General features: G+C 38.9%; 3 protein-coding genes and 1 pseudogene across 7 annotated transcripts; all 4 read left to right on the top strand.

The window, feature by feature from the left end:
• Positions 1-116524: 116524 nt before the first annotated feature.
• Positions 116525-208685, top strand: gbe1b (glucan (1,4-alpha-), branching enzyme 1b). Its single transcript, XM_087795126.1, has 16 exons — positions 116525-116929; positions 128805-128974; positions 134967-135082; positions 138456-138581; positions 139209-139344; positions 147123-147213; positions 148799-149008; positions 159247-159362; positions 162010-162137; positions 162395-162493; positions 172855-172965; positions 173031-173202; positions 185311-185495; positions 188859-188989; positions 199087-199204; positions 207615-208685. Exons 1-16 carry the CDS (start codon positions 116829-116831, stop codon positions 207675-207677), a joined length of 2073 nt encoding a protein of 690 aa, XP_087651252.1. The 5' UTR covers positions 116525-116828; the 3' UTR covers positions 207678-208685.
• Positions 208686-211288: 2603 nt separating this feature from the next.
• Positions 211289-225912, top strand: LOC148075598 (high affinity cationic amino acid transporter 1-like). 5 transcript variants are annotated; one of them, XR_015711834.1, is made up of 13 exons: positions 216408-217996; positions 218661-219046; positions 219102-219260; positions 219322-219493; positions 219562-219695; positions 220209-220431; positions 221140-221279; positions 222973-223075; positions 223132-223325; positions 223386-223537; positions 224592-224700; positions 224771-224988; positions 225215-225910. XR_015711834.1 is itself a non-coding variant. In XM_087795128.1 (12 exons), exons 2-12 carry the CDS (start codon positions 218677-218679, stop codon positions 224929-224931), a joined length of 1917 nt encoding a protein of 638 aa, XP_087651254.1. In that variant the 5' UTR covers positions 211289-211308; positions 218661-218676; the 3' UTR covers positions 224932-225911. The 5 variants fall into 5 exon arrangements, 3 of the variants coding, with proteins under 3 accessions (XP_087651254.1, XP_087651255.1, XP_087651253.1); XR_015711835.1 differs by having other exon boundaries at positions 224771-224994; XM_087795128.1 differs by lacking the exon at positions 216408-217996 and adding an exon at positions 211289-211308 and having other exon boundaries at positions 224771-225911.
• A 4516-nt stretch (positions 225913-230428) lies between these two features.
• Positions 230429-239913, top strand: LOC148075597 (high affinity cationic amino acid transporter 1-like; annotated as a pseudogene).
• An 11118-nt stretch (positions 239914-251031) lies between these two features.
• LOC148075596 (high affinity cationic amino acid transporter 1-like) lies at positions 251032-256486 on the top strand. The gene is given in 11 exon segments (XM_087795267.1): positions 251032-251401; positions 251456-251614; positions 251676-251847; positions 251910-252043; positions 254200-254422; positions 254656-254795; positions 255411-255546; positions 255583-255728; positions 255787-255938; positions 256154-256262; positions 256329-256486. Coding segments are annotated over 11 exon segments (1899 nt in total).
• The last annotated feature ends 242 nt before the right edge of the window (positions 256487-256728 follow it).

Below are 256728 nucleotides of genomic sequence, written 5' to 3'. Positions count from 1 at the left end.
GATTTAACAAGAACCCGGAGTACTAGAAGTAAACTACTGACCAACAAGCCAAAAAGACAAAAAGTTGACAATTGTCACAATTGGCTACACAATCGTAGAATAGAGCTCAAGTTTAATTTTCTAAAGCAATTTTAACAAAGATGAATATTATAATAAATTATAAAAGTATACATGTTCACTAATGGTTGACCTTCCAAAGAATTTACATCAGTAAGTTTTATATCTATTCTAACTTTCAGTTTTGGAATATGTAACAATTTTCAAAAATGTATATATTTTTTTATTTGTTGTAGGTTTCATCAGAAGTACTAAGAAACACCTTACAAAAGAAAAATATGTAACTAATTGCAGGTGAAAACTACATGAATATTTAGGGTAATTTTAATAATACTTTTTACCAGGGGAATACTTGGAGTAAACCTCTAATCGTACAATTGCTTCCATTTATTAGTTTGAGACCCCTGATATACAGTATTTCGATCTAAAAAACACTAAAATGAACAACAAGCCAGTATCTTTCTTTTAAAAATGACAATTAAGTTTAATAGTTTAAAAAAAAGGAGTCAGGTAATATAAATAAGTAAATGAAAAATAAGTCAAGTAAATCAGGTAAAAGGAAAAATAATACAAATAGTGACAATTATAAACAGGTCCTTATTAAAGCCAAGATTTGAAAAAAGATCACAAATAAAAATACAAATTCACTGCGAATATCCAATATCCAAAGAATAGACTCAGAAGTAGTATAAATTATAGATTAGAAAATCATATATATTTCTGATATACAAAATAGCTTTGGCTTAATTCTTAATTTTAAAAACAATCCAAAAAAGCAAGTTTATGAGTTTTAAAAAAAATCTATTGAATAATTGGGATAAAGAGAAAAATAAATCATATTTCTTTTTCAAGCACGTTCAAAAGTTGTTGTGCTGGTAGCTCGAATCAAATACGTTTTTTCTTCAGGTAAGTCGGAGGCGACGGCCTGCATGAGGAGCAGCGGCAGCTCTGTGTGCGTGGAATGAGCAAAGATGGTGACCTGGCGGTGTCAGGAATCCGTGCACAGCCAGAGAGTATCGCGGGGGTGAAGGGAGGTGTTAATGGGCAGCTGGACATCCCTCTTCCCTCCATGAACGCTGCACATAAATGAGTGTGACCATCCCTAAAGACAGAGACAGCCATGTGTGTGTGGGTGTGTGTAGGTGTGTGTGTGTGTGTGTGACCAGGAATCATTTTTGGAAGCCCATCGCAAGGATTTTCCACATGGTTTAACATGCTGCCGACCAAATTTGGTTCAATTCTGCACCGTGGCCTTCGGTGCCACTCCCATTTGACATCAAATTGCTGACTCTGCCGCCGCACCTGAGGAAAAGCGGAGCTAAAAATAAATCCACCGTCCCCCCTCTCGGCGAGAGTAAAAGTAAATGACAGGTGAAGTTCTGCTATTCATTATCCAAACAGTAGCTTTGAATCAGACGCGCTGGAGGACTTTTTCCGCGTCGGTGTCGTTTGTCTTTTATCCGAGCACGTCCGCGCTCCCGTCGGTGCCATTGTTGCCTACTCGACTGTAAGCCCTGATGAACGGGGCTCTCTGGTGTGACGTATTATAATTCAGGACGGAACTTTGGGCCATTACCATGAGCGTGGTGCTAAAGAATCAATCCCACGAGTGCTGAAGGTCAATTCCTCGTCACTTAGATCTCGCCGAGCAGATTCCTCTCATGCATCTTTGAAAACGTCCTGGATTTATTGACTGTGTGGCTTAAGAGAAAGGGCTGCTGACACACAGAACATGTCTCGCTTTGCATTCGTCCTGGTGACATGATGCACACACACGCACTCACATACACACACACACACGCACACACACACACACACACACAAACACACACACATACGTTGTTTCTATGAAGATTCCAACACACAAAACCAACTTTCTTTTCCCCCAAAACTAGATTCATAATAATCGTACAGAACCTAGTTGTTAACTGTTCAGAACCTTTGAAATAACTTAGAATTAATGGACGTTACAGACGAGCAGTATGGAGGTATTTGGATGTTTTTAGGTGTCTTTTTGGAGGAAGATGAAGAAGAAGACGACTGAGCTTCAGTCACTACATTAAAATGAACAAACATTTCTGTCTATAGCTCCAAAAAGGAACTCTTAGTCGACATGAGGGTGAGTCGAAAATGAGAGACGTTTAAATTTTGAGTGAACTATCACTTTAAATCTGCAATATGTTGAGTCATCTATTCAAGAGTTTATGTATTCATTTCATCTAACATAACCTGAGTTGATACTTTGATTCATGGGATAGTCATAATTATTGTTAATACTATATTTTTTGGCTTTTTCGTTGTCAAAACCCGTTGCTAACCATGTTCGAACTCTACCTTTAAAATAAACATTTTTAGATTCAACATTTTTTTGCAGCGTTTGGCTCCAGTAGAACTAGAAATTAAAATATTTTCTATAAAAGCACCATCACATGATGTATATGTGAACAGACAATACTTTTATTCTATAAATAGTAATAAGAATAGGTGTGTGTTGCGCATGTGCACCACAATTCATATCATATTATCATCACGACTTTGCTTTAAGTTACCGATTTGCAGTTCTATTTTTGGTGAACCTCATCCTCAAATGTTTTTTTAACACGAATACAGTCATATTCAGTCTAATCTAAGTGTGTGTAAGTAATGATTTAAGTAAATAACCCTGTATGTTAAACATGAAAAATTACAACAGAGCACGTCTTCACTAATTTACAACAGTGTTTGATCCATTTCATAAATGCTTAGAATTAACTTTAAAAAAACGTTTAATCCAGTTTAAATTCATTTTTTTATCTCGTTTTTCTGATCAGAAAATCAAAACAAATCTTAGTACATGAGGCCATCATTCCCTAAAACACCAAGGTCATATTTCAGGCACAGTAATTGTTCCCTTAAGTTCAACAAAGGTAAATATAAATCCGCTTTGCATTTCTTCTGAGCGTATTGATGTTGAGCTTGAAGCGACAAAATTAAAACATACTGCCAAGATTCCCTGGTGGAGTTTAACACAAAGAATAGAAGTTCCCTCGACAAAGTCGACTCAATTAAAACAAATATAATTAACTTTTCACACACTAAACAAAACTTAATTTTTCCCTTTACATAACAAATAAAACACAGTGTTCACAATGTTCATTCTAATAGGAGTTTGAAAAAAAAAGCTCAAAATATGCTGTTTAGTTCCCTGAACAATGTTTGAATGTAGGAGTAATAATGCACACAAAAGTTCCCAGCAACTAATGTTCGAAATGTTTGCACTAAAGGTCCTTGAGCGCAGGATCCGCTCATACATCTGCGAGGAGTCGGAGATATAGCGACTCTGAGGTTCATCTTGAAAAGCCACAAAGGCTGCTGACACCGAGAGGGCACGTTCCACTCTGCATTTGTGAGAGTGCACTAGAGTCAGAATGAGCAATCATGAGCACAAGGTCGTTTGTTCGGTCCCGGACTTTCTTCCAGACACCAGCACAAAGAGAAAACTTTACATGACTGAGTGTTTGATTCTGATGTGTAATCCTGGATGAATGACGGCTCCGGCGAAGGTTAAAGTGATTCATCCCGGGTGATGTAGTGTCGCCCGCGGGCTCAGGAAATGGACCACGTCACTCATTTTGTCGTTTAATGAATATTGTTCGGCACCTCGCCGTGCAGTTGATCACAACCGCACAGTAAACAGGAAGCATCTAATCCTTGTAAATATGGTCTGACTGGACTTTCGTAAGTGCAGGTGAGCCTCTGACGATATTAGCAATGATGCAACCGCACCGACATTTATCTGGAATAGAACAAAAAAGGTAGAAATTGAATAGAATTCAGAGAGTTATCTCAAGGCAATTGAAGTGGAATGTGACGGCTGAAGGGTTTTGAGACGAGTCTTTGAGATTTTTATTATGTGCGAGTTAAATGACAAGTATGTAAGAACGGTGCTAGCAGCAGGAGCGAGACCGAAGGCGTAAGATGTTGTAGAACATCGGTTTTGTTTTGTTCAAAGAAAATGTTGGATCATCCAGGATTTAATATCTCTGACACAGGATAGTAGTTATGTTATCCGATGACTTTCTTCTGACTTCGTTGACGAATCGGGTGTTTTTCTGATCAAATTGCCTAGTAGTAACATAGAAATGAAAAGCCCCCAGAACAGAACCTTGTGGGACACCATAGCTGACCTTGGTGTGCATAGACGAGAGGTTTGAAATTCATTTTGAGGGTAAATTAAAGTCGATTTTAACAGGGATTATGTTTGTCTATTTTTACTTACATACTCATATTTATCAGGATAAAATTAGGAAAAATCTAGAAAAAGAAAACTCTCCATGAAATTAAAGATTTTATATTATATGACGGATTTTTTGAAAGTGAAACATTTAATGCTCCCAAAACAAATTAAAAACCTTTTTATTACTTACACATTCCTATATTAATATGGAAATTCTTTGCCAGGTTCAATTTTATGGTAACTTACAGACCTGGGTCCAAGAACTGTAAAGCAGACGCCCTTTTTGCGCATGTTTGACCCCACTGACTCTGACTCTGTCCCTGCCCCGATCCTGAAGTCGGGGCTTGTCGTGGGGTCGCTTGTTTGGGAGGTCGAGGGGCGAGTCCGGAGAGCCAACCGCCGGACTCGCTCCTCCGACTTCCGGTCCATCTAACCGTCTCTTTGTGCCAGAAAACCTCCGCAAGCAGGTCCTCCACTGGTGCCATGCGTCCAAGTGGTCCTGTCACCCAGGGCAGCAACGGCCCTTGACTCTGGTGAGGCAGCAGTTCTGGTGGCCTGGGCTTGCGAGGGACGTCACGGAGTAAGTGTCGGCCTGTCCGGTGTGTGCGACCAGCAAGACCTCATCCGCCCCCTCGTCTGGGAAGCTGATGGACGATCAGCACTGGCAAGGGAAGCCCCTTGGAAGCCCCCGTGGAGCAGAAGGGCAAAAGCTCGATGATCTTGATCGTCCATGGTCCCATATCTCTATGGACTTCGTCACCGGCGCCCCCACCACCTGGGTCAAGGCTCGCCCGTGGGTCGAGTACACGCAAAACTCACTTGTTTCTCCAAGGGAATGAGCCCATTCGAGTGTGCCTACGGGTATCAACCTCCTCTCTTTCCGGATCTCGAGGAGGAGGTCCAAGTCCCGTCAGCGTCGGCTCTGGTGCAGCGTTGCAAGTCCACCTGGCTCAAGGCAAGACAAAAACTTTTGAGTTTAGCAGCCAAGTCTGTTGCTGACCGGTGGCGTTCAGACGCTCCTGCCTACAAGGTGGGGGCCCAAGCGTGGCTCAGCACTAAAGACCTCCATCTTCGCCTATCTTCTCGTAAGCTCGCCCCCCGATTCATGGGACCCTAATGCCATCGCCAAGGTGGTGAACCCTGTCGCGGTCCGCCTACGCCTTCCCAAGGAGATGCGCATTCACCCCACTTTTCACGTGGCAAAGGTTAAACCCGCTAGGTTCCAGCCTCTAAACCTCCTCCCCCTCCTAGGGTGGATGTTTTCTCTGTCTTGCCTCATTCTGTGATTTGTTTTTGTTCGGGGTTTTTCTCTCTTCTGCCTGTTCGTCCCGTGTTCCCTGTGTCCTCCGCTCGTTGGCAAAATGGTGGGCTTAGGTCCGCCAGTGGCGGTCCCTTGATGGGGGGGCACTGTTATGTCTCGAGTGTCTTTCCCGTGCTGTGTGTCAAATCGCATACTTCTCTTAGTATACTAGAAGTTAGTGTGCATCAGGATAGTGTACATACTAACTAGTACGCAAATTCTCCACAGATAGTATGTCTCAAATCAAACTCTGCTGCTACACACTAACAGGAAATGACGCGACAGCTTCTTCTTCTACTTCTATTTAACGATGTTTCAACCAGCTGTAGAAACACTGTCGCCGACACCTGCTGGCAGAACGTCTTGCAAGTTTGGAAAAAGAAATAAAGAAAAAATATGAGAATCGAAATATTCACGAGATATTTAAGCTGGTATCAGCACCTTCTACTGCTGCGGAAAATACACCTGTAAGTATATGAATATATATGCATATATATATGACGTAACTTCTGTTTACAATGTCACTAAGATGGCGGCCCTTTAGTGTAGATAGTGTCCATCGAACCATACTCAGCTTTCTAGGCGTTTTAGTACGCCAATTTAGTGTGCATGGCGCACAAAATTTCGCATACTAAGAATTGAGACGCACTTACGCACTAAAAATACTAACTTTGAGTACGCAAGTATGTGATTTAAGACACAGCACCGGTGTTTCCTGTTTTTATTTTGAAACCTGTGCTGTGTCTCAAATCGCATACTTCTCTTAGTATACTATAAGTTAGTATGCATCAGGATAGTGTACATACTAACTAGCACGCAAATTCTCCACAGATGGTATGTCTCAAATCAAACTCTGCTGCTACGCACTAACAGGAAATGACGCGACAGCTTCTTCTTCTTCTTCTATTTAACGATGTTTTAACCAGCTGTAGGAACACTGTCGCCACCTGCTGGCAGCACGTTTTGCAAGTTTGGAAAAAGAAATAAAGAAAAAATATGAGAATCGAAATATTTATGAGATATTTAAGCTGGTATCAGCACCGAAGACGTGTCGTCCTTCTACTGCTGCTGAAAATACACCTGTAAGTATATGAATATATATGCATATATATATGACGTAACTTCTGTTTACAATGTCACTAAGATAGCGGCCCTTTAGTGTAGATAGTGTCCATCGAACCATACTCAGTTTTCTAGGCGTTTTAGTACGCCAATTTAGTGTGCATGGCGCACAAAATTTCGCATACTAAGAATTGAGACGCACTTACGCACTAAAAATACTAACTTTGAGTATGCAAGTATGTGATTTAAGACACAGCACCGGTGTTTCCTGTTTTTATTTTGAAACCTGTGCTGTGTCTCAAATCGCATACTTCTCTTAGTATACTATAAGTTAGTATGCATCAGGATAGTGTACATACTAACTAGTACGCACATTCTCCACAGATGGTATGTCTCAAATCAAACTCTGCTGCTACACACTAACAGGAAATGACGCGACAGCTTCTTCTTCTACTTCTATTTAACGATGTTTCAACCAGCTGTAGGAACACTATCGCCACCTGCTGGCAGCACGTTTTGCAAGTTTGGAAAAAGAAATAAAGAAAAAATATGAGAATCGAAATATTCGTGAGATATTTAAGCTGGTATCAGCAGCGAAGACGTGTCGTCCTTCTACTGCTGCTGAAAATACACCTGTAAGTATATGAATATATATGCATTTATATATGACGTAACTTCTGTTTACAATGTCACTAAGATGGCGGCCCTTTAGTGTAGATAGTGTCCATCGAACCATACTCAGTTTTCTAGGCGTTTTAGTACGCCAATTTAGTGTGCATGGCGCACAAAATTTCGCATACTAAGAATTGAGACGCACTTACGCACTAAAAATACTAACATTGAGTACGCAAGTATTTGATTTAAGACACAGCACCGGTGTTTCCTGTTTTTATTTTGAAACCTGTGCTGTGTCTCAAATCGCATACTTCTCTTAGTATACTATAAGTTATTATGCATCAGGATAGTGTACATACTAACTAGTACGCAAATTCTCCACAGATGGTATGTCTCAAATCAAACTCTGCTGCTACACACTAACAGGAAATGACGCGACAGCTTCTTCTTCTTCTTCTTCTTCTATTTAACGATGTTTTAACCAGCTGTAGGAACACTATCGACACCTGCTGGCAGAACGTTTTGCAAGTTTGGAAAAAGAAATAAAGAAAAAATATGAGAATCTAAATATTCACAAGATATTGAAGCTGGTATCAGCAGCGAAGACGTGTCGTCCTTCTACTGCTGCTGAAAATACACCTTCTGCTCCTGGGTTTCCTTCCGCATCATGACAAAGTTAAGCTACTCGAATGTCTGTTCGAAATGCAATTGAAGATGGTTAGTTGTTTTTTCTTTATTTTTGAATCGACTCAAATAAGTATTTTCTTTTTAATTGCATAGTAAAATTGATCACGTCTACATAGCAATGAATTTGTCGAAGATTGGTTGATTATAAACAGATTTATCGGAGAAGAATTTACAGGATTTACGACTGAATTCCTTTGGTTTAATCCCTAAACATACTGTATATAATGTTCCTGAAGGTGAGATTACATTGAGCGAAAGATCAGCTTTCAGAGTAGATCCAGTTCAATGTCAACATGTTTTTGAATCATAGTGTAAATACATCACGAGTCCATCTGTCAATATTTCGATAATATATCGAATAACATCTTGACCCTTCGACTCATATATTCTCCACTGGACTACAGGTGTATAAAATGACCTGATGGTCCACACAGGCAGAGAATTTGGGTCGGATCCAACATGGAGAAGGTTTTTGCAGGAAACTCAAATCCAAATGAAAGCCTTCCGGGAAAAAAAACAACTTGTTTTAATTCCTGCTTCCGGACTCAAAAGCGTCGCTGCTTTCCTCAGAACTTTATAAAGCGCAGCACAAACATTTACAGAAAAAAATACAAACTTCAGTGTCTTTTATTTGAGCAGAGAAAACGATCCCGCGTCGCGACTCAGTGTTTCTCCAACTCATTAATTTTAAACAAGGCTGAATTAAATCTGCGACACGATTCGTCCCTGACCCCGAAACCGTCGCTTCATATTTGTCTTGAACCGCTTCAGAGAAAAGTGAGTCATCTTTTAGTCATGCAGGGTTATTATTTTATGACTTCGCAGCTCCGGCAGTAATAATTGAATCAATATCGGCCGTTTGTCTGGACTTTACAGACCAAGCATCTTTTCAAGGGCAGCCGGCTCTCGTGAGAACGTTTCAGAGTCATAATCCAGCAGAGACACTCGTGCACACATGCCAGAGAGACTCCTGTTGTTAGGTAGAGTTTAAGTGATGTTCAAGTGTCTATAGGAACCTAATGAACGTGTGCGAACCTGAATAAAAATCAGACGCACCATGTGAGCGCAAGAGATTGTTACGAAAATGCGTAAAATGTCGTTTTTTGAAGGCTCGAAAAAAGGTCTATTTCGACCGATTTTTTTTTCTCAAACTTTAAAAAATGGCCCAAAATCGACGTGTCGAAAATGGAAAAAAAAGGTCAGAATACTTAAGTATGATATCAGACGCACCATGTGAGCGCAAAAGATTGTTACGAAAATGCTTAAAATGTCGTTTTCTGAAGGCTCGAAAAAAGGTCTATTTCGACCGATTTTTTTTCTCAAACTTTAAAAAATGGCCCAAAATCGACGTGTCCGAAAATGGAAAAAAAAAGGTCGGAATACTTAAGTATGATATCAGACGCACCATGTGAGCGCAAAAGATTGTTACGAAAATGCGTAAAATGTCGTTTTTTGAAGGCTTGAAAAAAGGTCTATTTCGACCAATTTTTTTTCTCAAACTTTAAAAAATGGCCCAAAATCGACGTGTCCGAAAATGGAAAAAAAGGTCGGAATACTTAAGTATGATATCAGACGCACCATGTGAGCGCAAAAGATTGTTACGAAAATGCGTAAAATGTCGTTATTTGAAGGCTCGAAAAAAGGTCTATTTCGACCGATTTTTTTTTCTCAAACTTTAAAAAATGGCCCAAAATCGACGTGTCCGAAAATGGAAAAAAAGGTCGGAATACTTAAGTATGATATCAGACGCACCATGTGAGCGCAAAAGATTGTTACGAAAATGCTTAAAATGTCGTTTTCTGAAGGCTCGAAAAAAGGTCTATTTCGACCGATTTTTTTTCTCAAACTTTAAAAAATGGCCCAAAATCGACGTGTCCGAAAATGGAAAAAAAAAGGTCGGAATACTTAAGTATGATATCAGACGCACCATGTGAGCGCAAAAGATTGTTACGAAAATGCATAAAATGTCGTTTTTTGAAGGCTCGAAAAAAGGTATATTTCGACCGATTTTTTTTTCTCAAACTTTAAAAAATGGCCCAAAATTGACATGTCCGAAAATGGAAAAAAAGGTCGGAATACTTAAGTATGATATCAGACGCACCATGTGAGCGCAAAAGATTGTTACGAAAATGCGTAAAATGTCGTTTTTTGAAGGCTTGAAAAAAGGTCTATTTCGACCAATTTTTTTTCTCAAACTTTAAAAAATGGCCCAAAATCGACGTGTCCGAAAATGGAAAAAAAGGTCGGAATACTTAAGTATGATATCAGACGCACCATGTGAGCGCAAAAGATTGTTACGAAAATGCGTAAAATGTCGTTATTTGAAGGCTCGAAAAAAGGTCTATTTCGACCGATTTTTTTTTCTCAAACTTTAAAAAATGGCCCAAAATCGACGTGTCCGAAAATGGAAAAAAAGGTCGGAATACTTAAGTATGATATCAGACGCACCATGTGAGCGCAAAAGATTGTTACGAAAATGCTTAAAATGTCGTTTTCTGAAGGCTCGAAAAAAGGTCTATTTCGACCGATTTTTTTTCTCAAACTTTAAAAAATGGCCCAAAATCGACGTGTCCGAAAATGGAAAAAAAAAGGTCGGAATACTTAAGTATGATATCAGACGCACCATGTGAGCGCAAAAGATTGTTACTAAAATGCATAAAATGTCGTTTTTTGAAGGCTCGAAAAAAGGTATATTTCAACCGATTTTTTTTTCTCAAACTTTAAAAAATGGCCCAAAATCGACGTGTCCGAAAATGGAAAAAAAAAGGTCGGAATACTTAAGTATGATATCAGACGCACCATGTGAGCGCAAGAGATTGTTACGAAAATGCATAAAATGTCGTTTTTTGAAGGCTCGAAAAAAGGTCTATTTCGACCGATTTTTTTTCTCAAACTTTAAAAAATGGCCCAAAATCGACGTGTCCGAAAATGGAAAAAAAGGTCGGAATACTTAAGTATGATATCAGACGCACCATGTGAGCGCAAAAGATTGTTACGAAAATGCTTAAAATGTCGTTTTCTGAAGGCTCGAAAAAAGGTCTATTTCGACCGATTTTTTTTCTCAAACTTTAAAAAATGGCCCAAAATCGACGTGTCCGAAAATGGAAAAAAAAAGGTCGGAATACTTAAGTATGATATCAGACGCACCATGTGAGCGCAAAAGATTGTTACGAAAATGCTTAAAATGTCGTTTTCTGAAGGCTCGAAAAAAGGTCTATTTCGACCGATTTTTTTTCTCAAACTTTAAAAAATGGCCCAAAATCGACGTGTCCGAAAATGGAAAAAAAAAGGTAGGAATACTTAAGTATGATATCAGACGCACCATGTGAGCGCAAAAGATCGTTACGAAAATGCTTAAAATGTCGTTTTTTGAAGGCTCGAAAAAAGGTCTATTTCGACCGATTTTTTTTTCTCAAACTTTGAAAAATGGCCCAAAAACGACGTGTCCGAAAATGGAAAAAAAGGTCGGAATACTTAAGTATGATATCAGACGCACCATGTGAGCGCAAAAGATTGTTACGAAAATGCTTAAAATGTCCTTTTTTGAAGGCTCGATAAAAGGTCTATTTTGACCGATTTTTTTTTCTCAAACTTTAAAAAATGGCCCAAAATCGACGTGTCCGAAAATGGAAAAAAAGGTCGGAATACTTAAGTATGATATCAGACGCACCATGTGAGCGCAAAAGATTGTTACTAAAATGCATAAAATGTCGTTTTTTGAAGGCTCGAAAAAAGGTATATTTCAACCGATTTTTTTTTCTCAAACTTTAAAAAATGGCCCAAAATTGACATGTCCGAAAATGGAAAAAAAGGTCGGAATACTTAAGTATGATATCAGACGCACCATGTGAGCGCAAAAGATTGTTACGAAAATGCTTAAAATGTAGTTTTCTGAAGGCTCGAAAAAAGGTCTATTTCGACCGATTTTTTTTCTCAAACTTTAAAAAATGGCCCAAAATCGACGTGTCCGAAAATGGAAAAAAAAAGGTCGGAATACTTAAGTATGATATCAGACGCACCATGTGAGCGCAAAAGATTGTTACTAAAATGCATAAAATGTCGTTTTTTGAAGGCTCGAAAAAAGGTATATTTCGACCGATTTTTTTTCTCAAACTTTAAAAAATGGCCCAAAATTGACATGTCCGAAAATGGAAAAAAAGGTCGGAATACTTAAGTATGATATCAGACGCACCATGTGAGCGCAAAAGATTGTTACGAAAATGCATAAAATGTCGTTTTTTGAAGGCTCGAAAAAGGGTATATTTCGACCGATTTTTTTTCTCAAACTTTAAAAAATGGCCCAAAATCGACGTGTCCGAAAATGGAAAAAAAGGTCGGAATACTTAAGTATGATATCAGACGCACCATGTGAGCGCAAAAGATTGTTACGAAAATGCTTAAAATGTCGTTTTCTGAAGGCTCGAAAAAAGGTCTATTTCGACCGATTTTTTTTCTCAAACTTTAAAAAATGGCCCAAAATCGACGTGTCCGAAAATGGAAAAAAAAAGGTCGGAATACTTAAGTATGATATCAGACGCACCATGTGAGCGCAAAAGATTGTTACGAAAATGCTTAAAATGTCGTTTTTTGAAGGCTCGAAATAAGGTCTATTTCGACCGATTTTTTTTTCTCAAACTTTAAAAAATGGCCCAAAATCGACGTGTCCGAAAATGGAAAAAAAGGTCGGAATACTTAAGTATGATATCAGACGCACCATGTGAGCGCAAAAGATTGTTACGAAAATGCTTAAAATGTCCTTTTTTGAAGGCTCGAAAAAAGGTCTATTTTGACCGATTTTTTTTTCTCAAACTTTAAAAAATGGCCCAAAATCGACGTGTCCGAAAATGGAAAAAAAAAGGTCGGAATACTTAAGTATGATATCAGACGCACCATGTGAGCGCAAAAGATTGTTACTAAAATGCATAAAATGTCGTTTTTTGAAGGCTCGAAAAAAGGTATATTTCGACCGATTTTTTTTTCTCAAACTTTAAAAAATGGCCCAAAATTGACATGTCCGAAAATGGAAAAAAAGGTTGGAATACTTAAGTATGATATCAGACGCACCATGTGAGCGCAAAAGATTGTTACGAAAATGCATAAAATGTCGTTTTTTGAAGGCTCGAAAAAAGGTCTATTTCGACCGATTTTTTTTCTCAAACTTTAAAAAATGGCCCAAAATCGACGTGTCCGAAAATGGAAAAAAAGGTCGGAATACTTAAGTATGATATCAGACGCACCATGTGAGCGCAAAAGATTGTTACGAAAATGCTTAAAATGTCGTTTTCTGAAGGCTCGAAAAAAGGTCTATTTCGACCGATTTTTTTTCTCAAACTTTAAAAAATGGCCCAAAATCGACGTGTCCGAAAATGGAAAAAAAAAGGTCGGAATACTTAAGTATGATATCAGACGCACCATGTGAGCGCAAAAGATTGTTACGAAAATGCTTAAAATGTTGTTTTTTGAAGGCTCGAAAAAAGGTCTATTTCGACCGATTTTTTTTTCTCAAACTTTAAAAAATGGCCCAAAATCGACGTGTCCGAAAATGGAAAAAAAGGTCGGAATACTTAAGTATGATATCAGACGCACCATGTGAGCGCAAAAGATTGTTACGAAAATGCATAAAATGTCGTTTTCTGAAGGCTCGAAAAAAGGTCTATTTCGACCGATTTTTTTTTCTCAAACTTTAAAAAATGGCCCAAAATCGACGTGTCTGAAAATGGAAAAAAAGGTCAGAATACTTAAGTATGATATCAGACGCACCATGTGAGCGCAAAAGATTGTTACGAAAATGCTTTAAATGTCGTTTTCTGAAGGCTCGAAAAAAGGTATATTTCGACCGATTTTTTTTCTCAAACTTTAAAAAATGGCCCAAAATCGACGTGTCCGAAAATGGAAAAAAAGGTTGGAATACTTAAGTATGATATCAGACAGACCATGTGAGCGCAAAAGATTGTTACGAAAATGCGTAAAATGTCGTTTTTTGAAGGCTCGAAAAAAGGTCTATTTCGACTGATTTTTTTTTCTCAAACTTTAAAAAATGGCCCAAAATCGACGTGTCCGAAAATGGAAAAAAAGGTCAGAATACTTAAGTTTGATATCAGACGCACCATGTGAGCGCAAAAGATTGTTACTAAAATGCATAAAATGTCGTTTTTTGAAGGCTCGAAAAAAGGTCTATTTCGACCGATTTTTTTTCTCAAACTTTAAAAAATGGCCCAAAATCGACGTGTCCGAAAATGGAAAAAAAAAGGTCGGAATACTTAAGTATGATATCAGACGCACCATGTGAGCGCAAAAGATTGTTACTAAAATGCATAAAATGTCGTTTTTTGAAGGCTCGAAAAAAGGTATATTTCGACCGATTTTTTTTTCTCAAACTTTAAAAAATGGCCCAAAATTGACATGTCCGAAAATGGAAAAAAAGGTCGGAATACTTAAGTATGATATCAGACGCACCATGTGAGCGCAAAAGATTGTTACGAAAATGCTTAAAATGTCGTTTTCTGAAGGCTCGAAAAAAGGTCTATTTCGACCGATTTTTTTTCTCAAACTTAAAAAAATGGCCCAAAATCGACGTGTCCGAAAATGGAAAAAAAGGTCGGAATACTTAAGTATGATATCAGACGCACCATGTGAGCACAAAAGATTGTTACGAAAATGCATAAAATGTCGTTTTTTGAAGGCTCGAAAAAAGGTATATTTCGACCGATTTTTTTTTCTCAAACTTTAAAAGATGGCCCAAAATCGACGTGTCCGAAAATGGAAAAAAAGGTCGGAATACTTAAGTATGATATCAGACGCACCATGTGAGCGCAAAAGATTGTTACGAAAATGCTTAAAATGTCGTTTTCTGAAGGCTCGAAAAAAGGTCTATTTCGACCGATTTTTTTTCTCAAACTTTAAAAAATGGCCCAAAATCGACGTGTCCGAAAATGGAAAAAAAAAGGTCGGAATACTTAAGTATGATATCAGACGCACCATGTGAGCGCAAAAGATTGTTACTAAAATGCATAAAATGTCGTTTTTTGAAGGCTCGAAAAAGGTATATTTCAACCGATTTTTTTTTCACAAACTTTAAAAAATGGCCCAAAATTGACATGTCCGAAAATGGAAAAAAAGGTCGGAATACTTAAGTATGATATCAGACGCACCATGTGAGCGCAAAACATTGTTACGAAAATGCTTAAAATGTCGTTTTCTGAAGGCTCGAAAAAAGGTCTATTTCGACCGATTTTTTTTCTCAAACTTTAAAAAATGGCCCAAAATCGACGTGTCCGAAAATGGAAAAAAAAAGGTCGGAATACTTAAGTATGATATCAGACGCACCATGTGAGCGCAAAAGATTGTTACGAAAATGCTTAAAATGTAGTTTTCTGAAGGCTCGAAAAAAGGTCTATTTCGACCGATTTTTTTTCTCAAACTTTAAAAAATGGCCCAAAATCGACGTGTCCGAAAATGGAAAAAAAAAGGTCGGAATACTTAAGTATGATATCAGACGCACCATGTGAGCGCAAAAGATTGTTACGAAAATGCTTAAAATGTAGTTTTCTGAAGGCTCGAAAAAAGGTCTATTTCGACCGATTTTTTTTCTCAAACTTTAAAAAATGGCCCAAAATCGACGTGTCCGAAAATGGAAAAAAAGGTCGGAATACTTAAGTATGATATCAGACGCACCATGTGAGCGCAAAAGATTGTTACGAAAATGGATAAAATGTCGTTTTTTGAAGGCTCGAAAAAAGGTCTATTTCGACCGATTTTTTTTTCTCAAACTTTAAAAAATGGCCCAAAATCGACGTGTCCGAAAATGGAAAAAAAGGTCGGAATACTTAAGTATGATATCAGACGCACCATGTGAGCGCAAAAGATTGTTACGAAAATGCTTAAAATGTCGTTTTCTGAAGGCTCGAAAAAAGGTCTATTTCGACCGATTTTTTTTCTCAAACTTTAAAAAATGGCCCAAAATCGACGTGTCCGAAAATGGAAAAAAAAAGGTCGGAATACTTAAGTATGATATCAGACGCACCATGTGAGCGCAAAAGATTGTTACGAAAATGCATAAAATGTCGTTTTTTGAAGGCTCGAAAAAAGGTATATTTCGACCGATTTTTTTTTCTCAAACTTTAAAAAATGGCCCAAAATTGACATGTCCGAAAATGGAAAAAAAGGTCGGAATACTTAAGTATGATATCAGACGCACCATGTGAGCGCAAAAGATTGTTACGAAAATGCTTAAAATGTCGTTTTCTGAAGGCTCGAAAAAAGGTCTATTTCGACCGATTTTTTTTCTCAAACTTTAAAAAATGGCCCAAAATCGACGTGTCCGAAAATGGAAAAAAAGGTCGGAATACTTAAGTATGATATCAGACGCACCATGTGAGCGCAAAAGATTGTTACGAAAATGCTTAAAATGTCGTTTTCTGAAAGCTCGAAAAAAGGTCTATTTCGACCGATTTTTTTTCTCAAACTTTAAAAAATGGCCCAAAATCGACGTGTCCGAAAATGGAAAAAAAGGTCGGAATACTTAAGTATGATATCAGACGCACCATGTGAGCGCAAAACATTGTTACGAAAATGCTTAAAATGTCGTTTTCTGAAGGCTCGAAAAAAGGTCTATTTCGACCGATTTTTTTTTCTCAAACTTTAAAAAATGGCCCAAAATCGACGTGTCCGAAAATGGAAAAAAAGGTCGGAATACTTAAGTATGATATCAGACGCACCATGTGAGCGCAAAAGATTGTTACGAAAATGCTTAAAATGTCGTTTTCTGAAGGCTCGAAAAAAGGTCTATTTCGACCGATTTTTTTTCTCAAACTTTAAAAAATGGCCCAAAATCGACGTGTCCGAAAATGGAAAAAAAAAGGTCGGAATACTTAAGTATGATATCAGACGCACCATGTGAGCGCAAAAGATTGTTACTAAAATGCATAAAATGTCGTTTTTTGAAGGCTCGAAAAAAGGTATATTTCGACCGATTTTTTTTTCTCAAACTTTAAAAAATGGCCCAAAATTGACATGTCCGAAAATGGAAAAAAAGGTCGGAATACTTAAGTATGATATCAGACGCACCATGTGAGCGCAAAAGATTGTTACGAAAATGCTTAAAAATGTCGTTTTCTAAAGGCTCGAAAAAAGGTCTATTTCGACCGATTTTTTTTCTCAAACTTTAAAAAATGGCCCAAAATCGACGTGTCCGAAAATGGAAAAAAAAAAGTTGGAATACTTAAGTATGATATCAGACGCATCATGTGAGCGCAAAAGATTGTTACGAAAATGCTTAAAATGTCGTTTTCTGAAGGCTCGAAAAAAGGTCTATTTCGACCGATTTTTTTTTCTCAAACTTTAAAAAATGGCCCAAAATCGACGTGTCCGAAAATGGAAAAAAAGGTCGGAATACTTAAGTATGATATCAGACGCACCATGTGAGCGCAAAAGATTGTTACTAAAATGCATAAAATGTCGTTTTTTGAAGGCTCGAAAAAAGGTATATTTCGACCGATTTTTTTTCTCAAACTTTAAAAAATGGCCCAAAATTGACATGTCCGAAAATGGAAAAAAAGGTCGGAATACTTAAGTATGATATCAGACGCACCATGTGAGCGCAAAAGATTGTTACGAAAATGCATAAAATGTCGTTTTTTGAAGGCTCGAAAAAGGGTATATTTCGACCGATTTTTTTTCTCAAACTTTAAAAAATGGCCCAAAATCGACGTGTCCGAAAATGGAAAAAAAGGTCGGAATACTTAAGTATGATATCAGACGCACCATGTGAGCGCAAAAGATTGTTACGAAAATGCTTAAAATGTCGTTTTCTGAAGGCTCGAAAAAAGGTCTATTTCGACCGATTTTTTTTCTCAAACTTTAAAAAATGGCCCAAAATCGACGTGTCCGAAAATGGAAAAAAAAAGGTCGGAATACTTAAGTATGATATCAGACGCACCATGTGAGCGCAAAAGATTGTTACGAAAATGCTTAAAATGTCGTTTTTTGAAGGCTCGAAATAAGGTCTATTTCGACCGATTTTTTTTTCTCAAACTTTAAAAAATGGCCCAAAATCGACGTGTCCGAAAATGGAAAAAAAGGTCGGAATACTTAAGTATGATATCAGACGCACCATGTGAGCGCAAAAGATTGTTACGAAAATGCTTAAAATGTCCTTTTTTGAAGGCTCGAAAAAAGGTCTATTTTGACCGATTTTTTTTTCTCAAACTTTAAAAAATGGCCCAAAATCGACGTGTCCGAAAATGGAAAAAAAAAGGTCGGAATACTTAAGTATGATATCAGACGCACCATGTGAGCGCAAAAGATTGTTACTAAAATGCATAAAATGTCGTTTTTTGAAGGCTCGAAAAAAGGTATATTTCGACCGATTTTTTTTTCTCAAACTTTAAAAAATGGCCCAAAATTGACATGTCCGAAAATGGAAAAAAAGGTTGGAATACTTAAGTATGATATCAGACGCACCATGTGAGCGCAAAAGATTGTTACGAAAATGCATAAAATGTCGTTTTTTGAAGGCTCGAAAAAAGGTCTATTTCGACCGATTTTTTTTCTCAAACTTTAAAAAATGGCCCAAAATCGACGTGTCCGAAAATGGAAAAAAAGGTCGGAATACTTAAGTATGATATCAGACGCACCATGTGAGCGCAAAAGATTGTTACGAAAATGCTTAAAATGTCGTTTTCTGAAGGCTCGAAAAAAGGTCTATTTCGACCGATTTTTTTTCTCAAACTTTAAAAAATGGCCCAAAATCGACGTGTCCGAAAATGGAAAAAAAAAGGTCGGAATACTTAAGTATGATATCAGACGCACCATGTGAGCGCAAAAGATTGTTACGAAAATGCTTAAAATGTTGTTTTTTGAAGGCTCGAAAAAAGGTCTATTTCGACCGATTTTTTTTTCTCAAACTTTAAAAAATGGCCCAAAATCGACGTGTCCGAAAATGGAAAAAAAGGTCGGAATACTTAAGTATGATATCAGACGCACCATGTGAGCGCAAAAGATTGTTACGAAAATGCATAAAATGTCGTTTTCTGAAGGCTCGAAAAAAGGTCTATTTCGACCGATTTTTTTTTCTCAAACTTTAAAAAATGGCCCAAAATCGACGTGTCTGAAAATGGAAAAAAAGGTCAGAATACTTAAGTATGATATCAGACGCACCATGTGAGCGCAAAAGATTGTTACGAAAATGCTTTAAATGTCGTTTTCTGAAGGCTCGAAAAAAGGTATATTTCGACCGATTTTTTTTCTCAAACTTTAAAAAATGGCCCAAAATCGACGTGTCCGAAAATGGAAAAAAAGGTTGGAATACTTAAGTATGATATCAGACAGACCATGTGAGCGCAAAAGATTGTTACGAAAATGCGTAAAATGTCGTTTTTTGAAGGCTCGAAAAAAGGTCTATTTCGACTGATTTTTTTTTCTCAAACTTTAAAAAATGGCCCAAAATCGACGTGTCCGAAAATGGAAAAAAAGGTCAGAATACTTAAGTTTGATATCAGACGCACCATGTGAGCGCAAAAGATTGTTACTAAAATGCATAAAATGTCGTTTTTTGAAGGCTCGAAAAAAGGTCTATTTCGACCGATTTTTTTTCTCAAACTTTAAAAAATGGCCCAAAATCGACGTGTCCGAAAATGGAAAAAAAAAGGTCGGAATACTTAAGTATGATATCAGACGCACCATGTGAGCGCAAAAGATTGTTACTAAAATGCATAAAATGTCGTTTTTTGAAGGCTCGAAAAAAGGTATATTTCGACCGATTTTTTTTTCTCAAACTTTAAAAAATGGCCCAAAATTGACATGTCCGAAAATGGAAAAAAAGGTCGGAATACTTAAGTATGATATCAGACGCACCATGTGAGCGCAAAAGATTGTTACGAAAATGCTTAAAATGTCGTTTTCTGAAGGCTCGAAAAAAGGTCTATTTCGACCGATTTTTTTTCTCAAACTTAAAAAAATGGCCCAAAATCGACGTGTCCGAAAATGGAAAAAAAGGTCGGAATACTTAAGTATGATATCAGACGCACCATGTGAGCACAAAAGATTGTTACGAAAATGCATAAAATGTCGTTTTTTGAAGGCTCGAAAAAAGGTATATTTCGACCGATTTTTTTTTCTCAAACTTTAAAAGATGGCCCAAAATCGACGTGTCCGAAAATGGAAAAAAAGGTCGGAATACTTAAGTATGATATCAGACGCACCATGTGAGCGCAAAAGATTGTTACGAAAATGCTTAAAATGTCGTTTTCTGAAGGCTCGAAAAAAGGTCTATTTCGACCGATTTTTTTTCTCAAACTTTAAAAAATGGCCCAAAATCGACGTGTCCGAAAATGGAAAAAAAAAGGTCGGAATACTTAAGTATGATATCAGACGCACCATGTGAGCGCAAAAGATTGTTACTAAAATGCATAAAATGTCGTTTTTTGAAGGCTCGAAAAAGGTATATTTCAACCGATTTTTTTTTCACAAACTTTAAAAAATGGCCCAAAATTGACATGTCCGAAAATGGAAAAAAAGGTCGGAATACTTAAGTATGATATCAGACGCACCATGTGAGCGCAAAACATTGTTACGAAAATGCTTAAAATGTCGTTTTCTGAAGGCTCGAAAAAAGGTCTATTTCGACCGATTTTTTTTCTCAAACTTTAAAAAATGGCCCAAAATCGACGTGTCCGAAAATGGAAAAAAAAAGGTCGGAATACTTAAGTATGATATCAGACGCACCATGTGAGCGCAAAAGATTGTTACGAAAATGCTTAAAATGTAGTTTTCTGAAGGCTCGAAAAAAGGTCTATTTCGACCGATTTTTTTTCTCAAACTTTAAAAAATGGCCCAAAATCGACGTGTCCGAAAATGGAAAAAAAAAGGTCGGAATACTTAAGTATGATATCAGACGCACCATGTGAGCGCAAAAGATTGTTACGAAAATGCTTAAAATGTAGTTTTCTGAAGGCTCGAAAAAAGGTCTATTTCGACCGATTTTTTTTCTCAAACTTTAAAAAATGGCCCAAAATCGACGTGTCCGAAAATGGAAAAAAAGGTCGGAATACTTAAGTATGATATCAGACGCACCATGTGAGCGCAAAAGATTGTTACGAAAATGGATAAAATGTCGTTTTTTGAAGGCTCGAAAAAAGGTCTATTTCGACCGATTTTTTTTTCTCAAACTTTAAAAAATGGCCCAAAATCGACGTGTCCGAAAATGGAAAAAAAGGTCGGAATACTTAAGTATGATATCAGACGCACCATGTGAGCGCAAAAGATTGTTACGAAAATGCTTAAAATGTCGTTTTCTGAAGGCTCGAAAAAAGGTCTATTTCGACCGATTTTTTTTCTCAAACTTTAAAAAATGGCCCAAAATCGACGTGTCCGAAAATGGAAAAAAAAAGGTCGGAATACTTAAGTATGATATCAGACGCACCATGTGAGCGCAAAAGATTGTTACTAAAATGCATAAAATGTCGTTTTTTGAAGGCTCGAAAAAAGGTATATTTCGACCGATTTTTTTTTCTCAAACTTTAAAAAATGGCCCAAAATCGACGTGTCCGAAAATGGAAAAAAAAAGGTCGGAATACTTAAGTATGATATCAGACGCACCATGTGAGCGCAAAAGATTGTTACTAAAATGCATAAAATGTCGTTTTTTGAAGGCTCGAAAAAAGGTATATTTCGACCGATTTTTTTTTCTCAAACTTTAAAAAATGGCCCAAAATTGACATGTCCGAAAATGGAAAAAAAGGTCGGAATACTTAAGTATGATATCAGACGCACCATGTGAGCGCAAAAGATTGTTACGAAAATGCTTAAAATGTCGTTTTCTGAAGGCTCGAAAAAAGGTCTATTTCGACCGATTTTTTTTCTCAAACTTTAAAAAATGGCCCAAAATCGACGTGTCCGAAAATGGAAAAAAAGGTCGGAATACTTAAGTATGATATCAGACGCACCATGTGAGCGCAAAAGATTGTTACGAAAATGCTTAAAATGTCGTTTTCTGAAAGCTCGAAAAAAGGTCTATTTCGACCGATTTTTTTTCTCAAACTTTAAAAAATGGCCCAAAATCGACGTGTCCGAAAATGGAAAAAAAGGTCGGAATACTTAAGTATGATATCAGACGCACCATGTGAGCGCAAAACATTGTTACGAAAATGCTTAAAATGTCGTTTTCTGAAGGCTCGAAAAAAGGTCTATTTCGACCGATTTTTTTTTCTCAAACTTTAAAAAATGGCCCAAAATCGACGTGTCCGAAAATGGAAAAAAAGGTCGGAATACTTAAGTATGATATCAGACGCACCATGTGAGCGCAAAAGATTGTTACGAAAATGCTTAAAATGTCGTTTTCTGAAGGCTCGAAAAAAGGTCTATTTCGACCGATTTTTTTTCTCAAACTTTAAAAAATGGCCCAAAATCGACGTGTCCGAAAATGGAAAAAAAAAGGTCGGAATACTTAAGTATGATATCAGACGCACCATGTGAGCGCAAAAGATTGTTACTAAAATGCATAAAATGTCGTTTTTTGAAGGCTCGAAAAAAGGTATATTTCGACCGATTTTTTTTTCTCAAACTTTAAAAAATGGCCCAAAATTGACATGTCCGAAAATGGAAAAAAAGGTCGGAATACTTAAGTATGATATCAGACGCACCATGTGAGCGCAAAAGATTGTTACGAAAATGCTTAAAAATGTCGTTTTCTGAAGGCTCGAAAAAAGGTCTATTTCGACCGATTTTTTTTCTCAAACTTTAAAAAATGGCCCAAAATCGACGTGTCCGAAAATGGAAAAAAAAAAGTTGGAATACTTAAGTATGATATCAGACGCATCATGTGAGCGCAAAAGATTGTTACGAAAATGCTTAAAATGTCGTTTTCTGAAGGCTCGAAAAAAGGTCTATTTCGACCGATTTTTTTTTCTCAAACTTTAAAAAATGGCCCAAAATCGACGTGTCCGAAAATGGAAAAAAAGGTCGGAATACTTAAGTATGATATCAGACGCACCATGTGAGCGCAAAAGATTGTTACGAAAATGCATAAAATGTAGTTTTTCGAAGGCTCGGAAAAAGGTCTATTTCGACCGATTTTTTTTTCTCAAACTTTAAAAAATGGCCCAAAATCGACGTGTCCGAAAATGGAAAAAAAGGTCGGAATACTTAAGTATGATATCAGACGCACCATGTGAGCGCAAAAGATTGTTACGAAAATGCTTAAAATGTCGTTTTCTGAAGGCTCGAAAAAAGGTCTATTTCGACCGATTTTTTTTCTCAAACTTTAAAAAATGGCCCAAAATCGACGTGTCCGAAAATGGAAAAAAAAAGGTCGGAATACTTAAGTATGATATCAGACGCACCATGTGAGCGCAAAAGATTGTTACGAAAATGCTTAAAATGTCGTTTTCTGAAGGCTCGAAAAAAGGTATATTTCGACCGATTTTTTTTCTCAAACTTTAAAAAATGGCCCAAAATCGACGTGTCCGAAAATGGAAAAAAAGGTTGGAATACTTAAGTATGATATCAGACAGACCATGTGAGCGCAAAAGATTGTTACGAAAATGCGTAAAATGTCGTTTTTTGAAGGCTCGAAAAAAGGTCTATTTCGACTGATTTTTTTTTCTCAAACTTTAAAAAATGGCCCAAAATCGACGTGTCCGAAAATGGAAAAAAAGGTCAGAATACTTAAGTATGATATCAGACGCACCATGTGAGCGCAAAAGATTGTTACTAAAATGCATAAAATGTCGTTTTTTGAAGGCTCGAAAAAAGGTCTATTTCGACCGATTTTTTTTTCTCAAACTTTAAAAAATGGCCCAAAATTGACATGTCCGAAAATGGAAAAAAAGGTCGGAATACTTAAGTATGATATCAGACGCACCATGTGAGCGCAAAAGATTGTTACGAAAATGCTTAAAATGTCGTTTTCTGAAGGCTCGAAAAAAGGTCTATTTCGACCGATTTTTTTTCTCAAACTTAAAAAAATGGCCCAAAATCGACGTGTCCGAAAATGGAAAAAAAGGTCGGAATACTTAAGTATGATATCAGACGCACCATGTGAGCACAAAAGATTGTTACGAAAATGCATAAAATGTCGTTTTTTGAAGGCTCGAAAAAAGGTCTATTTCGACCGATTTTTTTTTCTCAAACTTTAAAAAATGGCCCAAAATCGACGTGTCCGAAAATGGAAAAAAAGGTCGGAATACTTAAGTATGATATCAGACGCACCATGTGAGCGCAAAAGATTGTTACGAAAATGCTTAAAATGTCGTTTTCTGAAGGCTCGAAAAAAGGTCTATTTCGACCGATTTTTTTTCTCAAACTTTAAAAAATGGCCCAAAATCGACGTGTCCGAAAATGGAAAAAAAGGTCGGAATACTTAAGTATGATATCAGACGCACCATGTGAGCGCAAAAGATTGTTACGAAAATGCTTAAAATGTCGTTTTCTGAAAGCTCGAAAAAAGGTCTATTTCGACCGATTTTTTTTCTCAAACTTTAAAAAATGGCCCAAAATCGACGTGTCCGAAAATGGAAAAAAAGGTCGGAATACTTAAGTATGATATCAGACGCACCATGTGAGCGCAAAACATTGTTACGAAAATGCTTAAAATGTCGTTTTCTGAAGGCTCGAAAAAAGGTCTATTTCGACCGATTTTTTTTCTCAAACTTTAAAAAATGGCCCAAAATCGACGTGTCCGAAAATGGAAAAAAAAAGGTCGGAATACTTAAGTATGATATCAGACGCACCATGTGAGCGCAAAAGATTGTTACGAAAATGCTTAAAATGTAGTTTTCTGAAGGCTCGAAAAAAGGTCTATTTCGACCGATTTTTTTTCTCAAACTTTAAAAAATGGCCCAAAATCGACGTGTCCGAAAATGGAAAAAAAAAGGTCGGAATACTTAAGTATGATATCAGACGCACCATGTGAGCGCAAAAGATTGTTACGAAAATGCTTAAAATGTAGTTTTCTGAAGGCTCGAAAAAAGGTCTATTTCGACCGATTTTTTTTCTCAAACTTTAAAAAATGGCCCAAAATCGACGTGTCCGAAAATGGAAAAAAAGGTCGGAATACTTAAGTATGATATCAGACGCACCATGTGAGCGCAAAAGATTGTTACGAAAATGGATAAAATGTCGTTTTTTGAAGGCTCGAAAAAAGGTCTATTTCGACCGATTTTTTTTTCTCAAACTTTAAAAAATGGCCCAAAATCGACGTGTCCGAAAATGGAAAAAAAGGTCGGAATACTTAAGTATGATATCAGACGCACCATGTGAGCGCAAAAGATTGTTACGAAAATGCTTAAAATGTCGTTTTCTGAAGGCTCGAAAAAAGGTCTATTTCGACCGATTTTTTTTCTCAAACTTTAAAAAATGGCCCAAAATCGACGTGTCCGAAAATGGAAAAAAAAAGGTCGGAATACTTAAGTATGATATCAGACGCACCATGTGAGCGCAAAAGATTGTTACTAAAATGCATAAAATGTCGTTTTTTGAAGGCTCGAAAAAAGGTATATTTCGACCGATTTTTTTTTCTCAAACTTTAAAAAATGGCCCAAAATCGACGTGTCCGAAAATGGAAAAAAAAAGGTCGGAATACTTAAGTATGATATCAGACGCACCATGTGAGCGCAAAAGATTGTTACTAAAATGCATAAAATGTCGTTTTTTGAAGGCTCGAAAAAAGGTATATTTCGACCGATTTTTTTTTCTCAAACTTTAAAAAATGGCCCAAAATTGACATGTCCGAAAATGGAAAAAAAGGTCGGAATACTTAAGTATGATATCAGACGCACCATGTGAGCGCAAAAGATTGTTACGAAAATGCTTAAAATGTCGTTTTCTGAAGGCTCGAAAAAAGGTCTATTTCGACCGATTTTTTTTCTCAAACTTTAAAAAATGGCCCAAAATCGACGTGTCCGAAAATGGAAAAAAAGGTCGGAATACTTAAGTATGATATCAGACGCACCATGTGAGCGCAAAAGATTGTTACGAAAATGCTTAAAATGTCGTTTTCTGAAAGCTCGAAAAAAGGTCTATTTCGACCGATTTTTTTTCTCAAACTTTAAAAAATGGCCCAAAATCGACGTGTCCGAAAATGGAAAAAAAGGTCGGAATACTTAAGTATGATATCAGACGCACCATGTGAGCGCAAAACATTGTTACGAAAATGCTTAAAATGTCGTTTTCTGAAGGCTCGAAAAAAGGTCTATTTCGACCGATTTTTTTTTCTCAAACTTTAAAAAATGGCCCAAAATCGACGTGTCCGAAAATGGAAAAAAAGGTCGGAATACTTAAGTATGATATCAGACGCACCATGTGAGCGCAAAAGATTGTTACGAAAATGCTTAAAATGTCGTTTTCTGAAGGCTCGAAAAAAGGTCTATTTCGACCGATTTTTTTTCTCAAACTTTAAAAAATGGCCCAAAATCGACGTGTCCGAAAATGGAAAAAAAAAGGTCGGAATACTTAAGTATGATATCAGACGCACCATGTGAGCGCAAAAGATTGTTACTAAAATGCATAAAATGTCGTTTTTTGAAGGCTCGAAAAAAGGTATATTTCGACCGATTTTTTTTTCTCAAACTTTAAAAAATGGCCCAAAATTGACATGTCCGAAAATGGAAAAAAAGGTCGGAATACTTAAGTATGATATCAGACGCACCATGTGAGCGCAAAAGATTGTTACGAAAATGCTTAAAAATGTCGTTTTCTGAAGGCTCGAAAAAAGGTCTATTTCGACCGATTTTTTTTCTCAAACTTTAAAAAATGGCCCAAAATCGACGTGTCCGAAAATGGAAAAAAAAAAGTTGGAATACTTAAGTATGATATCAGACGCATCATGTGAGCGCAAAAGATTGTTACGAAAATGCTTAAAATGTCGTTTTCTGAAGGCTCGAAAAAAGGTCTATTTCGACCGATTTTTTTTTCTCAAACTTTAAAAAATGGCCCAAAATCGACGTGTCCGAAAATGGAAAAAAAGGTCGGAATACTTAAGTATGATATCAGACGCACCATGTGAGCGCAAAAGATTGTTACGAAAATGCATAAAATGTAGTTTTTCGAAGGCTCGGAAAAAGGTCTATTTCGACCGATTTTTTTTTCTCAAACTTTAAAAAATGGCCCAAAATCGACGTGTCCGAAAATGGAAAAAAAGGTCGGAATACTTAAGTATGATATCAGACGCACCATGTGAGCGCAAAAGATTGTTACGAAAATGCTTAAAATGTCGTTTTCTGAAGGCTCGAAAAAAGGTCTATTTCGACCGATTTTTTTTCTCAAACTTTAAAAAATGGCCCAAAATCGACGTGTCCGAAAATGGAAAAAAAAAGGTCGGAATACTTAAGTATGATATCAGACGCACCATGTGAGCGCAAAAGATTGTTACTAAAATGCATAAAATGTCGTTTTTTGAAGGCTCGAAAAAAGGTATATTTCGACCGATTTTTTTTTCTCAAACTTTAAAAAATGGCCCAAAATTGACATGTCCGAAAATGGAAAAAAAGGTCGGAATACTTAAGTATGATATCAGACGCACCATGTGAGCGCAAAAGATTGTTACGAAAATGCTTAAAATGTCGTTTTTTGAAGGCTCGAAAAAAGGTCTATTTCGATCGATTTTTTTTTCTCAAACTTTAAAAAATGGCCCAAAATCGACGTGTCCGAAAATGGAAAAAAAGGTCGGAATACTTAAGTATGATATCAGACGCACCATGTGAGCGCAAAAGATTGTTACGAAAATGCTTAAAATGTCGTTTTCTGAAGGCTCGAAAAAAGGTCTATTTCGACCGATTTTTTTTCTCAAACTTTAAAAAATGGCCCAAAATCGACGTGTCCGAAAATGGAAAAAAAAAGGTCGGAATACTTAAGTATGATATCAGACGCACCATGTGAGCGCAAAAGATTGTTACTAAAATGCATAAAATGTCGTTTTTTGAAGGCTCGAAAAAAGGTATATTTCGACCGATTTTTTTTCTCAAACTTTAAAAAATGGCCCAAAATCGACGTGTCCGAAAATGGAAAAAAAGGTCGGAATACTTAAGTATGATATCAGACGCACCATGTGAGCGCAAAACATTGTTACTAAAATGCATAAAATGTCGTTTTTTGAAGGCTCGAAAAAAGGTCTATTTCGACCGATTTTTTTTTCTCAAACTTTAAAAAATGGCCCAAAATTGACATGTCCGAAAATGGAAAAAAAGGTCGGAATACTTAAGTATTATATCAGACGCACCATGTGAGCGCAAAAGATTGTTACGAAAATGCATAAAATGTCGTTTTTTGAAGGCTCGAAAAAAGGTATATTTCAACCGATTTTTTTTTCTCGAAATTTAAAAAATGGCCCAAAATTGACATGTCCGAAAATGGAAAAAAAGGTCGGAATACTTAAGTATGGTATCAGACGCACCATGTGAGCGCAAAAGATTGTTACGAAAATGCTTAAAATGTCGTTTTCTGAAGGCTCGAAAAAAGGTCTATTTCGACCGATTTTTTTTCTCAAACTTTAAAAAATGGCCCAAAATCGACGTGTCCGAAAATGGAAAAAAAAAGGTCGGAATACTTAAGTATGATATCAGACGCACCATGTGAGCGCAAAAGATTGTTACGAAAATGCTTAAAATGTCGTTTTTTGAAGGCTCGAAAAAAGGTCTATTTCGACCGATTTTTTTTTTCTCAAACTTTAAAAAATGGCCCAAAATCGACGTGTCCGAAAATGGAAAAAAAGGTCAGAATACTTAAGTATGATATCAGACGCACCATGTGAGCGCAAAAGATTGTTACGAAAATGCTTAAAATGTCCTTTTTTGAAGGCTCGAAAAAAGGTCTATTTTGACCGATTTTTTTTTCTCAAACTTTAAAAAATGGTCCAAAATCGACGTGTCCGAAAATGGAAAAAAAGGTCGGAATACTTAAGTATGATATCAGACGCACCATGTGAGCGCAAAAGATTGTTACGAAAATGCTTAAAATGTCGTTTTCTGAAGGCTCGAAAAAAGGTCTATTTCGACCGATTTTTTTTCTCAAACTTTAAAAAATGGCCCAAAATCGACGTGTCCGAAAATGGAAAAAAAAAGGTCGGAATACTTAAGTATGATATCAGACGCACCATGTGAGCGCAAAAGATTGTTACTAAAATGCATAAAATGTCGTTTTTTGAAGGCTCGAAAAAAGGTATATTTCGACCGATTTTTTTTTCTCAAACTTTAAAAAATGGCCCAAAATTGACATGTCCGAAAATGGAAAAAAAGGTCGGAATACTTAAGTATGATATCAGACGCATCATGTGAGCGCAAAAGATTGTTACGAAAATGCTTAAAATGTCGTTTTCTGAAGGCTCGAAAAAAGGTCTATTTCGACCGATTTTTTTTCTCAAACTTTAAAAAATGGCCCAAAATCGACGTGTCCGAAAATGGAAAAAAAAAGGTCGGAATACTTAAGTATGATATCAGACGCACCATGTGAGCGCAAAAGATTGTTACTAAAATGCATAAAATGTCGTTTTTTGAAGGCTCGAAAAAAGGTATATTTCGACCGATTTTTTTTTCTCAAACTTTAAAAAATGGCCCAAAATTGACATGTCCGAAAATGGAAAAAAAGGTCGGAATACTTAAGTATGATATCAGACGCACCATGTGAGCGCAAAAGATTGTTACGAAAATGCTTAAAATGTCGTTTTCTGAAGGCTCGAAAAAAGGTCTATTTCGACCGATTTTTTTTCTCAAACTTTAAAAAATGGCCCAAAATCGACGTGTCCGAAAATGGAAAAAAAGGTCGGAATACTTAAGTATGATATCAGACGCACCATGTGAGCGCAAAAGATTGTTACGAAAATGCATAAAATGTCGTTTTTTGAAGGCTCGAAAAAAGGTCTATTTCGACCGATTTTTTTTTCTCAAACTTTAAAAAATGGCCCAAAATCGACGTGTCCGAAAATGGAAAAAAAGGTCGGAATACTTAAGTATGATATCAGACGCACCATGTGAGCGCAAAAGATTGTTACGAAAATGCTTAAAATGTCGTTTTCTGAAGGCTCGAAAAAAGGTCTATTTCGACCGATTTTTTTTCTCAAACTTTAAAAAATGGCCCAAAATCGACGTGTCCGAAAATGGAAAAAAAAAGGTCGGAGTACTTAAGTATGATATCAGACGCCCCATGTGAGCGCAAAAGATTGTTACTAAAATGCATAAAATGTCGTTTTTTGAAGGCTCGAAAAAAGGTATATTTCGACCGATTTTTTTTTCTCAAACTTTAAAAAATGGCCCAAAATTGACATGTCCGAAAATGGAAAAAAAGGTCGGAATACTTAAGTATGATATCAGACGCACCATGTGAGCGCAAAAGATTGTTACGAAAATGCTTAAAATGTCGTTTTCTGAAGGCTCGAAAAAAGGTCTATTTCGACCGATTTTTTTTTCTCAAACTTTAAAAAATGGCCCAAAATCGACGTGTCCGAAAATGGAAAAAAAGGTCGGAATACTTAAGTATGATATCAGACGCACCATGTGAGCATAAAACATTGTTACGAAAATGCTTAAAATGTCGTTTTCTGAAGGCTCGAAAAAAGGTCTATTTCGACCGATTTTTTTTTCTCAAACTTTAAAAAATGGCCCAAAATCGACGTGTCCGAAAATGGAAAAAAAGGTCGGAATACTTAAGTATGATATCAGACGCACCATGTGAGCGCAAAAGATTGTTACGAAAATGCTTAAAATGTCGTTTTCTGAAGGCTCGAAAAAAGGTCTATTTCGACCGATTTTTTTTCTCAAACTTTAAAAAATGGCCCAAAATCGACGTGTCCGAAAATGGAAAAAAAAAGGTCGGAATACTTAAGTATGATATCAGACGCACCATGTGAGCGCAAAAGATTGTTACTAAAATGCATAAAATGTCGTTTTTTGAAGGCTCGAAAAAAGGTATATTTCGACCGATTTTTTTTTCTCAAACTTAAAAAAATGGCCCAAAATTGACATGTCCGAAAATGGAAAAAAAGGTCGGAATACTTAAGTATGATATCAGACGCACCATGTGAGCGCAAAAGATTGTTACGAAAATGCTTAAAATGTCGTTTTCTGAAGGCTCGAAAAAAGGTCTATTTCGACCGATTTTTTTTCTCAAACTTTAAAAAATGGCCCAAAATCGACGTGTCCGAAAATGGAAAAAAAGGTCGGAATACTTAAGTATGATATCAGACGCACCATGTGAGCGCAAAAGATTGTTACGAAAATGCATAAAATGTCGTTTTTTGAAGGCTTGAAAGAAGGTCTATTTCGACCGATTTTTTTTTCTCAAACTTTAAAAACTGGCCCAAAATCGACGTGTCCGAAAATGGAAAAAAAGGTCGGAATACTTAAGTATGATATCAGACGCACCATGTGAGCGCAAAAGATTGTTACGAAAATGCATAAAATGTCGTTTTTTGAAGGCTCGAAAAAAGGTCTATTTCGACCGATTTTTTTTTCTCAAACTTTAAAAAATGGCCCAAAATCGACGTGTCCGAAAATGGAAAAAAAGGTCGGAATACTTAAGTATGATATCAGACGCACCATGTGAGCGCAAAAGATTGTTACGAAAATGCTTAAAATGTCGTTTTCTGAAGGCTCGAAAAAAGGTCTATTTCGACCGATTTTTTTTCTCAAACTTTAAAAAATGGCCCAAAATCGACGTGTCCGAAAATGGAAAAAAAAAGGTCGGAATACTTAAGTATGATATCAGACGCATCATGTGAGCGCAAAAGATTGTTACTAAAATGCATAAAATGTCGTTTTTTGAAGGCTCGAAAAAAGGTCTATTTCGACCGATTTTTTTTCTCAAACTTTAAAAAATGGCCCAAAATCGACGTGTCCGAAAATGGAAAAAAAAAGGTCAGAATACTTAAGTATGATATCAGATGCACCATGTGAGCGCAAAAGATTGTTACTAAAATGCATAAAATGTCGTTTTCTGAAGGCTCGAAAAAAGGTCTATTTCGACCGATTTTTTTTCTCAAACTTTAAAAAATGGCCCAAAATCGACGTGTCCGAAAATGGAAAAAAAAAGGTCGGAATACTTAAGTATGATATCAGACACACCATGTGAGCGCAAAAGATTGTTACGAAAATGCATAAAATGTCGTTTTTTGAAGGCTCGAAAAAAGGTATATTTCGACCGATTTTTTTTTCTCAAACTTTAAAAAATGGCCCAAAATTGACATGTCCGAAAATGGAAAAAAAGGTCGGAATACTTAAGTATGATATCAGACGCACCATGTGAGCGCAAAAGATTGTTACGAAAATGCTTAAAATGTCCTTTTTTGAAGGCTCGAAAAAAGGTCTATTTCGACCGATTTTTTTTTCTCAAACTTTAAAAAATGGCCCAAAATCGACGTGTCCGAAAATGGAAAAAAAGGTCGGAATACTTAAGTATGATATCAGACGCACCATGTGAGCGCAAAAGATTGTTACGAAAATGCATAAAATGTCGTTTTTTGAAGGCTCGAAAAAAGGTCTATTTCGACCGATTTTTTTTCTCAAACTTTAAAAAATGGCCCAAAATCGACGTGTCCGAAAATGGAAAAAAAAAGGTCAGAATACTTAAGTATGATATCAGACGCACCATGTGAGCGCAAAAGATTGTTACTAAAATGCATAAAATGTCGTTTTTTGAAGGCTCGAAAAAAGGTATATTTCGACCGATTTTTTTTTCTCAAACTTTAAAAAATGGCCCAAAATTGACATGTCCGAAAATGGAAAAAAAGGTCGGAATACTTAAGTATGATATCAGACGCACCATGTGAGCGCAAAAGATTGTTACGAAAATGCATAAAATGTCGTTTTTTGAAGGCTCGAAAAAAGGTCTATTTCGACCGATTTTTTTTTCTCAAACTTTAAAAAATGGCCCAAAATCGACGTGTCCGAAAATGGAAAAAAAGGTCGGAATACTTAAGTATGATATCAGACGCACCATGTGAGCGCAAAAGATTGTTACGAAAATGCTTAAAATGTCGTTTTCTGAAGGCTCGAAAAAAGGTCTATTTCGACCGATTTTTTTTCTCAAACTTTAAAAAATGGCCCAAAATCGACGTGTCCGAAAATGGAAAAAAAAAGGTCGGAATACTTAAGTATGATATCAGACGCACCATGTGAGCGCAAAACATTGTTACGAAAATGCATAAAATGTCGTTTTTTGAAGGCTCGAAAAAAGGTATATTTCGACCGATTTTTTTTTCTCAAACTTTAAAAAATGGCCCAAAATTGACATGTCCGAAAATGGAAAAAAAGGTCGGAATACTTAAGTATGATATCAGACGCACCATGTGAGCGCAAAAGATTGTTACGAAAATGCTTAAAATGTCCTTTTTTGAAGGCTCGAAAAAAGGTCTATTTCGACCGATTTTTTTTTCTCAAACTTTAAAAAATGGCCCAAAATCGACGTGTCCGAAAATGGAAAAAAAGGTCGGAATACTTAAGTATGATATCAGACGCACCATGTGAGCGCAAAAGGTTGTTACGAAAATGCATAAAATGTCGTTTTTTGAAGGCTCGAAAAAAGGTCTATTTCGACCGATTTTTTTTTCTCAAACTTTAAAAAATGGCCCAAAATCGACGTGTCTGAAAATGGAAAAAAAGGTCAGAATACTTAAGTATGATATCAGACGCATCATGTGAGCGCAAAAGATTGTTACGAAAATGCTTAAAATGTCCTTTTTTGAAGGCTCGAAAAAAGGTCTATTTTGACCGATTTTTTTTTCTCAAACTTTAAAAAATGGCCCAAAATCGACGTGTCCGAAAATGGAAAAAAAGGTCGGAATACTTAAGTATGATATCAGACGCACCATGTGAGCGCAAAAGATTGTTACGAAAATGCTTAAAATGTCGTTTTTTGAAGGCTCGAAAAAAGGTCTATTTCGACCGATTTTTTTTTCTCAAACTTTAAAAAATGGCCCAAAATCGACGTGTCCGAAAATGGAAAAAAAGGTCGGAATACTTAAGTATGATATCAGACGCACCATGTGAGCGCAAAAGATTGTTACGAAAATGCTTAAAATGTCCTTTTTTGAAGGCTCGAAAAAAGGTCTATTTCGACCGATTTTTTTTTCTCAAACTTTAAAAAATGGCCCAAAATCGACGTGTCCGAAAATGGAAAAAAAGGTCGGAATACTTAAGTATGATATCAGACGCACCATGTGAGCGCAAAAGGTTGTTACGAAAATGCATAAAATGTCGTTTTTTGAAGGCTCGAAAAAAGGTCTATTTCGACCGATTTTTTTTTCTCAAACTTTAAAAAATGGCCCAAAATCGACGTGTCTGAAAATGGAAAAAAAGGTCAGAATACTTAAGTATGATATCAGACGCATCATGTGAGCGCAAAAGATTGTTACGAAAATGCTTAAAATGTCCTTTTTTGAAGGCTCGAAAAAAGGTCTATTTTGACCGATTTTTTTTTCTCAAACTTTAAAAAATGGCCCAAAATCGACGTGTCCGAAAATGGAAAAAAAGGTCGGAATACTTAAGTATGATATCAGACGCACCATGTGAGCGCAAAAGATTGTTACGAAAATGCTTAAAATGTCGTTTTTTGAAGGCTCGAAAAAAGGTCTATTTCGACCGATTTTTTTTTCTCAAACTTTAAAAAATGGCCCAAAATCGACGTGTCCGAAAATGGAAAAAAAGGTCGGAATACTTAAGTATGATATCAGACGCACCATGTGAGCGCAAAAGATTGTTACGAAAATGCTTGAAATGTCGTTTTTTGAAGGCTCGAAAAAAGGTCTATTTCGACCGATTTTTTTTTCTCAAACTTTAAAAAATGGCCCAAAATTGACATGTCCGAAAATGGAAAAAAAGGTCGGAATACTTAAGTATGATATCAGACGCACCATGTGAGCGCAAAAGATTGTTACGAAAATGCTTAAAATGTCGTTTTTTGAAGGCTCGAAAAAAGGTCCATTTCGACCGATTTTTTTTTCTCAAACTTTAAAAAATGGCCCAAAATCGACGTGTCCGAAAATGGAAAAAAAGGTCGGAATACTTAAGTATGATATCAGACGCACCATGTGAGCGCAAAACATTGTTACGAAAATGCTTAAAATGTCGTTTTGTGAAGGCTCGAAAAAAGGTCTATTTCGACCGATTTTTTTTCTCAAACTTTAAAAAATGGCCCAAAATCGACGTGTCCGAAAATGGAAAAAAAGGTCGGAATACTTAAGTATGATATCAGACGCACCATGTGAGCGCAAAAGATTGTTACGAAAATGCATAAAATGTCGTTTTTGAAGGCTCGAAAAAAGGTCTATTTGGACCGATTTTTTTTTCTCAAACTTTAAAAAATGGCCCAAAATCGACGTGTCCGAAAATGGAGAAAAAAGGTCAGAATACTTAAGTATGATATCAGACGCATCATGTGAGCGCAAAAGATTGTTACGAAAATGCGTAAAATGTCGTTTTTTGAAGGCTCGAAAAAAGGTCTATTTCGACCGATTTTTTTTTCTCAAACTTTAAAAAATGGCCCAAAATCGACATGTCCGAAAATGGAAAAAAAGGTCGGAATACTTAAGTATGATATCAGACGCACCATGTGAGCGCAAAACATTGTTACGAAAATGCATAAAATGTCGTTTTCTGAAGGCTCGAAAAAAGGTCTATTTCGACCGATTTTTTTTTCTCAAACTTTAAAAAATGGCCCAAAATCGACGTGTCCGAAAATGGAAAAAAAGGTCGGAATACTTAAGTATGATATCAGACGCACCATGTGAGCGCAAAAGATTGTTACGAAAATGCATAAAATGTCGTTTTTTGAAGGCTCGAAAAAAGGTCTATTTCGACCGATTTTTTTTTCTCAAACTTTAAAAAATGGCCCAAAATCGACGTGTCCGAAAATGGAAAAAAAAATGTCGGAATACTTAAGTATGATATCAGACGCACCATGTGAGCGCAAAAGATTGTTACTAAAATGCGTAAAATGTCGTTTTTTGAAGGCTCTAAAAAAAGGTTTATTACGACCGATTTTTTTTTCTCAAACTTTAAAAAATGGCCCAAAATCGACGTGTCCGAAAATGGAAAAAAAGGTCGGAATACTTAAGTATGATATCAGACGCACCATGTGAGCGCAAAAGATTGTTACGAAAATGCGTAAAATGTCGTTTTTTGAAGGCTCGAAAAAAGGTCTATTTCGACCGATTTTTTTTTCTCAAACTTTAAAAAATGGCCCAAAATCGACATGTCCGAAAATGGAAAAAAAGGTCGGAATACTTAAGTATGATATCAGACGCACCATGTGAGCGCAAAACATTGTTACGAAAATGCTTAAAATGTCGTTTTCTGAAGGCTCGAAAAAAGGTCTATTTCGACCGATTTTTTTTTCTCAAACTTTAAAAAATGGCCCAAAATCGACGTGTCCGAAAATGGAAAAAAAGGTCGGAATACTTAAGTATGATATCAGACGCACCATGTGAGCGCAAAAGATTGTTACGAAAATGCATAAAATGTCGTTTTTTGAAGGCTCGAAAAAAGGTCTATTTCGACCGATTTTTTTTTCTCAAACTTTAAAAAATGGCCCAAAATCGACGTGTCCGAAAATGGAAAAAAAGGTCGGAATACTTAAGTATGATATCAGACGCACCATGTGAGCGCAAAAGATTGTTACGAAAATGCGTAAAATGTCGTTTTGTGAAGGCTCGAAAAAAGGTCTATTTCGACCGATTTTTTTTTTCTCAAACTTTAAAAAATGGCCCAAAATCGACATGTCCGAAAATGGAAAAAAAGGTCGGAATACTTAAGTATGATATCAGACGCACCATGTGAGCATAAAACATTGTTACGAAAATGCTTAAAATGTCGTTTTCTGAAGGCTCGAAAAAAGGTCTATTTCGACCGATTTTTTTTTCTCAAACTTTAAAAAATGGCCCAAAATCGACGTGTCCGAAAATGGAAAAAAAGGTCGGAATACTTAAGTATGATATCAGACGCACCATGTGAGCGCAAAAGATTGTTACGAAAATGCATAAAATGTCGTTTTTTGAAGGCTCGAAAAAAGGTCTATTTCGACCGATTTTTTTTTCTCAAACTTTAAAAAATGGCCCAAAATCGACGTGTCTGAAAATGGAAAAAAAGGTCAGAATACTTAAGTATGATATCAGACGCATCATGTGAGCGCAAAAGATTGTTACGAAAATGCTTAAAATGTCCTTTTTTGAAGGCTCGAAAAAAGATCTATTTTGACCGATTTTTTTTTCTCAAACTTTAAAAAATGGCCCAAAATCGAAGTTTCCGAAAATGGAAAAAAAGGTCGGAATACTTAAGTATGATATCAGACGCACCATGTGAGCGCAAAAGATTGTTACGAAAATGCTTAAAATGTCGTTTTTTGAAGGCTCGAAAAAAGGTCTATTTCGACCGATTTTTTTTTTTCAAACTTTAAAAAATGGCCCAAAATCGACGTGTCCGAAAATGGAAAAAAAGGTCGGAATACTTAAGTATGATATCAGACGCACCATGTGAGCGCAAAAGATTGTTACAAAAATGCTTAAAATGTCGTTTTTTTAAGGCTCGAAAAAAGGTCTATTTCCACCGATTTTATTTTCTCAAACTTTAAAAAATGGCCCAAAATCGACGTGTCCGAAAATGGAAAAAAAAAGGTCGGAATACTTAAGTATGATATCAGACGCACCATGTGAGTGCAAAAGATTGTTACTAAAATGCGTAAAATGTCATTTTTTGAAGGCTCTAAAAAAAGGTTTATTACGACCGATTTTTTTTTCTCAAACTTAAAAAAATGGCCCAAAATCGACGTGTCCGAAAATGGAAAAAAAGGTCGGAATACTTAAGTATGATATCAGACGCACCATGTGAGCGCAAAAGATTGTTACGAAAATGCGTAAAATGTCGTTTTTTGAAGGCTCGAAAAAAGGTCTATTTCGCCCGATTTTTTTTTCTCAAACTTTAAAAAATTGCCCAAAATCGACGTGTCCGAAAATGGAAAAAAAGGTCGGAATACTTAAGTATGATATCAGACGCACCATGTGAGCGCAAAAGATTGTTACGAAAATGCTTAAAATGTCGTTTTTTGAAGGCTCGAAAAAAGGTCTATTTCGACCGATTTTTTTTTCTCAAACTTTAAAAAATGGCCCAAAATCGACGTGTCTGAAAATGGAAAAAAAGGTCAGAATACTTAAGTATGATATCAGACGCATCATGTGAGCGCAAAAGATTGTTACGAAAATGCGTAAAATGTCGTTTTTTGAAGGCTCGAAAAAAGGTCTATTTCGACCGATTTTTTTTTCTCAAACTTTAAAAAATGGCCCAAAATCGACGTGTCCGAAAATGGAAAAAAAGGTCGGAATACTTAAGTATGATATCAGACGCACCATGTGAGCGCAAAAGATTGTTACGAAAATGCTTAAAATGTCGTTTTCTGAAGGCTCGGAAAAAGGTCTATTTCGACCGATTTTTTTTTCTCAAACTTTAAAAAATGGCCCAAAATCGATGTGTCCGAAAATGGAAAAAAAGGTCGGAATACTTAAGTATGATATCAGACGCACCATGTGAGCGCAAAAGATTGTTACGAAAATGCATAAAATGTCGTTTTTTGAAGGCTCGAAAAAAGGTCTATTTCGACCGATTTTTTTTTCTCAAACTTTAAAAAATGGCCCAAAATCGACGTGTCTGAAAATGGAAAAAAAAGGTCAGAATACTTAAGTATGATATCAGACGCATCATGTGAGCGCAAAAGATTGTTACGAAAATGCTTAAAATGTCCTTTTTTGAAGGCTCGAAAAAAGGTCTATTTTGACCGATTTTTTTTTCTCAAACTTTAAAAAATGGCCCAAAATCGACGTGTCCGAAAATGGAAAAAAAGGTCGGAATACTTAAGTATGATATCAGACGCACCATGTGAGCGCAAAAGATTGTTACGAAAATGCTTAAAATGGCGTTTTTTGAAGGCTCGAAGAAAGGTCTATTTCGACCGATTTTTTTTTCCTCAAACTTTAAAAAATGGCCCAAAATCGACGTTTCCGAAAATGGAAAAAAAGGTCGGAATACTTAAGTATGATATCAGACGCACCATGTGAGCGCAAAAGATTGTTACAAAAATGCTTAAAATGTCGTTTTTTTAAGGCTCGAAAAAAGGTCTATTTCGACCGATTTTTTTTCTCAAACTTTAAAAAATGGCCCAAAATCGACGTGTCCGAAAATGGAAAAAAAGGTTGGAAAACTTAAGTATGATATCAGACGCACCATGTGAGCGCAAAAGATTGTTACGAAAATGCTTAAAATGTCGTTTTTTGAAGGCTCGAAAAAAGGTCTACTTCGACCGATTTTTTTTTCTCAAACTTTAAAAAATGGCCCAAAATCGACGTGTCCGAAAATGGAAAAAAAGGTCGGAATACTTAAGTATGATATCAGACGCACCATGTGAGCGCAAAAGATTGTTACGAAAATGCGTAAAATGTCGTTTTTTGAAGGCTCGAAAAAAGGTCTATTTCGACCGATTTTTTTTTCTCAAACTTTAAAAAATGGCCCAAAATCGACGTGTCCGAAAATGGAAAAAAAGGTCGGAATACTTAAGTATGATATCAGACGCACCATGTGAGCGCAAAAGATTGTTACGAAAATGCATAAAATGTCGTTTTTTGCAGGCTCGAAAAAAGGTCTATTTCGACCGATTTTTTTTTCTCAAACTTTAAAAAATGGCCCAAAATCGACGTGTCCGAAAATGGAAAAAAAGGTCGGAATACTTAAGTATGATATCAGACGCACCATGTGAGCGCAAAAGATTGTTACGAAAATGCGTAAAATGTCGTTTTTTGAAGGCTCGAAAAAAGGTCTATTTCGACCGATTTTTTTTTCTCAAACTTTAAAAAATTGCCCAAAATCGACGTGTCCGAAAATGGAAAAAAAGGTCGGAATACTTAAGTATGATATCAGACGCACCATGTGAGCGCAAAAGATTGTTACGAAAATGCTTAAAATGTCGTTTTTTGAAGGCTCGAAAAAAGGTCTATTTCGACCGATTTTTTTTTCTCAAACTTTAAAAAATGGCCCAAAATCGACGTGTCTGAAAATGGAAAAAAAGGTCAGAATACTTAAGTATGATATCAGACGCACCATGTGAGCGCAAAAGATTGTTACGAAAATGCTTAAAATGTCCTTTTTTGAAGGCTTGAAAAAAGGTCTATTTTGACCGATTTTTTTTTCTCAAACTTTAAAAAATGGCCCAAAATCGACGTGTCCGAAAATGGAAAAAAAGGTCGGAATACTTAAGTATGATATCAGACGCACCATGTGAGCGCAAAAGATTGTTACGAAAATGCTTAAAATGGCGTTTTTTGAAGGCTCGAAAAAAGGTCTATTTCGACCGATTTTTTTTTCCTCAAACTTTAAAAAATGGCCCAAAATCGACGTGTCCGAAAATGGAAAAAAAGGTCGGAATACTTAAGTATGATATCAGACGCACCATGTGAGCGCAAAAGATTGTTACAAAAATGCTTAAAATGTCGTTTTTTTAAGGCTCGAAAAAAGGTCTATTTCGACCGATTTTTTTTTCTCAAACTTTAAAAAATGGCCCAAAATCGACGTGTCCGAAAATGGAAAAAAAGGTTGGAAAACTTAAGTATGATATCAGACGCACCATGTGAGCGCAAAAGATTGTTACGAAAATGCTTAAAATGTCGTTTTTTGAAGGCTCGAAAAAAGGTCTATTTCGACCGATTTTTTTTTCTCAAACTTTAAAAAATGGCCCAAAATCGACGTGTCCGAAAATGGAAAAAAAGGTCGGAATACTTAAGTATGATATCAGACGCACCATGTGAGCGCAAAAGATTGTTACGAAAATGCGTAAAATGTCGTTTTTTGAAGGCTCGAAAAAAGGTCTATTTCGACCGATTTTTTTTTCTCAAACTTTAAAAAATGGCCCAAAATCGACGTGTCCGAAAATGGAAAAAAAGGTCGGAATACTTAAGTATGATATCAGACGCACCATGTGAGCGCAAAAGATTGTTACGAAAATGCATAAAATGTCGTTTTTTGCAGGCTCGAAAAAAGGTCTATTTCGACCGATTTTTTTTTCTCAAACTTTAAAAAATGGCCCAAAATCGACGTGTCCGAAAATGGAAAAAAAGGTCGGAATACTTAAGTATGATATCAGACGCACCATGTGAGCGCAAAAGATTGTTACGAAAATGCGTAAAATGTCGTTTTTTGAAGGCTCGAAAAAAGGTCTATTTCGACCGATTTTTTTTCTCAAACTTTAAAAAATTGCCCAAAATCGACGTGTCTGAAAATGGAAAAAAAGGTCAGAATACTTAAGTATGATATCAGACGCATCATGTGAGCGCAAAAGATTGTTACGAAAATGCGTAAAATGTCGTTTTTTGAAGGCTCGAAAAAAGGTCTATTTCGACCGATTTTTTTTTCTCAAACTTTAAAAAATGGCCCAAAATCGACGTGTCCGAAAATGGAAAAAAAGGTTGGAATACTTAAGTATGATATCAGACGCACCATGTGAGCGCAAAAGATTGTTACGAAAATGCGTAAAATGTCGTTTTTTGAAGGCTCGAAAAAAGGTCTATTTCGACCGATTTTTTTTTCTCAAACTTTAAAAAATGGCCCAAAATCGACGTGTCCGAAAATGGAAAAAAAGGTCGGAATACTTAAGTATGATATCAGACGCACCATGTGAGCGCAAAAGATTGTTACGAAAATGCGTAAAATGTCGTTTTTTGAAGGCTCGAAAAAAGGTCTATTTCGACCGATTTTTTTTTCTCAAACTTTAAAAAATGGCCCAAAATCGACGTGTCCGAAAATGGAAAAAAAGGTCGGAATACTTAAGTATGATATCAGACGCACCATGTGAGCGCAAAAGATTGTTACGAAAATGCATAGAATGTCGTTTTTTGAAGGCTCGAAAAAAGGTCTATTTCGACCGATTTTTTTTTCTCAAACTTTAAAAAATGGCCCAAAATCGACGTGTCCGAAAATGGAAAAAAAGGTCGGAATACTTAAGTATGATATCAGACGCACCATGTGAGCGCAAAAGATTGTTACAAAATTGCTTAAAATGTCGTTTTTTTAAGGCTCAAAAAAAGGTCTATTTCGACCGATTTTTTTTTCTCAAACTTTAAAAAATGGCCCAAAATCGACGTGTCCGAAAATGGAAAAAAAGGTCAGAATACTTAAGTATGATATCAGACGCACCATGTGAGCGCAAAAGATTGTTACAAAAATGCTTAAAATGTCGTTTTTTGAAGGCTCGAAAAAAGGTCTATTTCGACCGATTTTTTTTTCTCAAACTTTAAAAAATGGCCCAAAATCGACGTGTCCGAAAATGGAAAAAAAGGTCGGAATACTTAAGTATGATATCAGACGCACCATGTGAGCGCAAAAGATTGTTACGAAAATGCTTGAAATGTCGTTTTTTGAAGGCTCGAAAAAAGGTCTATTTCGACCGATTTTTTTTTCTCAAACTTTAAAAAATGGCCCAAAATCGACGTGTCCGAAAATGGAAAAAAAGGTCGGAATACTTAAGTATGATATCAGACGCACCATGTGAGCGCAAAAGATTGTTACGAAAATGCATAAAATGTCGTTTTTTGAAGGCTCGAAAAAAGGTCTATTTCGACCGATTTTTTTTTCTCAAACTTTAAAAAATGGCCCAAAATCGACGTGTCCGAAAATGGAAAAAAAGGTCGGAATACTTAAGTATGATATCAGACGCACCATGTGAGCGCAAAAGATTGTTACGAAAATGCGTAAAATGTCGTTTTTTGAAGGCTCGAAAAAAGGTCTATTTCGACCGATTTTTTTTTCTCAAACTTTAAAAAATGGCCCAAAATCGACATGTCCGAAAATGGAAAAAAAGGTCGGAATACTTAAGTATGATATCAGACGCACCATGTGAGCATAAAACATTGTTACGAAAATGCTTAAAATGTCGTTTTCTGAAGGCTCGAAAAAAGGTCTATTTCGACCGATTTTTTTTTCTCAAACTTTAAAAAATGGCCCAAAATCGACGTGTCCGAAAATGGAAAAAAAGGTCGGAATACTTAAGTATGATATCAGACGCACCATGTGAGCGCAAAAGATTGTTACGAAAATGCATAAAATGTCGTTTTTTGAAGGCTCGAAAAAAGGTCTATTTCGACCGATTTTTTTTTCTCAAACTTTAAAAAATGGCCCAAAATCGACGTGTCTGAAAATGGAAAAAAAGGTCAGAATACTTAAGTATGATATCAGACGCACCATGTGAGCGCAAAAAATTGTTACAAAAATGCTTAAAATGTCCTTTTTTGAAGGCTCGAAAAAAGGTCTATTTTGACCGATTTTTTTTTCTCAAACTTTAAAAAATGGCCCAAAATCGACGTTTCCGAAAATGGAAAAAAAGGTCGGAATACTTAAGTATGATATCAGACGCACCATGTGAGCGCAAAAGATTGTTACGAAAATGCTTAAAATGTCGTTTTTTTAAGGCTCGAAAAAAGGTCTATTTCGACCGATTTTTTTTTCTCAAACTTTAAAAAATGGCCCAAAATCGACGTGTCCGAAAATGGAAAAAAAAAAGGTCGGAATACTTAAGTATGATATCAGACGCACCATGTGAGTGCAAAAGATTGTTACTAAAATGCGTAAAATGTCGTTTTTTGAAGGCTCTAAAAAAAGGTTTATTACGACCGATTTTTTTTTCTCAAACTTTAAAAAATGGCCCAAAATCGACGTGTCCGAAAATGGAAAAAAAGGTCGGAATACTTAAGTATGATATCAGACGCACCATGTGAGCGCAAAAGATTGTTACGAAAATGCGTAAAATGTCGTTTTTTGAAGGCTCGAAAAAAGGTCTATTTCGACCGATTTTTTTTTCTCAAACTTTAAAAAATGGCCCAAAATCGACGTGTCCGAAAATGGAAAAAAAGGTCGGAATACTTAAGTATGATATCAGACGCACCATGTGAGCGCAAAACATTGTTACGAAAATGCTTAAAATGTCGTTTTCTGAAGGCTCGAAAAAAGGTCTATTTCGACCGATTTTTTTTTCTCAAACTTTAAAAAATGGCCCAAAATCGATGTGTCCGAAAATGGAAAAAAAGGTCGGAATACTTAAGTATGATATCAGACGCACCATGTGAGCGCAAAAGATTGTTACGAAAATGCATAAAATGTCGTTTTTTGAAGGCTCGAAAAAAGGTCTATTTCGACCGATTTTTTTTTCTCAAACTTTAAAAAATGGCCCAAAATCGACGTGTCTGAAAATGGAAAAAAAGGTCAGAATACTTAAGTATGATATCAGACGCATCATGTGAGCGCAAAAGATTGTTACGAAAATGCTTAAAATGTCCTTTTTTGAAGGCTCGAAAAAAGGTCTATTTTGACCGATTTTTTTTTCTCAAACTTTAAAAAATGGCCCAAAATCGACGTGTCCGAAAATGGAAAAAAAGGTCGGAATACTTAAGTATGATATCAGACGCACCATGTGAGCGCAAAAGATTGTTACGAAAATGCTTAAAATGGCGTTTTTTGAAGGCTCGAAAAAAGGTCTATTTCGACCGATTTTTTTTTCCTCAAACTTTAAAAAATGGCCCAAAATCGACGTGTCCGAAAATGGAAAAAAAGGTCGGAATACTTAAGTATGATATCAGACGCACCATGTGAGCGCAAAAGATTGTTACGAAAATGCATAAAATGTCGTTTTTTGCAGGCTCGAAAAAAGGTCTATTTCGACCGATTTTTTTTTCTCAAACTTTAAAAAATGGCCCAAAATCGACGTGTCCGAAAATGGAAAAAAAGGTCGGAATACTTAAGTATGATATCAGACGCACCATGTGAGCGCAAAAGATTGTTACGAAAATGCGTAAAATGTCGTTTTTTGAAGGCTCGAAAAAAGGTCTATTTCGACCGATTTTTTTTTCTCAAACTTTAAAAAATGGCCCAAAATCGACGTGTCCGAAAATGGAAAAAAAGGTTGGAATACTTAAGTATGATATCAGACGCACCATGTGAGCTTAAAAGATTGTTACGAAAATGCTTAAAATGTCGTTTTTTGAAGGCTCGAAAAAAGGTCTATTTCGACCGATTTTTTTTTCTCAAACTTTAAAAAATGGCCCAAAATCGACGTGTCCGAAAATGGAAAAAAAGGTCGGAATACTTAAGTATGATATCAGACGCACCATGTGAGCGCAAAAGATTGTTACGAAAATGCGTAAAATGTCGTTTTTTGAAGGCTCGAAAAAAGGTCTATTTCGACCGATTTTTTTTTCTCAAACTTTAAAAAATGGCCCAAAATCGACGTGTCCGAAAATGGAAAAAAAGGTCGGAATACTTAAGTATGATATCAGACGCACCATGTGAGCGCAAAAGATTGTTACGAAAATGCATAGAATGTCGTTTTTTGAAGGCTCGAAAAAAGGTCTATTTCGACCGATTTTTTTTTCTCAAACTTTAAAAAATGGCCCAAAATCGACGTGTCCGAAAATGGAAAAAAAGGTCGGAATACTTAAGTATGATATCAGACGCACCATGTGAGCGCAAAAGATTGTTACAAAATTGCTTAAAATGTCGTTTTTTTAAGGCTCAAAAAAAGGTCTATTTCGACCGATTTTTTTTTCTCAAACTTTAAAAAATGGCCCAAAATCGACGTGTCCGAAAATGGAAAAAAAGGTCAGAATACTTAAGTATGATATCAGACGCACCATGTGAGCGCAAAAGATTGTTACAAAAATGCTTAAAATGTCGTTTTTTGAAGGCTCGAAAAAAGGTCTATTTCGACCGATTTTTTTTTCTCAAACTTTAAAAAATGGCCCAAAATCGACGTGTCCGAAAATGGAAAAAAAGGTCGGAATACTTAAGTATGATATCAGACGCACCATGTGAGCGCAAAAGATTGTTACGAAAATGCTTGAAATGTCGTTTTTTGAAGGCTCGAAAAAAGGTCTATTTCGACCGATTTTTTTTTCTCAAACTTTAAAAAATGGCCCAAAATCGACGTGTCCGAAAATGGAAAAAAAGGTCGGAATACTTAAGTATGATATCAGATGCACCATGTGAGCGCAAAACATTGTTATGAAAATGCTTAAAATGTCGTTTTCTGAAGGCTCGAAAAAAGGTCTATTTCGACCGATTTTTTTTTCTCAAACTTTAAAAAATGGCCCAAAATCGACGTGTCCGAAAATGGAAAAAAAGGTCGGAATACTTAAGTATGATATCAGACGCACCATGTGAGCGCAAAAGATTGTTACGAAAATGCATAAAATGTCGTTTTTTGAAGGCTCGAAAAAAGGTCTATTTCGACCGATTTTTTTTTCTCAAACTTTGAAAAATGGCCCAAAATCGACGTGTCCGAAAATGGAAAAAAAGGTCGGAATACTTAAGTATGATATCAGACGCATCATGTGAGCGCAAAAGATTGTTACGAAAATGCTTAAAATGTCGTTTTTTGAAGGCTCGAAAAAAGGTCTATTTCGACCGATTTTTTTTTCTCAAACTTTAAAAAATGGCCCAAAATCGACGTGTCCGAAAATGGAAAAAAAGGTCGGAATACTTAAGTATGATATCAGACGCACCATGTGAGCGCAAAAGATTGTTACGAAAATGCATAAAATGTCGTTTTTTGCAGGCTCGAAAAAAGGTCTATTTCGACCGATTTTTTTTTCTCAAACTTTAAAAAATGGCCCAAAATCGACGTGTCCGAAAATGGAAAAAAAGGTCGGAATACTTAAGTATGATATCAGACGCACCATGTGAGCGCAAAAGATTGTTACGAAAATGCGTAAAATGTCGTTTTTTGAAGGCTCGAAAAAAGGTCTATTTCGACCGATTTTTTTTTCTCAAACTTTAAAAAATGGCCCAAAATCGACGTGTCCGAAAATGGAAAAAAAGGTTGGAATACTTAAGTATGATATCAGACGCACCATGTGAGCTTAAAAGATTGTTACGAAAATGCTTAAAATGTCGTTTTTTGAAGGCTCGAAAAAAGGTCTATTTCGACCGATTTTTTTTTCTCAAACTTTAAAAAATGGCCCAAAATCGACGTGTCCGAAAATGGAAAAAAAGGTCGGAATACTTAAGTATGATATCAGACGCACCATGTGAGCGCAAAAGATTGTTACGAAAATGCGTAAAATGTCGTTTTTTGAAGGCTCGAAAAAAGGTCTATTTCGACCCATTTTTTTTTCTCAAACTTTAAAAAATGGCCCAAAATCGACGTGTCCGAAAATGGAAAAAAAGGTCGGAATACTTAAGTATGATATCAGACGCACCATGTGAGCGCAAAAGATTGTTACGAAAATGCATAGAATGTCGTTTTTTGAAGGCTCGAAAAAAGGTCTATTTCGACCGATTTTTTTTTCTCAAACTTTAAAAAATGGCCCAAAATCGACGTGTCCGAAAATGGAAAAAAAGGTCGGAATACTTAAGTATGATATCAGACGCACCATGTGAGCGCAAAAGATTGTTACAAAATTGCTTAAAATGTCGTTTTTTTAAGGCTCAAAAAAAGGTCTATTTCGACCGATTTTTTTTTCTCAAACTTTAAAAAATGGCCCAAAATCGACGTGTCCGAAAATGGAAAAAAAGGTCAGAATACTTAAGTATGATATCAGACGCACCATGTGAGCGCAAAAGATTGTTACGAAAATGCTTGAAATGTCGTTTTTTGAAGGCTCGAAAAAAGGTCTATTTCGACCGATTTTTTTTTCTCAAACTTTAAAAAATGGCCCAAAATCGACGTGTCCGAAAATGGAAAAAAAGGTCGGAATACTTAAGTATGATATCAGATGCACCATGTGAGCGCAAAACATTGTTACGAAAATGCTTAAAATGTCGTTTTCTGAAGGCTCGAAAAAAGGTCTATTTCGACCGATTTTTTTTTCTCAAACTTTAAAAAATGGCCCAAAATCGACTTGTCCGAAAATGGAAAAAAAGGTCGGAATACTTAAGTATGATATCAGACGCACCATGTGAGCGCAAAAGATTGTTACGAAAATGCATAAAATGTCGTTTTTTGAAGGCTCGAAAAAAGGTCTATTTCGACCGATTTTTTTTTCTCAAACTTTGAAAAATGGCCCAAAATCGACGTGTCCGAAAATGGAAAAAAAGGTCGGAATACTTAAGTATGATATCAGACGCATCATGTGAGCGCAAAAGATTGTTACGAAAATGCTTAAAATGTCCTTTTTTGAAGGCTCGAAAAAAGGTCTATTTTGACCGATTTTTTTTTCTCAAACTTTAAAAAATGGCCCAAAATCGACGTGTCCGAAAATGGAAAAAAAGGTCGGAATACTTAAGTATTATATCAGACGCACCATGTGAGCGCAAAAGATTGTTACAAAAATGCTTAAAATGTCGTTTTTTTAAGGCTCGAAAAAAGGTCTATTTCGACCGATTTTTTTTCTCAAACTTTAAAAAATGGCCCAAAATTGACGTGTCCGAAAATGGAAAAAAAGGTCGGAATACTAAAGGATGATATCAGACGCACCATGTGAGCGCAACAGATTGTTACGAAAATGCGTAAAATGTCGTTTTTTGAAGGCTCGAAAAAAGGTCTATTTCGACCGATTTTTTTTTCTCAAACTTTAAAAACGGGCCCAAAATCGACGTGTCCGAAAATGGAAAAAAAGGTCGGAATACTTAAGTATGATATCAGACGCACCATGTGAGCGCAAAAGATTGTTACGAAAATGCTTAAAATGTTGTTTTTTGAAGGCTCGAAAAAAGGTCTATTTCGACCGTTTTTTTTTTCTCAAACTTTAAAAAATGGCCCAAAATTGACGTGTCCGAAAATGGAAAAAAAGGTCGGAATACTAAAGGATGATATCAGACGCACCATGTCAGCGCAAAAGATTGTTACGAAAATGCGGAGAATGTCGTTTTTTGAAGGCTCGAAAAAAGGTCTATTTCGACAGATTTTTTTTTCTCAAACTTTAAAAAATGGCCCAAAATCGACGTGTCCGAAAATGGAAAAAAAGGTCGGAATACTTAAGTATGATATCAGACGCACCATGTGAGCGCAAAAGATTGTTACGAAAATGCGTAAAATGTCGTTTTTTGATGGCTCGAAAAAAGGTCTATTTCGACCGATTTTTTTTCTCAAACTTTAAAAAATGGCCCAAAATTGACGTGTCCGAAAATGGAAAAAAAGGTCGGAATACTAAAGGATGATATCAGACGCACCATGTGAGCGCAAAAGATTGTTACGAAAATGCGTAAAATGTCGTTTTTTGAAGGCTCGAAAAAAGGTCTATTTCGACCGATTTTTTTTCTCAAACTTTAAAAAATGGCCCAAAATCGACGTGTCCGAAAATGGAAAAAAAAAGGTCGGAATACTTAAGTATGATATCAGACGCACCATGTGAGCGCAAAAGATTGTTACGAAAATGCGTAAAATGTCGTTTTTTGAAGGCTCGAAAAAGGTCTATTTCGACCGATTTTTTTTTCTCAAACTTTAAAAAAATGGCCCAAAATCGACGTGTCCGAAAATGGAAAAAAAGGTCGGAATACTTAAGTATGATATCAGACGCACCATGTGAGCGCAAAAGATTGTTACGAAAATGCTTAAAATGTCGTTTTTTGAAGGCTTGAAAAAAGGTCTATTTCGACCGATTTTTTTTTCTCAAACTTTAAAAAATGGCCCAAAATCGACGTGTCCGAAAATGGAAAAAAAGGTCGGAATACTTAAGTATGATATCAGACGCACCATGTGAGCGCAAAAGATTGTTACGAAAATGCTTAAAATGTCGTTTTTTGAAGGCTTGAAAAAAGGTCTATTTCGACCGATTTTTTTTTCTCAAACTTTAAAAAATGGCCCAAAATCGACATGTCCGAAAATGGAAAAAAAGGTCGGAATACTTAAGTATGATATCAGACGCACCATGTGAGCGCAAAAGATTGTTACGAAAATGCATAAAATGTCGTTTTTTGCAGGCTCGAAAAAAGGTCTATTTCGACCGATTTTTTTTTCTCAAACTTTAAAAAATGGCCCAAAATCGACGTGTCCGAAAATGGAAAAAAAGGTCGGAATACTTAAGTATGATATCAGACGCACCATGTGAGCGCAAAAGATTGTTACGAAAATGCGTAAAATGTCGTTTTTTGAAGGCTCGAAAAAAGGTCTATTTCGACCGATTTTTTTTTCTCAAACTTTAAAAAATGGCCCAAAATCGACGTGTCCGAAAATGGAAAAAAAGGTCGGAATACTTAAGTATGATATCAGACGCACCATGTGAGCGCAAAAGATTGTTACGAAAATGCGTAAAATGTCGTTTTTTGAAGGCTCGAAAAAAGGTCTATTTCGACCGATTTTTTTTTCTCAAACTTTAAAAAATGGCCCAAAATCGACGTGTCCGAAAATGGAAAAAAAGGTCGGAATACTTAAGTATGATATCAGACGCACCATGTGAGCGCAAAAGATTGTTACAAAATTGCTTAAAATGTCGTTTTTTTAAGGCTCAAAAAAAGGTCTATTTCGACCGATTTTTTTTTCTCAAACTTTAAAAAATGGCCCAAAATCGACGTGTCCGAAAATGGAAAAAAAGGTCAGAATACTTAAGTATGATATCAGACGCACCATGTGAGCGCAAAAGATTGTTACAAAAATGCTTAAAATGTCGTTTTTTGAAGGCTCGAAAAAAGGTCTATTTCGACCGATTTTTTTTTCTCAAACTTTAAAAAATGGCCCAAAATCGACGTGTCCGAAAATGGAAAAAAAGGTCGGAATACTTAAGTATGATATCAGACGCACCATGTGAGCGCAAAAGATTGTTACGAAAATGCTTGAAATGTCGTTTTTTGAAGGCTCGAAAAAAGGTCTATTTCGACCGATTTTTTTTTCTCAAACTTTAAAAAATGGCCCAAAATCGACGTGTCCGAAAATGGAAAAAAAGGTCGGAATACTTAAGTATGATATCAGATGCACCATGTGAGCGCAAAACATTGTTACGAAAATGCTTAAAATGTCGTTTTCTGAAGGCTCGAAAAAAGGTCTATTTCGACCGATTTTTTTTTCTCAAACTTTAAAAAATGGCCCAAAATCGACGTGTCCGAAAATGGAAAAAAAGGTCGGAATACTTAAGTATGATATCAGACGCACCATGTGAGCGCAAAAGATTGTTACGAAAATGCATAAAATGTCGTTTTTTGCAGGCTCGAAAAAAGGTCTATTTCGACCGATTTTTTTTTCTCAAACTTTAAAAAATGGCCCAAAATCGACGTGTCCGAAAATGGAAAAAAAGGTCGGAATACTTAAGTATGATATCAGACGCACCATGTGAGCGCAAAAGATTGTTACGAAAATGCGTAAAATGTCGTTTTTTGAAGGCTCGAAAAAAGGTCTATTTCGACCGATTTTTTTTTCTCAAACTTTAAAAAATGGCCCAAAATCGACGTGTCCGAAAATGGAAAAAAAGGTCGGAATACTTAAGTATGATATCAGACGCACCATGTGAGCGCAAAAGATTGTTACGAAAATGCGTAAAATGTCGTTTTTTGAAGGCTCGAAAAAAGGTCTATTTCGACCGATTTTTTTTTCTCAAACTTTAAAAAATGGCCCAAAATCGACGTGTCCGAAAATGGAAAAAAAGGTCGGAATACTTAAGTATGATATCAGACGCACCATGTGAGCACAAAAGATTGTTACGAAAATGCATAGAATGTCGTTTTTTGAAGGCTCGAAAAAAGGTCTATTTCGACCGATTTTTTTTTCTCAAACTTTAAAAAATGGCCCAAAATCGACGTGTCCGAAAATGGAAAAAAAGGTCGGAATACTTAAGTATGATATCAGACGCACCATGTGAGCGCAAAAGATTGTTACAAAATTGCTTAAAATGTCGTTTTTTTAAGGCTCAAAAAAAGGTCTATTTCGACCGATTTTTTTTTCTCAAACTTTAAAAAATGGCCCAAAATCGACGTGTCCGAAAATGGAAAAAAAGGTCAGAATACTTAAGTATGATATCAGACGCACCATGTGAGCGCAAAAGATTGTTACAAAAATGCTTAAAATGTCGTTTTTTGAAGGCTCGAAAAAAGGTCTATTTCGACCGATTTTTTTTTCTCAAACTTTAAAAAATGGCCCAAAATCGACGTGTCCGAAAATGGAAAAAAAGGTCGGAATACTTAAGTATGATATCAGACGCACCATGTGAGCGCAAAAGATTGTTACGAAAATGCTTGAAATGTCGTTTTTTGAAGGCTCGAAAAAAGGTCTATTTCGACCGATTTTTTTTTCTCAAACTTTAAAAAATGGCCCAAAATCGACGTGTCCGAAAATGGAAAAAAAGGTCGGAATACTTAAGTATGATATCAGACGCACCATGTGAGCGCAAAAGATTGTTACGAAAATGCATAATATGTCGTTTTTTGAAGGCTCGAAAAAAGGTCTATTTCGACCGATTTTTTTTTCTCAAACTTTGAAAAATGGCCCAAAATCGACGTGTCCGAAAATGGAAAAAAAGGTCGGAATACTTAAGTATGATATCAGACGCATCATGTGAGCGCAAAAGATTGTTACGAAAATGCTTAAAATGTCCTTTTTTGAAGGCTCGAAAAAAGGTCTATTTTGACCGATTTTTTTTTCTCAAACTTTAAAAAATGGCCCAAAATCGACGTGTCCGAAAATGGAAAAAAAGGTCGGAATACTTAAGTATTATATCAGACGCACCATGTGAGCGCAAAAGATTGTTACGAAAACGCTTAAAATGTCGTTTTTTGAAGGCTCGAAAAAAGGTCTATTTCGACCGATTTTTTTTTCTCAAACTTTAAAAAATGGCCCAAAATCGACGTGTCCGAAAATGGAAAAAAAGGTCAGAATACTTAAGTATGATATCAGACGCACCATGTGAGCGCAAAAGATTGTTACAAAAATGCTTAAAATGTCGTTTTTTGAAGGCTCGAAAAAAGGTCTATTTCGACCGATTTTTTTTTCTCAAACTTTAAAAAATGGCCCAAAATCGACGTGTCCGAAAATGGAAAAAAAGGTCGGAATACTTAAGTATGATATCAGACGCACCATGTGAGCGCAAAAGATTGTTACGAAAATGCTTGAAATGTCGTTTTTTGAAGGCTCGAAAAAAGGTCTATTTCGACCGATTTTTTTTTCTCAAACTTTAAAAAATGGCCCAAAATCGACGTGTCCGAAAATGGAAAAAAAGGTCGGAATACTTAAGTATGATATCAGATGCACCATGTGAGCGCAAAACATTGTTACGAAAATGCTTAAAATGTCGTTTTCTGAAGGCTCGAAAAAAGGTCTATTTCGACCGATTTTTTTTTCTCAAACTTTAAAAAATGGCCCAAAATCGACGTGTCCGAAAATGGAAAAAAAGGTCGGAATACTTAAGTATGATATCAGACGCACCATGTGAGCGCAAAAGATTGTTACGAAAATGCATAATATGTCGTTTTTTGAAGGCTCGAAAAAAGGTCTATTTCGACCGATTTTTTTTTCTCAAACTTTGAAAAATGGCCCAAAATCGACGTGTCCGAAAATGGAAAAAAAGGTCGGAATACTTAAGTATGATATCAGACGCATCATGTGAGCGCAAAAGATTGTTACGAAAATGCTTAAAATGTCCTTTTTTGAAGGCTCGAAAAAAGGTCTATTTTGACCGATTTTTTTTTCTCAAACTTTAAAAAATGGCCCAAAATCGACGTGTCCGAAAATGGAAAAAAAGGTCGGAATACTTAAGTATTATATCAGACGCACCATGTGAGCGCAAAAGATTGTTACGAAAACGCTTAAAATGTCGTTTTTTGAAGGCTCGAAAAAAGGTCTATTTCGACCGATTTTTTTTTCTCAAACTTTAAAAAATGGCCCAAAATCGACGTGTCCGAAAATGGAAAAAAAGGTCGGAATACTTAAGTATGATATCAGACGCACCATGTGAGCGCAAAAGATTGTTACGAAAATGCATAAAATGTCGTTTTTTGAAGGCTCGAAAAAAGGTCTATTTCGACCGATTTTTTTTTCTCAAACTTTGAAAAATGGCCCAAAATCGACGTGTCCGAAAATGGAAAAAAAGGTCGGAATACTTAAGTATGATATCAGACGCATCATGTGAGCGCAAAAGATTGTTACGAAAATGCTTAAAATGTCCTTTTTTGAAGGCTCGAAAAAAGGTCTATTTTGACCGATTTTTTTTTCTCAAACTTTAAAAAATGGCCCAAAATCGACGTGTCCGAAAATGGAAAAAAAGGTCGGAATACTTAAGTATTATATCAGACGCACCATGTGAGCGCAAAAGATTGTTACGAAAACGCTTAAAATGTCGTTTTTTGAAGGCTCGAAAAAAGGTCTATTTCGACCGATTTTTTTTTCTCAAACTTTAAAAAATGGCCCAAAATCGACGTGTCCGAAAATGGAAAAAAAGGTCGGAATACTTAAGTATGATATCAGACGCACCATGTGAGCGCAAAAGATTGTTACAAAAATGCTTAAAATGTCGTTTTTTTAAGGCTCGAAAAAAGGTCTATTTCGACCGATTTTTTTTCTCAAACTTTAAAAAATGGCCCAAAATTGACGTGTCCGAAAATGGAAAAAAAGGTCGGAATACTAAAGGATGATATCAGACGCACCATGTGAGCGCAACAGATTGTTACGAAAATGCGTAAAATGTCGTTTTTTGAAGGCTCGAAAAAAGGTCTATTTCGACAGATTTTTTTTTCTCAAACTTTAAAAACGGGCCCAAAATCGACGTGTCCGAAAATGGAAAAAAAGGTCGGAATACTTAAGTATGATATCAGACGCACCATGTGAGCGCAAAAGATTGTTACGAAAATGCTTAAAATGTTGTTTTTTGAAGGCTCGAAAAAAGGTCTATTTCGACCGTTTTTTTTTTCTCAAACTTTAAAAAATGGCCCAAAATTGACGTGTCCGAAAATGGAAAAAAAGGTCGGAATACTAAAGGATGATATCAGACGCACCATGTCAGCGCAAAAGATTGTTACGAAAATGCGGAGAATATCGTTTTTTGAAGGCTCGAAAAAAGGTCTATTTCGACAGATTTTTTTTTCTCAAACTTTAAAAAATGGCCCAAAATCGACTTGTCCGAAAATGGAAAAAAAGGTCGGAATACTTAAGTATGATATCAGACGCACCATGTGAGCGCAAAAGATTGTTACGAAAATGCGTAAAATGTCGTTTTTTGATGGCTCGAAAAAAGGTCTATTTCGACCGATTTTTTTTCTCAAACTTTAAAAAATGGCCCAAAATTGACGTGTCCGAAAATGGAAAAAAAGGTCGGAATACTAAAGGATGATATCAGACGCACCATGTGAGCGCAAAAGATTGTTACGAAAATGCGTAAAATGTCGTTTTTTGAAGGCTCGAAAAAAGGTCTATTTTGACCGATTTTTTTTCTCAAACTTTAAAAAATGGCCCAAAATCGACGTGTCCGAAAATGGAAAAAAAAAGGTCGGAATACTTAAGTATGATATCAGACGCACCATGTGAGCGCAAAAGATTGTTACGAAAATGCGTAAAATGTCGTTTTTTGAAGGCTCGAAAAAGGTCTATTTCGACCGATTTTTTTTTCTCAAACTTTAAAAAATGGCCCAAAATCGACGTGTCCGAAAATGGAAAAAAAGGTCGGAATACTTAAGTATGATATCAGACGCACCATGTGAGCGCAAAAGATTGTTACGAAAATGCTTAAAATGTCGTTTTTTGAAGGCTTGAAAAAAGGTCTATTTCGACCGATTTTTTTTTCTCAAACTTTAAAAAATGGCCCAAAATCGACGTGTCCGAAAATGGAAAAAAAGGTCGGAATACTTAAGTATGATATCAGACGCACCATGTGAGCGCAAAAGATTGTTACGAAAATGCGTAAAATGTAGTTTTTTTAAGTCTCGAAGAAAGGTCTATTTCGAACGATTTTTTTTTCTCAAACTTTAAAAAATGGCCCAAAATCGACGTGTCCGAAAATGGAAAAAAAGGTTGGAAAACTTAAGTATGATATCAGACGCACCATGTGAGCGCAAAAGATTGTTACGAAAATGTGGAAAATGTCGTTTTTTGAAGGCTCGAAAAAAGGTCTATTTCGACCGATTTTTTTTTCTCAAACTTTAAAAAATGGAAAAAAAGGTCGGAATACTTAAGTATGATATCAGACGCACCATGTGAGCGCAAAAGATTGTTACGAAAATGCTTAAAATGTCGTTTTTTGAAGGCTCGAAAAAAGGTCTATTTCGACCGATTTTTTTTTCTCAAACTTAAAAAAATGGCCCAAAATCGACGTGTCCGAAAATGGAAAAAAAAGGTCGGAATACTTAAGTATGATATCAGACGCACCATGTGAGCGCAAAAGATTGTTACGAAAATGCTTAAAATGGCGTTTTTTGAAGGCTCGAAAAAAGGTCTATTTCGACCGATTTTTTTTTCTCAAACTTTAAAAAATGGCCCAAAATCGACGTGTCCGAAAATGGAAAAAAAGGTCGGAATACTTAAGTGTTGTTAGGGGTTTTTGTGTTTCCATGAACCGACCCCTCCCCAGCCTCGTACGTGGTGATGGAATGAAGGACAGACACATGGATGAGTTTAAGAAAAATGCTCGTTTAGTGAATTATGCAAAAGTCAGAGACAAACTTACGTGAACATGGGCGCTAGCAAGCAGAGAGATCTATCGCAGACGTCTTCGAATGCCAGAACGCAAAGATCAGACAAAATGGTGGATCTTTATAGTAGAATATTCAGGTTAACGCCTCTAGTCAAATGTGAATGTAGGATTGGTCAGTAAGTGTAAACATTTGATTCTAAGATGGCCGGTCGCACGTGATCGTAGTGGAAATTTACCAAAAGTTGTTGTTTTCAAGAATCTGTTCCCAGCGACTTGTGTCCTTCAGAGTGAATTCTCAAACAGGTGTCCAGACGTCCTGGAATCTGGGATTGTTTAATCTTTCTGTGTGTGTGAGGCTTTGTGACCTCGGCCTTTGAGTTGTGAACCTGAGTTTAGTTTAAGTGAATGCAATGCAAGAATAGTATTATTTAATATGAATTAAATATGTAAGATTATCAGTTAATCAAGTGACTATTTGAAATGTGTGTTAAATCTAGAGGATTGATTACAGTAAAGTTGTCATTTCCTTACAGTATGATATCAGACGACCCATGTGAGCGCAAAAGATTGTTACGAAAATGCGTAAAATGTCGTTTTTTGAAGGCTCGAAAAAAGGTCTATTTCGACCGATTTTTTTTTCTCAAACTTTAAAAAATGGAAAAAAAGGTCGGAATACTTAAGTATGATATCAGACGCACCATGTGAGCGCAAAAGATTGTTACGAAAATGCGTAAAATGTCGTTTTTTGAAGGCTCGAAAAAAGGTCTATTTCGACCGATTTTTTTTTCTCAAACTTTAAAAAATGGAAAAAAAGGTCGGAATACTTAAGTATGATATCAGACGCACCATGTGAGCGCAAAAGATTGTTACGAAAATGCTTAAAATGTCGTTTTTTGAAGGCTTGAAAAAAGGTCTATTTCGACCGATTTTTTTTTCTCAAACTTTAAAAAATGGCCCAAAATCGACGTGTCCGAAAATGGAAAAAAAGGTCGGAATACTTAAGTATGATATCAGACGCACCATGTGAACGCAAGAGATTGTTACGAAAATGCTTAAAATGTCGTTTTTTGAAGGCTCGAAAAAAGGTCTATTTCGACCGTTTTTTTTTTCTCAAACTTTAAAAAATGGCCCAAAATCGACGTGTCCGAAAATGGAAAAAAAGGTCGGAATACTTAAGTATGATATCAGACGCACCATGTGAGCGCAAAAGATTGTTACGAAAATGTGGAAAATGTCGTTTTTTGAAGGCTCGAAAAAAGGTCTATTTCGACCGATTTTTTTTTCTCAAACTTTAAAAAATGGAAAAAAAGGTCGGAATACTTAAGTATGATATCAGACGCACCATGTGAGCGCAAAAGATTGTTACGAAAATGCTTAAAATGTCGTTTTTTGAAGGCTCGAAAAAAGGTCTATTTCGACCGATTTTTTTTTCTCAAACTTTAAAAAATGGCCCAAAATCGACGTGTCCGAAAATGGAAAAAAAGGTCGGAATACTTAAGTATGATATCAGACGCACCATGTGAGCGCAAAAGATTGTTACGAAAATGCTTAAAATGTCGTTTTTTGAAGGCTCGAAAAAAGGTCTATTTCGACCGATTTTTTTTTCTCAAACTTTAAAAAATGGAAAAAAAGGTCGGAATACTTAAGTATGATATCAGACGCACCATGTGAGCGCAAAAGATTGTTACGAAAATGCTTAAAATGTCGTTTTTTGAAGGCTTGAAAAAAGGTCTATTTCGACCGATTTTTTTTTCTCAAACTTTAAAAAATGGCCCAAAATCGACGTGTCCGAAAATGGAAAAAAAGGTCGGAATACTTAAGTATGATATCAGACGCACCATGTGAACGCAAGAGATTGTTACGAAAATGCTTAAAATGTCGTTTTTTGAAGGCTCGAAAAAAGGTCTATTTCGACCGTTTTTTTTTTCTCAAACTTTAAAAAATGGCCCAAAATCGACGTGTCCGAAAATGGAAAAAAAGGTCGGAATACTTAAGTATGATATCAGACGCACCATGTGAGCGCAAAAGATTGTTACGAAAATGTGGAAAATGTCGTTTTTTGAAGGCTCGAAAAAAGGTCTATTTCGACCGATTTTTTTTTCTCAAACTTTAAAAAATGGAAAAAAAGGTCGGAATACTTAAGTATGATATCAGACGCACCATGTGAGCGCAAAAGATTGTTACGAAAATGCTTAAAATGTCGTTTTTTGAAGGCTCGAAAAAAGGTCTATTTCGACCGATTTTTTTTTCTCAAACTTTAAAAAATGGCCCAAAATCGACGTGTCCGAAAATGGAAAAAAAGGTCGGAATACTTAAGTATGATATCAGACGCACCATGTGAGCGCAAAAGATTGTTACGAAAATGCTTAAAATGTCGTTTTTTGAAGGCTCGAAAAAAGGTCTATTTCGACCGATTTTTTTTTCTCAAACTTTAAAAAATGGCCCAAAATCGACGTGTCCGAAAATGGAAAAAAAGGTCGGAATACTTAAGTATGATATCAGACGCACCATGTGAACGCAAGAGATTGTTACGAAAATGCTTAAAATGTCGTTTTTTGAAGGCTCGAAAAAAGGTCTATTTCGACCGTTTTTTTTTTCTCAAACTTTAAAAAATGGCCCAAAATCGACGTGTCCGAAAATGGAAAAAAAGGTCGGAATACTTAAGTATGATATCAGACGCACCATGTGAGCGCAAAAGATTGTTACGAAAATGCTTAAAATGTCGTTTTTTGAAGACTCGAAAAAAGGTCTATTTCGACCGATTTTTTTTCTCAAACTTTAAAAAATGGCCCAAAATCGACGTGTCCGAAAATGGAAAATAATGTCGGAATACTTAAGTATGATATCAGACAGACCAAGCTCAATAAGTGTCTTCATGAACGTGTGCGAGCCTCAATAAGTGTCTTCATGAACGTGTGCAAGTCTTAATAGGTGTCTATATGAACATGTGTGAGCCTCAATAAGTGTCTTCATGAACGTGTGTGAGCCTCAATAAGTGTCTTCATTAACATGTACGAGCCTCACTAAGTGTCTTAATGAACGTGTGCAAACCTCAATAATGGTCTATATGAACATATGCGAACCTCAATAATGGTCTATATGAACGTGTGCGAGCCTCAATAAGTGTCTTCATGAACATGTGCGAGCCTCAATAAGTGTCTTCATGAACTTGTGCGAGCCTCACTAAGTGTCTTCATGAACATGTCCAAACCTCACTAAGTGTCTATATGAACATGTGCGAACCTCAATAATGGTCTATATGAACGTGTGCGAGCCTCAATAAGTGTCTTTATGAACGTGTGCGAGCCTCACTAAGTGTCTTCATGAACGTGTGCGAGCCTCACTAAGTGTCTTCATGAACGTGTGCGAGCGTCAATAAGTGTCTTCATGAACGTGTGCGAACCTCAATAAGTGTCTTCATGAACATGTGCGAGCCTCAATAAGTGTCTATTTGAACATTTGCGAGCCTCAATAAGTGTCTATTTGAACATTTGCAAACCTCAATAATTGTCTTAATGAACGTGTGCGAGTCTCAATAAGTGTCTTCATGAACGTGTGCGAGCCTCAATAAGTGTCTATTTGAACATTTGCGTGCCTCAATAATTGTCTTAATGAACGTGTGCGAGTCTCAATAAGTGTCTTCATGAACATGTGCGAGCCTCACTTAGTGTCTTCATGAACATGTGCAAGCCTCAATAAGTGTCTTCATGAACGTGTGCGAGCCTCAATAAGTGTCTTCATGAACATGTGCAAACCTCACTAAGTGTCTTTATGAACATGTGCGAGCCTCAATAAGTGTCTTCATGAACGTGTGCAATCCTCACTAAGTGTCTTCATGAACGTGTGCGAGCCTCAATAAGTGTCTTCATGAACGTGTGCAAACCTCACTAAGTGTCTTCATGAACGTGTGCGAACCTCAATAAGTGTCTTCATGAACGTGTGCAAACCTCACTAAGTGTCTTCATGAACGTGTGCGAACCTCAATAAGTGTCTTCATGAACGTGTGCAAACCTCACTAAGTGTCTATATGAATGTGTGCAAGCCTCAATAAGTGTCTATATGAATGTGTGCGAGCCTCGATAAGTGTCTTCATGAACGTGTGCGAGCCTCACTAAGTGTCTATATGAATGTGTGCGAGCCTCGATAAGTGTCTTCATGAACGTGTGCGAGCCTCACTAAGTGTCTTCATGAATATGTGCGAGCAGCCTCAATAAGGGTCTTCATGAACGTGTGCAAACCTCACTAAGTGTCTTCATGAACTTGTGAGAGTCTCAATAAGTGTCTTCATGAACGTGTGCAAACCTCACTAAGTGTCTTCATGAACGTGTGCGAACCTCACAAAGTGTCTTCATGAACGTGTGCAAACCTCACTAAGTGTCTTCATGAACGTGTGCGAGCGTCAATAAGTGTCTTCATGAACGTGTGCGAGCCTCAATAAGTGTCTTTATGAACGTGTGCGAGCCTCAATAAGTGTCTTCATGAACGTGTGCGAGCCTCAATAAGTGTCTTCATGAACGTGTGCGAGCCTCACTAAGTGTCTTCATGAAAGTGTGCGAGCCTCAATAAGTGTCTATATGAAATTGTGCGAGCCTCAATAAGTGTCTTCATGAACGTGTGCGAGCCTCAATAAGTGTCTTCATGAACGTGTGCAAGCCTCACTAAGTGTCTTCATGAACATGTGCGAGCCTCAATAAGTGTCCTCATGAACGTGTGCAAACCTCACTAAGTGTCTTCATGAACGTGTGCGAACCTCAATAAGTGTCTTCATGAACGTGTGCGAGCCTCACTAAGTGTCTTCATGAACATGTGCGAGCCTCAAAAAGTGTCTTCATGAACGTGTGCAAACCTCACTAAGTGTCTTCATGAACGTGTGCGAACCTCAATAAGTGTCTTCATGAACGTGTGCAAACCTCACTAAGTGTCTATATGAATGTGTGCAAGCCTCAATAAGTGTCTTCATGAACGTGTGCGAACCTCAATAAGTGTCTTCATGAACGTGTGCGAACCTCAATAAGTGTCTTCATGAACTTGTGCGAGCCTCACTAAGTGTCTTCATGAACATGTGCAAACCTCACTAAGTCTCTATATGAACGTGTGCGAGCCTCAATAAGTGTCTTCATGAACGTGTGCAAACCTCACTAAGTGTCTTCATGAACGTGTGCGAGCCTCAATAAGTGTCTTCATGAACGTGTGCGAGCCTCAATAAGTGTCTATATGAACGTGTGCGAGCCTCAATAAGTGTCTTCATGAACGTGTGGGAGCCTCAATAAGTGTCTTCATGAACATGTGCGAGCCTCAATAAGTTTCTTCATGAACGTGTACGAGCCTCAATAAGTGTCTATATGAACGTGTGCGAGCCTCAATAAGTGTCTTCATGAACATGTGCGAGCCTCAATAAGTTTCTTCATGAACGTGTACGAGCCTCAATAAGTGTCTATATGAACGTGTGCGAGCCTCAATAAGTGTCTATATGAACGTGTGCGAGCCTCAATAAGTGTCTATATGAACGTGTGCGAGCCTCAATAAGTGTCTTCATGAACATGTGCGAGCCTCACTAAGTGTCTATATGAACGTGTGCGAGCCTCAATAAGTGTCTTCATGAACGTGTGCGAGCCTCAATAAGTGTCTATATGAACGTGTGCGAGCCTCAATAAGTGTCTTCATGAACGTGTGCGAACCTCAATAAGTGTCTTCATGAACGTGTGCAAACCTCACTAAGTGTCTATATGAATGTGTGCAAGCCTCAATAAGTGTCTTCATGAATGTGTGCGAACCTCAATAAGTGTCTTCATGAACGTGTGCGAACCTGAATAAGTGTCTTCATGAACGTGTGCAAACCTCACTAAGTGTCTATATGAATGTGTGCAAGCCTCAATAAGTGTCTATATGAACGTGTGCGAGCCTCAATAAGTGTCTTCATGAACGTGTGCGAACCTCAATAAGTGTCTTCATGAACGTGTGCGAGCCTAAATAAGTATCTTCATGAACGTGTGCGAGCCTTACTAAGTGTCTTCATGAACATGTGCGAGCCTCAATAAGTGTCTTCATGAATGTGTGCAAACCTCACTAAGTGTCTTCATGAACGTGTGCGAACCTCAATAAGTGTCTTCATGAACGTGTGCAAACCTCACTAAGTGTCTATATGAATGTGTGCAAGCCTCAATAAGTGTCTTCATGAACGTGTGCGAACCTCAATAAGTGTCTTCATGAACGTGTGCGAACCTCAATAAGTGTCTTCATGAACGTGTGCAAACCTCACTAAGTGTCTATATGAATGTGTGCAAGCCTCAATAAGTGTCTTCATGAACGTGTGCGAACCTCAATAAGTGTCTTCATGAACGTGTGCGAACCTCAATAAGTGTCTTCATGAACTTGTGCGAGCCTCACTAAGTGTCTTCATGAACATGTGCAAACCTCACTAAGTGTCTATATGAACGTGTGCGAGCCTCAATAAGTGTCTTCATGAACGTGTGCAAACCTCACTAAGTGTCTTCATGAACGTGTGCGAGCCTCAATAAGTGTCTTCATGAACGTGTGCGAGCCTCAATAAGTGTCTATATGAACGTGTGCGAGCCTCAATAAGTGTCTTCATGAACGTGTGCGAGCCTCAATAAGTTTCTTCATGAACGTGTACGAGCCTCAATAAGTGTCTATATGAACGTGTGCGAGCCTCAATAAGTGTCTTCATGAACGTGTGCGAGCCTCAATAAGTGTCTATATGAACGTGTGCGAGCCTCAATAAGTGTCTATATGAACGTGTGCGAGCCTCAATAAGTGTCTTCATGAACGTGTGCGAACCTCAATAAGTGTCTTCATGAACGTGTGCAAACCTCACTAAGTGTCTATATGAATGTGTGCAAGCCTCAATAAGTGTCTTCATGAACGTGTGCGAACCTCAATAAGTGTCTTCATGAACGCGTGCGAACCTCAATAAGTGTCTTCATGAACGTGTGTAAACCTCAATAAGTGTCTATATGAATGTGTGCAAACCTTACTAAGTGTCTTCATGAACGTGTGCGAGCCTCAATAAGTGTCTATATGAACGTGTGCGAGCCTCAATAAGTGTCTTCATGAACATGTGCGAACCTCAATAAGTGTCTTCATGAACGTGTGCGAGCCTCAATAAGTGTCTATATGAACGTGTGCGAGCCTCAATAAGTGTCTTCATGAACGTGTGCGAACCTCAATAAGTGTCTTCATGAACGTGTGCAAACCTCACTAAGTGTCTATATGAACGTGTGCGAGCCTCAATAAGTGTCTTCATGAACGTGTGCAAACCTCACTAAGTGTCTATATGAACGTGTGCGAACCTCAATAAGTGACTTCATGAACGTGTGCAAACCTCACTAAGTGTCTATATGAACGTGTGCGAACCTCAATAAGTGTCTTCATGAACGTGTGCAAACCTCACTAAGTGTCTATATGAATGTGTGCAAGCCTCAATAAGTGTCTTCATGAACGTGTGCGAGCTTCAATAAGTGTCTATATGAACGTGTGCGACCCTCAATAAGTTTCTTCATGAACGTGTGCGAGCCTCAATAAGTGTCTTCATGAACGTGTGCGAGCCTCAATAAGTGTCTTCATGAACGTGTGGGAGCCTAAATAAGTATCTTCATGAACGTGTGCGAGCCTAAATAAGTATCTTCATGAACGTGTGCGAGCCTCACTAAGTGTCTTCATGAACGTGTGCGAACCTCAATAAGTGTCTTCATGAACGTGTGCAAACCTCACTAAGTGTCTATATGAATGTGTGCAAGCCTCAATAAGTGTCTTCATGAACGTGTGCGAACCTCAATAAGTGTCTTCATGAACGTGTGCGAACCTCAATAAGTGTCTTCATGAACGTGTGCAAACCTCACTAAGTGTCTATATGAATGTGTGCAAGCCTCAATAAGTGTCTTCATGAACGTGTGCGAACCTCAATAAGTGTCTTCATGAACGTGTGCGAACCTCAATAAGTGTCTTCATGAACTTGTGCGAGCCTCACTAAGTGTCTTCATGAACATGTGCAAACCTCACTAAGTGTCTATATGAACGTGTGCGAGCCTCAATAAGTGTCTTCATGAACGTGTGCAAACCTCACTAAGTGTCTTCATGAACGTGTGCGAGCCTCAATAAGTGTCTTCATGAACGTGTGCGAGCCTCAATAAGTGTCTATATGAACGTGTGCGAGCCTCAATAAGTGTCTTCATGAACGTGTGCGAGCCTCAATAAGTTTCTTCATGAACGTGTACGAGCCTCAATAAGTGTCTTCATGAACGTGTGCGAGCCTCAATAAGTGTCTATATGAACGTGTGCGAGCCTCAATAAGTGTCTTCATGAACGTGTGCGAGCCTCAATAAGTGTCTATATGAACGTGTGCGAGCCTCAATAAGTGTCTATATGAACGTGTGCGAGCCTCAATAAGTGTCTTCATGAACGTGTGCGAGCCTCAATAAGTGTCTATATGAACGTGTGCGAGCCTCAATAAGTGTCTTCATGAACGTGTGCGAGCCTCAATAAGTGTCTATATGAACGTGTGCGAGCCTCAATAAGTGTCTTCATGAACATGTGCGAGCCTCAATAAGTTTCTTCATGAACGTGTACGAGCCTCAATAAGTGTCTTCATGAACGTGTGCGAACCTCAATAAGTGTCTTCATGAACGTGTGCAAACCTCACTAAGTGTCTATATGAATGTGTGCAAGCCTCAATAAGTGTCTTCATGAATGTGTGCGAACCTCAATAAGTGTCTTCATGAACGTGTGCGAACCTCAATAAGTGTCTTCATGAACGTGTGCAAACCTCACTAAGTGTCTATATGAATGTGTGCAAGCCTCAATAAGTGTCTTCATGAATGTGTGCGAACCTCAATAAGTGTCTTCATGAACGTGTGCGAACCTCAATAAGTGTCTTCATGAACGTGTGCAAACCTCACTAAGTGTCTATATGAATGTGTGCAAGCCTCAATAAGTGTCTATATGAACGTGTGCGAGCCTCAATAAGTGTCTTCATGAACGTGTGCGAACCTCAATAAGTGTCTTCATGAACGTGTGCGAGCCTAAATAAGTATCTTCATGAACGTGTGCGAGCCTTACTAAGTGTCTTCATAAGACATGTGCGAGCCTCAATAAGTGTCTTCATGAATGTGTGCAAACCTCACTAAGTGTCTTCATGAACGTGTGCGAACCTCAATAAGTGTCTTCATGAACGTGTGCAAACCTCACTAAGTGTCTATATGAATGTGTGCAAGCCTCAATAAGTGTCTTCATGAACGTGTGCGAACCTCAATAAGTGTCTTCATGAATGTGTGCGAACCTCAATAAGTGTCTTCATGAACGTGTGCGAACCTCAATAAGTGTCTTCATGAACTTGTGCAAGCCTCACTAAGTGTCTTCATGAACATGTGCAAACCTCACTAAGTGTCTATATGAACGTGTGCGAGCCTCAATAAGTGTCTTCATGAACGTGTGCAAACCTCACTAAGTGTCTTCTTGAACGTGTGCGAGCCTCAATAAGTGTCTTCATGAACGTGTGCGAGCCTCAATAAGTGTCTATATGAACGTGTGCGAGCCTCAATAAGTGTCTTCATGAACGTGTGCGAGCCTCAATAAGTTTCTTAATGAACGTGTACGAGCCTCAATAAGTGTCTATATGAACGTGTGCGAGCCTCAATAAGTGTCTTCATGAACGTGTGCGAGCCTCAATAAGTGTCTATATGAACGTGTGCGAGCCTCAATAAGTGTCTATATGAACGTGTGCGAGCCTCAATAAGTGTCTTCATGAACGTGTGCGAACCTCAATAAGTGTCTTCATGAACGTGTGCAAACCTCACTAAGTGTCTATATGAATGTGTGCAAGCCTCAATAAGTGTCTTCATGAACGTGTGCGAACCTCAATAAGTGTCTTCATGAACGTGTGCAAACCTCAATAAGTGTCTATATGAATGTGTGCAAACCTTACTAAGTGTCTTCATGAACGTGTGCGAGCCTCAATAAGTGTCTATATGAACGTGTGCGAGCCTCAATAAGTGTCTTCATGAACGTGTGCGAGCCTCAATAAGATTCTTCATGAACGTGTGCGATCCTCAATAAGTGTCTTCATGAACGTGTGCGAGCCACAATAAGTGTCTTCATGAACGTGTGCGAGCCTAAATAAGTGTCTTCATGAACGTGTGCGAGCCTCAATAAGTGTCTTCATGAACGTGTGCAAACCTCACTAAGTGTCTTCATGAACGTGTGCGAACCTCAATAAGTGTCTTCATGAACGTGTGCAAACCTCACTAAGTGTCTTTATGAACGTGTGCGAGCCTCAATAAGTGTCTTCATGAACGTGTGCAAACCTCACTAAGTGTCTATATGAACGTGTGCGAACCTCAATAAGTGACTTCATGAACGTGTGCAAACCTCACTAAGTGTCTATATGAACGTGTGCGAACCTCAATAAGTGTCTTCATGAACGTGTGCAAACCTCACTAAGTGTCTATATGAACGTGTGCGAACCTCAATAAGTGACTTCATGAACGTGTGCAAACCTCACTAAGTGTCTATATGAACGTGTGCGAGCCTCAATAAGTGTCTTCATGAACGTGTGCGAGCTTTAATAAGTGTCTATATGAACATGTGCGACCCTCAATAAGTTTCTTGATGAACGTGTGCGAGCCTCAATAAGTGTCTTCATGAACGTGTGCGAGCCTCAATAAGTGTCTTCATGAACGTGTGGGAGCCTCAATAAGTGTCTTCATGAATGTGTGCGAGCCTAAATAAGTATCTTCATGAACGTGTGCGAGCCTAAATAAGTATCTTCATGAACGTGTGCGAGCCTCACTAAGTGTCTTCATGAACATGTGCGAGCCTCAATAAGTGTCTTCATGAACGTGTGCAAACCTCACTAAGTGTCTTCATGAACGTGTGCGAACCTCAATAAGTGTCTTCATGAACGTGTGCAAACCTCACTAAGTGTCTATATGAATGTGTGCAAGCCTCAATAAGTGTCTTCATGAACGTGTGCGAACCTCAATAAGTGTCTTCATGAACGTGTGCGAACCTCAATAAGTGTCTTCATGAACGTGTGCAAACCTCACTAAGTGTCTATATGAATGTGTGCAAGCCTCAATAAGTGTCTTCATGAACGTGTGCGAACCTCAATAAGTGTCTTCATGAACGTGTGCGAACCTCAATAAGTGTCTTCATGAACTTGTGCGAGCCTCACTAAGTGTCTTCATGAACATGTGCAAACCTCACTAAGTGTCTATATGAACGTGTGCGAGCCTCAATAAGTGTCTTCATGAACGTGTGCAAACCTCACTAAGTGTCTTCATGAACGTGTGCGAGCCTCAATAAGTGTCTTCATGAACGTGTGCGAGCCTCAATAAGTGTCTATATGAACGTGTGCGAGCCTCAATAAGTGTCTTCATGAACGTGTGCGAGCCTCAATATGTTTCTTCATGAACGTGTACGAGCCTCAATAAGTGTCTATATGAACGTGTGCGAGTCTCAATAAGTGTCTATATGAACGTGTGCGAGCCTCAATAAGTGTCTTCATGAACGTGTGCGAACCTCAATAAGTGTCTTCATGAACGTGTGCAAACCTCACTAAGTGTCTATATGAATGTGTGCAAGCCTCAATAAGTGTCTTCATGAATGTGTGCGAACCTCAATAAGTGTCTTCATGAACGTGTGCGAACCTCAATAAGTGTCTTCATGAACGTGTGCAAACCTCACTAAGTGTCTATATGAATGTGTGCAAGCCTCAATAAGTGTCTATATGAACATGTGCGAGCCTCAATAAGTGTCTTCATGAACGTGTGCGAACCTCAATAAGTGTCTTCATGAACGTGTGCGAGCCTAAATAAGTATCTTCATGAACGTGTGCGAGCCTTACTAAGTGTCTTCATGAACATGTGCGAGCCTCAATAAGTGTCTTCATGAATGTGTGCAAACCTCACTAAGTGTCTTCATGAACGTGTGCGAACCTCAATAAGTGTCTTCATGAACGTGTGCGAACCTCAATAAGTGTCTTCATGAACGTGTGCAAACCTCACTAAGTGTCTATATGAATGTGTGCAAGCCTCAATAAGTGTCTTCATGAACGTGTGCGAACCTCAATAGGTGTCTTCATGAACGTGTGCGAACCTCAATAAGTGTCTTCATGAACGTGTGCAAACCTCACTAAGTGTCTATATGAATGTGTGCAAGCCTCAATAAGTGTCTTCATGAACGTGTGCGAACCTCAATTAGTGTCTTCATGAACGTGTGCGAACCTCAATAAGTGTCTTCATGAACTTGTGCGAGCCTCACTAAGTGTCTTCATGAACATGTGCAAACCTCACTAAGTGTCTATATGAACGTGTGCGAGCCTCAATAAGTGTCTTCATGAACGTGTGCAAACCTCACTAAGTGTCTTCATGAACGTGTGCGAGCCTCAATAAGTGTCTTCATGAACGTGTGCGAGCCTCAATAAGTGTCTATATGAACGTGTGCGAGCCTCAATAAGTGTCTTCATGAACGTGTGCGAGCCTCAATAAGATTCTTCATGAACGTGTGCGAGCCTCAATAAGTGTCTATATGAACGTGTGCGAGCCTCAATAAGTGTCTTCATGAACGTGTGCGAACCTCAATAAGTGTCTTCATGAACGTGTGCAAACCTCACTAAGTGTCTATATGAATGTGTGCAAGCCTCAATAAGTGTCTTCATGAACGTGTGCGAACCTCAATAAGTGTCTTCATGAACGTATGCGAACCTCAATAAGTGTCTTCATGAACGTGTGCAAACCTCAATAAGTGTCTATATGAATGTGTGCAAACCTTACTAAGTGTCTTCATGAACGTGTGCGAGCCTCAATAAGTGTCTATATGAACGTGTGCGAGCCTCAATAAGTGTCTTCATGAACGTGTGCGAGCCTCAATAAGATTCTTCATGAACGTGTGCGATCCTCAATAAGTGTCTTCATGAACGTGTGCGAGCCTCAATAAGTGTCTTCATGAACGTGTGCGAGCCTAAATAAGTGTCTTCATGAACGTGTGCGAGCCTCAATAAGTGTCTTCATGAACGTGTGCAAACCTCACTATGTGTCTTCATGAACGTGTGCGAGCCTCAATAAGTGTCTTCATGAACGTGTGCGAACCTCACTAAGTGTCTATATGAACGTGTGCGAGCCTCAATAAGTGTCTTCATGAACGTGTGCAAACCTCACTAAGTGTCTATATGAACGTGTGCGAACCTCAATAAGTGACTTCATGAACGTGTGCAAACCTCACTAAGTGTCTATATGAACGTGTGCGAACCTCAATAAGTGTCTTCATGAACGTGTGCAAACCTCACTAAGTGTCTATATGAATGTGTGCAAGCCTCAATAAGTGTCTTCATGAACGTGTGCGAGCCTCAATAAGTGTCTATATGAACGTGTGCGAGCCTCAATAAGTGTCTTCATGAACGTGTGCGAGCCTCTATAAGTGTCTTCATGAACGTGTTGGAGCCTCAATAAGTGTCTTCATGAACGTGTGCGAGCCTCAATAAGTGTCTTCATGAACGTGTGCGAGCCTCAATAAGTGTCTTCATGAACGTGTGCGAGCCTCAATAAGTGTCTATATGAACGTGTGCGAGCCTCAATAAGTGTCTTCATGAACGTGTGGGAGCCTCAATAAGTGTCTTTATGAACGTGTGCGAGCCTCAATAAGTTTCTTCATGAACGTGTGCGAACCTCAATAAGTGTCTTCATGAACGTGTGCGAGCCTCAATAAGTGTCTTCATGAACGTGTGCGAGCCTCAATAAGTGTCTTCATGAACGTGTGCGAGCCTCAATAAGTGTCTTCATGAACGTGTGCGAGCCTCAATAAGTGTCTTCATGAACGTGTGCGAGCTTCTATAAGTGTCTTCATGAACGTGTGTGAGCCTCAATAAGTGTCTTTATGAACGTGTGCGAGCCTCAATAAGTTTCTTCATGAATGTGTGCGAGCCTCAATAAGTGTCTTCATGAACGTGTGTGAGCCTCAATAAGTGTCTTTATGAACGTGTGCGAGCCTCAATAAGTGTCTTCATGAATGTGTGCGAGCCTCAATAAGTGTCTTCATGAACGTGTGCGAGCCTCAATAAGTGTCTTCATGAACGTGTGTGAGCCTCAATAAGTGTCTTTATGAACGTGTGCGAGCCTCAATAAGTGTCTTCATGAATGTGTGCGAGCCTCAATAAGTGTCTTCATGAACGTGTGCGAGCCTCAATAAGTTTCTTCATGAATGTGTGCCAGCCTCAATAAGTGTCTTCATGAACGTTTGCGAGCCTCAATAAGTGTCTTCATGAACGTGTGCAAACCTCACTAAGTGTCTATATGAATGTGTGCAAGCCTCAATAAGTGTCTTCATGAACGTGTGCGAGCCTCAATAAGTGTCTTCATGAACGTGTGCGAGCCTCAATAAGTGTCTATATGAACGTGTGCGAGCCTCAATAAGTGTCTTCATGAACGTGTGCGAGCCTCAATAAGTTTCTTCATGAACGTGTACGAGCCTCAATAAGTGTCTATATGAACGTGTGCGAGCCTCAATAAGTGTCTTCATGAACGTGTGCGAGCCTCAATAAGTGTCTATATGAACGTGTGCGAGCCTCAATAAGTGTCTATATGAACGTGTGCGAGCCTCAATAAGTGTCTTCATGAACGTGTGCGAACCTCAATAAGTGTCTTCATGAACGTGTGCAAACCTCACTAAGTGTCTTCATGAACGTGTGCGAACCTCAATAAGTGTCTTCATGAACGTGTGCAAACCTCACTAAGTGTCTATATGAACGTGTGCGAGCCTCAATAAGTGTCTATATGAACGTGTGCGAGCCTCAATAAGTGTCTTCATGAACGTGTGCGAACCTCAATAAGTGTCTTCATGAACGTGTGCAAACCTCACTAAGTGTCTTCATGAACGTGTGCGAACCTCAATAAGTGTCTTCATGAACGTGTGCAAACCTCACTAAGTGTCTATATGAACGTGTGCGAGCCTCAATAAGTGTCTTCATGAACGTGTGCAAACCTCACTAAGTGTCTATATGAACGTTTGCGAACCTCAATAAGTGACTTCATGAACGTGTGCAAACCTCACTAAGTGTCTATATGAACGTGTGCGAACCTCAATAAGTGTCTTCATGAACGTGTGCAAACCTTACTAAGTGTCTATATGAATGTGTGCAAGCCTCAATAAGTTTCTTCATGAACGTGTGCGAGCCTCAATAAGTGTCTTCATGAACGTGTGCGAGCCTCAATAAGTGTCTTCATGAACGTGTGGGAGCCTCAATAAGTGTCTTCATGAATGTGTGCGAGCCTAAATAAGTATCTTCATGAACGTGTGCGACCCTCAATAAGTTTCTTCATGAACGTGTGCGAGCCTCAATAAGTGTCTTCATGAACGTGTGTGAGCCTCAATAAGTGTCTTTATGAACGTGTGCGAGCCTCAATAAGTGTCTTCATGAACGTGTGGGAGCCTCAATAAGTGTCTTTATGAACGTGTGCGAGCCTCAATAAGTGTCTTTATGAACATGTGCGAGCCTCAATAAGTGTCTTCATGAACGTGTGCGAGCCTCAATAAGTGTCTTCATGAACGTGTGCGAGCCTCAATAAGTGTCTTCATGAACGTGTGCGAGCCTCAATAAGTGTCTTCATGAACGTGTGCGAGCCTCAATAAGTGTCTATATTAACGTGTGCGAGCCTCAATAAGTGTCTTCATGAACGTGTGGGAGCCTCAATAAGTGTCTTTATGAACGTGTGCGAGCCTCAATAAGTGTCTTTATGAACATGTGCGAGCCTCAATAAGTTTCTTCATGAACGTGTGCGAGCCTCAATAAGTGTCTTCATGAACGTGTGCGAGCCTCAATAAGTGTCTTCATGAACGTGTGCGAGCCTCTATAAGTGTCTTCATGAACGTGTGGGAGCCTCAATAAGTGTCTTCATGAATGTGTGCGAGCCTCAATAAGTGTCTTCATGAACGTGTGCGAGCCTCAATAAGTTTCTTCATGAATGTGTGCGAGCCTCAATAAGTGTCTTCATGAACGTGTGCGAGCCTCAATAAGTGTCTTCATGAACGTGTGCGAGCCTCAATAAGTGTCTTCATGAACGTGTGCGAGCCTCAATAAGTGTCTTCATGAACGTGTGCGAGCCTCTATAAGTGTCTTCATGAACGTGTGGGAGCCTCAATAAGTGTCTTCATGAATGTGTGCGAGCCTAAATAAGTATCTTCATGAACGTGTGCGAGCCTCAATAAGTGTCTATATGAATGTGTGCAAGCCTAAATAAGTGTCTTCATGAACGTGTGCGAGCCTCAATAAGTGTCTTCATGAACGTGTGCGAGCCTAAATAAGTGTCTTCATGAACGTGTGCGAGGCTCACTAAGTGTCTTCATGAACATGTGCGAACCTCAATAAGTGTCTTCATGAACGTGTGCGAGCCTCAATAAGTGTCTATATGAACGTGTGCGAGCCTCAATAAGTGTCTTCATGAACGTGTGCGAGCCTCAATAAGTGTCTATATGAACGTGTGCGAGCCTCAATAAGTGTCTTCATGAACGTGTGCGAGCCTCAATAAGTGTCTTCATGAACGTGTGCGAGCCTCAATAAGTGTCTATATTAACGTGTGCGAGCCTCAATAAGTGTCTTCATGAACGTGTGGGAGCCTCAATAAGTGTCTTTATGAACGTGTGCGAGCCTCAATAAGTGTCTTTATGAACATGTGCGAGCCTCAATAAGTTTCTTCATGAACGTGTGCGAGCCTCAATAAGTGTCTTCATGAACGTGTGCGAGCCTCAATAAGTGTCTTCATGAACGTGTGCGAGCCTCTATAAGTGTCTTCATGAACGTGTGGGAGCCTCAATAAGTGTCTTCATGAATGTGTGCGAGCCTCAATAAGTGTCTTCATGAACGTGTGCGAGCCTCAATAAGTTTCTTCATGAATGTGTGCGAGCCTCAATAAGTGTCTTCATGAACGTGTGCGAGCCTCAATAAGTGTCTTCATGAACGTGTGCGAGCCTCAATAAGTGTCTTCATGAACGTGTGCGAGCCTCAATAAGTGTCTTCATGAACGTGTGCGAGCCTCTATAAGTGTCTTCATGAACGTGTGGGAGCCTCAATAAGTGTCTTCATGAATGTGTGCGAGCCTAAATAAGTATCTTCATGAACGTGTGCGAGCCTCAATAAGTGTCTATATGAATGTGTGCAAGCCTAAATAAGTGTCTTCATGAACGTGTGCGAGCCTCAATAAGTGTCTTCATGAACGTGTGCGAGCCTAAATAAGTGTCTTAATGAACGTGTGCGAGGCTCACTAAGTGTCTTCATGAACATGTGCGAACCTCAATAAGTGTCTTCATGAACGTGTGCGAGCCTCAATAAGTGTCTATATGAACGTGTGCGAGCCTCAATAAGTGTCTTCATGAACGTGTGCGAGCCTCAATAAGTGTCTATATGAACGTGTGCGAGCCTCAATAAGTGTCTTCATGAACGTGTGCGAGCCTCAATAAGTGTCTATATGAACGTGTGCGAGCCTCAATAAGTGTCTATATGAACGTGTGCGAACCTCAATAAGTGTCTTCATGAACGTGTGCAAACCTCACTGTCTATATGAATGTGTGCGAACCTCAATAAGTGTCTTCATGAACGTGTGCGAACCTCAATAAGTGTCTTCATGAACGTGTGCAAACCTCACTAAGTTTCTATATGAATGTGCGCGAGCCTCAATAAGTGTCTTCATGAACGTGTGCGAGCCTCAATAAGTGTCTTCATGAACGTGTGCAAACCTTACTAAGTGTCTTCATGAATGTGCGCGAACCTCAATAAGTGTCTTCATGAACGTGTGCGAGCCTCAATAAGTGTCTATATGAACGTGTGCGAGCCTCAATAAGTGTCTTCATGAACGTGTGCGAGCCTCAATAAGTTTCTTCATGAACGTGTGCGAGCCTCAATAAGTGTCTTCATGAACGCGTGCGAGCCTCAATAAGTGTCTTCATGAACGTGTGCGAGCCTAAATAAGTGTCTTCATGAACGTGTGCGAGCCTAAATAAGTATCTTCATGAACGTGTGCGAGCCTCACTAAGTGTCTTCATGAACATGTGCGAGCCTCAATAAGTGTCTTTATGAACGTGTGCGAGCCTCAATAAGTGTCTTCATGAACGTGTGCAAACCTAACTAAGTGTCTATATGAACGTGTGCGAGCCTCAATAAGTGTCTTCATGAACGTGTGCAAACCTCACTAAGTGTCTATATGAACGTGTGCGAACCTCAATAAGTGTCTTCATGAACGTGTGCAAACCTCACTAAGTGTCTATATGAACGTGTGCGAACCTCAATAAGTGTCTTCATGAACGTGTGCAAACCTCACTAAGTGTCTATATGAATGTGTGCAAGCCTCAATAAGTGTCTTCATGAACGTGTGCGAGCCTCAATAAGTGTCTATATGAACGTGTGCGATCCTCAATAAGTGTCTTCATGAACGTGTGCGACCCTCAATAAGTTTCTTCATGAACGTGTGCGAGCCTCAATAAGTGTCTTCATGAACGTGTGCGAGCCTCAATAAGTGTCTTTATGAACGTGTGCGAGCCTCAATAAGTGTCTATATGAACGTGTGCGAGCCTCAACAAGTGTCTATATGAACGTGTGCGAGCCTCAATAAGTGTCTTCATGAACGTGTGCGAGCCTCAATAAGTGTCTTCATGAACGTGTGCGAGCCTCAATAAGTGTCTTCATGAACGTCTGCGAGCCTCAATAAGTGTCTTCATGAACGTCTGCGAGCCTCAATAAGTGTCTTCATGAACGTGTGCGAGCCTCAATAAGTGTCTTCATGAACGTGTGCTAGCCTCAATAAGTGTCTTCATGAACGTCTGCGAGCCTCAATAAGTGTCTTTATGAACGTGTGCGAGCCTCAATAAGTGTCTTCATGAACGTGTGCGAGCCTCAATAAGTGTCTTCATGAACGTGTGCGAGCCTCAATAAGTGTCTTCATGAACGTCTGCGAGCCTCAATAAGTGTCTTTATGAACGTGTGCGAGCCTCAATAAGTGTCTTCATGAACGTGTGCGAGCCTCAATAAGTGTCTTTATGAACGTGTGCGAGCCTCAATAAGTGTCTTCATGAACGTGTGCGAGCCTCAATAAGTGTCTTCATGAACGTCTGCGAGCCTCAATAAGTGTCTTTATGAACGTGTGCGAGCCTCAATAAGTGTCTTTATGAACGTGTGCGAGCCTCAATAAGTGTCTTCATGAACGTGTGCGAGCCTCAATAAGTGTCTTCATGAACGTGTGCGAGCCTCAATAAGTGTCTTCATGAACGTGTGCGAGCCTCAATAAGTGTCTTCATGAACGTGTGCGAGCCTCAATAAGTGTCTTCATGAACGTGTGCGAGCCTCAATAAGTGTCTTTATGAACGTGTGCGAGCCTCAATAAGTGTCTTCATGAACGTGTGCGAGCCTCAATAAGTGTCTTCATGAACGTCTGCGAGCCTCAATAAGTGTCTTTATGAACGTGTGCGAGCCTCAATAAGTGTCTATATGAACGTGTGCGAGCCTCAATAAGTGTCTTCATGAACGTCTGCGAGCCTCAATAAGTGTCTTCATGAACGTGTGCGAGCCTCAATAAGTGTCTTCATGAACGTCTGCGAGCCTCAATAAGTGTCTTTATGAACGTGTGCGAGCCTCAATAAGTGTCTTTATGAACGTGTGCGAGCCTCAATAAATGTCTTCATGAACGTGTGCGAGCCTCAATAAGTGTCTTCATGAACGTGTGCGAGCCTCAATAAGTGTCTTCATGAACGTGTGCGAGCCTCAATAAGTGTCTTCATGAACGTCTGCGAGCCTCAATAAGTGTCTTCATGAACGTGTGCGAGCCTCAATAAGTGTCTTCATGAACGTGTGCGAGCCTCAATAAGTATCTTCATGAACGTGTGCGAACCTCAATAAGTGTCTTCATGAACGTGTGCAAACCTCACTAAGTGTCTATATGAATGTGTGCAAGCCTCAATAAGTGTCTTCATGAACGTGTGCGAGCCTCAATAAGTGTCTATATGAACGTGTGCGATCCTCAATAAGTGTCTTCATGAACGTGTGCGACCCTCAATAAGTTTCTTCATGAACGTGTGCGAGCCTCAATAAGTGTCTTCATGAACGTGTGCGAGCCTCAATAAGTGTCTTTATGAACGTGTGCGAGCCTCAATAAGTGTCTATATGAACGTGTGCGAGCCTCAACAAGTGTCTATATGAACGTGTGCAAGCCTCAATAAGTGTCTTCATGAACGTGTGCGAGCCTCAATAAGTGTCTTCATGAACGTGTGCGAGCCTCAACAAGTGTCTATATGAACGTGTGCAAGCCTCAATAAGTGTCTTTATGAACGTGTGCGAGCCTCAATAAGTGTCTATATGAACGTGTGCGAGCCTCAATAAGTGTCTATATGAACGTGTGCGAGCCTCAACAAGTGTCTATATGAACGTGTGCGAGCCTCAATAAGTGTCTTCATGAACGTCTGCGAGCCTCAATAAGTGTCTTTATGAACGTGTGCGAGCCTCAATAAGTGTCTTCATGAACGTGTGCGAGCCTCAATAAGTGTCTTCATGAACGTCTGCGAGCCTCAATAAGTGTCTTCATGAACGTGTGCGAGCCTCAATAAGTGTCTTCATGAACGTCTGCGAGCCTCAATAAGTGTCTTCATGAACGTGTGCGAGCCTCAATAAGTGTCTTCATGAACGTCTGCGAGCCTCAATAAGTGTCTTTATGAACGTGTGCGAACCTCAATAAGTGTCTTCATGAACGTCTGCGAGCCTCAATAAGTGTCTTCATGAACGTGTGCGAGCCTCAATAAGTGTCTTCATGAACGTGTGCGAGCCTCAATAAGTGTCTTCATGAACGTCTGCGAGCCTCAATAAGTGTCTTTATGAACGTGTGCGAGCCTCAATAAGTGTCTTCATGAACGTGTGCGAGCCTCAATAAGTGTCTTCATGAACGTGTGCGAGCCTCAATAAGTGTCTTCATGAACGTCTGCGAGCCTCAATAAGTGTCTTTATGAACGTGTGCGAGCCTCAATAAGTGTCTTCATGAACGTGTGCGAGCCTCAATAAGTGTCTTTATGAACGTGTGCGAGCCTCAATAAGTGTCTTCATGAACGTGTGCGAGCCTCAATAAGTGTCTTCATGAACGTCTGCGAGCCTCAATAAGTGTCTTTATGAACGTGTGCGAGCCTCAATAAGTGTCTTTATGAACGTGTGCGAGCCTCAATAAGTGTCTTCATGAACGTGTGCGAGCCTCAATAAGTGTCTTCATGAACGTGTGCGAGCCTCAATAAGTGTCTTCATGAACGTGTGCGAGCCTCAATAAGTGTCTTCATGAACGTGTGCGAGCCTCAATAAGTGTCTTCATGAACGTGTGCGAGCCTCAATAAGTGTCTTTATGAACGTGTGCGAGCCTCAATAAGTGTCTTCATGAACGTGTGCGAGCCTCAATAAGTGTCTTCATGAACGTCTGCGAGCCTCAATAAGTGTCTTTATGAACGTGTGCGAGCCTCAATAAGTGTCTATATGAACGTGTGCGAGCCTCAATAAGTGTCTTCATGAACGTCTGCGAGCCTCAATAAGTGTCTTCATGAACGTGTGCGAGCCTCAATAAGTGTCTTCATGAACGTCTGCGAGCCTCAATAAGTGTCTTTATGAACGTGTGCGAGCCTCAATAAGTGTCTTTATGAACGTGTGCGAGCCTCAATAAATGTCTTCATGAACGTGTGCGAGCCTCAATAAGTGTCTTCATGAACGTGTGCGAGCCTCAATAAGTGTCTTCATGAACGTGTGCGAGCCTCAATAAGTGTCTTCATGAACGTCTGCGAGCCTCAATAAGTGTCTTCATGAACGTGTGCGAGCCTCAATAAGTGTCTTCATGAACGTGTGCGAGCCTCAATAAGTATCTTCATGAACGTGTGCGAACCTCAATAAGTGTCTTCATGAACGTCTGCGAGCCTCAATAAGTATCTTCATGAACGTGTGCGACCCTCAATAAGTTTCTTCATGAACGTGTGCGAGCCTCAATAAGTGTCTTCATGAACGTGTGTGAGCCTCAATAAGTGTCTTTATGAACGTGTGCGAGCCTCAATAAGTGTCTTCATGGACGTGTGGGAGCCTCAATAAGTGTCTTCATGAACGTGTGCGAACCTCAATAAGTGTCTTCATGAACGTGTGCAAACCTCACTAAGTGTCTATATGAATGTGTGCAAGCCTCAATAAGTGTCTTCATGAACGTGTGCGAGCCTCAATAAGTGTCTATATGAACGTGTGCGACCCTCAATAAGTTTCTTCATGAACGTGTGCGAGCCTCAATAAGTGTCTTCATGAACGTGTGCGAGCCTCAATAAGTGTCTTCATGAACGTGTGGGAGCCTCAATAAGTGTCTTCATGAATGTGTGCGAGCCTAAATAAGTATCTTCATGAACGTGTGCGAGCCTCAATAAGTGTCTATATGAATGTGTGCAAGCCTCAATAAGTGTCTTCATGAACGTGTGCGAGCCTCAATAAGTGTCTTCATGAACGTGTGCGAGCCTCAATAAGTGTCTTCATGAACGTGTGCGAGCCTCAATAAGTATCTTCATGAACGTGTGCGAACCTCAATAAGTGTCTTCATGAACGTGTGCGAGCCTCAATAAGTGTCTTCATGACGAGTGCGAGCCTAAATAAGTGTCTTCATGAACGTGTGCGAGCCTCAATAAGTGTCTTCATGAACGTGTGCGAGCCTCAATAAGTGTCTTCATGAACGTCTGCGAGCCTCAATAAGTGTCTTTATGAACGTGTGCGAGCCTCAATAAGTGTCTATATGAACGTGTGCGAGCCTCAATAAGTGTCTTCATGAACGTGTGCGAGCCTCAATAAGTGTCTTCATGAACGTGTGGGAGCCTCAAAAAGTGTCTTCATGAACGTCTGCGAGCCTCAATAAGTGTCTTCATGAACGTGTGCGAGCCTCAATAAGTGTCTTCATGAACGTCTGCGAGCCTCAATAAGTGTCTTTATGAACGTGTGCGAGCCTCAATAAGTGTCTTTATGAACGTGTGCGAGCCTCAATAAATGTCTTCATGAACGTGTGCGAGCCTCAATAAGTGTCTTCATGAACGTGTGCGAGCCTCAATAAGTGTCTTCATGAACGTGTGCGAGCCTCAATAAGTGTCTTCATGAACGTCTGCGAGCCTCAATAAGTGTCTTCATGAACGTGTGCGAGCCTCAATAAGTGTCTTCATGAACGTGTGCGAGCCTCAATAAGTATCTTCATGAACGTGTGCGAACCTCAATAAGTGTCTTCATGAACGTCTGCGAGCCTCAATAAGTATCTTCATGAACGTGTGCGACCCTCAATAAGTTTCTTCATGAACGTGTGCGAGCCTCAATAAGTGTCTTCATGAACGTGTGTGAGCCTCAATAAGTGTCTTTATGAACGTGTGCGAGCCTCAATAAGTGTCTTCATGAACGTGTGGGAGCCTCAATAAGTGTCTTCATGAACGTGTGCGAACCTCAATAAGTGTCTTCATGAACGTGTGCAAACCTCACTAAGTGTCTATATGAATGTGTGCAAGCCTCAATAAGTGTCTTCATGAACGTGTGCGAGCCTCAATAAGTGTCTATATGAACGTGTGCGACCCTCAATAAGTTTCTTCATGAACGTGTGCGAGCCTCAATAAGTGTCTTCATGAACGTGTGCGAGCCTCAATAAGTGTCTTCATGAACGTGTGGGAGCCTCAATAAGTGTCTTCATGAATGTGTGCGAGCCTAAATAAGTATCTTCATGAACGTGTGCGAGCCTCAATAAGTGTCTATATGAATGTGTGTGACCCTCAATAAGTGTCTATATGAACGTGTGCGAGCCTCAATAAGTGTCTTCATGAACGTGTGCGAGCCTCAATAAGTGTCTTCATGAACGTGTGCGACCCTCAATAAGTTTCTTCATGAACGTGTGCGAGCCTCAATAAGTGTCTTCATGAACGTGTGGGAGCCTCAATAAGTGTCTTCATGAACGTGTGCGAGCCTCAATAAGTGTCTTCATGAACGTGTGGGAGCCTCAATAAGTGTCTTCATGAACGTGTGCGAACCTCAATATGTGTCTTCATGAACGTGTGCGAGCCTCAATAAGTGTCTTTATGAACATGTGCGAGCCTCAATAAGTGTCTTCATGAACGTGTGCGAGCCTCAATAAGTGTCTTCATGAACGTGTGCGAGCCTCAATAAGTGTCTTCATGAACGTGTGCGAGCCTCAATAAGTGTCTTCATGAACGTGTGCGAGCCTCAATAAGTGTCTATATGAACGTGTGCGAGCCTCAATAAGTGTCTTCATGAACGTGTGCGAGCCTCAATAAGTGTCTTCATGAACGTGTGCGAGCCTCAATAAGTGTCTTCATGAACGTGTGCGAGCCTCAATAAGTGTCTATATGAACGTGTGCGAGCCTCAATAAGTTTCTTCATGAACGTGTGCGAGCCTCAATAAGTGTCTTCATGAACGTGTGCGAGCCTCAATAAGTGTCTTCATGAACGTGTGCGAGCCTCAATAAGTGTCTTCATGAACGTGTGCGAGCCTCAATAAGTGTCTATATGAACGTGTGCGAGCCTCAATAAGTGTCTTCATGAACGTGTGGGAGCCTCAATAAGTGTCTTCATGAACGTGTGCGAGCCTCAATAAGTGTCTTCAGGAACGTGTGGGAGCCTCAATAAGTGTCTTTATGAATGTGTGCGAGCCTAAATAAGTATCTTCATGAACGTGTGCGAGGCTCACTAAGTGTCTTCATGAACATGTGCGAACCTTAATAAGTGTCTTCATGAACGTGTGCAAACCTCACTAAGTGTCTATATGAATGTGTGCAAGCCTCAATAAGTGTCTTCATGAACGTGTGCGAGGCTCACTAAGTGTCTTCATGAACATGTGCGAACCTCAATAAGTGTCTTCATGAACGTGTGCAAACCTCACTAAGTGTCTATATGAATGTGTGCAAGCCTCAATAAGTGTCTTCATGAACGTGTGCAAACCTTACTAAGTGTCTTCATGAACGTTTGCGAGCCTCAATAAGTGTCTTCATGAACGTGTGCGAGCCTCAATAAGTGTCTATATGAACGTGTGCGAGCCTCAATAAGTGTCTTCATGAACGTGTGCGAGCCTCAATAAGTTTCTTCATGAACGTGTGCGAGCCTCAATAAGTGTCTTCATGAACGTGTGCGAGCCTAAATAAGTATCTTCATGAACGTGTGCGAGCCTCAATAAGTGTCTTCATGAACGTGTGCGAGCCTAAATAAGTATCTTCATGAACGTGTGCGAGCCTAAATAAGTGTCTTCATGAACGTGTGCGAGCCTCAATAAGTGTCTTCATGAACGTGTGCGAGCCTAAATAAGTATCTTCATGAACGTGTGCGAGCCTAAATAAGTGTCTTCATGAACGTGTGCGAGCCTCAATAAGTGTCTTCATGAACGTGTGCGAGCCTAAATAAGTGTCTTCATGAACGTGTGCGAGGCTCACTAAGTGTCTTCATGAACATGTGCGAATCTTAATAAGTGTCTTCATGAACGTGTGCGAGCCTCAATAAGTGTCTTCATGAATGTGTGCAAGCCTCAATAAGTGTCTTCATGAACGTGTGCAAACCTTACTAAGTGTCTTCATGAACGTGTGCGAGCCTCAATAAGTGTCTTCATGAACGTGTGCGAGCCTCAATAAGTGTCTATATGAACGTGTGCGAGCCTCAATAAGTGTCTTCATGAACGTGTGCGAGCCTCAATAAGTTTCTTCATGAACGTGTGCGAGCCTCAATAAGTGTCTTCATGAACGTGTGCGAGCCTAAATAAGTATCTTCATGAACGTGTGCGAGCCTCAATAAGTGTCTTCATGAACGTGTGCGAGCCTCAATAAGTGTCTTCATGAACGTGTGCGAGCCTCAATAAGTGTCTTCATGAACGTGTGCGAGCCTCAATAAGTGTCTATATGAACGTGTGCGAGCCTCAATAAGTGTCTTTATGAACGTGTGCGAGCCTCAATAAGTGTCTTCATGAACGTGTGCGAGCCTCAATAAGTGTCTTCATGAACGTGTGCGAGCCTCAATAAGTGTCTTCATGAACGTGTGCGAGCCTCAATAAGTGTCTATATGAACGTGTGCGAGCCTCAATAAGTTTCTTCATGAACGTGTGCGAGCCTCAATAAGTGTCTTCATGAACGTGTGCGAGCCTCAATAAGTGTCTTCATGAACGTGTGCGAGCCTCAATAAGTGTCTTCATGAACGTGTGCGAGCCTCAATAAGTGTCTATATGAACGTGTGCGAGCCTCAATAAGTGTCTTCATGAACGTGTGGGAGCCTCAATAAGTGTCTTCATGAACGTGTGCGAGCCTCAATAAGTGTCTTCAGGAACGTGTGGGAGCCTCAATAAGTGTCTTCATGAACGTGTGCGAGGCTCACTAAGTGTCTTCATGAACATGTGCGAACCTTAATAAGTGTCTTCATGAACGTGTGCAAACCTCACTAAGTGTCTATATGAATGTGTGCAAGCCTCAATAAGTGTCTTCATGAACGTGTGCGAGGCTCACTAAGTGTCTTCATGAACATGTGCGAACCTCAATAAGTGTCTTCATGAACGTGTGCAAACCTCACTAAGTGTCTATATGAATGTGTGCAAGCCTCAATAAGTGTCTTCATGAACGTGTGCAAACCTTACTAAGTGTCTTCATGAACGTTTGCGAGCCTCAATAAGTGTCTTCATGAACGTGTGCGAGCCTCAATAAGTGTCTATATGAACGTGTGCGAGCCTCAATAAGTGTCTTCATGAACGTGTGCGAGCCTCAATAAGTTTCTTCATGAACGTGTGCGAGCCTCAATAAGTGTCTTCATGAACGTGTGCGAGCCTAAATAAGTATCTTCATGAACGTGTGCGAGCCTCAATAAGTGTCTTCATGAACGTGTGCGAGCCTAAATAAGTATCTTCATGAACGTGTGCGAGCCTAAATAAGTGTCTTCATGAACGTGTGCGAGCCTCAATAAGTGTCTTCATGAACGTGTGCGAGCCTAAATAAGTATCTTCATGAACGTGTGCGAGCCTAAATAAGTGTCTTCATGAACGTGTGCGAGCCTCAATAAGTGTCTTCATGAACGTGTGCGAGCCTAAATAAGTGTCTTCATGAACGTGTGCGAGGCTCACTAAGTGTCTTCATGAACATGTGCGAATCTTAATAAGTGTCTTCATGAACGTGTGCGAGCCTCAATAAGTGTCTTCATGAATGTGTGCAAGCCTCAATAAGTGTCTTCATGAACGTGTGCAAACCTTACTAAGTGTCTTCATGAACGTGTGCGAGCCTCAATAAGTGTCTTCATGAACGTGTGCGAGCCTCAATAAGTGTCTATATGAACGTGTGCGAGCCTCAATAAGTGTCTTCATGAACGTGTGCGAGCCTCAATAAGTTTCTTCATGAACGTGTGCGAGCCTCAATAAGTGTCTTCATGAACGTGTGCGAGCCTAAATAAGTATCTTCATGAACGTGTGCGAGCCTCAATAAGTGTCTTCATGAACGTGTGCGAGCCTAAATAAGTATCTTCATGAACGTGTGCGAGCCTAAATAAGTGTCTTCATGAACGTGTGCGAGCCTCAATAAGTGTCTTCATGAACGTGTGCGAGCCTAAATAAGTGTCTTCATGAACGTGTGCGAGGCTCACTAAGTGTCTTCATGAACATGTGCGAATCTTAATAAGTGTCTTCATGAACGTGTGCGAGCCTCAATAAGTGTCTTCATGAACGTGTGCGAGCCTCAATAAGTGTCTATATGAACATGTGCGAGCCTCAATAAGTGTCTTCATGAACGTGTGCGAACCTCAATAAGTGTCTTCATGAACGTGTGCAAACCTCACTAAGTGTCTTCATGAATGTGTGCGAGCCTCAATAAGTGTCTTCATGAACGTGTGCGAACCTCAATAAGTGTCTTCATGAACGTGTGCAAACCTCACTAAGTGTCTATATGAATGTGTGCAAGCCTCAATAAGTGTCTTCATGAACGTGTGCAAACCTTACTAAGTGTCTTCATGAACGTGTGCGAGCCTCAATAAGTGTCTTCATGAACGTGTGCGAGCCTCAATAAGTGTCTATATGAACGTGTGCGAGCCTCAATAAGTGTCTTCATGAACGTGTGCGAGCCTCAATAAGTGTCTTCATGAACGTGTGCGAGGCTCACTAAGTGTCTTCATGAACATGTGCGAATCTTAATAAGTGTCTTCATGAACGTGTGCGAGCCTCAATAAGTGTCTTCATGAACGTGTGCGAGCCTCAATAAGTGTCTATATGAACATGTGCGAGCCTCAATAAGTGTCTTCATGAACGTGTGCGAACCTCAATAAGTGTCTTCATGAACGTGTGCAAACCTCACTAAGTGTCTTCATGAATGTGTGCGAGCCTCAATAAGTGTCTATATGAACGTGTGCGAGCCTCAATAAGTGTCTATATGAACGTGTGCGAGCCTCAATAAGTGTCTTCATGAACATGTGCGAACCTCAATAAGTGTCTTCATGAACGTGTGCAAACCTCACTAAGTGTCTATATGAACGTGTGCGAGCCTCAATAAGTGTCTATATGAACGTGTGCGAGCCTCAATAAGTGTCTTCATGAACATGTGCGAACCTCAATAAGTGTCTTCATGAACGTGTGCAAACCTCACTAAGTGTCTACATGAATGTGTGCGAGCCTCAATAAGTGTCTATATGAACGTGTGCAAGCATCAATAAGTGTCTTCATGAACATCTGCGAACCTCAATAAGTGTCTTCATGAACGTGTGCAAACCTCACTAAGTGTCTATATGAACGTGTGCGAGCCTCAATAAGTGTCTTCATGAACGTATGCGAACCTCAATAAGTGTCTTCATGAACGTGTGCGAACCTCAATAAGTGTCTTCATGAACGTGTGCAAACCTCACTAAGTGTCTATATGAACGTGTGCGAACCTCACTAAGTGTCTATATGAACGTGTGCAAACCTCACTAAGTGTCTTCATGAACGTGTGCGAGCCTCAATAAGTGTCTTCATGAACGTGTGCAAACCTTACTAAGTGTCTTCATGAACGTGTGCGAGCCTCAATAAGTGTCTTCATGAACGTGTGCGAGCCTCAATAAGTGTCTATATGAATGTGTGCAAGCCTCAATAAGTGTCTTCATGAACGTGTGCAAACCTTACTAAGTGTCTTCATGAACGTGTGCGAGCCTCAATAAGTGTCTTCATGAACGTGTGCGAGCCTCAATAAGTTTCTTCATGAACGTGTGCGAGCCTCAATAAGTGTCTTCATGAACGTGTGCGAGCCTAAATAAGTATCTTCATGAACGTGTGCGAGCCTCAATAATTGTCTTCATGAACGTGTGCGAACCTCAATAAGTGTCTTCATGAACATGTGCGAGCCTCAATAAGTGTCTTCATGAACGTGTGCAAACCTCACTAAGTGTCTTCATGAACGTGTGCGAACCTCAATAAGTGTCTTCATGAACGTGTGCAAACCTCACTAAGTGTCTTCATGAACGTGTGCGAAGCTCAATAAGTGTCTTCATGAACGTGTGCGAGCCTCAATAAGTGTCTTCATGAACGTGTGCGAACCTCAATAAGTGTCTTCATGAACGTGTGCAAACCTCACTAAGTGTCTATATGAACGTGTGCGAGCCTCAATAAGTGTCTTCATGAACGTGTGCAAACCTCACTAAGTGTCTATATGAACGTGTGCGAACCTCAATACGTGTCTTCATGAACGTGTGCAAACCTCACTAAGTTTCTATATGAACGTGTGCGAACCTCAATAAGTGTCTTCATGAACGTGTGCAAACCTCACTAAGTGTCTATATGAATGTGTGCAAGCCTCAATAAGTGTCTTCATGAACGTGTGCGAGCCTCAATAAGTGTCTATATGAACGTGTGCGAGCCTCAATAAGTGTCTTCATGAACGTGTGCGACCCTCAATAAGTGTCTTCATGAACGCGTGCGAGCCTCAATAAGTGTCTTCATGAACGTGTGTGAGCCTCAATAAGTGTCTTTATGAACGTGTGCCAGCCTCAATAAGTGTCTTCATGAACGTGTGCGAACCTCAATAAGTGTCTTCATGAACGTGTGCAAACCTCACTAAGTGTCTTCATGAACGTGTGCGAACCTCAATAAGTGTCTTCATGAACGTGTGCAAACCTCACTAAGTGTCTATATGAACGTATGCGAACCTCAATAAGTGTCTTCATGAACGTGTGCGAACCTCAATAAGTGTCTTCATGAACGTGTGCAAACCTCACTAAGTGTCTATATGAATGTGTGCAAGCCTCAATAAGTGTCTTCATGAACGTGTGCAAACCTTACTAAGTGTCTTCATGAACGTGTGCGAGCCTCAATAAGTGTCTTCATGAACGTGTGTGAGCCTCAATAAGTGTCTTTATGAACGTGTGCGAACCTCAATAAGTGTCTATATGAACGTGTGCGAGCCTCAATAAGTGTCTTCATGAACGTGTGCGAGCCTCAATAAGTGTCTATATGAACGTGTGCGAGCCTCAATAAGTGTCTTCATGAACGTGTGGGAGCCTCAATAAGTGTCTTCATGAACGTGTGCGAGCCTAAATAAGTGTCTTCATGAACGTGTGGGAACCTCAATAAGTGTCTTCATGAACGTGTGCGAGCCTCAATAAGTGTCTTCATGAACGTGTGCGAGCCTAAATAAGTGTCTTCATGAACGTGTGCGAGCCTCAATAAGTGTCTTCATGAACGTGTGCGAGCCTCAATAAGTGTCTTCATGAACGTGTGCGAGCCTCAATAAGTGTCTTTATGAACGTGTGGGAGCCTCAATAAGTGTCTTCATGAACGTGTGGGAGCCTCAATAAGTGTCTTCATGAACGTGTGCGAGCCTCAATAAGTGTCTTTATGAACGTGTGCGAGCCTCAATAAGTGTCTTCATGAACGTGTGGGAGCCTCAATAAGTGTCTTCATGAACGTGTTCGAGCCTCAATAAGTGTCTTCATGAACGTGTGCGAGCCTCAATAAGTGTCTTCATGAACGTGTGCGAGCCTCAATAAGTGTCTTCATGAACGTGTGCGAACCTCAATAAGTGTCTTCATGAACATGTGCGAGCCTCAATAAGTGTCTTCATGAACGTGTGCAAACCTCACTAAGTGTCTTCATGAACGTGTGCGAACCTCAATAAGTGTCTTCATGAACGTGTGCAAACCTCACTAAGTGTCTTCATGAACGTGTGCGAAGCTCAATAAGTGTCTTCATGAACGTGTGCAAACCTCACTAAGTGTCTTCATGAACGTGTGCGAGCCTCAATAAGTGTCTTCATGAACGTGTGCAAACCTCACTAAGTGTCTTCATGAACGTGTGCGAACCTCAATAAGTGTCTTCATGAACGTGTGCAAACCTCACTAAGTGTCTTCATGAACGTGTGCGAACCTCAATAAGTGTCTTCATGAACGTGTGCAAACCTCACTAAGTGTCTTCATGAACGTGTGCGAGCCTCAATAAGTGTCTTCATGAACGTGTGCAAACCTCACTAAGTGTCTTCATGAACGTGTGCGAACCTCAATAAGTGTCTTCATGAACGTGTGCAAACCTCACTAAGTGTCTATATGAACGTGTGCGAGCCTCAATAAGTGTCTTCATGAACGTGTGCAAACCTCACTAAGTGTCTATATGAACGTGTGCGAACCTCAATAAGTGTCTTCATGAACGTGTGCAAACCTCACTAAGTGTCTATATGAATGTGTGCAAGCCTCAATAAGTGTCTTCATGAACGTGTGCGAGCCTAAATAAGTGTCTATATGAACGTGTGCGAGCCTCAATAAGTGTCTTCATGAACGTGTGGGAGCCTCAATAAGTGTCTTCATGACGAGTGCGAGCCTAAATAAGTGTCTTCATGAACGTGTGCGAGCCTCAATAAGTGTCTTTATGAACGTGTGGGAGCCTCAATAAGTGTCTTCATGAACGTGTGCGAGCCTCAATAAGTGTCTTTATGAACGTGTGCGAACCTCAATAAGTGTCTTCATGAACGTGTGCAAACCTCACTAAGTGTCTTCATGAACGTGTGCGAACCTCAATAAGTGTCTTCATGAACGTGTGCAAACCTCACTAAGTGTCTATATGAACGTGTGCGAGCCTCAATAAGTGTCTTCATGAACGTGTGCGAGCCTCAATAAGTTTCTTCATGAACGTGTGTGAGCCTCACTACGTGTCGTCATGAACGTGTGCAAACCTCACTAAGTGTCTTTATGAACGTGTGCAAGCCTCAATAAGTGTCTTCATGAACGTGTGCAAACCTCAGTAAGTCTCTTCATGAACGTGTGCGAGCCTCAATAAGTGTCTTCATGAACGTGTGCGAGCCTCAATAAGTGTCTTCATGAACGTGTGGGAGCCTCAATAAGTGTCTTCATGAACGTGTGCGAGCCTAAATAAGTGTCTTCATGAACGTGTGCGAGCCTCAATAAGTGTCTTTATGAACGTGTGGGAGCCTCAATAAGTGTCTTCATGAACGTGTGCGAGCCTCAATAAGTGTCTTTATGAACGTGTGGGAGCCTCAATAAGTGTCTTCATGAACGTGTACGAGCCTCAATAAGTGTCTTCATGAACGTGTACGAGCCTCAATAAGTGTCTTCATGAACGTGTGGGAGCCTCAATAAGTGTCTTCATGAACGTGTGGGAGCCTCAATAAGTGTCTTCATGAACGTGTGCAAGCCTCAATAAGTGTCTTCATGAACGTGTGCGAGCCTCAATAAGTGTCTTCATGAACGTGTGCGAGACACCTCTGTTGAAAGCTAATGCTAGTAAGTACGTTTTGGTGCTAAACATTGGACATGCATATGTTGCAGGATCACTAAAGAAACGTGACGGCTTGTGTCAAGCGGCTGGATCTTACTTTCATCTTCTTCTCTTCACACTCTCTGAGCCACTGCTGCTGTAAACGAACGAGACCCTTCATGCTAAATTACACAAAACATTGTTCTTTTCCCCCCCCGTTCTGACCCGTCAACCCTCCAACACGAGCGCCAAACGCCTCGTCCTTTCATCCTCTCTCAACGGGAAACACATCAACTTATACGTTACAGTTTCATATTTATGGTGGGGTTTTTTTTCGTCTCGGCGTTGCTCTTGTTTAGCGTCATTATGCAGCTCCGACAGTCGCCGGGCCTATTAGCGCCAACATATTTGCATCCGAACAGAAGATTCAAGCACTGATGCATCTGTTGTTGTGATGCTTGTCTCCGCCAGAGAGAGAGAGAGAGAGAGAGAGAGAGAAAAAAAAACATCAAACATCAAAGTCGTGTACTACATTTGAGCAGTTATTTTTAAGAGCCGCGGCACGATGAGTCCACCTTGTTCTGAAGTCTGACAAAGACCAAATGTCTCCAGACTTTGAGAGCTGTGTTCGACACGGAGTTGTGATGCCAGAGTCCCATCGCTCATCAGCACTCCCGGCGCCTCCTTTGCTTATCTTTGCATAACTACACATCCTGGTCATGTTTCCTTTCTCCTCCTGGCCATCTGTTCCCCGCTGCCAATCTTCCAAGCGTCTGCTCTCCCTCCAGAGTCGTCGGTGGAATACATATGATATCAACCCTCCTCCCTCCTCCTCCTCTCGTCCTCTCTTCCGCCACCTCTTTGTTTCTGTCGCCTCTCATACGTGACAGTCTGAAGTTCAGTCGAGTTACCAAGTTTTTGATTACCGAGTCCGGTCGGGCGCTGGAGGGGGGACTTTGGAGATTTCGGTCACGGGGCTTATGTCGAACACGCCAGGGTTACGCCCCGATGCTGTTCCTTGAAGCGCATGCACAAGACCTGCCAGAAGTCGGGCACAGCACCTTATGTTCTGGACCAAGGACTAATGAAAAACACTGTTTACCATTTTTCAGTACTATTTATGGGGCGCACGGTGGCGCAGTGGTTGGCCTCACGGCAAGAAGGTTGGCGGTTCACTTCCCACCTTGTGACCTTGTGGTCAGTTTGTATGTTCTCCCAGAGATACGTGGGTTTACTCTGGGCGCTCCGGTTTCCTCCCACAGTCCAAAAACATCCAAAGGGTGGTTTCGAACTTTGGGAAATTGTCCGGTGTATGTCCTTGTGTGCTAGTCGACAGATCGGCCTGCTGTCCAGGGGCTCCAGCTACATCATCCAATCCTTGCCAGGGGTTCCATAGGGTTCCTCAAGCCAAGCGAGAGACTCTGTCTAACCACCGTTTCCTGGTTCTACACCTGTGGTACACGCCTTGATCAACTCCCCGGCAAGGCTTCCTTGTCTATTTGTCAATCAAAAGATCAGCTAAAACAAGCGACCTTGATTAAGAAAAACGAAGGTCAGCCAGGCCGGAAAATTGCAAAAGCTTTGAATGAGCCCGTAAACTTTTGTCTCGTACTTAAGGTCTAAACGGCAATTTTCCTCCACTCACTTTATTAGACTTATATTGCAATTTCAACTCAATTTATTTAATTTTCCTATACCAAGAAGCTGATCCCAAAAAAAGAAAGACAGAAACCCCAAAAAGTAAATTGACCCATTGCAAAAAAGAAATCCTGAAAACTCTGTTAAACCATGTGTTATCTCAGGGTCAAGGTGACCCGAAAGCCCGAAAACAAATGTTACAAAATGTGAAGGCTTCCATAAGTACATATGCAGTGGTGGAGGTCGTTCACCTTGACCCAGAGAAAACCGAAGGGATACCACGAACACATTTGTTTTTACGGCCATCGGGTCACCTTGACCCTGAGATAATGCAAGGGTTAATAGAGTTTTCATGATTATTTTTTTTGCTTTGGGTCAATTGACTTTTCAGGGTTTTCTATTACCATCTGGGCCTCCAAAAAAAGGAAAAATCCCCCCTTTTTTTTAGAAGTAAAAAAACAATTGTGTAGGAGGACCAAGAAGCGGAAAAAGTCAAACAAACTAGAGTATATGCAAAAGTAATCCACAAAGGTAAAATCGAAAATGGGCAAAAACAAAATCAAAATATGAGAGACAGGGGCCTGGCTGGAACAAAACTTTAACCAAAACCTAAACTAAAAAGAGAGAGAAAAAAAATACTGTAGCAAAAACATCAGGAAGAGTAATAACAGGAAAGATCAACCAAAAAAAAAAACACTTATTTTTTAATTTAAAATCACATTGACATTATAGATATAATTTTACATTAACGGCAGATGATGCTATATATCCCAATTCATACAACAAAAAGTATGTATGGGGGGAAAAAATCCTCAAACAGATTGGTGGATCCAGATGGTAATTTGGAAAACATGATGATGATGATGATGAACTTGATCCAGGAGGATGAACCTTCAAACCCTCAGTGAAATTGTAGCCTTGCTTAGGTATTTGTAAAGGTCCTTTTTAAACATTTTAAAAAGACTTTCACATTCATTTTGATTTTAATTTGTTAATTTGTTTGTTTAATTTTTAATTTTGATTTTCTGAGGTCCCCATTTGTAAACAATGACCTTGGTGGTCTCATCAAGAAGTTAAAATTATAAATCATCTATTTCCTCGACCATTTCAATAGGACTTTGAGAACTTCTTCACAGTCAAAACAACTATTTTAGTATTCAGGAATTAGCAACAACATTTATTAGCTTCACTTTGTGGGATGTTTATTTTTTTTAACAAAAATAAGAGTTGTGTATTTAACTTTTTCTGGTTGAACTATGTTGTTTATAATGAGCGGATGAAATCTGCTGGAGCCAAAAGCCACACCTTGGACTGGTTTGGATGATTCCGCAAAACCATGTGCAGCTAATAACCGTGTCAACATGCCTATATGAACAAGTTTGCAGCGTCAAGCTTTTGTCACCTCTCTCGAAAACTTCTCTTTTCCGGTCCCCCCCCCCACCTGGCTGAGATTCCTCCAATTTCTAAGTGCTTTTTGATGGTGGACTGATCTGTCCTGTGCGACAGGGTGGCTTTCTTTCCAGCCTTTCCACGGGAGAGTGTCATAATGGCCCGTCCGTCTTTTCTTTGTTAATGTTTTTCTTCCTCAAGCCGTGATAATGATGTCATATACGACTCCCTGCAGTGAGATATTGTCCATATAACACTTCCCGTGGCGCAGTGACACAGTCGGCATCACCGCTGCCTTTTTTTTGTTTGAAAGCAGTCGGTCCGTGAGACGTCAACAAGACTCTGAATCATGTTTGAAGCGTTTATCTAAAAATGACTTTTTTTTCTTTTTTTTTATTAAAACACTTTTCTTGGTGTTTTTAGAGGAAGACGTGAAAAAGTATTTCTCACTTTGTTTGGCAGAATTAAACGAGAAGTGTGTTCGTCGCTGCCACGGGTCATCAGCAGCTCATTTTGGCTGTTCAAGAACTATCATTTTTGTTAGTGGGTTGGAACTATTGAGTCAAGACCGAAAAAAAAACACACACACACAGAGGGAACAAACAAACATCTCAGGTAGAGGCGATTATTCATACTTTGGTGCCAGTAAAAGTATTTCAGCGGTGAATCCTCACGTGTATCTGGAGCAGCGTGTGGGTTGAAAGACAGTCAGGTTTCCATGTTGAGCAACAGCACAATAACCGGTATCGCACTGCTGCGCTAATGGCTACATTAATGAATGCACAAAGTAAATTATACTGAAAGAAATAATAACTAAACGTTGGACATCTTAAAAGGTTGACAACAAGTTATCAGTGTCATCTCACCTTTTATTTATTTCAGATAATGTGAAAGCGTTTATCCAATCAGGGACTACGATCTACTGACATTTCCCAATAGTGTTTTTGACTCCGCCTAAACTACGTTCCTCCCTAATCACACCTGTCCTCCCTTCGTCCTCATTCAACACATCCATGACACTTTTTGTTTTTCAACTTTAACAACAAACCGTCTTGTATCATCATCGTAAAGACCACATTATTTAAACTACTCCTTGGTGATTTGTTATGCACTTTAAGCTGATGTTTTAAAGCTTATATTCCAGTGTGGACGAGTCACTTAATTTAAAAATTATAGACCATAAAAAAAATCCATTTGGGGGGGGGGTTTGATGAATATTTTTTATTTGTAATCAAATACCTGTAGTAGCCCATAGAGGGCGCTGGAGCTTCGCGCTCACAACAATTTGGCTGATTTCTTTATCTTTTTATTTATTACTATTAATATTTATTATATTTTAGTTTTACAATAATCATCACACATCGGGTCAGTTAGCTCAGTTGATTTAAACATTTATGGAAGTTTTGATGACTTTACATGTTTTATATAATTTGTTAGAGTATCTCTGATGTTCTGGTGCAAAGGACAGGTTGTTAATGGTTTTACTTTAGTTTTTCAATCATTTACCATATTTTCCGCACTATAAGGCGCACTTAAAAGCCTTTAAACTTCTCAAAAAAAGACAGTGCGCCTTATAACCTGAAGCGATTTATATATGAACATTACCTGGTTGGTGACTTGTTTACAAACACTTTCGTGACTCTGCGCTGACTGAGCCAACACACCGTGGGTGGGATTACGTCATTGCGTAATCACGGGGTGGGATTAAAGAAGCACCTCACATCATGGCGGACGACTATGGAGTAAGAGTACTGCCACCGGTTTGAGTGTGTGTCTTGGTTGTTGCCCTATTTATGAAAACAGTTCTAAAATAGGCCATTCATTGAAGGTGTGCCTTATAATCCGGTGCGCATAATAGTGCGGAAAATACGGTAGTTTTCATTTGTACCTAAAGAAGGAGCGTAATAAACATTATTACATTATTACATTATTACTTCTGATATCGGCAGTAGAGAAATGCTAACGGCTACCTATGATTTGGCAGTGCTAATTCAGAGCAGTCATAACATTAAATTTATGACTTAAATGTTACAAATGTTGAAATAACATCCACTGAAACAAAATGATTATCATTTCTATTTCTCCCTCAGTCAGGATCATGAATATTGTTTAGTTACATGTCATATATAATTATTGTTTCATTATTAACTATTCATTGAGATGCCATTTTGTGGTAATGTCAAATTATTGAATTACTTCATCAATGTTTGTTTCATTTGTGTTATTTAATTGTTTTTGTTTCTGTAATGCCACCACAACAAATTCCTGTGTTGTGTTTACACCTCTTCAGCTAACAGCAACTCATTCTTGTATTTCACTGGGTGTTGTATTTGACAAAGACACGTCTTCAGTAATACACTGCATAAAACTGACCAAAAAAGGTTTTCCTTCAACTGAGAAAAATCTCTAAATTTAGAAAAATTATGTCACAACATGATCTGGAGCTTGTAATCCGTGCTTTTGTGTATTCTCATAGACAATTGTAAGTTCTTGTCTAAAAAAGAAGGATCTGTCTCGCCTGAAGTTGATACAAAACTCTGCAGCAAGAATTCTGACCTGCTCTAGTAGAAGAACTCACATTTCCCCGATCCTTCAAACTCTTCACGGCTGCCAGTTTCTTTCAGGATCAATATTAAAATTCTGGTTCTTACTTTCAGATCTATTCATGGTCAGGCTCCTCCTTACATCACTGATCTGATCCAACCTTACACCCCAGCTCGGGCTCTTAGGTCTGTGTTTCAGGATCTACTGATGGTTCCTGAACACGCTTCCGGACCAGAGGAGAGAAATCCTTCCAGACTGTTGCTCCTAAACTTTGGAACGGTTTGATGGATCTACTGACTCCTTAGAAACATCTTAAGACATTTTTATTTTTGCAGGCTTTTCCATGAATTTCTTCTACTCTTTTGTTCGTCTTATGTGTCTTGATCTTTTAAAGTATATATTTTAACTGTGGATTGTTTTCGATTGCGCTTTGTGACCCTGGTCTAGAAATAACGTTTACATACTTACTTAGTTACTTACTTACTTATCATCAGTATAACATGATACACTACTGCAGCATTGATCCAAGAATTGTGTGAAATATTTAGGATAAATCCCCCTGAACAGTTGTCCCAGGAAAGACTCAACCAAACAAAAAGAACAAGCATGTTTCACGATGTTCTTTTGCTCAGGTTATCGGGGAAAAAAACAAGAAATTTTGTTCACCTTTTTTCTCGACAGGTCCCCACATTGACCACTTTCTCCTCTAGCCGTCAGTCGGCCTCGGCTCAGTTATATTAACAACTGGGCTGCTCGCCTCAGGCTTTTAAAGGAATGACTTGCACTCTCTTCACAGACAGACGTCGGCGAATGAAGCCTGTCTATGCAGCGGTCAGTACAACGATCTCCAGTCCAACATTAGAATTCATGTTTGTAAATAACATATGGAGCGGAATAAATCTTGGAATTCCAGTGTATTATGCGGAACTTATACATAATTCACAGACAGATTAACATTTCATCAAGGAAACTGAGGTAGCCTCGACGCAAATACAATCTTCGCGAACATCAAAGTAAAATAAACAGATATAAATAAGTGATGTTGGCAAACTTGCGTTCAGGCAAAATTGAAAAACCTCGAAGAAGAGTTTTCTTTTTTCCGTCAGAGGGGTTTGCGCTGACAAACCACTATAGATTACCCGGACACTCAAATATGCACTCAGAGTTGGAACTTTTTTTTTCTTAGCGGCTTCTAACTCAAAGATGCCACACAGCAGGGGGCCTGGCGGCGCAGCGTGGAAGCTCAACTCGCCTGCGGACCTGAAAGATAGAAACAAAATATGTCTGTTTGGAATTATTTTGAATCAATAATCATTGTTCATCTCGTGATGCATTAATAAAGATGTGTCTTCTGTCCTACTTTGGGAGGATCTGGAGCGTCTCTGTTGACTGAAGGGCGTTCTTGTGTTTTGTGAAAGTTATTGAAATATTTCTTTCTAAATTTACCTAGGTTTGAGTTCTAGATCTATGCTAGTCACTAGCTGTCCCATTTAGCTTGTTATTATTGCTAAAAAGCATACATTAAATGGTGAAGAGCAAAGTAATTAATGGATAAAACAAAAACAGCTCTAATAAATATTTATTTATGTGTAGGGCCGGAAAAAAAGGTGCAAGTAAGTCGTTTGGCAGAGGTTAGGTTTAAAATAGATGTTGGACTCTATTGTATCATCAGTATGTGTTCGTTTGTACAAAACTCTCTTTTCATTGAAATAATTTAATTAGAAAATCATTTTAAACCCCGCACACTGAAAACTCTTTTCACACGTTTTTCTGGAGATTAACTCTGCTGTGATTTGTCACACATCAGTTTGTTCGCGTTCCCTCAATCCTGAAAGTTTCCACCTCCAAGGGACTCGTTGTATAAACAAAGCGAGCCATGATTACAGCTGGCTGGAGGAGGAATTGAAGCCATTATTACATCGATATGCTCTCGTAACCTCTCGTTCGCTGCGATTTCAGACGGGTGAGAACTTTATGAAGTAATAACCTCGAAACAACGTCATGATGAGTGACTTATCTTGAATGCATCTTGAAGTTGAAGACCTTTCAAAAATGATAGTCAGGAGAGTTGGGTTTTCACATTAGTTGAGCTTTAAAGATCTCTCTTGCCCTAGATATTATTTCCAAATGTCCAGATTTAGGCCGTAGAGTCCGGAAATCAAATCTCTTGTTTGTCGTCCGGCGTAGCCTCAATTTGTTGCACTTGAACGCAACTCTGCATATCGTCCATTAAAAAGATTTGGTTAAAATGATCGGCTAAAAGCCTTTTTACTCAATTCTCTTATTTCCCATTGGTTGAAAATCGGTTGTATCACTCATCTGAAGGTTAACATGTCGAAAAGTAGTGAAGGTCTGATGAAGCTTCATGAAACAGTGTCATGTTGTTTAGAGGTCGGTAGGTGGCGCCATCAGTTTAACAATGATGTGATGTTTCATTAGAACAGTTGTTCAACCCAAAGGAAAATAGTGCAGAGACCGCCATCTAGTGGACCCTGAAACTAATGACACTTCATCAGACCATCACTACCAAAAGAGCACATGTTTGTGGTTTACAATAGTGAAGATGATTTTCAAGTGTATTTTACACTTTGTCGCTGTGAAGATGACATTAGCGCTGAAGGACAGATGGCCATTAAAAGGAATACTAGAGATGTGTCACCTTTCCTTGGAAGCAATAAAACTGGTGGATGCAGCCATAAATGTCAAAAGTATTACAGATAGAGATTCATGTGTTTGGTACAATATTTTGTTGTGTACTATATTTATTCAAACAACACTTTACACTTCTATCTAATTGAATGTAATGCAACATTATGACTTTATCAAATGAATATGTACTAGGTTTAAAAGAATACATATTTTTGAGTCTTGTATTTTAGATTCTTTTTATTTGGAATAACCTCTGCAGTAGCAAGAAGGACAGACAGTGGATGCTATGGTGACCCTGGTGTCTGTTGTCTCTTGAACTGTTGCAACAGGTGAAGGTGAATTTTGCTGAGAGATGATGCCATAGAACCAACAAGATACTGAGGACAGAGACTGTAATCAGTTAAAAATAAAGGTGGAAAGTCAGGTTTTCAGTTGAATATTAAACCATTTAATGGCGGGTTTTTTTCTTACGGCCGTTTGCTGTTTTCATGAAAAACAGTTGTATCCTTTGCGATTTTTGCATTTATTTATTAATATTTACTTACATTTTTTATCACATTTAAGGCTGTAAAAGTTGTGCTTTGTTCACTTTGGAAGACAGATGTATTGAATAAATACAAAATCTGAGAACAAATATGTTATAAATAAATTGTCTTGTGATGAATCTCAAAATAAATCAAGGTTTGGCCCAAAAAAACAATGGATTATGTTTAGATTGAAGTAATGCATGAGCCGTTAAAGAAAACAGACATTGTTGTTGGAACTACATAAAGAGACTCATTGTCTCCTAGTCTACTCCACCTACCTTGAACATCCTCCCCCATTACAAACACTGATTGTGTTCCCCTACCAGAACACAAAAATGAATAATGAATCCTGATTCATTTGGCCACAGTGCAACTTGTATCCCAGTACGAATCAATATACGCTCATGTCCTCTGTGCTGCCAGAGTTTCCATGGGTTAAAAAAAAAATCCTCAGAACAAAGTGACGTTTTGGAGCACACACAGATTTCACCGGCTACAACTTCAATTACAAAAACCTCCCCTTCATCTTTGGGTTGAAAGACACCCGAGGAGATATTCATCTTATTAAAAGTATTCCACATTCAATCCACTTTGAAAATCCACTTCTGCCACACAAGCTCTCTTTCGCGGCGCCGTTTCCAATTTCCCCGTTTCCACTCTGACAAAGACATCTGTTTTAGAGGTGAATAAGGCTTTTTGTGCGGACGGCTAATTCACCTCTAGAGTCTATTAGTCGGGTGCACCGCCTGCTGTTTCTCGAACGGCACTGCTAATTTTAGACGAGCCCCTCGACACGGGAAAAACAAGGTGAGGCTGTGGAAAATGAATGCCTTCTCAACATAAAGCATGTTATTTCAGTGGGGCGTGTAAATAATGTCAGGTTGGCAACGTCGCTCTGGAAAAAACAAAATAGATCTAATTTGTCTTTTTCCAACCGTCAAAAAAAACCATCCTAGCAGATAACAATAATTTCCCACGGGTGCTACCCCCTCACTTACGGTGCGAGAACTCAAAACTTCTTGATTATTTCTCCTGCGATTTGCTGCTCTGATCCATCTCATTTATTTGATAAATATTCCAAAAGTGTTTCCCTTAAAACTTTGGATTCCTTCGCTCAGACACGTGCGTCCTCTCGTCACCGCGCACTTTGATTGATTTCTCCAAATGAAATGTCAACACGCCACAGATCAAAACCGCTTCCTGATGTTGCTGGTAAATTTGCCTTACGGAATGAGGTGAAGCCAAACATCGCTGCTGCTGATACCGTCGCTGATGGGACGACTGATGTTGCACCAGCCCTCGGAATATGTTTGGCTGAGGTTAAAGTTTTTGTTTTTTTTTAATTCCGATACGCCCAAGAGCCCAAGTTTCGAATCACAATCATGACTACATAGTAGGAGTTAACTGCAGCTCCTCATGCATGAAACTGAGGCGTTCAACACAGAGTTTGTGAAAAAACCTGCACTAAATAATAAATGTTGAGGTTGTCCACTCAGCTTTCACTAAAAGTATTCTCTTTGAAATATTTTCATTAACAAAGATGTCAAATTAAGAAACACTAAAAACAGATATTGAATTGGGAAACAATGTCTGAAGAGATCATAATTCAGTAATGTACCATAATCCACAATAGTAAGGCTGCAATGTATAGAGGTACTACATCGATATACATCGTTATTTTTTCATGTTACATTTAGTTTTTATCATATTTCATTTTTTTTTCATAAATATGTCAATGAAGTGTGTAAAATAATAAAATATGTATAAATAATAAAAAAGTGTTTTTATTAACAATAGACATGCAAATATTCACAGTGTTTGTTCATTTGTGTGTTGCAACTTAACTTCCAGCAGTAGAGGGCAGCAATGAATTCCAACCAAGATGACTGAGGACAAGAGGATACAGCCAGCTTCAGCTGCTTTTAAAGCTGATGTTTAGACATATTTTGACTTTCAGTTCTATTCATTCAACCAAGAGAGTGGAACAATCACAAGACGTCACTAAATTCATTTTCTCTTTAAATCATGAGTCACCATCAAGTGGTTGTAGAGTGAAAAGCACTTGGTTGATAAAAACGCAAGTGTCTTCATTTAGGGATTATACATTAAAGAAGTTGTCTTGTGTGAGGGGAAATTAAAAGGTCTTATGTAATTATTAATTATTGACAACACATTTATCGTATATTCATTAATTATATATGATTATATTGTCATAAAATATAATAATTTATTTGTATAATATATATTTATTTGATTAAATATAAATGATATTAAAGAAGATGAGAAAACAAAAAAGGTATCAAATCAAGCTATATAAGAAATGATCAAAACAGTTATATTTTGAACTTAACTGAGAACCGGAAATTGCTGACAAAAAATTCAACATTTGCCCCCCCTACTGTCACACGAGCGTAACATCATTGCCGTGTCTTTTCACTTGCGCAGTTTCAACAGACGAAATGTGCTTTTATTAAAAGAAAAAAAGTATCTTTATAACTTAATAGAAACACCAAAAAGTCATTCAGCTATGTGAAAACATTGTTTCTGACCAATTAAATTGAATCCTACACTACAGAAGATATGAACAAAATGTTACTTGTCGTCATCCCTGATCATTGATTTTTTCCACCTGTTCCCCCCTCTAATGTTTTAAATAGTCTGTGTCTTCCTCTGTCTTGTGCCAGAGTGTTTGTGTTCATCCTGCACATCCAGCCTTTGTCTCATGCCACGACTATGCCACATTACCAAGTATATATTTCTGTTTTCTTGATCCTCTTAAGTGAGCTACTTTTTAAGTTTTTCTGTAAAGTTTATGTTATGGTTCTTTCGCTAGTTTTGCTGATAGCTTTTGTCTTCCTCCTCTTTGGAGCGATCTTTGTTGTACAGTTTTTTTAATGCCAGAGTGCCTGAGAAGTTTAGTTTATTGATAGTTTATTGGAAATAATATTTTTTGTTATATTTAGTCTTTGTTTCGGAGGTCTCTTGCATTTTTTTTTTTTTTTTGGTTTTTCTGGTTCATGCCTATCAGTTTAGTGATTGTGGTTCATAGTGTATTTATTTAAGTCACATTGCTTAGAAGAATGAAATACACCTTGTTATAAACTTGCTTGCTTTAAAGCAGATCTATGTAGTTTTGGGTACCTTAATATTTGTGTACTAAAATAACTTGTGATGACGCATCAACTTAAAACTAGTTGAATGACTCATATCCCGTGTCTTGAGGTGTTTTGCGTGATTTTCATTTTTACTGTAAAGTTTCTTGGGGATGGTGTGAACATGCTACATATCGCGCTGGTTGAGGGGTGGTTATGCTGTCGTAACTCATATCATATTTCATTATCAACAATCTGATTCATTACCTCATCATATCCATTCTTCATTCAGACAATGGAAGTCTGGAAACAGAAAATTCGTCCAACTGCTACAAACCAGGACAAGTCAACTTTTGCAACATTTAGCGAGTGCTCATGGGAAATGTCGTCTCCCGTCGGGCAAAACACTACCACTTGAGTCCACTGGCGTCGCTCGACTAAAAATCGCAAAGAGCTGTTCTAATTCTGAGTCCTGTCTTCAGCCGGGACAAAAAGAAAATCCAAATGTTATATAATGCTCCTTTAAAGTAACATTTTCCTTTTGTGGTTCTTGTCTTCTCTCATTTAAAATAGTCAAGGTGCTCTGGATTCTAAAAGATCTTATGTCAGGGCGCTGTTCCCTTTACAATCTGACGCTTCTTCCCTCAAATCAATTTCCTCAGTGAAATCCATTTCTCTTTGCATGTTTGCTCTTGTTTGCAATAATTACAACCTCCACCTCAAACAGCCATGATAAACACCTCCCGATTTGGAAGTGTTTGTTCAAATCGTGGCGACCTGCTGCTTCTCTTGCTGTTTATAATCTACAGGGATTACAGCGTCTCATCACCATCTGTGGCAGCGCTCCAGAGGCGCTCTGCAGAGAGAGGATCTCCTGTCGGGGCAGCGAGTGGAGTCGGACTGACGTCTAATAGGCTCCTCTCACCTCATCTGGAGGAGAATGCTTTGGACATTAATTGGCCAGTTTAGTAGAACACAAAAACTTTAAGTGCACCAATTATATTCTATCTTTTGAATATAGTCCAGGAAGTGAAGGTATTTATAGAATAATAGTCTTTTTGTTTGGCTTCTCAAAGTGTTCTTTTATTCGAAGGAAACTTTCTCAGCAGTTTTTGATCTTTAATTGGTGCACAAAATTTAAATTCTAGATTACACCAGTGAATTTTTAATAACTTCACCAGCACATCATCAACAGCAGTCATACCTATAGCCTGCCAGTGTGTGTTTTTTAAGTTAATTTAAAAACACTCTTAAAAACATCCAAATACCTCCATACTGCTTGTCTGTAATGTCCATCTTGTATTGAAGCCTCAAGAGGAGGACTTGTTCCAAAAAAAATAAAAAAGTATATTTGAAGTTTGTTTGTAGAGGGAGTTATAAGGCTCTCAGTTCCTTTCTGACGTCTTACCTTATTCAAACACATTGCATTGTTGAATTTTTTTCAGAAAATAATTATGATGTTAAGGCTTCAATACAAGATGGATGGTTAAGTGTCGAAACAAGAAGGAGCTGTCTCGCCTACAGTTAGTATAAAACTGTGTAGTGAGAATTCTGACCCGCTCTAGTAGAAGAACTCACATTTCCCCGATCCTTAAAACTCTTCACTGGCTGCCAGTTTCTTTCAAGATCAATTTTAAAATTCTTGTTCTTACTTTCAGAGCAATTCATGGTCAGGCTCCTCCTTACATCAGTGATCTGATCCAGCCTTACACCCCAGCTCGGGCCCCTAGGTCTGTGGATCAGAAAGTACTGATAGTTCCTGAACACACTTCTGGACCAGAGGAGAGAAATCCTCCCAGACGATCTTCTTCTCTCTCTGTGTTTGATGGATCTACTGACTCCTTAAGCATCTTCAGACCTTTTTATTTGTGCAGGCTTTTTCTTAACTTTCTTGGGTCTGCTGTGTTTGCCTCTGTGTTCTCTTTGCCTATTAAAGTTTCAAAGTTTAATTGATTTCCTTAACTCTACTTACAAAGCCTTTGGTGCGCCCAACCATGGGTAGCTTTAAGGGCTTTCTCATTTACTTTTGTGTTTTTCCTCATAAAAGTTGCCTGTTTCTTTGTGTTCACGTACAAAATAGTCATATCATATTTTGTAGCAGCGGGTGTTTCGTTTGATTTTTAAGTTTGCTTGGTACCACAGTGCTGTTGGATAGCTTTTTCACCACACACCAAGCACAACGTAATTGGCGTCGTTGCGTGCCCAGTGAAAGCAAATCCAAATGAAACATACCTCACACTGTACTGCCTCAAGCTCACCGTCTTTGCTTCCTTTGGACCTCCACTCATTCAAGGGCGTTCATCTGAGTCAGACATTTTTTCCAGGGCGCAGTTCGGAGCTATCATTTATTCTCTTAAAAAATCACAGCACTCTCGCCTAGCCAAGATGCTATTACATCCACCTGTCACATTCATGCATCACTAATTCTCTTGTCTCGACTTACAATGCAATTCGCTACCTGCTGCCATCTAGTTAAATGAAAGAGTATTACATGATTTCGCTCCCAGTCACTACAACAGCGCTGACGTTTTTAGACCAATTAAGCTGCATCAACCGAGACTCGGGTTCTGATGCTGCAAGGGCGGCTTCAAGTGGGAGCGCATAAGCACGACATGTTATTATTTCGTTGATAGAGAGAGGGTGAGAAAACACATGAAATGTTGTTACTCGTCCGTCGGCTCTTATATATACTGCAGAAATCAATGCATAAAACGTGCCGCGAGCGCGGATCAGAAGAGCCGCAAACGCGGGGCACGCACCCAATAGTAGATGTATCACAATGTATCATGATATATTGTGATACATTTTAAAAGCCACTGGATCACATCACTACTCTTGAGCTATTGTTGCCTATGAGGAGTGACTTTGCAAAGTAACTAATTAAGTAAGTAAGTAAGTAAGTAGAGGTTATTTGTAAAGCGTCTTTCTAGACCAGGGACACAAAGGTCTTTAATAAGACACATAAGACAAACACAGTCCCAGAAAATCAGGGAAAAGCCTTCACAAATAAGAATGTCTTAAAATGTTTCTTTAAGGAGTCAGTAGATCCATCAAACACAGAGAGAGAGGAAGATCATTCCAAAGCGTAGGAGCAACAGCCTGAAAGGATTTCTCTCCTCTGGTCCTGAAGTGTGTTCAGGAACCACAAGTCTAAGACCTAAGAGCCCGAGCTGGGGTGTAAGCCTGGATCAGATCACTGTTGTAAGAAGGAGCCTGACCATGAATAGATCTGAAAGTAAGAATCAGAATTTTAAAATTGATCCTGAAAGAAACTGGCTGGCAGTGAAGAGTTTTAAGGATCGGGGTAATGTGAGTTCTTCTACTAGAGCAGGTCAGAATTCTCACTGCAGAGTTTTGTATTAACTGCAGGCAAGACAGCTCCTTCTTGTTTAGACACGAAAATAAACAACACTTCCAGGTTTGGAATAACAGTACTTTACTACATGACCTCAAATTATACTTCATAAAAGAAAATAACAGGTTTCATTTTAGTCTGCATTGACCTTCAAGACGTTATATATCGTAGAAAAACTCTTGATTCTCATTTTCCTCAAGCATAAAAGTGACAAACACATTTACTTTCATGGTTTCCTTTCAAAGTCCAGTAATTCAATCAAGACTTGCTCCACCGGACGTCTGAGTAGAACTCGGCAGACACTATTAATAAAAATCAATCGGCTGTTTCTCTTAAAACCCTGGATTCTAAGATTAGACAGAAACTGTCAATGGTTCGATGCGCACTTGTCAACTCATACAATGGCAACAAAGCGTGTCGTCAGTTCTATTAATATATTCATACTGTTGACGTCAATAATGACCTAAGATATGGTGCATGAAAATAAAGTGTCAACATATCTTATATCTGCACAACTCCATACAAAAGCTACTTTTACCACCAGCCTTCAGCTAATGATTGAACCGCTGTCACCTCGTCACATTTTCTTTTCACTTCCAAAACTTGAAATCGACTTCATATTTAGACTAGAATTGAATACAAAAAAAAAAGAGTAAAAAACCTTTTTAAAAATCGGTTTTATTTGAAACATGTAGTTCAGACAGTTTGAATAAAGCTGAGCTATATAACTGTTGGATTCATTCCATCCAATTATATAGTACATTGTATATATTCAAGGCGCATCATGAAGTTATTTTCTAATAAAGAATATATATGTACACATTCACTTTAGAATGAGTCACACAATCCATTAACCCACAGCAGGAAATACTATAATGATAGAAAGATATTTAATGACAGTAAAATACCCTTGAGTTATCAATAATGACAGGTTCAGATGAATCACTCAAAGCATTCAGGTAAGAGAAAGATTACAAGGGAAAAATATTCTGAATGAGGCAGTAGCATGAATAAAGACTTTGTGCCATGATAGCTAAAAGAAACTTTTCATTTTGTTCTTATGATGTAATGAATTCCCAAGGACTGGGGGGGTCTGAATGAGCCGATATGTTAGATGCATATTTGATAAAAAATAATATATGTATTAACTAGAGAAATAACTTCAAGCTTAAAAAGTCTGATTGTCAATCAACTAATGTGAAACTCTCCTGACTCAATTACCTGTTTCAAATGTTGAAGTCTTCCTCTCCAAGATGCAGTAAGTCCCTCATCATGAACATGTTTTAAAGTAATTACTTTATAAAGCCCCCCCTCTGTCAGAAATCTCAGCAAACGAGAGGTTACAAGAGCTTAGTCCATTATGTATATGTAATAATGGCTTCACTCCTCCTCCAGCCAGCTGTAATCACACCGTGCTTTGATATTACAATGAGTCCCTAGGAGTTGGAGACTTCAGCGATTCATGACGCACGGCGACAAACCTTGATCTTTGACCAATCACACAGAGTGGGGTTGAAAGAGAGTTTTGCACAAACAGAAACAAACTGATGAGAACAATAAACCCATTTCTTGCCCTTTTTATCTCGAGGTTAAGGTGACCCTGAGGCTGGAAAACAAATGGGTTTGAGGTATCCCTTGTGTTACCTCTGGGTCAAGGTGAACAACCTCCCTGGCTTCCTTAAATACATATGCAGAGCTGGACCTGTATTGTACTCATCAATATGTTTCTGTTTGTACACAATTCTCTTTAAAATCGATATTTATGAGGTTTAAGGAAAACAGCCAACGTAGTGGAGAGGAAATGACATTTGGAGGAAAATAGTAAAGGTTTTCTATAACTGAAGAATGAAAAAGCTCAAAAATGGAGGTCATGGGAACACAATTCAACAGGGTGAACAAAGTGAAGTCAATAATATATATGGACATATACGAGAACTGCTTTAGGAATAGAGAGGATCATGATAACTTATTTCTGTTAAATTTCCTACAGATACGGTATTTATATGGGAAAACAGCTGAAATTATTTCGAATTTTTTCCCCTAACTCAAAATTTAGTGAAAAACATCTTTGACACGGTATAAATAACTCTCTTTAATGAATATGTTGCATCCAAATCACGGTAAGTTAGCGGGGCCTTTCATACTGTACCTCATGCAATTTAATTTAGCTCTCGGTGCTTCCTCAGAGTTTTACTTCTCTGCTGGCTCAGCGACTACATTTCCCAGAGAACCTTGTTTTATTGTAACTGCAGGCAATTCATCATTTTCACCCACATCAACAGCGGGGTCTCTCAGGGTTCGGTTTGAGGCTCGGTTCTCTTTTCCTCGAACACTTGGAGACGATATCCTCAAACATGATTTATTTTTGGAGGTTATGCTGAGTGTTTGTAATACACTGTTTTCTTTAGTCAGCTTCAGTGTCTTAGAGGGAGAAACAAGCATATTCCCCTGACGTCGTATCCTTGTTTTGGTTTACATTGTTTTGCTGATATTGTGTTTGTGGAAAGAAATAGAGATGTAGCTATATTGAGCTGGTGGCGAGAGCTCCTACCGAGCTAAAGGTTTGACCCGAGGTTAGCACATAGCTATATGCATGTTTCGAACTGTTGTCTACCTTGACAATGATCTCTTCGTGGATATTTACGTGTGTGTGTTTGTTTGTGTGTTTGTGTGTGTGGGTAAGAAGGTGTGAGCCAAGTAGAGCTTCTGGGGAATTGTAATGGTTATATTCCATAAAGTAATAAACTTCAATATTTTTAGTAAAGAGTATTATTTTTGTTGGTGAAATGGTTTTAAAAGATTCCATAAAAACCTGGAAAATAACGGTAATGATGTGAATTGACTGGAGACAGAGAGACAAAATGAGAGTATATTTAACACTAAAAAAAACCAACACACAATTAAAAATGAGAACAAAAGGCATCACCAGAACGGAGTAAAACAAACAAAACAAAGACCGGAGACCGGAGAAAATCTGAAACAAACACAATCAAAACAATCAATCGAAAACAACAACAGAGTAGAACACTCGATAGAAGCTAGAAACAATAACTAGATTTTAGAAAATCTCACAGAGAAACTTGAAGCACAAGCAGGAACTAAAATGACATTTACAATAAAAACTTTGAAAGACTATATTTGAAATATTTTCAAAAAACATAGGGAGGTAAACTTTAAGCACAACGACATCCGGACACCATGGACTGGAACAAGAAAGATTAGGAAAAAGGTCCAGGGGTGCTGATAACAGTGGGAAAACAGAAAAGGGAGAGTGTCAAAACTAACAAAATAAAAGCGCGCCACAACAGCTAGAGATCATTTTTAGTATAGATATTGAATGATAGGTTTCATCATGTAAAGCATTTTTATTATATTTGATATAACGTCAGTGCTGCCTTGCATAAGATGAAAATTAAATGTAAGATATATATTTTTAAGAAACAGCAGAAGACAGCTTTTCAGATTCATAGCAATTCAATGGTTGATTGTTAATATTGAACAGGTTGCATTTCTCTTCTTCTTTTAGAATATCGAAGCTTTGAGTCTGACATTCAGCAAACACATATAAAATTCAATAACACATTTGAAGTTTTATATAAGTTTTATTACAAGGAAAAAAACAGATACCAGAGTTTGTCAGGAAGAAAAAAAAAAGATACTTCTTCAGCTGAGCACGGAATCCCTGGAGGTGTTTCCGCAATAATAAAATCTACATTTCTGGGTTCATTTCTACATTTCTACTGCCGGTGTCCCGACTGACAACTGCAGCCAGCTGTCACGGTTGCTAGGAGACAACAGCGGCTCTTTTAGATATTGGGAGGGGGCAGAGGCTGGTGACGCACTTTCGAAATCCTCCACAGACAGCAATGTGTCATATATAGGACAAAATAATATCAATAGTAAAAATCACCTGCTTCAACTCCTCTGAAATATTTGAACATATTTCTATACAAACCAATGATTGATCAGAATTAGAATGTTTCTTTTCCGCTCTGTTTAATTTACAATATATTGTTAATGATGTTATTTTTCTTCAAGTATCCACCACTAACCTGGAAAAGACTAGCTTGCAAAATATTTATCTGTAAGGTATTAACCGTGAAGACAGGTGCAAATTAAACTTTAAACAGGTCAACTGTTATTCTCCATTCTCTTCTTTTTTTTTCTCACACTACGAAATTTGAATAATTTGAATCAGCAGGAAGTCGTACTTTAAATCAAAATATAAAAAATAAATTGACAAACGATACATTCTGAAAAAACAACCTATGATTGTGAAAATAAGTTTAAAATCTGTCCATTTTTGTGGAATAGCGTCGCAAATTTTACAATTCCCGTACTCCATTTATCGTCGGCGCACTGAGAATTCGGAGGCGTTCCGACCTCCATCGAGACTAATGGACTCATTAACCTCAACGGAATTGACTCATTACGTTCCAGCAGAGTTAATTATTTTCATGCTAATTTGTCACTCGAGCAAAGTGAAGCATTTTGTTTCCTTGTGTCGATACATTTAAAACAGTTTGGAGCATGCATTGGTGTGCATGCCAAAGAGTGGGGATTCATTTTGTCCGTCCCTTGAACAAATAAGAGTTTGTACGAGATCATATACGATGTGTTAGCTGTTATTCAAAGGCCTATGCCTTAAATAAGATACTATTTATATGTATGAGATTATTTGTACAAAAGGTGGGATTTAATTAAATTATTCATTTAACCCTTGTGTTGCCTCTGTGTTAAAGTGACATAAAAAAACAAAACACAATGAAAATTTTGAAAATAAAAAAAGGCATCACCAGACCGGGAGGAAAACTGACAACAAATAATAATCGGAACAATAGCAACACTCGGATAAAAGGAGATACAAAAAGTATTCTAGCTGTCAACAAGTAAACAGCAGTAAAATAGAATCTAACAGAGGAACTTGAAGCACGAGGAGGATCAAAATCATTGAAAAAGACAAAAAGAAGCAGGAAAATATATAAAAAATAAATAAATAAAGAACCAACCATAGAAGTGATAAGACGATCAGACACCACGGACTGGAACCAGAAAGATTAATAAGCAGCTGCAGCGGCGCAGATTATAGATAACAGATCAGGTGGCCTAAAACGAATGTACTTGAGATATCCCTTGTGTTGCCTCCTGGTCAAGGTAAACAAGCTCCTAGTACTCTGCCTGATCTGTTTCGACCCGATGCAAAGAAACTAGGGTGTACGACAGGGGGGTTAAAGAAAGGAGCTGAAATCGATGATTTTCCATCAAACGGTATCATTCCTGCGATTCTTTACGATCATCTTCATTCTACATTTCCAACAGAAAGTAAGTATCATAATAAAAAAAATGTTACTAGGGTTGTAAACACAATGTAGGATTTTGTGGTGGCCTACACCGTCTTTATCATACTTCGACAGTAGAAAAACTGCGACAAATCTTCCTCACTGGTCTGCCATTGTGACTTTAGACTAACTTTGACTGGGAAGTTGCATTAGTCGAACATCTAGGTGTGAGTATCACAACTAGCATAGCCAAATTGGAGTAGACGCGCCTCATGCCAGCGTATTAATGCTAGGACAGTTATTCTTTATTTGTTTAGCTATCTAGAGCAGGGTAGATACTCCAGGCAGTTTGTGCAAACTTTGGTTCACATTTTAAGCTAAATAAAATACAATAAATCATATTTAGCCTCATGACCTCCACAGTAAGTCATGTGATGTGACATGATGAATAATATGATTGTTTCAGAGAAAACTAGGAAGTGAGAAGTGCAGAAAACACTCACTATATCATCAACAAACATCTACAACCATCTTTATAGCAAACAAGTAGAGATCCCCATCTTTCTAAAACTGCAGAAAGCTACATGTATCTATCTTTTTTATTTGCAGTAGGTTGGGCAGTTTGTTCATTTATGGTTCTGTTTGTCAGATGGAAATTCCAGTCTGAATTTTATGTAAAAATCAAAAGAGTCACACTAAAAAAAAATTATTAAAAAAAACTGCTGGATGTTACGGAAAAACGTATTTTGTTTTTCTTTTAAAGCCCAGTTCCCAGCAGAATTGCAAATAAATAGAACAGCTATACATTGAATACATTTTTGCAAGACTGCAAAATGTTTTATAGAACTTTGTATTTATGGCATGAATGTTCTTTAAAACATCCAACAGTCATGGATCATCCTGTCTTAAATTAAACTTAAAGTCTTTTTGGTTAATCATAGTTTTAATAACAAGCAGATTAAATTAAATGTTCAATAAGTAGGCGAAAATAGTCGATTAATGTAGCTTTTCAGAGCAAAATCAATCGAAAACAGATATTTATGCGCATTCTGACCCAAAAAAAAGATAAGAAATACAACCACCACTACTCGGCATGTAAACAATCTACTTCAAACGACGAGAATTATTTTGGTTTTCCATCAGCTATACAGGCTTCACAACTGGCTCTGGTGAATTTAACCACTTGACCTCTTGCAAGGTGTGTTCAGGAGTAAAGCTGACTCTCGCTCTCGTAACCTCTTGTTCGCCAAGATTTCCGACGGGGGGGAACCTTTTAAAATAATAACTTCAAGATCAAGATAAGGACTTACTGCATCTTGGAGAAAACACTTATAACATGTGCGAAGAGAAAGTTGGGTTTTCAACTCAGTTGACCTTTAAATAATAACTGACTATTTTTATCACTTGCATCTCTCATCTTGTTCTTCCCGTCACTATTCAAAGGTTGTTATCACAGGTGAGAATAGGAAACACGAGCATCTATATTTCACACGCTCCCTCCGCGGCCGTGTCTACTTGGTGAAGTGATAAATGTAGCTCAGGAACCATAGTCAGCAGCGGCTTTCGTGTCCTCCTCACACCTTCATGCAGATATTGCCGCCTCACTAATAACACTCTTTTAAAGGTCTTCCTCCTCGCATCAGTCCGGTCCTCCACGAGATCCAGACGCCTCCATCCTTGAAATTGAAGACGGAAGTGAATCTTATCGCCTCTTATTAGCCTCATTCTCTGTCTTTTATTGCTCAGTGTTAACCTTTTCACTTAGCGCCGTTCTCAGAGCGACGTCGCCTGAAGTTTCCTCATATCAGACGCTTCAACATTGAATTTGATCCCCAGAAAGAAGGAGGAAGAGAATGAAAGGACGTCTATATTAGTTTGATGCTCAACACACCACAATTTTGACAATACCAAGATACACCTACACTCACCAAATACACAAAATAAATACCCACATAGACATACACTAAAACATTTACTACAAAACACCCACACAGGCAAATGCAATAAAGCACTTTAGCACAAATTCATTTTCGTCTCAGTACTTAGAGTCGTATCATTGCTGCAAAACACCGATTAGCATTCCTTTTTTGTTCGCTGAACTCATGTTGCAACTTCTATACAAGGTTATGCTGTCAGAAGTGACAAATGGGATGCTAAGCTCTAGTTGGATTTCTACCTGGAAAACATTCAGAACTTTATTTGAAGGCATTTCCAAGTAAGGTATATATTTACAATTAATGGTAGTTTTTACAGAGATAGCTTTATAATTGCAAGAAAAATAACATTTCATAAAGTACTATGGATACAAAAGCAAAAGGTTGAGCTAATACATTAGCTCGGCAAAAACACAGCTCGATAAGAAAACATGTCAATGGGCAAAAAACAGAAACAAAGAATAACTCAATCACACATTGGTGTTTTAATATACATATAATCATCTAAGACAAACAACTTAATATGTTAAGAACTCACAATGGGCAACATCCAGTATTAAAAAGTGAAGCCATGGTGCCAAAAAATGTTGTTCGTTAAGTGTCCATTTGAGGCTGGTCACATATACACCCAGCCCAAAAAAAACTTCAATGGCATTTAACATATTTTTGGAGATTGGTTAACACAAATCGTACCTTTTGATTGACACACCCTTGGCCCGTTTGCCTGAACTTGCATAATAAAGGTTGTAGTTGACTTAGCATAGCATCAATTATATGGGAGCAGTTTCATCACCTGAAGAAGACTACTCTTTATACATAATTTTAAAATATAACACCAGCTGCTCCCAAGATTAGTAAAGCATAGCATTTTATAAGGCAAAAATGCTAAAGAAAAGCCAAATCATTGGCAAAGCACAAACAGTAGGCTAGCACAAACTGGAGTGTTGCACAAGTTGTGTGGCATAAACATTGGCATACCAAAAAAAACATGCATAGTTTCATGACATGGACAGTTACGTAGCAATCAATGTACCGTATTTTCCGCACTATAAGGCACATTTAGAAGCCTTTAAATTTTGCAAAAAAACGACAGTGCGCCTTATAATCCGGAGCGCCTTATATATGAACATTACCTGGTGGGTGACAAACACATTCATGACTCTGCGCCGACTGAGCCGACACGCCATGGGCGGGATTACGTCATTGCATCATCACAGGGTGGGATTAACGACACACGTCACATCATGGCGGACGTCTATGGAGTAAGATTACTGCCACTGTTTTGAGCAAGTTTGTCTTGGTTGTTGTACACTCAAAACATATTTTTTGCGCAAAATCACTGCTGCACGATCAGCCAGTCATACACGTGCGTTAAAAATGTCATACACGCGCAGTCTAGCTGTCAAAAACGCCTGCTTGATCAACATAAAACTTCTCTGCTGCTCGCTCAACATTTGTCTGTTCACAACACCAGTCTCACACGCTGCTGCCTTGAGCCTTTTAAACATCATTTGAACATCGTTACCATGGGAGTGAACGGAGTTGTCAGAACGCTTAATAAAGTTTGACTTTATCGGACTGTTTTATTGACATTCCCTTTAGCACAGCTTTATCTAGTGGATGCATAACACAACCCCAGTCAAACTTTTGACTGTATATTTTATTCTATGCACCTTATAATCCGGTGCGCCTTATTTATGAAAACACTTCTAAAATAGGCCATTCATTGACGGAAAATACGGTAGTTTGGTTTCAAAAGAGGTCGAAGTACGTATCTTGGCATAAACAGTAGTGTTGCATGAACGGTGGAATAGCCTAAAAAGTACATTTCGACAAATGGTGGTATAGCAAAAGTAAAGTTACAGGTAACTGATTTTTATTTTAATTTACTGAATATGCCTTAATGGAGATATTAAATAGTGTAAAATTCTCTTTAATCACTGATATTTATATTCAGCGATCTTTATATTCAGCGATCTTTACATTCGGTGATCTTTATATTCAGCGATCTTGAACAAATGTTTACACTAGCAATTAATTAATTAAGGAAATACAGTTTATTGCGGTTATTGCGAGGGTGTCTTTTATTCCAGACTATATGACAGCAAAGCCCGTCTTTGTTGCTTTAACCTTCTGAGGTGGATAGGACACTTGTTCTGTCTATTTCCAACAGATGGCTCTGAAGAACAACACCGCGCGACCTTTTAGCTGCGCCCGTTTTATTTGTGTGACAAGGACAACCCTTTCAAGAGCGGCAGCGTTTCTTCAGTCAGCATGCATATTTATCACGCTTTTCAGAGTAGGATTTAATCTAAATTATAGCAAGGTTATCCTCCCCCGCTCCATTAAGTTAGTCCTGCCACTTGTGCAGAGAAGATTGCAAGAAAGCTTATTAAGGGCAGACACAATAAGATCCAAACGAAGGGAGAGAATAAATGGGTAGAAAGTAGGAAAGTGAGTAGAGAATCCCCTCACGACCGACAACACATGCTGAGGAGTGCTCGTGTCATTACGTGCCAGCGGGCTTTGACACTGAACAAACTTTGTACAAATGAGACTTTGACCGAATCAATGCAATCTTGCCTCATGAAGCCTTTCAAAGTCAGCTCCAAAGTCCTTGCGTACGTAAATTCAAAAAGCTGAGAGTGTCTGCTTCACCTCAGCCCTGACCTTATATGATCATATATCCTTTATTTTGGGGACAATCTTCCTACCTGATATTCCCGAAACAATATAATTAACATGGATGGTAATTTATAATGAGTTAGAGGGAAGTATAGGAATTACATTTATTAATTATTAACATTCAATTTTCTTTCTAATACATTTTTAATTAAAAACATGTAGAAATCCAAACTTTGACAGCAAAGAAGGTGCAAACACATTTTAATTATTCTCTGATATAAATCATACAGAATTAACCAAATTACTTTGCAATTAAAGGAAAGCTATTAACAGCCTTTCACCTCTGTAACAAACCCATCACAAACACAGTCAAACTCCATCAACATTTGAATGCTGGTTGCGGGGATCGATCCAGCATTATGGGTTTATGCAGCTTTTTGACATGCAGCTTTTAGGGGGCGCTATTTTCAACGCCCACAAAATGATAATCAGAGAAGACACTCATTGGCTCAAATTATGTTTGATTACATTGACAACAGAGTCTGAGTTACAGAAACATGGGCAACACTAATGGGCTCTGCAAACATGCATCATCAATAATAATAATAATATAGTTTATCAGTGTGAAGAGTTCTACAAACATACAAAATAATCACTGTATTTTTTAACTAAAAAAAGAATGAAAAAGGTCAAAGTGTTTTCCCTCTGCTATGCAACACGACCAAAAACGTACTGTATGCGGAATGAGACACTTGATCTATCATTAAATATTGATATAAAGAATATTAGCATGCAGGGTTTTTAAGGGGGAAATAGTGCTACTACCTGACTGCAAGAAGGTTGCTGGTTCACTTAAACAGGAGGCAACCTGCAACCTCCTGTGTTTGCATGGGTTTATTCTGGACACTTCGCTCCCACAGTTCAAAAACATACAGAAGTAAACTTGGAACTGAAATTGTGGTAGTTAATAGTTGTAGTTAGTAGCAGCTGGGATAGACTCCCTTGTACCCATGTTTGGGAATAACATTGTTACTTACAGTGGAGATGATGTGAACAGTCTAAATAAAGTAGAAATTCTACAAAGTTAAAAAATAATGTCCATTTAAATATAGCCGGAGGTGAACAAATATAAGAAAACTATTGTGAATTAATTCATGTACTGTATATGAAACCAAGTAAAAAAAACAAAGGATTAAAAGTACTCTGTTGCCAAGGGAAAATATAAAGTTATTACATGACACTCTGAGCTCATCGTTGTTCATGGCGCTGCATGTTTTAAAAGCGTGACTTGTCTAAATTTAGATGCGAACAGTGCAGAGTTTAAAGTGTCATAAGAAGACACAGCGAGGGTCGAGCAGGGTCCGTTAATCAGCCGAAGCCAAAGCAATAAAAAAACCAATGGACACAAGGCTGGAGCTTTAGTTTGAAACAAAGCAGTGTGATAAAAGAAAAAAATGTGTTTCAGGGAAATTAGCAGGAAGATTTGCAGAGGCAGGAAGGAGGCTTAGAACGACAGACGGGGAAAGAAAAATAAGAAGTCTGTAGATCAATTTTAAATCAGATTCTGGCTGAAGTTGAAAAAAGTAATTAAAGTAAATATCTGCAAACACAACTGAACCAGAAATTTTTTTCTTTTGGAAACGTGTGTTACTATGTGTGAAGTCAAAAAAGTTTCTAGTGATGTTGGTTTCTATATATTCTCAGTTCATCAAAGTTTTTTTTTAACCTGTGCATGTTTTATATTTCATTTTGATACTTTGCATTCAAATGATGTTAAAATAAAATTGGATCTGATACTTACTTTGTGTAGATAAGTCTTGTATACACTTACACCATAACATGTAAAATCATTATCTTTATGTTTTTTTGTGAGACTGCAAACTACTTCAAGGACTGACCTGAAAAACACATACTAATGATTTACACATATATATAATTACATGTCATTATCAATAATATAATTAAATAACAGTAATAGGTTAGGTTAGGTAGAACTTCCAAAAATAAATTCCAACTAGCCACAGCAAATACAGCAATGTTTCATAAAAAATAAATCAAAAATAAAATAAGAACAAGAACAAAGAGAAATAAAGAGAACAGTAATAATTGAATACGTAATTTAATATTGTATGTTGTTATGTATTATTCAAATTAGAACCTAAGAAGGTGTAGGTGTAACTTGGTAAAATGTATAAAAAACATTAAAAATAGTTTTAAGTACAATCACAATTAAATATCTGGATATTGTTTTAAAAAATCATTTGAAAGATATCATTTACAAATACTTCGGTAATAATTCACACTTTCATTAAATTACTCATTTTAATGTACATAAACTCGTTAAACAATGTTGTAAATATTCCGTTTCTTTTTTTTTAAGAGCGAGAAAATGATGCGACGCGTCATCCTCTCATTTAAAGGCATCCTCGTTCGGCTACTTTCGGCTGGACTCGGCTCCGTTATCTCTTCCCCGCTGTAAAGTACAGATACAACGATGGGACGGGCCTGACGGAGTGAAGCGTGATTCGCTGTTGTTTGTGGGACAAAACATTGTCCCCCCTCGGTGCATTCCTGTCCCCTGTCCAGGCTCTCAGTCTCACTTTCCATCTCTGCCTCCAGCTCCCGCAGCGATCTGCGCTCGATTAGTTTGGTCTGCGAGCAGCCATGGCAGCCCAGGAGGAGGATTGTGTTTCAGTCCCGGAGTTCAGCCGCCTGCTCAGAATGGATCCGAACCTCAAGACGTACGAGAAGGACTTCAAGAGGAGGTAAATGCTGATTTAAAGGCGGTTTTCTGCGCAGCTTGTTCTCCAAAATAACCCCCTGCGTGTCGCTGCTTCCGCCATCTTTGCGATCGCCTTGTTGTTTGAATAAAAGAAGCACAACATCTGCAGAGAAACGTTGGAAACACACAACATGATGTGCTCATGAACTAACCCCTCAAAGTCACCTCCAGTCCAACCCTCTGACCTCCATTTCTCCGATGTCCTTCAGAGTCTGGAGTCTGTTAGCTCACCTTGTTGTTGTTCTTGCTTAACTTCCTGACAGTTGAGCAACACAGACACGTGTTTCAACCTTTCTGCTCAGGAATCCTGTCAATATCATCATCATGGAAACTCATGGAGTATTTTTAGCTAGCTGTCAACTCAGAGAGGCAACATTGTGTCAAAGATTATAACCAATTGAATCCTTTTTAAAGACGGAATAAATAAAAGTAGCCAGTTTTCAGTGTATCTACAGGAGTACATCATAAATAAATACTCACAAATCAGACATTTGATAACAAAGAGGACCTCACAACAATAAAAAAGTAGCATTTTAAATTATATTATATAAACAAAACCATTGCATTTCCCACTTTGCATTAAAAAATTGATCACTTTTAATACAATCGTATTTATTTAACACAGAAAGCTGCAAATGTATTTCTTTGCCTAAGGCAAGTTTATTGTTTTTTATTTTACTGTTTTTTATATTATTTAACAAACCATCTACACATCATGTTAGATGTCATGCACACGTTTAACTTAAAACTGAGATAAGATATACTATTTAATTAATTTAATATTAATATATTGTAATTAATTACATCTTTTAAAAGATGTAAATTAAAATCAGTTTTGTCTCTTCAAATTAGAATTTTTGAACCAGATGGAGATGAAAAGAGATTCTGGTGAGATATTGGTGAAGTGGGACTAACGACAGTGGGGCTGGATATGGTTAGAAAATCTTTGATACTGACACCTTTACTACCATAGTACTTTTGAACTATACTTTTTTCAATACCATTTTATAAAACCATCTTTCATTAGAAAAAAAAACACATTACACATAGTAAAAATATGATGTTAAAATGTTTAGCCTTAGGGTAAATCACCCCAAAAGAAGACTTATAAGAAGCACATTTATCTGATGTTCACCACAATTTATTAACTTTTGATCACACCTGGGTGTTGAAACCTGGCACCGAAAGACAGTTTGATACACGATACTATTGAAATATTTCAGTTGGTGCCACATAAGAACCGACGTTGAATACCCGGCCAGTACATAACATTTAGGTATTTTCTAGAGCCGTGGAAAAGCTCTCATATGATAAAAAATCTAATTTGTATTTATATAAAGTGTTTAATGGCTGGTATATACATGTAAGTTGTTCTTTTGTTTAAGGGTAAACAAAAAAATGAACCCAAACAAACTCAGTCTTAGAACAAAAGTTTATATTTTTTATAGTTATTGATATATATTTTGAATCACAACGCTTCAGAATTCTCAAAAAATGTTTATGGAAGTAACAAAAACATCGCTAACAAGTCCTTGAAACGATTCTGTTGCATTTTACCTAGAAGACGATTATTTATTTTTAATTGCTTCAAAAATCCAACAATAATGTGTTGGAGTGAAGTAGAAACTTGTTCAGTTTGTATTGTCTTATGTTAGAAGTTAAATACTTTGAATGTTCCTCAAACAACTTTTTTTATTTTTAAATATTCTGTATGTTACTTATTTAGTTTTTTTGGAGAAAAAAAAATCAATTTGTAGCTTAATATCACATCTAGACATCATGCACACATTTGACTGATCTGGTATCTATCCAAAGGACCTTTTTATTTGTTCAGGCTTTTCCTCGATTTTCTGTAACTCCTGGGTTGTTCTCAGTATTATCTTGACCTTTAAAGTATATATTTTATTGAGTATTGTTTTGATTGTTTAAGCGCTTTGTGACCCTGGTCTGGAAAAGCTCTCTACAAATATAAATTACTTACTTACTTATATACTGTATATATTTATGTATCGTGATTTATTTTTATTATTATTATTTATGGACTAAAAATATTTTATTTTATATCTATTTCACATCACAAGCAATAGTCACAGCGAGGCCTGGGCAATATATTGAGAAAATAAATGTTTTTTTCTGCTGAGTGTTTAATAAATATAAAAAAATGTTTTTACGGCTTGGCTATGGTTTAGATATGGCACGCTTATTGACTCTTCAGGGCTTCCATAGCTTCCATCCTCAGCCCCCTTCCCTTTTTTTCGCACCAGAGCGATAAACAGTGATTGACAAAATGCCTACCACTAACCAAAGTGACAAGTTTGTTGTGGATTAGTTTCTTCTGTAGTTTGTTCGGGGTTTTGGTTGTTGGACACTACACTCTGCAAAGTTTGTCCGGAGCTCATTGAAACTGATGATGCTGCGTCATGATACAGTTGATGGTGTATCTTGAGGCCTCGTCTACACATCACTAGCGATCACATTGCGAAAGATATGGTACCCATATCCACAGTGAAATAGACTACTTTCATCCACTTACTGAAAACTATGGACCCCATATATGTGCTACCTAACTGGTAAAGTTTGGCTGATGTGCATGTACAGTTGAACCATGCAACCATATATGAGTTGGACCATGTACTTTATCAGCCACAATTTGCCTTCAAACAACTAATATTTACTATACAATACTTTTTTTTGCATCTCAGAGAAGGCTCTTTAGTTTTTGGAAAATGAATGCTGTACAAAGTGAGATTTATACCTGTTGGAGAGAGACTGTAACAATTTTGCTCAGAGTAAAATTCAGTGCATGTACTTGTGAAATAGCTAGAAGCTAAAAATAATGAAAAATATGAATAAATGAATGAATGAATATTTTTTATTTCGGGCATGACAGTTTAGATCATCAACATCACATTTCATCATAGTTCACGTATTACATGCATGTCCCGAAAGGGAATCGCGGGAGAAGCAAAAGCTTATCAAGTCCCGCCCCCATTTACTTCAAAATAGTGGTAGAAATAGTGGTAAATAAATGAATAAATGTTTATTTTCATGGCCTAGCTTTCAATGTAAATGTAACTACAAAGTGTATTTTTTAAAAGAAAAAAGAAAGAAAATAGCTGGTACTTAAAAATCAGAAGGGAAATGTATTAATTTGTTCTGAATAAAAACTAAACATGATCTGGAGCTTGTAATCCATGCGTTTGTGTCTTCTCGCCTGGACTATTGCAACAGTTTATTTTCATGTCTTAACAAGAAGGATCTGTCTCGCCTGCAGTTGATTCAGAACTCTGCAGTGAGAATTCTGACCCGCTCAAGTAGAAGAACTCACATTTCTCCGATCCTTAAAACTATTCACTGGCTTCCAGTTTCTTTCAGGATCAACTTTAAAATTCTGGTTCTTACTTTCAGATCTATTCATGGTCAGGCACCTCCTTACATCACTGATCTGATCCAGACTTACACCCCAGCTCGGGCTCTGAGGTCTGTGGATCAGAATCTACTTATGGTTCCACGCACACGGTTCAGGACCAGATGAGAGAAATCCTTCCAGGCTGTTGCTCCTAAGCTTTGGAACGATCTTCCTCTCCCTCTGTGTTTGATGGATCTACTGACTCCTTCAAGAAACATCTTGAGACGTTTTTATTTGTTCAGGCTTTTCCCTGATTTTCTGGAACTCCTGTTGTGTTATCAGTTTTACCTTGCCCTTTAAAGTATATACTTTATTGAGTATTGTTTTGATTGTTTAAGCGCTTTGTGACCCTGGTCTGGAAAAGCGCTGTACAAATAAAAATTACTTACTTACTTTTTTTTGATTATCTTTCATTTGTATTCACTGTTTGCTTAAAATATATATGAATATATAAATGAAGAAGATGGAAGATTTTATTTTTATGCCATATCATCCAATCCTAGTTAAGCTTTCTTGAATCTTAAGTTAAACTAAAATACATGCCTTGATGGTGAACATAAGACATGTATGCTAGCAAGCACCGAAAAGACTGAGCGCGTGAACCCGACTTTTTTGCCGTCAGACTAGGACCGACTAGGACCAATCTCCAGATTGGGGGAGACACACCACAGACTCCCGATAATCGGCGCGTTGTTTCAAGGCCTTGAGTGACACAGCCTGGGAATCGAACTCCACATCCATACGACCGATTCAAGTCCCATGTCATTGACTTTACATATGAAGGCAATGCCTAGTGTGAGGTTTACAACTTGATAATCCCCTGGAGTTCCGAGGCCCTCGGTCCAAACACATGACCGCAGGCGCTGTAATCAAGAGTTTTCTCAGGCTCCGGCGTCACACTGGGTCCCCTCGCAACGACTGTTGAATCCAGTCGCCTTATCAGAAAGTGACCTTTGAGCGGAGCGGCTGATTCTTTAGATTTCCGCACCATGTTGCGGCTCAAGTCGGAGACACATCTTGTTGACCTTTGACTCGCCCCGCGGATCTGCATAAACAGGATGCATCGTTTGATGCCTGCACATTTTCTCCGAGCTTCCATTGGAGGCTGGCTGATTTTTTTATCAGGAATGCAAGTATGATTGTGAAAAAGACTACTAATGCTGCACTCTGGGTTAGAGTCCCTGCGAGCGCTGCTCTGTTGACGCGCTTCATTATTTACCCTTCCTGTTGCGCAAGTCTGCAGGAAGCGCGCCTCTGTGTTTTTCGCCTCGTATCTCGTAAATTAGACCGAATGAAAGCAGCGATTGGGCCATTGGGACAGACGCTCATTACAGCTCTGAGATTTTGCAAAGATTTGAGTGCATCATCAGAACTTATTTCCAAGCCAATGTGAAGCAATTAGTTTTGTGTTGTTCGTTCAGTGTTACCGGAGGAATAGTGATTACAGATGAAGTGCGGCCACTGAGAGAAATATTTTCCATGGATGGATTTATCAACAAAAAAAATTCCGTATTTCTATTCATCTTCATCCAACCAAAATTTTACATTTAATGATCCTCGCTGAAGCTCTTATGATTACAACAAAAACTTAAAATTGGGCTGTTCTATCAATACGTAGGATACATCGAAATATTGACTTTCACGATACTTTGTCGATATTCGACAGTACTCTATGTTCAGCGCATTTAATTGCTGGACAAGTAAGTCGTTTCAAAGTTTCGATGTTTGAGTCCAAATATTCACCTTATCGATCAAAAACCTGCGTGGTAACGATAGATATTCACCACGTAATAGTTCTAAGTTCCACACTTACACGACCAGACACGCTATGAACCCAAAAGTTTAAAAAGAAAAAAACTATGAATGAAGACAAAAAAAACAGAACAAGTTTATTGCCAGTTTTGTAAATACAATTCAGGCCTGATGTATATAGTTCACTTCAGTAGCTCCTAACTTTTAAGTTAACCAGTAAAAAATACATCTTCAAGACATGGTTTTACAGTTAATGTGTCTAGTGTACTGTGTTGTTTTATATACATAGTTTTTGTTATTGTCTTTTTTGTATTTTATGTTTTATTGGTAATTATTGTTGTTTTTATATTAAAATTATCTGATAAAACATAGAAGATGGATTTGTTCCCATTGTGGCTCTTTGTCTATTGCAGTTTAATAACTAGTGTGTATACATTATAATTAGAATAATGGATTAGAAGTACTCTGATACAAGCAACCAAAATGGTTTAACTTAAATTTATATCTTCTTTCTCACGCAGGGGGAAAACAATTGCCCCCCCCCCATTGGGATTTCTTAAGATTACAGATAAGATCTTCAGTTCGGTACAACAGTTACGCAACCAACTGGTAGTTGGCCAGCGACCTTGACTAGTGAAAGAAAGTAAATTTTTTAACTTATAAAACAGGTCTGTAATTAGCCGTCTATGCTATTTGCGAATTCACACTTTGAAAAAAGTTAACCTCTAAGCATATGTTCGTCTTTTGAAAGCCATTAGTTGAGAGTTAATGACATAATGACACACTTATTAAAAGTCACCTTGCCGGCAGGTCCATATAAAGCTCCAAAACCTGTCTCATGATCAGGGGAGGGAAGCTGTTTTATTTCTTTTCACTTCACTGGTGGCTATGACTCAATTCGAGTGAAACCAAACAAACCTCAACTCTTGATGAAACACATCAGTCTAAATCTTTTTCAATGTTAATGTGATGCCCTCATAGACGCAGTCGTATTAATCTTCACGGGTTAGATTTATGTGCAAATAAATTATTAAATAAATTGTTATCATACTCGTGGTGGGGTTTATACGTAATAGTATTGCCAGGAAACTCTGAAAGGAAAAGGGTACATTTATATATTTAAAGCCTTAAAGAAACCCTACTCTTATAAACCTTGTATATATCCTTGAGCACAAACTCATGGCCTGGGGGCCAAATATGGCCCGCCAGGATATTTTATGTGGCCCACCAGATGGTTGGCTCAAATCAAAGTAGAATATTGTTGATATCTTGACCTTTAAAGGGTCCCTGGCTGCCATCCATCCATCCATCCATCCATCCATCCATCCATCCATCCATCCATCCATCCATCCATCCATCCATCCATCCATCCATCCATCCATCCATCCATCCATCCATCCATCCATCCATCCATCCATCCATCCATCCATCCATCCATCCATCCATCCATCCATCCATCCATCCATCCATCCATCCATCCATCCATCCATCCATCCCTTTTAATACCTGGCTTAAAAAAAAATGTTTTTTACTTTTAATTAAACTCCTTTTTTAAAAACTAAACGAACAATCACTCATTTCACACCCAATGAGTGCTGATGGTAACGTTTTTTAAACAAAACCAACTACTATTTAATATTTACTATTTCATTTAAACGGTGGCCTTGAAGTATAAATATCACATATTTTTCGCCTTGCAGTATTTTGCGTGCTGGTAAATTGGTACCAAGGTATCAGTTCTTGTGACCACCCTAACAACATATTTAGTAAATCTTTATTTTTAAAGTTTTATTTTCCTCTCAAAATCGTAGCTATTATATGCCACTAAGATTGACTCAACTGTTCTTCTATGTGACGCTGAATAAATACTTTCGGTTTTCTCTGCTGTATTCAAATTCAATTAAAGATCTTTAGTAAGGCTTGCGTCTTCAGCTCTATAATGCGACCAGGCTTGTAGTTACGCGACTGTTTACTATGTTCTTTGTTTTCATCCTCAGAAAAGCTCTGTTTCATATAAAGTTTTGTTTACTTTAATTCAGCTCCTTGTTTTTTTTATATAAAGGTGATTTAACTATACAATGATTTTACCTTGTTTCTAGCTAGCATATACCTTAAACACTTAACAGCTGGAACCTGGTTTTGAAGGCAATTCATTTTGTTGAAAAAGATACCAAAAGCACAATATGTGGAAGTATTTTTTTGTACAACAACTCCACAACCTTGTTGAATAACCACCTAAATGTGACACATTCAGCCATGCTACAAGCAGCGGTTCCTCTCAGCATACAATCAACCACAACTATTTGTTAAGTTAAATAGAGCTACAACAATCCAGTCCCGGGCTACTTTTGTTGATTATAATGCTGCTAATAGTCCACATGTGACACCTTATCTATATTTCTGAATTCATTTATTATCCTGCTAAGAGACAGTGTACCCATTTATTTTCATGGTAAAGCAGCAGAAAAATTGACGCTTATCAATTATTCAATCATCGATCGATAAGATGAAACAACCATTGTTTGATGGATAACTCCATAATTTTCATCCCTACTTTTCCTTCTGAATCTTCAGACATTTTACACCAGATGCAAATCAAAACAATAGAGCAGAGCAAAACTATATATCATTCAGGGGTGTGATTTTTCCGCTTTAAACCAGAATTCCGTTTTTTACGACGTGAAACTGAGACTCTCGTGAATCAAGCTGATCCACAGGGATTTTTTTTCGTGTAAATAGTTATTTTTGTTCATTTGTTGTACATTGTTTTTTTAAAATCGAGAGAGGGAGAGATAGAGAGGGGGAAAGGGAGAGATAGAGAGGGGGAAAGGGAGAGAGAAAGAATCATGTAAATCGTTGTTTTTGTTTATTTGTTGTACATAGTTATTTATACCTAGAGAGAGAGAGAATCATGTAAATCATTGTTTTTTTTAAGTAAGTAAGTAAATTATATTCATAGAGCGCTTTTCCAACCAGGGTCACAAAGCGCTTAAACAATCAAAACAATACTCAATAAAATATATAATTAAATGATCAAGATAACACAGAGAACAGCACATACATACATACATTCATACATACTTACATAGTTATTTATATCTGGAGAGAGAGAGAATCATGTGAATAGTTATTGTAATTTTAGTTTTTCTTGTTGTATATAGTTTTTTATAGTTTTACTTTTTCAGAGTGCGTTCAGTTTTAGTTTACCATTGCAGTTAGCACTTTTCAAGTAAAAAAACAAAACTTGCCAAAATACTTTGTTTGAGCTTTTATTGTAAAAATGTGTTGGGCGGAATAACTAAAAAATGGGTGTGATTATGTCGGTGTCATTACATATCAGAACACCTGGTATCTAAATGATTAACAAGACCAAGATTATGCTTCTACCAGTTTGGGTTCATGTGTAGTAAACCTTTTGTTTGCAGTATACATTTTGGGTAACCAAAGGTATTTTTTGGAGTCGGTGGGCCGCGAAGGTGTTGCAACTTGGCCGCAAAATCCTTTCCAAAACGGTAGATTTTTTTGATGGGAGGGTGGATGTAATTATATAAAAATAAAATACACATACTAATTTTTTTAATGTTATAACTCGTTAAGTTTAAAAGGTATTAAACATTATCAAATATTCTTTTCATGCTATTGTTTTTGAAAAGTTGGATCAGAAGGTGTCTCTTGAGTAAAATATGAAGTGAAAGTACTTTGTGTACTGATGAAAGGTGGTTCTACTCGCAGCATAATGATCATGAAAAGTACGTCGCTAAAATTTAAAGGACATTTTTGGACTTTTCAAAATAAATCTGGCCTGATCTCAAAATTAACCTACCTTGAAGTCATGTTATGGGAAAACCTTCAAAGTGTGTTCGGCAGCCAAAAAAATTACAGATAGTTGAACGGTTGTGATAAGAAGAAGTTATGTATTCATTCAGTTAGATTACTATGATTTTTCTATCTTTTTAAATAATTTTTTTGCATCATTGTCGCCTTTGGGGGGAAAAAAGCTAAAACTAGCTTCAAAGTTGACCAAGTCTTGGGAAATATTTTTTCTTCCTCAGTCATTCTTCCATCAGCCAAATATTTAGCAAAAACCTGCACAAGTTTTTGGGGTCTCTAAAGAGGCGCGCTCGACTGAAATAAACAGCCCGACTTTCATGCTAAGAGATGTGTCAAAAGAGTTCTGCCCTCATGTGGATCTGGTCTCTGTCCGTTTTCCCGTTCTTTCCTGAAACCCGAGATTAAGTTGGCATGTGGTACAGTTGGTTGGACTATAAAGGTTTTCAAAATTGGCAAGAGTTGTCTGCGTCCACTAGCACGGGGAGCAGCTGCTGAGAAATGGCGGTAACTTCAGCCCATCATCACCAGCCCCAGGGCATTCGCAGGCCAGTCTGAGCCTGGCTCCGGGGCTAGAGGGGAGCGAGTGCACTTAACTCAGCCGGCTGAAAGAGACTTTCGGTACCGGAGGGAATCTGATATGGACACCAGCTGGCTGCAGGAACTTAAGTGAGATAAATTGCAAAGTAGCTAGTCTATCCTTCCCAGTTGAAGGTAAGAGACTGAGGTTTATCTGGTAGGAAGCGCCTGTAGTCACACAGTCCTGAAGAAACGAGGCAGCTTTGCATCCTGCGGTGACGCCTCAAAGCTATTCGCATTAGTATGGAAGGCGAGGAGATGCAGCTCTGCACAAGCATGCGAGCGCCAGCATCTGAGAAACACGCCCAGAGAGTGTGTTAACAGAGCCAAACTATGTTAACAAAGTGCATATGTGGACTCCTAATAAATCCTGATTAATGTACATGTTGCATACATCAACACAAACACGTGTGCACACTTGTGCTTGCTTTCATCTTGCACAGGAATGTCGTCTGTTACATTCTTTCTACGACAACAACTGTGGCATAAATAATGTAGGAAGTCAATGAGAGTGCAACTCCACTGAGATAACTTCAAACATGTCAGTATTTTCCAGAATCTAGCTCATATCTTGATACTGTGGAATAATGCATTGCAGTGTACTGTTCTTGACTGCCATCTACACTTCTTGTTGACTAAATTCCCTGATAAACACCACAAGCCTAACCACAAACCTCTGCCTTGGACTTTTATATACTTATTCTTGTCTTGTCCTTTCTAGTCGATGCTATTGACAACCCTGTAGAAAAAGTGTAGAATGGCTGCATGGTGCTTGGTTCTATTTTTATATTGCATAAAAACTCCATGTTTTGTTTGCAATACTGGCAATAAAGGTTTCTGATTCTAATATTCATCCCTTTTATTTGCGCTTCCTGAGTCTCTTAAAATATACAAGGACTGTGACCACAACTTTACTATAAGACTTTAACTTTCTCTAAATTTCTTTCCATCAATCTGTTGTGACGTTTTCCCCCAAAAGTAAAAAAAAAAATGCTCCACTGCTTCTACTCCCACATCTTCCTTTTGCCTCTTTCTTCTTCTCATCTTTTTTCTGTTTGAAAATATGAACATAGGATTTTTCAAATTACAATGTTAACACAATTGGGCAACACACTAAGCACACCTGCCAAGAAAATACATAATCGTTAATTACTTTGTACAGCAAGTTTGTTCAAACTCGAAACATCTCTTTATATATATACTGTATATATATATATATATATAACTTCCGTTAGGTTTGTAGTGTCCTCAATCAGAATCACTTTACAAGAAGTATTTCTTATATATTGATTATTCCTTTCATGTAGGGATTTGTTACATTTTATCATGCGGTACGATCTGTATGGTGATACAGGGACAATGATAGGATATGTTGCGATACAGTAGAAACAAGTTTATATTTGTAGTACTGTCCGAGTACTTGACTCTGGTGTCACATTATTAAAAGAGTACTAGACTCTTGACGGAACTGCTTTCATTTGTTTTGGAACCAAAATACGTCCAAAACGTCAACTTTAAAAGCTGTTGAGGTCGACTGTATCCTCTTGTCCTCAGTCATCGCCTTGGTTGAACTGTTCCCGTTGCTCAGGGAGACGTGATGACTGCAACAGAAAAAAGAACAGCAGATGTGTTAATATTTGTATGTTAGTTTTTCAATAATAATAATAATAATAAATCAAACTATTTGATTTTTAACTACCTTTATTGAACTTTAACTCATAGAAGGACTATGGTAAAAAAAAAGAAATGTTATTTGAAAGCAAAACATATATATATACATGTATGTATATATATATATATATATATATATATATATATATATGTATATGTATACAGCGATACATCTCTTTTTTTATTTAACAATACTGTATCGAAAAATAAAATATATATATATATATAGGTTTATGTGTGTTTAAATATATATATATATTTTTTTAAGTTCAATACAGTATTGTTAAAAAAAAGAAGGGATGTATCGCTGTATCAATATTTTCTTACGTAGTAGAACTCTTCAGATCTTATTAAAATAATTATTTTTGCTGCAGGACTCTGGACAAAACTAAACAAAGAAAACAAAACACAAACATCCTGCTTTCATACACACTAGCAAAGAGCTTTTGATAAATACTGACAACCCATAATGGATTGACGCACCTCAATATATCTTCCGGTCGTTTAATACAACTCAGTGATCAACATGTTTATAACTCCTCTGCGGGAGAATCTATTTGCAGCAGGTTATTATTAATTACGGCTCTGAATACTGATCCGAGGCTCCTTTTGTTCGCAGGTATGAGCTGTTCCAGAAGACGCTGCTCCGGCTGGAGGAGGCGGAGGGAGGCTTCGACCAGTTCACTCGCAGCTACTGGAGCTTCGGTGTGCAGCGGCGGACAGACAACAGCCTCTTCTTTAAAGAGTGGGCTCCGGCGGCTGAGGCTCTCTTCCTCACCGGCGACTTCAGTAAGTGAACGCTTCACAGCCGGCGGGCAAACAGTAAAGCTCTTCAACTCCATGTCTGGAGTGTAATCAGGCCGTGGTCACGACACTTTCCAGACCCTCCCTCTCGCCATGAAAATGCGCATAAAGAACAGAAAGTACACTGCAGAAATATGTGAACAAGTTTTTTTAAGGAACGTAAGAGCGGAACAAAAATGAGTATCATGTAGCTTTAGCATTATGACCACTTAAAAAAATAAAGGTAAATTATAACCTTAAACCAAAATGAGACACCAATTTGTTAATATTCTTTTAAAACTTTCTCAATGTAATCCTTCACTAACAAGGCCTAATTTGGAAATTCAAAACTCTCCTGAGGTGCAAAACTCATTCCTTTTCAATCCATCATCCACTTTAAATCACTTTTAGGCATCAGTAATTGAATTCACATAGAGAAGGAAATCTGATTTATTCACTAGCCGAGGATTGTTGAGTCATGCGCTGATTCGGATCTTTGTCTAATAGCTGGGATGCATCACCTGGGTGCAATAGCATCTGCAATTGCAATATCTTGTAGGTCTGGATCACATTCACTCCAATATCTGTGAAATTGACAAGCTAGGGTGTGGTCTGGAAGACATCGTATGTGTGTTTGAGGTGTTTTACATGATGGGTAAGTCAGTTTATGGGATAAGAGAGCAAGCTACTATCTTTAAGACGAGACACAAAATAGAGAATATATGAGGCAAGGAAACGTTCGATATAAAAGATGTCGGTATGTAAAAATGAATCTGTTCCTGATTGTGTTTAAGAAGCAGTAAGTCTCTCATCATGACCGTGTTTTGAAGATATTACTTTATAAAGTTCTCCCTAGTCTGAAAACTCGGTGAACAAAAGGTTACGAGAGCAGAGTCCATTATGACGTAATAATGGCTTCACTCGTCCTCCAGCCAGTTGTAATCATGGGCCACTTTGTTTATACAATGAATTCCCTGGAGGTTGAAACTACCTAGATTAATGATGCTGCATGACAAATCTTGATGATTGACCAATCACAGCAGAGTGGGCGTGGTCATGGCAAGCAAAATGTCAGTGGGCGGGGATTAAGAACATTTTCTAATGTAAATATTTTAATGAAAAGATAGTTTTGTACAAACAGACACATACGGACTATACAATAGAGTCCAACATCTATTTAAGACAGACTTAAACCACACATCAGTTGCCCTTTAAATGAATACGAATATTTATGTTTAAATTTGAACAAAAAACAACTACAAAATACATTTCTTCAAGTCAAAATGTAAAACAAATAACAACTAAGAAACTGACAAATAACTTTTGACCATATTTAACAGATTAGCAAATCATTTACTTTATTGAATGAAGATACATTAAACATAAAATTAAGGAGAAATTCAGGTTGTTAACACCTCGGATCAACGTGTATATATTTTTAACGCGTTAAAAAAACATGTCTTTATGACAGCACCCATGCCTCATAGGAATAATTCATGGTACGTTATATGGGACACTTCGTTACAATGCCAAAAATGGGACAATTCCATATTTCGTTGGGAAGATGGAACTCTTCCGTGGCTGAGGTAACACACTTTTCATTTGTGTCAAAGTCGCCCGCTTGTGAGAGGCTTCTGAAAGTATAGCTCAAGCTTTTGAGCCTACAAACTAGAGTTGGATCATTAATATCAAGACCATTATTTTAGTCGGAATGGTTGGTACAAGCGGGGTGAAAGTCTGGAAATGCCTAATGAACATGTTCTTTATTGAACACGATCGCTAGGACAGCTGATGGAATCTGTGTATTGACACTTTCTCTAGGTTGATCATAAAACTTGGCATGTTTATAAAAAAGAGATTTCAGAGTGAACAGAAAGGTTGCATATCCGCGTAACCGTCACTGCGCCCACGAACACAAAAGGAGCCTGCAGTGAATAAAACAGCAGAACATGAGCATTAGCCCTTTTGATGAGTCGAACTGGGAGTCTGGAATGTGCAAAATATTGATTCCATGGGATAATCTTGCATACGGAGCCCTGCTTCTTCTGCATGTGGGAGTGTTTGTTAATATTTCAGTAGCTCGTTATTTCATCATCGCCTGAAAAGTTGATGAGCGAGTGCAACCTCCGTGTTTGCTCTGAAATCTCCTTTTCCCTCCAACTTTCAAAGTCGTTTCAGGTTAATGGCCGTCTGGGTTATTTTCAGTTAATACGACCCACGGAAAATGTCAGAGAAATTATGATTCTGATCGTCATTAACAAGATGGAATGAGACCCGTGCTCGTCTAGGAGATCTACAACATAGTTGGCACACTTATTTCCTCCCCATGCGATCATTACCCCCATTATGATATTTCCTATGATATGTTCTTACTCTTCATTTGAATTAATTCATGTCCTACCTAAATACAATGAAAATAGAGCAAGAATTAATGCACACAGGTTGTTTATTGAGTCTTAAAAAGAATGGATTAAGGCGACAAATTGATTCAAGTTTTGGAAAGTCCTAAGATGTGTCCTAAATTGGGCACTTCTGCAGTTACACTTCATTTTTTGAGAACACATAACATACATGTTATATAACCCAACTTGTTTCGATTGGAAAAAAAAAGCTCTCAAATGTGATAGGGTTCCATCAGCTGGTTGCTATCAGCGTTAAAAAGTAGTAGAAGAAGAAGCTGTAAGTGTGTAGCGATAGTGTTTGATTTGTGACAGTACTACCTCGTAAGACACTGTCTCACAGTGTACTGTGAAGCAGTGCACTAAGAGAAGTGCACGATTTGAGACAGATCACTGTATAAAGTACTAACAACACTTTTTCATTTCTCTTTTTGCACTTTTGCAAAGAGAAATATTCACGACCCATTTTTAAACTAAGTGGTAACTACTTCATCTTTTTACTAGTGCAAGCTTTTTCATAATTTTCTGGGACTCCTGTGTTTGTCTTGGCCTTTTAGAGTTTTTAAATTTGTTGGTATTTTTTAACCGTGTATTGCTTTTGATTGTTCAAGCGCTTTGTGAACCTGGTCTAGAAAGTCGCTTTACAAATAACTATGAATTACTTACTTCAACATTCAAACATCATTCAAACACATATACAGGACGATATTGTTGCGGATGGTGAGACGTGTTTTTCAAGCTCTTACAGTTATTTTTGGGGGAATTTTTGACGTTTTCTTTTTGCTGTTTTTATCTGAATTCTGGTCCATGGAAAAAATGACAATAAACCGGTCCATGTTGGGAAAAAAGGTTGGTGACCCCTGCTTTAAGCCACTCAAGTTAATCAGAAGAATAAACTAAACATTTGTGTTCATAGTATTAAAGATAAGTCAATATGTCCATTAACCACGCAACAACCAGGATAACATTTTTTTTAAATAATTCATCTTGTTATTTAACTTCAATTAATGTTGTTGATGACATTTAGAGTGATACATAATTGAGATTAGTTTAGTATAGTATAGTACATTTTCCCTTAAAATACAGTGCAGCTATAATAAGAATAATACATTTTATTTAAAAGCGCCTTAAAGGGAATTAAAGGTCGCTTAACAGATGCAAAGAAAACATTGAAATCACACAATAATATAAAAAAAAAAAAATACAAATAAATACAATAAACCCAGAGGGCCGCAGCATGAAAACAACACAATAAAAGGTGGTAACACTATATGAAAGGGGTAATGAAGGGGAGTGCAGTGCGGAACAGGTGAGTTTGAAGAGTTGATTTGAAGAGAGTCACAGTTCCAGAGGTCGGGTGCTAGAGAGTTCCAGCTAGAACCGTTATGGTCAAGCTCAGCTAGTTTACAATTTCCTTCATTTTACCTCACAATTAAAATAATAATTTTTAAAAATTGACACGTTTCAACTCATTTATGAGTGAAAAGATAGAGCTAACAGGTAATAATACTTGCACAGTATAATAGTAATAATAATAATAAATCAATTTGTATTTAAGTGTGTCCTTCAAGGCTCCCAAGGACAGTTGATAGATGAAAACACTTAAATCCCAGAGACTATAAAATCATATTATACAATAAAAAGCAGTAGCATAAAATCTGCACGATAAAATAAGGAAACGACAGTGAAGGTAAATATTATGGAGGATTAGGGAGACCGAACAGACGAGTTTTTAGTTGAGTTGTAAGGAGGGGGAGAGAGTCACCATTTTCGAGGTTGTGGGGTAGAGAGTTCCAGAGTTTGGGACCTGAGGTGGATGGAGGAAGAGATATGGTGAGAACGAGTCGGGGGTTTGGACCGGAAATTACTCGACAGCTTCTTCTTCTACTGCATTTTAACGCTGGTGGCAACCGGCCTTTTGAACACTATTGCTGACACTTAAAATCACATTTCGTCAATCGAAACAAGTTAATTATTCAGTTGTGTTTCGACATTCGCAGCCATTTTAAAAGAAGAGATAAATATGTTACGTTTACAGACGTAGCATCATCTACATCACTAAGATGTCGGCTATTGAGTGTGGAAAGTGTCCAAAAATTCCACACTCAATTTTCTGGCCGTTTGAACACACTTGTGTACTCAAAATATTAAGTGAAAGGCTGTGTCCCAAATCGCACACTTATCTGAGTATACTGGTTTACAGTGCACTTACTTGCCCAGTGCGCAAATTTCAACAGGATAATTCTGTCTCAATTCAAACACTTCAGCTCGACAGCTTCTTTTTTTTAATACTTTTTAATGCTGATTGAAATCGGCCGTTGGAACTCTATATTTTGTTGGTTTTTTTTTTATTTACATTGACTTAGAAAATGTTTATTTCAGTATTAATTAAAAATTAAAAGATAGATTACATTTCTTAGTATTAAATCATGTACTTATGTTACAATAAAAAGACACACAAAAGTTCCGTTAAATGACCTGTAATACCTTCATACCTTTCATAATACCTTTAAATACATTTAAACATTTTTCTTAGCTTTTCATCCATGGTGATTTCCAAACCCCGAACCAGTTGAGCACAACTATTTTTGAAAGACTTTTGACAAACAGTCCTGCCACATACGAATGTCTTCAGTTCATCCCACCATCTTTGCACTTCAGCTCAATTCCGACATCCACTTCTGTGGGCAATTTTACTTTGGCCACGGCTCCATCACATTATTTCAATTCAATTTCATAGAGAACGTGAACGCAGCAGTCTGGACCGTGAAAATAATGCCGACTGGATGCATGATGGACTGCTATTTCTCCTCCTGTGAAATTTAGGCAAATGATGGCGAATAAAAGCAGAGGAAGGAGCAGATGAGGAAAAACGGGAGTAAACTCAGTTTGCTGATACAAAATGTCTGGTCACTTCTGGTGCTTCTCCTCTGATTAATTTTCCTTCCTGCTGTTTTTGTGTCACTCATGAATAGCAAGCGGATATGGATTATTAAATAAATTGAAATGCCCAGCGAGGATGAGCTGCCCTAATAAATGTTGTGTATTAACACATTTCCTGTCAGTCAGTTTTGACCGGCTGTATTATATCAGCTGGTTTTTCAAAAGAGCGGTATGTTGCTTGTCTTTCTGAATTGTTTTCATGTGCAGTTTAATGAGTAGATATTTTTTTTATCAACGTCTGATGTATATCTTTATCAGAAAAATAAAGATTTTATGCAGAAATAATGCCCAAACAAATCAAAAGAACTTTGCAATTATAAGTTTGAATGTGTGTTTGTGTCTCTGAGATTGAATAGCTGTGGCTACAGAGACATTTTTTTTGTCAGCTCAGGGACACCATAGCTACATCAAAACATCCACAGTTGCCACTCATGAGAATAAAAAGAAAAACAGAAATCCTTGATTGGTTTCATTCATTAATATTCTTGATTAATTGTCTCGAATTCAAGCCTCCGCTTCAATCATTTCATGTTTACCCCTGCAGGTCTGAAATGCTTTCAAAGACTCATCATTGAAGATGTTTTTTTTTTTCCTTGTATCTTTGAAATAAAACCAATGTCATAACAGGAATTCATTCAATGTTTTGTCACCTGCAGATAACTGGGACAAATTCTCACACCCGTACGCCAGGAAGGAATTCGGGAAGTGGGAGCTGATTCTCCCGGCGAAACATGACAAGTCACCAGCTGTGGATCACAACACCAAACTCAAGGTATTCGAAAGCACTTCTTTATGTCTGTTCTCACGCCCTTGGTGAGCCTCGTCGCAACAGCGTCGCGGCGCTTAGGATTTGTAGTGTCCCTGTCAGGTGGTGTGTTTGTCTTCGACACCGAGTGAAAGCGTAGCATGTCGCCGTCAACGGCATGTCACGTCGGTGGCACACAGAAGGGAGATTACTGCAAGTACACGGCGTGCACAGCGGCACCAGAGGAGGGAGCTCCAGACACGTTTGTTTCAATCACGCTCGCCGGACAGATATGACTTAGTCTTTCCCATTCTCCTGTAGATTCATGTTGCCGCCAGTTGCTGCGAAAACATGTGTTATTAAAGACGACGTTTGCATCAACAATTTTTCTGTGGGTATCATGCAACGTCTGAGGCGGCCATTAATATTCACACCTGGGTCTTATCGCTGATGCGTTCAAGGTTGTAGTAGAAAATATTTCCAAATGACAGAAGCTAGACCGAGTGATCGCAATATTGACACGCACTGTATTATTTAAACTCTTGCAGGCAAACATGTGATCTGTATAGCTTCCTATGTTTAGCATTTAAAATATCCTGAATTCACTTGCACAACATACTGCACATGACCACCAAGACAAACACATTTTATAAAGACTGGCGGATCCAGATGGTGTTTCGTGACAATACGAAAATGTTATCGACCATCATATATTGTACAAAAACTTTACAGACAGAAAGACTTATTTTACATAAGTGTTCAACTGGTCTGTGTATCAGCATGCAAGTCACTTAATTTACCAATTCCCTTATGGGTTTTTTTTTGTGGGACACACAACCATTGACACTCACACCTACGGACAATTTCCCTAAGTTCTGTATGTTTTCGAAATGTGGTAAAAAAAAAAAACAGAGTACCTGGTGTAAACCCATGCAACACGGGGAGAACACCCCATACACCACAGTGAAAGATCACAAGTTGCCACCTTGAGGCAAACCTTTGACATTCTTGCTTCTAAACATTGCGCCACCATGCGCCCTGAGTCACTCGTATGTAAATAAAAAAACGACCGTGTTACTCTGGCAAAGGAATCAGTGGTTTCTCTAGAAACAGGCAGAAGAATGAGGCAGACACTGGCAAAGGTGGACGCTTTGACTCGCGCCTCGGGGCGGTACTAAATAATTAATCACAGATGAACGCAACGAGACGCACTTTACATTTCACATTGTCATCCCTGCCACCCCTGCGGAGGAGAAATAATGCTCAAGTTCAACGCCAGACATGAGGCGGACGGCCACTCTCCTTGAGGACCAGGTCAGCGCTGGCACGCTCCCCGCTCCCCCGGATCGTCTGCCCGGCTCCCATTGTCAGCCGAGGTCAGTCTGAGGACGATAAGAAGCAGATGGAAAAACTGGCACCTGGCCTCTCCTCACGCACCACCCGCTACCAGCGAATGGCCGTCTCGCTGTGAGCTCCACTTTAGGATTAGTTCCACAGCACTCCCTCGTGGAGGCACATGCTCGCCTCCAATATCGCTCATGTAGAGCAGCGTGCCCTCCGTCCCCCTTTGTTCTTGGCCCAATTTGTCTTAATAAACAAGCGGTGTCCTTATGTGGGTGTTTACGACGAACTCCTGTTGATGCAAGAGTCATCAATGAAGAAATCAAACGGCCCTTTTATTTCATCCAAACATCTTGCATATTGGCTCTTTTAGTACCGGCTCACGCCCACCTGGCCATCTGAGTTTTGCTTTAATGTGCGAAAAAAAAACGCCGGCCAACTCATCCACGAGGAGCACCTCTCTGTCAGGGCTAATGCCGGTCCACTTAGCCAACTATCTTTTCCTAATCCCCTAAACTATGAAGCATGTCATCACCGGACTTGGCGGTGGAACCCCAGGTGGCCTGGCCGCAATATAAAAAAACCCCAGGGGGCGGGTCTGGCTAACAGCTTGCAGGCAGGTGGCACTGGAGAAGCCATTACTTGACAGAAGTAGCCGGGATTCGTTAGCTTCTAATGCCCGCTCCTGCAGGGGACGGCACAGGACGAACACACACTGCGGTCAACACTTCAAGATCGATCTCTTGGCCGGCGTTCACGCTGGCACCCGGCTCTCTCATCCCGCTAATGAAGGCACAGTAAATTGTCAGTTAAATATCCAGAACACACTTACTTTCAACCCCTTTTCCATTTCCAAAATTGCCGACATAAAAAGATGAGAAGCAGAGGATAATGATTTAAAATTCTCATTTGCTCCAAATTGCTCAGAATCTTGAGTGCAGATGACAAGCCTAGGCGGAGGATGCTGAACACCAATATGAAGGTTGCTCCCTCAGAATGAGCTATTAAAGCTCATAACCACTGACATGCTGCACTTTCCATCAAAGGCTGATTCACGATGGATTTGGAATTAAGGTTTCTGGTTGTCGCTCATTTGTCACTAGAAACCATCTATTAAGGAACATGAGGAACGTCCCAGCCTTTAGAATCAAATTACATCTCTGCATTTTCACCATTTTCCGATCCTGTCGTTCTCATGCGCTTATATAACCGCCATTACAGTTACAAGAGATGTAGATGAAATCTTGTTTACCATAACCACACCCAATTTTCTGTGATTGGTCCAGCATAGAGTAAGTAAGTAATTTATATTTGTAGAGGTTTTGTCACACAGTGTCATCAATCCCTAGAAGTCTCGACCTCCAAGGTACTCGTTGTATAAACAAAGCAGGGTGTGATTTCAGCTGGCTGGAGGAGGAGTGAAGCCATTATTACATGATAATGGACTCGTAATCTCTCATTCGCTAAGATTTCAGACGGTGAAGAGATTTATAAAGTAAACTGCATCTTAGTGACGAAGACTTTGAAACATGTTAGTGAGTCAAGAGGGTTTTTACAATAGTTCACCTTTAAGAGTTCCCATGTTTGTTTTTTGGGAGAAAAGTGTCTAAAAGTGAGTGGTTAAGGGTTTTACGGCCCTAAACAAAAAAATAAAGCTGAATACTTCGCGGATTTTGTCTATTGCGGGTTATTTTATAACATATTCTCCACGATAAACGAGGAGCCACTGTATATAATTGTAGTCAAGAAAGGTTCACAACAAAAGTCATCTCATTAAATAGACTCACTTTCTACTATTCAGTTGGCTTAATTTTTCTACTAAATGGAAAAAGGACACACTTTGCGTGCATTGCATGGTAAAGGCCAACTGAAGTTAAAGCTTAATGATACCAGGGGGTCTGGGGACCAATTCTGGTCTGCCAAATTATTTAAAGTTCAAATTCAAGTTCAATACTAGTTTGAAGTGCAACAAAAGCAGAATCATCTTTCGAAGAGAAAACTGTGGTTTCTGTTTTTATGAATTTTATTGTTTTTATGAATTATTTCCTCTCTCGTCCAGGTCGTGGTCCATACAAAGTCCGGTGAGCGGATTTACCGGATCTCTCCGTGGGCCAAATATGTGACTCAGGAGGAAAAGGTTGCCATCTATGACTGGGTTCACTGGGACCCACCGCAGCCGTACATGGTGAGCTCTGCTTCTAATGTGTAACGCTGTGTGAGGTGAACACACATAGTGTCCTTGTGTTAGCCATAAACTACAGTCCAAATTAAAATTACTTGTTTTAAACCTTTTTTTTTTAACTTTAAAACTATTTTAAAATCTATAGATGGAAGTTTAAATTCAAATTCAATGTACAAAATGAAGCGTAGATTAGTGCAGAGAGTCAACACATAGAAACAGAAAGCCTTGGGGCTCCTCATTCTCGACAAATTTGATTATTGTTTGACAATGTGGCCACTCTAAAGAGAGGCTTTGATGGTGTCACGGTGTGACTCCATGTCCTCGACTCAAGAGCTGACAAAAACAAACAATGAAGGGTCTACTAGAGAGCACCGTGCTTTCTCTGTAGCTCTTATTTAACACTGTTTAATTAGCCCAACTCTCATTCTGGCTGCATATTCACATTATCTCCAAGTGGCTCAATCATGTGCTTCAAACGGAGAGATCGAGTCCCGGTGGACTCAAAACGAAACCTTTTGTCCTCCACCACAGCGTGAATCCCACGCTCCAATCAAACGGTGGTAAGAAATCGTTGGAACCTTTTTTCTTTTTTTATTTAGAAAATTGTATTTTTTTTTGCTTCCTTCACAGCACGTCCACCCGCGGCCGAAGAAACCCACTAACCTGAGAATATACGAGGCTCACGTGGGCATCGCCTCACCTGAAGGAAAGATCGCCTCGTATAACAACTTCACTTACAATGTGCTGCCTCGTATCAAAGACCTTGGTGAGAAAACAAAAACCTCTCCCATCTTTCTCCCTGAAGTCACTGAGTACACTGTTACATGACAGGTTGTTATCTTTATATTTTCATTCTGCTACTCAAAGAACGAGAAGTGGATTTTAAAAATGTTTCTTTAATCGATACCCAAGTCTCTAACGTTACAGACACATGAGTTATTTAAGGTGTATTTGCGCCTTAAAGTTTGACTTTAATGTTGTTTAATGTTCTGTTGGATTTTTTTTGTGGTTTCACTGTGAATTTTTGGGCAACTTTAGTCAATTTTTCTTGGTCGGAAAAAACATTATGTTATCAAACTTTCCAACCAATTATTATAGTTGTATCATTAATGGTGTTTTCCCTCATGCTAGAGTGGTAATGAAATGTGGGGGTGACATCACACCCAACCTTTTGCGATAACAACTCATTAAAAAGTGTGTTTGATAGAAAACTTTTGAAGGAAAATTCACAACTTGTGAAACTGTGACGAAAATATAACGATGAACTCACAGCTCTGTGTTTTAGAAAGAATTCAAACTAACTTGTAAACTCTGTGTTCTCTCTCACTTGTACAAGTAAAATGGATCTGATTTCTATTCTTTGTTTAAGTAAAAGTGTTAAGTCAGATTCCTAACCTGACACATTTGATCCAATAAATAATTTCTTAACCATCTGAAGTTGCAACACAAAGATTGTTTCCCTTTGCTAGATCGCAAGTTTAAGACCCCAATTAGATTTAATGAAACAAGCAAGGTCCAAATTCTTCATACAATTCCACCTCTCTGATCTGCTACTTTGACCTTCAAATGACCTTGGACGCCCCTAGAAGATGTACCTACTTTTACTGATGCAACTTATATAGATAGACTTATATTTATAATATAATATTATATTATATTATATTGTATTGTATTGTATTGTATTGTATTATATTTGATAGACTTAGATTGTATCATCTTGTTCTTTGTCTTTATTTCTCTTTGTTCTTGTTCTTATTTTATTTTGATTTATTTTTTATGAAAAATTGCTGTATTTGCTGTGGCTATTGGAAAAAAAAACAATTTAGTTCTACCTTACCTTACCTGACCTTAACTTAAGAAATGTTCAGAAGTTAGTTTTGTTGAAACTACTTCTGTTGCGCACAAAAGTATTTCCAAATGGCATTATGGTGTAAACGCATCGTAAGAATACACAGCAGTGGACTATGGAGACCTTTCCTTCCCCTTCATCTTTCTAACCTATTTGAAAAGGATAATAAAACGGGTTACATTAGGGAGAGTGTGTAGCAGGTGATCTTCTTTCATCATTTCACATCAGAGGGTCCCAAGAGCAATTCCTCCTTCTTAACTTATCTAGGGCATCCTCCCTAGTTAAACCTACAAATCTCATGTTTAACACATCCATGGACCTTGTTGGGTTCCTTCTTCATCTGAATCTCCAAAGAAAACCTGGTCCAACACTTTCTCTCTCTCTTACTTACGAACCATCCCTGACTTTCTCATCGCTACATAGATTTCATGGTACAATTATCTAGACCATTGAAGCTTTAGGTGGAATGTTTAAGGAGCCTGATATCGTGACCTACCTCTTGTCAGACTTCGTTACAAACACAGGAGATAAAGATGTTCATAGTCAGCCCTGAGACGAAGGAGAATGTGTTCAGACAGGCATGGTCAGTGGTCACAAACTTCTAAAGCTTTACACATCATATCCAACAACAAAAGCAAAAAAAAGATTTCAGTGGTTGTTGGAGCTCCCTCTTTTTTTTCTCTTTACCTGCCAGTGTCTTTGGTCGTCAAACCCGACTTCACAGCCCAGCAGTCGCACTGAGTGCCACAGTTCCTTCAACACGGGTCTTTTTCTGGCTCAGACCTGTCACACTCCCTCTGCACCTCGGCTACATCGTCGAGGCGGCAGCCTGTTTACCGGGTAGAAGTGACGGGATCACTGACCGCTGGACGGTGTTTTGTAAAGGTGATCCGCGGTCGAACTCTGACATCGCACAGCTGGGACCGGGCCACAGAACTGACAACTTGTTTTCATTTCTCCAGTCGGACAATAGAAGGCAGGAGTGGCCTGATAGTTTGTTTAGGCTTCCTGGCTGAACAAGGGACTTTAGCGAGGGCTTTTTTTTATGTATTTAACCAATTGCAGAACGATTCTAAACTAGTTTTATTTCACTACATCTGGCTTCCTTTGACTATTAAGAGATTAACTCAGTGTGAATTTGTGTGTGTGTAGGTTTATATGCATTTTCTACTGGTGTCTATGATATTTATACTGTATCTAGATTCAGTTTAGTTGAAAAATGCAAACTGTACCTGTTATTACATGTTTATAACATTTATGCAGTATTTCATTTATTGTTTTTTAGGTTATGTGTATTATGAATGTGTCACTATTGTACACAATGTCCGTCTCTGCAAGTTTTGCGGCTTTGTTTTCAAAAACAAACCTATGTGAATGTGTTTTATCCACAATTAGGATGGATACTGTAGATAACGTAGATAGATGGATCCTGTAGATATACTGATAGATACTGTAGATATAATGTCAAATACTTTAGATATACTGATAGATCTTGTAGATATACTGATAAATACTGTGGATATACTAATGGGTCTTGTAGATATACTGATAGATACTGTAGATATAATAATAAATACTGTAGATATATTGATAGATATTTTTTAAATATAATGATAGATCTTGTGAATATATTGATAGATACAGTAGAAATACTGGTTGATCTTGTAGATATAATGATAAATACTATATGAGAAATACTTTCAGAAATTTCCCTGAGAGTGTCATCTCAAAGGGATCAATAAAGTGCAGTCTAGTCTAAGATATATTGATAGATATTGTAGATATACTGATATTGTAGATATACTGATAGATACTGTAGATATACTGATATATCTTTTAGATAAACTGATAAATACTGTAGATATAATGATAAATACTTTGGATATATTGATAGATCTTATAGATATATTGATAGATCTTGTAGATATACTGATAGATACTTTTGATATAATGATAAATACTGTAGATATATTGATAGATACTTTAGATATAATGATAAATACTTTGGATATATTAATAGATCGTATAGATATACTGATTGATCTTGTAGATATAATTATAGATACTGTAGATATAATGATAGATATTGTAGATATAACAATAGATACTGTTTATATATTAATATATCTTGTAGATATAATGTAAGTAATAAGTAAGTTATTTATATTTATAGAGCGCTTTTCCAGACCAGGGTCACAAAGAGCTTAAACAATCAAAACAATATTCAATGAAATATATACTTAAAAGATCAAGACAGAAAACACAGGAGTCTCTGAATATCAAGGAAAAGCCTGAACAAATAAAAAAATGACTTGAGATGTGTCCTGAAGCAGTAGACTCCATCAGGCGCAGAGATATAGCTATATTGATATATACTGAATATATATATATATATATATATATATATATATATATTCATATAATAGATACTGTATATATATTGATAGATCCTTTAGATATACTGGTAGACACTGTAGATGGATAGATGCTGTAAATAGGTGCTGTAGGTACTGTTGATAGATACTGTACAGTAGAGTGATATGTACTCTAGATTGATGGATGGATGATGGATGGATGGATACTGTAAATGGATAGGTCCTGTAAATGAGTAGGTACTGTATTGAGATGGATAGAATTTAATTGATCCCTTGAGAAATATCCTTTGGAGATGTGTTGTTGTGTTTGTGCCCAATAATATGTGTATGTATTTCCATACACAAAAGTGCACAGGAGCTATCTTTTGTCTTTATGCTTAAATGCTTGTTATGCGTGTGTTGTTTGTGTATCCTAGTGTTAAATATATGTGACACCTAACACTTTGTTCATGTATGTTTTTCAAACAACATTGTTTCTTCCACCTTTGTATGCGTGTACTTGTTGTGCCAAATTGAGATACACAATGTATGGGTGTGAGCATACATGGATGTTGTGTAAGATGATGAAGACCGCGAACTGTTTGTGTTAATACCCAAGGCACACTTTGTGCATTTGTGGTGTGTTTGTTGCATCCGTCAGAGTGTGTTTTATGTGTGCCCACTCTGATGTGATATTGACAGTAGTTATGTGCACTCTAAAAAACACTTTATGTATACATGTAGCTTTGTGTTGCAAGATTGTGTACATTATGCTCAGATGGTGTGGGTATTTGTTGTGTTATGCTAAGTTCAAATGTTTGTGTAAATATTGTGTTTTTCTCTCCTGAGAGGACTTCTAAATATTTTGTAGTGATTTTAACAGCTGTATTGTGTCATTGTTTATGTTTGTGAAGAAGACAAATCATTCTGAATCATTAGGAGGATGTGATATCGTCTCCTCGAAGCTGATGATTTAATTTAATCCTCCTCTTATTGCTATGGTTATTACACATGTGATTTATTAAAAGCGGCTGAGTAATTGTTTTCCATAATAGCTTTAATCAGCTTTCTAAAGCCTTTAGAATCCATGTGTGGCTGTTGCAAACCATTATTTTCCATCTAAATGCAGCTTGAGAGCGTTTTAAACTCGGGGATGCGACTGCTGCTGCTGCAAAAAAAATATCAACCTGAAGCAATCAGATAAATGTTGTTTTCCTGCTCCTGTCATCCTATTGAGCTGATAAAAAAGCAGCCGGAGTAAACGCTGTCAAAGAATCTACCTTGGAAAAAAAAAATTTTGCACAATGGGATTCTCCGGGAGGCTAAACTCCAGCGTCTCCTGTGACGGCTGCCATCTCGTTTCTGTCTGACTGAAGCCAGCGGATATATAAATATATAAGAGAGAGAAGCTTCCTCTCACCCAACGCTTTGTCACGGCTCTTCAAAAGTTCTTTTTCCGCTCTGAAAAGAATCTTCAGGGAGGAATAAATAAATAAAGAAATGGTGCGGGGCCTCCCTCTGGATCGCTCAGCGGCACTTTTAAAGCTGTTGTTCTCTCATTCATGGCGGCAGATCTTCTGGAAGAGTCGTACATGACCCCGTGACTCTGATCGCCGGTGTTCCCCCGCTCATCTCATGGGTTCTGCCGGCTGGATGAAAGCGAAGAGACCGAAGCTGTCTTGACAGACGCGGGTCAAGAGTGTCGCGGCGTCTCTTCTGTTCCGGGGCGAGTGTGGGCGAACATTTTCTCCGGGAGGTTATGTCAGCTTCTGCTGGAAGTCTCTTGTCATGAGTGTGTGGCAGGAGAAATCAAGGTGGATGGATAGAGGACTTTTGTGTCGCTGCCAAAAGTGTGTCACAATTTGCACAAAGCTTTTGTGTCACTACTGTGACCGAGAAGAGAAGAGAGTCACTCTTTTGTGTTACTGTGTGTTGTTACTTAATCATTGAATTACATTTTAGTGTATATGTGTTGTGTACGCCATGATGCATGTGTGTGGCACAAATGTGTTTCTTGTGTGTCCTTGTTTGCTTTTGTTTCTGTCAAATTGTGTAGGTGTGTTGTGTTGTCTTTGGCAAGACATTCTAAGCTGAACAAAGACATTTTCCCAAGGTTTATTTTTCGTATGTTTGTGTGAGAAGCTGTGTCTTTTATATGAACACAAAACAGTCATTTCGTTTTCATTTTTCTTGTGGTGTGTCTCTATTTTTGTTTGATCCATCATTTATTTTAAAACATTTTTTTAAGCTTCTTTTTGTGTATAAAAGCCTAATTTTTGGTAAAGTTTGGCACAATAATGAACATAATCATTTATCGCAGCTTTGTGAAACTTGCCTCTGTGTGCGTACTGTGTGTGTTCGCCTCTTTTGTGTGTTGCTACCTTGATGTTTTTTTGTTTCTCTCTCCGCTGTCTTGTTCAATCTTTTTATAATGAATTTGTGTTTTCCTTTTGTTTGTTTACTGTGCACGTTTGTGATTTGTGAGTCTTTGTGCGCACATAAAATCAATGTAGAAGTACTTGTTCATTCCAAACCATACGACTGTCTTCATCCTTTTGTCGTCCATGTATTTGTGTGTTCCTCCTAGTGTTTGCATGCTTGTGTGCCTTAAATAATGTCTGCACGTGTTTGTGCAGAACTTTTTTATTTAAATACTGCAACTATATATGTGCATTTGAGTATTTACGTCTTTTTTAGAAGAGTATTATTGCGTGCATTTCTTGCGCAAGAGTGTGAAGTGATGCAGCACCCTATGCACTTAAATCTTCTCTAAACAAAGTTGCAACACCAAGATCAAACACCAGTTTCCCGATGATAAATAATAAACGAGTTCTGTGAGTGCTCAACCCCTTATTTTTTTTTGCCGTGAAAGTGCGGCAGAGAAACTTTCAGAAGATGCAGCGAAGAATCATCTCCTAAAATAGCTGCATTTCTTAAATTGCCGGTTTCAGATGAGATCTCAATAAGTTGCAGTTATGATTACAGAGGAACTTTAAATTAAGTTGGAGGAAACAACATTGTTGCCAACAATTGGTCGCTTTCTCTCGCACATGGACAGTTTTATCCCTCAATAAAGGGTCATTATATCTGCAAAGTGATCGTTTTGGAAGTATTATGGGTTTATCCTCGGCGCCACTGTCTCCTAATCTCACCAGCCTGACTCCATGCAAACTTTGTGATCAGTGTTATTCTCTTTGCAGAGGTTATTTTCGTGGACACCTTTATGATTTATATAATGTTTGACTTGATGATAATGTTGTTATTGTCTGCATGGGGTCATAATGAGCTTAAGCCTGGATAGTTCACCAATCCATCAACAGACAAACACTCATGACCTCCTAGTTAAGCTTTGTTCGGATTGCTCATCACCTCTGCCAAGGAGCTTTCAAGAATGCTAATAACTTGAACACAGTACAGACTTTAATGATCAGGTTGTATTTTCGTGATGTTATCGAGTTCCATCAGAATCCATTCAGGTTTTAAAATATTCAGCTCTTGCTTGTATGGCTTCTGCTACTGCTACTCATACACCCAGCTCTGATAAGGTTCAGGGAAAATTGAAAACTTAACCTCATCTACAGTATATCTATAAGGAGCACATGAGTTAGATCTCTTCTTCAAATCCAAGTGTCCACAATGAACTTCTCTTTGTCTGGACTAAGCCTGATTTTTCTTTTTTATTTATCCACAAAGGCCAAAAAAGGCAAAAATGGCTGTGCACTAACTACTATTAGCGTTATCAGAATCATTTTCTTTGGCTAATTCCAAGGAAAGTTTAAACTGCAATTCCAATTTTTTAACTCTTTTTAATTAATCAAGTTTGCTACTCAGTTGTAAATGTGAAGAGTACACTAGCATCATTTAATTTAAGTTAAAGGCTTTTGCTAATTATGTTTAGGTCCTTGCAAGTATATTAAAGGTACAATAAAATATAAAAATCTCAATTAGATAGCCTTTACATTTTATTTAAAATATGTGTATCTTGGAAATAATACCCGGTCAACGACGGGTACTTCAGCTGATTTAAGATATAATCCAGTCACTTAATAAAATCAGTTTGAGGTTTCGTTACATATCAATGTAGAGAAGATTTCAAGAGCCTAGACGAGTCATTGTCGTGTTGCTTCCTTGATTAGAATAGATTTTTGTGAAAACTGACAGTACAATTCATGAATCTAGTAGGTTCTCTAATTAATGAATGTGTAATGTGTTTCATAAAGTCATGTCTTCTTTGCTATGGTATGCCCTCGCTTAGTGCTTTCTTATTTTTCACATCCATCACGCTGTCATCATTGTATACATTTGATTGTTAATTCAACGTCGTTTTTCCTCTCATTTCAGGTTATAACTGCATCCAACTCATGGCCATAATGGAGCACGCCTACTATGCAAGCTTTGGGTACCAGATCACGAGTTTCTTTGCTGCCTCCAGGTGAATAATTCGGTTTAATCATGTCTATATAACAGTTGAATATGGTTAAATAAAGTAATGGCTCACTTTTTTGTACTACCTGGAAAATGCTTGAAACCCACTGAAGTGGGATGTAACCCACTTTTTTGGCCGACCAGTTGAGAGTCTTAAAACATCAAATGCATTAGTGGTCTAGCAAAAAATACTACATTTTCTCTTATTCAAAGAAAATATGTGTGTGTTGTTCGGTCTTAATATGTTTGTGTGAAGTGTTGAAGGTATCACATGTAGGACGATCAATGTGATACCTGGAAAAAAAACAGGATGTGTGACGAGTCATACGACAGAGAAATGTCTTTTTTATCTTGCTACACACAAAAAGTACTCCTCCTGATCCTGCATAAGTTTTATGTGCGAGAAGACTCGCTTCGCAAAATAATACAGAGAAGGCAACGTGGCACTTCATAACAACCACAAATCAGGGTGAAGAAGTCCGACCCCGCCAGTAATCTCTCTGTAAATACATTTCCAGCTAATCCACAGACTGAGGGAACTCTTGGATAAAGGTTGTGTACTGGCGGGAGTATTAATCTTCTCTCTCAGGTTCGCTCGGGCCTGCTTAGAGTACAACCCAAAGTGTATTTCGGTGTAATTTCACCCATGATTGATCTCTTGGTGAGCAGCGGAATACAGCAAGAAGATAATAGTTTCACTGTTTACAGGATTTCTGCCTTAGGCTGAATTATAAATTATTTTTTTTGTTCATTCTTTAGCCATAACCTGTGAATCGTGCTCTAAAAACGAATTTGAAGACTTTAGAAAATCCTTTTAAGGTTGCCTTTTTGTAAATTAACTTTTCTCAGATCAGATGCAATTAAATTTAGCATCGGACAATCAGCGTAGAGTTTCTCTTCATGTGTGCAAAATATGATGCGCCTCTCTTCTTACCCCCCCACAAAGTATCTGGTTGAACTTCTTATTTCCATGGATTAGTATTTGTTTATGTACCTCTTTTTGGAACACTTGACCCTTTTATTACTAGGAGTGTGTATCACAAATCACGGAATAGGGGCAACGATACGTTACATTGCGATACTGTAGTATAAAGGATACATTTGTAATATTGTCCAAGTACTTGACTCTGGTGTTGTTGAATTTACAGACAACAAGGAGCCAGCAAAAGAAGTCATAAATGCTTAAATTTGGAAGCAGCTAAAGTCAACTGTATCCTCTCGTCCTTAGTCATCTCTGGACTCTCGAGGCATCATTCTTTGTTCATTGTCCCCTTGGACGTAATAAGCTCTGCCATTTAGCGGATGTTAAATTACAAAACATTTTTTATTTCTACACTTTACTGTAAACCAAAAATATAATTTTAAAGCCAAAAAAGTTTTTTGGGATACAGTGCTGTCAAATATCGATATTGTATCATACAAATTGCAATATATCGCTGTATCTATGTTTTCTAAGACCCCTTTTATTACATCATCATTTTTTACAAATTATAATTTTGAAGGGTTTTCCTGATTTAATAGATATTAAACAAAACATATGAGTGCTTAAATATCTATCAGGTATTTATACATTTCTGCGTCCCTGCCCTCAGCCGCTTTGGTACCCCGGACGAGCTGAAGCTGCTGATCGACGTGGCCCACTCTCTGGGCATCATAGTTCTGCTGGACGTCGTCCACAGTCACGCGTCCAGCAACACATCGGACGGGCTCAACCAGTTTGACGGCTCCGATTCTTGTTTCTTCCACTCGCCTCCGCGAGGACAGCACAGCCTGTGGGACAGTCGACTCTTCAACTACTCCAGGTCAGTCTCCTTCTCGACACGAGGACAGACCCGATATTTGCTCAGAAACAACATTTTTAGTTTCTTTCTCTTGAATTTTATATGGTGTGTTCAGGTACCAGGAGAATAAAGACAATTTACTCAAATCAACTTTATTTATAGTGCACTTTAAAAGCGACAGCAGTTGACACACAGTGCTGTACAAGAAGTTCAATTGAACATGATTAAATAACAGATCCATGTGAGTCTTGGTCTTTTGATATTACTTTTGTTTGTAGGAAAACAAAGGTTTTATTTGACCAGATAGTTGCAATGTAGCATTAACATCTTGCCCAAAAGATCACCTTTTTGAATCAATTAAGTTTGCAGCTTGGTTGTTATTGGAATATTTAAAGACTACAGTAGAATTAATTGAATTAAATGTGAATGTTTTTGCACATTAGGTAAGACACATTAATGCGAAACTAATGTCAAAACCTCACTCTCCTCTCACTGAAGTCTTTCTTCTCCATCTCCAAGATGCAGCAAGTCCCTCATCATGACCATATTTTTTTTGAAGTTGTTTCTTTATGAAGTTCGGCCCCGTCTGAAATCTCGGCGAACGAGGTGTTACAAGAGTTGAGTCCATTATGACATAAAGATGGCGTCACTCGTCCTCCAGCCAGTTGTAATCACGCCCGCTTTGTTAATACAATCTGTCCCTTGGAGGTGGAGTCTACAAGGATTGATGACGTGTGGTGACTAACCTCGATGCTTGACCAGTCACAGCAGCACATTAAGCACATTTTCTAATGTAAATATTTAAATGAAAATAGAGTTTTGTACAAACAGACACATACTGATGATACAATAGATGACCAAAATCCATTTTAGACACTTAAATCAACACATTAGTTGCCCTTTAACAGTTTTAAGTTGTAACCCGGAGCGACACTGTTGCCATTTTTCCAGCCTGAGTGTGAAGTGAAACATTTGCTTTTACCAAAACTATCAATCTATGTTGATTCAAGCGTCCTCTGAGCACTTGCTCAAAGAGAACCGGGTACTTGTGAACTTGTGATAACGTTTCCCGCAGCTCGGCGTCGGACACGTAGGCATAGGGAAGCGAACGATCTGCCATTGAACTGGCCTCAGATCAGGAGTGCTCATTAGACACGGGCGCAGTCATATGCGAGGCACCCGAGGGCACATGAAGAGCCATTTGTAAAAGCCCAAAGGAGCGGCGCAATGTCACAGGCACTTCATTTGTCTTCTCCGCCCCTCGCAGGTTGTTTGGACGTGTCATTTGTGTCAAGCTGCTCGCTTTAGAAGGAAATCAAGCTCAGAGGGGAAGCCGCCCGAGCTGCCACGAACATACAGGCGTTTTTTTAATCAAGCGGCGGCGCTATCAGACATCAGTGCCTGAACATGATGTTCTTATTAGGTCGACAGAAGCTGACTGATGCAGGCTATCAAAGCGGAGATATATTTTCCAACTTGCTGTCTCCCCTGCTCCGCTTCCACTTGTGGGTCTTTATCAGAGGGCACCTTTTTCCCCAGACATCCTTCTAATAACTTCCCACCGCCTGGATTTATGCCGCCTGTCTTTCTTATTAACTCTGGTCGTCTGTGAGTGAAGAACATTTACATTCATTCTTGTTTTTTTATTGGAACATAAATCCTCACAACAAATATCTGGCGACTCCAGAAACACAATCTATGTTATTCTTAGTGTGTTGACGTATTTATCAACATGATTAGGACAAAGACATCTTTTCAAAGTATGAGATAAATCAACCTTTTTTTCTTGCGGAGCCATTACTTCTCTATTTCCCCCTTTACCTGACGCAAATATCTATATGATTCTTTGCCCTCACACAGTTCTTTCTTGAAGGTCAATAAATGTTAAAACCCAACTCTCCTGACTCACTCACATGTTTCAAATGTTGAAGTCTTCCTCTCCAAGATGCAGTAAGTCCCTCATCATGACCATGTTTTGAACTTATAAAGACGAAGCACTGAAATCTTGACAAACGAGAGGTTACGACAGCAGTCCATTATGACGTAATAGTGGGCTTCAACCACACAACCTGTAATCATGCCCCACTTTGTTTATACGAGGGTGGAGAATCCGTGATTGATAAGGTGCGGTGACACACCTCAATGTTTGAGTGGGCGTGATTATGGTAAACAAGATTTGATCTCCAGAAAGCTAAGCGTTTTCAGTGGGCGGGCGAGGGTGGTGAGGCACTGACTCCTTAAGCGTCATATTTACACAAGTATATAAACCCACATCTCATCAGCATTCTTCACACACATATGAAGTTAAAAAAATATATGATTTAATTAATAATTTCTTGGGGAATTTACCGTAAAGCTTAGCGAGACCTCTCCAGATTTAAGTTATTGCATCAGGTCTACCGCTAGATTTATACAAACCGGAACAATGTTTGGTTATTATGGTAGGAGGATAAATATTGAGTATTGAATGGGTCAATACAAGAATATATACAATATAATTTAGTTTTTAAATATTCTATTGTATTTCTATTTCTATCATTCCTTTTTATATGATTGAAATTAAAGCTGTTTCTGGTCTTACCTTTATCTGTAGATAAAGTCCATCCTCCTTTCCTTAGCCATACAAACCTCTGTTACTTTGTTGTCAAACCTTACTTCCTGTAGTTTTAAAAGTCTCTCCACTTCAACGGAGATGTGACGTAGTTTAATGAGGCTCATTAGCTTGTGCCTCAAGCTTTGCCTTTTCACTTGTAGGTTGTATTTCAGATAAGCGAAAATAAATAAGACCTTTTCAAACATTAAACTTTAATGGATAAAGACATCAGCCAGACTGTGGAAAACTAAGGCAAATAAACGTATCTTTGAGCATTATATTGCCGACATTCACAGATACGGCAACCAGTGGGCAACAATTGCATGTATCAATGCAGTTTGTGAAGGATTACGCATTGAGAGGAGAGGCACTGCCTCACCTGACCGCACGTCCCTGTTTAAGAATATTTTCAAATGTAAATATTTCAATTAAAAGAGAGTTTTGTACAAACAGATACATACTGATGATACTAGATGATAATAGAGTCTAACATCTGTTTAAGACACACTTAAATCAACACATTAGTTGCTATTTTGAGTTTATTTTGCCATGTAACCTGGGATTTTGACACGGTGTGTACAAGAGATTAAGTCAGTTTTTTTTTTCCATCTATGCTTTTAACACCTTTTGTACAACCCAAATGATAAAAAGGGTCACATTTATGAATTAATTCAAACTCTTTCAGCCTGTACTGCAAAGCAAAGAGGTCCATAGAGGACCTCGATTTTTCCTGCACATACAACCTGCCAACTTCGCAACGGACAGTTTTGGATCCAGCGTTGGCTAACCTCACAGGCAGTTTGTGGGTTGTGTTTAAACTTTTTGGAAATTATTAGAACATGGTTTTTTAACGAAAATAAATCTATTCTTTTCATTTGATTAAGGTTCTGTGAATCTGGGTGTGTGTTTGTCTAGTTCATGAATAACATTGTGGCATATTAGCAGAAACAATGATAAGTGGTTTTGACTACTCTAGGGCCCTTGTAGAGTTAATGACCTGCATTAGAAAAATGCTCTTATGGACTAATTTTTGCGTTTGGTTGAAGACCTACAAGCAGAAGAAAGTAGCTCTTTTTTAGATCCTTTTAAAGTTCATCCAGAAATAAACTCTCTAATCTGCTCACATAAACCTTCCCTCAAAGTCACCCTGGGTTCGACTAAATCAACGGTTTGGAGTGTGTGAACTCCTGGCCCCCTCAAGAAAATACACTTTTTTTGTGTGTAGATCAGGTGTTGTGAGAGGCTTGATGTGGGCTGCTGTTATCCTCCTACCTCTCCCAGGATCCCTGTTTCATCAGTGTTGGTGTGAATTCCTCCGATATGAAAATGGGCCGACTGCCAGTCTTCTGCCAATCTTTTCTTTGAGTCTGCGTTTTGCTCTGAGGAGATTAAGGCTGCGTTTGATGACGGAGGGTTTGTTGTTCCTCATATTAAGCAATTTCCATACATCATAATTTGAATGTAGAATAAAAGTCGTCTTTGATATCTAAAGATGCAACAACAAAAAATACACACACATTATCCGAAGTAACTACGAGTCGTTTTTATCATCAGTTTGTTTCTCTGGTTATGATGCGGAAATGAAATGAGAAATAAAATATTTATTTTTTTAATCAGCGTTTTGTGTGTCGGGAAGTCTTAGTAAAGTTAACTGTTTATATTGACAAAGATTTTGTGGAAAACTGTCAATCATTTGCCAACACCACTTTATTTCAACAGTAAGATTTATGAAACAATTCATACCTCAAAGAGGTTTTCGTTTAACTGATGACAATTAAATTCAAATAAGGGTTATTTTGAATTGATTGCTTAGGCTTTTTTCATTTTAGTGCAGCCGTGAAGTGACTCTGAGATATTGCAATTGAGCTGAGCTGCTGATTAAGATTTGAAATGAGTATGATTTAATTAAAAACTAGTTAACTTAGTGCAGACAACGCTTTGAACAGAAATTAATGAAATTAATTTTGTTTTAATAAAGTAAAGCTGATAAAATCAAGCAGGATTTGTTTCTACTTACATATTTTTACTTTTTGTATTTTAATATGGCGGGAAATTGATATAATAAACAGTAAATCCGTGATTTCAATGTTAGTTAAATCTTGGTTATGCAACTTATTAATAACTAAAAAATACATTTGTAACCTGTTTTATTCTTTGAATCGAGACTCAATGATAAAAGTGAAGTTTTATAACTTCACGAAAATTAGTAAATGACGATGTGATACAAAGTTACTGCCATTTAATGACAATCCTATCACAGCACGTGTGGCAGCTTTACATTTATAGTCTTTATAAAGTTAGAAAATGAGTTGGAAAACCTTTACGTAATCAATAACGTAAATAACCTAAATAAATTGAGTCTTGAATGTTATTTGTAAATAAGATTCAATTTTTTTCAATTGTAAAAAAATAGACTTTGTCAAGAATGAATGGGAAAAAATATCTCAAAATATAAAAATTCAATGTAAAAAAAAAAAATGGAATGTGAAAAAGTGTAATTAAATTCAGTATAAGAAATTTAGATCTGTGTGTGAGTCCTTGGATGGATTTACATTAGTTCTTTTCTGCAGTGGAAAAAACAAGACGTGTGTTGGGGGTTCAATCTGAACTGAAATTACGAACAGAAACTCAACAAAATACAATATTTACATTGAAAGTAAAGTGCTTTAAATTACATGTTTATTTGCCTCATAAAGCTGTTACCTCAAGATAAACTGTTTTCAAAAGCACAGGATGACATTTAAATGCTTCAGAAAACTGTTTATGTCTTGATTTATGGTGTCGTTGTAAATGCTTCTGTGTCTGATGCATCATCCCGGGTTGATTTGTCTTAACAAAATGATGAATTCCCTTTCTACACACGGATCAAATATGTAATGTTCAGATGATTAATCAGGTACTTATAGACATTAAGGATCTCTGGTTTGCTCACATGCACAGCATAGACCATAATATTATTATTATTAGAATTAAATAATGAATTTGTTTACAATAAATTGACCCGAATAAGGGAATAATTGATAAGAAAATAAACGAATGAAGCAACTTTCCCAAGTAATAGTTAAACTGTAATGGATTCTGTCAGTTTTACAGTTATAAATAAATGTCTTTGCCATGTTGCGCGCAGACTACAAATTGCCCAGTTTTATCTAAAACAGGGTCGTTTAACGCAGTCACAAAATAGGCCCAATTTTTTTTTTTTTTTACAGCCAAGTTTGCATGCCGAACAAAACAAAATACCAAACTACCTGGAACAGGAAGAACAGGAAGTGGGAGTCTAGTTTTGATATTGTCTTTTCATTTTTCGAAGCTCAATCTAACATCATTATCTTCCTTTTGGTTCTCCTTTATCAATCATTTTCCTCCCTTGAATTTCGCCTATAACTCTTATTAAAGTCTCTGTATAGTTGCTGACATTCCTTATCTTATTTTAAACACTGACATATTTATGGGTCTTCAACATGAACGGAAATCTACTTCATATTTGAGGCAAAAAAAATCCACATGCAGTGACTTGGACCTTCGGGTTTGACACATTCGTCCTAAAAAAGTTAGTAAGAGTATTGGTATTGGAGTATTTTGGTGTCTCCACTGTGGCGAATGGTTGAGCTCAAGGTTTCAATGATGTGACAAAATCCAATACTCCTAAATAGGATATTTTCCGATGGCTTGATCCACTTTATTACACTATAGCAACAGTACTTGTAGAACATTGCATGTACCGTATTTTCCCCACTTTAAGGCGCACCTAAAAGCCTTTAAATTTCTTGAAAAAACGACAGTGCGCCTTATAATCCGGAGCGCCTTATATATGAACATAAACTGGTGGGTGACTTGTTTACAAACACTTTCATGACTCCCGACTGAGCCAACACGCCGTGGGCAAAATTGCGTCAATACGGGGTGGGATTAATGACGCATGTCGCATCATGGCGGACGTCTATGGAGTAAGATTACTGCCACCGTTTTGAGAGAGTGTGTCTTGGTTGTTGTACACTCAAAATCACTCTGCTGCGCGCTCAACCAGTCCTAAACCTGCGTTCAACATTTGTCTGCTCACAACACCAGTCTCACATTCTGCTGCTCGAAGCCTTTTAAACATACTGTAATTTGATTATATCTTTTATTCTATGCGCCTTATAATCAGGTGCGCACTATTTATGAAAACACTTCTAAAATAGGCCCTTCATTGAAGGTGTTCCGTATAATCCGGTGCGCCTAATAGTGCGGAAAATACGGTAGCTAAAATATATCAAGGAGAAATTACGGTTCAAGTATCTATTTAGCATTCGCCGCCACGACCGCTCCTCATCAATGACCCGAAAAAACCTCACCCGTCATGAAGGTGAAAACCTTCCCCACGTCGAGCAAATTCCATCTATCTTTGTTTTGTTTCCACATATGCTCAGCATTCATCGGGCGACGGAGATTCTGAGCGTCAAACATTTCGCAGAATGACCTGTCAGCGTTTTAAATTTCCTGGTCTTATCTGCAGCTTACCTTAATGTCGGGGAAACAACAACAACTTTAAATCTATCGCTCCCCTGTCGCTGCGACAAGTTGCCTTCATCCCTTTTTTATGCAGACTTCTCCGCGAGCGGCGTGTTTCAATATCGTCGGAGCTTGTCGCACAAAGTGAATTCCTTAATATGGGTTCAGCGGGATAAAAGCTCTGATAAGCGGCAACAAAGCAGCAGCTGATCTTAAACATTTTTGTCACTTTAAGCAGCAGTTTGCTCGCCGGTAAACAACACATGGTATTATCTTATCTGACTAGAGCTTCAGCCAAATATATTCAGGCCCTTTATTTAAGTGTTCCCTTGGTTTGGGTTTTTGTCGTTGGATTGACAACAGCACCTCCACACTCCACTTACAGCTGAAACCATCAAAAACAAAGAATTAAATGTGTTTGGAATAATCAGTAATAACAGCCAAAGTGACGTGAGACAATCGGAGACTCTAAATAATGAATAACAAGTGGTCGAGGCGTGCACAAACCAGTTTTCAGAGAGTTGATAGGTATTGTTTATATCTGATACTGGTGTCAAACTGGTACTTTGGAACTGCTGCTGGATCTTAAAGATAAACTAATGTGTTTATTTAAGTGTGTCCTAAATAGATCTTGGACCTCTATTGTATCATCCGTATGTGTCTGTTTGTACTATCATTGAAATATTAACATTAGAAAATGTGATCAAGCCCCGCCCACTGAATACACTTCTGCGGATTAAATCTTGTTTAACATAACCACGCCCACTCTGCCGTGATTGGTCAAACATCAAGGTTTGTTTGGATGTCTCCACCTCCAAGGGACTCGTCGCATAAACAAGTCGGGGGTGATAACAGCTGGCTGGAGGAGGATTGACCATTATTATAAGACCATTATTAAGTCATTATGGACTCCACTCTTGTAACTTCTCGTTCGCCAAGATTTCAGACGGGGGAGAGCTTTATAAAGTAAAGTTTTAGAGTAAAATTTAAAACTTGTTCATGAAGAGAGGCTTACTGCAACTTGAAGAGGAAGACTGACTTGGTTATATTGATATAACTTGGTCCTCAACCACAGCGCTTGATACCTGGCTGTAGATTATTAGTATCGACTTTTTGTTGTCTTAGAGATGTAAAAAACAGGATTTTCTCCAAAGTCATATTAGCATGTGACTCTTTACATGTTTAATTCCATAAATGTTTTGTCCGTGAAATTGACGCCAAACCGAAATATGGCACCAAATTCTGTCTTTTCCGTTCTCATACTGATAATAATGTTTTTCTATTGACTTCATCTGTCATTCAAAACACTATAATTGACAATTTGAAACCTTTTCAAAACCCTTTTGCAAATTGTATGACCCTGTTGCAAAATGGACAGTTGAAGTAGATTTTATAAATATAAACCTTAAAAACCTTTTTTCATGGCTGAACCAAGATGGTTGAGAAAGTGCAGTAATTACAGTTATTTCATCTTGTTGTTTACTTCTCTAGTTGTTCAAAGTACAGTCCGATCCACTTTTATATCAGCCCGCGTACTTCATGATTGTCTTTGATCGGTGACGTCACTGTTGAAGTTGCAACTGTACCTGTAACAGTGAGTCATTCATTCCAGTGTGGTCTCCAGCCGAAGCCATCGAGGACTGTGTCAGTCGACAAATAATAACAGGCCGACATTTGGTAACTGCGAAAAAGTGCAATCTAAATGTCACGTTTGTTATGTTTCAGCTTGTGCCTCTTATTTATGCAGCCATTTTGGCAAATAAGTGTCGCGAAAATGTCACCTCATGTCCACATGCTCCATTGGTCCTGATTACAGATTACCAAATCTCGAGTATGGGGAACGTTACCATGGCAACACACCTTAGTAGTGTGTGGCTACACTTGCAACATATTGGTAGGACGTCCACTTCACCAATTGACAGTGTGAAGCACTCTATTGTATCATCAGTATGTGTCTGTTTGTACAAAACTCTCTTTTCATTGATCAGAAATTGTGCTTAAGCTCCGACCCCTGAAAACACGTTTTTTTTCTAGAGATTAAATCGTGTTTACCATAACCACGCCCGCTCTGCTGTGATTAAACAAGCATCAAGGTTTCTCACCGCGCGAAGTCAATCCCGGGTGATTACAGCTAGCTGGACGAGTGAAGACCATTTTTACATCATAATGGACTCTCGTAATCTATCGTTCGCTGAGATGTCAGGCGGGGGAGAACTTTATAAAGTAATAAGTTCAAAACTTGGTCATGATGAGGGACTAACTGCATCTTGGAGAGGAAGACTTCTACATTTGAAACATGTGAGTGAGTCAGGAGAGTTGGGTTTTCACATGAGTTGAACTACGTCCCTTATTTTGCAAATTCTGGAAAAGCTGTTTAGGGGAATAAAAAACAATTTTGCCACTGAAGTCTTTTTTCTTTGGCTAAGTGTGTAGTTGACTTTTGTGGTTTTTGCATCAAGATGACTCTTTGTGCACCTTATCATTGCCTTCTTTATATATAACTACAGAAATATAGAACTATAGAAACTAAGAATTAACAATCCCCATCATCCTTTGCTCCAAACCATTCTTCACAAGATCGCTCCAGTTACTTTGTTTATTGAACATTCTCGTGGGAACTTCTCATCAACAAACATTTTTGATTGATTATATTTTTTGCTTTTAAAATGAAATTAGCTCCTTGGCAGAGATATTTATGTCTTAAGGTCAATCTAGTTATGTGAGGCGTGCGATTTTTTGATTTTAATTACATTTTCTTTGATACAGGAACCAACAAACCGTCTTTAATCTTGATTCAGAAGTGGTTAACTATTAATTAAAACTAAGCAGCTTGATTCGATCTTATTTGTAGAGCATGTTATTGATGCGTTCCTTCAACTGTAGCATGAAATGATATCCGTTCATATGCAAAATAGGATCTTAGTGATTCTTGCCAAATGGTCTCGCATGTGTTTTAATGTATTTATTTCTCATTTACGCGTTGAAACACGTGACCAACAGCAGCAGAGCGAGTGAAAACACCATCTGACGCCGACTAATGAAGCTTTACCCATCAATATGGCACTTTCTAATGAAAATGAATCTGGATCCCGCGGTGTCATGACGAGACGAGTGAATAATTCACACTTCTTCCTTTTGTGTGACCTCGTGGGTGTGCGTTTGTGTGTGCTGTCAGCTGGGAGGTTCTGCGGTTCCTCCTGTCAAACCTCCGCTGGTGGATGGAAGAATATCGCTTTGACGGCTTCAGGTTTGACGGCGTTACTTCCATGCTGTACCATCACCATGGCATCGGTGAGTCTCTCCATCCACTTTCCTTTGTGTGAGTGAAAATGTCCACTGAACCCCACAGAGAGAATAAATTAAGGTTTTCTTGAAAGGAAGGATTCTATTTCATCCAGCAGAACCACTGACTCCATCCTATTCGTAATGATATTGAAGTCTGGTTAATCCAACTCTATTCATCAAGAACTCTTTTAAAAAAGGTGGCTGCCAATTAAAATGATTCACAATTGAAAATAAAGAACAATTGGATGAGTTTCCCCTTAATAAATGATTTTATGTAGACAATTAAACTAGAGGTAAATTAATGACACCATTATTCGTCCACAGATTATTTTTGTCTGACTCACAAAAACTTGATTTGTTTAATTTACTTGTATTTAATTCATACTAGAAATATAAAGAAGACCTCATTATGAGTCTTTGATTGGTAAAAATGGACGGTGGAACAGTGGGTAGTGGACCCGCCTCAGCAAGAAGGTATCCTGTTCACTTCAAGCTGAAAAGTGAACCAGCTGTGTGTGGATATTTTTCCCAGTAGGTTTGCTCTGGGCACTTTTTAATAGCTATGTATAAATAAGGGCTGTGAGATACAGTATATCAGAAAAAAATATATAATGCAATATGAATATCAAAAAGATGTGCGATCATTTCTAATTATTTAAGGTGTCAATCATGCATTTCTTAAATATGCACTTTGACCAACCAGGTGCGACTTCAAGTGGGTAGATGTTGCTTTGCTATTGGTCAGAAGCAGGAAAGACTGTTTTTTTTTTAAACTGGTAAAGGATTTCGACCGGAGATATCACATACAATCATTAAAGCATTTCTCACAAATCCTTATTAAACATGTATGGAACATGTGTGAAGTAGTTTCCCCTTACCTTTGAGATTCGAAATGCTAATTGTTTTTGTATTTTTTTTCTCCAATTTAATTTGCACTCTGTGAAGGCCACTTTATGGTAATATTTGTTCTTTTATTAGAAACACAGAAAGCAATTGGTGTGTTTTTGCACTTTAAGTTTTAAGGTTTTATGCTGGTAGGAAAACTGTTTGTTGGACATCTTGTATAATTCACTAAAATGCAATATTTTAGTGGGTTTTTTTGCATAAAAATGTAAAATTTAGGCACTTTACAACATTTGAGTGGTTATCTTAAAGTGATAGTACGCACAAAATTCAAATTTCAATAGTTTTCTACTCACCCTCATGTTGGCTAAGAGTTGGGATTATTTTCAGAGTAATCTGTTCCTTTTTAGAATTATAGACAAACATGTTTGTTCATTTATATGTAGCATGAGCAGTGACACTTGCAAAAAGGGCTGCAAGATGAATTGCATTTGCGTTCTAATCACTATTTCAACAAATTAGAATTTTATTTTAAAAAAAATTGCGATTTCATTTTAAATTTTGTCCCTTTTGTCGAGTCTTTAATACAAGATGGACGTCACAGATGAGAAGTATGGAGCTATTTGGATGTTTTTAAGTGAGTTATTTTTGGTGAAGAGGAAAGCAAAAGCAACTAAACTCAATTTTCTACATTAAAATGAACAAACATTTTTGTCTATAAATCTAAAAAAGAACAGATTACTCAAATATAAATCAAATAGTCTCAACTCTGAGTTGACATGAGGGCGAGTAGGAAATTAATGAAGTTTTAATTTGGGTGAACTATCACTTTAACAGCGATGTTTAATTTTATTATATTTTTTTTCCCAATGATTGTATTTTTCATTACTTACCACTATCCCAGTTATTTTATTTAAAATATCATACAGCCCTAGCATGAATGGTTGTTCATCTCTCTGTCCCCTCACGGCTAGTGATGTGCTGATAAAGCTTCATGAAACAGTGTCATGTTGTTTGCTCTGAAAGTGAACATAATGAAAATAATGACACTGCTTCATGAAGCTTCATCAGACCATCACTACTCGCGACAGACTGGAGACCAGTTCAGAGTGTCCCCCGCCTCTCGCCTGAAGTAGCTGGGACAGCCCCGGCTTTAACATTGGCGATAACATTGCAGATAAGAGACCTAATTATTGCCTTTGTCTAAGTAAGATTGTATTTAGAATGCATGTAAGTCCTACTGTGGGATTGAATTCAAATGACTAAAGAAGCAATTTAGATAATACAGTTAAAAACTACCTTTTAAATACTTCAATATTTCCGCTGTTAGTTCTCACATGCTGGTTTATTCAAGTAGTCCTGAGCTTAAGTTATTATTTTAGAGTGAAACTGTCTATGAGTCATGCAAGAGAAGTTGTTGGTCAAGGTCACGAGTCCCTTATCACTGACTCAGACTGCATCTTCATGAATCCCTCAGCCTTTTCATTTTTGGCTGAGAGCTACCTCCTATTGTGCTGGAACTGTTATTCATGTAAATAGACTCTCACGGCTCCTGAATGCATCATCCGTGATCAGCGTCTCTGATTGATGTTTGGATGCCGCGCGAGGGCTAAAATTAGCAAGTGAGCTGTCATGAATGAAAGAGGAAGCGACGAGGTAAAAACCGACAGTCAGTTTTGGATAGTAAACCGTAAAGTAAATGCTCAGATTGAATCCGAATGTTTATCCCTGGCGTAGGAAAGTCAAGCATGTGGCATCACCGCAAGGTAGCTGCGCTACATGATGTAAGTGTGTGTTGAACTTCTTCCAGGCGTGGGCTTCTCTGGCGATTACAGCGAGTACTTTGGCCTCCAGGTGGATGAAGAATCTCTGGTTTACCTGATGCTCGCCAACCACATTCTTCACACCCTCTACCCCAACTGCATCACCATCGCTGAGGTAATAACCTCCCTTTACTGCGCGGACTCCGCCAGGAGGGAAGATTCATTAAGAGAACTTTTAATGATCTTACTTAGCTATTCATCGCTGTAATTAGCAGGTAAAAGGAAAGAAGCTCTTTTTTTTTATCTTGGATGATGGTGTTGGATTTTACTCCGCTGTGCGACGGTATTGATGTGAATTTGAATGACTGCTGTTAGAGAAGCAGGTCGACAAAAAAAACAAACAAAGATATGAATTCCATCTCTTGTCCACAGGATGTGTCTGGCATGCCGGCGATGTGTCGCGGCTTGGAGGAGGGGGGTCTGGGTTTCGATTACCGGCTGGCCATGGCCATCCCTGACAAGTGGATTCAGGTAGGAAGGCTTACTTCAGATATTTATTTATCTTTTCCCTCTGGCCACCTTTTGACGACTCCTTTGCTGTCTTAATGAAAACAGAAAGTTCAGCAACAGATCAAGCAAGTTGTTTCGTACCATGGAGGACATCTTTTTAAGGACCTAACTTGTAGTCCAACCTGATACAACCCCGTAATAGAATTTAGGGTCAGACATTTTTTAATCAATGTGTTATTATATAAAGAAACAACCAAAATTATTATCGTTTTTAATTTTACCAAGATATAATTCTTAGCAAAGATTAATCCATCTTGACCAACGGACAAGATGCACTTTATTACTTTAAGTAAGTTGTCCCCATCTGAAATCTCAGCGAACGAGAGGTTACAAGAGCTCAGTACATTATACCTTATTATGGGCTTTACTCCTCCTTCAGCCAAGTGTAATCACACCCTGCTTTGTTTCTACAACGAGTCCATTAGAGTTAAAAACGTATGAGATTTATGACATGCAGTGACAAACCTTGATGCTTGGCCAATCACAGCAGAGTGGGTGTGGTTATGGTAAACAAATGTTCTCTTCAGAAAAAAAACAAATGTTTTAAGTGGGCGGGGCTTAAGATCATTTTCTAATGTAAATGTTTTAATGAAAAGAGTTTTGTACAAACAAAAACATTGTGTGTGTGTCTGCTTAAGATATTGTTTACTAAAAGTGTTTGAATGCACAGAGAACTCCATGAACTGCTCCACAAGTTATTTACCATATAATTCAATAGAACTCAAAAGTGTTGAAAAGGCTGTGATAATTGTCCAAAACAAGAATTCCAGCACCTTTTATAGCGGCCACTTTAGCTCAGACCGACACTGTTGAGTTTGTTAACAGCCCTCAGTGGAACAAAAGCATCGCTATAGTCATCAGGTATGAAGTTTCCAAACGCCACGAGGCGGGCCATCAGCCTGATGGTGATCCAGAGACGCATAAGTGCTATTTTTACTTTTCCATCTAATCCCTTTTGTTGAAATTTCACTTTGGGTGCATTACAATGAGATGCTGTTTGCATCATCTCAAAGGATGAATTAAGAGTAGAACCAGTCAGCAACTATATATAATTCTAAGGAGGTGTGAGAGAGAAAAAAATAATATCCTTTTGGATAAATGACGTTGACTCGGTTTGCCTGTGATTGTGAAGCTTCTAAGACGTTAAGATATATGATTGAAAAACGTTGCACGGGCGGAATTCTGAAAATAACTTGTTTTAGTCGCTGTCAAAACGTTTATTTTGAATTAGATACTTTATTACTATAAAGCTAAGGACAAGAGATACTACAATATTTTTCTCGAAAAAAGTAATTTCTTCATTTTTTTATTATTAATTTTGGTCTCCAAAAAAAAATTATATTAGAGAATGATCCTAAGCCCCGCCCGCTTTAAACACTTGGTTTTTCTTAAAAAAATGTTGTTTACCATAACAACACCCTGCTGTGATTGGTCAGGCAGCAAGGTTTGTCACTGCATGTCATCAATACCAGAAGTTTTTACCTCCAAGGAACTTGTTGTAGAAACAAAGTGGGGCTTGATTACAGCTGGCTGGAGGAGGAGTGAAGCCCATAATTGCGTATAATGGACTGCGCTCTGGTAACCTCTTGTTCGCTGTGATTTCAGATGGGGGAGAACTTCATAAAGTAATAACTTTAAACCAGAGTCATGATGAGGGACTTACTGCATGTTTCCCTTGTGCATGGTGTGTCACACATCGCCACCAAGTGATAGGAGGGGGGAAATTATCTTTATTGACCCCGGAACCACACCCACGATAAATGATTGGATAGACTGTAGACGGAACAATAAAATCTAATAATAGTTCTGCAGATGTGCTACCGTCACGAAGAGAGTTGTCTCCAGAACAACCCTCCTCCAAGGGAAGGTCAGGGCGGCAGCTCTCTCCCCCACCGCCCCACCAGCTCCTCACCCACTCCTGACTCTCTGAGTGAAGCCCACCGCTGTGAGAGACAGCCTTGATTAACGATGCATACACTCCCCCCATCGAGATACACAAGAAAGCAGAGTGTAAGAAGAAGCATGTGGCGTGGAGGTCAACGCACGCTGGTCGGGCGTTTCTAGAGAAATCTGACTTCCAGTTCAGCAACAAAAAAAAAGATGGTAAACTTGCAACAAATGACCTCATTAGTCATCGGGTAAACAATCTTAGCAGGTCATGAAAACTTTACATCTGTTTTTAACCCTTTGACTACAATTAAGCACAAGGCAGAGAAGAATATGTCTAGCAGTTTTGTGTTACGCAATAAATTCAACACTCGATATAGAACTGGGCATTGATTGTTGATACTTGACAGGTTAGGAATCTGACTTTAAGGTGAACTTGGACGAAGATGAGACATCAGAGATCAGAATGGGTTAAAGTCTCGACCATTTTACTTGTACAAGGAGAGTGATACAGTACTCTCTCATCGATATCCCATTTTCACTCTGAAGTGAGACATTTTTCAGTTGTATCTTTATACCCGAACGCAGGTTATTGATTGTCCCTGAGACAGGAACAAATTCAGGTGATAGTTCACCCAAAATTCAAACTTTACCTGTCATGTTGACTAAAGGTTGCCATTATTTTCAAAGTAATCTGTTCCTTTTTAGAGTTATAGGCAAACATTTTAATAATGCGACTGGTGCCCAGGTACTAGCTTCCTCCAAAAAAAACCTGGAAAATAAAACGTAAAAGTTTATATTTTACGCTAATTTCTAGCAGGTGTTTAAAGAGTAGCAGCGATATAGACCATAAGTGCTCTGAAAGTACTCTGGGTAATTACACGAACATTTCAAGAGCGCAAACAGTCTACAATGGAAGAGCTTGCGATGTTGCTATAATGCTTTGAAACACAAACAATGATTAAGGTAAATACCTGTGGTTCAGCAAATATGATTACATACTTGCAAACTAGCTAAGTATTTTCCAATCCATACCAGTACTGATATTAAAAGCGATTTTCGTCCACACATTATCAAGTACCGAAGCATTTTGGCCAGTGCCACAAAAGAGCCAAAGTTCAATACCCAGCTCTATTAATTAAACACAAGGTTACGTCAGATTTTGTTTGTATCTGGATGTAAAATCCAGCAAAAGTAAAACAAATTCTTAATACTGGAGGTGAATAATATCACTATTTTCTGAGATCTGAATGCTAAGTTGTACACAGCTTTTGTTTTCCCTGCGTTTCTCAATAACTTTATTTCACCCTGAGGGAAGTTGGCGGCGACTCGCGCGCTTCATGTTTAATGTATAGCCGGGCGGGACGGGCGTTCACAAGGCCGGCTACAGTCAGTGAAGTGCACTCAGGACTGGACTTGCCTCCTCTCTCAGAGTGTCAATTAGGGAGGTTTAGAACGGACTGGAGTGGAGACTCCAGTGAGGTGTGCGGCGCTCAGAAGGAGACGTGGAGCAGAAGAAGGCAGGCAGTCAGAAAGATGGACGGATTGGACGGAATACGGAAGACGACAAAGAGAACTTATTTATAGATTCTGATGCGGAAATCTCTTTTCAATCCCGCAGTTTTGGGATTCATGCCGTGTAGCTCATCCTCGTGCACGGCCCATGGATATGACTCATTTACAGGCCAGTTAGGACCAACGGCTGCGGGAAAATGAAAATATCCTAATGTGGGAAGTAGATTAGACACTGGGTTTGGATGAGTTTGTGTGATTTTGGGCCCAAAAATGCTTTCAGGAGGATGTTAAAGAGCAAGAATGACACAGGGAATGTGATATGAAGGCCGGAATATGAGCAAAACATTTTTATTTCAGTAAGATTTGGGGTTTTTATACTGGAATTTGTTTTCATTACAATGAAAGTAAAAACTTTACCATATTTTAAGATTTAAAAAATAAATAACAAAATAAGGTTCTGAACTCATCTGGGCAATGTATGGCATTTGGACCATACATGGCCCTTCCACAGCCTGCTTTTGGCCCTTGCACAGTATTTATAAATTATATTTTTCAATCAAATTTTCTCTTTATCCTGCATTTTATTTTGTCTCTAACAGTTATCCAATACACTAATATATAGATGAGACTTGCTTTGGAGTGGTCGTTTAATTTAGGTTCATCACCTGATGTCCTAATGTCCAATTTGCACAGGATAATTATTACCTGTGGACCTCTGGTAATTTGTAATAATTGCGGAGAAGTCTACGTTTTAATCTCATGCGAATGCGCCATGTCTGTGATTTGTAATTTAATAATTCCGCCGCAAATTACCTACTATAACACACCAAACACAGACGCCGGCTGATAATAATAATCCTTTGTGAATGCGAATGTCTGCGTTTGTAATTCTGAATGCCGCATATATGCCACTGTAACGGACTTCTAGGCACTCGCCATTGTGTTAATATTTACTTCCGCTGTTTTTTTTAAGGGGTTGAAAAGGAAGTAGATGGAATTCCTTGTTGTTGGGGGTGTGTTCCACATGACGAAAGTCAAGAAGATTTGCATGCTGCACAGCTACAAACTAAGTTCCAGCCTCGTTGTTTCCCACACGAATACACTCGGTTACAATACTGTGACAGACTGTGTCTCTTCTGTAAGAATAATGTTGGGGCACATTTTTGTGCAGGGCAGCGCTGTTGAGTTGGGGAGAGAAACGACAGAAAAAAAAACGGTTGTCCACTTTATCTTCTTAAAACAAAGAACGCTTGGTTACAATTTTACTTTGTCTTTCAGTAATTACAGTCCTTTTTACATCTGTATCTCTAGGTAATGTCAGTAAAAATGACTGTTTTACAGACGTCGCTTATCCCGTGTGAATGCACTTAAAATAACACAGAGGAGGGGGGGTCATTTACAAAACACCGAGGTCCCGTGTGAATAGGGCTTATGATGTACTTTTTATTTACTCATCTGCGGTCATGGTCAACATACAAGCAAAAAAGGTCCAGGCTGGTATAAAGTCGATTTCTGTACTTTTATTTGTCCATAAGTCATATTTCTTTTAAATAAGTAAAATCTAAAAATGATGGCTCTCATGATTATATTGTTTATTCTCCCATTTTCAACATCCTCTTCCGTGGTAATTATTGCTAACTGGCTAAATTGCTAACAAATAGAGTCGTGGGATCAGTGGGTTGAATTTGCTGCTCGACAAATGCGAAACGTCATCATGTTCTACCTTGAATTAACAGACTCCTATATCATTCGGAAGGCAGAGCGACGACCTCGTCCTGAATGCTCTGATTCCTCCGTTTATTATTTTATTTCCGGCTCTGCCTAATTAATCCGAGCGCCGCGGTCGGCTCGTGACAGCCCGGCTTGTAAAGTTAGATTTGTGCGCCGCTCATTACCGTTGATGAAGTGGCGTGTCAGCGGTGCCAGTAAGCGCGACTGGTCCTGGGCCGACTCGGGCGAGCTGCTGGCGGAGAAGTCGTCAACCCAGTCACTCCCAGCCCCGGCCCCGACACTCTTTGGCCCAGATTAATTGCTCCGGGGTCCGTCTTCTCCCGGCGCGTTTTGGTGAAAGAGATTCGTAAAAGAGTGCGCGTGGATATCGAAGGCGTGTTCTGCTGGGTTTATCTCGCAAATTCAATCACTTAGCAGTGAAATTGAAGCCGGAGCTGGCAGAAGAAATCTGGATTTATTTGTTGTCTTTTAGCGTGGCGTTCTGTGTTTCGCTGAATTACTGCTTAATTTATTCGTGTTTGAGTTAAACACGGAATATGATGAGAAATGCCGCCGACTATTCCGTCCTAACGAGACCATTTTTATTCAGAGTATGGCTTAGAGAATATATCTCTTGTTGTTCTAACTTCCCGGCTGTCAAGGCGGTGTAGATTACTTTCTCTGCATTGAAAAACAAAAATTGCTTTCCCAATAAATCATTATACTGCCTGCTAATACTTCCTAATATCAATGTATATAGCAATTCATCTCCAGACCTTTTCTGCTCCTGCTAAATGCAAATATCTTCTCAGGCAATCACAGTGCGTTTGGAGCGAGAAAACTATTTATCTGTGAGATGTTGCGAGACATCACGCTGTTTGTTTGTGTGTCTTTGTTGTTTAGAAGAGTTGGACAAGTATCATAACCTTTGAAATCTGCCTTTAAAAAAACACTGGTTGTAATTTACATTTTTTTAACACCATAGTTCCATTTTTTACATAAAAGGTATCTTTATTTAAAGGGAAAAATAAACTGACTCAGATGTTTCCAAAGTCTTTCTCTCAAAGATGCAGTAAGTCCCCCATCATGACCATGTTTTGAACTTATTACTTCTCCTCCGTCTGAAATCCTGGCAAACGAGAGGTTACAAGAGAAGAGACCATTATGATGAAATAATGGCTTTACTTGTCTTCCAGCCAGCTGTAATCACGCCTGCTTTGTTTATACAACGAGTCCCTTGGAAGTGGAGACTTCTGGGATTGATATCACGTGGTGACAAACCTTTAATGATTGACCAATCAGAGCAGAGTGGGTGTGGTTATGGTAATCCAGGCGGTCAAAACATTCAGTTTAGACACATTTGTAACTTTCCTTTAAGAGTTGTTGAAAGATGCCTCGTTTGGAGATGTGTTTTTTAATTTAAATATGATTTATATATAATATTCTATTTTTTCATAGTTTAATGTTATTATTGACTTTTTGCTCTTCTGTGTCCAATCTTTGAAGGGAAAACAATAGTTTTCATTGATCAAACTATTCATTGTTTCCCTAATCTTTACCAGTTTGGTGTCTTTCAGTTTAGTTCACCAGTCTTTCATAGAAAACTTTTGGAAAGACGACCATTCACTCACTGATTTTGAAGGAGACAAACTAAACAATCACCTGTATTGTGTTGTTCCAGAGAAGCTAGTGAGTAAGGAAAGTTAGTTTTCTGATCCACAAAATCTTTGACAGACTTTTTCCGATGTGATTGGACATGCCTTAATAACGTTGACACTAGCAGCGCGAGACTTCTTTTGTTTGACATCTCATTCCAAAACAAACACCTGAAATAAAAACCCTCGACCTGCCTTCGATTGAATTCTGGACTTAGAGGGAAGTTGTTCTGCTGAAACCTTGACAGATCGCGTCGTTTGTCTCGTCAGCCGGGACAAGTCTCATCTTTGAAAAGGTCAGTGACACCACGGCGATGTCTGCAGTCTTTTATGAACATCTTTCTGCATTTTGCGCTGTGCCTCGGAAGAAAATCGGAGGATGAGATTAAATTGAGTTAGAAGCAGTATTGAGTAGTGATGAAGCTTCATGAAGCAGTGTCATTATTTTCAAAGCCCACTAGATGGCGGTCTCTGCACTATTTTCCCTTGTTTTCCCCTGTTCTAATCATATTGAAACTCTTTGACTATAATTATTCATTCATCTCTGTTTTTAAAATATAACAATAATATATGTTAAATGTTTGAATTGATTTATTACTTTCCTGTTTTGAGTTTTATTTTTACCAGCTTTGATCTTTATTTATAACTTTTGGATATAGATAGATTTGTCTTTATTTAAATGTTGAATTAATTTCCCTCCATGCGCACAAATAATAACAAAAATAATGTATATATATATATATATATATATATATATATAGTAAATATTCAAAATAAAACTTTAAATAATAATTGAGAATAATAAATATACATTTAATTAATTTTTTTAAAATTTAAAATGAAAATTGTATTATTGTTAAACAAACACATCGCAAAGACAATAAAATAACAAAACATTTTATTGATTATACATACACTATAACTATATAAACCCCTTTAATATTTTATACTCTACAATGTGCTTGTATTAAAATAATACAATTTAAACATGTTTCTTGTAATAGTGATGTATGTTCATTATTATTAATTATCATTGTTATTATTTAAAATCGTTTTTCCGTTTTTTTTTAAATATTTGTTACCTCACCTAGAAATCTCTTGACTTTTTGTGCAAACTTTTCTCATAATTGATCAAACATCAAAAATATTAAATCCAACGCCACCTCAGCGTGTGTTCGTCGACTCAAACCGTGCTGGTGTTTATTAGCAGATCCATCTGCAGCACCAGTTTCTTATTTCCAGTTATTTATTGCCTATTTCAGCGTCTTGTGTTGAGTCATCACTGTTATCGCCGCCTCTTTGACAAACCGTACTTTTGGGGCTGAAAGGGTCATTAAGTGCAATGATTCCACCATATGCTCTTAAGTGTGTCAAATCAACACAATTTGGAACGTTAATACCAATTTCCAGCTGCAGGAAGTGCCGCTGAATAACTCGTAAATATCCTTTAAGATTGTATTTAGGTAATGACATGTCACCTAGGTCCACTCCGCATGAGGAACCTGGCCGCCGGCCCCGGCGCGTCTCGCTGGGTGATATATGGAGCAGAATGTGTGTGTTTAGGTAGAGCAGCCGGTCCATCTCCCACATATTGATCGCACAATTTACTCTCAGATTATGGCTCTGTAGAGTAATATAAAGGTTTCCTAACGTGTCAGTCAGCTGTCACGGCTGCTTCCACAGAGCAGACGTCCGCCTGTCACTGAGATTGACTCGCTCGCTCCCCCACCGGTCTGGCCGACGCCGGTTCTGTCAACCTTGAGTCGGAGACGACATCTGCCTTTGTGTTGTTGATTCCCATCGCATGTGTTTGCCTCATTTAAGTCATGATTATTCAAGATTGTTAGGGTTTGTTTAACTACACGTCTCAGGGGTGTTTTTCTTATGTTCATCTCAAGGTAGTTTCTTTTTTACCTTTAGAAGTTTTTTTTGCTTTTGATGTCGAGTTGCATGTTGTTGCCAAATGTTAGCATCTTTATACTCTTGTTGTTTTTTTTAATAATCATATGAAAGAAACTAAATTGTTAATACCATGCATTTTGGAAGTAAAACAAATCTTAGTTAAGTTTTTCCACTCCATACTATTCCAGCCTGTCTGCACTCTCTTCTTTGCATCCTCTCACTCAAACATATTCTTTCATCTCCATCTCCTGCCCTAATTCCTCACTTGAAATCCCTATGTCATCATCAAACATCATTGTCCGTGAATCTTACTAAATATTTACGTATTCCTTGTGAAAACTAGAATGACTAAATACAAGAATAACGAAATAGCATTACTTACTTAACATTAACGTGACACTCACTTATTAAACACAAAACATAACCACTAAACACGACAGTGAATTAGGTTAGGTTAGGTAGAACTTTAATGATACCTCAGGAGGTCTCCTTCGGGAATTACAAATCCTATTTGAGATAGCAACAATAAGTGTCAACATTGTTTTTTCAGGCAACATCATCTTCCATGTTGAATCTTCTCTTACCGAATGTGTTTGTGATATACATCTATGTATATTACAATAAATATAACTTCTATAACTTTTTCTTAAGCCGCTAAAAAAACGACTTTTTTAAAAAAATAATAACAAATCATGGAACATTCATAACTTAAAATGTCATTACAAATCCCATTTGAGATAGCAACAATAAGTGTCAAAACAAATTAAGTAATAATGTATTGACAACCCATCTCAAACAAAAGACAATGAATATTTAAATAAAGTTAATGATTTACTTCACCTGCACGAAAAAACGTGTGTAGTATTAAAAACAAAAACAAATTATTAGTATATAACAAGAAAAAACGTCCAAAAATCTGTAAACGGAACAAAATCTAATAACACAACCTCAAATGCGATCAAACTATTCAATAAACACAGGAAAAAGTTATTCAACAAACTATTGCCCGAGCAAATATAAATGAAAGGTGGAAACAACAAGCATGTTGATCAGACTCATCAGCTAGGTTTGAATAAATGTTTGCTGCCCCCTACAGGCGTGTCTGGGACGCGCAGCGGAGAGGCAGATCCATTTAAAGCGGTGCTAGATGTTCGCCGTTGTCTTGTTAAGTCTGATTGATTGAGCCCAGTTGTCGGGATCAACACTGTGTGGGCAGATGTGCTCCAGACTGCTGTTCCAGCGACCCCGTTTCCTTCTGACCTCTGAAAATGATTCCTTGGCAGGAAGCGTGAGTGCAGGCAGGGCCAGCGGGCGCGTCATTGATTCCACGCTTGGATTTATCGTGGAAAGAGTTTGGAGGAGAGGCTGTGACCTTGCCCATCTCAGGTGGCGGGAGATGATCCCTCTCTACCCATGGGCTGCGGCCGTGTTATTAAAAAGTCCATTACGGCCATTCAAAGGTGGACATAACTCACCGAGTGGATATAGAGATGTCAAAGCTGGGATTGATCTGAAGGAGGGAAGCGTATCCCAGAGAAAAACTTGCCAGAGAGACTTTTTTCGGAACTTCACACATCAGTCAGAGCGCGAATGAATCCGTGAGCCGCACATCTATCACTCCCCGCAGCAATAACGCCTCGCTGTCACCGTCAGATCCTGAAGGAGTTGAAGGATGAGGACTGGGACATGGGCAACATCGTGCACACGCTGGTCAACCGGCGCTACGGGGAGAAGAGCATCGCCTACGCCGAGAGTCACGACCAGGTGAGGTTCTTAAGCATTGGAGGCTTTGAGAGAGAATGAGTGGGAAACTTTCCCGGGGATTCCAGGCGCTGGTCGGCGATAAGACCCTGGCCTTCTGGCTGATGGACAAAGAGATGTACACCAACATGGGCAGCGAGGCTCCCATGACCCCCGTCGTCGATCGCGGCATCCAGCTGCACAAGATGATCCGCCTGATCACGCACGGACTGGGCGGAGAAGGATACCTCAACTTCATCGGTGAGTTGTCACAGCTTTCACCTGCAACAGTAAACTGTCACAAGATTTTTCACCTCATATAACCAAAATATATTAAATCAATGACAATTAAATTTCATTCGCATCATTTTTTAACTTTAAAAAGTCACAACCATGAAGAGCGACTTAAGTGTTGATTTAAGTGTATCTTAAATATATGTTGGACCTCTATTGTTCTCATCAGTATGTTCGTGTCTGTACAAAACTCTCTTTTCATTGAAGTATTTACATTAGAAAATTAACTTAAGCCCCGCCCACTGAAAAATGTTTTAAGGGCACCTAATGTGCTGATTTAAGTGTCTCTTAAATTGTGTTAGGACCTCTATTATACTCATCAGTATGTTTCTTTTTGCACAAAACTCTCATTTAATAAAGATATTTACATTAGCAAATACGCTTAAGCCCTGCCCACTTAAAATGCGCTGTTTTGGCTAAGTCTCGTCCAAGCAACCACGCCCACTCTGCTCTGATTGGTCACAAAACACGAGTTGCATTCAAGGACTCACGTAAATTTCAAACTCATCCCTAAAACTCCTGTTTTATACATTAAAAACGAATAATAAAAATAAGGTTTGCTGCTTAGTGTACACATTACAAAATCCCCTAGGGGCAGAAGTAACTCTCACCATGTTTACATAAATATTTATTTTGTTTCACAATTAACATGTAGGTACTTAACTGATTTAGGGCTTCTAGGGGAGGACACCTCCACCAGAGTGACTACAGAATGTTTAATTTAAACCTTAATCTCGTTTGGCGAGATTTCAGACATTAGAGAACTTTATTAAGTAATAACTTCAAAACGGAGCAACGTCATGATGAAAGACCTACTGCATTTTGAAGAGGACGACTTCAACATTTAGAACATGTCAGGAGAATTTGGTTTTCACATTATGTTCCCTCTAATCTTTCTAAAGATTAAATCTTGTTTACCTTAATCACGCCCACTCTGCCGTGATAGGTCAAGCGTCAAGGTTTTTTCACTATGTGTCATAAATCCTGGAAGTCTCTACCACTAAGGGACTCGTAGTTTAAACAAAGCGGCCGTGGTGACTGCTGGTTGGAGAAGGAGTGAAGCCATTATTACGTCATAATGGACTCGCTCTCGTAACCTCTCGTTCGCCCAGATTTCAGACAGGGGAGAACTTTATAAGGTATTAACTTTAAAACATCGTCCTGATGAGAGACTTACTGCAACTAAGTCTAACACGCAATAAAACATTTGTTATAAAAAACATTGCATTTAACGCGCATTATAAATTATGGGTTGAATGTTTTATGAAGGATTTCGCTTTTACTGCTCTTTAAGTAAGAATTTGATTTGGCGTGAACGATTAAAGATGTTTAAAGACCTTGTGTGTCAGTTAACACAAGTTAGCGTGCTAGAGCTTTGAGTATACTTAGCCTTGACTAACTAGCTGGATAGCAGAAAACAATCACTGAATACAATTCCCTAGGAAGAAGATTATAATGTAAAAATTACAATTAAATTAACAAAAGCTATGAAATTGGAATGAACCAATCAGTAAAAAATAGCCTAACATTTTTCACAAAACACAAGAAAGTGTCCAGCACAACCAAACAATTCAGTCATGAAAATGATCAAATAAAAATGAAAAACAGGTTGTAATTGATTCATAATTTATCATCAAAATACAACAACACGGTACCAAACACAACTATTAAACGCAACACTGATTCCTTAATATTCCAGAAATGACAATACAGTTAAATAGGGAAACAAATTATCATAAATATCTCTCAAACTTTACATTGCTAAACACAAAAACAAATGAATGAATGTTCCAAAATGCAAAGACCAATCATGAAACACTGAACACACAGCAACAACACTCTAATCACAGTAAGAAATGATTAGAGATACTAATTAGCACAACTCATAATGTAATCCAAAATAACAAACAGAACAAATAAACAATTATAAAGTAAATTGGAAACACAACCGTTGATATCTCAACAAGAACTTGAAGGCAACACAAAACAATGGAGTGAAACCAGTTGACACAAACAACCTCTGTCCTTTAAACACAGAAATGAACCCGGATAAAAAATGACACAACAACATAAATAACAATGAATTCCTGAACATGACAAATCACTAAAACCACAACGACTGATGAATGAATCCAAAACATTTTAAATACAACTCAATTAAACCCAAACAATTGTTACAGAACATCACGATCGAAACTCAAAGAACACAACACCCACTTAAATATACATCAAAGCATCTCTGTAAAGTCGGCCTTTGAAAGCAACATCAAATGACAAAACACAAAAACAAAACGTTGCATATCTAAAGTAAATTAAGCGGGAAAAAATATTTGTTTGATTTTGGACTCTGTAATTGTTGGTACCATATTGATTCATGAATATTTGCAGATCTGTAAAGTTAGTCATTTGTGTCTGATATGAACAAAAGAACCTCACAGTGAGATTTAAAAAAAACAACTCTGCTTGTGATCCACTCGGGAAATAAAAGTGTGAAAGCCATGAGATTTGTTCTGTTGCTGTCATGGATTTTCTCCAACGCGTCTCGACGCTCGTGAGTCACAGCTGCAGTGAAGCAGCTCCTCAATTGGCTTTGACATTGGATGATAATGCTCCTTATGAAAGCTGAGTCTTCCTGGAGGAGCGTCGAGACCCTCCTCGTATTCCAGCCGACCGGGGGGGCGTGGGGGGGGTCGTGGCAGGGCTCCACAGAAGTCTGCAGTTAAGATAATAAATAGATAATTAACGATGTCGGCCGCTGACCTTGCTCAGGGGAAATGTGTTTATCGCCTCATGCGCTCGCTCGTAAACACAAGCCGGGGAAGAGTTTCAGCTCCACCTGCTGACCAGGTGAGCGGATCAAACGTCTACTGCTCTCGAATATCTCTGCAATTATCCGCCGCTGTTCAAAGGAAAAATGTTTAAAGTGTATATCAAGTGGGTTGATGTGTCAGGGAAGTCACCTGGTGTGGGCGGTTGATGGTGGGAACATCTCTCGCAGCGTCCCTCGACTGCAGCATGCGAACGTTACAGTGACATGGATTAAAGAAATAAATATGGAGAAGTTTACAAACTAACATGGTGGTGGTGTTGTGGGACTTTAGTGTTCCACTCTTCCCACCGGGACTCACTCTTGACTAAAAGCTCTTAAAGTGATACTTCACTCATTTTCTACTCATCCTCATGTCGACTAAGAGTTGGGATTATTTTCACAGTAATATGTTCCTTTTGAGAGTTATAGACAAAAATGTACGTATTTTAATTGTCTTCATCTTCACCCAAAAATGGGGAATTGTTCTTGAACAAGTCTATTTTTCAAGCTTGTTTTTAGCGGATGCGGCTAGGCTAGCATCCTTAATCTTGCTCAATGACAAAGTCGTCAGGCAGGAAATGAGAGATTGATCAAACCCGCTTCAAACTAACTTAAATTATACAGATTTATTTAATTTTTTGGGGAATAATTTCTCATGTTGAGGCTTCAATACAAGAGTATTGAGGTATTTGGATGTTTTAAGTGTCTTTTTAAATGATGATTTTGTTGTGTGGAGTCCCTCAAGGTTCTGTTCTGGGTCCTTTATTATTTTTCATACTACTACATCCAGCTCTACTGCTCTTTTGATCCAACTGAGCCCCAGAGCCCAACAGTTTAGTCACTTGTTTGCTAGAAATCAAACCATGGCTGAGTGAAAACACTTTGCAGCTAAATGTCGACAAAACTGAAACTCTGGTTATTGCTCCTGATGATAAAGTTCCAGGGTTGAGTCAGTACTTGGGTGACTTAGGTCAGTCTGTCAAACTTAACCTGACAAACCTGGGTGTTGTATTTGTATTAAAATGACCAAAAAAATAGTCTATAACTAAAGAAACGAATTACTGCTAAGGTAATCCCAACAATTAGTCGACATGAAGTGGAGTCGAAAATGAGCAAAGTTTGAATTTTGGATGAACTATCACTTTAATTGAAAAAGTGCCGAGTCATCATTAAAGAAGTCGATGGTGCCACTTGATTGCAAGGCTCAGTGGTTCGACCGGAGCACACTCTGACTCAAGTTAGACATGCACGTTGATTTGATCTTAGAGTGTTCTTTATTCACACTCTGGCACTATTCAGACTGGCCTCGGTTATTTATCGAAAACCCGCACGTCTACTTGTCATCTGTGAAAACTCACTGGAGAGACACAGAATTGAACATTTTAGAGACAAATATTCCTCGACAACTCCGCCGTGAGATCATGTGAGACAACCTACCTGACTTCAAGAAGCCATCCTTAGAGAATAATTCTTGTAATATAATAATAATATAATTTTTTTTTTCTTTTTGATGTTGTTGTGTGTTGCATCTAAATCCAGCTGTGACTCTCGCCTCCTTGCGCTGATACCGTTCATTGATCCGGCTTGTTCCAGGATCCCTTCCGATGGAAAACACATCGATCTCTGGCTCCTTCTTTTGCTGCTAATTACTGTGGGGACCGTGTCACTGTCAGGCTGGTATCTGATGCAGGTGTGCGCGCAGGAGTAATGGGATATGTCTGCCCAAAAGCTGTCTGATGTTACGCTGTGTAAACACACTTGACCCCAATTAATCATATTATTAACAGAAGCGCTTTACAGAACTGCTGCTCACCTCAAACGGTCGATGTTCCAGGGATTTTCTCAATTGCTCGGGAACTCCAGGAACCGTCTGTTTTGAAAACAGAGGAAGGATTTCTGACCCAGCAAGTTGACCTGCTTTGTTAAGGGGCAACTTGAGACACAAATCACGTTCAGTGTTAACACACCTTTAGCGATAACAGGACTTCGAAATTTCACTTAGAAATCTATTCGTATTTTGGGGTTTTTTGGCAGGTAGATGTTGCAATGCAGGTTTGAACTCAAACTGCAAGATGCAGTAAGTCTCTCATCATGACCATGTTTTAAACGTATTACTTTATAAAGTTCTCCCCCGTCTGAAATCTCAGCGAATGAGAGGTAACGGGAGTCCATTATGATGTAATAATGGCTTCACTCCTCTTCAAGCCACCTGTAATCACGCCCCGCTTTGTTTGTACAACGAGTCCCTTGGAGGTTGAGATTTCCTGGATTATTGATGTGCGTGTGCTGCTGATACCAACTTAAATATCTCGCGAATATTTCGATTCTCATATTTTTTCTTGCAAAACGTGCTGCCAGCAGGTGTCAGCGATAGCGTTCCAACAGTTGGTTGAACCATCCTTAAATAGTAGTAGAAGAAGAAGCTGTCACGTCATTTCCTGTTAGTGCGTAGCGGCAGTGTTTGATTTGAGACATACTATCTGTGGAGAATTTGCGTACTAGTTAGTATGTACACTATCCTGATTAATACTAACTTCTAGTATACTAAGAGAAGTATGTGATTTGAGACACAGCACAGTACTTTGGTGTGGTAGTCTTAGAATCTCTACTGCCAACAAAAGTGTTCAGGGTCTGAGCAAAGGAAGATGGATTGCTGAGTGATAACTCGCTTCATTCGTTGACAAAAATGACGTTATTTGTTCCCCCAGATGGACAGTTGCATTGGTCTCACGCTCGGACACATTGGCATTCAGCCGGTCATAATGTAAGGGCTGATAAAACCCAATCTCTTAAGCTCCCGGTCACAGCTGACCTTCCGCGTCGTCTCCGGATGATCTCACGATAAGCGGTAATTTCTTCAGACGCTTCATGGAAGCAACTTATTTGCGAGTATTCGGCACAATCCTTCCAGACGGCTCCATCAGGATTATTAATGATGTGAGAAAATAAGTTCCACCGCTTGGCTTTATCTGAGACCTCTCGGTTATTATTATATAACACAAACGCTCATTTTATTCCGCCGTGTTCATCATCTCTATAGAGAGCAGCTATCTGGCAGACTTCAGCTGTGAGGAAGCAGAGGAAGGTGATTATGGCGGTTATTAATGCCGGCATATGGGAGGAATATTGGGGTATTATCCACCAGGAGTCAGCCATCATTACCCGGCGGAGGTGTGTCCAATGTGTTTCTTCAAAGCTGAAATGAAAAGAGGAGTTAGCGGCTTCCACGCGGCTCTAAATCAACTAGTGCAGAGAATCAATCAACTCCACTCGTCCTTTTTTTGGGGTAAATAATACGACGGTGGACTAAATATGGCTGCGGCAGCATCTGAACTTGAATACCTTGAGCACAACACAAACTCGTAGCCGACGTCTTTGAAGGTTGTCGCTCGCCTAAGCCACTGATGAGAACGCGATGTAGGTAGACTCAGCCGTTTGAATCCCACTGTGGACTTCAGGGTATTGAAACAACAACTCACTATGGGAGTAAATGAGAAGCACAACTCTGGATCAATGTTCGCGCACTTTACAGTTGATGGACAACTCCATGTCCGAAGGAAACTTGCTTGTACTTGGAGGGATCTCAGTAATAATTAATGTCGCTGCAGTTTACAAGAAGTCGTTTGTTCTTGTCATCATGTTCACTAGTTAAAGGGATAGCTACTACAAACTCTGGGCCACCAGAGGTGGATTCTTATGGAGACTGGGCCCGAGGAGTTTTTTTTTCTTTCAGTCTTTGACCAGTTTATTTTAGATTTGGTTGTTTAATGTTTTAGAGGTTTAGAGTTAACTGAATTTGAACTAGTTTAATTGTATGTATTATTTCATTTTTGGATTTTGATTTTTTTTTTAAATCAAGTCCAACTTAAAATAGAAAACTTCACTTATTTTCTACTTACCCTCATGTCGACCAAGAGTTATTTTCAGAGTTATTTTTCTTTTAGAGTCTCAAGAGACAAAAATGTTTGTTCATTTTAATGTCGCGACTGGAGCTCAGTTGTCTTCATCTTCATCTTAGTAAACTTAAAAACATCCAAATACCTCCATACTGCACGTCGGTAACGTCCATCTTGTATTGAAGCCTCGATATTAGAAATTGTAAGGAAAAACTCAGTCTTTATATTTTTTGTGTTTTTGTAGCGGAAGCACCCAGTCTCTAAGCTATTTCTACCAGTGTCCCCTCATTTAACTACATTGTAAATGTTAGTAGCATGCCAGACATTGATATTGATACTCTGAAAATAATCCCGACCCTTAGACGAGATGAGGGTGAGAAGAACATGGGTGAAGTTTGAATTCTGTGTGAACTATCACTTTAACAGGCTAGTGAGAAGAATTGACTAAAAGCAGTGACAGACTAACGTTAGCGAAATCAAATACAAACAGATCAACAATGGATGGATCTGGTTAATTTCCAAATTAAAACTTCCTTTTTCTTGCACCCAGAATATGCAACCAAGTAGCAGACCCTGTTTTCATACTGCCTGACTAAAAATACCGTAAATCTTCATCTAAATGACCTGTAGCCAACCTAGAGCTCACTCATCCAATATCCATGCTGTCTGAACAGCATCTAGATTTGGCACTTCTATGAAGTAGGAGAGGTTGTCTAGGAAAGGAATCGCAAAACTCAACTAGGGGTCACCAGAGGTCACTTCTTGTGGAGACTTGGCTGCAATCTGGTGAGGGGGGGGGCTCTTTCAGCAGTTTTTATGAACGCCTTTTACAAGTTTATTTTATATTTTGTTCTCTAATTTTGTGTGTAGTTAACTTTGAATTTTTACTTTTTTTTCTAATTCTCTGTATTATTTTAGTTTTATAAATCTAGTCCATTTTAAAGGGATAGTTTACCCCAAATTAATAATAATAATTTACCCATTTTCTACTCTCCTCCTCGCAGACTAAAAGGTGGGAGAGGTTTCAGAGTACTCCCTTTCTTTTGGGAGTTACAGACAGAAATGATATGACTGACACAAACTGGATGCTTGTTTGTAACGTCCCTCTTGTTTTGAAGCCACAACATAAGAATTACTTCCGAAAACATTAAAGAAGTGGGAGCTAAAATGCTTGACGTGCTACACAGATGGAAAACATTGAGACCAAGTCTTCTAGTGTAAACAGTTTACACTGGGAGTTTTCGTGACCATCGTATTAAAAAGAGAACAAAAATCTAAAATTACATCTTCTCTTAAACCTCATATTGCATTACATTTTTCTCACTGCTTTTGTGTTTTGGCTCGGGGCCTCCTCACAACAGTCACGGTATATTATTGGCCCCTAGTTGTTCGTTGAATTTCCACTGGACTAAGTCTATTTTATCCCAGACCCACAACCGGAGCATAGAAAATGAATTTAGTTGGTGTTCATTTAGTGAATACAAATTGTTTTTCAACTCCAAAACGGGTCTTGTTGTCTTTTGTTCATGAGAAAAAAAAATGTAATTTTCTCTTTTAGAAACTGTCTAAGATATGGATGGCCTTTACGCTGCAGGCGTCCTCCTGCTTTATTTAAGCCGCCTACAGTTCACCATGTATCTCTTCAACTTGTCTCGCTGAAGCAGAATTTCGGTGAAAGTTCTCTCACCGCGCTCGTCCAAACACGTCGGCTCTGCTGCTCTTTATCATTCCACGTCCTGGTCCGGCTGACGAAAGGTTACAATCACACTCCACATTAGAAAGCTGCTTGAGTCAAAAGAGAAATCATTCACAGCGAAGTGAGGCACTTATTTCCCTCTAATAATGTGGGCGCCGACTTGCATTCTGGGTAGTTCGCATGCCCGCTGAAGAGGCCGCCGGCTCGTTCAGGACTCAACCTTTTGAGAAGTGTGCCGAGTGTTTCATTTCTGGGGCAGGAACGAGTCGTTTCCAATCACCCACGGATGATTGACTCCACTTACCTTTTCGCTGATTAAGAAAAGTTGATCATGTTTAAAAACTTGTACGGAAACGTTGAAGAGGGGAAAGTGAATTAAACTGTTGCTGCAGGTCACAGGCTCAAGATGGAACGATTCAATGAACCGTGAGTGTCTTCTGTGTTGGATTAATAAGAGTGAGGCTCCACGGTTCATGACAGGAAATTCAAAATTCACTTTACAAACTGTCACAAGTGCAAAACTTTGGAGTGGGGTAAAGCTTCGACTCAGTAACACTTAAAGTAAATTGTAACTTACGTCCCCACAAAAGTGTTCTTCTCGGAATTGCTCTCTTTTTTCCGCATAAAAGGACACCCTTTTCAAAGTTTAAGTGGATTTTGTTTTGCAGTTGGAATATTGTGTCAAAAAATGAAATGCCACAGTGTTCAGTGCTCTGTAGCACCCTGTGTTCTACAGGGAGGACAACATTTCTTTAAAACTGAAAAAAAATTGCAATGACTGAGGACGAGAGGATACAGTCGAGAATCGACTTAAAAAGGAAATGTTTGGCCATATTTTGGTCAAGTCAAGTACTCGACAATACTAGTACAAATATATCCGCTCCTACAGTATTGCAATATATACCATCGTTGCCCCATTACCATGATACATTAGCAATACCCCCCCCTAAAATGTTCATTATGTAGGACAAATATAAACCAAAAAGATATATGTTTATGTAACGGGGAAAAAATGCCCCTACATTTGACACAAAAAAGTTTAAAAACATTTAGTGTTATAGATTCACAGAAAGATACAAAGCCCTAGTTAAAGTCACCCCACTGCAGCTAGCTAAGCTAGCAAGTACAGCATTTCATTTAAACGGTCCATTACTTTACATTACGGTTTAAGAAAATATATAATGTGTTGGCATGGTAAGGTTAGATATAATCGATAATTCGATCGTTATCTACTCACCAAACGTCGTAAAAGATCAACTCAAATTGCACCGGAACATATGAGCTTAAGAACTTGGCTCCTGCAAGGTTCAGGGTGACGTCATCCGCTGGCTATGTTTCCTCAGGTGAAAAGGTTTATTTGTAATAGCCAGAAAATGTAAGCCCCGCTTTGTTAATACAACGAGTCCCTTGTGAGGTGTAGACTTCTGGGATTGATGACGCACTGTGACAAACCTTGATGTTTGACTAATCACAGCAGAGTGGGCGTGATTATGATAAACAAGAAAATCGAAGCGTTTTCAGTTTAAGCACATTTTCTAATGTAATTATTTCAATGAAAAGAAAGTTTTGTAAAAACACACGTACTGATGATACAATAGAGTCCAACATCTATTTAAGACACACTTAAATCATATCTTTAAAGGGCAGCTAATGTGTTGGTTGGACATCCTAGCCTTATAAAAAATAATATAAGGTTAGAACGGAGGATTATTTGGGTAATAATTCTATGTTGGACTTTACAAACATTGAGAAATTGTCGATGTTTGTGTAAAAAAGCTTAAAATGTTGTTTACAATGATGTTGAAATTTAACACCATTAATAATATTTTGATCTAGCAGTTTGCATTTGTTTTAAATACGTTTTCAAGATAGCATGAAATGCAATATAAAGACGACCTGTACGTTGCTTTTTACAAAGTGCAGTGAGTTGAAAGAGTGTGGCTTATGTCTCCACTGTGTGCGTCATTGATCTGCAGTACATGCTCCCACAACGTTGCGTCCACATACAGTATATCTGCCACATTTGTGCCAGGATTTGCATTTTGAAAAACGGCGTCTGAGATGTTGGTGGAGCGCGGGAGGAGGAGGAAAGTGTCTTCCACTGTCAGTCTGAGGTGTAATTCGTTTTGAGTTCAGCTGTGTAGGAGGCTTGTTATTGATGCAGATGTCAAAAGAAGAGAGTGTGCCTCCTCTTCCTCTTCTCTTCACAAGTATTTACCACTCCACTTCTGCAGGAGCAGTGGGCTCGTGGCGCTCCTCGGCTTATTGTTTGCAGCTTCTTTAACACCTACATTAAGTATTTCATTAGACTGTCAACCCTTCCCCTCGTCCTTCCTTACTTTCTCATCATTTATCATGAAGAAGGTGACGCTCGTCTCGCCAAACAAACAACGTAACTTCTTTTTCCAGTTGTCATGCATTTTTCCTCCGTTTGTTGTCGCGTGTGTTTCCTTCCTCTGCTGGGAATTTAATTATACCGGCGGCTGTTTCATGATGTTGTCTTGACAGTCGGTGACGGATTCATTATCTCGTCTTCCCGACTGACGGGATTGAAGCGCCAGTCGTGCGCCGGGTTTGAGTTAGCATTTTCTACGTTAGCACCGGGAGAAGTCCTCAAATCGAATCAAACAGTAGAAGTTAACAAATGCGTGCCGGTTCTACTTGTTTGTTTCTAGATGTTGATTTTTCTTCTGTCGTGTCACTTCCTGTTTAGGATGTTGATGTCGCTGGAGCCACTTACACAGAGCTGTGCTAAGTTGTATATGGATAAGAGGGAAAATGCCATTTTCTTTCTTTTGTTTGGATTTCTTTTTCTTTTTCTTGGCCTTTACCTATTGTTTACTAAACGTTTCTGTTTATTTTGTTCCAGGTTGACTTATTTTACACTTTATTTTTTGCTTTTAAGTATCTTAATACAGTAGGTCCCCTTAGTTGACTTTTGTTTTATGAAAACATTTTGTGATTTATTTTTGGGTTGTTGTTTTTTTTGCCAACAGACTTCATAAAAGTTTTGTGAATCTTTTAGATTTTGGGAGAATGACTCAATTTTCAGCGGTAAATGTTTGAAAAAACTATCGTTTTACTTGTTTTCTTGATCCGTGTTCACCCTCAAGTTTTGTAAAATTACAATTAAACTTTCACACAATTTAATTTCACTGGCATTTGCTTTTTCTGTGTTTTGTTTTGGTCTCTGAGATGCTTGGAAAAATAAGAAATAGCATATTATATATTTTTGGAGGTCTTTTTAAGGGGCTCAAGGAATGCAATCTTGTTAAAAAAAATTAAGATTGGTAAAAAATGTTATTTGTAAAAGCAGCCAATTAAATAATTCTCATAAAAACAACAAAAAAAGACAGTTTGAAATCATCTTATTTTAGACAGACTGGGAAGTATACAGGCATCAAAATATAGGAAAGTTTGCTCATGAGGTGTTTCATTTTTTTTGTTTTAGTGATAGTTACCGTTCTTTTTAAGCATTTTTGTGCTTGCTTTTGGGAGCCCCGTCTGAGCTGGAATTCTGACAAGCCTCTGCTTCTAACATGCAAATGACAACTGGGGTTAACAAAAGGTCTCCAAACTCCGCTGCCGTTCATCTCTCTCAAAGTTGCTCGACTAAAAAGGATGAAAGAAATAACTTTTTCCAGTTTACAGAAGTGACTTTTATCATGTTGCAGGCAACGAGTTCGGTCACCCCGAGTGGCTGGATTTCCCGCGGGAAGGCAACAACGAAAGTTACCACTTCGCCCGGCGGCAGTTCAACCTGTTGGACATGGATCAGCTGCGGTACCGGCAGCTGTATAACTTCGACCGGGACATGAACCGCACCGAGGACAAGTACGGCTGGCTGGCTGCTCCTCCTGTGAGTCCACTCGCTCTCAAACCACTCGTGAACAAAACCTAGAGTCGATATGTGACGATGAAAGTCAAACGTGATGTTGGAAGCACTCCGAGAGAGAAACAGTCCAATAATCACCTGCTGAAATGTGGATGTTTTTTAGGCTCTGAAGCACAAGACTCGGGCAAAGAGTAGAAAGAATTGAATAAGCAGAGCCATGAATCAAAAATAAGCTGCTGTGAAGTGAAAGTAAAGGCATTAGGGCGACATCGAGACTGAAAAATAAGTTCTTGGAGGCCGGGTTTCTGGTTCTGGGCTGAAAGCGGAAGCTTTATCCGACATCACTCACGGATAACGTCAATATCTGCACAGTCCGCCACACCCATCGCCGAGGTGATCCGCGCCGCCGACTAGAATCCTGCAGCACCTCCCGATCGCTCCTCAACGGAAAGTTTTGTTCTTAATGGCTTCGACAGATGGCCGATTCATGTCTGTCTCTTTGAAGACGCCGCAGATTGTCCGACTTCTGTCGGCGCAGGAACACTCCCAGTTGAGGTTTCCTCGTCTTATTATAATGTAAATAAAGCTCTGCGAGTAAATAAACTTCATAAGCTGCACAGACTCGACTCAGTCTCAGCCAGAGATTCAGGATCGCCCTCTTGGATGAGACGTCGGTGCAGAAAGTCTCAGTCATAATGAGTTTTTGTTATCGTAGCTTCTCAATATCAATAACTGTTAGTCATATTTTCATTAACTAATAGTCCATATTTCACGTAATCCTGCGGAGCTCATATTCCCAGCCACCATAGTTAAGTGACACTTTGATCGGGATTGATGAGTCAACCTAAAAGGATTCCATTTATCTGCCTAACAAGTCTGTTGAGGTGGGTCGGGGGGCAGCAAAAGATAAAGACGCCCAGATTATATATCCAGAAACACCCTCCAGATGTTCTCCAGTGTCATGGGTCTGCCCCAGGTCCTCCTCCCAGCTGCCTTGCACATCCCATATGGAGGCATCCAGGAGAGATCCTGACCTCATTCCTCATCTTCTAGTCTCCGTCAAATTAATGGAACTGATTTAATGTAAGTAACTAAGTAAGTAAGTCAAGGTTATTTCTAAATCACCTTTCTAAACCAGGGTCACAATTAGCAATCAAGAACAATACACAGTTAAAATATACTTTAAAAGATCAAGACACATAAGACAAACACAGGAGTCCCAGAAAATCAGGGAAAAGGCACAAATAAAAATGTCTTGAGATGTTTCTTGAAGGAGTCAGTAGATCCATCAAATACAGAGGGAGAAGAAGATCCAAAGCTTAGGAGCAACAGCCTGGAAGGATTTCTCTCCTCAGGTCCAGAAGCGTGTTCAGGAACCATCAGCAGATTCTGATCCACAGACCTCAGAGCCCGAGCTGGGGTGTAAGGCTAGATCACTGATGTAAGGAGGAGCCTGAACATGAATAGATCTGAAAGTAAGAACCAGAATTTTAAAATTGATCCTGAAAGAAACTGACAGCCAGTGAAGTGTTTTAAGGATCTGGGAAATGTGAGTTCTTCTACTAGAGCAGGTCAGAAGTTTTGTAATAACTGCAGGCGAGACAACTCCTTCTTGTTTAATTGTCCATCACATCAAGTTCTCCTTTTCACCCTTGTAAGTAGTGATGAAGCTTCATGACGCAGTGTCTTGTTGTTTAGAGGTCAGTAGGTGGTGCCATCAATTTAAAATTATGTAATGTTTCATGAGAACAGTTGTTCAAAACAAACGAAAATAGTGCAGAGACCTCCATCTAGTGGACTCTGAAAATAATGACACTGTTTCATGAAGCTTCATCAGACCATCACTAGTTGTAACACAGTACACACAAAATACAGAATGAAAGCAAATGTGCATGAAGCTTTGTAACGTTTGTTGATTAAAAACATATTTTATACAAGGAATTAAAATTGAGGGTTTTTTTTTAATTAAATTTAGCCGGATGACAGATTCAATAAGAAATTGTCATAGGCAATAATGAGCACCATAATTAAAGCTAAATAGTTTAGTCTTTGATTTCTATTGTATTTATGAGTGGAGCACTGCTGACTCACATTTTTAAGCAAACTGTTTTGTGAGAACCACTAAAAAGGAATTAAACATTTGTCAGTGACATGTTTTAAATTCACGAGAGAGAAATCACTGTGGTTTCTCCATCTCTATGTGTACTTAAGCAAAAAGAGAAGATTAAAAGTATTTCATCTAGATTTTCAAAAGACTTTGCAGCCATGCATTTTAGTTATTTATGTTGGTCCGCAAAGGACCAATCTAAGAACTAAAGCACTTCCTGAAAAAGTTCTTGGAAGTAAAAATGCTTCTCACATAACGAGGATACCAAAAGTTCTAAAATGAAAACAGATAAAGCAGTGTAAATTTCCTTATGACCTATCTATCTAAAACATCTTAATATTACAGATATTTGACATGTATTTAGCAAATGATCAAGTCAAAGTCTTTGATTCTCGACAATAGAAATATTTTGCCCCTAAACAATATTGACAAAACATTACACAGATTTGAGTCAGTTACATTAGCAACAATATTAAAGTTATAAATTAAAAATATTACTCTTTTCATAGAAGGCCCAGGACAGACCCCTGAGGAACACCCTTAACAACTGTGGTCACCATCCTTTTTTTGCGTTGCGGACCAGTTTAATGTGGGCATTATATTCACGGACCGACCTTCGTAAAAAATAAAACATTTTCACTAGTTTCCAAGTTTCAATTTTGAGTAAACTCGACAGAAACCAGTGTCTTGACGTGTTAAGATTCACAGGCTAATATTACTTAAGAGAAAATACCATCTTTAAAAAAAATGAGGCCCAGTAACAAATGTAAAATCATTGTAAAGTTGTTTGGAATAAGATTCCTAAAACCAGAGTCGGAAGGGTCCTCTTGCAACTTAAATCCCAGTAGGTTAATATCTGACGACTCATTCATTGAAATATATTCAACACAAATGATGTCATCGAATGTAATCAGAATACATTTCTGATTAACAAGCGACTCGTTGATTGCATTAACATTTTCTATATTAAATGTGTTACTTAAGGGGCTCTGGGGTCACACGTTAAATTGATCTCAGTGCTAAATAACTTTGACCTATATTTGTGAGCGGGCTGGTAATCTCAATTTGTTGACACCGAGGAAGAGACTCGCCAGTTGCTTATCTTCTCATTCAGTCTGAAAATTGGCTGCCGGCTACAAAATACTGGGTTCGTGTGACACTGGCCGTCTCAGCTAATGACACGTTGGGGTAATCCGGTGTGAGATTGATGGACGAGGTCCCCCGTTCCATTCCCGCTGTATAGTTCATCCAACGTGTTCTCTGTGCTCTTCCCCATCCAGGCGTTCATCAGTGCCAAGCATGAGGAGGATAAAGTCATCGTGTTCGACAGAGCCAACGTGCTCTTCATCTTCAACTTTCACCCCAACAAGAGTTTCCAGGCCTACAGGGTCGCCGTCGAGGCTCCCGGGAAGTATCCTTTCCATTCCCAAATAACATGACTTGGTCAGCACCGTTCCTGCATTATAATTTTATTATAATAATATTATATTAATTATAATAAATAAATTATTATATTATTATGTTAAATTATTTTGTTTATTATTGCGAACAATGTCCTGAAGAGGAAAGTGAAAGTTTAACTTGTGTGTCATCATAACGTAGCTGTTCTCTGTGCATCTATTTTAGAAAATTGTTTTCAGGGAATCTAGAGAAAACCGAAAAAGATCTTTACTTTACTTTTATAGTCATATAATATAACTAAAATCGCTACACAGAGAAAATGTACGCCACCGTAAATAGTTATGTAATTTTTTTATGGTGGGGTAAATGTCTGGGGACTTTTGTAAATTAGTTCAGGGATTGATTCTGAGAGTGTTTATGGTTTTATTTAAACCTTGTGTTACCTCAGAATCAAGGTGACCCAGAGGCCCCGAAAACAAATGTGTTTGTGCTATCCCTTGTGTTGCCTCTGGGTCAATGTGAAAGACCTCCCTGGCTTCCGTCAATACATATGCAGTGGTGGAGGGGACTAAGATTACAAATAGGGGTTATGAAAAAAATAGTATTTCAAAGGTTGTATTAAACCGATGAAACAACTTGACTCGACTTTTTATAGTTTACATTTTTTTAAGTCTTCCTCAAAATACTCCTCTTATATCACATATTTGTAAATTTGTACAAGCTACAGGTAATTATCAGGATTGTTTATTTTTGCCTATAATGTGCTGAAGGTAAAAGTTGACCTTGTGTTGTATGGAATATCATAATTTTAGCCGGTTTTAGCTGTTCTTTTGTAAGTAAGTAATCAAAAACTATTTACAGCTATAATGCATGCTTTAAAAGGCCAAGAAATATAAGACGAACACAGGAGTCCCAGAAAATCAAGGAAAAGCCTGCAGGAATAAAAATGTCTTAAGATGTTTCTTGGAAGCATTGAAGGATTCAGTAGATCCATCAAACACAGAGGGAGAGGAAGATCGTTCCAAAGCTTAGGAGCAACAGCCTGGAAGGATTTCTCTCCTCTGGTCCTAAAGTGTGTTCAGGAACCATCAATAGATTCTGATCCACAGACCTCCGAGCCCGAGCTGGGGTGTAAGGCTGGATCAGATAACTGATGTAAGGATGAGTCTGACCATGAATAGATTTGAAAGTAAGAACCAGAATTTTAAAATTGATCTCGAAAGAAACTGGCAGCCAGTGACCAGTTTTAAGGATCGGGGAAATGTGAGTTCTTTTACTAGAGCAGGTCAGAATTCTCATTGCAGGCGAGACAGCTCTTTCTTGTTAAGACATGAAAACAAACTGTTACAATAGTCTAGAGAAGACACAAACGCATGGATGACAAACTCCAGCTCATGCTCATGACATCATCTTCCAACGTTTAGAGTTTTTCTTATTTGAAGGAAACAGATCCTGGTCAGTTGTCTGAAGTTTAGCTATTTTATATATGAATTGATACTTGGAGTGTTTTATGGTATTATCTCAGAAAAAACTCCTTTATGTAGTTTAATATTGTATTAAAGAGGTGGTAAGTCTTCTTCAGAATGTTGTGAACAAGCTACATTTTAACTGATAGTTGAGTTTGATGGACTTGTTCAATTATTTTGACTGGGTTGCTTAAAACGATTGGACGATGTTATTAAAAGTACCATAAGTAACACAGATGGCTTAAATAAATACTTTCGCTTTAAAACTTTTAATTTATTGGCTCCAATCAATGTGTAAACAGGGTTTTAGGCAATCTTTCAAAAATAAGTCCAACAGTTCCTTCAATCAGTCATGTGATCGCTAACGAAAGCTAATGGTATTTGTGTCGAAGCCTCTTTAACGTGAATCTCAAACGGCGCCAATTTTAATGGGCGTCTTACTTTTGTGATAAGATTTTAGTGGAGAGTGCGAGCGGCTTGTATATAGCAGTGTTGTGATGCTATTAAAGAGGAATAATAGACGGGCCCAGTGATTCAGAAAGCGCTCTCTTTAGTGGCATCGGCTGTCTGTCTTCCAGGCGAGCGGCGGCGAGGAATTTAACGAGTCCCGCAGTTGTGATTACAGCAGCTTTAATGATCGCGGACGTGAAGGGCGACGGAAATATGACAGAATTGTGTTTATTGGAACGGACAGCGAACTCTGTGGAGGCCGGCGGAGTCTCGGGGACGATGCTGTCCAGGCTTTCACCGCCAGAGCACGTTGATATCTTCTTTCCACAAGTAAAGTTTATTCATTCAATTATATTTTGCTGTAGTAAAAATGTGCACAACTATCCCTTTTTCCAGGAACATTATGGAAACTTTAAAAAGTAGGTGATAAACCGTGGTACACTTAATGTCACCATTGTACTTCATCCTCCATTCAAAAGTTGTTTTAAGATCTAACGAAGGATTCACCAACCAGAACATCTCACTTTGTTGCAGGTGGTCAAAGGCTGAGCCCACCATTGCTCCTTCACATTATTAAATAAAATGAATATTCAATTATTTAATTAAATCAACATGTATTTTTCAAAAGTTTTAAATTCTTTAACAAAGGACAGAACGTTTTTTCATAGATCACAGAGTTTTCCTTTTCGTGGGGAGCGAGCCTTGATCTGCACTCAAACTACGACACCGCAATGCTGACGTTCCCCCACCAGGTGGCACACTCCAGACACATTAACCTTCGTCTCAGTGTTGCCTATTCTTTATTTCACTTCTTACACTTTGTCCTTCAATATTTAATGTTAGCATAACAATGACTAGAACATGAAAGGATGATTTTTAAAGAGGGGTAGATATTCTTCAAAACACTTTGCGAAGTACCATTTCAGGTTTTAATCGCTCGGTTTAAGTTTCGTTCACTCATAAAAAAAGTTTTTAAAACCTTTTAAAAAGACAATGGCGTTCATGTGACATCATCACGTGGGAAGTTCCCGGACTGAAATGGTACTTACACCTGCTCTATAAAGCGACGGCTGATTGGTTGCTACAATACTGTATTTAAAGTATACAGTAGCTATGTCAAAAGTGACAGACAGCTGTGACAAGGCGGCAAAGCATGATGGGAGCTCTTCAGGTCACCGTTACTGAGAAAGTTGCTTAGACAGACGGGACCTCATAAGTCATGTTGAATTTGCAAGTTTAAAATCATTTGTTTAATTAAAACGTGTACAAATTAAATGGTCACTACTTATACGTGCATGGTTTTCCGAAATGTGACCAATAAACGACCACATACCACTGTATCGTATTTTCCGCACTATTAGGCGCACAGGACTTTAAGGCCTTCAATAAATGGCCTATTTTAAAACTGTTTTCATAAATAGGGCGCACCGGATTATAAGGCGCATAGAATAAAAGATACAGTCACACTCGCTCAAAACGGTGGCAGTAATCTTACTCCATAGTCCGCCATGATGTGACGTGTGTCGGTAATCCCACCCGGTGATGACGCAATGAGGTAATCCCGCCCATGGCGTGTCGGCTCAGTCGGCGCAGAGTCATGAAAGTGTTTGTAAACATGTCACCCACCAGGTAATGTTCAGGCGCTCCGGATTATAAGGTGCACTGTTGTTATTTGAGAAATTTAAAGGCTTTTAAGTGCACCTTATAGTGTGGAAAATACGGTACACTGATTTAACCTGTCACCTGCTGTTGGTCCCCCAGTACTCACTTCGGCCCTCAAGTTAAAAAAGTTTAGAGGATGTTGAATCCAGGTGGTTCAATTTATTAATACAGCTATTAACAGAAAGACTCATGAGTTTGGAATTAATACACGAGAGGAGGGATAATGATGTTTGTTTTGGGCTTAGCAAAAAAAAAACAACAATCATTTAAATTCAGTGAATAAACGCTGGTTAATCTGAGGCTGTTTGAAGTGTGGTAATTGTGCGCTCGTGCTCTTGTCTGCTGCTCCTCACTTGATGAGGTGAAGCCGCGGTTGGCCTCTAATAGCCCGCCTGCTCCGAGTCTGAAACATCATTTTTCAGGGTTTATTTTCATTTAAGGATGGAAGCGCTTCTTTTTTTTCCCCCTCCTGGTGCTTCGTTTGAAGTTTAAGGAAAGGGACCTTAGACACTGAGAAGAAATGCAAATAAATGTGAGGGCAAAGCTCGGGCTGTCATTATACACACCAGCGGTAAACACATGAAGGCAAATGTGCTCAGAGGAGAGTGTGTGATATAGTGAGGGGGGGGGAGGCGTCACACTTTGGCTGTGTACGCCAGACGATGCAGATCCTCCGATGGGAATGTGTGCAAGGGATCCAATTAGGGGCGAAGACAGATGAAAGTGCCACTCACAGACGGAGGAGGTAAACAAGACGAGCTCAAAGAGTCCAAAAGTGCTTTTTCATTACGCCCGGCTGTCATATCCTTAAACTTCCTTGTACCTGCGGCGAGGGTCAGCGATGTCGCGAGCCTTCCGTTGCGCTCGGAAATAATAGCGGGACCACGCTGAGTGCCCGGATGGATCGGGAAAGAGGCCGTTGTGTCATTTGGTTATATGGCAAGTGGCGTATTATATCCGAGGGTGGTCATCACTTTTCTCTTGCTGCCCTTCGTCACACGCTGAACGTCTGAAAGGCTCTTTTGTGGGTGGAAAGAACAATGTCAGGTACAAGTAGGAAAGAAAGGGGATGAATATGTAACTCCGCTGAGCCGTGCCATTTCTTTGACGTAATAAAAACCACAGGAGAACTTTGTGATGAAAACTTTAATTAAATGAAACAATGAAAAAGGTTATTCAATAATAACTAGTTTTCTTGTTTGATTTGACTGATATTTCTTTTTAAAAAAAGGTCCCTGGGACACCTGTGGCCTTTCTAACTAAGTTAATTAATTTCTTTCTGTCCGTGAAAAGTTAGAAATAGGTTGATGGTAAAAGATATTATTTTTTTTTTACTTTAGAGTCCGATGACTTTTCTGGGGATGTTTTGGTCTGTTTTTACTTTGTCATTAAAAGTTGCCATCCTTGACAAAAAGTTTGGACACGCCTGACATAAGCGATGGTGCGCCACTGGTGGATTGTGTTGCTCGATTGTGTGTTTTTCCGCAAACGTTAAGAACCGTTTTGGATGGATGGAATTGGTGGGTGGCTGTGCGGATGGATGGATGGATGGATGGATGGGTGTGTGGCTGTGCGGATGGATGGATGGATGGGTGTGTGGCTGTGCGGATGGATGGATGGATGGATGGGTGTGTGGCTGTGCGGATGGATGGATGGATGGGTGTGTGGCTGTGCAGATGGATGGATGGATGGATGGATGGGTGTGTGGCTGTGCGGATGGATGGATGGGTGGATAGGTGGGTGGATGGATGGATGGATGGATGGATGATAGATGGGTGATAGATGGATTGATGGATGGATGCATGGGTGGGTGGATGGATGGATGGATGGATGTAACATAACTTTTAAAACATCACTAACTCTTGTTTTTAAACAAAATAAATAGATTATTAAGAAACCCTAAAACTATGTTAATGTTTTTCAATTTTTTTCTGGTTCTAAAAAGAGCTGCAGCAGTTTGAAGCCATACAAGTGAAAGACGAGTCCTACAACAGCTTTACCAGTAACATAGAAGCATATCTTCCTTTCTGTTTCATTGAAATACTTTTTTACTTACATTGCCATCAGACAGAAGCGTTATCTCCTAGGCAGAGGTGACTATAGTTCCTTGGCTTATGCAACAAACAAAAAAAATTCCACGATGTTCAAGAAGTGATCTCGCAGTTTGAGTCGACTAAGTGAAATCCCATCGTGATGTCCGGGGGTTGAGTGACGCAGCTGGACTTTTAAGCATTTTTAAACAAAGCAAGAATAAGAAGCCGACGCCGCACTTGTCGTCTCTGTAATGTATGGTTCTTTAAGTGTCCGACTCTCTGTCTGCCTCACGCGGCGCTGAAATGTGTTGTTATTCCTCTGTGACAGAGCTGGTTTGGAACACTTCACGCTGATGTAACGCACACAGTCTGAAGCAGAAAGCGGACAAAAAGCGGATTTTGAGTGTTCGCAAGGCCGCGGCTCATTCTTACCACCGAGCACGCCGGCGTCGCATTACTTTTATGAAGCCATAGGGGGTGACAGGCTGAGGGAGAAGTTAAGTGCAGGCCTGCTCTGCAATCACGCTCATGGTCAGATTGTTTTCAAGTCATCAATGGCACTAATCATCGGACCTCAGATTGCCTCCTCGTCCCTCCACTCGTTTGTGCTAAATTGATTGTGTTCTTAAATCTTTGTTCGAAGACTTGGTATTGATCCCGATGCTTAACAACGCGACCGCCTGTCGTCACCGCGGTCGTCCGAGGCCGCACAGACGTAATCGCTCTCTCAGACTAACAATTTGAGCTCTGATCCTGGAGGGGGGGGGGGGCTTTTCCCAGACTTCTGGGACCCCCTTGAGGTCGGATGGAGGAAGTGCAACTACATTATTAACTACAAGAGATGAGCTGAGGTTCTACTCCAAGCTTGGTCGTCCCCAAAAGTGTGAGACTTTCCGTGTATTTATTATTTTGTACAATTATGACTCTCCAGGTACACTTTTAACGATGCTCTTCACTACTTGACGTTGTCTAGACAACCATGTCTGGAGAGTCTGAGAGTGTCATGTGACCGACAAACTGCTTTATAGCAGTGAGACTGAGACAGTTTTTTTCATATGAGGTATTTTTGGAAGTAACAAGGGAGATGAAACCAGACACTTATTATTATTTTTATTTTTGGATGGACATGCTTTAATATTCTACTATAATGTTTGGTCATACTCTGTGAAGTAATTGTCTCTATAGTACTATCTGTAGTATCGTATATATACAAGGGATCTCAAACTTTTGGCCCATTAGAGTGAATTCAGCGATCGACCATTTTAATTGCTTAAAGGTGCAACTATAAACTCTCTTTTTATTTCATTATTTACATTAGAAAATGTGCTTAAGCCCCGCCCACTGAAAACACTTGGTTTTTCTGGAGATTCAATCTTGTTTACCATAGACTCCCCCACTCTAATGTGATAAGTCAAGTATCAATGTTTGTCACCGTGCATCATCAATCCCAGAAGTCTCCACCTCCAGGGGACTCGTTGTTTAAACAAAGCAGGCGTGATTACAGAAAGAGGAGTGAAGCGATAATTATCCACTCTCGTAACCTCTCATTTGCCCAGATTTCAGATGGGGGAGAAATTTATAAATTTATAAGTTCAAAACATGGTCATGATGAGAGACTTACTGCATCTTGGAGAGGAAGACCACAACATTTGAAACATGTGAGTGAGTCAGGAAACCTTAACGTTTCTATGACTTTGGGCCAAGTGAGAGACTCCGTCTTTGCTGAACATCAGATGGTCAAGGAATAAAAATCAGCACATCCAATGTTAAAATTGATATATTTATATCGTTAAGATGAAACCAATAAAAAAAAAAAAAGCTCGTAAAGGGCATTTGACTGACCACAGTATTTGACAAAAATGGCGGAATTCTTTGTGAAAACCACACAAAAATCATCAAAACTTACAAATATATACAGTAAATAATCAAATTTGGATCAAAGAAAAAGAAACTCAGAGACTTACTGTATATAATCTTATAGTACAGTTTAGCCTAATAACAGTGAAAGTATAGTAAATAAGGAAGTAAGTAAAGGTTATTTGTGAAGCGCTTTAACAATCAAAAACAATACACAGTTAAAATATATACTTTAAAAGTTCAAGACACATAAGACAAACACAGGAGTCACAGAAAATGGAGAGGAAGATTGTTCCAAAGCTTAGGAGCAACAGCCTGGAAGGATTTTTCTCCTCTGGTCCAGAAGCGTGTTCAGGAACCATCAGCAGATTCTGATCCACAGACCTCAGAGCCCGAGCTGGGGTGTAAGTCTAGATCAGATCACTGATGTAAGGAGGAGCCTGACCATGAATAGATCTGAAAATAAGAACCAGAATTTTAAAATTGATCCTGAAGGAAACTGGCAGCCAGTGAAGAGTTTTAATGATCGGAGAAATGTGAGTTCTTCTACTAGAGCGGGTCAGAAGTCTCGCTATATTTGGTTTTGTATTAACTGCAGGTGAGACAGATCCTTCTTGTATAGACAAGAACATCTACTGTTACAATAGTCTAAACGAGAAGACACAAATTGTATAGTATTATATAGTATATTACAGTACTTTTTAGTATATTTTAGTATCCTATAATATTAAGCAGTATGGTAAAGTACAAGACACACAAGTCAGGCTTGAACACACTCATTATATCAAAAATAAATGTTACTCGTAAAAACTTCTGTCCTCGGATGAAGTGCGGCATCATTTTGTTTGAAAAACAAAACATGTATTAATCAGAATCAACGTGTTCAGGCAGGAAGCCTCGAGGGAAAAGTCATAATAATCTTGTTGGTTTTTCAAAAACACATTTGTGACTCTGCACAAGACTATTAAACAGCATTTCCACAGAGTAATTGAAATTCCAAAAACAATTTCTCAATCCGGATGAGTTTTGTTTAGATGTACAATCAACAATGTACAGCGCAGACGAGAGGAAGAGGAGGAGGATCTTCCTCTCAGGCTCAGACAATACGTGGAGAGACACTTCCTTTTAATCATGAGTATCAAAGAAGACGCGACAGAAGCAAACGCTGGAATTCAGCAGCTCCAGGGCAGCGTGAGGCGGCGTTTGAGGATCACACTCCAACTGTAGAGCCTCGCCTACAGGGGGATAATGTGATTATTCCGCCGGCCAATTAGGGGCCACTTTCACTGAGACGAGGAGGAAATACAATCACGGCTCAGATGTTGCCGGTGTTTCATACGCGCATCACATGTCGGCGTCTGCTGATGTTGCTTCTTGATTGCAGACGGACAGTCGAGCCGTTCCCGAGGGAGTCGGTAGAAGTTAGTGAAGGACTTTGTTGTTGGACTTCATTCATGGATCAGACGTACAGTTTTGTTTTAGTTCTTCCAGGAGGAGCAGAGAAGTATGTTGATATGATTATCATAGAATACAATGGATTCAAAGTAGCACAACTCCTGAGGAGCCAAGGTTCTGGACGGTTTGGTACCACAGTTGGCTTGAGGAGGTTCATGGATGTGGATAAGAAGTACCTAAAGAGACTAGGTTACCATTTGTGGAAATGTTCTAGAGGTCGACATGAAATAAACCAATATTGTCACAATCATCACTGTTTTAAGGTGTTATAAAGAATAGGGAGAAGAATCTATATTTTTTCTACCAGGAAGATTCACAAAATATCCTCACTTTTCACACAAAAGAAAAGTCTACTCCAGGTACACGTGCTTCTTTCTTATTAAGAAGTTATAATATTTTTAATAGGAAAAAGGTTGCATAAATAATAATAGAAGAAAAAAAAAAAGCTTCAATAAAGAAGTTGCTTTAATCAAAACAGCATTTTCTGGTTTTTAGAACCAAAACAATTTAACAGAAAAAGGCCTCAAAAAATATATATACTTTCACTTCAATTTGTTGAATGATTAAGATAGAAATGTCATTACAATAATATTGTCTAAACGCAAAAAAAGGTTAATTTAATCAAAGAAAACTGTTTTAAATATATATATTTTTTTAATATACTGGGATTTTGATTAAAACTTTTAATTTACGATTTTTTTTTTTTTTCTTATGAAGTATCTCTATTTTTGATTCGAATTTATTTCTTATTTTTTTATTCAAAATATATTTTTTAAATTGTGAAATGCAGAAACAAATCTAGCTCAAATTCCCCAGGTACACATGTGGAGTTGTGGTCATTGAAGAGTGGAGAGGAAACCCTTAAATAGTTATATCATCATTATTATTAATTTTGTTATGTGTTATAAAGGTGTTATAAATTTAAATGAATGTGATACAACTACCAACAAAAAATAAAACAAGGAGAACAACCATAACTGAACAGTAAATAGGTCAAAAATATATAAAAAATATATATATGTTTTTAAAATATATATATTGAAAAGTAAGTTGTTAAATTATATATTAAAAGGCTAAACAAAGAAAAAAGAAAGCCTCCAGCCCCAAGTTATTATAAAAGGGTCACACATGTCCCCAAAGAATTGTTGTCTTGAATTATTGTTGCACCTTGACCTCCTGCTCAGATACAAGATCAAACTGGACTCGGACGCTGCTCAGTACGGCGGTCACGGGCGTCTGGACCACAACACCGAGTTCTTCACTGAGGCGCAGCCCTTCAACGGACGCTCCAACTCCATCCAGGTACATCATATTTTCTCTCTCTTCCGCCTCATCCGAGCTCCTCTTCTGTGTGTCGAATCTGAAGGACGCTTCAAACCAGCAGTCCGCTGTCATTAGTCGAACTTCAGGCTCAGAACCACTTTTGTGAGGAGCCGAACCAGCGCGCATACTAATTCTAACGCGGTCCTGAGTGCGTCCAAACCCGGCAAAATGGCCAAATGAAGCAGTTCTCCAAAATGTCAGCGTGCATATTCAATATTTGAGTGCCGTCGATGCTCGTGTCCAACAAAGCTTTGCAGACATGGCAGCGGAGGACGTGCTCCTGGCTGCATGAAAATGAGGTTTTGTTGCCAGAAACATTTCAAGTCACTCTGCAAACACTCGCACCGTCCTCACTCTGGAGCTGTTTGCCTCTGTTGCAAGGTCATTCTCTGCACGAGGGAGCCCCCTGGTGGAGACATGCAGCGTTGCATGTATACAACTCCATGACAAACACGAACAAGAAGAGGGTTTTTATTGATCTGCGAAAGTAGAGATTTATTCTGTGGAAATTCTTTGACCATTTTGAGTTGATTTGTTTTGCCAGGGTTTAAGATGAGCAGGATCAAGCTAATGCAACAAGTCAGACACATTTCTAATAATATCATGAGACCTTTTTTTTCTGACAGGTGCTCTATTATTTTCGGGGACTCAAAAACGTAAAGCAAAAATGTCCAAGTAAACATCAATCAAAACTAAAATCACTTTCATGAAACAGTCCACACTGTTTTCACAAGGATCTGTCTTCCTCTCACTCCCTCTCAGAGAACTAAGCTTCGTGTGATCATAATTCTTGTCATTCGTTTGCTCATTCTATACGTTACGCTTGTGGTGTTAATGTAGAATGGTGTTAAACATTAATTCTTACTACCGAGAAGACTAAAGTTTTTAAGTAAGATGTCTTTGATTGATGCAAAAGAAAAAAAAGTTGATCTTAAAAGTCAAGTTGGGTGTTTAAAAAACCACATCCAGCTTTTTTTTACTGCACATGATCTGGGCTGATGTCCAGACAAAACAAACATTTACAAAGTTTATAGTCACTTAAAAGACGTCTGAGATCTTGTCAGTGGCGACAGGATTGTTGATAAGCAACAGTCAAATAGTAGCCTCTCCTAGAAGACCTGGCTTCTTACACATTCTCTAAGAGAGAGCCCAGACACCCTGCTGAGGAAAACTCATTTCAGTCTCTTGTACCTGTGATCTCGTTGGTGACCATAGGTGAGAGTAGGGACGTAGATCGATCGGTTTACAGCGAGCCTTTTGCTTCAGCTCGCTCTTTACCACCACGGATCGGTGCAGCGTCCGCAGAACTGCTGAAGGACGCCCAAATCCACCTGTCAATCTCTCTCTCCATTCTTTCCTCACTTATGAACAAGACCCAAAGATACCTAAACTCCTCTAGATGGCAGCCGTCATTACCTCCTTTGCAGATAAAAAAAAACATTGAAATCCTAGCGATGACTGAGGACGAGAGGATACAGTCGACTCCTGCAGCTTTCAAAGCTGATGTTTGGACATATTTTGGTTTCAAAACAATTGAAAGCAGTTACGACTTCGCCCACTTGGGGGGCAGGATCTTATCCATAACCCTGCCCCCCAACCTTGTTCGAACTGAGAACCAAGGACTCTGATTTGGAGGTGCTGATTCTCATCCCTGCCGCTTTACACTTGGTTGCAAACTTTTCCAAGTGAGAGCCCGAAGGTCACGATCTAATGAGACCAACAGGACCATCTTAGCCGCAAAAAGCAGCGACCCAGAACCGGACCACCTCAACACCCTGGCCACGCCTAGAAATTCTCTCGGGATGGCATCCGATTAGGGTGCCCCCCGGGAGACCTCGCCGGTGAGGTGTTCAAGGAAACGTCCTCAATGGTAGGAGACCACGAGGTAGACCTAGACCTAGAGACTATGTCTCTCAGCCCCTTCAGGTCCCACCGGAAGGGCTAGACAACGTATCTGGGGCGAGGAAAGTCCGGTTCTCCCTGCTGAAGCTGATCCCTGATGAGCAGAAGAAGACAAGATGAGACAAATATGTGGCTACTGAACAGATCCTGACATTGAGTGACTCCCATATACATCCGTCGACCTGTTGTTTTTTTGTGTGCATACGAGCTGTAGAGTCTTGGACGTAGAAATGTGGAGGATCCCAGAAGAATCACGTTCTCAGGTCTGAGCCACCACGACACCTGATGAATAACCTGGAAAACTCTGAGCCACCCGTACAGCCGGTGACATTGCAGTCTTACATGACATTGCAACATAATAGGATCCAGGAAAGCATAAAGTGTCCCGTTTAAGCTCCTGCTGCGTTGAAAAATAAGGAAGTATTTGTCTGGAAGAGAGAACCGCTGTGCTCCCATCATGCTCTCTGCTTCCTTGAAGTCCTTGAAGTACAGAGGAATAGTCGGCGCACGTTTTGTTTGTAATGCACTTTTACGTCATGATTAATAACGGGAGCAGCAATAAGCTGTTTATGATTAAGGTCAGCGATGCGTTGAGGAGAAGCCGCAGCGACATGTAGCTCTGCCGTCATAAATCTCGCCGTAATGAATCCAATTAAAGCACAAGGACAGAGACGGCCACGCTATCGTGATCGGATTCCTCAGTGAAATCATAAATATCTCCGGACGCGGTCGCAGAAGCGGCATTGACTCGGTACCTGATGAGGTGTTTGTTTATCTGAACTCGAGTTGAACCTCCTCAGATCAATACTGGCAACTGTTTGTGCGTTTAAAGGATGGAGGGCATTTCTGTCCATTAAGAGCAAAGGCGTCGCGCTTAAATGCATCAAAATTGTGTCGCGGCTGGTGAAGTTCACGGCGCCATTAGCGGCGTCAGATCAGCGTTATTTCATCCCATGTTTATACTGATGAGCCAGCGCTTTTTTTCGCATCTTACTGGAAGCGGCTTTTATTGCATTTGATACATGCTGAGAGGGGGCGCTAAAGTGACCGTTTGTGGTTTATTATGAGTCTCTCGGACTCAGTGGGAAAGACAAGAAGTAGGTAGGACTACAGCGATATATCGCGATATACTTTTCAACATACTGTTACGATTTTCGACTGTCTCGTTTAATTTTTTGTTTTTGGAGGGTGGCTTTATGTGTTACCATAGTTCTTTTATGGTTTATACTTTAATAAAGTGTGTTTGTAAGTACATTTTTATGTTGCAATTAAACTTCCAGTCACTAAATGGCAGCAGAAATTACGTTTTTCACGGCTTAAAAAAAACAAAATGCAAAATCTCAGCAATGACTGAGGACGAGAGGATACAGTAGACTCCAGCAGCTTTTAAAGCTGGTGTACGGACATATTTTGGTTTAAAACAAATGAAAACATTTATGACTTCATCAAGAGTCTGGTCCGTAAATTCAATTCAGAGTCAAGTACTCGACAATACTACAAATATATCCTTGTTTTACTAAATTGAAACAATATATCATATGATTGCCCCTGTATCGTGATTATATCGTGTGGGCAGATTCCTTTAAAAAAAAAACTCAAGGTAGGATTCATGACCTTTGACTAGACTATTACCTTCTGATTTTCGTTGAAAGCTAAGCTAATGCTAATCAATAGCAAGTGATCCTGCAAAAGAGTCTGGAGTGACGCTTCTAAATATGGTGTTGTATTCTGTTTTTTATCGCTGACCGCGGTTCACGGTGTCTTATCAAAGTACAGTTGATCGTGAAGGCAGGAAGTGAAACAAACTGGTTCTCATTCATTCTCAAATTCTCCGGTGTGAAAGACGGAACCACTTCATTTGATATGTGACTTCATGGACCAAATAACTGTGGCGCCAAAACCAAAGCTTTACCTTGAAAGAGCTCTTTCAGCTTTATGAGCTTTGGAACGATCTTCCTCTCTCTCTGTGTTTGAAGGATCTACTGACCCCTTCAAGAAACATCTTAAGACATTTTTATTTGTGCTTTTCCTTGATTTTCTGGAACTCCTGTGTTGTTCTCAGTGTTATCTTGACCTTTTAAGTACATATTTTATTGATTATTGTTTTGATTGTTTAAGTGCTTTGTGACCCTGGTCTGGAAAAGTGCTCTATAAATATAAATTACTTACTTACTTACTTAGTCAAGCTATATTTCCTCCTGATTCACCACCACTTCTTTTTAGCTACCATTCTCACGAAGCATCTTGATGCATATCAAAGAAAAAGTTGTGTTAAATAGATTAATTTTAAGAATTGTGTCGACTTTCAACAGGCCAGGAATTAACTGAAGTTCCGCCACAAGGACCAGACTCTCTATCCCCCAAACATCTGTGGCAATAATTGAGAGGGACAATCCCTCCAGAGCGTCTTGAACCTGGTTCTCCTCCCAGCAACTGTTTCAACATTTCAACAGGCTTCCATTGAGACCCAATCAGCAGTTTTATTGATCGATGGATTGTTGTTTTTTTTAAACATCCACTGGACTCAAAAGTGGATTTGGTACATTCTTTTGATGTTGCTTAAACAGGAATCCTCCTGAACACACCCCATGTAGGAGTCCTCCTGTCGTGTCCCCCCACATCAGCCATCACTTCCTTAACAACCTCAACTTTCTGTGCAAACCTCGGCCCCGCTTTCTTTATCGGTCGTCAGCTCCTCTGTTGTCTTAGCGGTGATAAACCTTCTCCCGTCACTCGTCATAATTGGACGGCACCAGCCGAGTGGGGATGGTCTCGGCGGTGCTGGAAGACAATGGAACGCACCACCTAACTGCCCAAAGTACATTCACGAATCTGGCTGTGTGGTGTTTCTGTGTGATATTACCTCAGTCCTGTTAGTCACGTACCTCCCTGACATCGTAAAAAAAAGCAATAAAGAGAAAGATTCTCGGAGAAGAAAGAATATAAAAGCCCAGCTTAGGGAGTTCATGTAACAGAGATGGAAAAAAAAAAGGTCTTATCTTGTGTAGTTTGGCTTAAATGTGGGTTTGTTAGCAAGACAAGCAAGTTTAACTATTTTCTTTGATCTGATTAACCTTAATTAAAAAAAGAAATTGGAATAAATTAAGAGAACGGCTTGAAGGCTTCTTGAGGCACTGTTGCTCGGTTTTTCAGGCTTTTCAAATTAAAAAATGATGAAATGACGAATGAAATTTGGTGAAATATGGGTAAAATTGTGCTTCTATTGGTTGAAAAAGTAACAGTTGATGTTTATTAACATGGATTTTCAACTGCGTTGTTTATAAAGCAGGAATTGTGTTGGCATATGTGTCCACTAGGGTTGTGTATTGGCAAGAATCTGGCGATACAATACGTATCACGCCACAGGGATACGATACGATGTATTGCGATACTGTATGAACGACGATACAATTGTAGTAGTATCCGAGTACTTTCCTTTGGCGTTGCAGAATTCATAGACCACGTGGTTGCTTTCATTTGTTTTGAAACCAAAATATGTCCAAACATCAGCTTTAAAAGCTGCTGGGGTCCACTGTATCCTCTCGTCCTCAGTCATCGCCGGGATCTTGCTGGATTTAAATGTTCAGCTGCAGAGGACTGTAATTGCAGAACAATGAACAAACAGCACAAATTTTTTTCATGTTAATTGTAAAAAATAGAACCATTTCATTTTATCTACGCACATTACTGAACTATATACGATACAAAAACTATAGCTACTCATACAATATGATTTTCAAGTTAACAAATGAAAACTAAATTATTAATATTACATATATATATATATATATATATATATTTATTTATTTATTTATTTTTAATTTTTTTTAATTGATACAGTACTGTCGAATATCAATACAGTAACCTCCAAACTAACATTGCGATATTTCACCATAATGATATTTTGGATCATCCCTAGTGTCCACTAGTGGGCAGTAAATGCAGAGACTGAATCATACACTTCTTATTTTTGAGCTTCCTGGACATGAGGCGCTCATACCGTTGACCCGGTTTAACCACCTACTGAGATCTAACTAGGGCAGAACTTCTGTTTCATTTAATATTCACTCTACTCTTCATAATAACTGTTTAACTGGGCAGAAATAAGCGACTCTTTCAAGCTAGTGGCTTCTTTTATTATTAGGGAACAATAAATCTTCATTTGGACGTTAGAAGATCTCATTACTGAAGTCCCTAAGCCCTTGCTAGCTGGGTTTCTCGAGCAGGAGCGTGAGTCAGAGCCAGCCGCCGAGGTCAGGGCAGGATATATTCTTCATGAATCCTTCATCAGCATACTTGAGCTCCCGGAGAGATTCAAACTCTGTGCTGATACGAGGCAAACTGGAGTGCAAGAGGTCGGGAGAAGGACGGCGAAGAGGAACTTTCCTCGCCCACGCCGTAAGGTCACGTGACTCTCTCCGATTGAGCCGTAATGAGACAAAGGAAAAGACGTTGACGCTGAGCAGGTGCGACGACTCCGTCTGTCTCTCCGCGGTGAGTCTCGTCCCACTGAGGCCAGTAAATGAGTCACAGGAGTTTTGAGCCGAAGCCGTCGAGGACAGGGTTTGCCAAAGAAACGCAGGGATTCGAACCAACGACAGAGCGATTGATGTCTATTCAGTTTTCTGGTTTTGGTCTAAAAAAAATTGTCATTCATTTGGTGAAAAACCTGCTGGTGCTTTTCTGAGGTTTGTTTCCCATTAGATCAGGGGTGGGCAATTATAATTCTTCAAGGGGCCACATTAAATTATGTGAATGTTGTTAGGGGCCGTCAAGCAAAAAAAAAGACGAAAAATCCTTAAAGAAAAAAGGACATTCGTCATCAGGCCGTGACATTTATTAAGCTAAATAAGCTGCAATTTTATTCTTGTACATATGAGTTTTTTTCAAAACATTTCTTCAACTAACTTATAAAACATGTTTTGAGCGATTAATATATACTCGAAAAATTACACGTAAAAAGTAAATAAGTGTTATGTTGAAATGTAAATGAATAATAAATACAAAATACATTTGTTAATGCATTAGAACCATTTATACATGATCTTACTTTGACATTACGAGGGCCGCATAAATACAGTCAAAGGGGTGCATTTTGCCCAGGTCTGCATTACACATAAGCCAGAACATTATGACCACCGACAGGAAATCGTCTACAAATGAATTCTGTTGTTTGGGAGAGTGAGTGAATGAGTGTGTGTGTGTGTGTGTGTGTGTGTGTGTGTGTGTGTGTGTGTGTAAAAGATACGCAGATAAAAGAACATTTTAGTGAAAGTTCCGTAATTAAAAGTTTGTTTCCATAAAAAGGGAACAGAGTGAAATATGATGACATGTGTTTTTAAAGATGTATTCAAAAACTTCTCTGTTTAACCGAGAAGAACTCGGCTCCAGCGCGCACGTGCTCAGACTGGTGGTCGTAATGTTTTTCGCCCATCCGTGTGCAGATTCACGTCTGACGGATCTCGCTGATGTGGGTTTTTTCTGGAGCTCCCGAGACGAACCTCGGCGCCAGACTGTCTCGGCGTTTCTCTCCAGCTGACGCAACACAGATGATGAAGCACAGTAATTGCGTTGATCAGGGAATTGCAGATTTAGACTTTTTTTTTTTCTTTTCCAGTTTTCTTGTTTTGACTCGGATGCTGTGAAATGTCCACGATGTGAAAGCTGGAGAGATCAAAGAAGACTCACGAGGAATCACACTCAGCAGTCTGATCAAGACTTTCTTGATGATAGACACTTGAATGCATCACCAAATTAATATTATTGTTAGTTGTTTCATGTTTTTCTTTCTTAGTTTATGACTTTATGACTTTACTACAATGGTTTGATGAAGCTTCATGAAGCAGTGTCATTATTTTCACTATAGTCCACTAGAGGGCGGTCTCTGCACTATTTTCCTTTGTTTTAAATAACTGTTTTTTAATTTTTTAACTGATGGCGCCACATACTGACCTCTAAACAACATGAAACTGTTTCATAAAGCTTCATCAGCCCATCTCTACTTATTATATTTATATTTTTTACGTTGTTCCTCTCTGATAGTCACATGTCAAGTATTTATTTAAACATTTTTTTCAGTTTTTTTGCTTCTTTAACGCTCTATTCTGACAAGATGGTCAATTTATTTTTCTCTTTATACTGTCACAACTCCCTGAAATAAATATATTTTAAACCCTTTTTCTGTGACAAACTCAAATTATGTTTCTTTACTTTTAATCTCTGTGTTTTTCTTTTATTTAACATCAGACTTTTATTATTCTAACTTTCTTTTTGTATTGTATTTCAATCCCAAGCCTTCACTTTTACCGTTTTTTTTAAAAGAAAACAAAAAAAAATCGTCTGCCAGGAGGGGGCAGCAGGTGCGGTGGTCATAATTTGTAATCACCGTCGGCAGGTGCGCGTCTGCAAACATGTTGATTGTCTGATATCGACCCGTGATGGATGAAAATGAGGCATCTGATGACCGTGTGCTCCGTCTCCCCTGCAGGTCTACATCCCCTGTAGGACGGCCATCGTTCTGGCCAACGAGGAGCTGGATTACTGTTATTAGAGGACCATCGTCTCCACGGCGACCGGGACTCGATGTGAATCCATCCTTTCACTCTGTGTTAACAACGAAACTAAACTAAAGCTTCATATCCACAGGCTGTAAAAACATTGTAATTATTATTCCCTCTTAAGTGGTTGTTTCCCTTAATTCTTAGGTGTTATGATGTCAACACAAAGAAGAGAAGAGACTCACATATGACTTTTTGAATTTACATGCCTAAATAATATAAATAATAAAAATATTAAAAATAAAAAAGCATTATTAAAATAGAAATGCACAAGGAACGATTATTAATATATTTTACTTCATTTCCTGGTAAATGTAAAAAAAATAATGCCAGTTCCGTCTTTGTTTTTTTCACATATACTTTAATCACTCTGGGTTTGTTTGCGTTTTAGTTTTTAACGTTAATTTTCCCAATTTGTTTTCCTAAGCAAAGCTTAAAACGACCCTTTTGAATTCCTAAAAAAAAAAAAAAATTCCTACATCTATTATTTTTTTCCTTTTTATTAATTTGTTTCTTTTTATTGATTTATTTTTCATTAAATCGTTAATTTATGTTTTTAATTTAATCAGTATTTTTTTTTACTTTTTTTCAGGTTTTCTGCACATTATTTAGGTTGGAATTAAATTCCTTCTTAACCTGACGTACGTCAATAATTTTGTTCCATCACTGATACAAACAAAAAGGACTCTTGAGTCAGTAACTATCTTGGACCATTATTTCCGTTGACATCAAATGTGTCATGTGGTCACTAGTGTGTTTCGTCTCTAATGTAACAAACGCTTCTCCTCGACAATCATTTCCTCGTAGCTCCTGCTTCACTGTGATGCGTCGTGGTCACCGACGGCAGAAATAATCAAGGATAATTTGCACAGTTGTAATTGTTGTGTGTAAAACTTTATGTAGCATCAGACCAGCACACGAGCCTCTTGAGCCGTCGCCTCGGTACGAACGCGTCTAAAATGTCGATTTTACTGTTGAATTATGAACACATCTCAACACTTCTGCGTGTCTTGTCTTGATTTTTACACACAAACACGATAATTACAATCATTGTTACAAGGTTTTGAAAATGTGTTTTTAGTTTGCCTAATTGTTGCTTTTATTCAGAGTCAAGAAAGCTGGAACAACAGTAAGAATTATTTTTTATAAATTACATCTTTTTTTTTAGATTTTAAGTCCGTATTAACATTTCTTTTTTTTTCTTCTCTTAAAGCCATTTTGGTCACAATTAAATAAACACAAAGGTTAAACTATTATTTAGTTTTAAGAAAAATGCATGTTTAGCCAAAAAGATCATTACGTGATTATATAATGTTGCATATTATTGTACTTTTTCAAATAAAAAGAGCATGTATGGAACCAAAACAATTCAAAAAATGTCCTACATTTTCCTTTTTATTAATTATTAACTGTTTGTTTTTCTTAATTTATTTTTTATTAACTCATTAATTAAAGTATGAATCAGTATTTTTACTTTTTTCAGGCTTTCACTTTGATTTCTGCAAATTATTTTGGTTGGAATGAAATTCCCTCTTAACCTGACGTACATAAAAATGAGAAGAACATTTTTTTTTCCGAAGTTAAATAATAAACTATGAATGTTTGTGAATAGTTATGATTTGTCAAATAAAAACAATATAAAATCAAATCTTGTGACCAAAAAGAGGAGAAAAGTCGTAAAGCCACGTCCAAACTTTACATCTTCCAGCTGAATCTCCATTTCGTGAAGTCGATGTAGAACGACCTGGTTTCTTCTAAAACCCGAACACTTGGCTGTGTGAGGAAGTCGGGGTTGAGGCATGAATTCCTCATCAGCGTCTTTGAACAACTCTGTGTTTCTCAGGAACAAGCAGCTGCCGCGAGGACAAACCCCTGAGGAACGCCGCCGCGCTCATGAAACACGAGTCTGCTGGTTGTGCTTTTACCTCCTGACTTCTGTATGTGGTGGATTCGCTGCTTCTCCGAGGCCTGTGTTTCCGGAGATATTACACCTTCCACTCTGGGAGCGTCTTTGGATCCCTCAGTCTGGGGATTCCAGCATGAAACGGATCGACGCTCTGTGCTTGACTTAATGATGTGGTGAGCAACCTCCTGGTTGTTCACCACCAACTGAGTTATGAACTAATGCGTGCGTTGCTGTCATGCAACTGTTGCCATGGTGATAAGAACGAAGGAATAAAGAACAAAGACATTTTTATGAAAGTGGTCGTAAAGAAAAACCTCTGAAATAAGTGGAAATGTTGGGCAGTAACATAACTATAGTCTATAACTTTTGAGAGTTATAGACAAAAATGTTTGTTCATTTTTTATGTAGAGACTGGAGCACAGTTGTCTTAATCTTCATCAGAAATTCACTTAAAAACATCCAAATACCTCCATACTGCTCGTCTGTGACGTCCATCTTGTATTGAAGCCTTGACACGAGAAACTGTTCCTGAAAAAATGTAATAAATCTCAATATTTTTCAGTTTGTTTGTAGCAGAAGCTCCGACTCTCTCAGTTCCAGCTACAAGTTTGCACGTAGGTGTGTGAATATAAACATCTTATGATACAGTGACAACAATACAATACATTTAGATACTGTAGTAACAAGTATATATGTGTAGTATTGTCGAGGACTTGACTCTGGTGTTGCAGAATTTACAGACCACATGACTCTTGACAAAGTCGTAACTGCTTTTATTTGTTTTCAAACCAAAATATGTCCAAACATCATCTTCAGAAGCTGCTGGAGTTGACTGTATCCTCTCGTCCTCAGTTGTCGCCGGACGTTTTTTCAAGTAGCTGCGTAAGCCGTAATGACTGCTTCCATCTGGTGCCGGATGTTTAATTGTGACACAAAAATGACCATGGCATGCATAGTTGCATGTAAACCATAAAAGAACAATAGTACACATGAAATATGATTTGCAAGTGAAAAAAAATATAATTTTTTAATAATCTATTTAGAGCTGTCGAATAAAGATACAGTGGAAAATAATATTGTGATATTTGTGTCAATGCGCATGACTTAACCTGAAGTCTTTGTTATTAATATATTAATTTTAATTGGGAATAATTCTTACTTTACTTACTTACTTAGAACTAATCATCAGTCACTAAATAAAATGAACAAACATTTTTGTCTATAATTCTAAAAAAGAACAGATTACTTTGAAAATAATCCTAACCCTTAGTCGACATGAGGGCGAGTAGAAAATGCGTGTAAAGGGAATTTTGGGCGAACTATCACTTTAAATCAGAATAAAAGAAGTAATTTAAGGGTTGTTTGGGGTTGTTTAAATAATGTATTCGTTTTAATAAAATAAAGTTCCCTCATTTGAACAAATATTGACTTAAATATTTATTCAAAGGCTGGTTGTAAATTGTAATTTATGACAGTTCAATGCAGTGTTACAATAAGAAATTAAAGTGCACGGAGAATAAATGAAGGAAACGAATGTTTAACTTATTTGTTTCTTTTATTCCCCCGGTATTTTTCTGGACAATGAACGCTTGCTGTATTTGTGCGTAAACAGCACCACCTCGTGTTCTCTCACTGTCATTACTGCTATGACGTCACTCCCCCTCCTCTGATGACTCGCTGACGACAGTTCAACTGTCACCAGGAAAGATCCGGCGGAGGTAAAAACTCTTTTCTTTTCTCTTCATTTCACCTCACAAAATACTTTTGAGTCACAAAGTTTTGACGTGGTTCTCGTTGACGTCAGAAGCGTGAACAACGCGGCACATTGTGGAAGTGAACCAACAACCTGATGCAACTTTTATTTCCCTCGCAGCTATGTGTCATATGGACTCGTGTGTGTGTGTGTGTGTGTGTGTGTGTGAGATCAAGTGGTGAAATAACATAACATAACTGAATACTCTGAAGATTAATAAATGGTCAAAAGATGCAGTAAAAGTTTAATTTTGACTCCTTAAAGAAACATCTTAAAACATTTTTATTCGTGCAGGCTTTTCCTTGATACTATGAGACTCCTGTGTATGTCTCGGTGTTGTCTTGACCTTGAAGCATATATTTTATTGAGTTTTGTTTGTTTAAGCGCTTTGTGACCCTGGTCTGGAAAAGCTCTCCACAAATATATTACTTACTTACTTACAATTTGTTTACTGTCAGTTAAACCGATCTTTTAATTAAAAAATAATAACTACAGAAACTGTTATCACAAATAAACTATAGTTTTTCACACATAAGCCTGCTCAAGAAAATTAAATCCTGTATCATTTTAAAGACACGGTTCAGTTTCTACTGCTGATCTTTATGACTTAAACGTTAAATCCTGCAGGCGAAGGTGGATAATAACACTTTAATAATAACACTAATAATAATCAAAATGTTTTGGATTAACACTGAAGCAAAATTCCACAATAAAGCTAAATTTGGGATTATTTTCAGTTTAATCTGTTCCTTTTTTTAGGAACAGATTAAAATTAATTAAGATGTATAGGTTTGTTCATTTTAATGTAGCGACTGGAGCTCAATAGTTTTCATCTTTGTCCAAAAAGACACTAAAAAACATCCAAGTACCTCCATATTGCTCGTCACTAATCCATTTTGTATTGAAGCCTCGACATTAGGAATTGTTCCAGAAGAAACGTAAATACGTCTGTATTTTAAGATTATTTTTCGAAGAAGCTAAAAGGCTAACATGCTACATAGACAGAAGGTACTCTGGGTAAATATTGCAAGTGATTCCAGTGTCTACTGACTTCACTGTAAGCGCTTGTGATATTTACCCCACGAGATATTCAATTTTAAATTACTTTCTTCTTTTAATCAAATGAATCCAGATCAAAATAGCTGGAAATTTACTTCTAACTACTAAAACTACTGTATTTACGTTGCAACATGACTTTAATTTTACTTTGAAATGATATTCCTTTGCTGTTTGTTTTCAACATGGGAATATAGTGACAGAGATGCTGCAACTTTTGATAGATAGATAGATAGATAGATAGATAGATAGATAGATAGATAGATAGATAGATAGATAGATAGATAGATAGATAGATAGATAGATAGATAGATAGATAGATAGATAGATAGATAGATAGATAGATAGATAGATAGATAGATAGATAGATAGATAGATAGATAGAACTTTATATATTATAGGTGAAATTAAAAGAAGGATGAGCAAGCTATATAGAATAGCCTAAAAATATACACTTTTCTTTTACATTTGCTTTTGTATCTTAATTTGAAAGATAGAAGAGAATTCTGAAGAAGAATGACAAAAAGAAAGATGAGTTTCAAAAGAAAAGTGAACCAAACAATGATTATATGTCATTTCAATAAGATGCTTTAAAGTAAATTGATTTGGTAGATGTAGCATGTGGCTAACACTGTTGCTAACGTACTCACTTCTGCCTTTAGACTCGATGAATGAAACTGCTTTGAAGCTCTAAACAAAAGTCACTTCTTTATCTGTAACGCTTGCTTGTTGGAGGGTCATATTCAGAAAGAACGTCCTCAATCTCAGTAGCCATTTTATCAAATGTATGACGACAATCTTTTAAAGGCCGTACAGGAAGTGAGTTGGTTCTCTTCTGATGAAGCTTCATGAAACAGTGTCATGTTTCATAGGTGGCGCCATCAGTTTAAAAATAATGTGATGTTTCATTAGAACAGTTGTTCAAAACAAAGGAAAATAGTGCAGAGACCACCATCTAGTGGGCTCTGAAAATAATGACACTGACTTCAGTAGTGTCTGGTTGACAGTTGTGTTGCAATAAATAGACGTTTGAGGGACAAGAACTCATACTCAAATTAAGAATTAACTCCATGTCCAGCATCAGCTGTTGTTCTGGTCGTTTATCTTTTTTGAAGCCGCACTCTCTTCCCATGTTGAACTTTTGAGGGGTTTGAATGCCCCTCGGGGATTTAATCAGTCGAGTCAACAAATGATTAAAAGTCATTCACGCGACACAGACCGTGATAGTGTTTCTGAATTAAACAAGAAGCTTCATCTGACTTTACATCTTAAAATTGAGTTAAAGTTTGGTGATGAAAATAAAATCTCCAAAATGAAATGTATAAAATTACATATGATTAAAATAAAACTACGAAGACAATAAGAGAAACCATTGTTTTAAAAACATTATTATGATAAATAGCATAAAAATATTGTGTTCACAGGCATTTGTAATGAACAATGTTACCACCGGCCCATAGGTGTCAGGAGTGAACAAGCCTGGTTGACGGATTGTAGAGAGAAGAAGAAAAAAAGAGCCAATAAGAGCATTTTATGATGAAGAATAGAAAGAAAAACCATGGAAAAATGAAATTATATGAATGGGTAGAAAATAACTGATTCAAAGACCAAATAAATGAGTGATAACAACGCACATAAAAAGTCATCTGTAATGAATTAGTTCATTTTTAATTGTCATAGTTAAAAAAAAAATTCTATATAGTTCCCTTTTTTGTTAAAAATACACATCTACATAAAAAAATAAACAAATTAAACCCAAACCACCATATAAAATAAAAACTGAAATCTTAAAAAAAAAAAAAAAAAAAAGTTTTTAAAGAGAAAAACTGATCCAAAAAATATTGTTTTTATTGAAAAGTTGTCAAAACAGACAAAAAAATCCAGATTCTCGATAAGCACACAAAAGTCCAAAGCAAACTCATTAATAATTTAAAAATATATATATTGAAAAAACTTGAAAAACAAAATAAACACTACGGTAAACATGAACTTTCAGACAAACATAACTGAAAACAGAAAAAAATGAACTGAAAATATTTTTTGATACAACATAAAAGGTCAGTTTTAATCGAAGAACAATTAAAAATTACTCATAAACTCACAATACTGTTGGTTCTGAACTGAACTTCTGTTATAATCAATTCAATTCCTGCTTCATCTTCCTCTTGCGGCGCAGAAGTGCGTAAACTTTCATTAGTTCAAGGTGACGACTGTTGTTTTTTTTTTCCTTCTTAAAACGTCACACAGACACAACAAGTGTTGCGTCACACGAGAGGCTGCTCGACCTCTGCGGCGACACGGAGCGCGGTGTCCGCGACACACAATGTTGTGGACGGAGCTATTATTGGTTGTGTTGTGGTGTGTTTATGTGTCTCTCCCCACCCGCCAAACACACACACTAAAGTGAGTTTGATTTGTTTACCTTCACTCACGCCAGTCTTCACACATGTATGTTAGCCTCTTTTCGACTCACAACATAACTTTGAATCCAGAGCTTTTACTATAAGTTTAAGAAGTAAGTGAGGAATCTTGAGTAAAGGAATCAGGGATGAAGGACAGTACAGGAAGTCATGGATGCATCATGACCTGCCTTTTTATTTAGATCCTCTGCTTTCATTTTGATCATTTAAGACTCTCGTAACAGATCAGTGGAGGGCGATTACAATTCCTCAGAGGCCACGTTATAAACAGGGACAGTTGTGAGCAAAGAAATTGTTAAATTAATTTAAAAAATCAATCCAAAAATACAGAATTTATCAAATGTCTAAAAAAAAATCTATATTATATTCACTATAAATACAAAAATGAAAAAAGTCGTTAAACAAAACCTACACATAAATACAGACAAAGGGCCGCACGTGGCCCCCGGGCCTCATTTTGACGATGGTAACTTTTATTTATTTAGTGTTTATTTCCATCTTATTGAAGCTTCCAGGAGTAAGAATCAAACATTCTGTCGCCCAGGGACGCTTCAGTTTTCACGACAGCTAACACTGTTGTAATTACCCTCAAGACAACTATGGAATTCATCTTTTAATCTTTTTTTTTTTTTCCTCTGCCACTGGTCACTCCTCTTCAGCTGTAGTTCTGAGTGACGTCTCTGGTGTTGTCAGTCAAAGGTCCAACACAACAAGGTCATTTCACGCCTCTATTCACGATCCCTGGCCAACTGTCGAGTCAGCACGAGGGCAGGTGTTCCTCATGGCGACAAATACTCCTGGAAAGCCAAGTGATTTCTCAGCTGGTGGAAGAAACGTATGAGTGATTAGATCGTGTCATCATGGAATCATGGAAGAGTCTTTTACTTGATCTGTGGTCTGTGAAAGTGAGCTTGGATGCTCTCTTTCCATGACTCCTGGATTCAACTACTATACAAAGCAGTGTATAAGTATAAGTATATATCAACAACATCATTTTTAAACTGATGGCGCCACCCACTGACATTTAAACAACATGACACTGTTTCATGAAGCTTCATCAGACCATCACTATCAGAAACTGTCTGAACTGATGGACTCAGAGTCATCAATAAGGTTAAGGAAATATTGATATGAGAAAAAAAATCCCATATTTTCTTCCACAATACTGTATTAATATTTACAGAACTGTATCAATTTGTTGTAAAAGAATTGAACTGTTGACAATTTGATAAAGAGTTAAAATTAAAATAATTCCATTTTTGTATGTACAATTGAAAATATTCACCTTTTTGTGTTGCAATTAAACCTCCGGTCGCTAGATGGCAGCACTCATTACGTCTCTGCAATTAAGGGAACAATGAAATCCTGCAAGATCCCGGCAATGACTGAGGACAAAAGGATACAGTGGTATCCGGCAGCTTTGCAAGCTGATGTTTGGACATATTTTTGGTTTCAAAACAAATAAAATCAGTTACAAAATCAGTTACAACTAAGTACTCGGTCAATACTACAAATATATACTTTTTCCAAAAGTATTGCAATAGGTATTATTTTTGTCCCTGTATCCCTTTGCATGGCAACTTTCTGTAAGTATAAATAAAACAGTTTGCCACTAGAAAGTAAACAAACATATCGGTTCATACAACTAAACAGAAAAAAAAACTTAAGAAGAACCTCATTACATTATATTGAGCTAAGAGCCTTTACTTACAACTGAACCTAAGTTTGAGTAAACTATATGTTGTTTAAAGCTTTTGTGGGCCAAGTAAAATATTGGTCCCAAGTATTTGTCATAATCAAATGTTTAACCTCTGGAGCAAGTCAGGAAAACAAAGTCAGGCCTCATTTAAAGTCATTTCAAGGATTTGCAGTATCACAGTCATGGGGCCAGATACTTAGACATGTGACTCATGTAGCCCTCATGAATGTGTGTGTCACCGGACGATGCGTTTGATTGGCCCAGAGGGAGGGCCGGACCTCTCCCTGCCCACCTTCTGTTTTTAGCCCAAACACAGCGTGAGCATGTTGTGTTACAACAAGTCCTCTTCTATTGTCTTTGACGTCAGACGACGAGTATTCCTCTTCTCTAGAGGTTTAAACCAGGGGTACTGGGACGTCCAACACCGTGAGACGGCCTTGTGGGACTCTCAGGGTCAGGCATATCTCCAGATGATTGAGTCTGTCCTTGAAGGTTGTAGAAGAATTTGGAGAAGTTCATAGATGGTGGCGTCTGGATCTGGATCACTGACTCGTAGATTCAATAATCAGTTATATCTTGATGTGTCACTTGTCAAAAAGAATCCATTCATAGTCCTAGTGTTTAGTTATTGGGGTCACCAGAGGCCAGCTTCTCAGGAAAAGAGGTTTGGGCTTCCAACATCTAGAGGCACCATTATCATTCGGAAATCTGGAAAGAAGCAGACGCTCACTATTTATCACCTAGTAACTTTATTTACATTACGTCAAGAACAACAATGAACAAAACGATCACTCAAGCCTCAAGTTATCTAAACGATTGAATATAATTTTTTTTCTTTTTAAGTTTAATTTTGAAAATATTATGAACGTCTCTGATGTATGGACATAGATGGTTGCTTGTTGCTTGCATGTTGGTTGAATGGGGGAATTAAATAGTACTAAAAATGTCTTAGCATTCTATGCGAGTAGCTTCAAACACATTAAAGAACCTATCATGTGTGTGGCGCACGGAAATCTTTAGGGAGTATTTAAATACAAAATGTTGGAAACAAGTTTGGGAGTTTATGTTTTTTAATTCTTAATCGATTTAACCACTGATTCTGTTTTTGAATTCAACTTAACATGCTGTTTACTGCCTTCATCTGGTTGTTGGTGAAGTACACTTTTTGTCATTTTCTTGTTAAGCTAGTTAATAGTTTTGAGCCAAAAACAACATTCAGTTTGATGTATCTATGAAGTATATCCTCATGATTGATGCCACAGTGACAGCCTCCAGACGCCCGGGAGGGACGTTAAATCTTTGGTCCAGCTGCTGGTCTATTTGTGCGTCAGACACCTTAATAGTTTGTTGCACCGGGAGGCGTGTTGGTCACATGTCACATCAACAGTCGGGGTTGTTCCACTCTGGTCCCTGAAGAGTGTCGCCTGCACTTGGAGAGACATTGTTTCTACGGTTGGTGCCGAGCAAAGCAGTCTGTTGTGAGTATTTGGAGACTTTATACTCTAATTTTATCTAATCTGGAGATAATTCAACTAAATATCCTGAAGGGTCACTCTTGACTCATCCGTATTTATTTACCTGACCCAACAGCGCGGTGTCCTCAGAAACTGTGTCAATAGTTGAATTAAGTCAATAGACTGTTGTAAAACTTTCTAAAGGATCTTCTCCATTTTTGTTGACCACTATTATCTTAAATATATTTATCTTCTCAAAAATATTTGAATCTGTTCAATTTTATTTTTGTTAATTTGTAGTAATATAGACACGTTTGATATTACCAACAATCACATCTTGGTATTCGCAGAGAGCTAGAATGAGTATTGAATCACGGGTGATGATTTATAACTATGTGTTTTTATAAAGTGGCAAGAATTGAGCTCCTTGGCAGATGTATTGGCTGAGATGTCTGTATGCTTTTAGAGTTTACTTAAGATTGATATTTGCCTTATTGATATTTGACTTGTTTTTATAATCTATTAACTGAACTGGGTTAGTGAGGAAATTATATTAATTATAATACAAATATTCTATATTCTAGTTGTTCATGAACAGATTTTGGAGTTTTGCGTAGACGCCAGCTTTCAAAATCCTCTGGCTGGTTTAGCTCTCCATGACTCAAGGGTTCTGAATCTTGTCTTTCAGATCGACCGTCCTCGAGATGATTCTGACCACATTAAAAAACCTCGGTCGGCAGCTTCTGCGTGTCAAGGTTGTCGACTGCAACACCGATGATTCCCGCCTGTCTCGATGTCTCAACACCTTCGACCTGGTGGCTCTCGGTGTGGGCAGCACTCTGGGCGCAGGCGTCTACGTGCTAGCCGGGGCGGTTGCCAGGGAAGATTCGGGCCCCGCTATCGTCCTCTCTTTCCTCATCGCCGCCTTCGCTTCCGTCCTTGCTGGACTCTGTTACGCTGAGTTCGGCGCACGCGTTCCTAAAACTGGATCTGCCTATCTCTATAGTTATGTAACGGTGGGCGAGCTCTGGGCCTTCATCACCGGCTGGAACCTCATCCTGTCTTATATCATCGGTAAGTTTCTTTCTCGGTGGCCAAAGAACCAGGGTTTAATGTGGAGTCTCCTCAGGGACCTCCAGTGTGGCGAGAGCTTGGAGCGCCACATTTGATCAGGTCATCGGAAGACAGATCGAGGCATTCTGCCGACAGTACATGTCCATGAACGCCCCGGGAATCCTGGCTGAGTACCCGGACATCTTTGCAGTTTTTATCATCATCTTACTGACGGGTAAGTGGCATCTAAGTTTGTGTTGGAATCACCATTTATCTTAACTGTCCCGTCTCTTCAGGGCTGTTGGCGTTTGGCGTGAAAGAATCGGCAATGGTCACCAAAGTCTTCACCTGCATCAACGTTCTGGTGCTGCTGTCAGTCATGGTCTCCGGCTTCATCAAAGGAGACCTTAAGAACTGGCGCGTGAACCCGGAGGAGATCCTCAACGCCACCGGTAACTCCAGCGTCAAGTAGGTGACGGTGACAGCAACCCTGAGATGAAACAGTTGAGGTCCAACATGTATGATCTCACCTGCAGCTTCACTGACACAATGGTGTCTGAGGAAAGTTTGGGAAAAGGCGGATTTCTGCCGTTTGGCTGGACCGGAGTTCTCTCCGGTGCTGCAACTTGTTTCTACGCCTTCATTGGGTTCGACTGCATCGCAACTACAGGTGATTCGTTGTTGTCTAACTTGTGTAATGTGTTGCTTCGAAGTTCTAAAAACCTTTTTTTTTTGTTTTTATTATATGTTAACCTACATTTATTCTTCCTTTCCTACGTCCTCACTCACAGTTCCATGTTAAACTTTATTTTGATTATTTCACAAGTGCACTCTGCATTAGTTTTGAAAAAATCTATAAATATTTCATGTCTTTTACAGGCAGTTGAGTTTGACACATGATCTCAGGAACGCTCAGGCAATATTTATTTGTTGTATCCATAGTTTTATTATTTTAGTTTACTTTTGAGTTAAATTCATAGTAAGTAGAAAATCACATTCATTATCTTAATATATAAGTTTGAAAAATTGGACAAACCTCAACTCATCCCAACTTATTGTTCCTACCCCTAGGTCAAGTAAATAAAATACGAACTTCAAGTGCAACTATTAGAAAGTATCCCCCAACATATCTACGTTCTGTGTCATGAAACATGAAGATGTTTTAAACGTGTTTGTTCCTCAGGTGAGGAGGTGAAGAACCCACAGAAAGCCATCCCTATCGGGATCGTGGCGTCGCTGCTCATCTGCTTCGTGGCGTATTTTGGCGTGTCGGCCGCCCTCACGGTCATGATGCCGTACTACCTGTTGGACGAAAGCAGCCCGCTGCCCGTGGCCTTCAAGTACGTGGGCTGGGACGGCGTCACTTACGGGGTCGCGTTCGGATCCTTGTGTGCACTTTCCACCAGGTAGGAAACTTTTTTTCACTGCTTTTAAGAGTTCATGTTGTCGTCACCTTGTTGTGTCTCGGCTCTCAACCTCGTCTGTGGTCATGCGGAAATCCAACTAAATATGGGGCCTGCATGTTTGTCACGTCACTCTCCAATAACAAGCGTAATATTTTCCATCTGTTGCCATGGAAACTCATTGTGGCCCATGATTTTAGTGTGAAACTAAAGGGCAACTAATGCGAAAACCCAACTCTCCCGACTCACATGTTTCAAATGTTGAAGTCTTCCTCTCCAAGATGCAGTAAGTCCCTCATCATGACCATGTTTAAGTTATTACTTTATAAAGTTCTCTCCCGTCTGAAATCTCAGCCAGCTGTAATCACGCCCCGCTTTGTTTAAACAATGTGTCCCTTGGAGGTGGAGACTTCAAGGATTGATGACGCACAGAAACAAACCTGAATGTTTGACCAATCACAGCAGAGTGGGCGTGTTTATGGTAAAGGACATATCTCCAGAAAAATGTTTTCAGTAGGCGGGGCACTGAAGCAGATTTTCTATTGTAAATATTTAAATGGAAAGAGAGTTTTGTACAAACACACACATACTGATGATACATTAGAGTCCAAGATCAAGTTAAGAGACACTAACATCAACATATTAGTTGCTATTTAGGTGTTTATTCGGGTGTGTGTCAACACTGCAGGTCTCATGTGTCTCCTCCACTAGTCTACTGGGAACCATGTTGCCGATGCCCAGAGTGGTCTGGGCCATGGCAGAGGACGGCCTGCTCTTAAAGCCTCTGGCTCAAATCCACTCGCGCACCAAAACCCCTATAACTGCAACAGTAACAACGGGTGTTGTGGCAGGTGAGCCGTCGGTCTTAACACACTAACCGTGTCTGTGTCAACAAGTTTTCTAACAGGTTGATGAAGGGCTTCTCTGAAACCTTCCTGCTTCTTCTTCCATCTTCTTCACCTCTGCAGTCTCCTGGGCTCCATGTTTCCTCTGCCTCGCATTATCTTTTCTATGGCTCGCGACGGCCTGCTCTTCTCCTTTCTGTCTCATGTCAGCGAGAGGAAGACGCCCATCGTCTCCACCGTAGTGTCTGGACTCTTGTCCGGTAGGTGACTGAGGCCAGACCAGTTTGATTTTAGTCCTCTCAACTTAACACATCTCAGAGGTGACGAACACAATCTCACAAACAACTAGTATTTCAACTCATTTTGAACCAACCAACCAAAAAAATTTCACTTTTTTATTGATAAATAAATAAATAATATATAACATGAGATGACTTTTATTTACTCGTGTGTGGATAACAAGTTGTTTCTATTTATTTAATTTTTTTAATTTTTACTTATGTTATAAGGATAGTTATTTGTTGACAATATTGTTGTTTTTCCCCCGAACAACCCAGGTTATCTACATAACTTTGGAACCATGGTTATATAGATCTATGAGTTGCTCTTTCCACCAGCTGAAAAAAGTCTATGCGCTCGCCACCCAGCAGGGGGCAGTATGCCGCCCGTATATAAGGCCTCACCGTTCCACAAAATGATACGTGTAGAGGACGTCGGTCCACTCGTAGATCCACGGTTATATAGATAACCTGGGGTTTCTACTTCATGGAGCTCTGCCCTTTACAGGCTGTCCCTATGGGTTGCACCTTGAAAAAAAATTGTAGAAAAATGTACTCCCAGAAGACCGCCCTTTGACGAAACACGGCTGTTGGTGGCACGCGCACCGCATGTTGACCAACATGTGAAGATTGCAGATCATCCACTGAAAGATTGACTCCAAACAGTCAGTCTTGCTGAACTGAAGCGGACAGTTTCACGCCATAATCAGACACAGTAGCAGTGGCAGATAACCTTACGTCAATGTTGAGTGAAGAATTCCTGCCATTTTTTGGGAGGTGAGGCCTTATATAGGAGAGGCCTACTGCCCCCTGCTGGGTGGGGAGCGCATTAACTTTTCTCAGCAAGTGGAAAGAGCAACGCATAGCGACAGCCTGTAGAGGGCAGAGCTCCATGAAGTAGAACTTATTTTTACAACCTTCTTTAACAATCAAAACGTCTTTTATATTACAAAAAGTAAATTATTATTTGTTCAGTTAAATGCTGCAGACAATTTGCCTTTTTTTTGTTTGAATCCATTTAAGCTCTATCTTTTTATTTAATCTTTTGTAATGGTTTTTCTTACATTAAACGTTTTTTGTCCTTTTAATTCAATGATTAGTTATTTTCCGTAAAAGTGTCTTTCTTTGAGTTTTCACATTTATATTTTATTAATTAATAGATGGATAGAATTTTAAAAGTTTTCACATTTATATTTTTTATTAATTTCTGTAAAATGTTTTGATTCATGAAAATGTTTTTTATTTGGTCTAAATATTTTTTTTTTTATGACCATCAATGACATTAAAAAGATTTTTCGACACATAAAGACAATTCATTTTTTTCCCTGACATATTTGCAACATTGTCAACCATTGTGTTAGCTCAGGGTCAAGTTGACCCGAAGTTCACCTAGATCCTGTCTGTCTCTTTTTTCCCACCAGCTGTGATGGCCTTCCTGTTTGAGCTGAAGGACCTGGTGGATCTCATGTCCATCGGGACTTTGCTGGCCTACACTCTGGTGGCTGCATGTGTGCTCATTCTCAGGTATCTTTTCCCCTCAGTCACTTTGCCACACAGTGTTCTGAGCGTCCTGTGTGCAGGTACCAGCCCAGACAGCCCAGTCAGATCTACCAGATGGCGAACACTCAGGAGGAAGAGACACCAGACTCGTACCACTCCAACATTCTACCGCACGCTGTCGATCACTTCACGGTGAAAAACCTGCTCTGCCCCGTGAACACAGAACCGTCGACTCTGTCCGGGTTCACAGTCAATATTTGCACCAGTCTGTTGGGTGAGTGAAGAACTCACACTGGAGGAACTTTATTGGAGCAATAAGACGTTTCTCCCGCAGGCGTGCTGATGTGCTGCTTCAGTGTAGTGGCAGTTCAAGGAGGGTTCGCCTCCTGGTCTCTCTGTGTCCTTGGTGTCATCATTGCGACCTGCCTCGTCGTCACGTTCGTGGTGTGGAGACAGCCGCAGGACAAGGCCAAACTCGCATTTAAGGTGCCAAAGTCTTGTTCTTGTTACACAAACGTAGCTGGTCCTATGACTATATTAGTTTAGCTTTTCTGATTGATTTAACTTTTGATTATGAAGCTGAAATGTTTCTCCATGCTTGTGTTTTTTTGTCTTTTCAAAATGTTGTTTTAAAGCTACATTTTAAAGGGCAAAAAATGTGTTGATTTAAGTGTGTCTTAAATTGATCCTGGACTCTATTGTATCATCAGCATGTGTCTGTTTGTACAAAACTCTTTTTCATTTAAACATTTACGTTAGAAAATTTGCTTAAGCCCCGCCCACTGAAAACACTTGGTTTATCTTGAGATTTAAAGCGGGTCATTATTATAGCTGGCTGGAGGAGTGAAGACGTCATAATGGACTCCGCTTTTGTAACTTCTTGTTCGCCAAGATTTCCTTGCCAGGATCCTTGAGGGTGCATGGGAGTTTGCCCAGCCTGTCCATGTGTGTTTTGTGGATCTAGAGAAGGCATTCGATCGTGTCCCTTGGGAAGTCCTGTGGGGGATGCTCTAGGAGAGTTTGGTATCAGATACCGTGTTAAGGGATGTCTGTTCTCTGTACGAACGTTGTCAGTGTTTGGTCGTTATAGTAGGACTCATTTCCAGTGAGCGTTGGACTCTGTCAGGGTCCATGGTCCTCAGTTGGATCAAGGTGGTGAGCCTTCTCTGTCCCAAAAAGAGGAGTTTAAGTACCTTGGGGTCTTGTTTACGAGCGAGGAAAGGATGGAGAGGGATCGGCAGTTATGCGGACCATATCTATGGTTATGGTGGGTAGTAACCGAAAGAACAAGATCTCAGGTACAGGCGGCCGAACTGAGTCTTCTCCCTAGAGTGTCTGGTCTCTCTTTTAGAGATAGGGTGAGAAAGAAGGTCATCTGGGTGAGGCTTGGACTAGAACATGCTTCCAACATTTGTAACATTTGAGTAAGTCAGGAGAGTTTTCACATTGGTTGCCCTTTAACAACTCTACGGTCATCAAATCAATGCCTTCTGCACATAATCGTGGCAATAAATTAATGGAAGGTTGTCACTGCTGTCAGGTTCCTCTGCTGCCCTTCGTTCCTCTTGCCAGCATGTTCATCAACATCTACCTGATGATGCAGCTGGACAGAGGAACATGGATGCGTTTCGCCATCTGGATGGCTCTCGGTACTTCTCCTTAAAAAATCTACTTCTCAAAATCCAGGACCACCTTCTAAATAAATGCTTCTATTTGAAGGTTTCTTGATCTACTTTGGCTACGGCATTCGCAACAGCGTCGAGGCCACGATGAGTCGACCCGTCTCACCAAGGTGCACCATCAAAGGAGAACCCATGGCCACAGACAAGCAGGCGTTCATCCACATTGCCAAATACATCAGGGAGGATGATGATCTCTGAAGAGGAACTGACTACGAATGTATTTGAGTTGCTTGAGTGGATTTCACTTGAAAAAAAGTGAGTGTAAGTGAAAAAACACAACCTTTGAACTGGATTTTTATAGAAAATGTTCGACAACAGTAATGATATCGATACCTTTACTTTGTTACCGGTTCCCGAACAATACCAGTTTTATGAAAAAAATATTAGAACAAAAAGAAAGTGACATTACACATAGAACTTAGCTTGAGTTAAAACTTTCATCTTTGGTTAATATGTACTCAAATCTTCTTTTTTTTTACAGAAAATTAAAAATCTAATTATACTGATGTTCCCTGTCGCTCTCAAAAAGAAATGTCATCACGCATGGGTAATTAAACTTGGCATCCAAAGCTAAAGAATGTTGGGTACTACCAAAACCTTTCCGTCGCTCCCACAAAAGAACCGAAGTTCAACACCCAGCCCTACACAAACCCATAGAGGGGAGTTGGATCAGGAAGCTGGTCCTAATGTTAAGATGTTGCCTGGTCAGTGGATACAGTTTTCATCATTAAATTGTTTGTAAATAATGTACAGGTAGATTTGTAAATCAACATGGAAGCATATAATTGTGAAAATATATAATGTTTATTTTATATTAATTTTAAATCTATAGCGTTGTTGTCATACAAAAAATATTTGTATGTCTTTGGTAAAGAGTCAAATATGTGTTAAATTCATATTAAACATTAAATGAATGTATATTTATGAATAAAAACTGTATTTGAAATGTGTGAATGTTGTAAATATTATTTTTCTCTTTTTTTGTGTCTGAATGTTGCTTTTCTAGTCATATTTGAAGTGTTTTACTTGAATGGGTTTCGTAAATGTGCTTGTGTACCATCGATACAGAAACACTGCACTGGTAAATAGTTCCTTAGGTGTAAATAGTTGGCTCTATCATGTTCAGTGTTTTTAAGTGTTTCATTCTTAAATAAACCATTGTATGCACTTAAATGTTTGCTTTTTTTATACCTTTTGGGGCGGGGTTGTAGATTTTGACCAGCTGCAGGCCATGTGAGGTAACACTGGTCTACATGCACATAAATGCTAATAAACCCTTGAGCCTGTTACGCTCTGGTCTGTCGCCTGCATTTTTAAGACTTTTTTGAAGATATATAACATCAAAATTCCTAACCATAAATGGAGATAATTTAACTAAATATACGGAGAGCTTAGTTATTTACATTGAAGTCCATCGTCTCTTTATTTAAGTACCTGCCAAAGCAGCAGCCGTGTCTTCATAAAGTTAATAAATCTAGAACATTTCTGTTACACAAGTTAATTACACAAGTTCCAGAACCGTAAGGCCAGGCCTCATTTGGCCCTGCTTGCGTCGTGTATCATCTCCCAGAATCCCAAAAGGTTTGCTGATCAACGGAACAAACTAGTTTGGTTTAAACCATCTCTGTTGTTAAGTAAGTAAGTAAGTAAGTAATATTTATTTATATAGCGCTTTTCGAGACCAGGGTCACAAAGCGCTTTAACAATCAAAACAATACTCAAAACAGTACATACTTCAAAGATCAAGACAACACCGAGAACAACACAGGAGTTCGAGAAATTCAAGGAAAAGCCTGAACAAATAGAAACGTCTTAAGATGTTTCTTAAAGGAGTCAGTAGACTCCATCAAGCACAAAGAGAGAGGAAGATCGTTCCAAAGCTTAGGAGCAACAGCCTGAAAAGATTTCTCTCCTCTGGTCCTGAACCGTGTGCGAGGAACCATAAGTAGATTCTGATCCACAGACCTCAGAGCCCGAGCTGGGGTGTAAGGCTGGATCAGATCAGTGATGTAAGGAGGAGCCTGACCATGAATAGCTCTGAAAGTAAGAACCAGAATTTTAAAGTTGATCCTGAAAGAAACTGGAAGCCAGTGAAGAGTTTTAAGGACCGGAGAAATGTGAGTTCTTCTACTAGAGCGGGTCAGAATTCTCGCTGCAGAGTTCTGAATCAACTGCAGACGAGACAGCTCCTTCTTGTTAAGACATGAAAACAAACTGTTACAATAGTCCAGACGAGAAGAAACAAACGCATGGATTACAAGCTCCAGATCATGTTGTGACAACATTTTCCTAAGTTTAGAGATTTTTCTCAGTTGAAGGAAACAGTTTCTGGTCAGTTTTCTACAGTGTTGAACAAGAGACATGTCTTTATCAAATACAACACCCAGGTTTCTCAGGCTCAGTTTGACAGACTGACCTAAGTCACCCAAGTACTGACTCAACCCTGGAATCGTATCATCAGGAGCAATCACCAGAGTTTCAGTTTTGTCCACGTTAAGTAAGTAATGTTTTTTTTACCTACTTGCTGTGATTCATGCTCACTGAGGTTTTCTCTCATAGCCACAAACACTGGTTCTGGGTTCAAAAAGCATGCTGGTGCAGGTTCTTTAACAGCTAGGGCCTGCATCGCAACACCCCAAACCAGAACCTATGTCATGAAAATATGCAAAAGGGGACAAGAAAACGGGTCAATGGAAATGCTGTAGTGTTGGTGACAAGCAGCAGACTAGCTCTCAGTGACTCGTGTTCTGAATCCGGTCTATTGTCAGATCACCCGCCTCGCGATGATTCTGACTGTGTTTAAAGACATTTGTCAGCAGCTTCTGCGTGTCAAGATGGTGGACACTAACACAGATGATTCCCGCCTGTCTCGATGTCTCAACACCTTTGACTTCGGCGTCGGCAGCACTTGGGGGCAGGCGTCTATGTGCTATGGATCTTCCACACAGTGTTCTGACCGTCCTGTGTGCAGGCACCAGCCCAGTCATGTAAAGAAAGGTGAGTTTGTTCTGGGGCTGTCTCCACACCACAAACGTGATGATGAGGCAGGCCGCACACTGACGATCACTTCACGGTGAAAAACCTGCTCTTCCCGTGAACACAGAATTGTCAATTCTGTCTGGGTTCACTGTCAATATTTGCATCAGTCTGTTGGGTGAGTGAAGAACTCACACTGGAGGAACTTTATTGGAGCAATAAGACGTTTCTCCTACAGGCGTGCTGATGTGCTGCTTCAGCATGGTGGCGGTTCGAGGAGGGTTCGCCTCCTGGTCTCTCTGAGTCCTTGGTGTCATTATGGCGACCTGCCTCATCATCACGTTTGTGGTGTGGAGACAGCCCCAGAACAAACTCACCTTCAAGTCTTGTACTTGTTACAAGAATCCCTCATCTATTTCACACAAAATAAAACTTTATTGATCCCTCAGGAGGTCTCCTTTGGGAAATTGCTTAGCTGGAACAACGGGCAACGTTGTTGCGTTGAGTTGAATCCCGGTGAATGGGTTCTGATTGTAGTCCCAACAGCCAAGTTCGAGTTAATGTAGGGTGGAGATACCAAATTAAGTAAAAGGTCGGGATTCTACAAGCATGTTGTGTCTAAAGTTTAAAATGCAATAATAACACGAGTATCTCAAAATTGCTCAAACACCCAGCGGACTATAGGAGCAGCTCAGACTATTACACTGTTAGATTAAAAGTTATTATACTCTATACGTATACGCCATACTTAAATGAATGCTAAAAGCTAATCAAAATATAAAGTATAAATTACTCGGTTCATCTAAGAGCTTAAACTTTTGAATACACATTCACAATCAACATTTCATTCAGACTGATTTACACTGTTTCAAGAAAAGCTTGGAACAGAATTAGAGACACTGGTTATTTAGAAAACGTTTGTTTGTCTGCCTTTTCACACCTAGGGACGTGGAGAAAGTGTGTCCGATCGATCATAAAGCTTGTATTTTGTTTGACATAAAGCGGCGAAACACTCTCAATTGACCATCTTTCTCCACAAAGCGAAGTATAAGAACCGAAAGTGACGGCGTGTTGGAGCGACCGGAACGGACTCCTGTTTTGACCGTTTTACCACCTATTTCAGCTGATCCACTGACTTACGCAGATCTCCTCCACAAGCTTTGTTTTCCTCAGTGTGTAGTAATGCCCTGGCTGTAAAAGGTTGTCCATCAGCGATCTTATCATGTCCTTCAAGCTCACGAAAGCGTGATAGAAGTCAAGTTAAGGCAGATGCTAGCTATTGGATTTATTGAGTCACAATGTCCTTGGTCAAACCCAGAAATGTTGGTGCCAAAGCCAGATTCGTGGGTGAGATTTTCTCATTATTTTTACCAAGGACACACCTTGAGCCGGAACCACCGGATGCTCCATTAACAAACCTGAATGTATTTTATGAATGTGGTTACCGATTGGGGAGAGGTTTGTAGCTTTGGTACAGCTGCCATGTTAGTTGGCTATTTGTGCGTCAGACTGAATAGTTAGTTAAAAGTTGTTAGTCCCATGTCAAATCAACACTTGGGGGTGTTCCGCTCTGGTAGAAAAGCGCTCTACAAATATTACTTACTTACTTAATGAAGGGTGCCGCTGATCTTGAAAAGTCTTTTCACTGTTGGTGAAGAGCAAAGCCGTTTTTTGGTGAGTAAATCTAATCTTTAAGACTTTTAAATCTATATAAACAGAATCAAAAATTAACGAGACAATTCACTAAATATCCTGAGGGTTTACTTATTCTTGTCTTTATAACATGTGTTTCCATTTACTTGCCGAAACTGCGGTCGTGTCTTCAGAAACTGTTGTGTTGTTTGAAAGACTGTTCATAAGCTGTGTTGTAAGAAAGTGCAGAAATAAGTTATGTGTCATGTTAAATGTGTTACATCATATTCAGTGGTTAATGGAGTTACTTGTTCAACCCTGACACTTGGGGGCCACACGTAGTATGTGTGTGTTCGCACAAAAGAAGTGTTCTACGTACTTTTATAGGAAATAGTTTATATGTATTAAGAATAAAAACAAGAGTGTGTACAAATGAAAGTGCAATTTGCAGCAAGAGACGATTTTCCACATCAGAATTATCTTCTGAAACACATTTCTTTGAAGGATTTTGCCCTACGTTAACAATTTGCTTTGAAGCTAGGCCCACAGCCATGTTGGAGATACTCGGGCTTAAACATGCTGGCTGGATAAATATAATTTAAAAAGAACCACAGAAAAAAAAAAAAGATTCAATGGACTGAAGGGAAATGAACTCGTCTTGGACCAAGGATCAGGACAGTCTTACGTCTTTAATTAGTTTTTTTAGATTTTATTTAGAGTTGGTTGAATTTTATTGGTAGTTCTGGATAGTAAATAGGGTGTATGTTACAATTAAAGGGAAACTTTCCCAACTTGTGTTCAATTCAATTCAATGGATCTCTTCAGTTCATGCGTTTTTTTGAACGAGTATTTCAGATACCACTCTTGTTTCATTCTTGATGCATATAAACATGAATGAACATGAAACAAACAAACACCACTTTTTTGTGCATGCGCCTTCTAAGAACATGAGGCCCAAGCTTTCAATTTCCTTTTCACTTTTCAAGTCAGACTTTCAAAGTCCATAGAGGAACAAAAGATGTTGTAGTTTTTAATCAAACAACCATTAACACTTTTTTTCTGGTTGTTAAGATCGTCTGTCCTCACAATGATCCTGACCGCATTGAAAGAAATCCGTCAGCAGCTTCTGCGTGTCAAGGTTGTCGACTGCAACACTGAGGATTCCCGCCTGTCTCGATGTCTAAATACCTCTGACCTCGTGGGTCTGAGTGTTGGCAGCACTCTAGGCTCAGGCATTTACGTGCTTGCAGGGGTGGTAGCCAGGGAAGATTCCGGACCTGCAATCGTCCTCTCTTTCCTCATAGCTGCCTTTTCTCCCATCCTAGCTGGAATCTGTTACGCTGAGTTCGGTGCACGGGTTCCTAAAACCGGATCTGCCTATCTCTATAGCTATGTAACGATTGGAGAGCTCTGGGCCTTCATCACCGGCTGGACCCTTATCCTGTCTTATATCATTGGTAAGTCTCTTTCTCGGTGGCCAAAGAACCAGGGTGTAATATGAGTCTCTTCAGCTAACGCAAGTGTGGCGAGAGCTTGGAGCGCCACATTTGATGAGGTTATTGGAAGACATATTGAGGCATTCTGCCGACAGTACATGTCCATGAACGCCCCGGGAATCCTGGCTGAGTACCCGGACATCTTTGCAGTTTTAATCATCTTCTTACTGACAGGTAAGTGGCATCTAAGTTTGTTTTGGAATTAATGGTTCGCTGAACTCACCGGTCTATTCAGGGCTGTTGGCGTTTGGTGTGAAAGAATCGGCAATGGTCACCAAAGTCTTCACCTGCATCAACATTCTGGTGCTGCTGTCCATCATGATCTCTGGCTTCATCAAAGGAGACCTGAAAAACTGGAGCCTGAACCCGGAAGAAATCCTCAACGCCACCCGTAACTCCAGTCTCAAGTAGGTGAAGAAAACCCTGAGATGAATCAGTGGGGATCCAACATGTCTGATCCAATCTGCAGCTTCACTGACACAATGGTGTCTGAGGAAAGTTTGGGAAAAGGCGGATTTCTTCCGTTTGGCTGGACCGGAGTTCTCTCTGGTGCTGCAACTTGCTTCTACGCCTTCATTGGGTTCGACTATATTGCAAATACAGGTCATTCGTTTTCGTTAAAGCTTTTGTCATTTCATGAACATCAGTGTTGCTTTAAAATGTGTTTTTTAATTGTATATATGTGTTTGAATTATTTGTATACCTTCTTCTTTTTTCTTTGTTGTATTTAAAACTTGATTTTAATTATTTTATAACTGCACTCGACTTTATTTTTAAAGGCCATGTAGGATGACTTAAAGGGTGAGCTTAAATAAAGTTTGTTATTTTAGTTTTATTATTGTCCTTTTTGCGGGTTGTTATCAGAAAGGAGGAGGGGAATCAACGGAATGTTTGATTCAGGTGCAAAGACAAAAACAACGTCACAACTCCAAGAGAAAGACAGTTTAAAGTTTAGTTAGGATGACATGCACGTTACCCCGCAAAAACTGAGCAACCATGGAGTTAAAACGAGATCTTGCATGCCTTGCAGATATGGCTGAAAAGAAATCCCTCACTGTCGCAATTTCCTTTCCACTATCCAGCAAGTGCTGTATAGAGATAAGACAGCGCACACTAAAGAGGAGCTTGGGTCCAAGGACCTGCTTGCTAGTGATGGGCACGGCAGTTTTTTTGAGTGTACTGAATCACTAGAATCAGTTCATTAAAATGATTCGTTCAAAAGATTTGTTCAGTTCGTTCATTCACCAAATCAATAACTCTGTGCTTATGGAGCTCTGACTGCAATTTCTTCTACTTCCTGAACGGAGCCAAACAATCCGTTACTAGTTTTAATGATTCAGACCCGAGGTTCACGTTCACTGCACTTCAGGGACAATGCAAAAAAAAAAAGACGCCCAGTGCGTTCACGGACAAGGACGAGTGACATTCGCGAGGAATTAGCAAATAGAGAAGATCTTGAGGTGTGTTCACAGCCGAACTTGAATCCTCGTTCACTGACCGAATCCCTGATGCGCGAATCACCGGAAGAGAATCCTTTTCACTGAACGACTCTTTTGAGAATCCCCCGGATGAGACACCTCGTTCACTCACTGACCGACTCTTTTCGAGAATCCCCGGATGAGACCTCCTTCACTCACTGACCGACTCTTTTCGAGAATCCCCGGATGAGACCTCGTTCACTCACTGAACGAATCTTTGAGAATCCCCGGATGAGAATCACCGGAAAAGAATCACCGGATGACAATCCTCGTTCAGTCAAAATAAAACAAAAATAATAATAATAATACAATGTAATATAAACTTAAATGCAATCAACAATAAATTAAAAAGGCCTCGTTTAAGTAAAAACAAATATTAAAATAAGAAATCCTTTAAAACTAAATGTTCTGTAGTGGAGTCCCTCTCTCCCTCCTCAGTCCCTCCCCCCGCACCCACGAGTAGCTGCGTCGTTCGCTGACGCCGAGGATTCAGCGAGTCATAGAATCATAGAATCATCATCATCATATCATGATAATCATCATCATAGAATCCTCCCACCGGCATGATCGCGGCTGAGTGACTTCAATTGAACTGAGGAAGGAACGAATCACTTCATGAAGTGATTCGGTTCAGTACGTTCACTCAAAAGATTCGTTCTTTCGAACGACACAACACTACTGCTTGCACACCAGCAAGAAAATTCCCCTATGTTTAGGTATAAAGCTCCTGTCTGGATGAAACCAGGGTGTTCACCAATGTATCAAGCAGCTGTTTACCTGGCCTTGAGGAAGAACCAAAGAGAGCACGTAAAATTATTCTTGCAGTCACTCGATTGGATAGCCCCCATTCGTCCTGAGTAGACCCCTAGACAGTCTGTCTGCTTTCAAGTTCAGTACACCTGGCATGTGCTGGGCTCTGAGAGAAAGCTGATGATGGTCCATCCAAAGCCAGATCTTCTTTTCCACATTCAGAAGGGCCATGGATCAAACAAAGGTAGGATGTTAGACAGTGACAGCTGGGAAGAGAGGTAAAGCATGGCATTTTTCGATTGCCTGTAACTCCAGCCAGTTTAGATATTCCAGCTAAGGTCAACCAAACCAGATTTGGTTCTCCAGTGGTACTGGCTACTAGGCTGCCAACATTAGCCCTAGAAGGGACATTACTCAACAGAGGTGGGGGCTTATAGCATAACCTTAACTCTCCCCCTTAGAAAAGTCTTCAAGGAACCTCAACAGGGAACATGTGATGGTCCCACCTTGCAAGACAGTGAGGCTCAACAACCCTCTCCAGGTGTTAACGACCCTCACCAGGCCCTAAGCACACTAATGGGTTTCTACCTACCTCACCCGGCCAATCACTCTGATGGGTTTCAGCCCATGCTTTGTACAACACCTCTACCTGTTGTTCTCTGCTCCTGCCCCTAGCAGGAAATATACTGGCTACTAACCCCAGCTCATTTGGAACAGAAGAAGCTTCTTGGAAGAGGATCGAAACATCTTCCTAGAACTCTACACAGTCCAGTTGATTGCTTTTGAACCTCTTGGATGAGCTTGGCTTTCATCGCACATGCACCCTTTTTACTTCGGGGAGTCCTTCTCAGTTCCATTATTTTTCAGGAGCTGATGAAGGATGAGTGTTGCAGGAAGAGCAGAATGTAGTGTCAACATAACGCTCGGCACTCTGGTGCCAAAAACTGGGATGCTACTCCCGGAATCCTGACATACTGTACCTAGAGGGCTCAGCCTCCTGTCAACGACAGACCGTTCAGCTTCTTCTTTATCTCCCCAATGCTTCTGGGAATCATCGGACGGGAACAGATGTCAGCATGGAAGTGAAAGCCAGATCAATAGAGCCAATCTCATGGACATTTGTAGATTAATAAACCTTTATAATTCCCACATTAAGGAAATCTGTTGTTTATAATTCAACGAAAAACAAGTGATTAGGGTCTGTCCGTCATCCTCATCAGCAAGCTTCTGTGGTCACTAAGGTGTTAGCATTAGCATTTGACTACACTGTCTGTTATTTCAAAATTGTTAAGGGGCTAAATACAAACTAATGTGCAAATATTAGATTAGTAACTCACAACGTGTTACATTTTCTACCATGAAGGTTTGAAGAAGAAAGTTAAACTTGTTGCTTCTGCTCTTCTTCAGGTGAGGAGGTGAAGAATCCACAGAGAGCCATCCCTGTTGGGATTATGGCATCGCTAGTCATATGCTTTGTGGCGTATTTCGGCGTGTCCGCTGCTCTCACGGTCATGATGCCATTCTATCTGTTGGACAAAAGCAGCCCAGTGCCAGTGGCCTTCAAGTATGTGGGCTGGAACGGCATTGCATACGTGGTCGCATTTGGATCCTTGTGTGCAATTTCCACCAGGTACGACTGTTGTCAGATTTGCTTACATCCCCTTATCGTGTCTCTGCCCTTAACCTTTTTTCAAATTACCTTTTCTGCGGTCTTTGGGAAATGCAACAAATTATGGGCCCCCTGTGTTTAGTAATTTACACTTCCAAACCAAGAATAATATTTCCCATGTGTTGCCGTCTGGTGTGTATCAACACTGCAAGTCTAATTTGTCTGCTCCACTAGTCTACTTGGAGGAATGTTGTCAATACCCAGAGTCACCTGGGCCATGGCACAGGACGGCCTGCTCTTCAAGCCTTTGGCTAAAATACACTCTGGCACCAAAACCCCTCTTACTGCAACATTGGTATCCGGTGTTGTGACAGGTGAGCCGTTGATCTTAACACACTGTGTTCGTGTAAACACTGCTTTTTAGCAGTTCTTTGACAAGAACTTCATGTCTTAAGAAAATATCTTCTTTCTCTTTAAACTCTTTACTAGTATTTTGTTTATTGTTTCTTATAGATGTTAGATTGTTATTTATTTATTTATTTTCTTGGATTTTGTCATTGTTTTTACCCACTAAAAAAGTAGTAGTTCTACTTCATGAGTGCTCTGTCCTCTACAGGACATAGCTATGGGTTACCTCATTGCAGATTAAAATTGAAAAACTCGCCACCCAGCAGCGGTAAGTAAGCCGCCCTTATATAAGGCCTCACACAACAAGAAAGTACTCTCGACGTTGGCAAAATGCTCACGTCAGAGGTTCACGTCAGAACTTGTGTACGAGGCAGCATATTGTGAAAAACCAGCCAGGATGTAGCCACATCTATGACTTGTTTAGAGTCTCTGTGTCAAACACTACATACTAGACATGACTGCAGGGTCCCTGGCTTATGCATTGCTGGGCGCAGAGGCCGCCTGAACACTTTGCCAACATGTTTTTCAAAGAGTTAACATTGGGTACTGATGGCCACGTTTTATAAAGCGCGGTCATTTGGGGGATACATTTATCCCACTGCTTTTGCATGGTGTAACCGATGTTGACAGCCGGTGGAGAGAAGAGCACGCAACAAATACAATACCCCAGTTTATATTTGTAAAAGTGGTTCTAAAAATGCATTCCATGCCCTCTACACTTGTTGTAGAAGGTGAGGCCTTATATATGGGCGGCCTACTGCCCCCTACATGGATCTTTTTCAGCATCGAAACAGAGCTTCGAGAGGTAACCCATAGCAATAGTCCATAGTGGGCGTCATGAGCATCGTAGAACCGCAAAGGGTTTTCTTTCCTCTCTTCCTTTGTATTATTCAATTTTTTCATTTTTGAATGATAATGGTATCATGGTATTATTATTATTATTATTATTTATCATTATAATTATTGTTGATACATGTTTGGAACATAACATCAGTATATTTAGTAAAGCAAAAAATATTAACAATTAGGAAATAATGTTTGTAATTCCTTGCGTAACCAAACTTATAAAGGTTAGTAATGCTCTTCTTTTTTTTTCCCCCTCAGCTGTCATGGCCTTTCTTTTTGACCTGAAGGACCTGGTGGATCTTGTGTCCATCGGGAGTTTGCTGGTCTACACTCTGGTTGCTGCATGTGTGCTCATCATCAGGTATCCCTTTTGGTCCAGTCACTTTGCCACACAGTGTTTTGACCCTCCTGTGGGCAGGTACCAGCCTAGCCAGTCCAGTCCAGAAGAGATCCAGCACTCCAACATTCTGCCACACTCTGCCCATCATTTCACAGTGAAAAGCCTGCTTTTCCCCTTGAACACAGAACCGTCAACTCTGTCCGGGTTCACTGTCAATATTTGCACCAGTCTGTTGGGTGAGTGAAGAACTCACACTGGAGGAACTTTGTTGGAGCAATAAGCTGTTTCTTCCGCAGGCGTGCTGATGTGCTGCTTCAGCCTGGTGGCGGTTCAAGGAGGTTGGACCTCCTGGTCTCTCTGTGTCCTTGGTGTCATCATGGCGACCTGCCTCATTGTTGTGTTCGTGGTTTGGAGACAGCCACAGAGCAAAGCCAAACTTGTGTTAAAGGTGCCAAAGTGTTGTTCTTTTCTAGTTAGAATTAACTCTTGTATGTGAAGTTGAAAGATAGACTCCCCATTCACATTTCCTACAGCAGAAACGTCCAGTCATGTGTTTGTCTTTGAGAATTATGTTTTAAAAGTACATTTTTATAATTCTACAGTCATCGAATCAATGCTGGCTGTACATATTTGTGGTGGTAGTAAATTAATGGAAGGTTGTCACTGCTGTCAGGTTCCTCTCCTGCCCTTCGTTCCTCTTGCCAGCATGTTCATCAACATCTTCCTGATGATGCAGCTAGACAGAGGAACCTGGATACGTTTCGCCATCTGGATGGCTCTAGGTACTTCTCCTCAAAATCAATTCTATAAAATAATGGCCAGCCTACTAATAAACGCTTCTGTTTGAAGGTTTCTTGATCTACTTTGGCTACGGTATTCGCAACAGCGCAGAGGCTAGAAGTCGACCCAACTCATCTACATGCACCATCAGAAAAGACCACAGCACAACTTGAAACCTCAGTCTGCTTTGAAATCTTTGTCTGGGAGAAACCTTGCTGATGCAGTAGAACTACCTTGTGTCTTGCTGCTCTGCCGCCCTGCCTAAAACCTTTGCACACTACTGTATATATTTAAAATGTGTAGACATGTTTGGCCAAGCAGACCACTTCTCTGAGTCTAAAAGTTGTAAAGGGCGCCCACACTCATAGAACCACGTTTAAGGAGATAATCTGGGAAATATTACATTTACATGAAAATACTGATTTCCATAGATACACAACAGTCCAACACAACACTGCACTGGTTAATAGTGAATAAAGTGTAACTACTTGACTCTATCATGCGCAACCTTCAATGATTTGAGTGTTTTGTTTGTGTGTAACTAAAAGTAAACTCTTCACTTCGTTTTTCGTTTCATCGCTGAGATCTTTTAATTATTTTATTCTAGTAGTTCACAAGATCTACCTCTTGACCACTGGGCGGTGGTGTTGTGCAAAAAAAAGGAATCGTTCACATCAAGACCTGAGATAGAACGATAAATACTGAATATCCTGTAAAGAAAATGCTAAATCTGCTTGACATGATCTATTAAAAAAATGTAATTGTATGCCATATGTTAGATTTGTTATGGTCATATATTTTGTTATTTGGTGTTTTATAATAGGAACTACTCAAACACTGGCCGATACGATATTCAAAATTCAAATAATAACACATAATATTTAAAAATAATCGATTAAAGCAGCTAGATTATTATTATATATTTTAATATCTAATATAGACTTGCTGAGAAAACCCCACCTAGCAGGTGGTTGTAGAAAAATGTACTCCTAGAAGACCGCCCAGCTGTCGGTGGCACGCGCTCCGCATGTTGACCAACATGTGAAGATTGCAGATCATTCACTGAATGAGAGACTTCAGTTTTCTTTGAGTTTTAACATTCATATTTTATTAATTAATAGACAGATATAATTAAGTTTTCACATTTATATTTTTATTTAAAATGTTTTTATTCATGAAAATGTTTTTTATCTGGTTTAAAAAAAAAGAAATTATGACAATCAATGACAGTAAAAAGATTGTTCGACACATAGAGACAATTAATGTTTTTTTATTCTTGCATTCAATGTGGAGCTTTTTTTTGCAGCAATAGCAAAGGTGTAAAAATCAGCTACTTTTCATTGTCACCTTGACATATTTGCAACATTGTCAACTATTGTGTTAGCTCAGGGTCAAGTTGCCCAGAAGTTCACCTAGATTCTGTCTGTCTCTTTGTTCCCCTCAGCCGTCATGGCCTTCCTGTTTGACCTGAAGGACCTGGTGGATGTCCATTGGGACTTTGCTGGCCTACACTCTGGTGGCTGCATGTGTGCTCATCCTCAGGTATCTTTTATCTCTATTGTTTTCACAAAACTCTTTTCATTGAAACATTTACATTAGACAATGTGCTTAAGCCCCGCCCACTGAAAACACTTGGTTTATCTGGAAATTTAAAGTTTGTTTACCATTACAACACCCACTCTGCTGTGATTGGTCAAGCAGAGGTTCATCAATCGCAGAAGTCTCCACCTACAAGGGACTTGTTTTATAAACACAGCGGGGCATTATTAGAGCTGGATGGAGAAGTGAAAACGTGATAATGGACTCCGCTTTTGTAACCTCGTTCGCCAAGATTTCTTCGCCAGGATCCTTGAGGGTGCATGGGAGTTTGCCAAACCTGTCCACATGTGTTGTTTGGATCTGGAGAAGGCATTCGATCGTGTCCCTTGGGAAGTCCTGTGGGGGATGCTCTAGGAGAATTTGGTATCAGATACCTTGTTAAGGGATGTCTGTTCTCTGTACGAACATTGTCAGTGCTTGGTCATTATAGTAGGACTCATTTCCAGTGAGCATTGGACTCTGTCAGGCCTCTGTCCATGGTCCTCAGTTGGAACGTGGACGGAAGGTGGTGAGCCTTCTTTGGTTGGGGAGATAAAATCCTGTCCCAAAAGGAGGAGTTTAAGTACCTTGGGGTCTTGTTTACGAGCGAGGAAAGAAGGGAGTGGGATCAGCAGTTATGCGGACCATATCTATGGTTATGGTGGGTAGTAACCGAAAGAACAAGATCGCAGGTACAGGCGGCCGAACTGAGTCTTCTCCCTAGAGTGTCTTGGGCTCTCTCTTAGAGATAGGGTGAGAAAGAAGGTCATCTGGGTGAGGCTTGGATTAGAACATGCTTTCATCTCTGAGGTCTGTGGATCAGAATCTACTTATGGTTCCACGCACACGGCTCAGGACCAGAGGAGAGAAATCTTTTCAGGCTGTTGCTCCTAAGCTTTGGAACAATCTTCCTCTCTCTTTGCGCTTGATGGAGTCTACTGACTCCTTTAAGAAACATCTTAAGACGTTTCTATTTGTTCAGGCTTTTCCTTGAATTTCTCGAACTCCTGTGTTGTTCTCGGTGTTGTCTTGATCTTTGAAGTATGTACTGTTTTGAGTATTGTTTTGATTGTTAAAGCGCTTTGTGACCCTGGTCTCGAAAAGCGCTATATAAATAAATATTACTTACTTACTTACTTACTTACTTTGGCTACGGCATTCGCAACAGCGTCGAGGCCAGGATAAGTCGACCAGTCTCACCAAGGTGCACCATCAAAGGAGAACCCATTTCCACGGACAAGCGTCATCCACATTGCCAAATACGTCAGGGAGGATGATGATCTCTGAAGAGGAACTGACTACGAATGTGTTCGATGGAGTTGCTTGAGTAGATTTCACTTGAAAAATGGTAAGTTTTGTAAGAGTGTAAGTAAAAAACACAACATTTGGGCTGATATTTATAGAAAATGTTCGACAACAGTAATGATATCGATACCTTTACTTTGATACCAGTTCCGGAACAATACCAATTTTATGAAAAAAGATTCTAACAAAAAGAAAGTGATATTATACATTGTACAAAACTTGAGTTAAATCTTTCATCTTTGGTTAATGTACTCAAATCTGTTTTTTTTACAGAAAAAATAAAAATCGAATTATACTGATGTTCCCTGTCGCTGTCAAAAAAAAATGTCATCACGCATGGGTATCTAAACTTGGCATCCAAAGCTAAAGAATGTTCTACCAAAGCCTTTCGGTCGCTCCCACAAAAGAACCGAAGTTCAACACCCAGCCCTACACAAACCCATGGAGGGGAGTTGAATCAGGAAGCTGGTCCTAATGTTATGATGTTGCCTGGTCAGTGGATACAGTTTTCATCATGAAATTGTTTGTAAATAATGTACAGGTAGATTTTTAAATCAACACAGAAGCATATAAATGTGACAATATATAATGTTTATTTTATATTCATTTTAATTTCTATAGCTATGTTGTTGTCATAGAAAATATATTTGTATGTCTGTGGTAAAGAGTCAAATATGTGTTAAATTCCCATTAAATATTGAATTAATGTATATTTATGAATAAAAACTGTATTTTAAATGTTTGAATGTTGTAAATATTATTTTCTCTTTTTTTCTGTCTAAATGTTGCTTTTCTAGTTACCATCGATACAGAAACACTGCACTGGTAAATAGTTACTTAGGTGTAAATAGTTGGCTCTATCATGTTTAGTGTTTTAGGTTCTTTATTCTTAAATAAACCATTGTATGCACTTAAATGTTTGCTTTTTTTATAGCCTCTTTCGGGGGGGTGTAGATTTTGTCCAGCTGCAGGCCATGGGAGGTAACACTGGTCTATAGGCACATAAATGCCTATTAACCCTCGGGCTTGTTATGCTCTGGTCTGAGTGTCGCCTGAATTTGTAAGACTTTTTTGAAGATATACTGTATAACATCACAAACTTCCTGTGTTGTTCTCAGTTTTATCTTAGCCTTTAAAGTACATAGTATATATAGAGTATTTTTTTGATTGTTTAAGCGCTTTGTGACACTTGTCTGGAAAAGCGCTAAATAAATACAAATTACTTACTTACTTACAATTCTTAACCTTAAATGGAGATAATTTAACTAAACATACGGAGAGCTTAGTTATTTACACTGATGTCCATCATCTGTTTAACTCATCTTTATTTATGTTCCTGCCAAAGCAGCAGCCGTGTCTTCATAAAGTTAATATATCTAGAACATTTCTGTTACAAAAGTTCATTATACAAGTTCCAGAACCGTAAGGTCAGGCCTCATTTGGGCTTGCTTGCGTCGCGTATCATCTCGCAGAATCCCAAAAGGTTTGCTGATCAACAGAACAAACTGACTTGGTTAAAAACATCTCTTTTGTAAAGTAAAAGTCATGGTTTTTTACCAACTTGCTGTGATTCCTGCTCACTGAGGTTTTCTCTCATAGCCACACACACTGGTTCTGGATTCCAAAAGCATGCTTCACTGCAGGAACTTTATTAGAGCGATAAGTTGATTCTCCCACAGGCGTGCAGATATGCTGCTTCAGCCTGGTCTTGGTTCAAGGAGGGTTGACCTCCTGGTCTCTCTGAGTCCTTGGTGTCATTATGGCGACCTGCCTCATCGTCACGTTGGTGGTGTTGAGGTAGCCCCAGAACAAGTAAGTAGGTAAGTCTGAGCTGGGGTGTAAGGCTGGATCAGATCAGTGATGTAAGCAGGAGCCTGACCATGAATAGATCTGAAAGTAAGAACCAGAATTTTAAAGTTGATCCTGAAAGAAACTGGAAGCCAGTGAAGAGTTTTAAGGATCGGAGAAATGTTAGTTCTTCTAATGGAGCGGGTCAGAATTCTCGCTGCAGAGTTTTGAATCAACTGCAGGCGAGACAGCTCCTTCTTGTTTAGACATGAAAATAAACTGTTGCAATAGTCCAGGCGAGAGGACAGAAAAGCATGGATTAAAAGCTCCAGATCATGTTGTGACAACATTTTCAAGTTTAGAGACTTTTCTCAGTTGAAGGAAACAGTTTCTGGTAAGTTGTATGCAGTGTTGAACAAGAGACATGTCTTTATCAAATACAACACTCAGGTTTCTCAGGCTCAGTTTGACAGACTGACTTAAGTCACCCAAGTACCGACTCAACCCTGGAATCTTATCATCAGGAGCAATCACCAGAGTTTCAGTTTTGTCCACATTTAGCTGCAAAGTGTTTTCACTCAGCCATTGTTTGATTTCTAGCAAACAATTGACTAAGCTGTTCAGCCTCTGGGGCTCAGTTGGATCAAAAGAGCAGTAGAGCTAGATGTCATCAGCAAAAATGTGATAAGAAACATCTGGAAATCTCTGAATGATTTTACCGAGGGGAATCAAGTACAGCAAAAACAATAAAGGACCCAGAACAGAACCTTGAGGGACTCCACACAACAGATCTGCCGATTCAGACCTCATTTGATTGGCAGATACACTAAAACTGCGCCCAGAAAGGTAAGATGAGAACCATTCTAACACAGACCCAGACAGTCCCACTTCATCCCTCAGTCTTCTTAGCAGGATCTGGTGATCAACTGTGTCAAAGGCTGAGGACAGATCCAAAAGAACCAGAACAGTGAATTTACCAGAGTCAGCCGACATTATGATGTCACTGGACACTTTCAATAAAGCTGTCTCCGAAGAGTGATGTTTACGGAAGCCAGACTGAAACTTCCCATGGATGTCGCTCTGTTCCAGGAACAAAGACAGCTGTTCAGACACCACCTTCTCCAAGACCTTGGACAAGAAAGGGAGCTTGGAAATAGGCCTGAAATTACTGAGGTCAGTTGGGTCTAAGACTGTTTTTTTGAGCAGAGGCTCCACAATGGCATGTTTAAATGCATTGGGAAAAACCCCTGTGGAAAGGGAGAGGTTCATCATAGTAGTAACCCAGGTGCCAATTACATTAAATACTTTGATAAAAAGCCTACAAGGAAGGAGGTCATCTGAGCAAGAGGAGGGTTTGATCTTGTTCACTAGTGCCGAAATATCACCCAAAGATACAGCAGTGAAGGAAGACCAAGAGGAGGAGAGGGGCTCAGAGACAGTAGAGGTTCCAAACAAAGGGGGAAAGATTTTCTCTTTGATCAATTTAATTTTGTCAATGAAAAATCTCAACAATGCATTGCTGTCAGCTTCACAGAAGACAGGCGTGATTTGAGGAGAAGAAGACACGAGAGAATTAATCGTATCAAACAACACTTTGGGGTTTTTCTTATTTGCTGCTACCAGTTTTCTGATGTAATCAGATCTAGCCGTTTCTACCATCTCATTGTAAGAAGACATCAGATCCCTGAGGTGAAGTATGTACACCTCAAGTTTAGTGGACTTCCAGAGACGCTCAGTCTTTCGACAAAGTCTCTTCAGACTCAGGAGATCTTCATTTGTCCAAGGGCATCGTGTTTTCTGAATTTTCCAGTTCGGTTTAACAGGTGCCACTTGATCCAGTATTTCCACACAATGAGTAGTGAAACAGTGAATCAAACTTTCCACGTCTGGGCAGTCATCAAAGGAAAGAGAGTCAAACATAGCAGAAAAACTGTCTGCAGTACCAGCTGAGATGACACACCTCTGAGACCTAACTTTCAATGGCTTATGTTCAGGGATGAAGTCCAGGTTAAACAAGACAAGAGAATGATCACTCAGATGGACATCATGTACAGATACATTAGAAATGTCCAGGCCAAGACTAAAACTAAAAATGTGGCCTTTTTGATGAGTGGGTTCAGAAACATGTTGCTCAAAATTAAAGGCTTCTGTTAAAGTTAAAAGTTCTTTAGCAGAGCAAGATGTGACGTCGTCAACATGAAGATTAAAGTCTCCAAGAATAGGAACTGATTCCATTTGAATAATGGAAGATAAGAAGTCACTGAAGTCTTTCAAGAACACCGCCGCAGGACCAGGCGGGCGGTAGATTGACACACAATAGAAAGGTCTTGTAGAACCAACCAAGATCATCTGAAAGTCAAAAGAATTGAATTCCTGTGTCTGAATCACTTTGCCAGAACAACGCTCCCTAAAAACTGTAGCAAGACCACCCCCACGACCAGAGAGGCGAGGCTACCCCATAAATCCAAATTAACTCTTGTGAAAAGATCATTAAGAATAAAGGATTAATTAGTAATGGAGCGAACATTCAGAAGTCCTACATTCAGCGATGACGTCACTGATGACGCCACGTCACTGACAGGCGCGCAGAGCGGGATCTTTTGAAGAAAACAGCAGGTACCAGCTGTCACTCACGTTCAACTCGGTTGTAAAAGCCGAATTAAAGAGAGGAAATGAAAAAATCTTACCACCTTTCGTTGAGGTCTGGGCAGACGGCAGCGCTGACGTGTCGTCACACTTTTCAGTGAGAGTAACTTCGATCAAACATCGATCACGTCCGATGACTTCAGAGTTCTTCCGAGCAAACGCGACTGTGCCTCTCAAACTGTACTCCAGACCTATTCGATCGCTTGTGGAAATCGCCCGGTACCCGAGAGATCAGACGATATTCCACAGAGTCCGAGTCGATTTGAAGCGGAGCCGGAAACGAACTCACGGGACGTTGCTAACTGTCCCGAGTGAAGTCTTCCATCGATTCTCTGATGTTGAAAAGAGCATCATGATCGGGGCGTCATAGCTCAGATGGTAGAGTGGTTGCCTGCAGTCCAAAAGGTTCAATCCCAGCTCCAGACAAGCTTGTGTCATTGTGTCCCTGAGCAAGACACTTTACCCCGATGGCAGACTTGGCGCATGTGTGAATGTTTGTGTGAATGGTGATGTGACTTAAGCTTCCTCTGTTAGCAAGGTGTCATTCACGAATGACTATAGACGTAGTAGGACTCCTCGGAGAGAATGGTCGATGATAAATCCAAAAGAACCACACAAAGTCAGAATCAAGATTCAGCCTGACGAGGAGGAGAACCTAGCCAGCCCAATACGAGTTCACAAACTCATTCCTGCGGCTGCTCACTAAGCTCTGATCTCCTGTACACTTCAGCGTCAATTTATTGAAAAGTTCCACAAGTCACAGACAGTTCAACATACATCATCAGTTCCCCAATTCGTCAGGTGGTCCATCAGTCACAGACAGTTTAACATGCGTTATCGGTTCCTCATATCTAGAGGTCCTTGTGGGGCCTCGGTGGCAGAGGTCAGCCCGAGGGCCTCAGCAACCGTCCTTCCCATATGCTGATACATTACTTTTTATCTAAACACAGTGCTCGTTACCGTGACTTGGCATACTAATCAGCCCAGCCATACATACTGTATACGTATATACTGCTTGACTGCTCATACCTTGACTTGATAAATTGTGTAGCTTTATCTATTCATCAACATGCATAACTCAATACAATGTATAACGTTTGATACATTCTACAATGGCTGTCAAAGAGCTTTGTGACCCTGGTCTAGAAAGGCACTATATAAATAGACATTATTATTATAATGTCTATTTATTATACATTATTATTATAATGTCTATTTATATAGATCCGTATTATCATAGATCCGTGATGCTTGAGACATATCTTTAGTGATATGAGCATAATAAGTCAGGTAGACGTTAAAACTACTGTTTTTGGCAATTATTGCAGGAAGATAATTGTGGTGGTATTAAGTTAATAAAGGTTGTCACTGCTGTCAGGTTCCTCTGCTGCCCTTCGTTACTCTTGCCAGCATGTTCATCAACATCTACCTGATGATGCAGCTGGACAGAGGAAATGAGCATTTGTTTGGAGGTTTCTTGATGTACTTCGGCATCCGCAACATGGCAGAGGCCAGGAGTCGACCCAACCCACATGAATCATCAGAGCCAATGGCCTCGGAGAGGCAGACAGTCTCCAAATCCATTACGGAGGATGATGATCTCTAAAGAGGATTCGGCATTTTGCTTATTCAAAAATGCGACACAACCTGCCAACCCCAACCCTTAAAGGGAGTTTGATACAAGATCAGTCAGGTGGTCATAATTCATTTTCCTTGGCCGTGCTTCAAGTATTCATTCATGGAAGAAAACACATTTTCTCAAAACTTCTCAACATTAAGAAACAAAGCATTCAGCTCAAGGACAAGATCTGTGTCATGTGATGAAGTATTATACTGTAGCATCCCATAACTTTCACGTGGAACTGCCATAAGAGGAGGAGGGACCTCGGTTCTTACGGTTCAGTTGTTTAGGGTTGAACATGCATGACCAACTATGTATGAAGGACGATAAATAACTTGTGTATAAATAAATGTATGAATACGTTAAAAAAAAATTATAAATACGTAACAAAACGTATAAACGTACAAATAAATCTTTGGATAAATATCAATATGTCAAAATAAAAAATGACTTTGAAATTAATTTTTGTCAAAGAATGAATCTTTTTTACATATAAATATACATTTTGTCAGTTATACATTTGGACTTTTATTTATACATTTTGTCTTCTATTTATGGTCTGAAAAAGCGCTCTACAAATATAAATGACTTACCTACTTACTTACTATTTATACATTTTGTCATTTTTTACATTTTGTTGTAAATCAAGTGGGTCGAACATCAGTCTAAGGCAGTGATTGCTTAAACAGGCGAAACAAACTAAAGCAATCGATGTCGATCTCAAAACTATCACTCCTGCAGAAACTGGTCTAAAGCCTCGACACTGCACGAAGACTGGGAGAATCTTTTCTGAAATCTTAGCAAACAAACTTGTCCGTGTTGTTCATGTGCATGAGACTGATTTTTTTTTTAACAACCATGACCCTAATGATTGAACTCTGTGATTCTGACAGATATAACACCAGCTCATGTGGCTCAGTGGTATGATACCTCTGGACTCAGTTGTTCGGAGTTGATTCCCAAGTACTCATTTTCATTTTTCAGCAATTATTAAAAAAATATTTTTAGCTTAACGTGATGCAGATATTTATTTATTTCAAAATTTGCAACAGTAAGACACATTGTTATTAGTAAAAATGTAACTTGTAATTGTATAATAGGCTTACTCTCTTTTTTTATTTAGACATTGTGTAGTGTTCGCAGAGAGAGAGAGAGAGAAGGAGAGAGCATGAAAGGATTATCAACTTTATTGATAATGCTGATCAGGCTGCAGACAACGGTGAAAAACAGTGAACACACACTCCCTCGTCTAGAACGAGTCTTCTTCTTCACGAACCGAGACTCGCGATGCCTTCACGGACATCCTTACACTCCAAACTTAACACTTCAAACCACCGTTACGATTGTTTATATTCTCAGACAGATGACACATGAGTATTTATACTAGTTGTTAGACTTGAGAGAGATTACATTGTGGTTTGCTTATCCAGCATATTTATACATATTTTTTTATACATTTATACATGTATTTATTCATAATTAATTTATAGTCCTTCATAACTTTGAGCATGTAGCTGAACATCTATGCTCGGCCATGTTGTTAAAACATTACCCTTAGCGGCGAGATACTTCACTGCGTTTGAATTCTGTTTTGCTCTAGCTTCATGTTAGTGTTTAAACTGGCTTTAGCCAATTTTTCAATACAGAATTCCTCTTAAGATCATTCCTGTGTCCTTCCTACCACCACCAATACCTTCCTAACTTTGGATAAGTTGGTTCTACAGAACATCTTGACACTATTTGGTTTTAATAGCTTTGTATTGTGATGTCACAAGAGCCTTGCTGGTAGAAAGCCCCTACGTTCCCTCTCTGTGTCTTAGGGATTGAAAAGCAATATGGTACCCTGAAAGAACTACAACACCCAGGACACACTTTGAACCAGAACCCAAAGCTGGGGAAATTAAGACTCCATTAACGGACCAGGTGTGACCAGAATAAGAGAGGCTGAATTCAAAGACTGGAAGAAAGATGGAACTAACATGTGTTCTTAAAGTAGAGATTGTGATCTTCATTAAATATTTTTTTGGTTTGGTCGAGCAAAGACTACTTTACTTTTTAGTCACATATGGTGGAGGATGCAGGCAAACTTGTAGTGTGGTGAGAATGTTTTTGTTTTCCTCTACCCGTTGTCTGTTGAACAAGTAGAAGGTATGTAGGTATAACATAAATGAATGAGATTTAACTGTTTTAAATTAAAGTCAAACATTGTTTTATATATATATATATATATATATTTGGTCGTGATACGTCACATCCGTCAAAACATCATCACTTCCCATTTGTGAATACTGTAACACGCTGTACACAGTGATCGATTGTTTCTGTATGGTTGCTGACAGAGTTATGGACACCAGTGTGCATGCTTGTGTGAATACTGTAGTTGTGTTAATACTGTGCTAACACCTGACCATATATCATGACAGTGGCACTGGGAAGATGAGCCCATGGGCACAATGGCCTCCGTAGGGGGGAAGGCAAACCAGCCTTTATATAGTAGTCATGGAGAGTACCACCCATAAAGCCATTATTTGCCCAACGTAAGTCAACTCAGGTAGTTCTATCGTCCTAGTTCACAAGGTTTTGATAACTACGAAGAACTGAATACTTGTCAAACTCAATTCCATGTGTCTAGTAGGACCAGCCTGTCCACTATTTTATCTGCTTCTGAACCCGAACTCTAGGGGTAGAAGAAAACGTTGGCTCCAGCATCAAAATAATTACCACTTAAAAGCCAAACACCATTACCGCATAGACCAGATAGATAGAACAGAGAATAGATTGAGACCCAGTTCAAACTCACAACAGGCGACCTACAACCAACGTGCACAGCCTAGAGAGTTGAATACCAGTGAATGGGTGCTGATACTAGTCCCGACAGCCAAGTATGAGTTCATGTAGGGTTGTGTAAAGCTGTGATTCTACAAGCATGATGTGTCAAAAGTATAAAAGGCAATAATAACACGAGTATCTCAAAAGTGCTCACTTGGCTTCAAACACCCAGCTGATTTTGAAGCAGCTCAGCTCACTATTACACCTATTTCAGCAGATCCCCCGACTTACGCAGATCTCGTCTACGAGCAAAGACTTTCTGGCATCATCTTGAGATTTTTGTTTTCCTCAGTGTGTAGTAATGCCCTGGCTGGAAAAGGTTGTCCATCAGCGATGTTATCATGTCCTTCAAGCTCACGAAAGCGTGATAGAAGTCAAGTTAAGGCAGATGCTAGCTATTGGATTTAATGAGGAGTCACAATGTCCTTGGTTAAACCCAGAAATGTTGGTGCCAAAGCCAGACTCAAGGGTGAGATTTTGTAATTGTTTTACCAAGGACACACCTTGAGCCGGAACCACCAGTTTGGGCAAACACTCAATATACAAACCTGAATGTATTTTATGAATGTGGTTACCAATTGGGGAGAGGTTTTCAGCTTTTGTACAGCTGCCATGTTATTTGTCTATTTGTGCGTCAGACTGAATAGTTGGTTAAAACAAAAGGCTTGTTGGTCACTTGTTAAATCAACACTTGGGGGTGGTCCGCTCTGGTAGAAAAGCGCTCTACAAATATTACTAACTTACTTACTTACTTACTTAATGAAGAACTGCTGAACTTAAAAAGTATTTTCACTGTTGGTGCAGAGCAAAGCCGTTTTTTGGTGAGTATTTCTAATCTTTAAGACTTTAAAATCTATATATACAGAATTAAACATTTTAACGAGACAATTAAACTAAATATCCTGAGGGTTTATTCTTGTCTTTATAAGTGTTTCCATTTACTTGCCCAAACAGCAGTCATGTCTTCAGAAACTGTTGTTGATTGAAAGACTGTTTATAAGCTGTGTTGGAAGAAAGTTCAGAAATAAGTTGTGTCATGGTAAAATGTGTTACATGAGGTTCAGTATTTTATGGAGTCACTGGTTCAACCCTGACACTTTGGGGCCACACGTACTATTTTTGTGTAAAAAAAAAGTGTCGTACGTACTTTTATAGGAAAAAGTTCTGATGTATTAAGAATAAAAATAAGAGTGGAAATGCCTCAAATGGATAAAGGATTTTGCCCTAAGTTAAGAATTTGCTTTGAAGCTGGACGCACGGCCATGTTGGAGATACTTGGGCTTAAACATGCTAGCTGGATAAATATAATTCAAAAAGGACCACTGAAACGGTGTTAAAAAAAAAGTTTCAATGGACTAGAGGGAAAGACTTTAAGTAAAAAAGGACAAGATATCTTGGAAAAGCTGCGTTTTACTGGTGTTGCAGATGCATATGCGCTGGCTCCCTCTTCTTGGACCAATAATGATCAGGACAGTCTTCCGTCTTTAATTAGTTTTAAGATTTTATTTTGAGTTGGTCGAATTTTATTGGTAGTTCTGGGTAGTAAATTGATAATTGTGGATAGGGTGTATTTTACACTTAAAGTGAAAACTTTCCTGACAAATGTTGAAGTCTTCCTCTCCAAGATGCAGAAAGTCCCTCATTATGACGATGTTATGAACCTATTACTTTGTAAAGTTCTCCCCCGTCTGAAATCTGGGCAAACTAGTGGTTATGAAAGCGGAGTCCAGTATGACTTAAAAATGGTCTTCACAGATTGATGGCTTAAAGATAGAGGGAGGATACTATTAACAAACACGGAACAATCCAATCTAGGAACAATCCAGAGTATGTTGTTTATTTACCACTTCCAAGCAATTGTTCTTTCAAGTTTTCTGATTCCCTGGTGTCCCGCTGGGAGAGCGTGCCTGTTGTCTCCTGTTAATCTAATAATTCAATGGATCTCTTCAGTTCATGTGTTTGTTTGAACAACAAGTATCTCAGATACCACTCTTGTTTCATTCTTGATGCATATAAACATGAATGAACATGAAACAAACAAACACCACTTTTTTGTGAATGTGCCTTCTAAGTACATGAGGCCCAAGCTTTCAATTTGGTTTTCACTTTTTAAGTCAGACTTTCAAAGTGTGTAGAGGAACAAAAGATGTTGTAGTTTTTAATCGAACAACCATTAACTTTTTTTTTTCTGGTTGTTAAGATCGTCTGTCCTCACAATGATCCTGACCGGATTGAAAGAAATCCGTCAGCAGCTTCTGCGTGTCAAGGTTGTCGACTACAACACTGAGGATTCCCGCCTGTCTCGGTGTCTAAATACCTCTGACCTCGTGGGTCTGGGTGTTGGCAGCACTCTAGGCTCAGGTGTTTACGTGCTTGCAGGGCTGGTTGCCAGGGAAGATTCCGGACCTGCAATCGTCCTCTCTTTCCTCATAGCTGCCTTTCCTTCCATCCTAGCTGGACTCTGCTTTGCTGAGTTTGGCGCACGGGTTCCTAAAACTGGATCTGCCTATCTCTATAGTTATGTAACGATTGGAGAGCTCTGGGCCTTCATCACCGGCTGGACCCTTATCCTGTCTTGTCTCATTGGTAAGTCTCTTTCTCGGTTGCCCAAGAACCAGGGTGTAATATGAGTCTCCTCAGGGACCTCCAGTGTGGCGAGAGCTTGGAGCGCAACATTTGATGAGGTTATTGGAAGACATATTGAGGCATTCTGCCGACAGTACATGTCCATGAACGCCCTGGGAACCCTGGCTGAGTACCCGGACATCTTTGCAGTTTTAATCATCTTCTTACTGACAGGTAAGTGGCATCTAAGTTTGTTTTTGAATCAACGGTTTGCTGAACTCGCCGGTCAATTCAGGGCTGTTGGCGTTTGGTGTGAAAGAATCGGCAATGGTCACCAAAGTCTTCACCTGCATCAACGTTCTGGTGCTGCTGTCCATCATTATCTCTGGCTTCATCAAAGGAGACCTGGAAAACTGGAGTCTGAACCCGGAAGAGATCCTCAACGCCACCTGTAACTCCAGTCTCAAGTAGGGGACGAAAATCCTGAGATGAATCAGTGGAGATCCAACATGTCCGATCTCACCTGCAGCTTCACTGACACAATGGTGTCTGAGGAAAGTTTGGGAAAAGGCGGATTTCTGCCGTTTGGCTGGAGCGGAGTTCTCTCTGGTGCTGCATCTTGCATCTACGCCTTCATTGGGTTCGACTCTATTGCAACTACAGGTCATTCGTTTTCGTTAAAGCTTTTGTCATTTCATGAACATCGGTGTTGCTTTAAAATGTGTGTTTTTTAATTGTATATATTTATATCTTTTTTCTTTGTTGAATTTAAAACTTGATTTTAATTATTTTATAACTGCACTCTGCTTTATTTTTAAAGGCCATGTAGGATAAAGGGTGATCTTAAATACTTCTACTTTAAAGTTAGTGTCTGGTTAAAGTTAGGCCACAAGTAGAACATTACATTATTAATCTTAAATATAAAATGTTGTGAATTTTATCATTCAATTTTTTATTTTTTTTTAAGTTGTATTTTTTATTATTGCCCTTTTTATTTGCGAGTTGTTATCAGGAAGGATGACAGGAGAACCAATGGAATGATTGATTCAGGCGCAAAGACAAAAACAACGTCACAACTCCAAGAGAAAGACAGTTTACAGTTTAGTTAAGATGGCCTGCAGGTTACCCGCAAAAACTGAGCAACCATGGGGTGAAAACGAGATCTGGCCTGCCTCGCAGCTTTGGCTGAAAAGAAAACCCTCAGTGTCGCGATTTCCTTTCCACTATCCAGCAAGTGCTGTATAGAGATAAGACAGCGGACACTAAAGAGGAGCTTGGGTCTAAGGACCTGCTTGCACACCAGCAAGAAAATGTCCCCCATGTTGAGGTATAAAGCTCCTGTCCGGACGAAACAAGGTTGTTCACCAATGTATCAAGGGTTCCTTGATCCTAGTCCCCGCCACCATCAATCATTAGACCCTCTGACCAAGTGTGAGGAGGAGACACAGCCTGATTAGCCATTCCGTTTGGCCAAAGCGACAAACCCAGCAGATGTTTACCAGGCCTTGAGGAAGAACCAAAGAGAACACCTACAATTCTTCTTGCAGTCACTCGATTGGACAGAACCCATTCATTCTGAGTAGACCCCTAGACAGTCTGTCTGCTTTCAGGTTCAGGACACATGGCATGTGCTGAGCTCTGAGAGAAAGCTGATGATGGTCCATCCAAAGCCAGGTCTTCTTTTCCACACTCAGAAGGGCCATGGGTCTAACAGAACTAGCATGTTAGACATTGATAGCTGGAAAGAGCGGTAAAGCATGGCATTTTTTTGATTGCCTGTAACTTAAGCCCTAGAAGGGACATTACTCAACAGAGGTGGGGGCTTATAGCATAACCATTCAGCTACTTACAATGCAGTTCTTAACTCTCCCCCTTAGAAAAGTCGTCAAGGAACCTCAACAGGGAACATGTGATGGTCCCACCTTGCAGGACAGTGAGGGTCAACAACCCTCGCCAGGTGTTAACGACCCTCACCAGACCCTAAGCACATTAATGGGTTTCTACCAACATCACCTGGCCAATCACCCTGATGGGTTTCAGCCCATGCATTGTTCAACACCTCCCTCTTGTTCTCTGCTCCTGCCCCTAGCAGGAAATATACTAACCCCAGCTCATTTGGAACAGAAGAAGCTTCTTGGATGAGGATCGAAACATCTTCCTAGAACTCTACACAGTCCAGTTGATTGCTTTTGAACCTCTTGGATGAGCTTGGCTTTCATCGCACGTGCACCCTTGCCTTCAGGGAGTCCTTCTCAGTTCCATGATGTCTCAGGAGCTGATGAAGGATGAGGGGGCATGGAAAAGTGTGTTGCATGAAGAGCATGTAGTGTCAACAGAACGCTCTGCACTCTGGTGCCAAAAACTGGGATGCTACTCCCGGAACCTTGACATACCTAGAGGGGTCAGCCTCCTGTCAACGACAGACCGTTCATCTTCTTCTTTATCTCCCCTTATGCTTCCAGAAATCATCGTACAGGCACAGATGTCAGCATGGAAGTGAAAGCTAGATCAATAGAGCCAATCTCATGGACATTTGTAGATTAATAACCTTTATAATTCCCACATTAAGGAACTCTGTTGTTTATTATTCAATGAAAAACAAGTGATTAGGGTCTGTCCGTCATCCTCATCAGTAAGCTTCTGTGTTCACCAAGGTTTTAGCATTAGCATTTGACTACACCATCTGTTATTGCAAACTTTTTAGGAACTAAAAACAAACTAATGTGCAAATATTAGATTAGTAACTCACAACTTGTTACATTTTCTACCATGAAGGTTTGAAGAAGAAAGTTAAGCTTCTTGCTTCTGCTCTTCTTCAGGTGAGGAGGTGAAGAATCCAAAGAGAGCCATCCCTGTTGGGATTATGGCATCACTATTCATATGCTTTGTGGCATATTTCGGCGTGTCGGCCGCTCTTTCAGTCATGATGCCGTACTATCTGTTGGACAAAAGAAGCCCACTGCCAGTGGCCTTCAAGTACGTGGGCTGGGACGGCATCGCATACGTGGCTACATTTGGATCCTTGTGTGCACTTTCCACCAGGTACGACACATTTTTGTTTGAGTCAAGAGTTCATGGTGTTGTCAGATGGGCCCTTGTTGTGTCTCAGCCCTTAATCTTTATTCAAATTACCTTTTTGTGGTCTTTATGAAATGCAACAAATTATGGGGCCCCTGTGTTTATCAATTTACACTTCCAAACCAAGAATAATATTTTCCATGTGTTACCGTCTGGTGTGTATCAACACTAGAAGTCTAATTTGTCTGCTCCACTAGTCTACTTGGAGAAATGTTGACAACACCCAGAGTGATCTGGGCCATGGCACAGGACGGCCTGCTCTTCAAGCCTTTGGCTAAAATACACTCTGGCACCAAAACCCCGCTTACAGCAACATTGATGTCCAGTGTTGTGGCAGGTGAGCCGTTGGTCTCAACACACTAACTGTGTTTGTGTAAACACTGCTTTTTGAGAAGGACTTCATGTCTTAAAAAAAAATCTTGTTTCTCTTTAAACTCTTTTCTAATGTTTTGTTTATTGTTAGATTTTATAGATTTTTATTTATTGATCTATCTATTTATTTGGATTTTGTCATTAGTTTTACCCAGTAAAAAAGTAGTAGTTCTACTTCATGAGTGCTCTGCCCTCTACAGGCAATAGCCATGGGTTACCTCATTGCAGAGAAAAATTGAAAAACTCGCCAACCAGCAGCGGGAAGTAAGCCACCCTTATATAATCAAGAGGTAACCCATAGCAATAGCCTATAGTGGGCGTCATGAGCATCGTAGAACCACGGTTACAAAGGGTTTTCTTTACCCCCTTCCTTTGTATTATTTTTTATGTTTTCATTGTATTATTATTATTTATTATTTATCAATATTATTATTGTTCATACATGTTTGGAACATAACATCAGCATATTTAGTAAAGCAAAAAATAATAATAAAGAAGTAATTTAGAAGTAATGTTTGTAATTCCTTGTGTAATCAAACTCATAAAGGTTAGTGAAGCTCTTCTCTTTTTTTTTCCTCAGCTGCCATGGCCTTTCTTTTTGACCTAAGGAACCTGGTGGATCTCATGTCCTTAGGGAGTTTGCTGGTCTACACTCTGGTTGCTGCATGTGTGCTCATCATCAGGTATCCCTTTCGGTCAAGTCACTTTGCCACAGTGTTTTGACCCTGCCCTTTGGGAAGGTACCAGCCTAGCCAGTCCAGTTCAGAAGAGATCCAGCACTCCAACATTCTGCATCACACTGCCCATCATTTCACGGTGAAAAACTTGATCTGCCCCTTGAACACAGAACCGTCAACTCTCTCCGGGTTCACTGTCAATATTTGTACCAGTCTGTTGGGTGAGTGAAGAACTCCCATTGGAGGAACTTCTGGAGCAATAAGTTCTTTCACTTGCAGGCGTGCTGATGTGCTGCTTCAGCCTGGTGGCTGTTCAAGGAGGTTGGACCTCCTGGTCTCTCTGTGTCCTTGGCGTCATCTTTGGGATCTGCCTCATTGTTGTGTTTGTGGTGTGGAGACAGCCACAGAGCAAAGCCAAACTTGTGTTAAAGGTGCCAAAGTGTTGTTCTTTTCTTGTTAGAATTAACTCTTGTATGTGAAGTTGAACTCCCCATTCACATTTCCTACAGTAGAAACGTCCCGTTGTGTTTTTGTCTTTGAGAATTTTGTTTTAAAAGTTCATTTTTATAATTCTACAGTGATAAAATCAATGCTGGCTGTACATATTTGTGGTGATAGTAATTTAATGGAAGGTTGCTGCTGTCAGGTTCCTCTCCTGCCCTTCGTTCCTCTTGCCAGCATGTTCATCAACATCTTCCTGATGATGCAGCTGGACAGAGGAACATGGATACGTTTCGCCATCTGGATGGCTCTCGGTATTTCTCTTCAAAATCAATTCTATAAATATTGGCCAGCCTACCAATTAACGCTTCTGTTTGAAGGTTTCTCGATCTACTTTGGCTACGGTATTCACAACAGCGCAGAGGCTAGAAGTCCACCTAACTCATCTACATGCAACATCAGAAAAGAGCCCATGGCCACGGATGAATAGGCGTTCATCCATATCCTCATATAAATCAGGGAGGATGATGATCTCTGAAGAGGAACTGACGGTTTGAGTCAACAGGAGAAAACATACTCTAACGTATTTGATATTGTGATTGGTTGCTTCAGTCGATTTCACTTGAAAAATAGTAAATATACTGTATATACAGTATATATGTATGTGTATATATATTTATATATATATATATATATATATACAGTACTGTGCAAAAGTTTTAGGCAGGTGTGAAAAAATCCTGTAAACTAAGAATGCTTTAAAAAACGGAAGTTGTATTA

Source organism: Callionymus lyra, chromosome 7 (assembly GCF_982586985.1).
Source record: "Callionymus lyra chromosome 7, fCalLyr1.hap1.1, whole genome shotgun sequence".
NCBI classification, from domain to species: Eukaryota; Metazoa; Chordata; class Actinopteri; order Syngnathiformes; family Callionymidae; genus Callionymus; species Callionymus lyra.
Note: the sequence above shows the minus strand (reverse complement) of the source record. Positions and strands in the feature narration are given on the sequence as shown.

What these genes read in the sequence shown, in the direction of transcription:
- LOC148075598 (XM_087795128.1), top strand. Translation starts at nt 218,677, where the DNA reads ATGATTCTGACCACATTAAAAAACCTCGGTCGGCAGCTTCTGCGTGTC. An exon ending in TATCATCATCTTACTGACGG is followed by an intron (nt 219,261 to 219,321) that starts GTAAGTGGCATC and finishes CCGTCTCTTCAG; the next exon opens with GGCTGTTGGCGTTTGGCGTG. An exon ending in AACAACGGGTGTTGTGGCAG is followed by an intron (nt 221,280 to 222,972) that starts GTGAGCCGTCGG and finishes TTTTCCCACCAG; the next exon opens with CTGTGATGGCCTTCCTGTTT.
- gbe1b (XM_087795126.1), top strand. Translation starts at nt 116,829, where the DNA reads ATGGCAGCCCAGGAGGAGGATTGTGTTTCAGTCCCGGAGTTCAGCCGC. An exon ending in CTTCCTCACCGGCGACTTCA is followed by an intron (nt 128,975 to 134,966) that starts GTAAGTGAACGC and finishes TGTCACCTGCAG; the next exon opens with ATAACTGGGACAAATTCTCA. An exon ending in AGGATACCTCAACTTCATCG is followed by an intron (nt 173,203 to 185,310) that starts GTGAGTTGTCAC and finishes ATCATGTTGCAG; the next exon opens with GCAACGAGTTCGGTCACCCC.